The sequence below is a fragment of the Manis javanica genome, chromosome 12, assembly GCF_040802235.1.
Source record: "Manis javanica isolate MJ-LG chromosome 12, MJ_LKY, whole genome shotgun sequence".
Classification (NCBI taxonomy): domain Eukaryota; kingdom Metazoa; phylum Chordata; class Mammalia; order Pholidota; family Manidae; genus Manis; species Manis javanica.
The window spans coordinates 31727539-31983495 of NC_133167.1; the positions used below are offsets into that span (position 1 = coordinate 31727539).

Consider the following 255957-nt stretch of genomic DNA (forward strand, 5'->3'; position numbering starts at 1 on the left):
TTTATAGTGGAGAAACCTAGTAGCTTAACCAAGAGAGGAAGATTAATTTCACCAATGATGTCACCTGAGATGATGAGAGGGGCACCTCACCTCTGATGTGTTTTTCCCAAAAACCCATAATTACAATCTAATTGTGAGAAAAACAGCAGACAATCCTAACTTCAGGGACATCCTATAAAATATCTAACTAGTACTCCCCACTATCAAAGTGGTAAAAAAAAAAAAAAGGGAAATCTGAGAAACTGTCACAGCCCAGAGAACCTACAGAGACATACATGATGATTCAGTGCAGTATGTTGTCCTGGATGGAATCTGGAAAGGAAAAAGGACATTAGGAAACAAACTAATGAAACCCAAATAATGTGGAATTAGTTAATTGTAATGGATCAATGCTGGTTCCTTACTTTGACAAATGTCCTGTAATAATTACAAGATGTTAACAATAGGAGAAATTGGAGGAGGGGTTTATGCGCACTCTGTACTATCTTTGCAACTTTTCTGTGAATCTGAAATTATACTAAAATTAAAACTTTTATTTTAAAAATTCTTGAAGTGAATGGGAGAAAAGATAATTCTTTGGAGGGAGCCACAGGCTGTAAAATACACTTTTAAGTAAATTATTCCCCCTTGAAAGTGGTTCGGCACCTCAGCTGAGGGTGAGGTACACTTGGAAAGATCCCTTAATTTTATAAATTGCATTTTAAGATATTAGCATTTGATCTAAGAATTCTAGGCTAAGCATTTATGAAGAAATTTTTAGAATGTTCATAAAAGCAACATAAGGGCCTGCCTGCCCTTGCCTGGGGCGTTATTCATCTGTCCCTGTTTTCTGGTTGAAGCTGTGGATTTGACATCTAAAGGAACATTTTCCCACTAATTTTCTCATGCTAGCCTGGGGCCTCTTAGAACCAGGGGTGAGCCTTCAAGCAGGAGCTCTGAATTTGGGGAGGGCCAGCAGGGGGGTAATTATGCAGACAGAGCTTTCCACGTTTTCCTTCCTCGGCTTGGCAGCACAAGTACGAAGTTCTGAAGATAAAAGACTCCCATTAATACTAAACCGATGGAAATAACAGAGATTTCTTGACTATAGTTAGGTCATAACCATAATTTCTTTTTCTTTCTTTCCCTCCCTCCCTCCCTTCCTTCCCTCCCTCCTTCCCTCCTTCCTTCCTTCCATCTTTCTTCTTTTTTACATGTTTATGAATCAAAGTCAGGATTTTGAGTCCCTTGGGCCATTCTTTTCCAGCTTCTGTACTCTAGGAGTGAAGCAGATTCAAACACAGTTTCAATGGTTTCCAAGGATGAGTAGAAGCAAATGCCTTAACCTCTGACAGCTGTTTTTCCAGCTTTCAAGGGAAGGAGGGAATAGGGAAACAATAGGAACTGTCTTTTTCTCCTATGCATCGTCATTGTTCCATGCTTCCTAGACATCTGCTTTCTTCATTCATCATTCAAAGAACTGCCTCTGCTGCTCTTCAGGGACTCACACCCACTTGTACACTCGGACCTGTCATCATCACTACTCCACTTCCTTCACTTATGTGCTCGCTGGCCACAAACTCCTTCCTTATTTGTTCATTTATTCATTCAAAAACTATTGAGCATATCATACTGAATTAGGTGCAGGAGACAGAGTGATGCAAATGCTGAAATAGATCCTGCTCTTGGGGGATTTACAGTCCACTGCAGAAGGCAGACACAGATGGGGTAGTAAATAACTGAGACACTGAATAGTTTTGGATAGGGGGACGGATGACAGAAATGTTAGGAAGGTGGCTGGGGAAGGCTCCTTTGAGGAGATAATGTATGTACTACTCCCGGAATGAGCCATCAGCCTGGTAAATTGGAGGTAGAGTATTTCAGACAGAGGAAACCAGAAGTCCTGAAGCCCTGAGGCAGGAATGAGCTTAAAGTGCTCCAGGATGTGGCTGGAAGGCTGTGATCGGAGAACAGAACAAAAGGAGATAATGCCAGAGAGATAAGCAGAGTCCTGGGACTTTGTAGGTCCCAGTGAATTTTCATTTTCATCTCATGGGAGGCTGTTAAAGAGTTACAAGCAGGAGACTAACATGATCGTTCACTTTTCTTTGTAGGGGTAACTTTTTTCATGTACATTTTATTAAAATTTACCATTTGAAATTGTTTATATTTTATTCTCATTTATTTTCTCTTCCATCTCATAAAGCAAAAAAACCTCTTCCTGGCCCCTAACTCCTGTTTCAAGTGCTGACCTCACCTCCTCTGGCAGCTTCTCCACATCCTTCCCTGAGCTACCTTCTTTTACTACCCCTTTCACTTGGTGAACACCTATTTCTTTAGGTTTGGGCTTAAGTTACTTCACCAAGGAGACATGTTCTGACCTCTAGATGGGAAAGTCTCTGCTGTGTTTTCCTAGAGTCCTGTAATTTCTCACCACATCATTCCTCGTACTTTGTTGCGAATTACCTACTTACCTCCTGCTTTCTCCTCCATGCGCCATGAAAACAGAGGCTCTGGCTTTTCTTGTTCACCACTACACCCCCAGTACCTGACACAGTGTCTGAGACATGTTCAGTACTCAATGAAGAGCTGCTGAATGAAAGTATAACTGAAATTTAGGCATCTGGTAGCTTGCAAGGATAATTTATTGTTGAAGACAGTGCTATATCTGATGACACTGATTTCCAGAACCCCAAAGGTTTCTGTTAACTCTGCACACAGATTGTTAAATTAAGAGATAAGTGGTAGGTAAAGAACTTGCACTGACAGCAGCGGTCACAGACTGGGTAACTGGCAGGTTTTGGCCTCACTCTCTAGGGTAGCTAACTCCCCAGTCTCTTCAACAGCCCAGACTGGCTTATTCTATTATGGATGGTTCACACTTTAGTTAAAACACAGAAGCTTTGGGTAACCGTTTGGCCTGAGGAATTTCACTCTCTTTTTATTGTTTATTGAAGTATGGTTGATAAACAATATTATATTGCTTTCAGGTATATAACAGTAATTTGACAGTTATACAGATTACTAAATGCTCAATGTAATAAGTATAGTTACAATTTGTCACCAAAGATATATTTTTTACTGTATTCTGTATGTTGTACTTTTTTTGATATACATTTATGAAGGTTTCACATGAAAAACAATGTGGTTACTACCTTCACCCATATTATCAAGTTCCCCACATACCCCACTGAAGTCACTGTCCATCAGTGTAGTAAGATGCCACAGTCACTACTTGTCTTCTCTGTGCTACACTGTTTTCCCCATGACCCCCCCCACACCATGTGTACTAATCATAATACCCTTCAATCCCCTCCTCCCTCCCTCCCCCACTCCTCCCCTTTGGTAACCACTAGTCCCTTCTTGGAGTCCCTGAATCTGCTGCTGTTTTGCTCCTTCAGTTTTGCTTCATTGTTATACTCCATAAATGAGGGATATCACTGGGTACTTGTCTTTCTCTGACTGGCTTATTTCACTGAGCATAATACCCTCTAGAGCCATCCATGTTGTTGCAAATGGTAGGATTTGTTTATTTCTTATGGCTGAAGGTTGCTTCCATATCTTCGCTATTGTAAATAGTGGTGCATAACATACTTTAAGTTTTTTGAGGAACCTCCACATTGTTTTCAACAATGGTTGAACTAATTTACATTCCCAACAGCAGTGTAGGAGGGTTCCCCTTTCTCCACATTCTAGCCAGCATTTGTTGTTCCTAGTCTTTTGGATGGTGGCCAACCTAACTGATGTGAGGTGGTATCTCAGTGTGGTTTTAATTTTCATTTCCCTGATAATTAGTGATGTGAAGCATCTTTTCATGTGCCTGTTAGCCATCTGAATTTCTTCTTTTGAGAAGTGTCTGTTCATATCCTCTGCCCATTTTTTAACTGGGTTATTTGCTTTTTGGGTGTTGAGGTGTGAGTTCTTTATATATTTTGGATGTTAACCCCTTGTCAGTTGTCACTTACAAATATATTCTCCCATACTGTAGGATGCCTTTTTGTTCTGCTGATGTTGTCCCTCGCTGCACAGCTTTTTAGCTTGATGCAGTCCCATGTGTTCATTTTTGTTTTTATTTCCCTTGCCCGAGGAGACGCATTCAAGAAAAAGTTGCTCATATTTATATTCAATAGACTTTTGCCTATGTTGTCTTCTAAGAGTTTTATTGTTTCATGACTTACATTCAGGTCTTTGATCCACTTTGAGTTTACTTTTGTGTATGGGGTTAGACAATAATCCAGTTTCATTCTCTTACATATAGCTGTCCAGTTTTGCCAACTATGTTGCACTTCTCATCCTTGTGATTTATTTTAGAATTGGAAGTTTGCCCTTTTTGTTCCTTTGACCTATCCTATGGCAACTATTAGTTTATTCTTCGTTTGTGAGTCTATTTCTGTTTTGTTAGTTGGTTTATTTTTTAGATTCTACATATAAATGAGATAATACAGTATTTATGTTTCTCTGACTTATTTCACTTAGCATAATACCCTCTAGATCTATCCATGTTGTCACAAATGGCAAGATTTTGTTCCTTTTTATGGCTCAGTAATATTCCCTTGTATATATGTAGTACATCTTTTTTCTCCATTCACATATCACTTAAGTTGATTCCATATCTTGGCTATTGTAAATAATGCTGCAATAAACACAGGTGTGCATGTATCTTTTTGAATTAGTGATTTTGTTTTCTTTGGGCAAATTCCCTGGAGTAGAATTATTGGGTCACATGGCATTAGAAACTTTTAATTTTGGGGGAACTTACATACTGTTTTCCGTAGTTTTGGCATCAATTTACATTCCTACCAAGAGTGCACAAAGAATTCCACTCTCTTTGGAGTGGGGTTTAGCCCTGGGCTCTAGCGTCCACAAGACTAAGGGGGTTATCCATCCGGGTACCTTTATGTTCTCTGATCCTGTCCTCACTGAGGAATCTTGGATATGAACAGCAGGACCCAATACCTTAAGCATTAGTACTCTGATGTTTCATAGCCTGGGCTCCAATCCCAGCTCCTGTATTTTCTATCTGATCTTAGTCCAAGTACTTAGCATAATGGCTAAAGCCTCCCTTTCCTCTTCTGATACACGTCTCATTAAGAGTGGTGGGATGAGGAATAAAAGGCATCATGAAAACAAGGCTCTCAGCACTGTGCCTGGTACACAGTATGTGCTCAATAAATGTAACCTGTTACTAGCAGAGCAGAACCTTTCATCTAGGGATATCTTCTCTCGAGTTTCTCAGGTTGTAAGGAAAAGGAGCCAATGTTGGTTTCCATTTCCAAATAGTCCTTAGATTCTGAATTATTACCAGGTCTACTCAGCCTCAAGAACTTCTATAACTCATTTTGGAGCTGGGCTGCATCCCTTCTATCTCTGGAGTTCAACTCTCAAATACAGATAACTGACTTCATAGGGACCAAGACGGCCTTGTACCAAGGTTTATTGGTTTCCATGACAATGACAATTTCTAGGTGTCTAGCAGGTAAGAGAATATTACCTGGCAGAGACATACCCATTCTGTTCTAGGGAACCTGGTTTTTAGTTATGAAATGTAAAGACTCTCTTTAGAAAAAAGCATGTACTATATTTGCTTAAATATGAGATTCAGGCTTTAGAAGGAATGGGTTAGAGTGTGACTATTCCGAATTCCAGAAGAGAAGAGCTAAAATGGAGAGTTGGTTGTTACATGGGTTAGTGGTGAGGGAGCTCCAGGGGGGTCAGGAACTCCTAGGTTTTGAAATGGGCAATGGATGTCAGTAAAGTAGAATCAGGGAAGATGAAATTTTTTTGACATGTGGTGAATTTGAGTGGCAATACTGAGCATATAAAACTTATGCAAACATATGTTCATAGAAAAAGTTTTAGAAGGACACCCACCAAATTTTTAAGTTATTATCTCTGAGTGGCAGGATTATGAGTGATTTTTTTTTCTTTTCTTCCATTTTATTTATGGATAGGATAAAGTAATACATCTTTTGAAGTCACTTATTTAAATAAACTCCTTAATGAAAAAAAGAGATGCTTAAAAGGAAATAAAAATGAAGAAAAATTTGGGATAAAGGCTTCTCAATGTATAAAAGCAAAATAAACTGTAAGAAAGAATAATGATAGATACGACTAATACTGAACAAAGACTTATGTAAAACCCCATAATACTGACAATTAAAAAACTGGAAAAATCATTTGCAACATGCGTTTCAGACAAAATATCAAAAGCTTCACTATATGAAGAGCTTTATATCTTTTTTTTTTTTTTGAGAGGGCATCTCTCATATTTATTGATCAAATGGTTGTTAACAACAATAAAATTCTGTATAGGGGACTCAATGCTCAATGTACAATCATTAATCCACCCCAAGCCTAATTCTCGTCAGTCTCCAATCTTCTGAAGCATAACAAACAAGTTCTTACATGGTGAACAGTACAAGGGCAGTCATCACAGAAACTTTCAGTTTTGATCACATATTATGAACTATAAACAATCAGGTCAAATATGAATATTCGTTTGATTTTTATACTTGATTTATATGTGAATCCCACATTTCTCCCTTATTATTATTATTATTTAATAAAATGCTGAAGTGGTAGGTAGATGCAAGATAAAGGTAGAAAACATAGTTTAGTGCTGTAAGAGAGCAAATTTAGATGATCAGGTGTGTGCCTGTAGACTAAGTGTTAATCCAAGCTAGACAAGGGCAATAAAACATCCACGGATGCAGAAGATTTCTCTCAAAACAGGGGGGGGTGAGGTTCTAAGCCTCACCTCTGTTGATCCCCAATTTCTCACCTGATGGCCCCCCTGCGACTGTGCCTGTCTTAGGTTGTTCCTCCCTTGAGGAATCTTACCCGTCTCTGGCTAACCGGTCATCTTCTGGGACCATACAGGGAAATGTAAAGTTGGTAAGTGAGAGACAGGCAATATTGTTTGAAAAGGTTAGCTTTTTACTTCTTTGCAGATTTATGCCCTGTGGCTTTTATGCCCAGTATTTGTCTTGAGGTATCTTTACCACTTGTAACTTAAGCATGTATAGGTTTTAAACTACTAATTAAACTGCATACACATATTAACATAATAGGAATATAGTTACATAACCAAAGCAGACCTATAATTACCAGCCTTCTCCAGTGAAACCAAGAAAACCAGTTAGGCGCCCTAGGCATTTGTGAAAACTTATCTATGATATGGTGGATATTGTCCAACTGAACTTGAACAGTCAAAGAGAAATCAGACAAATTAAAACAACCCATTCCTGGGGACTGTTCACATCCCATATGTTCTTTTAACAGTAGATAGTCTGTAGTCGTAAGATTTTGGAGCGCTACAACTTGCACTTCTCCTAATTCTTGGTTGAGTTCCAACAGTATAGATCCAGTCAAAGAATTATGAGTGATTTTAATTCTCTTCAGTATGTATTTTTTTTTTTGCTATGATGAACATGTATTATTGACATATAAAAGAGGCACAGGAGATGATCTTTAGACACCCCTGTATTGCTCATGGCACCTATACTAAATTGCTTGCTTTCACTTCTCACTTTGTTGCTTGTTCATTCAAGATCTTTCTGGATTCTGACCTCAGGACTTCCTTAGTTCTCAGATTAGACTTCAAGCACAGTCTCCTTTGCCTTGCCACTTGTTTCTTACTTGTAGCACAATCTGGGCTCTTCCCCCCTGGCCATAGTGCTTCTGCCACTCTAAATGCTAAAGATGCGGGGATACAAAGCAAGGTGTTCTTCCTTATGATTTATTATTTCACTTTGTAGAATTTTGTAGGACTTTGAGAACTTGGAGGGAAAGGTTGCAAATACAAAGTAAAGGACTGGCAGAATATAGCAGACTTACTAGGTAGATGAAAGGACAAAGTTTATTTAAGATGAAATTGTTGATTATTTCTTGAGAGCCCCCTTAAAATGAACTAGGTAACAATCTATTCTCCATTTCCACTGAGAGAAGACCAAGAGAAAACAGGCTAAAGTTACAAAAAGGAGATTGTGGTTAGATCAGTGACTTAAATTTCTGGCTATAAAACCTTTTCTTTAAATAAAACAAAACCTGGGAGGGTACGAACTTACAGCTATAAAATAAGTCACAGGGATGAAAAGTACAGCAGAAGGAATATAGTCAATAATATTATAATAACTTTGTATGTTCACAGATTGTAACTAGACTTATCATGTTGAGCATTTCAAATTATATATAAATGTCCAACCACTATGTTGTACACCTGAAACTAATATGTCAGTTATACTTCAATTTTTTTTTATTAAAAAAAACACACAGCGAACCCTAGGAGTCCAATATTTAAGACAGAAAAGGAGTGGATGGCTCCAGTGGAAGCCTGAGTGGGGATTGCCCCTCCCACAACTCTTCCTCCCCTCAGAAACTTGCCAAAGCAGTTTGAAAACCAGTGGTTTACATCAGGGGTCAACAAACTAGTGCTGGCTTCCTGTTTTTGAATGGATCGTGAGCTAAGAATGGTGTTCCCATTTTTAAATGACTGGGGAAAAAAATTATTTTATGTTACACGTACAATTTAGATGAAATTAAAATTTCAGTATTCATAAAATTTTATGGTAACTCAGCAATGCTCATTTGTTTAGATATCGTCTGGCTGTTCTTGCACTACAGTGGAAGAGTTAAGTACTTGCATTAGAGAGCACTGGTCTGTGAAACCTAAAATATTTACTGATCTTTTGCAGGAAAAGTTTACCAAACTCTGGTTTAGATGAAGGAAAAGGTTTCATGACAGTGTTTATAACACTGTTGTGATCAATGGAGTTTTGATGATTTCTCCTTTTGGAAGGCATTAAAGTTCAGCTAGATTATGGTTTAAAAGAGGTCTGTATGGAGGAGAAATGACTAGTCTGAACCTCCAGGCTTGGGAAGCTGTGGTTTTACCCTTGGGCTCCAGCCAGTCGCCTTCGGATGGCGAAAGGGAAAAGAAGGCAATTACATGGCAGGGTGCCAATGCCCCATTCCCCACCCGTTTGGAGCCTGAAATTCCTGGCAGTTAAGAAAGGATTTCCTTCAGAACAACACAATTGCAATTATTCTCTGGCCAGCCGTCACTAGATTTCACGGGGTGGGAAAACATCTGTGATTTGGGAGGAAAGAAAACCCAATCCTAAGAATTGAGAGATGTTGGAAAGCTTTCTGGAATATGATGAGGAAAGAGAAATCATGCCTAGAACAAGTAGACAATGAATAGCAAAATCTTAACACCTATTGGTACTTTCAAATTATATAGATCATTTAACATCAAATCAGGTTATCTGCAGTAATTTATACTTACCACAACCCTCTGGTCCCTAATCTAGCATTTCACAAACATGTTTCTCCAACAAATTCTACAGTGGAAGCTGGAGTTACAATTCTGTCACCTTAACTCTTCTGTGATTCCAGTTCTTCTGCTTTAAAATTGGGATGAGACCTTAAATATCTTCAAAACTATAGGATGATTAGGTAATTAGGGACTAGTAATTAGGGACTAAGGGAAGGTATGTGTGGCGTGGGGAATTGATGAATCTCAAATAATTTGTTTATCCATACTTTACAGCTTTCACTTTATTCAAACCACAAAGCTAACAGAACCTATATACCCCTCCTTGTCTCTATAGGGGGAAAAAAAAAATCAATAAACTACAAAACAAATAGCCAGTATCAGAGCTTTACGTAGAACATGATTTTGGTAGTTTTTGACTATAGTTTCATTTACCTTAAATTTTTAAAAAATAAAAAATATGTGTGAAAAATAACACAGGCACATGGTTTCTTTAATGAAACAACACAGAAAAGAATGAAAAGCAAAAAATCTTCTCTACACTCTGGGTCCCAAATTTCTTAATCCCTCTCTCCAAAGGAGTTAAATTTCTTGTATATGGGGGAAAAAAAGAAAAATCTAAGTATATATCCTTTCAAAAATTTTACAGAAGTAATTTCACACTACTATGCACTGTTGTTTTTACCACTAAATAGTGAATCTACATCTTTCTGTATTTTAATGGCTGCAGTTTTTAGACATAAGATTATTTACTAACCTCTACTTAAGGGATATTGTGGTTGGTCCTGGTTTGTTCTTTGTTTTACTGTTATGAACAATGCTGTAATGACAATTCTTATAACTACATCTTAGTGAGCTTTGTGACTATAATCATTAAACTTACAGTATCATTGCTTGATTAGCATTTTTAAAAGCTGTCAGCAAAATGCCCTCCAAAAAGCTTCTGCCAGTTTATATTCCCATCTACAACATAGGTACGTTTTCCTACACTTTGGCCAGCCCTGGGTGTTAATGTTATTATTTAATTTTGGTAATTTGATATACCTTAAAATAACACTTCTTAATTTTATTGATCATTTGTACACTTTTTCCTAGCATTACCTGTTATTTATATTTATCTTTCTTATTAACCTCTTTATATATTAAAGGAACCATCTCTTTATCATATATTTTAACTGTTTTCCATTATTTTTGCCATACAAGTTCTTTTGTGGTTTTATGAATTTTGTTTTCTGAATTTCATGTATTTTAGAAAGCACTCCTCATCCCATTAATTGTTTCCTCTTTTAAGAACTAAACAATTTAATTCTGTTTATTAAAAAAAAAAGTTTTGTTCTTTTGGCCTTGTTTAGATAGGTTTTAGGTTTTTTCTTTGCTATGTTGATTCTGAAGGTCAAAAAACAAATGAAAAAACATTTTGACTGCATGACAAGAAAATATTTTTGATTCGGCAATGAATTCAACTCTTCAAAACTATGTGGGTCAAGTATTGTGGAGCAAATAAAATGTTTTCGCATTCAAACGGGGCCCAAAGGCAGGCAGTTCATCATCTCTGATCCACAAGTTCAACAATCCTCATTTCCTTCTCACCTTTGAAAATTTAACTGTTAAAAAGACTTCCTTTAAGATGATGTATTAAGGTTATACTAGCTGCTGAAATAAGTCAAATTATCTCTTAGGTTGAATCATACAAAATTATCATTTTTATAGGTCAAAACAAATAGATATTGGCAATTTCATATGATCCAAGCTAATATAGTGGCCAATTAAGTTTTTTCTTTCTCTATAAAGTCCAAAATGGATGTCCTGATCCATGGGTAGCTGTCTTCAAGCCGTGGGTGGTGACTCAGGGACCCAGGTTTCTTTTACCTTGTGGTTTGTATGTAACAAAGCTGGAGGGGAAGTGGAGGCGGGTGCACCGAGTGCAGTGGGGAATTCTTATGGACCAGGCCTCCAAACAACGTATATCACTACCACTTCCATTCCATTGTCTAGAATTCAGTTATGCAACCACATCTAATTGTAAGGATGAGGAATATAGTATAGCTGTGTGCCTAGAAATAAGAGAAAATGGATTTGGTAAGTGGTTGCCTGGTGGCTGCATAGAAGGTTCCTTAATCCCTCCCACTGACTTCTCCCTTGAAATACATAACTATTGGGTCTTCCTATTTTAAAGTAAACAGGTTTTGAGTAATAATACTTGACATGTTCAGTGTACCAGCAATTTTTGCATGAATTATCTCATCTGAGTTTCCAAGAGTCCTGTAAGATAAAGAAAAAGTTGTCATTTCCATCTTATAGATGAAGAAACCGAGGCTAAGGTGGCACAGGTTGATCTACCCAAGGACATGAAAAAGTGAGAGGTGAAGCCAGCTCATAATAGCAAGGATATTTCATGTAGTGCTTTTGGCTTATGTAGTACTTCTATGTATGTTTTTTTCTCTGGTCAATAGCACAGGGATCTTCCCATTCTGACAGTCAGCTTGTGGCCTCTCTATCATGCCTAGCTGATTATTAGAATGTTGCTGGCCCAGCAGATTACAGGATATAAATAGGTGCATTTGTTGTCTGACCAGTTATTTTCCTGGAATCAGACACATTTACGCCCGCTAAAGACCAAGGCTTCTCTGCTTCTTGGCTCAGATTTGGAAGGAAGGAGTATTGAGGCCCCAAGAACTCACGAGATGGCTTCCCCACACTTCTATGGCACGGCACCGCTTTCCAGGTACCAAATCGCGAAAGCTCAAAGGATGTTGGAGAACAGCTTTAGGGTGGGGATTTGAGGTGCAACAGATGCATCTATACTTAGAACTCTCTTACCTGCCACGGACGGGGTAGGTCTCTGCTGCTGTTTCTGTTGTTTTCTGCTTCCTCAGTGCATGTTTCTTGGGGCTGATAGTGTTGATCTCTTTCATAAATTCAAACTCCACTTTCCAGCTTTCGTCTTCCTAATTCCCTTATTTCTCATCTTCTTTTGAGGTCTCTACCGTCGCTTCCTTGCATTCCCCTTCCTCAGGCAAGACTTAAATGGCATGACTTCATCAAGGTTGGTGTTCACTTTGCGAACTCTCTGAAGGCAACAGTTATTGCATCTTCTGCTTCCTTGAGTTCTCCAGACTAACAACAGACAAGTGCCTGGCCCATAGCAGGTGTCCCCAAATGCTTTTGTGGACCAAGAATGCTGTAAAAATCTACCTTAGTCTTCAGAGATAAAGACCTCAGAATTAAAACAAAATAAATAGCATGTTATTCTTTAAAAAATAAGATTTTAAATTATGATCATTTCAAAGCAGACGGAAAAAGAGAAAACAATACAATGAACACCCATATACTTACCACCAGTTACTTCAGCAAGATTCCAGTGATCTTCAGGCTATTAAGAAAATGCTCCAACATAGAATAGCTTGCACTTTCCAGATTCATGAAACACTAGCGTTAGAGGCATTCTTAATGATCTGAATAGCATTGACTAAGTTACTTAACCACCACTGTGTGTATATTTCATGTGTAAAATGGGTATGTTAGACAGGGTTGTTAGAATACAAATTAATGGCACCCAATGTAGTAAATGCTCGGTTAATTTATCATTTTAGGCTTATCACTTCATACTTTTCAATAAATAAGACCATAATTAAGAACCATGGAAATAATGAAGAGCTGTTCTTAAAACTGTGTAAGCTGTTTGCATGAGCCTGAGGTAGAGGACAGTCACCTTCTTATCACTGATTTAGTTACAGCAATTTTCTGGCACATAGTGGTACAGTGTGTTAAAGGGGTTATCTTTTCCTACTCACTCAAATACCTTTCAGTTGGTAGCACAAGGCTAGTTAGGAGTGCATAATCTTGAATATGACTTCAGTTTTGTACTGATAAATGAATCCTCTTGTACATCTTGACTACAATTTTAAGTAGCAGAAAGGGGAAATGATCCGGTTTAAAACCACTTAATTCAAATTAGTATTTAAAAAAAGTTTACTACTATGTGCAAAACTTGTATTATCAAGGAGGGAGCTGGGGTAGATCTGAATAAAGACTTGAGACACTCTTGTTAATAGGTGCTTTCTCTTAACACTGGTTGGAGACTACATTATTACAGTATTTTACAAGAAAACTGGCACTGTTTTATATTTACATCCCTTTGGCACAATTATACATCTAGAAATTTATCCTATAGGAATATAAGTACATGAAGATAAATTACAAAGGCATTCATTGCAGCTTTGTAACAAAGCAGCAACAAATAATAAACCAACAAAAACAAAAATTAGATGTAGATGTACCCCAAAGAAAAATACTCACTAGTAACACTTGCATGTGAAAATAGGCTGGTATGAACACCAATTTAGCATTCTTTAAGTTTATAGTCAAGAGAGACTGAGAAAAGCTGAGACTTTCCATGTCTGGAACTAGTCCCTAAGTTTATCTTATTCTTTCAAAGATGCTTTTTATGCTGTTTGGTATGTTGCATGCTGCTTCAAATTTGTTGTTCTGAGATTGGAGCTCTGGACAGAAGACAGCTCAGGCAAGGCCTTCATAAGCATACAGAGGACACAGAGACAGTGTAGAATAGTTTAAACTAGAAAATATAAATTCCATTTTTTAAGGGAAGGGGGTGAAGAATATTTTTTGAGAATCAAAAATTTGACTATTTTGTAGCCCAGTCACAGAAATTTATCAAATATACACACCATATAAATATTAGGTATATGAAATTCACCTGAATTTCCCATTTCAGATTGTTTCAATGGGACAAGTGCTTCACTTTAGCACAAAGAACCAGAAACTACCTTTTCATTAGTATTTTCAACAGTTAAAACTTTAAATACTTAAGAAGCTAATAGCTGTGATTCAACTAGGTCTTCTCCAGGCTATAGATTACCCAAAATGATTATAAGCTTAATTAACATTCTCAAACTCTACCTTAAGATAGGAAATTTTGACTACATAGCCTTCACAGGTCTATAGACCACTCTCATTAAAAGCTATTAAAAATAAAAATCTGTTACGTCCCAAATCAAGGATGTGTCTGGGGTGCTACTGGGTGATGTAAAATGACAACATTCTCCTGGGAGCAAAATAACTAGTTTTATTACATAATTTAAATATCTAGGGATGGCCACATCTACTTCATGTAGCATTTACTTCAAGCCAGTATCTAAATTTGAAACATACTAACATCTCTGAAAGTCTGTATCATCTGATTTTCCACAAACCACTGTTAGGTGAAGTTGAGCTTTATCTCTGATTGACAAATGAAGAACTGAAGTTCAGAGGGGCTGAGGACTCACCCATGGTTACATAAAAAGAGGTATAACTCAAATCTTATCATTTTATGGCATACACAGAGATGCAAGACCTAACAGTCCTAAGAAACCTGTGGCTATAGCAGTCAGCCAAGATGCTATTCACAAATTAACAATAGCTTAGAAACTAAGTTCTCTCTTTGGCGTTCTATGTTCTGGTTTATACCTCACTCCTCCTGACCCTCCATCCCCCACTTTTTGGCTCATCTTCTTCTCCCTTTATTCCCCCATTCTTTACTATAAATCCTTTAGTATTACCTTTTTTAAAAAAGCTCACTTTACGTTACTTTAGAAACAATCAGGGTCTAGACTAATAATTATTCTGTTTTACATTTCAGAATTTTGAACAAATAACTATAAGTCAGGGACACAAGTTTTTTTTTTGGTAGAGATACTGAAGTTTTGCTCACCTAATTAAAAAATTTTGAACACAAAATATGGTTTTATTTCAATACATACTAGAGGCAGGCAGATAGAAGAAAAGGAGAAAACTGAAAGTTCAAAAGGCAAGAAACATTTAAGTGAGGTTCTTAAATTGGTCCATCTAATTGCTGCCTTCCAATGGGCTGTTTTGAATTGATGATTCACAACTCTTTTCAGCCATAATTATCAAAACAATAACCCCCATATGCTAAATTAAATATAGGAAGGGCCGAAGATTCTCTATCTTAAACACAGAGATCACAGAACTGCCTTAAAATACAAAGAAAATATTTTTATTTGTATAACAAAGACTCTAAGAAATGATGACATAATAAAGTAAGCAGAGCTGATGTCAAGACACAAACAGGTTTGAAAGCTTTTGATGATTAATCACTGTTTCATCCAACCTTCCCTCAACCATTTTAGAGAGCTTCTCTGGCATATTCCTGACTGAATCTTTACGCAAGATGTGAAATTCAGGTGATTCGATTATGGCTTCCTTCCATTAGTCCTCATTATCTTTCTTTTTTTTCTTTTTCTTCTTTTTTTCTGGATTCTGAAAATAACCAACAAGAATGCTTTTGAAAGAGCTGTAAGTGCACGGGTGAGTAACAACTTTTCCTTATAAAAAGCAAAGCAGACTTCTATTTCCCTTCAAAAAAAAATTGGAAGGAAAGATTAAAATCTAAAAACCACTTCCATTAAAGTAATCTGTGGCAAATCTTATATTCTTCCCCTTACTACTACTACTACTAAAAGCAAATCCATTCTGTAGTAAGATTCCAGTTTTGAGAAATGGCTTTTTATAAGGTAAATACAACAATGTCACTTTATTTTTACCTCCCCATCAATGAAAACCATTTTTTAAAACTGCCTGCTCATTTCTGATACATAGAGTGGAATAAAATCAGAGATCCTGTACATGCCAATCAAGTATTAGCGATTATGACACCTACAGGAATTGCTGTGCTGGTACATGGTTCTTCCTCAGAAAGTGGTTCTTCCTTAATGTGTTTCTTCTTGTCCTTTTTCTTCTTCTTCTTCACAGATACTGCTTCTTCTTCTACCACTACCACTCCTTCCTCCTCTTCTTCTTCCTCCTCTTCCACAGCTTCTTCAACTGAATAGTTAAGAATTAAGACACAATTAACACTATCAAACCTCACTTTCCCAAAAACCTAAGACTCAAAAGTTTTTCACATCTTTCTGGGCAACTATCCAATGTTTTTGTATACTTTTTTAATTAGAAGGTCCTTCAAGTACCTACCTAATCCAGTACGACTAACTTCACAAACAAAATAAAGCTCAATGAGAAGCAAATCTCTCATGATCATGTAGCTATGTAGAGAAATTAGGATTAAAACTGACTACCTAATCTCCAAACCCAATGTTTTTTTTGAGAATAGTCAATTATATTGGGATTGAAAGTTTGTGCTATGGAGTTAGGAGACCTGGGCTAAAACCTGCTCTGACTCGGATTAAGTCATGTAACCTCTAAGCTCCATTTCCTCATCTGTAACATTTAATAATATCTATCTCATTGGATTGTTACTACAATTTAACAAGGTAACACACAATGCTCCGCACATTAGAATGAGAACTCAATAGGTAGCTAGCTTTAGAAATTAATTCATTAAATACTTACTTAAACCCTACTATTCAAATGTTGCTAATGGGATTGCCTTATTGTTTAATAAGGAAATAGAAGCATAGAAGTTAAGTAACTTTTTTGTTTTTCTCATCTAGGGCAGAGGCCCACATTTGCTGATTTGACCACTTCTGAACACTAAGGTGTTTAGAACCAAAATTCAAACAAGCCATTGTTTAATGTCTACTCTGTGGTAGGCAATCAATATAGGTGCAGCAAATAAGAGGGGGGAGTACTCTCAGCAACTTTACAAAACAGCCTAGTTCACTAGAGAGCACCTACTAAATATTTTACTGATGGCTGCCTACCCAGTATGTTATTATTCTAGTCCATTCCATTAAGAGAAGCAATGAAGAAAACCACTGCTGCATCAACTTTGTTCTTAACTATAAAACAAAAAAATTTCAGCGAAGAGTTTAGAAACCACAAACCTTTTCTTCTTTTAAACTGATTCTCAAAATCGTTCAAGTGGGAGGGCTAAAGCTTTAGTACGTTTAGTATAATATGTAATTCCACATATTCAAAGAAATGCTTCTTATATTCTTCTATGAAGTCTGCTAAATTTAACAATATCCTAACTATTCCCAGAGAACATGTTGGCTTATTTAAATACCATTAGCTTTCAATATAGGTGGTTTTCACAATAAAGGTCAATGGCATATACTATCCCAAGACTTATGACATTTTCTTAAGGAATAAAAATACAAAAGACATTTAAAAAATTCAAAAAAAAAAAAAATCAAACTAACCTTTAATTTTAACCCTGGATTTTTTGGCCTTCTTTTCAACAATTTCATCCTCTTTATCTACTTGTTCTATCTTGCGTTTTTTAGAACAGGTTGGTAGTGTGGAGTCACCAGAAGGATCGTAAGTCTTCACCTCACTGAAAGCCAATGAATTTTAGAAAATCTCTACAAGTATCTGTAACTAAAATAATTCTAAAGAGAGTTGAAGGAAATGACATTCATTTTAGTGGCTTTGGAGCAGTTTACAGAAACAAATAGCTCCCAAAAGGTAGAAAGGAATGGATATTTTCCAGGCAGGTCAATCACACTTCAAGAACACTGGTGAGCTAAATTATGATTTGGTAATCCATGTAGTGATTATGGTACAGAAAAACATTCAATTAGCATGGGGAAAAAAAAATGGAGAAAATCTCTCTACATTAAATGATTACTTGATGAAGTAAAAACTGAACCAAGTCTAGAACATTGTAATTCATTGGAAACCAAACCACTGAACTCAAGTTTAATACAGATTTCCCATCACAAGATTCCGAGAGACAGAGGATCAAAAGGGAATACATATGAAGATACCCTAAAACCTAACCTTTGCTTTAGTTCTAACATAGCAGAAAGAATTGATCTGAGTGCTTACAAGGTGAACTAAATCTCATAATTGGTGCTTTATGCCATATATTTAAAAGCATGAGCATAATGGCATGAGAATATTAAAAAATTATGCAAAACAACCTAAAGGATATTCTATTTTTTAAGGTGACTTGTAGACTCAGGGCTGTTTAACTTTTGTAATTTAGAAACATATTTTATCAACTATACTTCAATTAAAAAAAATAAATGAAAAAATTATTTTAAAAATCCATGTTAACAAATTACTTTAAAAATTACATTGTCCTTGTAGAAAGTGCTCATAACTAAATATATCTGGTTTCCTTCCAGAATGTAATACAGGAAAACAATTTTTCTGAATGTATATATTAAAAAAAACACATAAACATGTAATTATGAGATATGATTGTATACTGTACCTCTACCTACTTAGAGCATAAGATTTTACTATTACAACTCCTAATTGATTACTAGAGTCCTAAGTAGAATTTATGAGTCAATGACTAAAAATGTTTTTAGAGTTCTTCTTTATATATACTGCCAAGGTGCTTCCCAGAAGAGCCATACATTCCACTTCCATCATCATACCCTCACCACTACTGAGCATTACCTCAAATAATAAAGCACTTCTCCCCATACTTTTCTTTCATTAATTTCATGGTGCAGTTTAAGAAATGTTTCTCTGTGGATTAACTCTGAATGGACTTTTTTTTGATAAATGGTATTCTATACAGGAACTATGAATGACAAATATTTATAATCATTATCTGGAAATGAGTAAGCTATATATTAACAAAGAAAAAAGCCAAAACAAATATGCCATATCTATATATATTTACAACACTGAAAAATATGTGTATGATCAAAAACTAGAAATGAATATGGAAGAATAAGTAGCAAAAAAATCAGGAGGATACTGAGGTGCTTAAATTTATTATCTGTTTTATTTTTTTTGTTTTTCAGATGCTTAAATTTAAAACTACTGTCAACAACTACATTTAAATAAGCAGAATTGTTCGTCCATTTTCCCACAATGTACTCACCTTTTATGTTCATATTTTTCTGTTTTTGCTAATGCCTTTCCTGTTCCACTTATTTTCATTATCTAAGGAAAAAGAAAAATTATCAATAATTTTCTAAAGAATAGTCTCTATAATATATACTCTAGGATATCAATTCTTAGTAAATATAAAGGACACTGTTAACAGCAAGCACAGAAAGAATATATTAGAAAAACTAAAATGTATTAGAAAATAAATAAAACCGTTTAGCAAGTGAAATGGGCTAAGTACATAAACTACTCACAGCTTATTAACAGGTAACTGCTACAATAGGCAGGATGTCGTTCTTACCCCTCTATGTTCCAAGGTCCTCAACCTGGCCTCTAATTTTGCTCTGTTCTCAACTCCCATTGCAGAACTGGAATCTTCACCAAAAGCATCATATCGGATAGCCAGAACAGTTTTGGCAGCCAGCATTCGAGAAATCTAGGAGAGCTTGAAGTTAGAAACACTCCAACATACTCCAAGTTGAGATATAAAAATCCTTTCAATGATTTATTCATGAAAAAACTACAGCAAACCATCAAATCTATCATTCACTATAGGATTTTTTAAAATCATAAATCACCGAAGTATGAATAATACAATTCAAGCCACCCATCTTATATTTGAATCTTTGCCACAATATAATGGTTGATAATACATAACCACCATCATTTGGGGGGATGAAAAGATCTTGTAGTAGTTTGTGTCTAAAGCCCAAACTATTCTTCAAATGACTTCTTTTAGTTTTTATTCAGTGACATTAGTTCTACATTATGAGATAGATCATCCAGAAAAAGTACAGCCCCTGCTTCAAGCATTTTAGTAATTTCCTGAAGTTTTTTTTTCCCATCACTCTCTTCTGAATTTAATAAAACTTCAGTTTCTGTAAAATTAGGTGTCCTACAAAAAAACTTTAAAGTATTTAATTCAATTAAGCCTCAGATTCCTCATCTATAAAAGACACCTACATTTCACAGGGCTAATAAAAAGATTCACTGAAGTCCTATAGTGTTTTAGCACAGTGCATGCATGTGCTATTATTTTTTATAATTCATAAATTTTGATGCTAAATTGGTTTCCTGCCACACAGAAAACTTTTGATGTGCATTCTATCCCATCCTTCATCAACAGGTGGATTATAGAATATAGAGTGGAAGAAAATGGCTTTAAAAGGACCAACAACACTTTCTTCTTATTGTTTCTTACCATGTACAAAAGTGCCTTTTACTTAAAAAATTCATCATTCTCTATTTAATGAGAAAGAAGTAACAGAAAGATATATTGCATATTAAGGAGCAGGAAGAAAATGGTTGTTCAAAAAATAAAAAAGCCCACCTCAGGAAAAGAGTAACTCACCTTCCCTTTGTGTTTGGGACTTGTCTGGCCTACAAGTGAAGCGTGATAAATGAGACCATACTTTGGGGTATCTCGCCTAGACTTGAGGGCTCTGAAGAGTGCCTTTTCTGCTCCAAGAATCTGAACTGTGGAAGCTGCATGTTTGGCCAAATTCAAGAGAGAACCTTAAGAAGAAAAAAAAAGTTACAAGGAATATACTTCCAAGTATTTGAAAGTTTCATATGTTAAACACAAGATCTATCGTCTAACTCAACCAGAGTAAATGAAAATCCGATGTAAACAGACTCTATGATCTGGAATTCCCTAAACATCCTGATGCCTTAGTACTTGTGATTCATCCATTAGCACCACAAGCAGAGGTTTGAATGAATGTCTATGACAAACTGAAGGTTAAGCTTTACAGTTCAATTTTACTTATTTACCTGAGATGCTATTACTATGCTAAATTCTATTAGCATACCACAGGAAATAGAAATATAAACATATATTGACAGATACTTGCAACCTAGCCCTTATTTTCCTGAAACCTTGCATATTATTCTACTTCAGATATGAAAAAAATATATACAAATAAATGGAGACTCACTAGGACATCTCAGTAGTAAAACTATGATAAAAATTTCTCACACTTTACTTACCTTTGTTAAGATATGGATAAGGAGATTTGTTTTTAAGTACACTAATCAGGATCAACAGTTGCTGCTTTGATTTGTTGCAGATATTATCAGAACCTGCCCCCCAAACATTAACGTAACTAGAAACATGTTTAAAATTCAACACACACTTGTGCTAATCCCTGTATCTCTTACTGTGACAAGTTCAGCTAAATCTATGAAATTGTGGATGTAAACAAAACCATCCCAATTGATCCCAACCTTACTTTAGCTGCAGCTTAGAGTATTTCAATGGCATATTTGTCTGATTAATGATGTAGCTAAAAGAGCTATTCTAGTTTAAACATTTAGATGTAGATGTTATATTAAGATCTTCTGTGATGGATTAAAATTACTCCAATATAAAATAATAAACTATTTGCAAGTATTCAATTATACAGTATTTCTTGTAGCATACCTTCTTTATAATATCACCATACATGTGTATTAAGTTTTATTATAAATCACTTATTCAAAATATTTTTCGATGTCAAAATATATTAAAATAGCATATTCAAGAGTAAAACATTCTCAATCAAGGGTATGTATCAGCTGCAGTGATTTCTTAAAACTATTCCATTTTTAATCTGAGCTTTCAATATTATGAGGTATTAACTGATTTCACCCTGCTACATTCATGATTATTCTAATTAACCATAACAAACTTCTGACAGTGGGCCACAAGTGTCTCAGAAGAGGTAGTGACTAAAGATGCCTTCATTATCCAAAAGAAAATCAGGCATACAGATAAAAATCACCACCGAACACTTGGTCCTGGTCCTTACCTATATACTTACTATATTTACTATGTCCACAAATAAATCTTCTACTTGCTATCTAAAATTTAATAACTGTAGTTTAAAGATTTTAAAAGAACCCTAGCTAGAAAAATAATTCTAAATATCCACGTTTATGAATTTCATTGAAATCATCACCTGCATGAGCAATAAGCCGTGCTCCAACTAATTCTCCAACCATGACTGTAACATTGGGTGCAATGGCCATCATTCGATTTTGTAGATATTCATAGAGCTGGGTTCTGTATTCTGAGATTTCAATCACCTAGAATAAGGAACAAAATGAGTAAGTCATAAGTGACTTAAGAGTTAAAACAGTGTAAAATTCACATTATCTAAAACACTGGAGTCCTAAGTTATCACAGAGCAGCTGTGTATCCCTGGGAAAACAAACCATTCCTTACTTCAGTTTCCTATAAAAGATCTGTTTTAGCGAAGATTTTATTACATCATGTATGTAAGCAACCTAATACACTGCCTAAAAATGTTAGTCAACATTACCATTATTAAAAAAAAACAAAAAAAAAAACCTCCAAAGGCTAAACATTTATGTCACCTTCTCTTTGATTCTTGTATAGCTATCTCCAAATGAGGGGGGTGGGGGAATCATCCCAGTCTATGAACATATAAAAGTTAGAATTAAATAACTCAAGCTATACTTCACTGCCTCAGTGGATTTATAATTCATTATTCAGACAATGATAACAATACAAATAAATTAGTGCTTTTTTAACTTCACTTTAGTATTTATTTCCTTTCTATATAAATCAAGATGGCATCAGATGAGGTAGTGACTGAACACCCTCATATTCATTTATCAGGTGAACAATAAGTTTAAAAATCATCATTGCCATCAGAAAATTATTATTACAGAGCTGGTACCACCACAACTAGTTTCTCTATGTGCTGAGTTTACCTGAGTGCAGAGATGGAGAATGTTGCAAATGTCTTCTTCTGAAACCTCTGTTCCCATAGATATCTCTGCAGCTGCTTTCACTTCTGCTTCAACTTCCTCTGGCAGTATTTCAGAAAGTTTGGCTGAGGCATAATTCTTCCTATCGCCTATGGAATGTTTGCAGAGGATGAAGGAGAATCACTCTTCAACAAATTATATAAAATCCACCAAATAGTCAAAAGAAAAAGTAGAGATAAGCCAATGAAAAGGGTGCCTAAACAAAACAGAAAGCGAACAAGTTTGACCTAGTAATTCTCCCTATGTAAAGGCTTAATTTTAGAGATTAAAATCCTCACCACCTCCCTCCAAAATAAATAATGTGTATATATATATATATAAAATTAGAATAACAAAATACCCCACAAAATAGGACAAATAATATTGTGATAGACAATTTATCACAGTATAGCTTCACCTATACTGAAACTAGGGTCATGAACTCTTGGGGTGGTAGTATGGTAACATAGTACGAGCCAAGTAACACGTATTTATTAATAATCCTCAGGTTCCTCTACTAGTTACATCACTATATCATTAGTATATAATGTAAACATTAACAGTATAGACAAAACACTACTTTCAGTATTAATTAATATTAATACTTTTGGAATATCCCAAGTCTACAGTTGCCCATGTCAATGGCAAATCCGCCATTCACCTACGTAAGTTGTAAAAAACTCCAGGGAGTTTAAGAAAAAAAAAAAAAAAAGACTATTACTCATGTTTTAGGATGCAAATAAATTGTTATTGTCAATGCCTTAGAGGATAAAGTTACTCACCAACTTTCTGTAAACACTTGCAGTAAGTCAAATTATCTGAAATAATTTTTCCTAATTCAGGAAAATGCCAGCCATACCATTCTCTACACCGCATAATGTAGTTGTTTAGTTCTTTATCTAAGTCATCTAACAAGGCTGCAGGAGATTAAAATGAAAAAGAAAATAGGAATTTAAAAGGGATTTTAAAAAATTGTGGTAAAATATACATAACATTTACAATTTTAACCATTTTCAAGTTGTACAGTGGCATCAAGTATATTCACAATGTGCAACCATCACCACTAGGCATTTCCAGAACTCTTTCATTATCCCAAAATAAAATTCTGTATCCATTACCTCCCCATCCCCACCCCAGGCAATCTCTTCTATTTTCTGTCTTTTAAGAATTTACCTTTTCTAGGAACCTCATAAGCAAAATCACACAATATTTGTCTTTTTTGTGCGGCTTATTTCACTTAGCATGTTTTCAAAATTAATCCATGCTGTACCATGTATCAGAATGTCATTCCATTTTAAGGAATACAATATTCCATTATATGTATATATCACACTTTGGCTATCCACTCTTCTTTTAATGGGCATCTGGATGGTCTCCACCTTTGTCTTTTGTGAATAATGCTATTATAAACACAGATGTATAAGCATTTGAGTACCTACTTTCAATTCTTTTGGGAATATACCTACAAATGCGATTGCTGTTTAACGGATTAAAATTGGAAATTGCTAAGACTTTGATTTTTCTAAACATTACTTAATGACATGGGAAAATAACCTATTATAAAGTCAAGTGAAAAAAGCCAAACAACACAATGCAGATCCCACTTACGATTTTTTTCATGGAAAAAGAAAAATTTATCACTTTATTAATAGTATAATTCACATTATCTCCAATTAGTAAAGTTATGGGTAGTTTTTCCTTTTTCTAATCTGCATTTTCCAATTTATTGACTTACTGAAAGTTCTAACTGATCTCCTTTCTCTTCCTCAACAGACAGAATTATAAGAGTTGTTATAGTAGGAAAAAGGCATGGGAAAGAAACAGATTAGACCTCACATGTACTGTACTTACAAATTGCCTGAACAATCATTGTGTCCACTTTATCAGCGCTAAATTTCAATCTATACCGGGATAAGCTGGGGGAAAACAACAAATTACTAAAATAGTATCTGGGAGCAGCATTTAATAAGCATCTTAAAATAAAACATCTTGAAAAACCTTTCTTACCCAGATCCCCCTCCCTCAGAACTACATTATTTTACTTTTCTACACAGGAAAATCAGTTGAACAAGAATGTAATACGCAAGATCAGGAAACTACATATTTAAAAGGAAAATACATCTGGTCCTGCTACAACCCACATTTCTTAATTTATGGAAGATTAATGGAATAATGCTGGGTAGTGCAAGTCATATTGGTTCATGCATGATTTTTTCAGCAGACTAATGTTTTATACCAACAGGTAAGAATAAGTGTAGCAATGTAACACCTAAGAACAGAAAGCTGTGAACAAATACTGTGTATGAGGTTTACTTGATCTTGGCACTATTAATATCATGGGTCTCATAATTTTTTACTGAGGGGGTTATTCTGTGCATTGTAGGGTGTTCAGTAACAGCCCCAGGCTCTATGCATGATATATTAGTAGCAGACTTCACACCCCGCCCCAAGTTGTGGCAACCAAGAATGTCTCCAGAAATTGCCAAATGTCCTCTAATAGACATCTGACTGCCCTTGACTGAGAACCACTGCTGTACACAATGCCAATTAATCACAAATTTGGATCTTGACTCATTTTAGCTATTCTCTCTTAGAAATGCTTATAACACAGTTCTTCCTGAGGTTTGTGCATTATTCTCATTTCTGTAATTTAGCAATTTTAACCCTTCCATCAATCCATCCTTTTTATTTTGGTTCAAAAGTACTGACTCTTGCTTACTGTATGTAGTATTCCTTTACATACATTTAACATATTTATTAAACACACATTCACAATTCAATGTAAATTTAAATAAATTATTTAACAATTTAGGGGTACTGTTTTTGATAGTGCTCTGGTTACAAAGTTGCATGGGTTTTGGGCAGTCTAGCCCTTAATTCTATTTTTCTTTACAAACCCTGCAATTTCACAGAATGCCAAGCTTTTTCAGGAACACATTAAATCAGAGTACAACAGTAAAGTCTATTCTAAGGACCTCTGGTTAAACATGATGTGTTCTCTTTGCATTTTTTTTTTTTTTACTCAGTAAGAATCAGAGTACTGAGTAAAACAAGGAACACAGATACACACAAAGCAGGAGACCATAGCAGATGAGGACATTTTAGGAAATGGAGGGGTAGCAAGTGGTTTCTAAGAGATAAGAGTAAAGAAAGAAGAGAAAGCCTAGGAACTGTGGGATAAAACACTAGAGGGTATAGAATGCCTATGATGAGGACTGCCTGGGTTCACATCTTGGCTTCATCATTTACCAGCTGTACTGACTTTGGGCATAAGTTTCCTCATCTGTAAAATGAGGATATGACTATACACCCTCAGACTACTTTCCCATGAGATTGTTATGAGGATTAAATTAATATTTGTAACAGCTTAGAACAATGCTATGTAATTGTTTATTAAGTAAAAATAAGCCAGCTTTATTCTCCAGTAAATCTCACCTGTGTGCCAATCCAAGACACATAGCTGCCATTTCACGTGGTTCTACCCCAGGGATTAATCCATCCATTTGTGAGCGGATTCCTCTCATAAGTTCATTAACAACAGGACTATGGATACAACTGAGATTCAACTTTTCCTATAAGAGTAAGAACATCTGTATTAAATAAAGGAATAAAAGTTCTCTTGAAATCATTTAAGTGTTAAAATAGCATTGATTTAAGTATACAGATTTCTCAGTTTCATAACAGTTCCTAGTATATTTGTGGAAGAACATGAGTAACACTGTTGGTGGAAGGATAAGCTTCCTGAAAGACAGCTTTTCTACATGAATCAAAAGCCAAAAAAAACATGAATACATTAGTGTTTTGTTCTTTTTGTTTGTTCTTTTACAGCTTCACATTATTTAGCTTTTTAAAAATTATAAAGGTAATAAGACAGAAGATTTTAAATCAATGCAGCAGCACTACAGAGAAGGCAACTGAATGAAAAGCTAAAGTTCTGAGCCTTAGGCCTATTACATATAAGTAACTGTTAGCATCCTTCAAGTACTTCCAAATATATACAGGTTAATGCAGACACCCATACATTACACAAATTCACTAAATACACACATACATAAATCTTCATAAGTACAGTTTAAGTTTTCACTCATCCCACAAAACAAGAAAATAAATTTTGTTCCACACACCTTCATTTTTTACTTTGCAGTAGACTTGCTAACTCCCTCATACAAATCTATAATTCTAGTCCATCAAATGCAAAAAGTGACAGGCATGCAAAATTATATATATTATACCAAATGTTTAGGAAACAAATATTTAGTATGTATGAGTGATAGCATAAGATTTTTAAACAGAGAAACTGGAGAGAAAAAAAAATACCCATAAAACCGAGCATTCAGCAATTTGCTCTTCTGCATGCCTTTCTATGCTTATTATGCTAAAATTATTTTTAACAGAAAAACATAAACTAAGACTTGTGGGCACTTTAAAGTGTAGAGATACAGACTGACATGATAGAAAAAGTGGTAAGGTTAGAAATAATCTGTTCAACTGAACTTACTAAATTCGCAATCATGGCTTAAAAAGAACCCTCAAGTATTTAGCACTTTCCTACCTAAAAAGACCTACAACATAATGTATAATCCTTACTTCAGGATTCAGAGATATTCGTGACCTACTAAAGTTTTCTAAAAGGCAGATACACGAAAAGAGAAATGTCATAACCCCATTTACGTTAAAAGAAAAAACATGTGGCTAAACATAAATATGGCAGGATATACATAGTGTCAACAGATGACCTCTGGGTGGCAGGGTTAAGGCTAACATACCATTTTTTGATATAATTCTAGTTTCTACAATGAACAGGCATTACTTAAATATTCTCATATTGGAAATGATTTCTGTCATCTAGGAAAAAAGATCAAGTACAAGAACTTATGACAACTCATTACAAAGGCTAGGCTTGGTAGCTATAACAGTATAGTGAGCTCTGATTAGCAGGCATGACAGAACTTTACCTTTATGACCCCTCCTAATTTGGCATCAGCTACAGCCAAGGGTTCATGGGCTTCTTTTACTATTTTCTTCAGAACTTTTTTCAGCTGCTTATTGATTTTGCCTTCCATCAAAGCTGTGAATGCTTTTCAGGGAAAAGAAAAACAAAGAGTTAACTATTACATTTTTAACTGTTAGGCTTAAGATCTCTTTTAAACTTAAAAACTAACACAAAACACTTCCTTTCCAATAGGGTTGAGTTTTCACTTCTGAAATGACATAACATAAAAATGTTTTACAAGTTATACATTTCACAATCTCATTTGATCTGCCTACCCTCATTTCCACTCTAGAACCAGTTATACCAGATCCAGCATTACTTTCCCTCTGTCCTATGAATCTTTTGAAACTCAGAGCTAGCATTCATAAAATGTTAACAGTATTTTGAAATGACATTCCCTTTCCTATGTCATTACAGACAGATGGGCCTGATGTTCTGGATTGTGAAATAATCTAAAATCCTGCCAAGCTGGTAAAAAAGGAGTGTATTCATTAGAAGGTTCTGCTGCAGTGTAAGCCCAAATGAAAGGTGGCCTAGGCCTTATCTTCGCTTATCCATCAGGCCTCTGCTTGTAAACGTCCAGGGATGGAGAACTAATGAAGGCAGCTTATGTAATTTTGAGACTGCTTTCATTTTAGCAAGTTCCAAATATGCTGCTTCATAACTCACATTCCTTAGACCTACACTTAGATCTGGACCCACATGGACTAACACTTCTTAGGATATCTGTCTGGGTTTTGGCTGAGTTTAAATTATGCCTGAAAGGGAGAAAGCTGCCATAATTTCTAAGGCTGAGTAGTTGGTGCTTCATGAGCCAGTTACTTGCTCTTCTCTCCTGACCACATCTCCATCTATTTGAATTGTAAGCTCATTTCATTCAGGAAGATGAAAGGTTAAGACAAAAAACATCTGGCTGCCACACAGTTCGTTCTTACAGAGGTCTCTCTATGCTCTAAGAAGCTAAGATTCAAGTTATCTTGTTGTGTTCTAACTTTTCACATACTGTACAACACTGACTTCTCCTAATCTACCTTTCTAACAAGTTGTATTCTTTCAAGTTTTAATCTTTCATAATTAAAAAATTTAATTCAACTTCCTAGTTCTAGTTTTCAGTCCTTTATATATACACTTTAACACTTCAATCAAGTGTTCTCTTTTAAAGTTTACTAAAAGTAAACATTTCTACTCTAGATCTATTCTAATACTTATAAAACATTTACCTTCCCTTTACCAAAAAGCCTGTAAATTACTCTTCATGAGTATTTTTAAGAGATGGTATACAGAGATGATGAAAGAAGTAAGGGGAAGTTGGGTCTTTCCTCTATTTCTCTTCTCTACTGGCCTCTTTTTCAGCATTCCCTAGTAGTCTTCCAACCATCCAAACGTCAGCTGGCCCAAATTTTACTGTAGTTATTTGAAAGACATGCAACTTGAAAATTTGATCAAGAGTAAAAATAAAGCTCTTGGTGCAACCAGACTTTCTTCGGCTACGGAGTTTTAAATGCATATTCTAACATCTACAACCAGTCAGTTTTGGTTCAGTCATGCCAAAACTGCCTTATAACACAGTGTGAAGTATGTTCCCAGGAAGGATTCTGCTCTCTTAATAATAATGTGATGTTCAACTTTCTTGCACATGTGTATGGAAATAGGCATTGTTAGGTTTCTACGGCCAGATTCTTCAGAGAGCTCCTACTTTCATTCATTTAACCAAAAAATATTTATGTGCTAGAATATAGGGATTTGACAGTAAAGAACAACATAGTCTCTGCCTTTCTGGAACTTATATTAGGTGTTTTACTAGGATGTCATTTTTAAAGGACTCCCAAAAGCTCAGTAGAGAAATGAGATACCTCTCCAGCCTCAGATTAACCATCTGTAAAACAGTGATACCATCTACTTCACAGGACAGCTTCACAGATTATGTAACAATTTTAAAGTGATGAGTTTACTATCTGACAATCACCATGTGATCAACATTTTAGCTACTAATGGTAAAAACCTGCTTTGGTTTGGGTTAGAGCTTGGATGTATTCATTCAACTGTTTAATCAGGACTGTCAGAAATATCCCAAAAAGATTAGAGAGATCATATGCAAAAAAGGAATTACAAATAAGCCATTTAGAATCTGGGCTACAGCAATTTACAACTCCAGGAGAAGCTACTCAACTCAGTCTATGTGAATAACACCTCCCACAGTTGGAGAACAGCTTACACAACCTTGCTTGGGATTTTACCAAAATTCTACTCATAATCTTAAAGCTGCATTGAACAGAACCATCTTTTAAAAAATTTTCCAGGCAAAAATGACCACAGTTGTGCATTTTGGCTCTGTGTCTTTAATTACTAGCTACTGATGAAGCAGCCTAGAACTACTTTTGAAAACGTAAAGACTGGCCCTATTGTTGGATCTTCCTTCAGCTTACCCCTCTGCCAAGGCTGCAGTGGCCCATTAATATATGCTAGCATATTTAGTTTCCTAATTTTCACAAGAGAACTATATACCCTTCTCTTATGCCTGATGAACAAAATTATTTGAGTCTGTCAAATTCAAATTCTAACTAATTTTAAGCCATATTCTTCTTTATGGCCCTTTAGTTTTGAATCAAACCACAAAGTAGTGGCTGATTTGATTAAGAATTTAAGTAAATGAAAGATTCATGATTTAGGGTTTTATATTTGGTCCTCTTGTTTTCCCTAACATAAAAAAACAACAACAACCTTATAAGACCAAATGCCTACTGAAGCTAAGTCTAGTTAACAATAAATTGTATTACTGGATGTCTGCTGTCCCATCAAAAGAACTAGCTGAAAGATACGAGCATCCATACTTCTAAATCACTAAAAATCATGCTCCCTGTAGGGAACTCCTATGCCTCTCTATAGTTTTCATATTAAACATACATACACACAACCTCTACTAGTTTTCTTGAAACTTTGAACAATACTGTGTTTTTCTGAACTAAAAAATGTGTATTGCTGGAGAGATGCTTTATTATTTCAACTGTGAACCCTGGATTAAAGTTACCAGAGAGCTGTGTACTTGACCACATTACCTTGGTCCCTTGTAGAACAGCTTTTACTGAATTGTGCTTCAGTTATGCTGTTGGTTTCCACAGGGAGATCAACTTAACCACTTCTCACCTCTCATCACATGGTTGGGGGGAGGGGGAAACCAGCCCTATGGTGAAAAAAGCTAACTCAATGTTGTCTCAGTGGTAGTGACGAATTTGAGTTAGATCACTTAAATTCAGTTCAAAAAAGAATGCATCATTGACAACATTGAATAAGGTTAACTCAGGCAACTGAAGCAATCTTTTAATGAGGATAACAAACTGCCAAGACTAAAAAACAAAAAAATCTAGTATTTGACTTTACCTGCTAATGCTTCTGCTGTATCCTGAAATTTCTCAAAATGTTTTAGCTTTACTCTGGAGAGAAAAAAAAAAAAAACGTTATGGGGATACACTGATTTGGCAAAAGCCACATATTTAGGAGGGACACAATGGACTGTTTCCAAAGCATACACCAATAAAAGAAACTTCCCTGTCATTGGGTATCAGGGTGCAAAGTTATTCTTAAAATGACCAGTTTTGCTAAATGTTAGGCTAGTAACATCTGGACTGTTACAGAAAGGTTGTAGGGTTTGAAGGAAACTTAGAACCAACAACAAAAAGTTTGCTACCACAGCTAAACCACAGGTTATGCTGAAGCTTCAACATAACCTCTGCTGCTTAAAGCTGGACACAGATGACTTTACTATATAGCACAGAACTGTCCTAAGAAAAGGTATGAATCCTTCCTATGTCAGAAACCTCACAACACTGACTTGTCCATCAAGTACAAATGCCATTAAAAAATACCTTGTTGTCAGATCTGACTCCTGTTACCCTTATTTTACCCCCAACTCCCTCTCCATACACTTCGGTGCACACTATCATTTTCTATCAAACACACAGTTAATTCATCATTGTCTCAGTGGTAGTGACGAATATTTGAGTTAGATCACTTAGACTCAGTTCCAACAAGAATACATCATTGACAATGAATCAGGTAACTCAGCCAAATGAAGTATACAGTGCTTAAAAAAGAAAACCAGTGTTCTACTGTGTCTAAAATAGTGCTATCATAAGCAAGGTTTTCTCTCCTAGTCAAGGAATACATACACACCAACCTTAAATGTTAACTACTTAATTCATAGTTTCAAGATTGACTTACATTTTATTTGCTTTCTCTGGAGTTTCAAATTCTTTCCACAAACTATCGACCTCTTGAAGTTTCTTCTCATTTAAAACCTGTAATAAATAAATAATTTTCTTTAAATAGCATAGCTTGGGCATTTATAACTACACTCTCAAGTACAACTGAATATGTATGAGGGTGGAAGAAGCTATTTTTCTCTCTGAAATAATGAACCAGTTATCTTTCTCATCATAAATTTTTGGTCAAATTAATATCTCAAGTAGCCTGTTTCATAGCTGAAAGAAGTTCAGATTTAGGGGAGTCTTTGTTGAAAACTTTCTGGGTTTTTTTTGGTATCATTAATGTACAATTACATGAACAACATTATGGTTACTAGACTCCCCCCACTATCAAGTCCCCACCACATACCCCATTACAATCACTGTCCATCAGCGTAGTAAGATGCTATATAGAATCACTACTTGTCTTCGCTGTTATACTGCCTTCCCCGTGCCCCCCACTATATTGTGCATGCTAACCACAATGCCTCGTTTACCCCCCTTATCCCTCCCTTCCCACCCATCTTTCCCAGTCCCTTTCCCTTTGGTTAGTCCATTCTTGGGTTCTGTGAGTCTGCTGCTGTTTTGTTCCCCCAGGAAACTTTCTATTTTTAAGGATCTCCTAACCCTTTCACAAAGCTTTCATTATATTTGTGGAACATCAAAAGATTTCCAGCTTTCTACAGAGTAAATTTTGCTTTTTACTGCTATGATCATCCTAACAGGAAAATGTTATTTCTCTTAAACTAAGATACCATCAATTAATTACAAGACACATCCTGATGTAGGGAAATTTACAATGCAAATAAAAAAAGGAGCACTTTAAACCTATGATACACAACCATTAATATTTAGGTATATATTCTTCAAGACTTTTTAACTGTCTAGGCAACATCTTACTCATGCATACTTTTAGGAACCGTACTATATACATTTTAGTGTATCAGAGACATAATCCTAGGTTTTAGCAACCTAGAGTTGCATTGTATGAATAAACCATCATTCATGCCCTTATTGGTGAATATTTAGGTTATTTCTAAATTTTCCTTAACTATCCTTCAGAAATCATTTTTGTATGTATACATGTATTTTTACAGGACCTTTACGCCAAGTGATCACATATGAAATGCATTATTTTATGTTGACAGATGTAACAAAACTGTCCTGACTTTGGAAAGTTTGTTGAGAGAATGCAGGTAAACATACCCAAAGTTGACTGATTGTTGAGGTTATGGACCAAATAGGGTACAGGACTCATGAGTAAAATTTACATCTTTTCTAGTTGAAAAGTAAGTATCAAAGACACCATTTGGCTAACAACTGGCATATTTAAGAGACATTATCACCATCCTTAAAGTAACAAAGGCAATGTAATGAAAAACATTTATGATTGCTCAAAGGTCTCCTTAACTCTGTTACGGTTAACCAAACCATGGCTACTATGTATGTTCCCACTCACATATTGAAGAAAACATTACTAATAAAGACAGCTAGAACAAAATAAATAGACAATTGTTGCATTTTATTACACATTTGTCTCAAGTTTTATCATCCCACTAGTTTACTTGGTAGAAATAGTGTAGGGCTATGGTTACCATTAAAATCTTTAGCAATGCTGTTACATTGCTTGCTCATTTTAGACCTAGTCTTTTATACTTTGCAGACATACTTTATATCTTATAGTTTCTATATTTACAAGTAAAATTAGTGTCCAGGATTTGCTCCAGTGGGGGGGGGGGGGGGGGATGAAAGACAATACAAAATGGGCCCTTGGAAGCTGGATGATGGGGCACACAGGTAGGCTTCTCTCTGAAGTTTTTCACAACACAAAGTAAAACACAAACAAATGCACTCCACAGCATGCCAGACATACTTGGAACATCCTCCTCTATCAGACAGGAATGAATTTATAAACAGGCAAGAGCACATGATATCAAAAGGTGTATCTTCCCTAAATTACACTTTTTTTACTGGTTATTTTAGGGTTTTCTACACATTAAATTTGATGCTAATTTTTTTAGTTTTACTTCACAGACAAATGAGTAAGTACTGTTATGATCCTTGTTTGAGTTAATGTACAGGGTGACTTGAAAAGTTTCAGATGCGTTATTATCTAAAAATAAATTGATACATGCAATAGGGATTGGCTTCAAAAGCATGCTAAGTGAAAACAGCCAGACACAAAAAAGCTGTTCATATTATTCCATTCACATGATATAGAAAACACAAAATTATACAGTCAGTGGCTTGCCTATAGCTAGGACTGACTTGCAGACAGGTAGGAGGTATTTTTTTGGGGCGAAGTATTCTAAAATTGAATTGCAGAGGTACTTGCACAATTGCATAAATTTTACTAAAATGTGTGTTTGCAATAGAGCTGTGGCACTACAATAAGTAAAGCTGAAGTACTGCACTGCTCAGTAAACATGTTATATACGAACTTTGGTATACACATAAAAATTCTTTTCCTCAAGGCCCTAATGAGGAAACACACAATATACAATGTGACTACCAAAACTTGAATGGATTAAAATTAAAAATTCATTTCCACATCTTTACTAGCCACCTTTCAAGTGCTAAAAAGCTGTATGTGGTTAGTGGCTATCATACCGGGCAGCAGAACTAGAAAAGGTTTAGGATGACTAACACGAAAGATGTCTAGCCTTATTCTATGGGCCATGTGACACTGGGACACAGGTTTTTTGCAATATTCTAGAAATAACAGTAATTGTTCTTTTATGCACTGTCTTTGCTTCCTATATAACCCTGTTAACCAGAAATAATTTTTTGAAAATACTGAATTCTTTTAAAATCATTCTGAATATTTGGATATATGTATACCGGGGTATAATATAAAATGCACTCCTTACTGTGAATTGAGATTAAAAAAAAAGTTTGAAAAACCTTCTTAAAGCATTCTCATTAAACATGAATTTCATGCAACCAGTATAACTTTATACCCCAGCATCTTGAAAGATTATGGGAAGCTAACAATCTTGCACTGTATATCTACATTTATCTATATACATGTATATCTACAACTCACATGCCACAATGGTCCTTTTAAAGTGTAAAATACTTCTAGTATTTTCACAAAATTGTGCAACCATCAGTAATTCCAAAAGATTTTGTATATTTATTTTATTCATAAAGAATAACTGTTAACTACAAATGTGTAAGTGAATCAACCTTTCACAATTTAACAATTTTGAACAGTAACTTGCAGAAAAATAACATTAAACACTGCAACAGAATACTTAAAATTTGTTTTTATGGAACAGAATACTTTTGATTAGTAGAAATCAGTTCGTGAAGAGATACAGTTGGATATTTTAGGACCTGGGTCTAGAAACCATACAATTCTAAGCCTCTTCCCCGTAGCATCCAGTTCAGGACAGAATACAGGGTGCAATTTATATGAAATTCATTCACAGACACTAACTGGAAATATGACAGATCATGTTGGCTAAGAGAATTTGGGGGCACATGCAGAATTTACAAGATCACAAGAAGGTGGGGGAAAGCTTTTTGAAAGCCCTTTAAAGGCTTTTTAAAATTGCTAATGTTGCAATTACAGACAACTCCAATGAGAGTAAAAAATACGCTAAGCGTTTGCTTTTTCGTTATTATTTTCTCTCTTAAAAATAAGTACTTAATGTATGTAACAAGTACAAATAGTGTATTTTCAAATGTCAGAAGAGAAACTTGCGAATAAAGTGAAAAACCACCAAATCAACATTTTGGCACGCACCTTTCCAGACTTTCTACATCCACATCGCATACAGTTTTTTGATTCACAAAAATCATGCTGAACACATTTTATCTCATTTCTTGCCTTATCAGCCTATACAGGAAAATTTTGTTTTTAGTTGTTATATTTGGGGAGCTCAGAGGAGTGCCTGGCACGTGGACAGCCCTCAATTAACCCCTTTCCTACCATCTTAATAGTATCCAACTACACGAATGTCCCACTTGTTCAATTATTTCCGTGCTGATGAACTTGTAATTTAACTTCAAACTTCCCCTATTAAAACAACCAACTCTCAAACTGTCACCAGCCCAGCTTTCTCTCCTAGGCTTCAAATCTGAAATGACGAATGCCATTCCCACGTCTAACAGACACTGCAAGTTTTCACACAGCTCAACTTGGAATTTTTTAGTATTTCCCTCCCACCAAAACACTCCCCAACAATCCTGCTTCTCGTCTCTTCCCTAACATCACGCACCCACTTATTTAAACTAAAAACCCAGTCTTCAATCCATCAGCCAATCGTTTAGTTACAATGAAAATTTCTCCCGACATGTTTCCCTCCACACCAACCTTAAACCAAGCAATTTTCTTGTCCAGATTAATGCAAAAAACATCCTTGCTTCTTTTCGACAATTGTCCCCTATAATCTACGCTTCACACAGCAAAGCAACTTTATTAAAAGACAAAATTAGGCCAAATCATTCTGCTTAAAATCTTTCATTCTTCAAAACATTCAGAATAAATTCCAAACTCTTTATTATAACCTGTAAGGTTTTGAGTGCTAATTCTAATGCTCCTGATCTGTAACAAGGCCATATAATTTATCCTGTAATTCAGACTCCGGCGAACGAAACGGTGGGGCCACGTGTTCACCGAAACACGCGTCTCCGAGGCCCAAAGTCTTTCCCTTCCTTCCAGAGCAGGTGGACAAAAAAGGAACCCACGCTATTATGAGGAGTCCTGTCTCCCCCTTAATCTTTCCCCCTCCTCGCCTGCCCAACACCCGCCTTCCCCCTTCAATAGCTCCATCTCCCAACTACCTTAAAGATGGCGTAGCCGACGGACGTTTCAAACAGCACCAACATGGTGAGGCGGGGTCTGGGCGCTGCGCGGCCCGCCGTGAGTTCTTACAAGAGTGAAAAAGCTCCGCAAGGCCCCGGCAGGCCAAGCACAAAAGCTCAAGCCTTTCTGCAAAGAGACACACCACGTTGCCTAAACGTTCCACAGCCGACAGCGGGGTGAAAGCGCGTACACGCTTCTCCGCCGCCAAGGCTTCTGAGATGACGTCACTTCCTACAGATGAAGCGCAGTTTGGAGCCCTCGCTTCCGGTTCCCGCTACAGGAGGCACAGGGGAAGGTGGGGGTGGGGCGGGGTACAAATGAAGGAAATATCGCGAGATTTCTCAGGGCACGAAGCGCTTTTGCGCAGCTCACCTGCCGCGGAAATTCGAAGGGGAAGGGCTTGGCTTTTTACTAGCATGTTTTAAACTCACATATATACTATATTTTACTTTGAGAAAATGCGCAGCTGTCTCGTCTGTCTCAAGCATCTGGAATTTGGGGTATGCCAACACGCCAGATTTTACTTTCCGGATGTAGGTGCCTTAAAGTGAGGTATTTAGAAAGACACCATGACTCACCGTACAAGCACCCCTGGCTGTTATTTAGCACCAAACTGATATTTAGCACAGATATCTTAAAAATATATGTAGGTCTCTCCCATTTTTGCTACAACAACTCTACGGTATGAATTTAGACTTTATGTCCTTGCTTGTGTGATTTGCTTTGCTGGGACTTTTCAATTTCAGTGCCTCACTTAAATACATTAATTATTTCACAAGTTTGGCTTACAATAGGAGTAAAATTTCCTTCCTCTCTTCTCAGGCCTAGAAAAATGCCTGTGGACATTAAGTGGCGGGGAATCTAAGGTTGATCATAACCATAAGATCCAGTGTAGTCAGGGAGGCAAGAGAAATCAAAATGTCTTGATTGTGGGGGAGGAGGTGGAGGAAGTGGAAGCACCATGTCTGTGTAAAGTGTTATATAGCACGGCAGTATTTTGCCAGTCTCCTTACAGAAGTGGCAGTCCCTATCTTGTACTTAATTGTATCCATATAGGGCTTCACTGTTGTGCTAAGCATGAGATAGAATCTTAAGTAATTCTTAAACTTTAATGAATGAATTTTTGCAAGAGGTACAATTATTTTCCTTCCATCTAAAGCCTACATCTTTTACCCAAAGGGAAATGAAACCACTTTTCAATGAAAAACCTCTTTTCAGTGTGGCATCTCCTAGACGTTGTCTTTGTACATTTTTACTTAACATAATCATCTCAGTGATACATTAGTCAGGGGTTCAGAGCTGACTGTGATTTTGGATTGGATCTTGGCCAAACATAGTAATTGTCTGAAAATTCCCTGTTGCAAGAAAAAGGGGATAACATATTTCATTAAACAAAGTAGTAGGTCAAGGGGAGTTAGCACAAAGGAGCATGAGGAGGAGAACAGGAGAGTGTAGATAACCCAGAAAAAGGGCATATAATTTTAGTAGTGGCTTAACATGGTGAAATGACAGAGATAAGAGCCATGGTTTCCCCACCACCCTCCCAACCCCATCCAGTCCCAGCTAGAACATAAGCTTCATGCTGGATGCCCAGTACTAGGCTAGTGTCTGGCACATGGTAGGGACGCCATAAAATGAACAGTAAGTGAGTCAATGAAGACTGGAATGAATAATGGGAACAAATTACTTTAAGGTGCTAGTAGAGGCTCCAGGTACTTTTTGAGGCCTACTGATTAACTGGTATTAGTAAAAGTCCCTTTTGCTTAGAGGAGTGTGCATTGTAACAGGAAGGAAATGTTTTGGGTCTTTCATGTAGTTCATGTTGTGAACATCTTTCATGTAGTCAACATAATTTGAATGTCTACTTTCTGCCAGGTATTCTTATAGGATATAGTGAACAAAATATGGAAAAACCTCCATACTTCATGGAACTTCTATTTTAATAGCATAAATAAATATCTAGTATATTAGATAATACTAAATGTTGCATAGAAAAATAAAGCAGCATAGGGGAATATGATGTTCCAGGATGGTTAGCAAAGGCCTCATTGAGAAAGTGACTTTAGGGAGCCAGCCTGAAGATACTTAGAGGAAAAGTATTCAGGCAAAGAGAACAGCGTATTCAAAGACATCGAAGCAAGAGTGTGCCTGGTACATACTCAGAACAGTGGGGTCAGTATTGGAGTGACTGTAAATGAGCTCCATTTAAAATAAATGAACATTTTTATTGATGTAACAACTATTATATTTGTTTTCAGTGATCAACATATTATGTAATCCTCAGAACAAACTTCTGCAGTAGATGCTCTTTTTATTACCCTCATTTTCCTCCTCACAGAAGTTAAGCAACCCAAGATCACACAACCTCACTCACTGTTTCCTTTAAAAGGGGTCCCCAGAGGATGAATCCTGGGGATTTTTAAAAATCATACAATGGCTGAGCTGCTTTGTATTCTTTTGCTATGGTATCTGCTAATATTACATCTTCCAGCTCTGCGGATTGCTGCCACTTATTGAACATGGGTGTTACACACACCATTTCCTACCTTTTGTAGACCATCACTTTCAGGGGTTCATGTTCCTCTCTGTGTATCAGGGAAGCAGCTTTTGTGCCTCTTAAGCTGTTCTTTTGCGACACATATTTTTCTTTTTGCCAAAGCCTTTTCTTTCCAGAGACCATGGTGCTTGGAGAAAAGAGGCAGTATAGGTTGGAAAGTGGCTCAAACCTCGGACCATCTGTTCCAATACTGATGCTTTCCTGCTCAGTCTGGCTCAGTCTAGATGCAGGATGATTTTCTCTCATGCCCCTATATGGTCTCTCCAATCTGGTATTTTCTGAGGACTTCCTGCCATCAGAACAGTACCTAAATGAATCTCAATATCTTTTCTTCATTTTATTCTGCAGGCTCTCTGTAAATCAGGAGCATCTGTTTCAGGAGTTCCTAACTATTTCAGTTAAAAAGTTTCCTGAAGATTGAGACATATAAGTTTGGAGGCTAGTCTGCACAGACACACACAGATTATCTGTGTTCTGATGAGCTGTGTCACTAACCCTACGAAGTGATCCAAGAAAGTCTCATCTCTGACCAGCTAAAATGCAGTTCTACCCATTCATCACTTTCTTGTGAGCAGGGACAAATGAGCCATTGCCTCTTAACTAATCAACTATGGATGCAGTCCAAATTGAATTTCTTATTTGTAAAGCCAAAGTCCAGACTCTGAACTATATAGTGGTATGACTACTATTAGCTGATTCCTATCTTTGACATTACCATCTCTGCCATCTAATTTCAACATTCCTTGCCCTCATGCTGCTTAATATCTTTAAAAAAAAAAAAGATCTGTGAGAAGACAAGCAGTGACTCTAAAGCATCTTACTATGCTGATGGACAGTGACTGCAATAGGGTGTGTGGGGGGGACTTGATAATATGGGTAAATGCGGTAACCATTTGTTGCTCATGTGAAACCTGAGCATGAGATTGTATCTCAATGATACTTTAATTAAAAAAATAGACCTATGCATGTTAAGCAATTATAAAGTACTGGATAGCTCATTTATTTATATACCTACTACATACTAGACCCTATACTTTATTCTGGTCATTCAAGGATGTGGAAAATACAACCCATGATGCTGACAACTGGTGGAGCAAGCAGACCAGTACAACACAATTACAACAACAGCAGTAAGCAGGAGTCCAAATCTCAGCTTTGCGTTTTACTACTTAGGGATCTTTGGGTCTTTGGGTAAATCATTTAACTTCTTGGGAACTTTCCTTGTATGTAAAATAAGAATAACATCTACCTTGAAGAGTTATTGTGATTGTTAAACAAGATAATATTTTTGTTTGACATAACTTAAGTGTTCAGTAAGTGGCAATCACTACCATGTAATTAAATCAAGACAAACACACAAACAGACCAGAGAAGGGAGATATCAAGAAGGAAACTAAAGAAATGTGGAACAAAGTTGACACTGCCTGTGTCCTCTAAGTGTTAACATACATATCACATCCTACAGATAGGGAACATATAGTGTACACACACCATTTTGTACCCCAAGAAAACAAATCAAAACACAAAAAATCAGGGTCTAGATTTAGATCCCAAATTAAATTAAACCATGAGCCTTCCTGTAAGGTACTGACTTTCAAACAAAAAGAACACTATGCCTGACTTTGGCAATGCTAATATCTGAGGATATGGGGAAAACTTTACAGACAAGATAATCATTTGAGAAAATTGCTATTCTTCCTCTATTAAGAGACTGTTCTCCTGGTAACCTTGGTAACTTTGTGAGTAGTTTTCTTTTAATACATGTTTTATTATTTGAATTTTTTATATGGATATGTGATTTCAAGTAGTCATTGCCCAAATTAATTATTAAACTAATATGAAAACTTAAAAAAATATACATGTTCTGTTCCTTTATTCTGGTTTTGTTTTGGGGTGAGCAAGCCCTTTAAATATTGGCCTCTGTAATAACTTTGTTGGCAAGTAAATTTGTTTTCTAAATGACTTTCTCTTTCAGTTTTCTTTTGGCACTTTAGAGATCCACTAAAGTCCAAGTGGTTTTACTTGACCTACCTGTAAGACTGCATTGCCAGAGAAAGGTAACATGTGGCCTATTTTTTACCTAGACATGATCTTCCTGGCTCCTGAGTTCATTCTCATGTGGCAACAGAGCTTTAGTCTGACTGCATCTCTTTCTGTGTTTCTGATTCTATGTTTCTAGTTAATGGCCAAGTATGGATGTAGTTCTGGTTTTGATTTGTGTACAACTGCTGGTGGCAGAAACATGGAATATGGCATTTATTTATTGGTTTGCTTTATCATATGGCCATTTGGTCTGTGCCACATGGCAGACAGACATAGGGAATCTAGTTATGGTTGGGTAGCAGAAATCATAGTATCTGTATTTTTATGTTTTTTTAAAAATTATTTACAGTTTGTCTTTCTGTTTGTTCTGGCATTCCATGTTATTTGTCTTGTCTGTGGGTCATTATGAGTTAAACAACTAAAAATGTTTTATGTGTTAGTGAACAGAAAACTGATCTTTGAGATCTGGAACTGCTGTAACCCACTGGTGAGTTTTGTACTCTGTTTCCTTTCAAGGCTGCCTGAAGTTGGGAAACTATGGCTATTGTTTTTCAGTTTGTGTATAAATGAAAAAAATGTTTTCCATCTCTGCACAAGAAAGGCAATGAGCCTCTATAATGGTTCTTTATGTATTTTTGGCTACCCACCCCTCTCTGAAAACTCGATTAGAGATTAATTGATCATAAAAATCCCATCATTTGCATTCAATCACAAAGATCACCATCAAAAGGGAGAAAATATATGCAATGAAAGAAGAAATGAAATTATTTTCATATGCTCGGTGGTAAATAATCACCATCAAAAGGGAGAAAATATATGCAATGAAAGAAGAAATGAAATTATTTTCATATGCTCAGTGGTAAATAATCACCATCAAAAGGGAGAAAATATATGCAATGAAAGAAGAAATGAAATTATTTTCATATGCTCGGTGGTAAATAATCACCATCAAAAGGGAGAAAATATATGCAATGAAAGAAGAAATGAAATTATTTTCATATGCTCGGTGGTAAATAATGTCTCCTTGCCCAAAATGAGGTGTGGACTTGGCCCTTGGCTTCTGGGAAGTAACCTATATCATACTTGATAGGAGGTCTTTGTTTAGGGTGGGAATTGCCAATGCCAGAAAGACCAACAGTGTGACCCAACATGGAGACTGAATTCAATCATATAGGCAATCCATCAGTCATGCCTATGTGATGAAGCCTCAGTAAAACTCTGGATCTGAAACCTTGGGTGAGCTTCCCTAGTTGGCAATACTTCATGAATATTGTCACATATTGATACTGGCAAGGTAACAACATTCTAACTACATGGGAGAGGATATTGGAAACTTCATGTTTGGAACTCTCCTAGATTTTCCCCTATGTACTTCTTCCACTGGATGATTTTGATTTGTATTCTTTCCCTAGAATAAATTGTAACCATGAGTATAACAGCTTACAATAAATTTTGGGAGTCTTTCTAGTGAATTGTCCAACATGAGGGTAGTTTTGGGAACCCCCTAAATTTGCAGTTAGTGTGAGAAGTGAGGGCAATATGGTGAAGGACTGTGTACCATCTAAACATAATAGTTTGCTCTAAACTTTGCAGTTTGGCTAACTCCAGGCATATGGACTTAAAACAAAGAAAGGGAAAATTATTAGAGAATACTACAAAAATCTATATGCTAACAAACTGCAAAACCTAGAAGAAATGGACAACTTCCTAGAAAAATACAACCTTCCAAGACTGGCCAAGGAAGAAACAGAAAATCTAAACAGACCAATTACCAGCAAAGAAATGGAATCAGTAATCAAAAAACTACCCAAGAACAAAAACCCCTGGACCAGATGGATTCACCACTGAATTTTACCAGACATATTGAGAAGATATAATACCCATTCTCCTTAAAGTTTTCCAAAAAATAGAAGAGGAGGGAATACTTCCAAACTCATTCTATCAAGCCAGCATCACCCTAATACCAAAACCAGGCAAAGATGCCACCAAAAAAGAAAATTACAGACCAATATCCTTGATGAACATAGAGGCAAAAATACTGAACAAAATATTAGCAAACCGAATTCAAAAATACATTAAGAGGATCATACACCATGATCAAGTGGGATTCATCTCAGGGAGCAAGGATGGTAGAACATTCTAAAATCCATCAACATCATCCACCACATCAACAAAAAGAAGGACAGAAACCACATGATCATCTCCATAGATGCTGAAAAAACATTTGACAAAATTCAACATCCATTCATGATAAAAACTCTCAACAAAATGGGTACAGAGGGCAAGTACCTCAACATAGTAAACCCACAGCCAACATCATACTGAACAGTGAGAAGCTGAAAGCTTTTCCTCTAGGATGGGGAACAAGACAGGGATGCCCACTCTCCCCACTGTTATTCAATATAGTACTGGAGGTCCTAGCCATGGCAATCAGACAAAACAAAGAAATACAAGGCACCCAGATTGGTAAAGAGGAAGTGAAACTGTTACTATTTACAGATGACATGGTATTAGACATAAAAAAACCCTAAAGACTCCATTCCAAAACTACTAGAACTAATATCTGAATTCAGCAAAGTTGCAGGATACAAAATTAATACACAGAAATCTGTTGCTTTCCTATACACTAATGATGAATTAACAGAAAGAGAAATCAGGAAAAGAACTCCATTCACAATAGCACCAAAAAGAATAAAATACCTAGGAATAAACCTAACCAAGGAAGTGAAAGAGCTATACCCTGAAAACTATGAGACACTCTTAAGAGAAATTAAAGAGGACACTAACAAATGGAAACTCATTCCATGCTCTTGGCTAGGGAGAATTAGTATTGTCAAAATGGCCATTCTGCCTAAAGCAATCTACAGATTCAATGCAATGCCTATCAAAATACCAATAACATTCTTCAATGAACTGGAACAAATAGTTTTAAAATTCATATGGAACCATAAAAGACCCCAAATAGCCAAAGCAACACTGAGAAAGAAGAATAAAGCTGGGGGAATTATGCTCCCCAAGTTCAAGTTGTACTACAAAGCCACAGCAATCAAGACAATTTGGTACTGGCACAAGAACAGAGCCACAGACCAGTGGAACAGAATAGAGACTCCTGACATTAACCCAAACATATATGGTCAATTAATATATGATAAAGGAGCCATGGACATACAATGGGGATATGACAGACTCTTCAACAGCTTGTGTTGGCAAAACCTGACAGCTACATGTAAGAGAATGAAACTGGATCATTGTCTAACCCCATACACAAAAGTAAATTCGAAATGGATCAAAGAGCTGAATGTAAGTCATGAAACCATAAAACTCTTAGAAAAAAACATAGGTAAAAATCCCTTGGACATAAAGATGAGCAACTTCTTCATGAACATATCTCCCCAGGCAAGGGAAACAAAAGCAAAAATGAACAAGTGGGACTATATTAAGTTGAAAACCTTCTGTACAGCAAAGGACACCACCAAGAGAACAAAAAGGCATCCTACAGTATGGGAGAATATATTTATAAATGACATATCTGATAAAGGGTCGACATCCAAAATATATAAAGAGCTCATGCACCTCAACAAACAAAAAGCAAATAATCCATTTAAAAAATGGGCAGAGGAGCTGAACAGACAGTTCTCCAAAGAAGAAATTCAGATGACCAACAGACACATGGAAAGATGCTCCATATCGCTTATCATCAGAGAAATGCAAATTAAAACCACAATGAGATATCATCTCACACCAGTAAGGATCGCCACCATTCAAAAGACAAACAACAACAAATGTTGGCAACGTTGTGGAGAAACAGGAACCCTCCTGCACTGCTGCTGGGAATGTAAACTAGTTCAACCACTGTGAAAAGCAGTATGGAGGTTCTTCAAAAAGCTCAAAATAGAAACACCATTTGACCCAAGAATTCCACTCTAGGAATTTACCCTAAGAATGCAGCAGCCCAATTTGAAAAAGACATATGCACCCCTATATTTATCGCAGCACTATTTCCAATAGCCAAGAAATGGAAGCAACCTAAATGTCCATCAGTAGATGAATGGATAAAGAAGATGTGGTACATATACACAATGGAATATTATTCAGCCATAAGAAGAAAACAAATCCTACCATTTGCAACAACATGGATAGAACTAGAGGGTATTATGCTCAGTGAAATAAGCCAGGCAGAGAATGACAAATACCAAATGATTTCAGTCATATGTGGAGTATAAGAACAAAGAAAAAACTAAAGGAACAAAACAACAGCAGAAACACAGAACCCAAGAATGAACTAACAGGTACCGAAGGGAAAGGGACTGGGGAGGATGGGTGGGAATGGAGGGATAATGGTGGGGGAAGGAAAGGGGGCATTATGAACAGCATGTATAATGTATGTGGGGGAACACGAGGAGGGCTGTGCAACACAGAGAAGACAAGTGATTCTACAGCATCTTACTAAGCTGATGGACACTGACTGTAATGGGGTTTGTGGGGGGGACTTAGTGATGGGGAGAGTCTAGTAAATATAATGTTCCTCATGTAATTGTAGATTAATTATACCAAAAAAAAAGAAAGGAGAACTTTAAAATGGATCCACTTGGTTTATAAAACAACTATATGAATGAGCCTGGATGTGTGATAGAATGGAAATCTAAACAGAGTAGGATTTACTGTTTCTTACTTGTCTGGAATGTTGTGATGTCCTGAGAAATCTAAAGGGTTCTGGAAGCATGACTTTTTCTCTTTCTTTTCTCAAAGGGAAATGGGAAAGTCTCATAGAAATAAACAAATGAACTAAGTCAAGATATAAGAGAAAGCTCCATGTGTGGACAAGGTACTAATAAATCGTAAAGTTGTGCTCCTAGTTTGATCCATGATCTGACTGAACAAGTAGTATAAGACACAGTGCGTAATGACACAGGGAGAGCTCCAGTTACAAGGTTCTCAGAAATCTCTAGCTTGCCCAAGATTTAAATAAGATTCTTATGTTGTGCCAATGTCAAATATTTTCCATCTAAGTATATTGGTATATTTCTGCCTACTTCCAGAAAAAGTAATAAATTAGATTACAAATTATCTTAAGTTTAACAGAACTCCTATTTTGATTGCTTGTAGAGATTAGTAATTACTTATATGACTTATGTTCATATCTTACCTCCTCTGATAAGTCTTTTAAATATAGTCCTTCTCAAATTCAAGCCCTAAATTCAAAGTAATAAAACTGTTCAGCTGTGTCTTACACCTAAACTTTATTTGGAGTTTTCTAATCATCAGTGGACAACCACAAAGAAGTCTTCTTTCATCTGATAAAAGGAGATAATGCTAATTATATTTAAATATGTTTGGAATTCTCCAGATATTTAATTATTTACAACACTGCTATGAAAGTTCTCTTGTTTCTCAAGCTCAAAATTTGAGAACCACTAAATAAAAGCTCAACTTTTATAAGTTAATTATTTATAATCAAAATGATAGAAATTATTGATATGAGTATGTTTCAATAATTGTGTACTTCTCCAGCTGGCTAGAAACACACTCATGTTCACATACAAAGACAGTGTATGAGTTTCCTACTATTGCTGTAAGAAATTACCACAAATTTAGTGGCTTAAAACAACATAAAGTTATTATCTAATAATTCTAGATATCAGAAGTCCAAAATGGGCCTCACTGGGATAGAATCAGTATGTCAGCAGGGCATCTAGAGTTTGGAGACTCTAGGGGAGAATCTGTTTCCTTAATTTTTCCAGCTTCTAGAGGTTTCCCATATTCATCACCCAGCTTCTATTATCACATCTTCTCAGACTCTTTTGCCTCCCTCTTCTACTTATAATGTCTTGTGATAATATTGGGCCCACACGGACAATTCAGGATAACTTTCACATCTTAAGATCATTAACTTAATCTTATCTGCCAAGTCCCTTTTGCCATGTATGGTAATATAGACACAGGTTCTGGGAGGTTAGAAATGGACATTTTTGAGGGCTCATTATTTTATCTACCACAGACAGGCATCATAACTGCCAGCAAGTTAATTGGTTGCTCTTAAAAGAAGAGTGATTTTTATTTCTAGGTGGACAGGAATAATATGGCAATTGAAGAAAATATCTATATTTAAAGGAGTGCATTCTGAAGTAAGTAAGGGTAAAGTGACATGTCTGGGGTTTGTCTTAAAAGAATTCAGGAGAGAGAGAGAGAGAGAGAGGAAGCAAGTGTGCGAAATCATGATTTTTAAATCTGGATGATGCTTATGTGGGGATGACAAAAGGTGGCTGAAGGAGATACCATTTGAGTCCTGCTATAGATAGGAATGATCCAAGTGAAGGGAATTAGGAAGGGGATAGGATTGTCTTCTAGTCAGAGCAGTATTGTATTAATCACTTTTTTAATTGTTCTATATTTTATGTTGCTTTGACATTTGGAACTGCCCTCCCAGAGTTAGCTAATTCTCAGAGATAGTGAAGGACTTGCTTGGGAACAGACTTTTGATATGCAAACCTACCAATCCTGAGTCCACACCCACCTCACCTGCCTCCTTTTATTAGACACTTGGAGTTGAGAACACTAACCTTCAGGGCCACGGCCAGATACTGGACACCTAGAGACCACCCTTAGAGCTGAGAGCCCACCAAAATCAAACTGTCAGTCCTAAACCTGTTCAGCTAGCTTACCCTGTCTCATCCATTCCTTCCTATGAAAACCACAAGAGAAGTTTTGCCTCCACTCCCTCTACCTCATGCTGATTCCCCGTGTGGTCCTGTGTGGTGTGCCATGCCTATTGCTTCTATAAAAATTTCTTCGTTTATGATAGTCATTTCTGTGTCTGCATATGTTATCATACTTGATTAAAACAAATCCTGAGTGCATTTTAAAACAAGTATGCCCTTCCTAAAATCAAGCCACGTGAGGGGTTAGAAGACTACTAAAGAATGTAAGTTCAGTGAGAGTAGCGGCTTTATCTGTTTTGTTCATTGCTTGAAGTGGAGTGCTATTGTAAAAAAAAAAAGTACCTATGCATAGCAGGTGGGTGATAGTGGGCTGCAGTGTACCTAATACCAGTAGCTGAAAAGATGGTTAACCATGAGATACACTGGCAAAATTTGGCAAAATTGTTGCCTGAGATTGCTTGAGCACCAGACCATATGTCTGCAGAGTCCTGGGGGAAGGGAACAGAAAATAGAAACTTAATAGAGGTTACTTTTAGCAGTGTGTGGCAAAATGTTATGAGATGAGATCAGGGAAGAATTCCCTCATGGGTCTGTAAGAAGAAATAGAAGGGAATAGAATCTAAAGTTTGAGGCCTTTCAGGTAAAAATTCTGACTGCTTCTAGATCTCAATAGCAAGAAATCAGTTAAGAAAGGCATTGAGCTTTCCTTTTCTACTTCCCCATTCCCCTTCATTTTCTCTTTCCTTCCTAACTATTCCATCCCAAAATCATTAGGTAGAGCTGAGAAACTAATTGTCAACCTGGTGTCCCTAGACAGGGGTGTCAGACCCTGACTGGGGTGAAAAGGGTGTCCTGTGGAGGGGAGGCCAAGCAAGGGCTGTTAGACTTGGGTTGGGGAGGAAGACATTCATGTAGATGGTTGCACAGGATATTGGTGCTTGAGTAGAATGAGGGTATCCCTGTTGGGTATAATGTATAATGTACCCAGAACAATATATATGGTTAAATATGGGGTATAATGTATAATGTACCAGAACCACTGGACCATCAGAGGAATTGATCCACCCCCAAAGAAGAAGACCACCATAATATTTACCCAGTGGGATTTCAGAATTGCTGTAGCCCAGTGAGTACTGTGTGTCTTCAATTCTTCCTTGTTTTGAATGAGAATGTTTTTCTTAGTTCTCCTGTCTCTGTTGTAGTTCCAGTAGGTACGGGTGTGTCTGGGCAGATTACTTGTCTTTCTAGTTCATAAGTCAACAGACCATAAAGAGCCATATCTAAGCCTGATGGACATCACCTGGAGAGCTTGGACTTTGAGATGGATATGATGCCAGGGTTCTTGTTTGCGGAGTCGAAGAATGAACTTAGCAAACAGTCAAGGTAGGAGAGTCAGGGAAAGGCTTTTATTTAGAGATACAGTGAGAGAATAGAGCTCCTAGCTCATGCCAGGAGGGGACAAGAGAGTCCGTAGTGGTGCGTTGTGTATGGGATTTATAGGCAGTTGAGAGACAAAGAGCTAGGGATGCAGATCTACCAAATGGTCTCTAAGTGTTTATCTTTGAAGAGACACTAAGTTTCTTACCAGTTTTCTGGACTATTTTGTAGAGTTAACATAAGAAATTTACTACTTTGATCCTTTCTCAGAATAGCAGTTTCTTGGTTTTGGAGTATATCAGTCAAGGCTGCTTGTCTTGCTTTCAAGGTGAGCTGAGTTATTGACTTGATTAGGGCTGGAGGAGGAAAAGCAGCATCTGGGTAAAGTTGAAGATATACTGGGCTTTTTAGCAGGCTAAAGTAAATTTTACAATAGCCTCATTTAATTGACACAAACAAGACATGAGCTATGTTGAGGTATTTTCTTATCTGGGGGATGTTCAAACATTCCAGGCCAGGTTATTCCTGGCTTTTTAGTTTTAACTAATCTTTGCTGAAGGATGCTTATATTCCTAGTTTGATATTTTACTTTAGAGAATTCATGTGACTCTGTCTTTGTTTAATTGTTTAATATGGAGTTTTTGTAGGGGTCTTTTTCCAGAGGCCTTCACCCTACTTTGAATATGCCCATGGTCCCTGTCTCAGATATATGCACTGGCTGGGACTTGGGTCTGTCCTCTCAGGATGGGCAGTATTAGAGAGTATTATCTATACACAGGAAAAATAGTAAACAGGATATTTAGTGATAAAAAGAGCTGATTGTGCCATATGGTTTGATGGTCACTGATCTCTTTTCCTTTCATTGAGTCACAAGAAAACTACATATTCCAGACTTATTTGATTGGGGCCATGTGTCTAGATTCTGGCCAGTGAGATATGGGCTGAAGTCATGTCCTGTTTCTAGACCTGTCTCATTCTTTCTCGCAACCTCCAGAGAGGATCCAGTCCAAGAGTCTAAAAGACTCTGGAACCAGGAGTACTAAAATATGGCTCATGGGTCAAATCTAGCCCACCACATGCTTTTGTAAGCAAAGGTTTATTGGAAAACAACCATGCCCATTCATTACGTATTGTCTATGGCTGCTTTCATGCCACAGTGGCAACACCGATCAGTTGTGACAGTATGTCCCACAAAACCTAAAATATTTGCTATCTGTCCCTTTATAGAAAATGCTTGTAGAATTCTGCCTGACAAGAAGGTGCCAATCAAAAGTTGATAGGAGATAGAACTCTTGAATGAAAATATGAAAGGCTGCCTGCTGAACACTCAATTCAGTTGGTGATGTGAATGAAAAAGAAAGCTTAATTTTCATAAGATATTGAGAACTTTGAGTTATTTTTTAGTAGTTAGTTACCTGATTACTAAAATATTGCTCTCCCTAATACCTAGAACACTGCCTTGGTTCTTGGCAGGACTTATTTTATTTGTTTACAAAAGTAGTATATTCATGGTGTGAAAACAAGCTAAATATTACCAAAACAAAAAAAGTGACTTAGAATTTAGAAGTCCTTGTCTCCTTGAGAAATAACTATTGTTAAGGGTTTGATGTATATGATTGTAAATTGTGTAGGTGTATGCATATATACATACATCAGGTGACTTAGCATAGTGGGTTAAGGTGATGGACTCTAGAACCAGACTGTCTGGGTTTTTCCAGTTTTTTGTCTGAGATCTTGAGCAAGTTGCTTACTCAACCTATTTGTTCCCCATTTTGCTCATCTGCAAATAGTGTTATACACTTATCTCATAGGGTCATTTTGAAGATTACAGGAAATAATTTATGCACTCTGCTTAGGGCAATGTCTTACAAATGGTGATTGTCATTATTAGTAATAGTAATAATACTACCTTAGTAGCGGGTTTTTTCCCCCTACAGAAATAGAAATCATAACAAACATACAAGTTTTTTTTCCACCCACTAATATAGCTTGACATTTTCCTGTGTCAGTATCTATAGATCTCTATATTAATCTCACTTTAAAAAATGATGGCATAGGATTCTATTCTAAGGATGTAGCATAATTTATTTATCTGATTCCCCACTGATAGACATAGAATTTTATACTGTTTTTTTAGCTCTCACCAACAATGCTACAAAAAAAATCTCCTTAAATATATATGCTATAAACAATTATTTCAATATTAATAAAGGATAAACTCCTAGAATAGGAACTACCATGCCAAAGATATATTATGTGTAAAATTTTGATAGATATTCTTGATTTGTCCTCCAATAAAATTGTATCATTTTAACTCCCACCATCCATGATTGAGAGTATTCATTTTCCAACCCTTGGCAATACTAGGCATTATTTATCATTTTAATCTTTTCAAAACAGGTAGGGAAAGATTGTACCTCATTTTAATGTGCATTTCTTTTATTATTAGAGATGCTGATATTTTGTCTGGGGGATGAAAAGAATCAGCTATGTTTTCATCACACTGGGTAAGACTTATTGAGAACAAAGGGAACCTACAATTCTTTCAGTTTTTGAGCAAGTTAACCAATGAAGACTCCACTGGCACTTAGGAAAGATCATCAACCCTTGTACCACAGCAAAAGCTAACTGTTCATTCCTCTAATACAATGCTTTTTAAATGATAATTTTGCTTTACCCCAAGGTGTCTCCATTAGAAATATCAAATCAGTGGTACTCAAATCACCATTATAAATATTACATAGAGAGCTTGGAAGATTGCAAGTTCCTGATTCAGCAACCATATTACATTCATTAATGAACATTTGAGTTCTTTCTACCTTTTGGCTACTATGAATAATGCTGCTATAAACATTCATGTACAAGATTTTGTGTAGACATACACTTTCATTTCTTTTGGATACATACCTAGGAGTGAAATTGCTGTGTCACATGCTAATTCTGTTTACCTTTTTGAGGAACTGTCAAACTATTTACCATAGCAGCTGCTCCATTTTACATTATGAATGGTTATGTATGAATGTTCTAATTTTTCCACATCCTTGAAAATACTTGTTTTTTTCCATTTTAAAATTATAACCATCTATACAGTATGAGGTGGTATTTTGTTGTGGTTTTGATTTGCTCTCTTAATTTATTTAAATCACCTGAATGGCCCTTTTAATAGGCCTGTTTAATAAATGTAGGGTGAGTGGACAATCATTGCCTATGATTAGGATATAGTAGGAATTCTTGTAATTTCACTAAGACTGTATTTGTCAAGATAGTCCAGATTATGCTGTGGTAACTAACACAATACCAAACAAGCAATATCAAGAATAAAAAAGGGGTATCCCATTGATTCTACAGAAATTAAAAAGATAATAAAATATTTATGTGCTTTACTGTATATTTGGTTTAGAATAGTTTTAGAATAAGAATACTGAAATTATTATTAAAATTAAACTCATTTAGGATTTGCTCTTTTTGTTCCTAGAATATATCCTCTTAAAGATGTATAATCATCTTGAAATTACTATCTTGAAATAATTTTTTTACTATATGGTTAGACCACTGATTTTATACATAATTTGGGTTCAACTGGGTTTTTTTTTGTGTGTGTGATGTAGCTCACATTTTAAAAAAATCAAGGTATCATTGATATACAATCTCATGAAGGTTTTCACATGAACAACACTGTGGTTTCAACATTCACCCATATTATCAAGTCCTCCCTATCCCATTGCAATCACTGTCCATCAGCATAGTAAGATTCTATAGAGTCATTACTTGTCTTTTCCATACTATACTGCCTTCCCTGTGACTTACCTATATTGTGAGTGGTAATTATGGCGCCCCTTAATCCCCTTCTCGCTCCCTCGCCACTCATGCTCCCAACCCCTTCCCTTTGGTAACCGCTAGTCCCTTCTTAGAGTCTGTGAGTCTGCTTGAACTGGTTTTTTTTTTTTAAGAGGAAAAAGTAAGATTTATTACTGTCACTATATTCCAACTTTGTAGAGCAATTTTTATGAGATATAGTAGATAAATATCTTGTTTAGTAATATTTCTACTTAATGTTTCCCCTTGATAAGTTCATCTATTTTTTATCTTAGTGTGCTATTTTGCTTTTGATTTCCAGAAAAATTTACTTCTGATTTAGTTAATGTTCTAACAAAGTTTTTTACTGATTTAAGTAAATACAATGTATTTACACTTTTGGAGTCAGAAAGAGGAAATAGGTCAGGTTCAAAAATTGCCATTCAGGAGATCATCTAAGTTGTATTTTTGACTCTAAATAATCAGGGGGAAAAGTCAACTTTTTCATTCTATATATTTTCCTCTTTTGAACTGTTTATTTCTTTCTTCTTTTTTTTTCTTTTACTTCTCTATCTTCTGACTTCTGTTCTTTTCCCAGTGAAAAAATGTGTCAAGGTTGCAGACTGCATCAATTTCTGATTTTATGTATAGTACAATTCATAGAAGACTATGTTAATTGCACTTGTAGTATTATTGAAAAGGCCTCTTCTTCAGAGCTATTGATACTATCATAGGGAAACCATAAAATACTCAGGAATACACCTAACCAGGGAGGTGAAAGACCTGTACTCTGAAAACTGTAAGACACTGATGAGAGAAATTAAAGAAGATGCAAATAATGGAAATCTATTCCATGATCATGGATAGGAAAAATTATTATTGTCAAAATGGTCATGGCCAAAGCAATTTACAGACTGCAGTCCCTATCAAAATACCAACAACATTTTTCAGGGAACTAGAGCAAATAATCCTAAAATTCATATGGAACCATTAAAAACCCCAAAGAGCCAAAGTAATCCTGAGAAAGAACAAAGCTGGGGGGATTACACTTCCTGACTTCAAGTGCTCCTATAAAGCCATAGTAATCCAAACAGTATTGTACTGGCACAAGAGCAGATCCATAGATCAATGGGACAGAATAAAGAGCCCAGATATAAACCCAAGCATATATGGTTAATTAATGTATGGTGAAGGAGGCATCAAAATACAATGGGGAAAAGACAATCTCTTCAATAACTGGTGTTTAGACAATGGGTCAGCTACACTGAAGGGAATGAAATTGGATTACTGCCTAACTCTGTACACAAAAGTAACTGAAATGGATTAAAGACCTAAATATAAGATGTGAAACCATAAAACTCTTAAATGACAGTATAGGCAAAAATCTCTTGAACATAAGTGTGGGCAATTTTTTGCTAGACACATCTCTCCAGGCAAGGGAAAAAAAATAAAAAATAAACAACTGGGAATAACTCAAACTAAAAAGCTTCTGTATAGCAAAGGACATCATTAACAGAACAAAAAGGCAGCCTACACTATGGGAGAATATATTTGTAAATGATTTATCTAAGAAGGGTTTAACATCCAAAATATATAAAGGTCTCATGTGACAACACACAAAAAAATGAATAACCCAGTTAAAAAATGGTTGGAGGACCTGAACAGACATTTCTCCAAAGAAGTACAGATGGACAACAGGCATGTGACAAGATGCTCTACATCACTAATCATCAAGGAAATGCAAATCAAAGCCACAGTAAATTACCATGTCACACCAGTTAGATGGCCACTAGCCAAAAGATAAGAAATAACAAGTGTTGATGAGGATGTGAGGAAAACGAAAACTTCCTACATTGTTAGTGGGAATATAAATTGGTTCAGCTGCTGTGGAAAGCAGTATGGAGGTTTGTCAAAAAACTAAAAATAGAAGTGCCATATGACCCAGTAATCCCACTTCTAGAATTTTACCTGAAGAAAACAAAATCCCTGATTTGAAAAGATTTATGCACCCTGATGTTTATTGCTGCATTGTTTAAAATAGCCAAGATATGGAAGCAACCTAAGTGTCTTATCAATAGATGAATGGATAAAGAAGTGGTAAATAGACACAATGGAATTTTATTCAGCCATAAAAAAGAAAGGAGCCCTGCCATTTACAATAACGTGAATGGACATAGAGGGTATTATGCTCAGTGAAATAAGCCAGGCAGAGAAGGACAAATATCATATGATTTCATTTATTTGTAGAATCCAAAAATTAAACAAAACAAAATGAACAAAATAGCAGCGGACTCATGGACACTGAGAAGTGACTGATGGTTACCGTGGGGGAGGTATTGGGGTGGGTGAGTGGAGAGGGGGATAAAGAGGCACAAAAATCTCAATCATAATATAAGTTGGTCAAGGGGATGGTGGTACAGCATGGAGAATATAGCCAATGAATCTGTAATATCTTTCTATGTTGATAGATAGTAACTGAACTAGTTGTGGTGAGGATTAAATAATGTAGGTCACTGATGAACCACTGTGCTATATACTTGTGTGGATAAAGTGAATGTTCTTGTGGCCAGGATTCTCACCTGGCCCTGAGCGGCTTGCTCTCTACACACGTGTGGGCAATACATTGCTTCTGACTCTATATAGAGCTTTGTCCAGTGTTCTGGGCGACATGGTGGAATGGCCACACAGCTGCAGGGCTGCAGGAGAGCAGACTGGAGTGGTGGCAGTGCCAATGATAGAAAATCAAATGGCTGTGTGGGTAGAGAGGCCCAGAGTCAGAGACCAGCTTGCTACATGCAAACTCACTCTGAGTGGATGGAATTCTAGTGATTGAGCTGCCACCATGGGAGTAAATTTGGGTATATAACTGTGTCTTGCCAATGGGTGTCAGCCCTGAAAAGTTCACTATAGATTCAATGTGATGAAAGAAATGACAGCGAGAATCCTGGCCACAGGAATAGTAGAATGTTCCTGGGGTGAAAGGATTGTACCCAACTGTCTTGCCAATGGGTTTCAATCCCAGGCAAGTTCGCTATGGATTCAGTGTGACTAAAGAAATTGACAGCAAAATGTTCTTGAGGTGAAAGGGTTATATCCGACTTTTGTTTCCAGGTGGCAGGTCAGTCACTAAAATCCCATCCACTCAGAATGAGTCTGCATGCAGCAGGCCGGTCTCTGCCTCTGGGCCCCTCTGTCCACATAGTCGTCCTGCACAACCATCCTCCAGGCCACTCTGCACAGTTGTTCCACACAGCTGTCCTCTGGGCCTCTGTCCTCAGCGCTGCCACCACTCCAGCCTCTGCTCTGCTCTCCCTGCAGCCTTGCAGCCCTGCCACTGTGTCGTGCCCAGAGTACTGGGTGGAGCTCTTTTTATAGAGTCAATAGCCATGTATTGCCCACAGGTGTGCTGTGAGCTAGTCAACCACGGCCAGGTGAGAATCCTGGCCACAGGAACTCTCATTTTATCCACATCAACTTTATCTCCACAGTGGCAGGTCCATCACTAAAATCCTGTTCACTGAGAGCTAGCCAGCATGCAGCAAGCCGATCTCTGCCTCTGGGCCTCTCTGCACTTACAGTCGTCCCAGTCTCTGACCTTGGCACTGCCACCACTCCAGCCTCTGCTCTGCTCTCCAGCAGCCTTGCAGCCGTGCCATCATGTCACACAGAGCACTGGGAATAGCTCTCTATATAGACTCAGTAACAATGTATTGCCTACACGTGTGTAGTGAGGTGGCCAACCAGGGCCAGGTGAGACTCCTGGCCACAGGAACCTTCACTTTATCCACATTCCACCCCTGCAGGATTCTCGCCTCTATGTACCCTCAATCGTCTGCATTGGTCCCTGGGCAAGAAAGCTGAAACATTGTAACCAAATTCCATAATAACATAACACAACATACAAATAACAAAAATTACAACAAATTATAATAACCCTCAAGTCTGAAGAGATCCATTGCCACCAAGTCACCAACCCAGCTTTATTCAAACCAGTTCTACTCAAATGAGTTAACCAAAAGAACTGTGGGTGGGCCTTACAACAATACCCACCTTCTCCAGTGTCTCCAGCAGAAAGTCTTGCAGACACACAGGCCTATCTTGTCACTTTATCTTTACCTTCTGTTTCATCCTCAGCAGCCGGAACTGCTGCTCTGGTCTCAACTGTTGCCACAGCTCCAGTCATCCAATTTCTATCTGTCTGCTCCTGCCTTTTCAAACCAACCCACATCTGGGTCCTCATGACCTTCACAGGGCCCTTTAAATTCTTCCTTCAAGAAGCAGACCATATTTTCTTTTGTGCTTGAAACCGAGGATAGAAGCAGAGCATGGAGTGCTCCACGACCTGAGGAGGGAGCTGCACCTCTCCTGAAAGAACCTGCAGTTGCTGATCCTTCCAGCTCTCCACCAGCTCTCAACCAGGTGGAATCTCAACTGAGGAGGGGCTGATGCCTCTGGCACCAACAGAGCGTCCATCCCCACCTGTTCATCAAACCTCCGCTTCTCCATTTCTGAGGCTGATGGCTTCACTATATCCTTCACCTGCACCATGGCACCTGGCAGCCTGTGTAGTGCTTCTTCCTGTGCCACTCTTTCTCGGGCCACTGCTCCTTCTTGTGCTGCTTCCTCTCGGGCCACCATGACATCCTTTACCATTTCCACAGCATTTTGTAGTGATACCATTTCAGACAGCAACAAGTTTTCTTTTTCTGGGGGTGGACCCTAGTCCTCCACCCCTTCACAGTACCATATGTCCACGGGGACACTCGAATGTCTCCCCATCCATAGGTGCAGCCTGCTGAAACACTCATTCCATGAGGGAAGCCTTTTCATTGGTCAACAATGAGTGCTGCTAACTCTGCCAATTGTCCTGCCAATGGGTTTCAGTCCCGGGTAAGTTCACTATGGATTCAATGTGACCAAAGAAATTGACAGTAGAATGTTTTTTGGGTGAAAGGGTTACACCCAATGTGGGGAAGTTGGGGTTCCTATGGCCAGGATCCTCACTGAACTTAAACCACCTGATGATGTAACTGGCCTGTTGCTAGGCTACCACTTCCACACCTTTAGGCAATAAGCTATTATTGTGCTATATAGAGAGCTCGGCCCAGTGCTCTGGGCAAAGGCAGAGATGCTAGTGCTCGACCTACTGTTGGGAGAACAAGCTGGGTAATAAACCCTTTCACCCCAAAGAACATTTTGCTGTCAGTTTCTTTGGTCACATTGAATCCATAGCAAACCTGCCCGGGAATGAAACCCATTGGCAAGACAGTTGGTGTAGTCGGCAGGAGGGTGTTGTGTGCTCCAAAAGGGACTTACACCAAATTCCACAGCAACATGGCACAATAGCTAAGGGGCCTATACCCCTCGTCAGGTGGCAGATAGACTATATTGGGCCTCTACCTGTATCAGAAGGATATCAGTATGTGATGACTTGTGTGAACACAGCTACTGAACTTCTGGTTGTTTTTCCTATCTATTATGCAGACCAGTAGATGACCAAAAGAGGCCTGGAGAGTCTCTTTGCTGCCTATGGCCAAACACAGGTAATTGAGAGTGATCAGGGCACCCATTTTACTGGACATACACTGCAAGAATGGGTGTGACAGCTGGGGATCAAATGGAAGTTTCATGTGCTATACAATCCTACTGCAGCAGGCATGATAGAGAGGCACAATGGCTTGTTAAAATCCAGACTAAAGTCAGATACTAATAGTCTGCAGGGATGGTCATTCCACTTATGGACCATGCTACGGTGTTTGAACAAGAGAGCCCAAAAGGGAACTTTGAGCCCCATAGACATGTTAACACATATGGCTGCCTCCCCAATACAACTACAAGTACAAACCAGGGAAGAATCACTGAAGCCGAGGTTTGGCCTCTAGAATAACATCTTGCTGCCAGCACCAACCTGACTGAAGCCTGGAGACTCCACTGAGTGGATGTGGCCTTGGACCTTTTGACACATGGACCAATGATGGCTGGCTCTCCTGGCACCTTGGGGACAAGGCCTGGAAACTGGCCTCCTGTGTATTCCTGGAATAACAGCAGAGTGGCCACCAAAGATCACAGTAGTATATCCTGAATGGCCGGAAGGTAAGAGCATCTTACTGGGGAGTTTTGTTTTATCATTATGGCCAGTGCATGCACCTCCAGTAGCACTATATATAGACCCTTCAGTGACCCCCATGGGGAAAGGAGTACAAGTATGGTATACTATACCTGGATGGGACCCCCTTCCTGCTACAGTCCTATCACAGGACCACTCTCTTGCATGCATCCTACCTGATGGACAAGATTAGCCTATGTTGTTGGCATTAAAACATGTGTCTTATAGCCCCTAAAATCTTTGTGGATTGGGAACTTTCTCTGGCTTGAGGATTATTATAATTTCTGTTATTAGGAACATCCTAATAACAAACCCCTTCTTTGGGGAAAGGAGGAAGAGGAGAGATAAAGAGCTGGTGGTATCAATGAATGACTCAGAGCATGGGCATGTAACAGATATGTAGGTAATGCTTAATTTTAATTACTCCAAGAATCTTATTGATAAATGGTAGAAGACTGGTCAAGTTTTTTTGTATTTCCCAGTGTCTCCAATATTACATTCAGACCACCATTCCTCTGTTTAGTTTAAACACTTGTCCTTCCTCTTTACTGCCATTGGCCAAACTCATTCACTGGTTCCCTGGCTTCTCTACCCTCCCAAGCACTGCTGTCATCTAAAGTAACTTCAATTTCTATGTGATAATCCATACAATACCCTAATCATCCATCTAATCACTCTATATCCTCATTGCTCAACACACTTTAGCTGCTTACTTTCAAGGCCACACCTCAGTCCTTGTTATCACCAAGAATTTTTCCACCTTTAAAATCTTAAAGTCAAGCCATCCCCCTCTTATTACCACAATACACCTGAGGAATGTAAGACACTACTGGCAATAACCACAGTTACTATGGCTGTGATTCTCACGGTGAAGAGTGAGGAAGAAAGGAATAAACTCCCAAGGGTATTCATCTGAATTTCAGAAATTTGCTTAACTTGCAGACCCCAAGAGGTGATTTTGATGGTTTTCCTACAAATAGCATTTCTCCTGCCTCTTCTATCTATTGTAAATCGCTGAAGGAACTGGAGTCAAGATCTGAATTCAAATACTGACTCCATCATTTATTTGGGTAAATTTAATCTCTCTTGCTCTTGTTTTCTCATCTACAAGATGAGGATAGTATTAACTTACATAGTAGGATTAAGTGAATATAGTACTTGGAAGAGGGTCTGCCACTCAATAAATGTTAACGATTATCATCATCAACATATATATGCCAATGACTTCCAAATCTCTTATCTTCAGCCCAGGTTCCTCCCAGTGCTCTAAATCATGTCAGTTGGCTCTGGACATCTCCCTTTGGATGATTCTAGGCACTGCACACTTACAACTAAAACTTACCTTTTTATTTTTCTTTGCAAGTCTGCTCCTCTTCTCCAGGGTTTCCTATTTGTGGATAAAGTGAAAGTTCCTTTGACCAGGATTCTCACCTGGTCCTGGTTGGCTAGCTCACTACACATGTGTTGGCAATGCATCATTATGGACTCTATATAAAGTGCCCTGCCCAGTGCTCTGGGCAACATGGTGGCACAGCTGCAAGGCTGCAGGAGAGCAGAGCAGAGGCTGGAGTTGTGGCAGCACCAAGGACAGAGATTGGGAGAGCTGTGCGGGCAGAGAGGCCCAGAGCAGAGACTGGCTTGTTGCATCAGACTTAGCAGAGGAGATTCTAGTGATTGACCCGCCACCATGGAAATAAAGTTGGGTATAACCGTGCCTTGCCAGTGGGTTTCAGCCCCAGGCAAATTCGCTATGGATTCAATGTGACCAAAGAAATTGACAGCAAAACATTTTTGGGGTGAAAGGGTTATACCCAACTTTATTTCCAGGTGGCAGGTCAGTCACTAGAATCCCATTCACTCAGAGTGAGTCTGCATGCAGCAAGCTGGTCTCTGTCCCTGGGCCCCTCTGTCCGCACAGCCATCCTCCAGGCTCCTCTGCACAGTCATTCCACACAGCCATCCTCTAGGCCTCTCTGTCTACACAGTCATCCTATGCCGCCATCCTCTGGGCCTCTGTCCTTAGTGCTGCTACTGCTCTAGCCTCTGCTCTGTTCTCCTGCAGCCTTGCAGCCCTGCCACCATGTCAAGGCCAGAGCACTGAGAGGAGCTCTTTATATAGAGTCAAATTGCCTACAGGTGTGCAGTGAGCTAGTCAACCAGGGCCAGGTGAGAATCCTGGCCACAGGAACTCTCATTTTATCCACAAACCCTTTCACCCCAAGAATGTTCTACTGTCATTTCTTTGGTCACATTGAATCCATAGTGAACTTGCCTGGGTCTGAAACCCATTGGCAAGACAATTGGTGTAGTTGGCAGTACTAAGTGGTGACCAAGGAAAAAGAACAGGCTGGTCTTATGGAAGAAGTGTTTCAGCAGGCTGCACCTATGGATGGGGAGACATTCAAGTGTCCCCCTGTAGACATGTGGTATTGTGAAGGGGCGGAGGACGGGGGTCCACCCCAAGAGAAAGAAAATTTGTCACTGTCTGTAATGGCATCACTACGAAGTGCTGTGGAAATGGTAAAGGATGTCATAGTGGACTGAGAGGGAACAGCACAAGAAGAGGCAGCAGCCCTAGAAGGAGTGGCATGAGAAAAAGAACCACACAGGCTGCCAGGTGTTGTAGGGCAAGAGAAAGATGTAGTGGAGCCGTCAGCCTCAGAAATGGAGAAGCGGAGGTTTGATGAACAGGTGGGGATGGACGCTCTGTTGGTGCCAGAGGCATCAGCCCCTCCTCAGTTGAGATTCCACCTGGTTGAGAGCTGGTGGAGAGCTGGAAGGATCAGCAACTGCAGGTTCTTTCAGGAGAGGTGCAGCTCCCTCCTCAGGTCGTGGAGCACTCCATGCTCTGCTTCTATCCTCGGTTTCAAGCACAAAAGAAAATATGGTCTGCTTCTTGAAGGAAGAATTTAAAGGGCCCTGTGAAGGTCATGAGGACCCAGATGTGGGTTGGTTTGAAAAGGCAGGAGCAGACAGATAGAAATTGGATGACTGGAGCTGTGGCAACAGTTGAGACCAGAGCAGCAGTTCCGGCTGCTGAGGATGAAACAGAAGGTAAAGATAAAGTGACAAGATAGGCCTGTGTGTCGCAAGACTTTCTGCTGGAGATGCTGTAGAAGGTGGGTATTGTTGTAAGGCCCACCCACAGTTCTTTTGGCTAACTCATTTGAGTAGAACTGGTTTGAATAAAGCTGGGTTGATGACTTGGTGGCAATGGATCTCCTCAGGCTTGAGGATTATTATAATTTGTTGTAATTTTTGTTATTTGTATGTTGTGTTATGTTATTATGGAATTTGGTTACAATGTTTCAGCTTTCTTGCACAGGGACCTTTGCAGAGGATTAAGGGAACATAGATTGAGAGGCAAGAATCCTGCAGAGGTGGAATGTGGATAATGTGAAGGTTCCTGTGGCAAGAATTCTGACCTGGTCCTGGTTGGCTAGCTCACTACACACGTGTAGGCAATGCATCATTATTGACTATATAAAGGGCCCTACCCAGTTCTCTGACAAGGTGGCACAGCTGCAAGGCTGCTGGAGAGCAGAGCAGAGGCTGGAGGGGTGGCAGTGCCAAGGACAGAGATTGGGACAACTGTGCAGGCAGAGAGGCCCAGAGGATGGCGGTTCAGGCAGAGGGGCCCAGAGGTAGAGACCGGCTTGCTGCATGCAGACTTGCTTGGAATGGACGGGATTCTAGTGATTGACCTGCCACCATGGAGATAAAGTTGGGTATAACCCTTTCACCATAAGAATGTTCTACTGTCATTTCTTTGGTCACATTGAATCCATAGTGATCTTTTCAGGGCTGAAACCCACTGGCAATACACTGTTAAATCTTAAAATCATATTACCATGTGAAGGCAGGTACTCAACAGAATCTAATGATTATCCAAACCCACCAATTGTATAATCTCCATATACTTTTCCACTACCATTGACCTGATTATCTGTCATCATCTTTTTTCTTTCTGGATTACTGTTGTAGCTTCCTGTTATATTTCCCTTTCTTTTGCTTCTCCATACCACAAGCTGGTATTATCACTTCCCCTGATTAAAACACTTTATGCCTCCCACACCCCTCCACTTTCAACTTTATGCCTTTCAGGACTGAGTCCAAATATCTTAAAATGATTCACTAGACTTTCTGTGAATGGGCCCTTACTGTTCTTTCTGGTGTTTTCTTTCTAGCTTCTACCTCCAAAACCATGTTCCCACTATACAGAACTTGTCATGCTTGCCTATTTCCCTTTTGCCACTGGTCTAGGCTAGGAAGAACTCTTGCTTCCTTTCCTATAGCACAAACTATGGTCTGTGGACTACTGGAGGAACTGAGATCTTTTCAGAGGTCTTCAAGGTCAAAACGATTTCATAATAATATTAAGATATTATTTGCTTTTTTCATTGTGCGAACATTAGTACCTCATAAGCATGATGTGTAAAACTGCTGGCATTTTAACACAAATTAAGGCAGTGACCAGCTGTATTAGTTAGTATTCATTGTATTACTCACTATGATACAAACAGAAAAAAAAAAAACTCCCAAAGCTGTGTGCTTCTTAATCCCTGAAACCTGTGAATATGTTACCTTACATGGCAAAAAGGATTTTGCAGTTAAGGATCTTGAGATAGGATGGTTTTGATTATCTGGATTATCTGGTTCAATGTAATCACTGAGTTCTTGTAAGAGGGAGACAGAAAGGTCAGAGTTATAGAATGAAATATGACCACAGACGCTTAGGAGAGACAAGGGAAGAGATGTGGGGAGGCAGAAAGGGTGAGAGTTGCTAAAGATCCAGCAGACTTTGAAGATGAAGGAAAGGGTCAAAGAGTGCAGGTGGTTACTAGAAGCTGGAAAAGGTAAGAAAATGAATTCTCCCCCAGACCCTCGAGAAGGATTGCATCCCTGCAATGCCTTGATTTTAGGACTTCTGACTTCCAGAACTGTAAGATAATAATATTTGTGTTGTTGTAAACCATGGAGTTTGTCATAATTTGTTACAGCAGTAATAGGAAACTAAAACATTAATTGCATTAAATTTCAATACTCAAGTAACATCTTTTTAATATTCTGTGTGAAATGCAGCCACCTCTTTTCCATAAGATGTCTGTCTCCAAAAACAGCACACAAGAGATTGAATTATAAGCCAATTAAGCAAGTTTAAAAAAGGAACACTGTTCTATAAGGGAAACAAAAGCAAAAATGAACAAATGGGACTATATCAATCTGAAAACCTTCTGTACAGCAAAGGACACCATCAATAGAACAAAAAGGCATCCTACAGTATGGAAGAATATATTCATAAATGACAGATCTTATAAAGGGTTGACATCCAAAATATATAAAGAGCTCACACACCTCAACAAACAAAAAGCAAACAATCCAATTAAAAAATGGGGAGAGGAGCTGGACAGACAGTTCTCCAAAGAAGAAATTCAGATGGCCAACAGAGACATGAAAAGATGCTCCACATCGCTAATTATCAAAGAAATGCAAATTAAAACCACAATGAGATATCACCTCACACCAGTAAGGATCACTGTCATTGAAAAGACAAACAACAACAAATGTTGGCGAGATTGTGGAGAAAGGGGAACCCTCCTACACTGCTGGTGGGAATGTAAATTAGTTCACCCATTGTGGAAAGCAGTACAGAGGTTCCTCAAAATGCTCAAAATAGAAATACCATTTGACCCAGGAATTCCACTTCTAGGATTTTACCCTAAGAATGCAGCAGCCCAGTTTGAAAAAGACATATGCACCCCTGTGTTTATCACAGCACTGTTTACAATAGTCAAGAAATGGAAGCAACCTAAATGTCCATCAGTAGATGAATGGATAAAGAAGATGTGGTACATATACACCATGGAATACTATTCAGCCATAAGAAGAAAACAAATCCTACCATTTGCAACAACATGGATGGAGCTAGAGGGTATTATGCTCAGTGAAATAAGCCAGGTGGAGAAAGACAAGGACTAAATGATTTCACTCATCTGTGGAGTATAAAACAAAGGAAAAAAGGAAGGTACAAAACAGCAGCAGAATCACAGAATCCAAGAATAGACTAACAGTTACCAAAGGGAAAGGGACTGGGGAGGGTGGGTGGGAAGGGAGGGAGAACGTGGGGGAAGAAGAAAGGGGGCCTCACGATTAGCATGTATAAGGTGGGGTCACGGGGAGGACTGTGCAACACAGAGAAGAGAAGTAGTGATTTTACAGCATCTCACTACGCTGATGGACAGTGACTAATGGGGTATGTGGGGAGGACTTGGGGTAGGGGGGAGTCTAGTAAACAATGTTCCTCATGTAATTGTATATTAATGATACCAAAATAAAAAAAATAAAAAAAGGAAGACTGTGCTAATGTGACAGAAGAAATGACAGGTCAAAATGGTTATTAAGACTTGGAAATAAAAGAAACATTTTTCTCAAAAAATGAACAAATGACCCTAACTCTTGAGGAAAACAACTGACAATAATTGTTGTCAATGAATAAAATTTGAGATTTTACCCAAAAATTAACATTTTGGAAAACTTGTCTTTATCACTGTCAGTTTGATGGTTTCCCAATACTTAAAAACTTTTTCTGATAAGTCCATGAAAATAGTGAATATGTTTGTTAGTCAGTTGTTGGCATTTGAGTTGTTTCCACTTTTTTGCTATTGTGAATACTACTGCTGTGAACATTTTTTGTACACAGGACATATCAATTATCTTTGGTGTATATCTAGGAGTAGAATTGCTGGTCATGGTAACCTTATGTTTAACAGTTTGAGAAACTGCCAGAATGTTTTCAAAAGCATTTTATATTCACACTAAATAGTGTATGTGGTATTCAGCAAAGTTGCAGGATACAAAATTAATACACAGAAATCTGTTGTATTCCCATACACTAATGATGAACTAACAGAAAGAGAAATCAGGGAAACAATTCCATTCATAATTGCATCAAAATAAAATACCTAGGAATAAACCTAACCAAGGAAGTGAAAGATCTATACTCTGAAAACTAAAAGACATCATCAGAGATATTAAAGAAGATACCAATAAATGGAAACACATCCCATGCTCATGGATAGGAAGAAATAATATTGTCAAAATGGCCACCCTGTCTAAAGCAATCTACAGATTCAAGGCAATCCCTATCAAAATACCAACAGAATTCTTCAATGAACTAGAGAAAATAGTTCTAAAATTCATAAAATTCATATGGAACCTGAATAGCCAAAGCAATTCTGAGAAGGAAGAATAAAACTGGGGCGATTATGCTCCCCAACTTCAAGCTCTACTACAAAGCCACAGTAATCAAGACAATTTGATACTGGCACAAGAATAGACCCATAGACCAATGGAACAGACTAGAGAGTCCAGATATTAACCCAAGCATATATGGTCAATTAATATATGATAAAGGAGCCATGGATATACAATGGGGAAATGACAGCCTTATCACCAACTGGTGTTGGAAAAACTGAACAGCTACATGCAAGAGAATGAAATTGGATTATGCCTAATTTCATAAAGAAAAGTAAACTCAAAATGGATCAAAGACCTGAATGTAAGTCATGAAATCATAAAAATCTTACAAAATAACATAGGCAAAAATCTGTTAAATATAAACATGAGCAACTTCTTCCTGAACGTATCTCCTCAGGGAAAGGAAACAAAATAAAAAACGAACAAATGTGACTACATCATTCTAAAAAGCTTCTTCTGTACATCAACCATCAGCAGAACAAAAAGTAATCCTATGGTATGGGAGAATATATTCATAAATGACATATCTGAGAAGGGGTTAATATCCAAAATATATAAAGAAACTCACATGCCTCAACACCCAAAAAGAAAATAACCCAATTAAAAAAATGGGCCAAGGATATGAAAAGACACTTCTCTGAAGAAGAAATTCAGATGGCTAACAGAAACATGAAAAGATGCTCCACATCGCTAATTATCAGGGAAATGCAAATTAAAACCACTATGAGACATCACCTCAGAACAGGATGGCCAACATAGAAATGACTAGGAACAACAAATGCTGGCTAGGATGCGGAGAAAGGGGAACACTCCTACAATGCTGGTGGGAATGTAAACTACTTCAACCATTGTGGAAAGCAGTATGGAGGTTCCTCAAAAAGCTCAAAATAGAAATTCCATTTGACCCAGGAATTCCACTCCTAGGTATTTACCCTAAGAATGCAGGATCCCAGTTTCAAAAAGACATATGCACCCCTATGTTTATCATAGCACTATTTACAATAGTCAAGAAATGGAAGCAACCTAAATGTCCATCAGTAGATGAATGGATAAAGAAGATGTGGTACATATACACAAAGGCATATTATTCAGCCATAAGAAGAAAACAGATCCTACCATTTGCAACAACATGGATGGAGCTAGAGGGTATTATGCTCAGTGAAATAAGCCAGGTGGAGAAAGACAAGTACGAAATGATTTCACTCATCTGTGGAGCATGAGAACAAAGCAAAAACTGAAGGAACAAAACAGTAGCAGACTCACAGAACCCAAGAATGGACTAACAGTTACCAAAGGGAAAGGGACTGGGGAGGTTCGATGGGAAGGGAGGGATAAGGGGAATAAGGGGCATTACAATTAGGGCACATAACATAGGTGGGGGGCATGGGGAAGGCAGTATAGCACAGAGAAGACAAGTAATGACCCTACAGCATCTTACTATGCTGATGGACAGTGACTGTAATGGGGTCTGTGGTGGGGACTTGATAGTGGGGGGAATCTAGTAATCACAATGTTGCTCATGTGACTGTATAGTAATACCAAAAAAAAATAGTATATAAAGTTTCCAATTCATCTATAACTTTGTCAATGCTTGTTATTATCACCTGTCTTTTTTATTATAGACATCCTACGTAGCAGGAGTGAAATGGTATCTCAATGTGGTTTTAATTTGCATTTCCCTGATAGTTAGTGAAGTTGGTATCTTTTCATGATCATTTGCCAATTTATAAATCTTCTTTAGAGAAATGTCTAATCACTTTATGTCTGCTTCCAAGTTGAATGGTATGCCTTTTTATTATTGAATATAATGGTTCTTTTTGTATTTGGAATATTAGATCCTTGTATATTATTTGCATATATTTTCTCATATTCTTTAGGTTGTCTTTTCAACACAAAAGGCAAAATTTTTTCATTTTGATGAAGTCCAATTTATTTATTTTTCTTAGCTTGTTTGTGTCATATTTAAAAAGCCATTACCTACTCAGCAGAAACTCTACACGCAGAAGGGAGTAGCATGATATATTTAAAGTAGTGAAACAGAAGGCCCTCCAAACAAGAATCCTCTACCCAGCAAGATTATCATTTAAATTTGAAACAGGTATTAAACAACTTCTAGATAAACAAAAGTTGAAGGAATTTGCCACTACTAAGCCAGTCTTACATGATTTATTAAAGGGATTGCTATAGATTGAAGTGACCCTAAGACTAAATAGCTTTCACCAGTGAATATAAACCTACAGTAAAGGTAGTAGACTAACTAATCACCAAGCAAGCATGAAATTAAATCAAAACAAAAGAAGCAAAAGCAACTATACACAAAATCAGTCAAGGAATATATAAAAAGTGCAGATTATGACATCTAGCATGGAAAATTTGGAGGTTGAAGAAGATGGAAGGGAAAAAAAGTACACTGAGATTGTGTTTGAAATAGAGTAATCAGAAATTTAAGATAGACTATTATATAGTAAGCTATCCTTGAACCATTGGTAACCACAAAACTAAAGCCTACAATAAATATACACACACTGAAAATAAATAAATTTTAAAAAAGAGAAATCCAATTACAACACTAAAGAAAAGCATTAATAACAGGAGAAGAGTGTAACAGAGGAAGAAAGGAAAAGAGAGGAGATATAAAAAACAGCCAGAAAATAATTAATAAAATGACAATAAGCACATATCTATCAATAATCACCTTAAATGTAAATGGACTGAATGCACCAATCAAAAGACAGAGTGACAGAATCGAAAAGGAAACAACACCCATCCATATACTGCCTGCAGGAGACTCATTTCAGACCCAAAGACATACACAGGCTAAAAGTGAAGGGATAGAAAAAGATATTACATGTAAATAATATAGAGAAAAAAGCAGGAGTTGTGGTACTTGTATCAGACAAAATAGACTTGAAAACAAAGAAAGTAACAAGAGACAAGGACATAGCGATTAATGAGTCAGTCCAAAAAGAGGATATGACAGTATAAATATGTATACCTAGTATGGAAGCACCTAAATATGTAAAACAAATACTAACAGAATTAAAGGGAGAAATAGATTGCAACACATTCATTTTAGGAGACTTGAACACACCACTCACATCAATAGATCAAACGGACAGAAAATAATTAATGCAGCAGAGGCACTGTACGATACATTAGATCAAGTGGATTTAACAGGTATCTACACAACACTCCACCCAAAAGCAGCAGCATACACAGTCTTCTCAAGTGTATACATGGAACATCCTTCAGAATAGACCACATGCTAGGCCACAAGAAGACCCTCAATAAATTAAAAAAGATTGAAATTGTATCAAGCAGCTTCTCAGACCACAATGGTATGAAACTAGAAATAAATTCCACAAAGAAAACAAAAAGACTTACAAACACATGGAGGCTAAACAACATGCTTCTAAAAAACTAATGGATAAATTAACAAATTAAAACAGAGATCAAGGAATATATGGAGACAAATGAAACCAACAGCACAATGCCCCAACTTCTGTGGGATGCAGCAAAGGCAGCTCTAAGAGGAAAGTATATAGCAATATCGACTTACCTCAAGAAACAAGAACAATCCCAAATAAATGTTCTAAAATCACAATTAAAGAAACTACAAAAGAAAGAACACATGAAACCAAAGTCAGTAGGAGGGACATAATAAAGATCAGAGCAGAAATAAATGATACAGAGAAGAATAAAATAACAGAGAAAAATCAGTGAAACCAGGAGTCAGTTATTTGAGAAAATAAACAAAATAGATAAACCCCCAGTCAAACTTATCAAGAAAAAAAGGGAGTGTACACCCATAAACAGAATCAGAAATGAAGAACGAGTAATCACAATGGATACTGCAGACAAAGAATTTTTAGAGAATACTACGAAAAGTTATATTCCAATAAATTGGACAACTTAGTAGAAATGGACAACTTCCTAGAGAAATTCAACCTTACAAGACTGACCCAGGAAGAAACAGAAAATCTGAACAGACCAATTACCAGCAATGAAATTGAATTGGTAATCAAAAAACTCTCCAGAAACAAAACTACAGGTCCAGGCTCTTTCACAGCTGAATGGTACCAAACATTTAAAGAAGAGCTAATACCCATCCTTCTTAAAGCATTCCAAAAGTAGAAGAGGAGAGAATACTTCCAAACTCATTTTATGAGGCCAGCAAATGCTAATACCAAAACCAGACAAAGACACCACAAAAAAAGAAAATTACAGTGAATATCCCTGATGAAAATAGATGTAAAAATCTTCAATGAAATATTAACAAACCAAATTCAAAATTACATAAAAAAGATCATCCATCATGACCAAATGGGATTTATTCCAGGAATGCAAGGATGGTACAATATTTGTAAATCAGTAAATATCATATAACACATGAACAATAAGAAGGATAAAAACCACATGATCATCTCAATAGATGCTGAGAAGGTATTTGACAAAATTCAACATCCACTCATGATAAAAACTCTCAACAAAATGGGTATAGAGGGTATATACCTCAACATAATAAAGACTATATACAACAAACCCACAGCCAACTTCATACTTAATAGCAACAAGCTGAAAGCCTTTCCTCTAAGATTGGGAACAAGACATGGATGCATACTATATTTTATTCAACATAGTACTAGAGGTCGTAGCCATGGCAATCAGGCAACACAAAGACATAAAAGGCATTCAACTGGTAAAGAAGAAGTTAAACTCTCATTATTTGCAGATGACATGATATTATACATAGAAAACCCTAAGGAATCCCCCAAAAAACTACTAGAACTAATAACTGAATGCAACAAGTTGCGAGATACAAAATTAATACACAGAAATTTGCAGTGAATTCCTATATACTAACAACAAAGTAGCAGAAAGAGAAATTAGGAAAACAAGTCTATTTACAATTGCATCAAAAAGAATAGAATAACTAGGTTTAAACCTAACCAAGGAGGTGAAAGACCTATACTCTGAAAACTACAAGACACTCTTAAGAAAAATTAAGACACCAAAAAATGGAAATCTATTCCGTCCTCATGGATAGGAAGAATTAATGTTGTCAAAAATGGCCATCCTGCCCAAAGCAATCTACAGATTAATGCAATTCCTATCAGAATACCAACAGCATTCTTCAATGAACTAGAACAACTAGTTCCAAAATTCATATGGAACAACAAAAGACACTGAATAGCCAAAGTGGTCCTGAGAAAAAAGAACAAAGCTAAGGGGACTATGCTCCCTGACTTTAAGTTCTACTACAAAGTTACAATAATCAAAACAATTTAGTATTGGCACAAGAGAAGACCCACAGACCAGTGGAACAGAATACAAAACCCAAATATAAACCCACATGTATATGGTTATTAATATATGATAAAGGAACCATGGATATACAATGAGGAAATAACAGCCTCTTCAAAAACTGGTGTTGGCAAAACTGGACAACTACATGTAAGAGAATGAAACTGGATTATTGTCTAACTTCATATAGAAAAGTAACTCAAAATGGATCAAAGACTTCATGATAAGCATGAAACCATAAAACTCTTAGAAGAAAACAAAGGCAAAAATCTCTTGAATATAAGCATGAGCAATTTTTTCCTGGACACATCTCCTCAGGCAAGAGAAACAAAATAAAAAATGAGCAAGTGGGACTACATTAAATTAAAATGCTTTTGTACAGCAAAAGACACCATCAGCAGAACAAAAAGCCATCCTACAGTACGGGAGAATATATTCATAAATGATTCATCTGATTAAGGGGTTAACATCCAAGATATATAAAGAACTCATATACCTCAACATTAAAACAAGAAATAACCCTGTCAAAAAATGGGTGGACGTCCTGAACAGACACTTCTCCAAAGAAGAAATATAAATGGCCAACAGGCACCTGAAAAGATGCTCCATATCACTAATCATTAGGGAAATGCAAATTAAAACCACAATGAGATATCACCTTACATCAGTTAGAATGGCCACTACTACAGAGATAAAACAAATGCTGGCGAGGAGGCAGAGAAAGGGGAACCCTCCTACACTGTTTGTGGGACTGCAAATTGGTGCAGCCTGTGTGGTAAGCAGTATGGAGGTTCCACATAAATCTAAAAATAGAAATACCTTTGACCCAGTAATTCCACTCCTAGGAATTTACCAAAAGAAAACAAGATCCTTGCTTCAAAAAGACATATGCACCCCCTATGTTTATAGCTGCACTATTTACACTAGGCAAGATATGAAAGCAACCTAAGTGTCCATCAATAGATGAGTGGATAAAGAGGAGGTGTTACATATACAAATGGAATATTTATTATTTAGCCATAAAAAGAAATCCTGCCATTTGCAATAACATGGATGGATCTAGAGGATATTATGCATAACGCTCAGTGAAATAAGCCAGATGGAGAAAGACAAATACCGTATTATTTCACTTATTTGTGGAATATAAAAACAAAGCAAAGCAGAAGGAACAAAACAGCATTAGACTCTCAGACACTAGAAGTCACTAGTGGTTACCAAGCAGGATGGGAGGGGGCAGGGGTGGGGAACTGTTTAACCACTATGATATACATTTGATAATTAAAAAAGAAAGTATATGTATAAAGAAATCACAACAAGAATAAAACTTTTTTAAATGAAAAAAAAAGCCATTGCCTAATTCAAGGTCAAGAAGATTTATGCCTTTGTATTCTCATAAGTTTCATGGCTTTAGGTCTTTGATTTATTTTAAGTTAATTTTTCGTATGTTGTGAGGTAGTGATCCAAATTCATTATTTTGCATATGTATATCCAGTTGTCCCAGTAGCATCTGTTGAAAGATTTCTTTTACCATTGAATTGTTTTGGCTTTCTTGTCGAAAAATCGATCTGTGAGAGTTTCTTGATTTCTGGAATCTCAATTTCATTTCATTTGTCTATATCCTTATCTTCTATGCCTAGGCCAGTAGGGCCATTGCATTTGAAACAAAAAATCATAGAAGGATCATTCTTTAACTCAAGGAACGAATTCAAGAATTAGAATTAGCTCCTCCTCCCCTCCAGTTTAGAACTTTCAGATCTTCTTTTAGAACTTTTAGATCTTCTTTTATTGGTAGCCATCACGATTGTGTCCAATGGGATAGTTTTTTCTTTTTTTTTTTGCCTTTAAAAAAAAATCAGGTTCCTGTATTTGGTCGGAGGACTCGTTAACCAAAAGTGTTAGCTCTAGGGTAAGAAGACTGGTTGAATATATTCAACCGAATATCTTTGGAGACGTTGAGGAGCAAGGCCAGGGGCAGACAATAGAAATGTCTTGGCTCAGTCTTCGAAACGCGCAAGGTGTCAGAGAGGGAGGAGTCTGGGTTGTTCGCACGGTTTAAGCGCTGAGATTGGGGCCCGGGAATATTCCCCCGGGGGATGGGCTCGGGAGCGAGGCGCAGGGCCCAGTCGGCGGGGAAGGCGACTGGCCTGTTGTTTAACTTGCGCGACCACCGGTGAAGCATGAACCCAGACCTCCGCCTCCGGGAGCTCCCCGACCGGGTTTCCCGCCTCACTTTTCCCCTTTTCCCTTCCCCTCCTCCCAGCGCCTAGCGGACGTGACGCGACGCGTAGCGGAAGTCCCTCCAGCCGCGGTGTTGTGCTGTGGGGAAGAGAGACGGGTTTGTAAACCCCAGAGCGAGGTTCAGCCAGCCCGAGGCCGCTGCTGTGCGGAGACCCCGGGGGAAGCCACCATCGCCATGTCTGACCAGGTACCGGGCTGTGAGTCGTCCGATGGCGGTGCCCGAAGCCTTACTCAGGGGGTCCGTCTGCGCGCGGCGGGGGCCGGGGCTGGAGGAGCGGGGGATGGGAGCGCCTCGTGGGGGAGGGGGCGGCTGGTGTGGACTCGGCCCGCCAGGCGGGGAGCGAGCCAGGGCCGGCCACTCCGGGGCTTGGCGCTGGCCTCCGGGAGCTGCCCTGCCGTTCTCCCGGCGGGCTCATTCCCTCCGGTGCCCCAGCGCCTCCGGTCGCAGCCTTCCTCGAGTCGTCCTCCTTTCTCCGTGGTCGACCAGGTGCAGAGCCCAGTTTCCACGTCTCTGAGGAACCCGTCCTCCTGCCTCTCTAAGGGACTGATTGCAGAAGCAGGGCCCTCGGCCCAGTTATGTAACGGGAAAAAAATCCCTGCCCGGGAGGCTCTGTGGCCCTGAAAAGCGAGTGGACTCCACTTGTTGGTTCTCGGTCTTTAATAGTCCCGGAGTGGGGACGCCGGAGGCGTCTCGTGTCGCGGGGAACCTGGAGAGAGTCCTACTTGCCGTTTGGATTGCAGCTGGGGCTGGGCTGCCGCAGTTCTGTTTTGACTCCGTGTGGGAGGGCAGAGCTGTCGCCTCTTTTCTTGTACTTTTCCCATTCCTTACTTGGGATTGGTTCAGCAACTCTCCAGTTGAAAGAGAGCACTCAGAATAACCAAGAAACAAAGTAGAACAGAACTGGTAGAGCAATAGAAACCTTTCATCTGGGCATTAACCTGAAGAATATGGATACCTTTGAGGAAAGGATAGGAAGACTTCGCGTATGTAGAGCGGTTGCGTAACATTTGCAGAATACGGCCAAGTGTTCCATCTCAATGTTATATCAAGAATTTACTTGGTATTTGCACTCAGGAGTGTTCGATTTTCCGTTGGTGAATTTCTCTTCCTATCATTTTCTAGTTAACTACATTTATGGTTAGTTTTTAATTCATAAGGTTTTTGCCCGGACTTCGTTTTGTTTGTGCAGAACACTTGGACTTTTTAAAGTATTTTTTGACCTTTCGCTTGTTAAGTGATAGTTACCTGGAAAACTGCTTTTCATTCAGCTCCATAATGTACTTGAACTTTTAAATTTGACACAGTTATCCTTTTGGCTTTTAGCCCAGTTCAGTTTTGTACCACTTGCGGTAGCAAGTGAGGTTTTTGTGGATTTGTACTAATGTGCAAAATGTACATTTGTATTTTTAAAGATTAACCATAATCTAGATTCGTTTTGGATAGATATTGTTACTAACAGTCTACGTTAATTCCCAAGTTGGTATGGGAATGGCATTATAAGTATCTCCCCAGATAGTTGTTTACTTGGTTACCAGGGAGGAAAGAACAGGTGTAAATGCTTAGTTTCATCAGCCTTTTATTTTGATGCTAGGAAGCATGTTGAAGTTAACTATAGGCTGGTGAAACAGAAAGAATTACGAAGTTCTAGGATGTATTGTTCCAGTTTGCATTCTGGTCATTTAAGAGACACATGAAGAAATAAAGGACCTAGGCCACAGGTTCTTTATATTCTTTTCAGGGGTTCTTGAGGCCCAAACTATTTTCATAATACTAGGACATTATTTGTCTTTTTCACTCTTCATTCCTCATGAGTGTTAAGTGGAGTTTTCGAAAGACCGACGTGACCTGTGATATCACAACAGCTGAAATGTAGAAGCAAATGTGAAAATCCAGCTGCTTCCTATTAAGCCAGACATTAAAGAGATTTGAAAAAATGCAAAACAGTGCCGTTCTTCTCACTAGTTTTGTTTTGGAAAATATTTTTTAATAGAAATGTTATTTGCTAGTATATAATAAGTTTGTTGTTATTTTTAAGTGAATCGATAAATACTTAAAACATCTCTCAGTTTCAGTGCCTAATACTGTAAATCTCAATAGATATAACCAACCTAACAAAAACTTGGTGGGGTTCTAAATAATTCTTAAGAGTATGAAATAGACCTGAGACTAAAAAGTTTGAGAACTGTTGCTCTAGGCTAATGGACCAGCATCATTAATATAATCAGAACCAGTACAATTTCAGGGTTAGGTACCAAGGATTTAAAAAAGGTGTCAAGCTGAATTCTTACCTTTAAGAAGCTCAAGAGTGAGAGTAGGAATCCCAGGTTATTACTGTGCAATATCAGCAGCATGAGACTAAACCACTGTACCTAGAAAATAATTTAAATCAAGTTTTTTTAGAATGGTATATTTTTTGAGGCACTGCTCAGAAGGTTATTGTCTAGTGCTAAGATACTGAAATTGAGTAATAATTCCAGGTTAAAATATGTGGACATTAAATTTACACAAGACTTAAATTGCTGGGCTCTCCACTGATTAATGAGAAATGATTATTTGTTGGAATTTGAGTAAAACTTTTATAATTCTAACAGTGCCAACATTGTCCAGTGGATTTGTGGACTATTAATCAATAGTCCTCTAAAACAGGTTCTGAACTTGACATTCATGGACCTTAAGAGCTGAAAAGCCACTGAAATTGTATGGGAATGTTCTGTGAATATTTGTGCATATGTATGTTTTTTTTAGGGAGAAAGGGCCTGTAGCCTTCACTGGGGGTACGTGATACCTAAAAGGTTAAAGACTAGCGTTTAACCAATAACAGAGATCAGGTTGGGTGCTCTCCTTTAGCCTAACCTCACCTTGCAGCAAAACTTATATAGAATCAGAAGCTTAAAATCAAATGGGTAAGGGTAATTTGTACATTTTCTCTGCCTCCTTCCCTGTATTCAAGTTGATAGTGTTTCTTACCAAAATCATCAAAGGCAGTGTGGACTTCAGTTCTTCAGTTCAGGTCCGTTAATTTGTGATAATTGGATGACAGATTTGCTTCAAATACTAACCGAATCTGTTGTAAGCAGGTTCACTCTCCCTATCCCCACCTCAGAGAGTGATTGAATGATTTATCTTTAATCAGGGATTTGGAAGCATTATGTAATTCTCATTATCTGTCGGTACGTGACAAACTACCTCAAAAGTTAGTGGCTTAAAACAGCAGTCTTCAATTTTTCTCACAAATCTGCTCTTTGGTCAGGGCTTTGTGGGTTGGACTCATCACTGCTTCTTGGTGTGCCTAAGCTGGGATTTCTCAAATGGCTGGGGTCTGGAATGGACGGCCTTTTCATTTGGTCTCAAGGTCTCTGCAAGTGGTCTCATCATGTGTTCTCTTCAGCATGGGGAACCCAGGAAATTCAGACTATGGCAGCTCAGGGCTCATGAGAGAGCATTCCCAGAGAAACCCGGGGGAAACTCAAACTTCCTAGAACCTAGCCTTGGAAGTCACCTCTGCATTCTGTTGGTCAGGCAAATCATACTAAGGCCAGCCCAAAATCAAGAGAAAGGCATTTATTTATTTATATTTAAGATATAATTGACACACAACAGTAGTTGCAGGTGTACAACATAATGATTAATATTTATATATATTGTGAAATGACCACAGTGTTAAAATCCATCACCACATATAGTTACAACTTTTTTCTTGTGATGAGAACTTTTAAAATCTCCCTTAGCTACTCTCAAATATACGATACAGTATTAACTCTAGTCACCAAGGGAAAGGCATCTAGACAGTTTCTCAGTGGGAAGAGTAACAAAATTGCTGTTACCTTTAGTCTACCATATTTATTGTATTTTGTCTGTTGGGATAGCATTATTCCCTGCTGTATTCTTTTTTTTTATTATTATTAAGATATCATTGATACACACTCTTATGAAGGTTTCACATGAGCAACATTGTGGTTACAACATTCACCCATATTATCAAATCCCCCTCCTACCCCTCAACCCACTGCATTCACTGTCCATCAGTGTAGTAAGATGCTATTACTTGTCTTCTCCTTGCTATACTGCCTTCCCTGTGACTTACCTATATTGTGAGTGCTAATTATGATGCTCCTTAATTCCCTTCTCCCTCCTTCCCCACCTACCTACCGCAACCCCTTCCCTTTGGTAACTGCTAGTCCCTTCTTGGAGTCTATAGTTCTGCTGCTATTTTGTTCCTTAAGTTTTGCTTTGCTGTTACACTCCACAAATGAGGGAAATCTTTTGGTACTTGTCTTTCTCTGCATGGCTTATTTCACTGAGCATAATACCCTCTAGCTCCATCCATGTTGTTGCAAATGGTAGGATTTGTTTTCTTCTTATGGCTGAATAATATTCCATTGTATATATGTACCATGTCTTTTTTTTAAAGGTATTATTGATATACATTCTTATGAAGGTATCACATGAAAAAACAATGTGGTTACTACAATTCACACATTATCATGTACCACATCTTTATCCATTCTTCTACTGATGAACACTTAGCTTGCTTCCATATTTTGGCTATTGTAAATAGAGCTGCAATAAACATAGGGGTGCATATGTCTTCTCGAATCAGGGATCTTGTTTTCTTTGGGTAAATTCTTAGGAGTGGAATTTCTGGTTCAAATATTTCTATTTTTAGTTTTTTGAGGAACCTTTATATTGCTTTCCACAGTAGTTGAACTAATTTACATTCCCACCAGCAGTGTAGGAGGGTTCCTCTTTCTCTGCATCCTCTCCAGCATTTGTTGTTGTTCCTTGTCTTTTTGATGCTGGCCATTCTACCTGGTGTGAGGTGATATCTCATTGTGGTTTTAATTTGCATTTCCCTGATAATTAGGGATGAGGAGCATCTTTTCCTGTACCTTTTGGCTATCTGAATTTCTTCTTTGGAGAATTGTCTGTTCAATACCTCCACCCATTTTTTAATAGGGTTATTTGCTTTTTTGGGTGTTGAGGTGTGTGAGCTCTTTATATATTTTGGATGTTAACCCCTTATCGGATATGTCGTTTATGAATATATTCTCCCATACTATAGGATGCCTTTTTGTTCTGCTGTTGGTGTCCTTTGCTGTACTTTAGTTTGATGTAGTCCCATTTGTTCATTTTTGCTTTTGTTTCCCTTGCCTGAGGAGATATAGTCAGGAAAAAATTTCCCATGTTTTTATTCAAGAGAGTTTTGCCTATGTTTTCTTCTATGAGTTTTATGGTTTCATAGCTTACATTCAGGTGTTTGATCCATTTTGAGTTTACTTTTGTATTTGGAGTTAGACAATAATCCAGTTTCATTCTCTTACATGTAGCTGTCCAGTTTTGCCAACACCAGTGGTTGAAGAGGCTATCATTTCCCCATTGTATGTCCATGGCTCCTTTATCATATATTAATTGGCCATATATGTGTGGGTTTATATCTGGACTCTGTATTATGTTCCATTGATCTATGGGTCTTTTCTTGTGCCAGTACCAAATTGTTTTGATTACTGTGGTTTGTAGTAGAGCTTGATGTTGGGGAGCATAATCCCCCCAGCTTTATTCTTCCTTCTCAGAATTGCTTTGGCTATTGGGGTCTTTTGTGATTCCATATGAATTTTAGAACTGTTTTTTCTAGTTCATTGAAGCCTGCAGTATTCTTTATATCTCCTTGCTGTTAATATATATTGATCTTGCTGTTACCTTGAGAGCAGAAGAATGTGATGAACAGGGTGTATATTAAAATTCATAATTTTTACTACTATTATCATAGGATAAGTATGTTAAACTGTAACTATGAACATGTGCTTAGTGGTACATCAAGCATTCTATGCCTTAGGAGAGGAATAATATATTCCATCTGCTCTCTGATAGGTACATGAAGTGTGCTAGTGTTGTAAACATACAGAATATAATAAAGTGTTACAAAGAAAATGTTACCTAAATAGTATTTAATAGTATTTTGAAGGCTGAGTATGATTGTTATGGTTAGCTATGGAAAGCTGAGTGAAATTTCAAAAACTATGAAGCAGTTGTCAGGTATGTTTTGATACCTTCTAGCTCCAGTAGCAATTAGAATGTTTCTGTTACCTCTTTTGTATATAGTGTTGCTATTATTTACTGTAGTGCCTTTCTCCCTTAGACTTTTTGCTTTTGAGGTCAGGAATCAGGCTTTATTCATACCTTTTTTTTTTTTTTCCTGAAGTGCCCAGCATAATGACTGGAGACTTAATAAAAGTTTTTGAAGGAATAAGTGGTTAAATTCATTCATTTAGCAAGTATTTCTTGAATGTGGATATGTTCTAGGCACCATTGTAGGATTGAAAGGTTGCCTGAAAAACATGAAGCACCAGGTATCTTCCTTCTCCTCTTTCAATACCCATGGTTTGTTATTGAGGAAGGGTTGGTTGTCGTGGAGTAGTTTTCCTTTTGTTTTTGCATACCTTCTTGATTTTTTCTTCTGTCAGCAATAGACTTGGTAACTTCATGTCCAAGGTCAAATCATTTGTGTCTTCTAGGACATTAGGATTGTTATGGGTAATTTTCTTTTAACATATAATTAGTATCCCATTTTGGAATTTCCTGAAATTCTGATTTTTTTTTTTGGTAGGTAATTCTCTGATACTCTACTTCTTTAAAAATGTTTACAAAGATCCTATTAGTATGCACCTTGGCTTTACAGTTTAAATTTTGGATATTCCTGCAACATGACTTAGGTTTATTTAAAAATATGTTACAGTTGTTATACATTTATATTTTGGCTATTCTTTCTGTATTCAGTTGCCTTTACTGAGCTAATGAGAATCTGAAGGGAAAGACTTGAAGGAAGGAAGGGTGGAGTTCTGTTTGTTGGACTCACTGTTCTCAATATCTAGGACCAGTTATTTTATTTATTTAGATTTCAGATTCTTTTTTTAAAATTTTGTTATCATTAATCTACAATTACATGAAGAACATTATGTTTACTAGGATCCCCCTTCACCAAGCCCCCCCCACCCCATTACAGTCACTGTAGGACCAGTTATTTTTAAAATTTTTTTTAAACTGAAGATTAATATACATATGAAAGAGTACATAAATGTACAGTTTGCCAAATTTTCACAAACTGATCACCCAGGTTATGAACTATTGTCCTGACTGCTGACACACAGATAAGTTTGCCTGTATTTTTACATTGTAACATTTATGTAGGTGGAATCATACAGTATGTACTTCAGTGTATGGCTTTTTTTGCTCAGCATCATTTGGAAATTTTTCCATGTTACTTTGTGTGGTTTTGTGTTGTTAAATCTAATTGCCATATTGCATTCCATTGTGTGACTACTTTGATGCACATTGGGGTAGTTTTCTAGGACCTGTTTTTTTTTTTTTTTTTTTGAGAGGGCATCTCTCTTATTTATTGATCAAATGGTTGTTAACAACAATAAAATTCTGTATAGGGGGGGGTCAATGCTCAATGCACAATCATTAATCCATCTGAAGCCTAATTCTCGTCAGTCTCCAATCTTCTGAAGCATAACGAACAAGTTCTTACATGGTGAACGAATTCTTACATAGTGAATAAGTTCTTACATGGTGAACAGTACAAGGGCATTCATCACAGAAACTTTCGGTTTTGATCACGCATTATGAACTATAAGCAATCAGGTAGGACCTGTTTTTAACATGAGCCAAACAATACCTGTTTATAGCACCTCCTATCTGTTTGGATTGCTTTTTGGACTGAATAACAGAAAATCTAATATATTGTAGGTTAAAGAAGTATGCAGTTTATTTTTCTCATCAAACAAGAAGTCTAGACACAAGTAGTTCAGGGCTGTTAAGGCAGCTCCACAATGCCTTCATGCTTTTTGCTTTTTCATCCTTAGCAGAAAGGCTTGTCTCATTGTGGGCACAGAAAGGTTATTTTATGTCTTTTTTCAGACAGGAGAAAAGGATGAAGCAAAGGGAAATAATATGCCAAAAAGTATGCTGTGTCAGCAAAAAGTATGTCCCCTTATATCTCATTGGTCAGCCCTGTGTCACATGTCCATAAGAGAAGCTGAGAAATGTTTTTCAGCTGGGCAAATTTAGGTTTCCTTTTGTAAGGGAGAAGGGGAAAATGGATATTGGATAGGTAAGTAACAGTGTTGGCCATACCTCTGAGTTTGTCTGCTAGTACTTCTAGGTACAGTTAAGTCAGTTTGATCCAAGCTTTGCATAGTTTCATAGGCCTGGCTCAGAGAGTAGAGTTTATAGAACCAGTGTGATTTTCAGTTATAATTTTTAGTTTCTGAGAAGTTGTATGTGCATAGCTAGTGTTTAATCTTAGTTCTAGGTTCAGCATAAATTCATAGAAGACCCAGTGTCTTGACAGGTTGACTTAAACCTTGAAGTTAAGGAGCTAAGTCTGTTCAGTTCCTTTCCAAATCTCTAGTCCTATTTCATTAAATTTGAATGTATGTAGCATGGAGCTGAACTGTATGTGTATTATGTTAGAACTGTGGTAAATCTTTTGAAATATGAGGGAAATAACTATTGTAATTTGAGGATTTATGTCTTTTATTGATGGATATAGGTGTTATAATTATCCAATGTAACCCTTATTGAGCTTTCTTCATTAGGAAATAAAATAAATTCTGATGTAGTATAGTAAGATCTATGGTTAACAATTTTTGGAACCTTTGAATGTCTTTATGAAATTTTTATTATGGAAAATTTTAATGTATGTATAATTGTACCCATAAACTTATCTCTCAGCATATATATATATATATATATATAATTTCATTTATGCCATGGCACTCCACTCCCTCATGTTATTTTAAAGCCAATCCCAGATATTGTATAATTTTATCTGTAAATATTTCAGTGTGTATCTCTAAAAGAGAAGGACTTTTTCTTTTAACATAATCAGGATATTATTGCACCTTTAAGAAGGGACGAGTAATGTATTTTTTGTTTTTGGGTTTCCCCCTTTTTTCAGAAGAATGAACAATCCTTGAAGGGTCAGTGGCATATTAGGGGGTAGTTGAGTGTGATGCTTTCTCCATGTGTTGAATTATCAACAGATTGCCAGAGTGCTTCTAAGAAAAGTTTTTTTTCTTTTGACTTTGAAATGGCACAGTAAAATCCTTCTCATGTATTTTGTATGTTTGTAAGTGAGGATTGTTCTGTTTTCTGTCCTTTCCTTCCAGTCTAGTTCTCGTGCTCCAGATCCTTCCGTCTTCTGTTTCCAAGCTGTTCTGTTTGTGTCTTAGAAGGAAGAGTTGACAGTGCCTGGTGCCTGAAATTCCTTTACCATTCCAGTTACCATGATTTAGTCTGTAGATGACACAGATCTGAAAATTTAGAGATTTCCAATTCTTCTCTTTGATCTTGTACATACATGTACTTTTCTTTCCACTACCAGCTGCTTCTGCTCTGGGCTGTGTATCTGTTCCAGCCGTATCACCTAGCCTTCTGTGGGATTCTCTTTGCTCTGATGACCTAATGTCCCAGACCCAATGTTGAATGCTTTGACTGTTTAGTAACTAGTGTGCCATACCATTCTGTGTTGGATGCTTTTTTATAGGGGAGAGAGGGACAGAAGGCATACAAAAGATACTGAGGTCACTGGAGACAAACTTTGGTCTTTTTTTGTCCAAGATCTTCTCATTCTCCTGACTAGTTTGTTAAAGTAAAAAAAGGCAGCTCATGAAAAGTTGAATGACTGCATTAGGCAAGCATGAGGCTATTAAACTAGTACAGATGACATTACTATAGTGCTTTGGAGCTGGGAAGAGATCCCCAAAATGGAGTGATCAGGGAAAGTAGCAGCTTATTTTTGGAAATGTTAAATCCTAGCGTTCACATTTTCTTAAGAAATTGAAGCAAATTATCTATTATCCCCAACCATGAATATGAAAAACTGAAAGGATTTTTGTTTGGACTATTGTGTACAGTAGGAGTATGATGCATTAGTAAGATTTTGTGGTATGATACAGAAAGTGGTGCTGTCAGCTTAATTCAACAAACATTAAATAAATTGCCTAGTATTTTCCTGGCATTACAGAGATTTAGATGAAAAAACTTGGACCTTTCCTTGTAAACTCGTAGGCAAGTCAAGACATACAAAACTGTCAAGAAAACATAAATTAATTTAACAAATTTATCTTCAAAGTACCAGGCTCTGTGTTTGTCTAGAATACAAAGAAGAATAAAGCATGCCAATAAGGGACTCATGGAAGACACAGATATGTAAACGTGGTTATAATAAAAATAAGCAGTATAGGAACATTTAAGAGGGTGATCAGGGAAATCATTTTGTAGGAAGTGATGATGTCTAAGTGGTCTTGAAGGGGAAATGGAGTAGGAAAGGGCATTCCAAGAGGTAATTAGCATGCACAGAGATAGTGGAGGTAAGTTAGAGGGTGCCATGTTGGAGGGATTGTAGATAGTTCAAAATGGCTGGAACAAAGGATATTTATTAGCAAGAGAGATAGGAGAATAAGGCTGGATTGCTAGTCAGGGACCAGTGCATGAAGGACAAGTGTCAGTGTGTTAGCTAAGGAGTTTGAACTTAACCCTGAAGATTCTGGGCAGATCAGATTGCATTGTAGAGAGATGGTTCTGGTAATAGTTTAGAGAACAAATTGAAGGGAGCAGGACTCGGGGCATCTGTTGTGCTAGTGCAGTCATGTTTAATGAGCAACCATGAGTGCCTGAATTAAGGCAGTGGAATGGAGAGAAGGATAGAGTTGAGAGCCAAGAAGAGATGAAATTGTCAGAATGATGACTAAGTATGCAGTTTAAGAGAGGAATAATAGCTAGAGATGTCCCCTAAAATTTCTCTTGTGGGCATTTCAGTGTGTGATAATCATTTATTTCAATTGAGAATCCAGGAGGAGTTGTAGTTTTTCTTTGCTTTTGGTTTTCAGGAAGAGGAGTTGAAGCTAACAGAGGAGTTAGATATAATGCATTCTGTTCTGGACACTTACATTGAGGTACCCACAGGACACTCAAAATGGAGATATTCAAGCACTTGGACAAATGAGGGTGAAACAGAATATTGTCAGGTTGGAGAGAATGATTGTGAGCCGTTAATACCTGAGAGGTAATTGGAATCATGGGCCACCCAGGGAGATAAAAAGTGGAGAATTAAAGACAGAGGAGAACCAGCATTTAAGGAAATGGCCAAGATGAGGAGAGGATGGAATGGTGGCCAAAGGTGGAGCGTTTTCAAGGAAGAAGTCTTCAGCGTCTATTGTGTTAGAGAGTTAAAGTGAGATTTAAAATTGTCCATTGAATTTAGCAATAAGAAGTTGACTGGTAACCTAGGTGAGAGCAATGTCAAGTGGAATGGTGAGTTATAAACCAGATTACAGTGGTTTGTGAATGAAAGTGGAGATAGCACTGAGTACTCTTCTAAGAAATGTGACTGAAGGAAAAGATGAGGACAAGAACTAGAGAAGATGGTCAAGGGGGCATATTTTAAAATTGAGAATAAATGCCATGAAAGGTATGAATAAATTGTAGATAGGAGCATTAAAGGAAAATATAATCCCAGTGTGAAGGTTAGGGGATGCTGTGGTTCCTAGAAGATTTTTTTTTTTTTGGTACTGGACTCTAGATAATGTGTGGGATGGATTTACGTGAGATAATTTCAACAGAGGTTGAGGGAGGATATATATTCCAAGTAAAGGAAACAAACACCACAGAGGGCTGAAGGTGGAAGAATGCTGATAGCTGTATTTGGGGAACAACAAGTAGTCCAGTTTAACTGAACCTTTGGGTTTGTAAAGAAAGTGGTAAGACAAAACATGGTACCTCAGCCTGGTAATGGAGGAACTGAGTACATTGCTGTGGAGTTTGATTCTAGGCTTTAAAGTATTTGAAGCTGTTAATGCTGTTTTTGTTTGGGAGTAGTTACAAATTCATAGAAACTGTGCTTTTAGAATTCTGAAGCAGTGTGAACAGTGGATTGAAGGAGGGGGAAGAACTCTTGTATTGAGTGGTCTCTGTAGCTGCCCTGTCCAGGAAACAGGAGCAGGATCCTCCCATTGTGCTGATGTCATTTTGCTGGCTGGGGAGGGGCCGTGGGGGAATGGGAGTTAGGGGGAATGGGGGTGGAAGTGTGGGGGGATAGGAGTGGGAGCGTGGGGGGTATGGGGGTGGGGTTGGTTGTGGTCTCCTTTGTGTTAACTTAAACAAAGCTTCTTAACACCCCTTCTCCCAGTGAAAAGAGGACTGGGCTTCGATGCTCTTCTTCCTTACTGCTCTTCACTTCATGGAAAAAGCTGTCCTTGCCCTCTCTCAATACTTAAAGGAAGAAGCAACTATTTACTGTGAATATAAATTCACAGAAGTATAGTGGTGAGACTGTACTTGAAGACAGTCTTCTAGTTTCCCACTGAAATACTGTCTCACCAAAGAAAGTTAACTTGCCCTGCTGCCATAATAGGCAGCATGTTGAAAGTACTGCAGAAGAAAAAAAAATTCAAGGATTTACACTAATCAAGTCAGTTCTGTTATCTAAGCATTTCCCTGGACTCTAGTCTATATCTTAAAGTTAAACGCTACTTCTGTTACATTTTGAATGTTAAAGAGTTTGTTAGTTTTGAGCTAGGCATGAGATTCACACATAATGGCGCTATTGTTTTACTTGTAAAGTACAGTATGATTGGTTGTATTCTTATGAAGTGTGGGTTAACAGTTTGAAATTGTTAAGAATAATAGAAAAGTACATATTTAAATAAGTGGATAATGTGGTGGCCAAACTAAGGTAAAGTACATGGTAAAGTTACTTTTAACATACTACTGAGTGAAATTTTCCAAGCTTTCTCTTTTATGAAAAATGGCTTACTTTTCTCTGATACTTTATGGTGAAATTGTTTGAGCTAATTTATTGTTAACTTCATTTTCTTTTTAGTATCCCTTCATTTGAAATTACTTCATAACCCTCTTCCATCTTCCAACTTTGTCTCCTCTTTCCTTTCTGTACATACTGTTTGTGCCCTTTTTCTTATTCCAGTGCAATTCCCTTAATTTTTTTTCAGCCAAGCCTAACTTTACAAAATTGGATATAATGCTTCAATAATCTAAAATAGTAGACAATATAACTACAGGTTTTCTTTCTAGGGTACATTAGACTGATACTTTGCTACTCAGTTTTCCTTCCTAAATAGACCTTGCTTATGCCAATATGATTAATTTATGTTTCTTAGTATAGTTTTGTAATTGGAGAAGATTATCTTGGATTCAGAATGTTTGGTTAAGAATTCTGGAAGGACTATCTTCCTTTGACTAATAGGAGTTGACTGGAGGGTAATGTTTTCCTGGTTGTTCCTCTAACCAGCAGTATTTGCACTACCTGGTAATCTGTTGGAAACGCAAATTACAGCCTTACCTGATACCTACTGAATAAAAAACTGGCAGTGGAGTCCAGTGGTTTTTTAACAAGACCGTCAGGTGATTCTGGTGATCCTTTAAGTTTTAGAGCCGTTACTGCAGGACATTAAATAGTAGTATCTAAGAGACCTCTTCCTAGATTTTCTGGGGAACTGGTGTTTGAGACAGTAATTGACTTAGGATCTTTTTTGCTTAATTGGCTGGCAGAGAAAATAAATGCTTTTTGTATTCTTAGGTGCAGATTTTGTACTCTGAGCAAAACTAAAGGGTACTCACAAGGAGTAATTAAAAAATAGCATATAGGAACTTTTATCTTTAAATGTACTTTTCTTTCAGGAGGCAAAACCTTCAACTGAGGACTTGGGAGATAAGAAGGAAGGAGAATACATTAAACTCAAAGTCATTGGACAGGTGAGTTTCATCATTTTTCTCCCTTGACTGGAATGTGTGAATAATTTTGACATACAGGAAAAATTATTTAAATAAGGCAAGTTATTTAAAATGTGTTCTCATTTGCCATATATGCACCTGTTAGAGAGAGGTAGAAGAGACTGATACTGTTTTTTTAATTGTTCTGCTGGGCAGATTGAAATCACCTTAATTTCTCCAAATAAAACCTTTTTCTTGGTTAGCCTGCTTCAATGGCAGTTTTTAATTTTGATGAATTATATTTATCTATTTTTACTTTTGTTGCTGTGATTTTGGTGTCATATCTAAGAATTTGTTGCCCAATCCAGGGTCACAAAGATTTAAACGTGTAGGTTTTTCTAAGATTTTTATGGTTTTAGCTCTCTTATATCAAGTCTTTGATCATTTTGAGTACTTTCTGTAAGGGTTTGAGGTAGATCCTCACGTCTTTCTTTTGCGCATGGCTTCCATTTGTCCAAGACTTCTGCCTGGAAAGTCTGTCCTTTTCCCATTGAATTGCTTGGCATCCTTGTCAGAAAATCAATTGACCATAGATATATTTCTGGGCTCTTGATTTTTTTCCATTGATCTATATGTCTATCCTGTGCCGTGGACTATCTGTATAAGAATTACTGACTTGTAGGATTTTTTTTTTGAATCTTCTTGATTTTTCTTGTATGTTATATACATTGTGAATGTTTTTCCAATGTCTCTTAACTTTTGTTTATGGTGCCTTTTACCATTTAGACAGTATTTTTCCCCCATTTTTAAAATTTTGGTATTATTAATATACAATCACACAAGCAACATTGTGGTTACTAGATTCCCCCCATTATCAAGTCCCCCCCACATACCCCATTACAGTCACTGTCCATCAGTGTAGTAAGATTCTATAGGGTCACTACTTGTCTTCTCTGTGCTGTATTGCCTTCCCTGTGCCTCACACCCTATGTTATGTGTGCTAATTGTAATATCCCTTATTCCCCTTATCCCTCCTTTCCCACCCATCCTCCCCAGACCCTTTCCCTTTGGTAACTATTAATCCATTCTTGGGTTCTGTGAGTCTGCTGCTGTTTCATTCCTTCAGTTTTTGCTTTGTTCTCATGCTCCGCAGATGAGTGAAATCATTTGGTACTTGTCTTTCTCTGCCTGGTTTATCCACCGAGCATAATACCCTCTAGCTCCATCCATGTTGTTGCAAATGGTAGGATTTGTTTTCTTCTTATTGCTGAGTAATATTCCTTTGTGTATATGTACCACATCTTTATCCATTCATCTACTGATGGACCCTTAGGTTGTTTCCATTTCTTGACTATTGTAAATAGTGCTGTGATAAACATAAGGGTACATATGTCTTTTTGAAACTGGGATCCTGCATTCTTAGGGTAAATACCTAGGAGTGGAATTCCTGGGTCAAATGGAATTTCTATTTTTAGTTTTTTGAGGAAACTGCATATTGTTTTCCACAATGGTTGAACTAGTTTACATTCCCACCAGCAGTGTAGTAGGGTTCCCCTTTCTCTGCCTCCTTGCCAGCATTTGTTGTTCCTAGTCTTTTTAATGTTGGCCATCTTGTTGTGAGGTAATGTCTCATTGTGGTTTTAATTTGCATTTCCCTGATAATTAGCGATATGGAGCATCTTTTCATGTGCCTGTTAGCCATCTGAATTTCTTCTTTGGAGAAGTGTCTGTTCATATCCTCTGCCCATTTTTTAATTGGGTTATTTTCTTTTTGGCTGTTGAGGTGTATATTTTGGATACTAACCCCTTGTCAGATGTCATTTATGAATATATTCTCCCATACTGTAGGATGCCTTTTTGTTCTGCTGATGGTGTTGTTTGATGTACAGAAGCTTTTTAGAATGATGTAGTCCCATTTGTTCATTTTTTATTTTGTTTCCCTTGCCCAAGGAGATTCGTTCAGGAAAAAGTTGCTCATGTTTATATTCAAGAGATTTTTGCCAACAGTTTGTTTTTAAGTTAGATTTATCAATCTATTTTTTTTTTTTATGGTTTCTGGGTTAAACCTTTGCCTGAGAAGAAGGAAGAAGGATTTCCCAATGTTAAGATTAGGGCACAAAATTCTGTCATTTAGGAAGAGAAAATATGAAAAAATTTTTTAATGTTAGCTCTTTAATTCATCTGGTAGTGGTTTTACTGCATGGTGAGAGGTATGCTTTAGAAGTTTTGTACGCAAGTGCCAAGATTTTTTTCTGATGGTTGCCTGATAGTTTGCCCTACAGTCTGGGTAGAAGAAAAGAATCTGTGGTCCCATAAATCAATTCAGTTGATTAAGGTTCTTACTCATCTTACGTGAAAGAAACCAGACTCTGTGCAGCAACTTCTTATTTATTAATTTATTTTTAAATTAAGGTATCATTGATACAATCTTATGAAGGTTTCACATGAACAACATTGTGGTTTCAACATTCATGCATATTATCAAGTCCCCACACTCACCCCATTGTCCATCAGCATAATAAGATTCTACAGAGTCTTTACTTGTCTTCTTCATGCTATATACTGCCTTCTCCATGACCTACCTATATAGTGAGTGCTAATGGTGTTGCCCCTTAATCCCCTTCTCCTCCCTTCTCACCTACTTACCCAACCCCTTCCCTTTGGTAACTACTAGTCCCTTCTTGGAGTCTGTGAGTCTGCTGCTGTTTTGTTCCTTCAGTTTCACTTTGTGGTTATACTCCAAAAAGTCATTTGGTATTTGTCTTTCTCCACCTGGCTTATTTCACTGAGCATTATACCCTCTAGCTCCATCCATGTTCTTGCAAATGGTAGAATTTGTTTTCTTTTTATGGCTGAATAATATTCCATTGTGTATATGTACTACATCTTCTTTTACTGATGGACACTTAGGTTGCTTCCATATCTTGGCTATTGTACATAGTGCCTGTGTGGTGACTTTTTATGGCAGGAATTATTAGTTTCTCAGTCTGTCATTTTATGGTAAATGCCTCTCTTGCATTTGACCACCTTCAGCTGTATGTCAGGTGTGGGAGTACTTTTTGTTTTGAGTAGCTTTGGGGGGTTTGTGATAGTTCAGCTTCTTTAATTTTGAAAATAGAATGGACATGCAATTATGAAGAAATGCATTCTTTGACATACATACTTTTACTTATACTGCTAATTTTAACATCCAAGACAGATTATGTTTGTTTCATTAAATTTTTTTTGAAATGGGTATGAAGTGACTTTGAGGATGATTAGTGTGTCTTGATAAACCTGTTAGGAATGCTAAAAAGAACATACTGGTTGGAAAATACAGGTGACCAGGTTTATAGTATGTAATATGTTTGTAGTGTCTGTGTAACTAAATGCATTGTTTCAAGCAAAGCAAATAGTTTACACAAAGAGGGATTATTTTTATTCTTTTATATCCTTAGGATAGCAGTGAAATTCACTTCAAAGTGAAAATGACAACACATCTCAAAAAACTCAAAGAATCATACTGTCAAAGACAGGTTTGTATGTTATGGTATAAAATACAGTGCTTTATATGTCATTTTCTTTGAAGGAATGTTGCAAAAGAAGAGAGTGGTCTTTTATTATTTTCACCAATAGCAATTCAAGGAGAATACTTCTTATAGTCTGTTTAATTGCCTTTTTCCCCTTGTGGCCCATTTCAAGATTTGAATTCATCAGATACATGAAACTAGTTTGAAAAGTAACTGAGTTGTAAAGATAGCTATTGACTGTGTCTATTTTGATAGCTTGCCAGTGAATATAACAATAAAGGCAAGTAATTTTTGGTGTTTATTTCTTCATGATAATATGGTAATTCACTATGATATTTCTTTATGTTTAACCATGGGTGTTTAGCCATATGTTAAATTTAAGTGTGAATATTATTAGTTTATTATCTTTATATATAGTATTACAGATTAATGCTAATTGCATTCTGTATTTTCAACATCAAGGAATTAAAAAAAATCATAAGCCTAATTAATTTATTAATACCAACTCCTCAGATTCTGGCCTTCATGAGCTAGATTATTAGATGAATAACTAATTCCTTTAACCTGCCTGGATTCAAATTCAGGCTCCACCATTGTCTGACTGTGGGATCTTAGATAAGTCATGGGCTTTGTTTCCTCTTCATGAGAGTGGGAACGTTACAGTGCCAGCCTCATGAAGATAAAGTAAGATGATGTATGTAAAGTGCCTCATGGGATGCCTAAAAAAGCTCAATAAACGATACTCATTATTATTAATAAGATAGATTTTTAAATAAGTATAATTGGAATTAACATATACAGGTGACAACCAAGATAAATTTTAATAATTGAATTGTATTACGTGATATTAACTCAGGTATTGTAGATTTTCTTTTTTTATAGTTTAAATTTGTAATTTACATAAAAATCTCTTTTGCCAGAAGAAAAAGAGATCATCTAGGTATTAGAATAAATAAAACAATAAATATTTCCATCTGTTTTTATTGTCAATTATTAAACTCAATAAAATCTTATTAATCGGGGCTCAGCTAGTTCACATTTTCAATAATATTGACTGGATCTAAAATTGAGATGTTCACCAGGGGAAATAAACATATATTAAGTGTACTATGGTAGGTACTTAACATACATTGTCATTTAATGGTCACAACAACTCTTAATAAATTAATACAGTGTTTGTATGATCAGAGTATATTTTATAGTCTTTAGAAAAAAGTTTTTATACTTAGTTCACAGTATAAATTTGACAATCTTTTTCTTACATTTACTGATATACAAAGAGGAAACAGTTTATCTGAAGTATAGAACACTTATATAAAAAATTGATAATATGTAAATATTTATTGAATGATTTTTCTGTTTTGATTTATACTTGATCTTAGTTAAAAGGCTGAGAAGTGAACCATTTTTATTTTACAGACTGGTTTCTATAAATTTGTTTGACTCCAACACAAGATAATGTTTCTTTTTTTAAAAGATCCTATAATTAAAATCAAGGAAAATTCTGCCTTTGTGAGTTATATTTATTTTATTATTTAATATAGCTCTGGAACAAATTTAAAAATCAAATGAAGGATAAGTTGGCATGGTCTTCATTTAGGTATAGTACATACTGGAAGATCACTTTGAGTTTTTTGAGTGTTTTGGGGACAGTATTTAATCACAGTAAAAATCTTAATACATTAGGTATTGAGTAAAACTTTCCAGTACTTTTGGACTAAATAAATGACTCTTGATTTGTACTTACTAATGAAGTTATTTTTCTTTAAGTATCTTTTCCTTATTAGCTATTTTTGTTGAATAAGTGATTAGAGAAATGTATTTTAATATGTTTTGTATTTATATTGCTACTGTGCTGTCACTGTTTGTAGTGCTGCTGTGTTATCGCAGGTTTAATGTAGCTTTTCTGGATAGCTGCTGTGCTTTACCAAATTTCTATGATTTAATCTGTTTAAAACCAGTTTTGCTTGTATAGTTGGAAGCTAGTGAGGTTGCATATTCAATTTTTGATTTTATATTTTATGTTGGTTTACAGATTTTGAGAGGAAACTATAGAATGGTGGTGAAGAGGACAGGCTTAGTAACAGATTTAGCCTTAAATTTTTGGCTGACTTGTATGCCTTCTTTATGTCTTAAGATTCCCTAGCTATAAAATAAAGATAAGGTGATAATAGTTACCTTCCAAGTTGTTCCAGGGTGATAAACATTTGCGATTATATATGTAAACTACTTGCTGCAGGGAGAGCTAGCAAATAGATGGTATTCAATAAATAAATGGGAATTATGATAAAATTAGCTCTCCAGTTTTGTGTTCGATGTATTGTGTTGAAGCTTTCATATTTGCCTTTTATGCATCAAAGTTCTTATTAACTCTTCTAAGATACATGTGTGTGTATGTGTGTGTGTATGTGTGTGTGTGTATATATATATGTATGTCTATATATATATTTTTTTTACCTTTTTAGGGAGTTCCAATGAATTCACTCAGGTTTCTCTTTGAAGGTCAGAGAATTGCTGATAATCACACTCCAAAAGAAGTGAGTATCATTTCTTCCCTGAGTCAAGAAAAATTTAAATTCTGCATTGGATGGTTTGGTTCACTGGTGTTAAACTGCCCTTTTCTTGAATATTCTCTGATTCTCTGTCAGAAAGAAAAATCATATTTTGGGTTGAAGTTCCCATATACTGCCTAAAAAAGTACCAATAAAAAGAGAGGTGGGCAGTAGGAATTGAATACTGAAATTTTCATAAGGCATGTACCATGTCTTTTTTAAGATAAATGGATGTTCCTCCATTTTGGCAGAATTCTGGTACGCTTTCATGGTGATGGTGACCTCTGGTTCGATTTTGACTGTTGACCACTTTTGAGAATTAATACAGAAGCTTAGTGTATACTAATCTATTTGGCTCTGTCATCCTGGTTTGTTTTTAATACCTCTATGTCTTTAATTGCTTTATTGTATGGACAGTTTTCTTTGTGTATTCCCCTGCCCATTGGGGCATCTGAAAGTAATAAAGTGCAAGAGAGAGTGTGTATGTATTTATATTTATAAAAATGCTCACCTCCAAGTACAAAATGATATTTCTGATATTTCCGATAGTGAAATAATCTATGGTAATTATTAATTTTTTACTTTGAAAGCATTGCAAACTTGAAGAGTTGTTGTCCAACTAACATAAATATTCTCCTGTATAACCTTTTCCCTAAATGCACCAGTTATTAATGTGCTACATTTGCTTTATCACTTACTCTATATACATTAAGAATTATTGGTGGATCATAGGAGATTAATTTGCAGATACTGTGTTTCTTTACTCCTAAATATTTTAGTGTTATCTCCTAAGAGCCATAGTTAAATAATCACATTTAAGTAGATTTAGCATTTAAGTACTGTTACTGAATATGCAACCAGATAGTCAGATTTTACCATTTGTCCCAATAAGGCCCTTTATAACCTTTTCTTCTTTAAACTTGGGATCCCTTTCAAGATATGCCTTCTGACTAGTTATCATGCTTCTTTAGTTTCCTTTAACCTGAAACAGGTACTCAGTCTTTGTTTTTCATCACACTGACATTTTTTAAAGAGTTCAGGCCAGTTACGTTTGAGAATGTCTTTCAGTTTGGGTTTGTTGGATGTTTCCTCATGATTAGATTCAAATTTGCATTTTGGTAGGAGTACCACAGACTGAAGCTGTGTATTTACCTCCAGATGCATTACATCACAACGCTCATGAATAATACCTGTTTGTCCTGTTCTGGGTAGTGTTAACTTTGGTCACTTAATTAATGTTGGTAAGTACTAGGCTTGTACATTGTGAAGATAATTATTTTTCTATATGAAGAAGTAATTTGTGGGGAAATACTTTGAAACTGTGTGAATATTCTTTAAATATTGGCCAGTGGGGGCCCCTACAAGTTGGTATCTGTTATTTTTTATGTGTTTTCATGTACTTAAAAGTTTTTATTTTGAAATAATTTCCAATTTAACAGAGAAGTTGCAAGACAAGTACAACAAATTGTACTCTATTCTGTCTTGAAGTCACTTATTTTTAACATTATGCTGCCTTTGCTTAATTAGTATTTCCCTCCCCCATATATGTGTGTGTATATACATACATCACCTGAACCATTTGGGAGTAAGTTGCATACACCATGGCCCTTTACTGCTTAATATTTTGGTATATATTTCATCAGAGCAAGTATATTCTTTTACATAACCACAGTACTTTTAATCAAATTCAGGACACTTAACACTGTCAGAATGCTTTAATCTACAACCTAATTTTGTCATTTGTCCCAATTAAGTTTTGTATAACAAATTTTCTCCCCATAGTAAGATTCAGTTCAGTATCAACACATTTTATTTAGATGTCTCTTTAATCATCATTAATTTGGGACAGTTCCTCAGCCTTTCTTTGTCTTTTATGACATTTATGTTTTTGAAGAATACAGTTATTTTCTAGAAAGTCTCTCAGTTTGGTCCATTTCCTTATGACTAGATTCAGGTCATATATTTTGGGCTGGAATACCTCATAAATGGTGGTGTGTCTTTATGAGGTGTAGTATCTGGAGCACATGAAGCCTCTTATTTGTGGTGGTAATTTTTATCAGTTTAACTGGTTTTTTTTCTTCACTGTGTAGTTATTTTCCTACTGTAATTGAGTAATTTGTAGGAGCATACTTTGAAACTATGTGAATATCCTCTTTCTCATTGGACTTTTCTCTGTAGGCTTAGTATCCACCCACTTTCTTAAGAAGTACTTCCTTACTGTCTAGCACAATAAGAAGTTCCAAACACATCTTATATTTTCTCTGTCCTAGGTTGGCATAATCTCTGCAACACAGTAGAGATTTTAATGACACCTTCTTCACTATCATTAAGAGACTATTTTTTTTCAGAAGAAGAATAGGGCAGTGGGGGAGAGGAGGTATTTAGGGAGTGACTGTCTTGTACTGTTGTTCACTCATCTCTAGTAATGCACTTCTTGAAGCTAATAGCGTCATATTCTCCATAGTTTGAGGACATGTGATGTCTTCTTGATTTAAAGTTTCCTTGTAATATTTGGAATTCTATTACTTGTAGTATTTGCCAGGCTGTATGTGTAATTAAAGTTAATTTTTAACAGCATCTTTAATAGTTGTTTTAGTATTCATATATGTACTGCAAGATACACACAACACTAGAGCCAATCTGATCACTTAAAAAAATCCCAAATCCACATGTCTGTTTTATTTTTAGATTTTGTAGCATATTTTAATTTTTACATTTTCTAATTCTGCACAGAAATGTCACCTGTAAAACATACAACTTTTCTCACTAGAGATTCCTGATCTAATATAGACTTTCCTTTAAAATCTTTTCATTTATTTTTATAATCCATTGTAGTTTAGTGGAAACAATGCTAGTACTTGTTTCCAGTCTGCCCAATATAATGCTTCTCAACCCCTGCTGCACATCACAATTAACAGATTCATGGTCATTTATCCTCACTGAGGGTAATACCTGGGTTTCTGTGTGATAGCATACCTCCTTACATACTCCTTTTTCTTTTTTAAATATGGAATACTCATTGTTAAAAATAATACATAGTAAAGGAAACTGTCAACAAAATGGAAAGGCAACCTACTGCATAGGATAATATATAACTCAACACCAAACAAACCCAATAATCTGATTAAAAAATGGGCAGAGGACCTGACATTTTTCCAAAGAAGACATGAAGATATCCATCAGGCACATGAAAAGATGCTCAACATCACTAATCAGAGAAATGCAAATCAAAATCACAATGAGTTATCTCATACCAGAGTAGCTAATATCAACAAGACAAGAAATAACAAGTATTGGTGAGCATGTGGAGAAAAGGGAACTCTCCTACACTACTGGTGCGATTGTAAATTGGTGTAGCCACTATGGAAAACAAATGGAGTTTTCTCAAAAAAACTAAAAATAGAAATACCGTATGACCCAGCAATTCCACTTCTGAGAATTTGCCTGAAGAAAACCAAACCACTAATTTGAAAAGTGATGTGCACTCCTGTTTAATTGCAGCAGCATTTACAGTACCCGCAGCATGGAGGCAACTGAAGTGTCCATCAATTAATGAATGGATAAAGAACATGTGGTGCATATATACAATGGAGCGTTAGCCATAAAAAGAATGAAGTCTTGCCATTTGGGCCATCCACTCGGGGTTTATGCTCAGTGAAGTAAGTCAGACAGAACAACAAATGCCATATGATTTCACTTATAAGTGAAGTCTATAAAAAACAAAACAAATGAACAAACAAACCAGAAGTGGACTCAGTAGAAACAGAGACCAGAGTAGTGGTTGCCATAGAGGTGAAATAGGCAAAGGGGGGAAAAAGTTAGTGAGAATGTAAAAAAAATTAAAAAATAAAAAACCCAAAAGTAATAAATAAACAAAGTATATGAAATGAAAAAAAATACTCTGAACAATCTCTGCATTTCCATTTCTCAGAGGCAACCATTACATCTTTAAGAAAAAAAATTCCAGAATATTTAGATACATATAAAACACATTAAAAAAAACCTGGTAATTGTCTATACTTGGCTTAATGTTCTGTAAAAAGCACTTTAAAGGACTCCCTTTTTTTATGTAAGAATTGAGAAGGAATGGGCTGAAAAATCTAGCTTATAATACTTGGAGGTATTGAATAAGACTGGATGTATAGATGACTTTCTGTATTGAGAGTGGTCACTGTCAAAATAATAGTTATATGCCAAGAGGAATTATAAATGACAAAACAAACCACTAACAGGAAATGAATCCTTAAGCAGTATTTTCCTAACTAAAGCTACATATATTTCAATGTGAGATCAGGTTTCTTCAAAGAAACAAGATCCTATCAAGTAATTATATCTAGAAGTAAAATGCTTTTTAGAAAATATGCCACAAACTAAACTACTTAAATACATCTTTCATTAGATATAAAACTCCTTTAAGGCACTTTTCAAAAACACTTGAATTTTATACAGTTAATAAATTGGGAAGTGAAATTGACTCAGCAAAGTAAGATGAATGACTCCATAGACATAAAATCAGAAGGAAAGACATACCTCTATTCAGATTGAAGGAAATAGGATTCTTAATCTTAGAACGGGGTAACTATGGCTTACTCTTGTAATTTCTTAAACTTTAAACAGTGGTCACATGATTACAGCCAAATAAAAAACAGTGCTTTTATATTCTTCTAACATAATGTTTCTTTACTCTTACAGCTGGGAATGGAGGAAGAAGATGTGATTGAAGTTTATCAGGAACAAACGGGGGGTCATTCAACAGTTTAGATATTGTTTTATTTTTTTCTTTTCCCGCAATCCTTTTTTATTTTTAAAAATAGTTCTTTTGTAATGTGGTGTTCAAAACTGAATTAAAACTGGCACCCCATCTCTTTAAAACATCTGGTAATTTGAATTCTAGTGCCCTTTACTCATTATCATTTGTTTCCATTGTGCTGATCTTTGGTGATCAAACTTCAGCCCCCTTCATTTAGCCCTTCCTTTTTAAAAATTACATGTGTGCACACAAGAGAAGCCACCTTTTCCAGGACTGCATTTTCAGGCTTGTGATAAAAAAGATCAACCAATGTGAGTGTTGATAATGACTTTCCAATTGGCCCTGAAGTTCTAGTATATGACTGCTTCACTCCTGGACTATGACTTTCAGTGGGAGATGGAAGTTTTTCGGAGAGCTGAACTGTGGAAAAATGACCTTTCCTTAACTTGAAGCTACTTTACAAATCTGAGGGTCTGGACCAAAAGAAGAAGATAGGTTGGGTTGGAGTCAAGATGACCGAGATGGTGAGAGTAATGACCAACTCCAAAGATGGCTCCCCTTGAAGAGAAAGCATTTTAAGATCAAAGAAAAATCTTGTCAGAAGATCCCAGAAAAGTTCTAATTTTCATTGCAGTTAATAGTTATTCATGCAGAGGTGTATACAACAGAACACTGCTCTTTTTGATTTGGTTTGTACTTTTTGGCCTGGGATATGGGTTTTAAATGGACATTGTCTGTACCAGCTTCATTAAAATAAACAAAATATTTGTAAAAACCGTACTAATGTTCATTTTATTTTTTAATTGTATAGAAGGGAAAAAGAAAATAGCTAAAACAAGGTTTTTTTGCCTAATGAGATTATTATTTGTACATGGAACACATTTTTTCTTCAGTACTGTACAGTGATGATCATGACTTTGAAGCACTGAAAGTTACTGAAGTGCCTTCTAAATTAAGCATTTAAGGCCACAATACCTTCTTAAATACTCTGTTCTGTTTTTTGAAAAAAACTTGATATTCCTGTATGCTGCATATATATGTGATACAGTTACTCAGTCATATTGAATAAATGGGCATGCCAAAAATTCTTAATTGATTTATATTGACAATTTCAGTTTTTCCTTTAACAGTTTACAAAATGTTCTTAGTTAAGGTTTGGTATATTTTGTTTATATTTTCCTTGAATATCTTTATATCTCAAATATTTAAACTTTGTATGAAATTAAAATACCAGATTTGTTCCTATTAGAGAGCTTAACTTTTTATTTTAACTCTTTAATGAACCATAGAATTTAATATATCGATGCATATAATAATCCAATTTCATGTTATCCCAAATAGAATGTCATCTAATAAAACCTATTTCTAATTTTAGAAACTGTTAAAGCCTCCCTACTCAGGTCATCTGTTGAAAAATGATTGGCTTGCCTTATCAATTCCTATCTCTTACCCTCTAGGTAAACTAGAGCTTTTAAACTATCACCTGGCATTTATCATTACATTAAATAGTGACTAGGAATTAGGCCCATTTCTAGAAAATCCTCATTGAGTTGCATATTTCCGTCAGGCCTGAATAACAAACCTATTAGACTACTTGAACTGTCCAGGATGCATGAATATATAGTTTGGTATCTTGTTTGCATCTCTGTCTGAAGGCTGTCAGCATTTGGATGGTGGAGCTTAGCTAATTGTAGTTTATTAGATTCTTCTAAATGCATTGCATTCTGCTATGGTTAACTTAAAATGTGCTTATGTGGTGTTGTGCTGATAAAATAGCCTTTGACAGAAACAATTTAATAGAATATCAGATTTGGAAGGGACCTTGAGTAACAATGTAGCCATTCTACCTAGGGCTTGACTGCAACATCCAAAATTTGTAACAGAAGGGGGAAAATAAAGCCAGTAGTGGTAATTTCCCCACAAGGATGTTTTCCTTGAATGTTCTTCTGTTCTTGGTTGGATTATTTGAGATGCTCCTTTCTCATCTGATTATAATTGAATGGAATGAATGAATAAGTGTGCAAGTAGGGTTGACAAGTTTGAGAAAATGTTTGACATTTAAGTTCACTATGTATGACTGATTTTGACCATTTTATTTCTGTTTTACATAAAATGAGTTAAAAACAAGCATCAAACCTAAGCAAGTCCAATAACAATACAGAATCAAAATTAAGTTTGACTTTTGATTGCAGAAATGCAGTTCCGGTAGAAAGCAAACATCTTATGCATTAGTGGGAAATTTGAAGGAATCACTTGTGAATACCAAGTTTTTTAGCTGCAGTGATACAGAAATCTATGGGAGAATTCAGGTTAAGGTACCGCTAGCTTCAACATCCTTTATATCTTGGCTAAAGCTCTTCCATCACCTTTAATGATCATTCTCTAATAGACGCTTATTAGATACTTACTGATACCAAAGAGATGCTAAAAGACAAATTATATAATCAACACTTTTCCCTGATAGAGTCAGTGTGATTTAAAAAATGGGGAAATTATGTGAGTGTTTGGATCTTCAAGGCCCAGGAGCAAAACCTCATGATCTGTTCATTTTCAGGGATCTGTTAATCACTTTTTGTGATGATGAACATGTTCTATATCTGTGCTGTCCAATATGGTAGCAAGTAGCTACATGTGGCTATCAAGCACTTGAAAGTGGCTAGTGTGACTGGAGAATTTAATATTTTAAATTTAAATAGTACTTGTGGCTACTTACTGCACAGTGAAGCTCTAGAATCTGTACTTTGAGGATGTGAGAATACCCTCCAAAACAGTTCACTCAAATGAACACTCATCAAATGATTGCCTTGTTTTAAATAAACATTAAACTTTAGTGTAATCTTAGGATAAAATGGATGTGGTTTTACCTTGTAAAGAGATTATAATTAATTTTTAATATGTGAATATATGAATTAGCTTCTCTTAGCTAACTCAGAATTATTTGCATTTCAGAATTTCCATTTATCTGCAACTCTTTCAGGCACATTGGCTGAAATGAAATACTTTTGACTCTACTAAGTGTATCTTAGTATCTTACTAACAAGCTGAAATTCAAACTGAAGTTACTGGCCAGTTTTAGGCACCAAAGCTTCTGGATTTTTGTGGTTCTAGAGAACATACAGGAATTTGAGTGAAGAGTTTAGTTGGGTTGAATGAAGTACGTGTAGTGGGGTTGGGTGATGGTGATGGAGGTCCCAGAGAAGTTATGTGTGGCTTTGAGGTGAACCAGATGAAATGGAACTTAGTGGGTTCAGAATGGAACATAACAGAAGGAAGTTTCTCTTTTCTGCACCACCTCGCAACTTACTTTAAAATTTTCTTTTATCCTTAAGGTCTGGATATTTGTAGGAACTGGAAATAAGAGTAAACCCATGGTCTGGAAATGTTGTGAGTCCACTGCAGTCCACTGGCTTCCTTACGGAGTTCTTGTTGGAAATGAAGACGTTTCTTCAGAGCAGCTTTTTGCCTAAGGAGACAACCCCACCCAAAGTCCCAATAATGATTAAGGATCCTAGAAATCGTCCTTAGAAGCTAGTAGAAGAATTTTGGATTTGAATAATCATCAGACTTGGGAATTTAGTGGAAGATCATCGTACTCTGTTCATTTAGTAAATTTACCTATGAGGTTTAGAATATTAATGGCCTCCTACTGGAAAAGTAAAAGGAGAGGCATAACTCAGTTCTTAAGTTTGCATTCCTGGAAGGGACTCCCTTATTTTAGAGACAGGGAAACAGTCAGGGAAACCAGCCAGAGAAGTTAAAAGTACCTGAGCCAATGTCACACAAGTGAAGACGAAATAAAGCCAAATGGCATCAAGTTCTAATGCTTGGTGAGGTCAGGCTCTAACCCCTACACAACCCTTTAGTTAACTTGGTTTTCTGCTTTCAGCTGCTTGAACTAGTCTTAAAAGTTGCTCAACCTTCCCTCATATGGTTTGCCAGTTTTTGTGGAAAATTAGAACTCCAATAGCTTGCCTTTTGGTCTCAATAGTTATGAACCCTGCTGTTGTGATACATGGAATACATAATTTTGTAAATGAATGAAGACTTCTCTATTGATCTGTTTTGTAATTCATGTAACAGCTGAGTAAAGTCCTGGAAAGGAAAAACTCCACGTGGAAAACCTCGAGATAGCACTGTTTTGGATTCCTTCTCTTTCTAGTCCCCTGAAGAGTATTTATTAGCTTAGTTTTTGCTTAAGTTGTGGAGAATACATTTCAAGGGTTAACTTGTTCATAGGTAAGATTGGAATAACATGGTTTTCTGTGTTGTGCTTCTTTACCTTTCAATTTTGGTCATTCTGAGGGATGACTGTTGCTTTCACTAAGGAGGGGAAATGCATGATATAGCAACTGTAGAGGGCCTAGGCTTTATTTTTTTGCACTTAAAAACTACATATTCTTTTTTAAATTAAATTTTATTTTTTTATTGAAGTATAGTTGATAGATAATATTGTATTGGTTTCAAGTGTAGAACATAGTGATCCGACTGTTATCTGCATTATTAGATGCTCACCCTAACTAGTGTAGTTACTGTCAACATAGGAAAATATTACAGAATTAATGACTATATTCTCTATGCTGTACTTTCATCCCTGTGACTAATTTATATTGAGGTTTTGTGTCTATTTATCCCCATCATCTATTTCAGCCACCTCAATCCCTCCACTGGTAACCACCAGTCACTTAGTGTCTATGAGTCTATTCCTGTTTTGTTTGTTTTGTTTTTAGATTACATCTAGGTGAAATTAGAGGACCTAGATTTTATAGAGTCAGTTGAAACCACATTACTCAAGAGATGATATTATCAGAAAGGTGTAATGATCATTACTATTGTAAGAGAATAAAGGGGGGAAATGCTGTTGCCCCCAGATGACGGATTTTTTGCTGTTTCTCCTAACAAGGCCCTCACAAAATCTGGTCTTAGCCTACCACTTTGGCTTCATCTGGAAGTATTCTTTCTGCCTCCTTCACTTCATTTCAGCCATGCTGACTTTCTTTTCTTCTTCGAACATGCCAGTCTCATTCCATTCTTTGAGCCTTTGCACTCAGTGTTTACCTGCTGGGATATTTTTCTCTCAGATGTTTATGTGACTAACACCTTGTTGTTCAGGTTTCACCTTATAGATCACCTACCTCTTCTGAGAAGTTTTGCCCTAGCCAACTAATTTAAACAATCTCCTGCAATCCTATCACGTCTTTACATTTTTTCTATTTACCATTTCTTGCCAGCTGAAAAAATCTTTATTTAAAAGTTGTCTCCCCACCCTCACCCTAGTGTGGAAATACCATGGGAGAAGAGACATCTGACTTGCTTACTCCTGAATTCCCAGTGTCCAGGATAGTGTTTGGCACATAATAGGAACCCAATAAATGTTGAGAAAGGCATTTGAGAATCAGAAGTTCTTAGATCTGGTCCTAGCACTGCCCCTAACTCCTTCCCCTCTTTAGGACTCACTTTTCTCATCTGTAAACCCATATAGCTGAGATAGATGATCTCTAAACTCCCAGCTTCAGTAGAAGTTCTATAAGTCATGAAGGAATTCTGTGACAGCAAAAGAATCTCTAATTTTTGGTTCCTCCATACCATGCTTACAGGAAGTGGGAAAACTTTACTTTCCCAAAAGCAGTACAAGGTTAGTACTAGCTCCAGGCAGTCAGCCCTTGCACAGTCCCCCCATGGCAACTGTCCGGTACCTGGCCTGTTCTTGGGCTTGTGTCATGGCTTCCTCCAGAGCCAGCCTTGCTGCTTCCTCTTCCTTTTGCCTTCTCTCCTCTGCTTCCAGCCGAGCCTTCTCTTCGGCTTCCTGTTTCCGTTGCTGGTATTCTAGCCATTCTTCTTCAGCCATTTCCATCAGGTGTTTCTGTTCTTCTGCTAACTGCTTTTCCAGTTCCTTCTGCCTTTGCTTCTCTGCCTCTGCCGAGTAGAAAAGGAGGAAGGCTCAGCAGGGGTCTCATTATTGGAGAAAACCGTTCTCTGACCCAACTCTCAAGTCCGTGATTCCCAGGCATCCCCCATAACATAATCTGCAGTTTACCTGACAGCTTCCAGACCTGTTTGGGGATTACCTTGGGGCTGATTTACTAATTTAAGAGTCTTTTATCAAGCACCTACTATGTGCAGTGTGCCTGCTGTGCAGTTGAATGAAAACGTTGGGGGAAGTTTTTCCAGAGCCTGGTGTGCTCATGGATGTTAACGTAGATGGGTTGGGGAGGGTGTTAGATCAGGGTCTGAAGAAACGTAGTGCTTCCCTCAGCTGGACTGACCAGCCTAAAGAGTGTCATTTGCTGAAATTCCTTCCTCTTCCTCAGAAATGAGGCTGTAGTGATTCTACACATCACTACCTGAAAGGCTGCCCTGAAGCTCTCCAGATGTTTGACAGTTTCCATGGAGAGGAGCAGGGCTCTGTCTCCAGTTTAGGCAGCTCCTGAGCAATGCTGAAAGGGCAATGGGCAGGACAGGGTCCCAGTTCAGGAGATTATGGAATTGGGAGCAGAACCCAAGAGTTCATTTTTACAACTGAGTCTTACTTTGATCTGTCACTATATCTATATCTTCTATCACTATATATTTGGTCTTCTATCACTCACTATTAGCACACATAATCACTTTGAAAAAAATAGTGTATACATTTAGAGTGCTTCGTACACAAAGGCATAGGATAAGAATACTCAGGGGAGAGTCAAGTGAACACCCAGGTGGGATACAAACATTTCTGTCTCAGGAGATGCAGAGAGCTCTAGAATCCTCCTCACCAGCCCTCTCAGCTTCCTCCTGCTGCTTTCTTCTCTGCAGTTCTTGCAGTTTCCTCCGGAACTCCTCCTGTTGCTGCTGGGCTCTCTCCTGGGCCACTTGCAACTGGAACCACTGTTTTCTCTCTTCCTCCTCCTGCCATTGCCGTTCTTCTTCAAGCCTCTGTTTTCTCAAACTGAGAACACCCACAAGATGGTCAAGGAAATGCAGAAACCACCAGGGCATCCTTGTGAGACAAGTCAACAGGCAATGCCCCCCGCAGGGAGGCAGGCCATATGGAGCATCCTATTCAGAGGAGACTCCGTTTTCCCAGGGAGCCTTATTCAAGAGCCGAAGGAAGGCCTGGAACTAGAAACCTCAAAGTCCCAACATATAGCTGTGTGCTCTGAGGTAGGGGCTTTAACTTCCCAGAGCTTCATTTTCCATTCTTACATAAAGTGTATTTTAAAACACCAGTCTCACAGGGTGGTTGAGATTAAATGAGTCAAGGCCTATAAAAGGGCATAAGGCAGTGCTGCCATGGTGGCAAGGGGCTTCGCAGCTGCTTGCTGGCCTGAGTCCCAGTGCCCTCCGGAGGAGGCCCCAGGAACCTCCCTCTGGAGTGACCAACATGCTGCATCTGACCTTTGGTCCAGGTTGTTCCCAGGATAACAGGAGAGAGACACATGAGACATGCTCTTTTACTTCAGGGCATGAATGAGCCTCAAAACCAACTTGGTCCCTAGTCGAGGTCAACCCCTGCCTTTTTCTTCTGCCTCCCTAACATGGCTCTGGCCTCTCTGGCTGCTCAACCCACCGGGTTTCCTCTGCGCGGATTCGCTGCTCCAGCTCCAGCTCCTCCTTCATCTTCTCTGCTCTCTCCAGCTGCTCCTGCTGAAGCCGCCTCTGCTCTTCCTGCTCCCTTCTCTTCCTTTCCACTTCGAGCCGTCTCATCTCGGCTCTCTCTGCTCGCAGCCTGTCCTGGGAAGCTTTCTCTTGTTCCCTCTTAGCAAGGAGGGCCTAAGGAACCAGAGTGTTCTTAGTGCAAGGGACAGTGTGGTGATCACCGGGGGAGCTTGTCCCAGTAACAAGCCCTCCTCCACCTTACACAATGTGGTCTCTATTCAGAGATGGAATCATTAACTGGTTTCCATACTCTGACCGTAGCCACATAAACTCTGCTGCCACCAGCTTGGGCTCTAGGGCCTGAATGACCAGGATCCAAGTCTTTCTCCTATTTGTTTTTGAATTTGGGGATCACAACTTAATTTCTGTGTTGTCTTCCTCTTGGGGCTGTTAACCAGGATTAATTGAAATAGTGAAAGTGCCACCATAACGTCTGACACATCATCATCTTCAGTTCTTAACCTACACTTCAGAATTTAAAAGCTCCCAAGGAGCTTTTAAAATTTTTGGGGGGACTAGTCCTCACACACACACCAATTAAATGAGAATACCTAGATGCAAGACTAGAGGTTTTAAAAAGGTTTTAATAAGCTTCTCGGGTAATTCTAAGGTGAAACCAGGGCTGGGATTTTTACCCAAAGGCAGTTTTTAGGCATAAATTTTACCAAAGGCAGTTTTAAGCATGTGTCAGGCTCACATTTAATCCTCTGCAAACCTATTTTTCCAATGAAAGATTCTTTAAGTTTATGTGAAGGGTGTCTTAGCTTTCTTTTTCTCTCTAATGCCTCCTCTGAAGTCAGAAATATGTCCATTAGGGGAACCTGGACTGAAACTTTTCCATGGGAACTCTGGGTATCCAATTTGGGGTGAAACTTCCTTGCTCTTTAGCCTTTGCAGAGGCAGTACAATACCATAGATTGACAATAAATCTAAGAAAAGTTCTGCCCATAGGTTACAATTTTTATCTGCTGCAAAGAACATAATTCCATCCATAGTCTAGACATTCTGAAATCCTTTTTGGAAGACCAGGGACTATAAAATAAGTATACAATAATTTAAAACAATGATAAGAGCCCTGATTTTGGAATCAAGAGACCTGAGTTTCTTTGCTCTCCCACTCAAAGGTTGTATCATTTCTGTCAATGGACATTTAACTCCTTCAAGCCTTAGTTTCTAAGTTAGTAAAATACTTGGTTCACAAGTGTGGCTATGAAAATTAAATGAGATTCAGCAGAGTTGTACTATGCACATATACTTACGTTGAGTTTAGCCATAGTGGTTTAGCTGTGGGTGCATTTGAGTCTCTTTTGTTTATTTTTTTTTTGTACAACATGACCTCTAAATGCAGTTGGACACCTTCATCTCAGTGGAAGAAATAGTGATTTATTCCAACAGCACAGAAAAAATGGGCTGTGTTGGTCTTATTGAGAGATATATCTATATGGTATATTCTTTTTGGTTAATTACAGGGATTTTGAAGGGTGATTTTCCTTACACTTACTCAATTTTTCTCTTAAGTACAAACAGTCCCCAACTTTTGATGGGGTTCAACTTATGGCTTTTTGACTTTACAAAAAAGTCAGTATTTTAGCATTCAGTAGAAACCATACTTAAATTTTGAATTTTGATATTTTTCTGGGCTAGTGATTTGCAGTACAACCCTCTCTTGTGATGCTGGGCAGTGGCTGCCAGCTGCAGCTCCCACTCAGCCATGCAGTCAAGAGGGTAAACAACTAACAACCATTCTGTTTTTCACTTTCAGTATAGTATTCAATAAACTACATGAGATAATTCAGCACTTTATTATAAAAGACTTTGTATTAGATGATTTTGCCCAACTATAGGCTAATGTAAGTGTTCTGAGCAGGTTTAAGGTAGGCTAGGCTAAGCTATAATGTTCAGTAGGTTAGGTGTATTAACTGCATTTTCAACTTACAGTATTTTCAGTTTATGGTGGTTTTATCAGGATGTGTCTCCACAGTAGTGAGGAAGATCTGTACTTGACATTAGAACAAGGCCTCTGGAACACAATGACTCTCACATGCCCAAGCACCTTGTAAAGGCAGATAGATGTGTGTGTATAAGCTGCCTATGGCTTAGCAGTGTGCCGCATAAAAGCAGATTAGAAAAAGAGACATTTCTACAGCCTTTGGGAGGCAAGCAATGCATGAGATCCAGGCCAAGTCAAGGATATGTGCTTGGCTCTGATGGCCTGAGTCTACCTTTCCCTTAACTGTGAGGCCTGTGCCTCTCACAGTTGGGTGCTATGACAACTTCCTGCTCTTTAAGGGGTGGGCACATGTCCTGACAGTTTGGGAGCCTTACAAAATGCATCATTTCACAGGAGCTTTGCCCCCTGTATCTTTTACCAGGTCTGTCTTCTTAAAGGGTCAGAAGGTACCAAAGTAGAACAAATAAAACTATTAGGTAGTAGAGCTAATAGTTCAGTAACTGCAGTATAATTTGGGGCAGTTTTTCCTACCTCTGGGAAAAACCTGCACCAGTGGGGACAGAATCCCTTGGCCAAAGAGAGACTAGTAGGCCTACCTTGGAAGGATCCTCATGGCTTCTCTCTCCAGATTCCACGTTTCCAGTGACAGTAATGGTCTGTGTGGGTGATGATCTTCTATCTATAGAAACTTGGCTCTCCTGAGCATCATCTTTGGGAGAAAGCCAAGGGTTCTCTGAAGGAAAGAAACGTCTGTCTGCACTGTCTTCTACTTCCTTAGAGTCGATGACATCAGGCCCACTCAGCTCTGCTGCCGTTTGCAGGTCCCTCTCCTTCTGTGTCCTTTTCCTTTTGGCTTCTGGTTTTTTTTCTTTGGGAATTAGCTCTGTTTTCTTTTCAGCCTTTGACTTTCCTGGGGGAGAACAATTGGAGACAGAGGTATAGCTGAGTAAACATGATCTCTGCATCCTTTTCTGTAACTTAAACTTCAGTAAGCGACAGAATCACCCGGGGTGTGGATTCTTAAGCCCCACTCCTGCAATCTGATTCTATAAGAATTTACGTTTTAACAACCACTTGAAGTGTTTTGGGAAGGGTAGTCCACAGACCACCCTTTGAAAAACTGTTTTACCCTATTTGGATCAACCATAATTCAGCTGTCTTGCCACTAAATTCTGTTTCACTCTGACCTGTGGTTGAAGTCAGGACTCTGGATGGAAGGCCTGTAGACACAGCTAGAAAGTCATGCGTCAGGAGGCTGGCTTAAGGTTGCAGCTTTGTAATCTGGCAAAGTTTAAGCCTTCCATACTCCAAGGGCTTCTCTCAGTGCACCCCTCAGGGCCACAAATATTTCTTTCCTAGTTTGTCAATCCTACTCAAGTCATGGGCTACAATGATATAAACTCTGAAAGACTTTAAAAAGCAAGCTCAAAAACAGACTGGGACCAGAGGACTATCCAAGATCATCCTTTCTGACAGCCTGTGATTTGTTTGGAGGGTCTTCTGAATCATATGGCGGGGAAAGAATGGATGGAGGTTTTAGACTAAAGAAAGTCTTTCAAAGCATAGGAATCTGAATTCTTGTAAGGTGCCACACAGGGAACCAAGAAGAAAAATGGTAACTGGGGTAACCATTCAGAGCTTTTTGTATCCTCCCTTTCCCATATGTTCTCATTGCCCAATTCAGATTAAGATAGCAGTTATTAGTTCATAGAAGCAGTAGTAATACTATGCAGGAATCAAATGATGGGGTCTGACCCTGGGTCCACCATTGTATTGTTTGAGCTGTTCGATTTATACAAGTCACCCAATGTCTCTCAGTCTCCCCCGCTACATGATATAATAACAGTGCTTGCTTTATAGAGATGTGGGGATTTCATGATGTCATATATGCAGAACTTCTAATACTGTGGGTATTCAGCAAATAGGTGCTAGTATTATTATAATTTCCTGTCATGTTGATCATAGGTGTTGATGCACCCCTGGTGTCTTCTGCCCCTTGCTTTTCAGATATTGATATGAAGTAAGGCTGCAACACCATCTTAGCTGTGGTAGTTAAGGAGACTCAAAAGAGATAGTTTATCCCACGGACCCATGCTGATTCTCTGTGACACCTCCTGGCCCCCATTAGGTGTCTTCCCTTGGGTTGTTCCTGAAGGCACACTCCCTCACCAACAGCAGCCTCTGCTCCCCTGCTGACTGTTCCTTCTCTTTTCCCTTTGGGTGCCTTGGACTTGTCTGTCTTGATTCTTTTCTTTCTCTTGGCTTTGTCCATCAACTCCATCTGCTAAAGGTGAAAAGTTAAGGAAAGTTACCATGATACAGTGGCCATGATACATGTAGGACACAAGGGAAAAAACATCGAGGGGAGATTATGTTGGCCAAGACAGAATGATTTATGATGAAATTCATGTGTATTCCAGATAACAAAGAGTGTGGAACTGGTGGGGAGATCCTAAGGTTCAGCCTTTGATTTGAAACTGGTAGGTATAATTTCATAGGAGAAAAGAATAGAATACATGTTATGATCTTTGCCTTTTTGATGCTAAATCATGATCTACAGAGGTAGATCAAAGTGAAGCAGTTTTTGCCTTTGATAGATTGCTGTTGCCGTGATTAATGGTTAACTCGTTTAAATCAAAGCCAGCTTTATTCACTGCTGCTTCATTTGTTAACCTGCAGCACACCTCAACCAGATGAGCACAGCCGTGGCAATCTTTACCTTTCCCTATGGGCTGGGAGACATGGAGCTTGTTCCTAAGAGAGGATGGCAGAGTGAAGTCATGGCTACCCTCAGTGACTAGTGTGGCATAATAAGAAATACATGTTTGGTCTTTATTCCCAGTTTCTGGCACAGAGCTCCCCAAACCCTTGAAATTTCTGGAGCATAAACATGAAAGGGGTGTCTTTTGCTGTTCATTAACAAGCCCCTTTCAACCTCACTTGAGATTATGTTAATGAGGTAATTTTGGAAAGCCCCTAAGGAGGGGTGCTAGTTGCCAGGGGAACAAACTATGTGATCAGAGGGCTGGACCTTTCAGCTCCACACTCTCAACCAGAGGAGGGGCGAGGAGCTGGAGGCTGAGTTCATCACCATTCACCAGTGATTTAGCAATCATGCTTACATAATGAAACCTCCATAAAAACCCTAAAAGAAATTTGGATTGCTTCTGGGTTGGTGAGCATGCTAGGAGAGAGTCATACTCCATGGTCCACGGGGACAGAAGCTCCTGTGCTCGGGACCCTTCTGGACTTTGCCCTATGTATCTCTTCATCTGGCTATTCATTTGTATCCTTTAAAATATTCTTTGTAAAAAATCAGTAATAGAAGTAAAGGTTTCCCTGAGTTTTGTGAGCCATTCTGGTAAATTATCAAACCTGAGGAGAGGGTCATGGGAACCCTCTATTTATTGCCTGCTGGTCAGGAGTACAGGTGATAAACTGGGACTTGGAATTGGCTTCTGAAGTGGGGGTAGTCTTTTGGGACTGAGCTCTTCACCTGTGGGGGCTGTGCTAACTCTGGGTAGTTTGTGTCATATTTGAATTGTGTGACACCCAGTTGGTGTTCGGAGAGCTGGAGAATTGGTTGATGTGCAAAAAACCTCTGCACATTTGGTGTCAGAAGTTGTGTGAGTGCAGGAAAACTGAAGTTTTTTTTTCGTACCTTTGTAAGAACTAGAAATGGATACCCCATCCTTCAGGTAGATGCAGCCCAGTGTTGGGTGTGGGGCATGTGAGTGGACAACAGACTGGATTTCAGCTCCACCTTGCCCCCTTTGAGGGGCATCCTTACCTTGTATGGTAAGCAGTCTACACAACTGTATGTGATAACCCTGGTGGGAGTGCCATCCAGGTAGGGCTTTTAGACCAAGCTCCTAGGTGTTTGCACTCACATTACTGATGCTGGCTGGTGTCTGCTGGTTGGACAGCTTTGGTTTGGTCTTCCCTTCTCTCCCTCTTGGAAGAAGAGATGTATCTACAGGAACCGATTTCTCCGGGGACTCAGGCCCATGTCCTGGGAGTCCTCCGAGCAGATGGTGTACATCATAATCTCTGCCCCTTTGAAAAGAGTGAAACAGTAGGAACAAATTAAAGAGAAAAGTGGTGGACATGGAAGAGGAAAAGTAAACAAACCTTGAGGCTTATTCTCTTCCAGGCACTGGTGAGTATTTGACACACTTGGTCAACCCTCTTTTTCTCAACACATCCCTGAATAAGGGAGATTACAATGTTTGGTCTTTACTCTTGGGTTTCTGTCAGGCTAAATCTTATAACATAGGGAGCAGGAGAAATAATTTGCCTCTTTGGGATTGTATATTTATGCCTTTAATTGAATGACATAGGATTATCTAACTGAAATTTCTTCTATCAAAGGCTTAGCTGAAAAAAAAAGTGACCTTTAAGAAAGACTGTCTTAGCGGGTAAGATTCCTTAAGGGAGGAACAACCTAAGACAGGCACAGTCGCAGGGGGCCATCAGGTGAGAAATTGGGGATCAACAGAGGTGAGGCTTAGAACCTCACCCCCCCTGTTTTGAGAGAAATCTGTATCCGTGGATGTATTACTCCCCATGTCTAGCTTGGATTAACACATAGTCTACAGGCACACGCCTGATCATCTACATTTGCTCTCTTACAACACTAAACTATTTTTTCTACCTTTATCTTGCATCTACCTACCACTTCAGCATTTTATTTAAAAATAATAATAATAATAAAGGGAGAAATGTGGGATTCACATATAAATCAAGTATAAAAATCAAATGAATATTCATATTTGACCTGATTGTTTATAGTTCATAATGAGCGATCAAAACCGAAAGTTTTTGTGATGACTGCCCTTGCACTGTTCACCATGTAAGAACTTATTCACTATGTAAGAATTTGTTCACCATGTAAGAACTTGTTCATTGTGCTTCAGAAGATCGGATACTGACGAGAATTAGGCTGGGGGTGGATTAATGAGTGTGCATTGAACATTGACTCCCCTGTATAGAATTTTATTGTTGTTAACAACCATTTGATCAATAAATATGAGAGATGCCCTCTCAAAAAAAAAAAAAAAAAGAGAGAAAGACTATTAGGAACATGCAACCAATCATCCATTCCTTCATGCCTTCTGAGTTCTATTCTTGACCAAAAAGGTCATGTGCTTTGTTAGTGTGATCCCTTTTGCGGTTACTGACTGTGTGCCTTGAGGACAACTGATTTAAGTTTTTTGGGTAAAAAGGTCACTAGCAAACAGTCACATAGGTTTTAATGAACAGCTGCAGCAGTATGTACTGTGTGCCGGGCTTGGTTCTGGGCATTTCATTTCCTAGCCAGATCAGTATTATATTTCCTGTGCTGTGCTAGCACCGGACCTCACTGTAGAAACCTGAGAAATATTTGTTGAATGAGGTAAATGGAATTTCCTGTAAATATATGAGTCTTTAAATCATTCAGTGTCACTCTATAAAAACCCACAGAAATCTCCTTTAGAATTTAGTGCTTGGAAAACATTTATTTCCCCCGAGGAACAGGTATGCTCCAAATGAGAGCCACAAACCTAATCATGTTGCTTTTCTTTATACATCTATTTGGTTTCACATTCAGGAATCTCTGTATGATGTCTCTGAGAGTCTTAACTTTACTCACAACGACTATAATGACTTTTGTGGAGTATTGGTGTTCTTTTTTCTTTTCCTCTGGATATAAAAAATTAAAATTTTTTTTAGGTCAGGTTTTAAGCTTAGGTCAAGTGACTGGCTAAGCTGCTAGTAATGAACTCAAAGCACACAGTGAGCACATAGGAAGCACTTAATACATGTTGGCAGTTGGTATTATTACTGATTTATTTTTCTCAGAGCCAAGTGAATGCTGAGAGAAAGAAAGATTGACTTGACTGACCTCAGCTTTCTAGTCGTGTCTGTAGATCTCAGATACATGGAAAAATGGAGAAAGCTGCTTCTACACTGTTAAACTTCACTCTTCACCCACCCAGTCACATGATATGGTTTAAGTAGGAATCTTTTTAGACAAGTTAATTCTGGCTGTCAGAGGACACAGTTAGCTGAGAATCTTCATGCCTCTTAGAATAAACAGAAACAAAATTAATTAAAAACAAGGAAAAGCAAAATAAAAGTGAGAGAAGTCCATGTCATTACAACTTCGAACACTTACACCTTTCGGACAGTATCTGCCTCAGGAGTCTGAATGGGCTTCACCAAGGAAGCCCTAAGAGGGTCGAGGGTCATACTGCTCAGCTCCAGCTCTGCGAAGTCAAAGATTATCTTTAATCAGCAAAGGAAAACAGGCAACAACCCCAAACCTGGGGAAATATCTGCCTGGTGAATAGTCAGTGGCATGCAAATTAGCACAATGTTATACCTAGGTATATAATACCCAGGTATGTTGTACCTAGGAAATTAGCAAATGCTGCAGAAACCAGTGTTGTTTCATGGCAAGTGACATTAAAATTAGTAAGACCCTTTAGGAAACTGATACAACAGTATGTATCAAGAACCAGAAAAATGTTCTAGTCTTTGATCAGGAGTCTCCTGGATATTTATCATAAGGAAAAAATTCTAAAGAAGAAACAAGCTTTTTGTACAAAGTTATTTATTACAACTATATTTATCATCATTGTGAATAATAATATTAGTTATTATTATTGTGAATAATACTAAATTAGAAATAGCCCAACAATGGGAGATTGGGGAAATAATATATGTTCACTAATTTGACAGTAAACATTATGATTAAAAACATAAATAAGCAATATGAAAAATGTGACCTAATGACAAATTATAGAATGGTGTGTTAGAACTCTGTAATATGGGAGATGTTTATGTGTGTTTAAATTTTTTCCTAAAAGTCCATTGTGGTTATAACATTGAAAAAAATTGGTTTAAAAAACTCACAAATATTACTACTCAATAGCCAAAAACAAACAATCTGATTAAAAAGTGGGCAGAGGATCTAAATAGACACTTTTCCAGAGAAGATATACACATGCTAACAGATGCATGAAAAGATGCTCAACATCACCAAGCATCAGGGAAATGCAAATCAAAACCACAATGAGCTATCATCTCATACTAGTCAGAATGACCACTATCCAAAAGGCAAGAAATAGCACGTGTTGGTGAGCAAGTGGAGAAAAGGAAACCCTCATGCACTCTTGTTGGGAATGTAAATTGGTGCAGCCACTATGGAAGGCAGTATAGAGGTTCCCCAATAAGTTACAAATAGAACTACTATATGATCCAGCAGTTCCACTCTGGGTATTTATCTGAAAGAAAGAAACACTAATTCAAAAAGATGCATGTAACAGCATGTTCATTGCAGCATTATTTACAACACTCAAGATGTGGAAACAGCCTAAGTGTCCACTGATAAAGATAATGCTATGGAATACTACTGAGCCATAAAAAAGAAGGAAATCCTGGCTTTTGTGACAATATGAATGGACATTGAAAGTCTTATGTTAAGTGAGTTAAATCAGACAGAGGAAGACAAATACCATGTTATTTATGTGTGGAATGTAAAAAACAAAACAAAACAAACAAAACAAAACAAAACAAAAACTCGTAAATACAGTTGCCAGAGGGGAAGGGGGTTGGAGGGTGGAAGAGATGGGTGAAGGGTGTCAAGAGGTACAAACTTGCAGATGTAAATAATGTCATGGGGATATAATATACAGCATGGGACTATAGTCAATAATATTGTACTGCATATTCAAAAGTTAACAAAAATAAATCTCAAAGTTCTTATCATAAGGAGATAATTATTTTCATTAACTGTATGGTGACTGCTGAGAACTAGACTTACTGTGGCGATTACTTCAAAATGTATACAAATATCAAATTATTATGTATCTAAAACTAATATAATGTTACATACTATTTTACCTCAATAAAAAAAAAAAAAAAGCAAAAAAGCAGATGTTATCCTATGAGGAACGTGTACTGGCCTCACAGCTAGCACTCTTTGCTGGGTGCTCTGAAGAACATATTGGTAGCTCTTATATATAATTTGACATAACTAAACATGCAACTTTTAAATTTTATATTGTTTCAGATCTTTTATAACTAAAAAGAACTGTACAACATATGTTGTGAATATTTGATTATTAAAAGACTTACTCTTTGTCCACATCTGTGATTATTGAGGCCTGTACAGTCTTTAAGGCACAATATCTAACCACCAAATTGTTTCTCAAATTGTTCCAATTTATACTCCGAGGAAATGGTCATTCATTCCTTCGTTTATCACATGTTTACTTACTATGTGCTGGGCATTGTGTTAGGTGCCAGAAATATAGTGGTGAGTAGGATGGGTACACACTCTGGTGTCAGGGAGCTTACATTTTTTGTGGGAAAGATAAATACTAACACAAAAGAAAACAAACTCTTTGCAAGAAAGACTAATGTTCAATCCCTATTTCTTTCTCTTTGAGCAGATTCTTGCATGAATAAATTTACTTATCCTCAGTTTTGTTTACATAAAGGTATTACAACTTTAAATAAAGATTTGAAAAGAAAAAATTCATTTGTCATCTCACCAGCACCATTGCCTTAATAGTCACAGTGAATCCATTTTTCAATGTTTGATCGCTGTCCACTTCGCTCCCCCAACCCCCACTCCAGAACCTCTTTGCACTTGACTCCCTTCTGCCATTCCCAAACCTGAAGAGTGCCATCTACTGTCTCACACATCAATCTCCAGACTTTGGAATGGGGACAAAATTGTTAACGTACCCAGCAGTTGAGGAAACTGGGAAGGTTGATTGAGGTAGTACTTTGGAATTTATTTTGTCTTGGACCACATGTAATACTAAGAGAAAGTGGGAGCTGATTTAAATATTTTCATGATGAGGGTTTCCTTCTCTTACTTGGCTAGCTCAGTAAAAGCTCCCTCACTTTCGACATTCACTACTCTTCACAGCTATTTTGAACTTTGTGACTGGGCGCCATAGGACCAGCAGAGGGCGCGTTTGTATTGACCAAAAGCTAAGGTTCTACATTGGTGTTACTTTCACCATTTTGGTAAGAATTGAAATCCTGTCAGTTCTTGAATGTGGACCATAGAAAGTTGATTTCTTTTTTCTCTAGTGAAATAACTTGATGTTTAGGAAGCCTTGGAACAAGCGAGGCTGTACTTTGAATAATAACTTACAACTTTTAACTCCTTTAAAAAATATGTAAAATATTTTTGGAATGCTGAGTATAGAAAAAATATTGTATGTATTATGATTGCCCATGTACTTAACTACTTAGCTTTGTGAAACCTTAATAATTGTGCCGTATTTTACTGATATTTTTCCTAAAGAAATAAAACATTTTATACATAGTTCAAGACTTCATTGTATCACATACAATCACATTTTCCCCCTTTCCCCAGAGGTAACCATTCTCTTAAATTTGGTATTTATTAATTGACTGGATTCAGAACACACTACCCCCAAAATATTTCCCTTTGGCATACTGAGTATTTTAAGCTGAAGGAATTTGAGAAAGGTCAGGTGCAGGAGGGACTCTCTGACCTCTCCTATTTCCCCTAAAGCAGGTCATGAGACCCTCATGTGAGGGCTCCCCCCTCCCCCCCCACCCAGGTGTCACACAGATAGAAGGGGCACCCTTACCTCCGAAGACAGAGGAACTCTGAGAGGAGTCCGAACAAACAGGACTTGCTAAATTCCCCCTAGTTAATGACTCTTAGTTACACCCTTTTGTTCTGTCCTATTTTTTTCATGACTTTCCATTCTTCATGAAACCTAGTATAAAAATGCTCAGGCTTAACAATTTCTCCAGGTCTTCATTTCCTTATGAATTCTCCCGTGTCACATAAAATTCATATTAAATACATTTGTAAGCTTTCCTCCTGTTAACCTGTCATCATCAGTTTGATTTTCAGGCCCAGTGTGGGACTGTAAGAGGGTCAAGGAAGTTTTTCTCCTACACAGTCTTCGTGCATATCTTTATCTTTACCACATATAAATTAACCCATAAACAACATATAATAGTATTTTATATATTAAAAATTTAAATGGATCCATAGTATCATTTGTATAACTTTTATAACTTGCTTTATTTTACTTAACACCTTTAAAAAAATTGAAGTATAGTTGATAGACAATATTATATTGGTTTCAGGTATACAGCATAGTGATTTGACAATTATATACATTATGAGATGCTTAACCATGATAACTATAGTCATTATCTGTTGCAACACTTTGTTTTTGAGATTAATCCATGATAATACATATAGTTTCCATTCATTTATTTTAGGCTGCTGTACATTATTCCATTATATAAACATACCACAATTTATCCATTTTCTGTTGATGGTTGTTTTGGTTATATCCAATTTTTTGTGATTACAAACAATACTGCAATGAGCTTTTTGGAGTGGGTCACGGTTTGTACGTGAAAGCATTTCTCTGAGGTGTATCTAAGAATGGAGTTGCTGTGTTGCAGGATATATGCATCTTTAACTTATAGCCTTCATTTTTGATATTTGGCTAGGCAAATCTTCGTCTTTGTTTTTCTTCAAAATTGTATTTACTATTTTTTGCCCTTCTTCATGAAGTTTGGGATCAATTTATCATGTTCCACCAGAAATCCTGTTGGGGATTTTTAAAAGTTGGAATTGCATTGAATTTATAGATTGAGTTAGGGAGAATTGTCATCTTTTTATCTTTCTATCTACGAACATTGTGTATGGCATTATATAGACATATTTATTCAGGCCTATTTTTATTCAATAAAATTTTATAACTCATGAAAGTCTTACACATCTGTTTAAAGATTTATTGCTAGAATATATATAGTAAATGGTATATTTGGAAATTACATTTTTCCTGCCTCCTTATATAAACTGTACCACTGGATAGCTAAGTAGTAGAAAAGGAAAAGGGTTATTTATTTTTTTTTTGGAGGAAAGTAAGGTAAAAAATTACCTGGACTTTCCAAGTAATAAGTGAAAAAAGAATGATGGAATTTCATTATCACTGTTTTGCAATCCTTAATGAATTAATGGATCAGTAGCAGCTGGAATCATGAAAAGGCAAGCAAACGTTGTATCTCCTGATGGAAGAACACAATGCCCTCCATGAAATGATCTTGACAAAAGGGAAAATCAAACCCTCAATCTGATCAAGTCCCTAGATCCAAGAACTAACTTTTAGAAAATACAGAAGACAGAGAAACATGTTAAACTATACCATGAGGATGCAATCAGCAAAATCTAGATTGTAGGAACCTCTACAAGTGACCCAATTTCCTAAAAATTAACTAAAAGGGAGAGAAAAAGTAAGGAAAATCTATAAATTAAAGGAGACTTAAAGGCCATATCAACCAAATGCAAGCAAACAAACTCTAAAACAAATAATAATTATGAGACAGAATGTTAAAAGAACTGATTAAATATTATATTAAAGAAGAGCTCTAATTTTTAGGTGCAATAGTGGTATTTATGGTTATGTCAAAAGAGTCTTGTTTTTTAGTGATACCTACTCAAGCATATATGGGTAAAATGACATAAGCCTAGAATTAGTTTCAACATAATACAGAAGGAAGGAAGGAATCGGGGATCTAAGTGGACAATATTGGCCAGGAGCTAGGTACATGGGATTCATTGTGCTATTCTGCCCACATCTGTGTTGGTTTGGGGTTTTCTATAACAACAATTATCTTAAAATTGCATTATAAATTGTGCTTTATGGCTTGAAACACAATTTTTTTCCACGATTGACTTTTATATACTGATCTATATTTAGTGATCTTGCTATATTTTTTGGCTTGTCTTTTAATGGTTTGTCTTTAATAGTTTTAATCCAGGCTCTTAGGTTTTCCATTTATCTGTTGAGATGATCTGTTCCTCTAGGTTTAACCTTTGTATGAATTATTACATAAACAGGTTTTCAAATGTAATGTTGAATTCCTGGGATAAACTGAATTCTGTCATGGAACACACACACACACACACACACACACATTTAAATAGAAGCTTAAGCTAATATTTTATTTAAGAGTTTTGCATCTTTCATCATAAGTGCATTGATCTATAAATTTCCTTTCTTATGTTGTCCTTGTTTCTAGTTTCAACTGTTTTTGGTTTTGATGAATCTGGGTCTCAAGTTAGGTATGAGCTTTACTTCCTGGAGGATGGAGAGAATTTTCAAGATCAAGTGGCAACAGCTGTGTTCTGGGATTTTTGAGGACTTTATGGGGTTTCCATCCTGGGCTGAGTGTAGTGAGCCAGAAGCATTCTTAAGGATGCTCCACTTCTCACTGTGGAGAACTTTGAAATACTTTCCAGAAGGAACACTAAAGTGGTAATAGAGCATGTAGGCCACCTAGGCTGTTAGGAACTAGCAGACTATTCAGAGCCCAGGACTGGTGCTCCGATGGTAGAGCCTGGCAGTGTACAGTGATTGTGTAGCCTCACACAGAGCAAGCTGGCAGGCCAGGAGCCCTGACCAAAATGGCGAGGTGGCCCTTTGCAGTGGTACTACCTTCCAGACTGTGGATTCTGGTGCAGTGGCACTGCCTCCACTCTTGGGCACACACTTCTGGTCTCCCTGCTTTCTCTACAGCTTTAAGACAAACATTCACAACACTCCTCACTTCCTTGCCCAGTTTGGGCAGTTGTTCCTTCTGGAGTTGTTTATTCCTAGAGCCATGAACCGCCCCTGAGGAAAGGCCTTCAAACCCCCCCTCTACCTGGTGGGCCAGTAGAATGTGAGCAGAGGTAGGATAGGTGCAGTTCCTTAATTGTGCCCTTAGAAGGTAGCTGTGGGCCCAGCCCTGACTTTTTCTCTCCTGTCCTGCAGGGTGAAGGAGATGTGAGCCAGCTGACCATGCAGACAAGGGTACTAGCAAAGGGGATGGCAGAGAGGTAATGAGAGAGAAGGAACATGGTCCCTGGACAGCTTCACTGAATGGAGCTGTTCTGCCTCCTGTCTGCCAGCTCAGACTTTTCCATGAGAAAGAAAGAAACTTTCCCTCTTGTTTGAAGTCACTTTATTTTGGTCTTTGTTAGAGCAGTTGTACCAACATCCTAACTACTGTGCACCCATCTCTTGAATAAAGCAACTGCTCTGAGTTTTTCCAGCTGCTCATCAGGGACTCTCTGCACCTTATGCAGGCCTCCCCAGATCTCTCACTCCTCCTCAGAGTATCTTAGTTCTGCCACATTCCAAGGGGGCTATGTCACCATTGCAACATAACCTTTCATGGAGTGCAGAGGCTGGTAAGCCAGCTTCATTCAGATTGGGTCTGTGCCAACACCCAGGCTTAAGCACAAGGACTTACACAGGGGATCAATCAGTGCCCCAAGAGCAAGCTCCCACTGCTGCTGAGACTGATTTGGGAAGTAAAGAAATCATCTTGTAATCAACTTAGAACAAGTCTCTCCTGACAAGGTGCAAATGATGTCTACTAAAATTAAGGTTTTTAAGAAATAGACTATAGCTTACCTTTAGTGAGCACCTATTCTGTGCCAGGCATTCTTTTTTTTTTAAATTTTTTAAATTAAGGTATGATTGGTTTACACTCTTATGAAGGTTTCACATGAAAAAACAATGTGGTGACTACATTTACCTATATTACCAAATCCCCATGCATACCCCAATGCAGTCACTGTTCATCAGTGTAGTAAGATGTATGCCAGGCATTCTTATAAGCCCATTATCTTTATTACCTTTATGTTACAACCACCCCATGAGATAAGTACTGTTAGCATCACCATTTACAGGTGAGTAAAAAAGATGTCCGGAGAAGTTCAGGAACTTACTCAAGGCCACACAGTAAGTGGTGGACCCAGGATTTGAATCCACAAATTAGACCTGTTGATCAGTGCTCTTGATCACTGTGATGGTGCTTAAACAGTGCCCTCAATTCCTCCCACCTCCATTATTTTTTAAAGAACAGATTAAATTGAGTCACTGCCAAATTCAGAGAAATCCTAGAAGCAAGGCCCAGGACAGTGCTTCTCAAAGTGTGGTCCCTGGACCACCAACATCAGAATCACTGGGGACTTACTAAAATTGCAAATTCTATGACCTCAGCCAAGGTCTACTGAATCAGAAACTCTAGGGGTGGGGCCCAGAAGTCTTAATTTTTTAATTTTATTTTATATTTTCAGTTTTTAATATTTTAATTGTTCACATATTTGACTCTTATGCTTTCCTCTTTTACTTTCTTGAATGTAGTATTCAAAGACAGTATCTTTTGATTTCTCAGAAGAAATTTCATCACTGACAGAAATCTTTATTTTATCAAGCCTTCTAGGTAGTTCTGATGCACACTGACCTTTGAGAACTCCTGGCCTAGGAAATAAGAATTAAAACAAGAATTGTGGGGAGGAGCCAAGATGGTGGCATGAGTAGAGCAGTGCAAATCTCCTCCCAAAACTGTATATATTTTTGAAAATACAACAAATACAATTATTCCTAAAAGAGAGACTACATCTACACCTGCAAGAACCCAGCACCTCGCGAAGCGGGTAAGATACAAGCCGCGGCCTGGTGGGACCTGAGCACCCCTCACCCCAGCTCCTGGCGGGAGGAGAGGAGTTGGAGTGGGGAGGGAGAGGGAGCCCAGGACTGCTAAACACCCAGCCCTAGCCATCCACACCAGAGCGCAGACACGCAGTGCATGGTGTGCTGGATATGAGGGAAATGGAACAGTAAAATCCGCGAGCGGTTCCCTGCAGCTGGCGCTCCTAGGAAAAAGAAAAGCGAGTGCTTTTTGAAAGTCTTAAAGGGACAGGGACCCCACAGCTGGATGGAGGCACCCTGGCACAATCAGCTCAGTAGCTGGGAACCCGGAGAACTCCAGGTGCCCTAACCCCCTGGGTGGCAGCGCAGCTCCAAGCCCCCTCATGGGAGAAGCAGCCTCCAGCCCACTCCCGCTCTGGCGCTGCCCACCATAGTGGCTAAGGCCACAGCAACCACGCGCAGAAGCCTCCCTCACAGCTGCTGGGCAAGCAAGAATCAGAAACCCTGTCTGCGCGCAGCTGTCCAGCACAAGCCTCTAGAGGTCACTGTTCTCCCAGGGGAGGAAGGCTGCAAACTAGCAAGAATGGATGTTCTCCCAGCTGACACATGCCAACTACCCACAACTATCTCTATCACCATGAAAAGGCAGAAGAATTTGGTACAGAACAGATTAACCCAGACAGTCTCCCCTGAAAAGGAACCTGGGGAGATAGACCTAACCAATCGTCCTGAAAAAGAATTTAAAATTAAGGTCATAACCATGCTGATGGATTTGCAGAGAAATATGCAAGAGCTAAGGAGGGAGAATACAGGAATAAAACAAACTCTGGAAGGATTTAAAAGCAGAATGGATGAGATGCAATAGGCCATTGATGGATTAGAAACCAGAGAACAGGAATGCATAGAAGCTGACACAGAGAGAGATGAAAGGATCTCCAGGAATGAAACAATATTAAGAGAACTGTGTGACCAATCCAAAAGGAAAAATATCTGCATTATAGGGGTACCAGAAGAAGAACAGAGAGAAAAAGGGATAGAAAGTGTATTTGAAGAAATAATTGCTGAAAACTTCCCTAAACTGGGGGAGGATATAGTCACTCAGACCACAGAAATACACAGAACTCCAAACAGGAGGGACCCAAAGAGGACAACACCAAGGCAGATAATTATTAAAATGGCAAAGCTCAAGGACAAGGACAGAGTATTAAAGGCAGCCAGAGAGAGGAAAAAGGTCACCTACAAAGGAAAACCCATCAGGCTATCATCAGACTTCTCAACAGAAACCTTACAGGCCAGAAGATAATGGCATGATATGTTTAACGCAATGAAAGAGAAGGGCCTTGAACAAAGAATACTATATCCAGCATGATTATCATTTAAATATGAAGGAGGGATTAAACAATTCCCAGACAAGCAAAAGTTGAGGGAATTTGCCTCCCACAAACCACCTCTACAGGCTATTTTAGAGGGACTGCTCTAGATGGAGCACTCATAAGGCTAAATAGATGTCACCAGAGAAAATAAAATCACAGCAAAGAAAGCAGACCATCCAAATACTAACTAAAGGCAAAAAATAAAATCAATTACCCACAAAAGCAGTCAAAGGAAACACAAAATAGCACAGAATAAAACACCCAACATATAAAGAATGGAGTAGGAGGAATAAGAAGGGAGAGAAATAAAGAATCATCAGACAGTGTTTATAATAGCTCAATAAGTGAATTAAGAAAGATAGTAAAGAAGCTAACCTTGAACCTTTGGTGACCACAAATCTAAAGCCTGCAATGGGAATAAGAACATATCTTTCAATAATCACCCTAAATGTAAATGGACTGAATGCACCAATCAAAAGACACAGAGTAACAGAATGGATAAAAAAGCAAGACCCATCTATATGCTGCTTACAAGAGACTCACCTCAAACCCAAAGACATAAACAGATTAAAAGTCAAAGGATGGAAAAAGATATTTCATGCAAACAACTAGGAGAGAAAAGCAGGTGTTGCAGTAGTAGTATCAGACAAAATAGAATTCAAAACAAAGAAAGTAACAAGAAATAAAGAAGGACATTACATAATGATAAAGGGGTCAGTCCAACAAGAGGATATAACCATTATAAATATATATGCACCCAACACAGGAGCACCAGCATACGTGAAACAAATACTAATTGAATTAAAGGAGGAAATAGAATGCAATGCACTCATTTTAGGAGACTTCAACACACCACTCACTCCAAAGGATAGATCCACCAGACAGAAAATAAGTAAGGACACAGAGGCGCTGAACAACACACTAGAACAGATAGACTTAATAGACATCTATAGAACTCTACATCCAAAAGCAACAGGATACACATTCTTCTCAAGTACACATAGAACATTCTCCAGAATAGACCACATACTGGGCCACAAAAAGAGCCTCAGTAAATTAAAAAAGATTGAAATTCTACCAACCAACTTTTCAGACCACAAAGGTAAAAAACTAGAAATAAATTGTACAAAGAAAGCAAAAAAGCTCACAAACACATGGAGGCTTAATAACATGCTCCTAAACAATCAATGGATCAATGACCAAATCAAAATAGAGATCAAGCAATATATGGAAATAAATGACAACAATAACACAAAGCCCCAACTTCTGTGGGACACAGCAAAAGCAGTCTTAAGAGGAAAGTGTATAGCAATCCAGGCATATTTAAATCCCAAATGAATAGTCTAACATGACAATTATCGAAATTGGAAAAAGAAGAACAAATGAGGCCTAAAGTCAGCAGAAGGATGGACATAATAAAGATCAGAGAAGAAATAAATAAAATTGAGAAGAATAAAACAAAGGAAAAAATTAATGAAAACAAGAGCTGGTTCTTTGAGAAAATAAACAAAATAGATAAGCCTCTACCCAGACTTATTAAGAGAAAAAGAGTCAACACACATCAACAGAATCAGAAATAAGAAAGGAAAAATCACGACGGACCCAACAGAAATACAAAGAATTATTAGAGAATACTATGAAAACCTATATGCTAACAAGCTGGAAGTCCTAGGAGAAATGGACAATTTCCTAGAAAAATACAGCCTTCCAAGACTGACCCAGAAAGAAATAGGAAATCCAAACAGACCAATTACCAGCAATGAAATTTAATCAGAAATCAAAAAACTACCCAAGAACAAAACCCCTGGGCCAGATGGATTTACCTCGGAATTTTATCAGACATGCAGAGAAGATATAGTACCCATTTCCCTTAAACTTTTCCAAAATATAGAAGAGGAGGGAATACTCCCAAACTCATTCTACAAAGCCAACATCACCCTAATACCAAAACCAGGCAAAGACCCCACCAAAAAAGAAAATTACAGACCAATATCCCTGATGAACATAGATGCAAAAACACTCAACAAAATATTAGCAAACCGAATTCAAAAATACATCAAAAGGATCATACACCATGACCAAGTGGGATTCATCCCAGGGATGCAAGGATGGTACAACATTAAAAAATCCATCAACATCATCCACCACATCAACAAAAAGAAGGACAAAAACCACATGATCATCTCCATAGATGCTGAAAAAGCATTTGGCAAAATTCAACATCCATTCATGATAAAAACTCTCAACAAAATGGGCATAGAGGGCAAGTACCTCAACATAATAAAGGCCATATATGAAAAACCCACAGCCAACATCATACTGAACAGCGAGAAACTGAAAGCTTTTCCTCTGCGATCGGAACAAGACAGGGATGCCCACTCTCCCTACTGCTATTTAACATAGTACTGGAGGTCCTAGCCACGGCAATTAGACAAAACAAAGAAATACAAGAAATCCAGATTGGTAAAGAAGAAGTTAAACTGTCACTATTTGCAGATGACATGATATTGTACATAAAAATACCTAAAGACTGCACTCCAAAACTACTAGAGCTAATATCGGAATTCAGCAAAGTGGCAGGATACAAAATTAATACACAGAAATCTGTGACTTTCCTATACACTAACAATAAAACTAATAGAAAGAGAAACCAGGAAGACAATTCCATTCACAATAGCATCAAAAAGAATAAAATACCTAGGAATAAACCTAACCAAGGAAGTGAAAGACCTATACCCTGAAAACTATAAGACACTCTTAAGAGAAATTAAAGAGGACACTAACAAATGGAAACTCATCCCATGCTCCTGGCTAGGAAGAATTAATATCATCAAAATGGCCATCCTGCCCAAAGCAATATACAGATTAGATGCAATCCCTATCAAACTACCAACAGCATTCTTCAATGAACTAGAACAAATAGCTCAAAAATTCATATGGAAACACCAAAGACCCTGAATAGCTAAAGCAATCCTGAGAAGGAAGAATAAAGTGGGGGGGATCTCGCTCCCCAACTTCAAGCTCTACTACAAAGCCACAGTAATCAAAACAATTTGGTACTGGCACAAGAACAGAGCCACAGACCAATAGAACAGAATAGAGACTCCAAACATTAACCCAAGCATATATGGTCAACTAATATTTGATAAAGGGGCCATGGACATACAATGGCTAAATGACAGTCTTTTCAACAGATGGTGCTGGCAAAACTGGACAGCTACATGTAAGAGAATAAAACTGGATCACTTTCTAACCCCATACACAAAAGTAAATTTGAAATGGATCAAAGACCTGAATGTAAGTCATGAAACCATAAAACTCTTAGAAAAAAACATAGGCAAAAATCTCTTAGACATAAACATGAGTGACCTCTTCTTGAACATATCTCCCCGGGCAAGGGAAACAAAAGCAAAAATGAACAAGTGGGACTATATCAAGCTGAAAAGCTTCTGTACAGTAAAGGACACCATCAATAGAACAAAAAGGTATCCTACAGTATGGGAGAATATATTCGAAAATGACAGATCCGATAAAGGGTTGACATCCAAAATATATAAAGAGCTCACACACCTCAAAAAACAAAAAGCAAATAATCCAATTAAACAATGGGCAGAGGAGCTGAATAGACAGTTGTCTAAAGAAGAAATTCAGATGGCCAACAGACACATGAAAAGACTCTCCACATCGCTTGTCATCAGAGAAATGCAAATTAAAACCACAATGAGATATCATCTCACACCAGTAAGGATGGCTACCATCCAAAAGACAAACAACAACAAATGTGGGCGAGGTTGTGGAGAAAGGGGAACCCTCCTACACTGCTGGTGGGAATGTAAATTAGTTCAACCATTGTGGAAAGCAGTATGGAGGTTCCTCAAAAAACTCAAAATAGAAATACCATTTGACGCAGGAGTTCCACTTCTAGGAATTTACCCTAAGAATGCAGCAGCCTAGTTTGAAAAAGACAGATGTACTCCTATGTTTGTAGCAGCACTATTTACAATAGCCAAGAAATGGAAGCAACCAAAGTGTCCATCAGTAGATGAATGGATAAAGAAGATGCGGTACATATACACAATGGAATACTACTCAGCCATAAGAAGAAAAGAAATCCCACCATTCGTAACAACATGGATGGAGCTAGAGAGTATTATGCTCAGTGAAATAAGCCAGGCAGAGAAAAACAAGTACCAAATGATTTCACTCATATGTGGAGTATAAGAACAAAAGAAAACTGAAGGAACAAAACAGCAGCAGAAGCACAGAACCCAAGAATGGACTAACAGTTACCAAAGGGAAAGGGACTGGGGATGATGGGTGGGAAGGGAGGGATAAGGGTGGGAAAAAAAGAACGAGGCCATTACAATTAGCATGTATAGTGTGTGGGGGGCACAGGGAGGGCTGTGCAGCACAGAGAAGACAAGTAGTTATTTTACAGCATCTTACTATGTTGATGGACAGTGACTGTAATGCGGTATGTTGGGGGGACTTGGTGAAGGGCGGAGCCTAGTAAACATAATGTCCTTCATGTAATTGTAGATTAATGATAACAAGAAAAGAAAAAAAAACCCCACAGCCTACATCATACTGAACAGCAAGAAGCTGAAAGCTTTTCCTCTGAGATGGGGAACAAGACAGGGATGCCCACTCTCCCCACTGTTATTCAGCATAGTACTGGAGGTCCTAGCCATGGCAATTAGACAAAACAAGAAAATACAAGGAATCCAAATTGGTAAAGAAGAAGTTAAACTGTCACTATTTGCAGATGACATGATATTGTACATAAAAATCCCTGAAGACTCCACTCCAAAACTACTAGAAGTAATATATGAATTCAGCAAAGTTGCAGGATACAAAATTAATACACAGAAATCTGTGGCTTTCCCATACACTAACAATGAGCTAATAGAAAGAGAAATCAGGAAAACAATTCCCTTCACAATTGCATAAAAAAGAATAAAATACCTAGGAATAAACTTAAACAAAGAAGTGAAAGACCTATACCCTGAAAACTATAAGACAGTCTTAAGAGAAATTAAAGAGGACACTAACAAATGGAAACTCATCCCATGCTCTTGGCTAGGAAGAATTAATATCATCAAAATGGCCTTCCTGCCTAAAGCAATATACAGATTTGATGCAATCCCCATCAAACTACCAACAGCATTCTTCAACGACCTGGAACAAATAGTTCAAGAATTCATATGGAAACACCAAAGACCCCGAATAGCCAAAGCAATCCTGAGAAGGAAGAATAAAGTCGGGGGGATCTTGCTCCCCAACTTCAAGCTCTACTACAAAGCCACAGTAATCAAGACAATTTGGTACTGGCACAAGAACAGAGCCACAGACCAGTGGAACAGAATAGAGACACCAGCCATTAACCCAAACATATATGGCCAATTAATATACAATAAAGGAGCCATGGACATACAATGGGGAAATGACAGTCTCTTCAATAGATGGTGCTGGCAAAATTGGACAGCTACATGTAGGAGAATGAAACTTGATCACTGTCTAACCCCATACACAAAAGTAAATTCGAAATGGATCAAAGACCTGAATGTAAGTCATGAAACCATAAAACTTTTAGAAAAAAACAGGCAAAAATCTCTTGGACATAAACATGAGCAACTTCTTCATGAACATATCTCCCCAGGCAAGGGAAACAAAAGCAAAAATGAACAAGTGGGACAATATCAAGCTGGAAAGCTTCTGTACAGCAAAGACACCATCAATAGAACAAAAAGGAACCCTACAGTATGGGAAAATATATTCATAAATGACAGATCCGATAAAGAGTTGACATCCAAAATATAAAAAGAGCTCACACATCTCAACAAACAAAAAGCAAATAATCCAATTAAACAATGGGCAGAGGAGCTGAACAGTTGTCTAAAGAAGAAATTCAGATGGCCAACAGACACATGAAAAGACTCTCCACATCGCTTGTCATCAGAGAAATGCAAATTAAAACCACAATGAGATATCATCTCACACCAGTAAGGATGGCTACCATCCAAAAGACAAACAACAACAAATGTTGGCGAGGTTGTGGAGAAAGGGGAACCCTCCTACACTGCTGGTGGGAATGTAAATTAGTTCAACCATTGTGGAAAGCAGTATGGAGGTTCCTCAAAAAACTCAAAATAGAAATACCATTTGACGCAGGAGTTCCACTTCTAGGAATTTACCCTAAGAATGCAGCAGCCTAGTTTGAAAAAGACAGATGTACCCCTATGTTTGTAGCAGCACTATTTACAATAGCCAAGAAATGGAAGCAACCAAAGTGTCCATCAGTAGATGAATGGATAAAGAAGATGTGGTACATATACACAATGGAATACTACTCAGCCATAAGAAGAAAAGAAATCCCACCATTTGTAACAACATGGATGGAGCTAGAGAGTATTATGCTCAGTGAAATAAGCCAGGCAGAGAAAAACAAGTACCAAATGATTTCACTCATATGTGGAGTATAAGAACAAAGAAAAACTGAAGGAACAAAACAGCAGCAGAATCACAGAACCCAAGAATGGACTAACAGTTACCAAAGGGAAAGGGACTGGGGAGGATGGAAGGGAAGGGAGGTATAAGGGCAGGGAAAAAGAAAGGGAGCATTGCGATTAGCATGTATAATGTCGGGGGAGGCATGGGGAGGGCTGTACAACACAGAGAAGACAAGTAGTGATTCTACAGCATCTTACGATGCTGATGGACAGTGACTGTAATGGGGATTGTGTGGGAGACTTGGTGAAGGGGAGAGCCTAGTAAACATAATGTTCTGCATGTAATTGTAGATTAATGATAACAAAATAAAATAAAAAAAAACACAAAAAACAAGAATTGTAATTTTATTCTTTCCTTGGACTTTTGGGGGTGGGGAAAAGGGGAGGAAAGGAAAGTTTTGCATTTAAAATAAGAGCAGTGTCCCAAACATTCTTTGATTTGGAGGTTGCTGATGTGACCTGTCTTGCAAACACTTGCATGCGGTATTGTCCCCAACTCCAAGACTCATGTATTCCCACTGGTTCACTGCTTATAATTAACCATGAAGATCACTACTTAATTTAAAGGAGAAAAAAAAATCCTGAAAATTAACCTTAAGACCTATGATGGGAAAATGGACCCTTAAATAGTTTTAAAAAAATTCCTTGGCACTTCCTCCTTTTTTCCTTCAAAGATTTGAAATCCTTTTTTAAACATTAGCATTTATCATTCAGGACAGGCAAATGCCTTCTTTGGTTTTCTGCTGTGCCATTTCACTGTGTTAAAGACTGTCTGAATAACTTTTATGGAACTCAGCTGGAGCCTGTCCCTCTGTCATGAGACAGGAAATCTGTTTCGACTGACTTGGCCATTGCTTAGATTTGGCCATGTTCTGCACTGACTAAAGCCTCCATTGTACTTGGCCAGGACCTTGGAGCTGTGTCTGTTCACATTCTGCATATGTGATTTACCATATGGAAGATCTGAGACAGAATGTGTTTCCCTGGCCATTGTCACTCAGCTTTGAAAATGCAGGAGGCAAGAGACTTATGTTAACAGAAACCCTGCTTAAAAGCTTGACCAAACTGAGGAATTGGGCTACCATAATGTTTTGTTGTCTGATACCCAGAAGCAGGGAAATCTTTTTAAGTGAGTATAAAAATTAATTTTTTTTCCACTAGAATGTCATTGAAAAATCTGTGACTTTGCACACTTATCCCCCAGTGAGTTCTTTTGGTTTCCCTCACCCCATAGGGTCCAGGGGAGATAGGAAGGGTTGTGGTGTCACTTCACAGGTAGGTAAACTGTGATCATGAAAGGGCAGCTATTTGGTCACTATGATATCCAAGCCCAGATTAATATTCATTGAAGAGCCTCTGTACATGAATTACTTCATTTTTTCCTCCTTCAAACTTATGAGGGGAGTACGATTTTCAGTCCCAATTAAGGACGCAGAGGCACCGAGAAGTTAAGGCAAAGGTAGTCCAACTCCAGAGCTCACGCTCCACTTAGCTGCTCAGACCAGCTGCTGCTAGCTTATATAGAACACCTTATGTGAATTAGAGAAATGTGCGCCACGAGAACGGCCAAGTGGAAAAAGGAGCCCCCTTAGGTTGGCTGCACCCAGGGCTGGGAATGCTTGGCTTAGGGAGGACAGCACAGGCTGCATTTCAGGCCTCACTTGCTCCCTCTGCTGGACGCCTTTGCACAGCAAACAACCGGCACATTCCGACTGGCTAGCCCTGTCTCTATTCCTTGAGAAGGCAACAGTCTCACACACCTGTTCCCACTCCGGTGAGGTGCAAAGAGGATAAAGAACAGCTCTGCTCCCTGGGCCTAGTCAACTGCAGCATTATGCAGTATTCTCAGGTGTCCCCCGGGAGGAGCTTAGCATCTAGCTCAAGGTCTGGGAATAGGAGCTAGGCCAAAAAACCCACTTCTGGGCCCAATATTTCCTAGAGTCATCATTATTAAATGCAGCATAATTTGGGGAGGAAGCCTTTCTCAAGTAGCTCTGGCCACCCAGAGCTGCAGGTAACAGGGGCTAGTCTCTTGATGCTGTTCCCCTGTCTGTTGGAATATTATCCCTCACATAGAATATGCTCCCAAACTTGTATGTCCAAGGCCCGGGGAAAGCGGGAGGAGTAGGGAGGTGGGGGTGCCTGTGGGCCTTTTTGTAATGCCCTAGGGTCTCTACTCTCTTCCATCTATCTGCAGCCTGGCAGGAAAGTAATCTTTTAGTAAGTCCAAGGACATAAAAGCATGTTATTATCAGTTGGTTTGTGATACACCAGGAACACACTGGAGTCTGAACTCAGCACTGGTCAATATTCTGACTTCCAACTCATTACCTGAGAGGAAATGGAAGGGTCATTCCACATTAGAATCTTTGAACAGCGCAAGTTTCATCCGACAATTATTGTGATAAGACTTAAAACCCAACGCCTGTCTCTACCTTGGGCATCTTGAAGATTTCCTCTGAGGGGTTCTCCTGGTTCTTCATGATAATCCAGTTCATCTCCGTTTTCCTATTAGGTTAACATACAACAAAAAATATGTAAGGCAAAATAAACACAAACACTCTGGTGGTCCATGACCTTTTGTAAAAGGAAACCCAGTTTTCTTAGTTGTTTCTTTTCCTCTTTTGTCAATTTATTTAACGTAAGTGTCCAAAGTCTGCAGCCAGCATGAACAGCCCTGAAGAGCCAGGCTGGCTTGGCTGCAGTGCTGAACACTGTAGCTTCTTAGCTGCCCTTTGCTTGTGGGGAGGCTGTCCCATTCATCTGTGCAGTGCTGCATGCCTGGCCTTCCCAGAGCTGGTGAGAGGCATGTTGCAGGCAAAGGCCAACTAGTGGAAGCAAGCAGGATACCTCCAAGGGCTTGGTGGAAGACCGTAGAGACTGAGAAAAGAGGGGAGGGTGGGTAGAAGCCAGACCCCCAAGGCCTTGAAGGGAGATTAAAGACTTTGGTCTTTATCTTGAGAACAATTGGAAGGCACCAAAGGTATAAAGCAGGGGAGCAAAAGGGTCAGATTGTCCTTTTATGGGGTGTCCAGGATTACCACAGATTTGTTTCTTATCACATTTAATCCCCTCTTCCTTCTTTCTCTGAGTGACCCAAGCTGCTTGTAATCCTACTATCCAGAAATCTCTGCAGCAGTGGTTCTCACCCTTGGCTGCACATTAGAATTATTTGCAGAGCTTAAAAAAAAAAAGGATTTCCTGTATCTAACCTCAAATTATAAAATCAGACTTTCTGGAGTTAGGGCATTTTTAAGGCTTCTTGGGTGATTCCAATATGTAGCTGGGATTGAGAGTCACTGATCCTCTAATGTTAGAAAAGCAGGTCATTGGTAGCCTAAGTGAGAGGGTTAGTCAGTGACCCAAGTCTTGGCTTTTGTCACCTGAACCTCTGCTTAATCTACAGCTTCATTTCAGCGAGAGAGAAAGGCTCTGATATGGACGGCCCTGGAAGTCTCTCCTAGGACTAAAGTTCCTCACCCTTTAGGGGTAGTCGGTCTCCCACTTTACTATCAAATACTCAAGCTGCTTTGGAAAGAGACAATTAATTATCTGCTAATTTGTTTGACATTCTTTTCTCATTCTATGGCTTTTTACCCTGTGTGTTTCTCACGTGTTAGCTTAGTATTTGTAGATGATGAGATGTTCTGACATAAAAAAGCTGGAGCAGGTAAGTAATTTTCTTTCTTTTGATTTCTCATTTTGGAGACAAAGCAGATTTGGCCTAGGTGCAGTAAAAAAGAATTCATCCTTGAGCAAATGGAAAGGTTTTAAAAAATTATTGCAGAAAAAATCTGCCTCAGTCATAGAAAAATGAGAAGTTAGAAGACTAGAGATGAGATAAATTGAAATGAAATTCTTGTTTATAAATCCTTTTAACCTAACAGGAAATTGAATTAAAAGAGAGAAACAAGCTGCTTCTTTTGGAAGAATTTTAAAGCCAAGAAGGATAAACCTTAAGTCTTAACAACATGCAGCTATGAGCTTCAGAGGAAAGAAATATTTTTCTCATTTCACAGATGAGGGGATGGAGGCAGAGAGAATCATATATTTGGAAAGACTCTTCTGGTAAGTCCCTGTTAGAAAAAGTGATAGTCAGACGATCACGGGAAGATGGTGTTGTGAGTAGTTCAGAGGAAATCTCCTCCCCAAAACATATATATTTATGAAAATACAATAAATACAACTATTCCTAAAAGAGACACCAGTGGATGTAGTACAACAGCCAGGATACAGCTACATCTGTGAGAACTCAATATCACATGAAGGGGTAAGATACAAGCCGCGGCCAGGCGGGACCCGAATGCTCCCCCATCCCAGAACCCGGCAGGAAGAAAGGAGTTAGAATGGGGAGGAAGTGAAAGCCCAGGACTGCTAAACAAACAGCTCTAGAAAACCGCACCCGGAGCGCAGACACAAGGTGCACAGGGTGCTGGATATTAGAGAAACAGAAAAGCAAAACCTGTGGGCAGATCTCCACAACCGGTGCCCCTGAGACAAAAGAAAAGTGAGTGCTTTCTGCAAGTCTTAAAGAGACAGGAACCCCATAGCTGGACGAAGTCATCCCAGCACACTTAGCCAGCAGCTGGGAATCCTGGGGAACCTTAGGTGCCCTAAACCCCAGGAAGGCAGCGCAGCTCTGAAGCCCCTCAAGGCACTAAGCAGCCTGCCAGTTGTTCCTCCAACTGGCACGGACCCCGACACACTGGCCCTGTAGCGGGAGAGTGGCAGCATGTACCGGAGGCGGCAGCGCCAGAAGGGAACAGGAGCAGATCGTGTGCACCAATGGCACCAGAAGGGACCAGGAGATGCTTGTGCGAGCCCACAGCAGCAGTGACTGAAGAGCCCAGGTGCAGCTCGCGTGCACCGGCAGCAGTGGAGCCAGAGGAGCCAGGTAGAGGCCCATGTGGGAGAGCCCCACACACACCTGCAGCAGAGCCAGAGGGAGCAGGCGCACTCCCAGCAGCCAACTGGAATCCCAGCCCAACGCACAGCCGCCCAGGCCAGAACCAAAGGCCGCTGCTGCCACACAGCTGCCTGGCAGGGGTGCCGTTATCACGGAGGAGCGCACCTGGCGTTCCTGCCACTCCCCGCAGGGCTCCGCGCTGCTCTGTCGGAGACCCAAACTACAGCAGTTTAGGGGGCTAACCCGGTGGCTGATCCAGGAGTGTGGGTAACTGACACAGGCAGCGGAGAAGGGCAAGGCATCCAGCAAGCAGGAAAGGACTTTCTCCTCCCAGCTGACATACCCGCAACCTGCCTACAGCCACCGCTATCACCATGAAAAGGCAAAAAAATTTAGTCCAGTCCAAGATAGTTCAGACAACATCTGAGAGAGGATCTGCAGAGACAGACCTAACCAGTCTCCCTGAAAAAGAATTCAAAATAAAAATCATAAAAATGCTGACAGAGCTGCAGAGAAATATGCAAGAGCTAAGGGATGAAGTCCAGAGGGAGATTACTGATGTCTGGAGGGAGACTACAGAAGTGAAACAAACTCTGGAAGGTTTTATAAGCAGAATGGATAAGATGCAAGAGACCACTGATGGAATAGAAACCAGAGAACAGGAACGCATAGAAGCTGATGCAGAGAGAGATAAAAGGATCTCCAGGAATTAAACAATATTAAGAGAACTGTGTGACCAATCCAAAAGGAACAATATCTGCATTATAGGGGTACCAGAAGAAGAAGAGAGAGAAAAAGGGATAGAAAGTGTCTTTGAGGAAATAATTACTGAGAACTTCCCCAAACTGGGGGAAGAAATAGTCGCTCAGACCGTGGAAGCACACAGAACTCCTAACAGAAAGTACCCAAGGAGGACAACACCAAGGCACATAATAATTAAAATGGCAAAGATCAAGGACAAGGACAGAGTATTAAAGGCAGCCAGAGAGAGAAAAACAGTCACCTACAAAGGAAAATCCATCAGGATATCATCAGACTTCTCAACAGAAACCTTACAGGCCAGAAGAGAATGGCATGATATATTTAATGCAATGAAACAGAAGGGCCTTGAACAAAGGATACTGTATCCAGCACAATTATCATTTAAATATGAAGGAGGGATTAAACAATTCCCAGACAAGCAAAAGTTGAGAGAATTTGCCTCCCATAAACCACCTCTACACGGTATCTTAGAGGGACTGCTCTAGATGGGAGCACTCCTAAAAAGAGCACAGAACAAAACACCCAACATATGAAGAATGGAGGAGGAGGAATAAGAAGGGAGAGAAATAATCATCAGACTGTGTTTATAATAGCTCAATAAGCGAGTTAAGGTAGACAATAAGGTAGTAAAGAAGCTAACCTTGAACCTTTGGTAACCACAAATCTAAAGCCTGCAATGGCAATAAGTATATATCTTTCAATAATCACACTAAATGTAAATGGACTGAATGCACCAATCAAAAGACATAGAGTAATAGCATGGATAAAAAAGCAAGACCCATCTATATGCTGCTTACAAGAGACTCACCTCAAACCCAAAGACATGCACAGATTCAAAGTCAAGGGATGGAAAAAGATATTTCATGCAAACAACAGAGAGAAAAAAGCAGGTGTTCCAATACTAGTATCAGACAAAATAGACTTCAAAATAAAGAAAGTAACAAGAGTAAAAGAAGGACATTATATAATGATAAAGGGCTCAGTCCAACAAGAGGATATAACCATTATAAACATATATGCACCCAATACAGGAGCACCAATATATGTGAAATAAATACTAACAGAATTAAAGGAGGAAATAGAATGCAATGCATTCATTTTGGGAGACTTTAACACACCACTCACTCCAAAGGACAGATCCACCAGACAGAAAATAAGTAAGGACACAGAGGCACTGAACAACACACTAGAACAGATGGACCTAATAGACATCTGTAGAACTCTACATTCAAAAGCAACAGGATACACATTCTTCTCAAGTACACATAGAACATTCTCCAGAGTAGCCACATACTAGGCCACAAAAAGAGCCTCAGTAAATTCCAAAAGATTGAAAACCTACCAACCAACTTTTCAGACCACAAAGGTGTAAAACTAGAAATAAATCGTACAAAGAAAGCAAAAAGGCTCACAAACACATGGAGACTTAACAACATGCTCCTAAATAATCAATGGATCAACGACCAAATTAAAATGGAGATCCAGCAATATATGGAAACAAATGACAACAGCAACACAAAGCCCCAACTTCTATGGGACACAGCGAAAGCAGTCTTAAGAGGAAAGTGTATAGCAATCCCGGCATATTTAAAGAAGGAAGAACAACCCCAAATGAACAGTCTAATGTCACAATCATTGAAATTGGAAAAAGAAGAACAAATGAGGCCTAAGGTCAGCAGACAGAGGGATATAATAAAGATCAGAGAAGAAATAAATAAAATTGAGAAGAGTAAAACAATAGAAAAAATCAATGAAACCAAGAGCTGGTTCTTTGAGAAAAGAAACAAAATAGATAAGCCCCTAGCCAGACTTATTAAGAGAAAAAGAGAGTCAACACACATCAACAGAATCAGAAATGAGAAAGGAAAAATCACGACAGACCCCACAGAAATACAAAGAATTATTAGAGAATACTATGAAAACCTATATGCTAAGAAGCTGGAAAACCTAGAAGAAATGGACAACTTCCTAGAAAAATACAGCCTTCCAAGACTGACCCAGAAAGAAACAGAAAATCTAAACAGACCAATTACCAGCAACGAAACTGAAGCAGTAATCAAAAAACTACCCAAGAACAAAACCCCCAGGCCAGATGGATTTACCTCGGAATTTTATCAGACATGCAGAGAAGACATAGTACCCATTCTCCTCAAAGTATTCCAAAAAATAGAAGAAGAGGGAATACTCTGAAACTCATTCTATGAAGCCAACATCACCCTAATACCAAAACCAGGCAAAGACCCCACCAAAAAAGAAAACTACAGACCAATATCCCTGAGGAATGTAGATGCAAAAATACTCAACAAAATATTAGCAAACCGAATTCAAAAATACACCATGACCAAGTGGGATTCATCCCAGGGATGCAAGTATGGTACAACATTAAAAAATCCATCAACATCATCCACCACATCAACAAAAAGAAGGACAAAAACCACACGATCATCTCCATAGATGCTGAAAAAGCATTTGACAAAATTCAATATCCATTGATGATAAAAACTCTCAACAAAATGGGCATAGAGGGCAAGTACCTCAACATAATAAAGGCCATATATGATAAACCCACAGCTAACATCATACTGAATAGCGAGAGGCTGAAGGCTTTTCCTCTGAGATCGGGAACAAGACAGGGATGCCCACTCTCCCCACTGTTATTCAACATAGTACTGGAGGTGCTAGCCACGGCAATTAGACAAAACAAAGAAATACAAGGAATCCAAATTGGTAAAGAAGAAGTCAAACTGTCACTATTTGCAGATGACATGATATTGTACATAAAAAACCCTAAAGACTCCACTCCAAAACTACTAGGGCTAATATCAGAATTCAGCAAAGCTGCAGGATACAAAATTAATACACAGAAATCTGTGGCTTTCGTATACACTAACAATGAACCAATAGAAAGATAAATCAGGAAAACAATTCCATTCACAATAGCATCAAAAAGAATAAAATACCTAGGAATAAACCTAACCAAGGAAGTGAAAGACCTATACCCTGAAAACTACAAGACACTTTTAAGAGAAATTAAAGAGGACACTAACAAATGGTAACTCATCCCATGCTACTGGCTAGGAAGAATTAATATAATCAAAATGGCCATCCTGCCCAAAGCAATATACAGATTCGATGCAATCCCTATCAAATTACCAACAGCATTCTTCAATGAACTAGAACAAATAGTTCAAAAATTCATATGGAACTACCGAAGACCCCAAATAGCCAAAGCAATCCTGAGAAGGAAGAATACAGTGGGGGTATCTTGCTCCCCAACTTCAAGCTCTACTACAAAGCCACAGTAATCAAGACAATTTGGTACTGGCACAAGAACAGAGCCACAGACCAGTGGAACAGAATAGAGACTCCAGACATTAACCCAAACATATATGGCCAATTAATAACAATAAAGGAGCCACGGACATACAAGGGGGAAATGACAGTCTCTTCAACAGATGGTGCTGGCAAAACTGGACAGCTACATGTAAGAGAATGAAACTGGATCACTGTCTAACCCCATACACAAAAGTAAATTCGAAATGGATCGAAGACCTGAATGTAAGTCGTGAAACCATAAAACTTTTAGAAAAAAACATAGGCAAAAATCTCTTGGACATAAATATGAGTGACTTCCTCATGAACATATCTCCCCAGGCAAGGGAAACAAAAGCAAAAATGAACAAGTGGGACTATATCAAGCTAAAAAGCTTCTGTACAGTAAAGGACACTATCAACAGAACAAAAAGGAATCCTACAGTATGGGAGAATATATTCATAAATGACAGATCCCATAAAGGATTGACATCCAAAATATATAAAGAACTCACACACCTCAACAAACAAAAAGCAAATAATCCAATTAAAAAATGGCCAGAGGAGGTAAATAGACAGTTCTCTAAAGAAGAAATCCAGATGGCCAACAGGCACACATTGCTAATCATCAGAGAAATGCAAATTAAAACCACAATGAGATATCACCTCACACCAGTAAGGATCACCATCATCAAAAAGACAAAGAACAACAAATGTTGGCGAGGTTGTGGAGAAAGGGGAACCCTCCTACACTGCTGGTGGGAATGTAAATTAGTTCAACCATTGTGGAAAGCAGTATGGAAGTTCCTCAGAATGCTCAAAATAGAAATACCATTTGACCCAGGAATTCCACTTCTAGGAATTTACCCTAAGAATGCAGCACTCCAGTTTGAAAAAGACAGATGCACCCCTATGTTTATTGCTGCACTATTTACAATAGCCAAGAAATGGAAGCAACCTAAATGTCCATCAGTAGATGAATGGATAAAGAAGATGTGGTACATATACACAATGGAATATTACTCAGCCATAAGAAAAAAACAGATCCTACCATTCGCAACAACATGGATGGAGCTAGAGGGTATTATGCTCAGTGACATAAGCCAGGCAGAGAAAGACAAGTACCAAATGATTCACTCATATGTGGAGTATAAGAACAAAGGAAAACTGAAGGAACAAAACAGCAGCAGAAGCACAGAACCCAAGAATGGATTAACAGTTACCAAAGGGAAAGGGACTGGGGAGGATGGGTGGGAAGGGAGGGATAAGGGTGGGGAAAAAGAAAGAGGCCATTACAATTAGCATGTATAGTGCGTGGGGGGCACGGGGAGGGCTGTACAACACAGAACACAAGTAGTGATTTTATAGCATCTTACTATGTAGATGGACATTGACTGTGAAGGAGTATGTGGGGGGGACTTGGTGAAGGGGGTAGCGTAGTAAACTTAATGTTCTTCATGTAATTGTAGATTAATGAGACCAAAATAAATAAATAAATAAACAAATAAATAAAATAAATAAAAAAGAAAGAAAAAGTGATAGTCTTAATTTGAAATTCTGTATGTTGCTTAGAAAAGTATAAAAAAAACCGTAATGTTTTATATATATGAGCACACATGTGGAATGACTTATACCTAAGGTCATTTATTGCAACAGATTGGGAACAACCTAAATATCTCATCAATTGAGGATTCCTCAACTAAATCATGTTTATTCATATAATGGATTACTATGCAACAGTTAAAAAGCATCTCTACAAATTAACATATAAAGAACTCCAAGGTAAGGTAGTAAAAAAAAATAAGACTATGAACAATGTGTATACTATGTTAAGTTGTGTATCAAATACTGTCTATCTGTATATATCTGTATTACTTACACATGTATACTACAACCGAGGAAGGGCATACTGGAACCTCCTAACGGTGTCAGAGAGGAGGGAACTGAGCACCTGGGAGACATACCTTTCATACTTAAAGTTTTAAACCTTTTGAGTATATATTGGATTCAACATCTGAATAAAAACAAAAGAATAATAAAATGCTACCTGTCACTTTTAATGCAAGTTACAATGCAACGGCTAGATCAAGTGATTGAAACCAAGGTACTAACACTTGGTGAGTGAGCAAAACCAACCAAAGGACTGAGCACTGAAATCCCACTTCTGTCATTCTGGCCAAGTCACTTGCTCTCCATCTGTCCATTTAGCTCACGAACACTGATTGAGTATCTGTTGTGTGCCAGGTACTGTGTGAGGCATTGGAGGCATAAAGCTGAAAGGTCTGTTTTTAAGAGACTCACTGCCTTGTGGAGAAATGATAAGAAATCTTCACCCTCGCAATGCAGTGTAAAGGCTGTGAGAGATTTTGAAGGTTTCTGCAGGATCTCCTGGGAGGCGAAGCCAATTAGGCTGCGATAGGTTTGCTTACCAGTGGACATGGTGCCAAGTCTTGCAGAGAAGAGGAGGTAGGGCAGCTCCCAACAGAGGGAGTAGAATGTGCTGGTGAGAAAGTAGTTTTGTGTGGCTGCAGTTAAGAGGCAGTGTGAGTTAGACATGGGTCACATCTTGTATGTAGCAGTTTAGAGTTTAAAAAATTGCATTTGTTACATTTTTTTATTTATAAAAGAAATACATCTTTGATGCAGGATTTAACCAGGCCAACAGGGATGTAGTAAGGAATTGCAAGCAAACTAGTGTTATGACATTGCTGAATTTAGAAAGAGCACTGGCTGCAGTGTGGTGTCATAGGGCTGGGGAGGGTTGGTGGTGGGTGGGGAGAGAACAAACACCGTGAGCACAACTACAGTGCTGAGACCAGGCAGGAGAGGCAGCTGCCTGAGTGGATGAGGTACAGGTCCTGGGGACAGACTCGGCACTGGAGCCCTGACTCCTACACTTCGTGCCTTACAGATCATGTGAGTTACTTAATGCCTGAACCTCAGTTTCTTCAGCTGACAGGGCTGGATCCGGTGACCTGTCCTTGGACGATCTTCTGTCAGTCCTGCCCACTACCCTCATGCACAGTGCCCCATCTGAGCCTGGTACCTCTAGGCCCACAGCTGCTTTCACAAGGAACTGCCAGGAGGATGGGGGAGCCAGCTGCATGACCTATCACTGGACCTCAGCCTTAACATCCAAGAAATGGACGTGATAATAAATATTGTCCAGAGTGCCTAATAACCTTGATTAGGAAAATACATTTGGAAATTTTGTGTAACATACCATGTAACACATCTAAATAACACAAGAAATGACTTTCTTGATGGAAGAAAATCAGTATTTCATTTGAGAGTTTCAACTTCAAGGTAATAGAACTTTTCTTGTGTGTTGAAAAGACACCATACTTTTTTCTTTAATGAAGAGCACTGATTTATGAAAATCCTAAGGTATTTTGTGTTATTTAGATTAAAAAATATTATTAAATCTATGCTCCTCTGCCAGGTTCTGAACCCAGAACAAAAATATATGATTAAATTATTTACTGGAACAGAATTACAGGCTTCACCAGTATCAGGTGTGGTAGGTTTCATGGTGCTGACCCTGGCTCCCAGTGCTGCCAGCCATGTCACCAGTTGTCATCTCTCACCTATTCTCAGTTTCATCATCTTCACGGTGGCAATCTGCACACTTACCAGGAAGGGAGTTGGGAAAATTAAATAAGGTTCAGTACGTGAGAGGCCTGCCCCTTAGCAGGGATTAATGAATATTTTTTCCCTTTTCCTTTATGAATTGAATCCTTTGTAGATGGGAACATTCTTTGAAAATGATTAGTTCATATAATTCTCACCTTACTGTTCTATCATCTCCATTTTACTAAAGTAGAAGCAGAGTCCCAGAAGCATTATAAGGCCACTCAGAGTCAGAGAAGACCCAGAGCTTCCCAAATACTGGTCTGGTACCTTAATATTGATAATAGTTCACTTAATCCTGGGCCTCCTCCTTTTAGAAACATAACAACACCCTGCATATTTTTCCTGGCAATATTAACACTGAGGTGTCCTGGAATCATTCCCTCTTGAGACAAGCTTATGATCCCTCTATAACTCTCCTGCCAGTGGTCAAAAAAGCACCAGAACTTGTTTCTTGAGGGATCTGCTCCATCTCTGGACATCTTAAGCCAAATATTGTTTCCCTGTTACTTCCACTCACTGAAATCCATGCTGTCCCTCCCTAAATGACTGTGGGATTCAGTGGCAGTGATAGTCATCTGCTTGGTAGAATGTGCCCTCATCTGCCTGCATAAATAAAACCTGTGGCTGGCCCCAAATTAGGGCGGGATTGTTGCTCAAAGTCTTGTACCCAATTTTAGGTAGGTTCCTCTACCTGGAGTTTGAGGTACCAAGTGACGGTTGTGATGAAAGTGCCTGCAAAAAAATCTCTATCCTAATTTATTTACTAATTACCATTTCTTTTTGCAAAAAATAGATTTGTAAAAACATGGCTCAATTTTTCTGTGATGTCTCCTGATGTCTACAGATGTCTCCTCAAATCTAAGCCTGATAGAGATTATCCTATAGAAAGGGCTAATGGGGTTGTCTTCAGTGTTATAAAGAAGTTCTTTAACTTGAGGAATCCACATGTAATAACTGAAAAATGAACATGACTCTCCCCTAGCAACTGTGCCTGCCTCTGCCACAGTTTCGTGCTGATATTACCTGTTTCTCTATTTATATCCCTCTTAGATTATAGACTTCTTGGAAGGCCAGCGATGGAGAGGATTTGTGATTCATCTGTGTATTCTCAGTGCCTATTGTAGTGTCTGATACACACAGGATGCTCAATATATGTTGTCTGAAGGGAACTGAGTGATTATTGGGAGAGAAAACTTTACTTTGACTCCACAGAATGCAGGCGGGAGTGGGGGGAAAGGAAGAGTCCTGTAGGGTCAGAAAATCTTCCTTCAGCAGATTCGATGAGTGCTCAGGGATTAAATGTTGTAGAAGGAGCGGTGCTGGATGCTTAGCTAACACGGTAGCTAGTGGTTTTGATTGGGTAGGACTCAGATGGGGTCTGCAGTGAAGCTTTGTGGTAGATGGCTAAAAACATGGGCTCAGAAACTGAGCTGCCTTTAAATCTTGTTTCTGTCAGTTACCAATCATATGATATTCAGGAAGTTAGTTACCTAACCTCTCAGTGCCTTGGTTTTCTAATCTGTAAGATGGGAGAATGCTACCTAGTTCTTAGATGTGTTTCGTGAATTAAATGAGCTTTTGCCTGTACAGGTTAGGACAGAGCTTGGCACAGAATAAGTGCTCAGCAATGTTAGCAATCGTTTCCATCTCTTTCCATTCCCCTTTTCTGCCTCAATATTTTCATCTCTTATCCATATCCTCTGAAATGCACAATGCTTTCTACATGTACCAGGCAAAAACTAATGAAATGCCCTGAGGACAGAAAGGAAATGCACACATGAAATGTGTAGAAAGAGTTGGTTTCTATACAGCTCCAGATACTGAGAACAGGCTGGCTGTCTTTCTCTGAACTCACCATCCTTTTCATCGTTGAGATTCGTGTCTTCCTACAAGGCTGTCCCTAAGAATCCAAGAGCTACAATGCCAACAAGAAGAAGGGCTTCCTAAGGAAACTAGTTAACACAGAGAATTCCCAAGAAAAGGAGTTTTTTGGGAGTCCGAAAGCCTATTACTGCTGTGAGTCTCCTGAAGAAGCAGGCTGAGTTACAGTTTCTGTGAGTCTCAGAAAGGGTGGACTGGAAAGTGGGCCTCAGGAATGACAATGCTTTTCCTCTATAATATGGTGCCCAAATTGCCACACAAGTGTAATACAAAACCACTGTGGGCACGAAATACACAAAAAAGTATTGTGAAATTCCCCACTCTGAATTCTGTAGTTTCTAGATGTTCATAAATGCGTTCTTATCTTATTTCCATAGCAAAAAGATCACCTTTGAACATACTATACATATTGCCAGGAGAATAAGGGTCTCACTCCATTTTGTTTGTGATGTATCCCAAATGCCCAGCAAGTGCTGGACACATCAGTAGTAGATGCTCACTGCAGGTCAATGAATGAGCAGTGATGATGATGATATCTCATCCAAGAAGGTACCAACCACAATTTTTTCAAGTCCTAAGGGAAGACCTAAACTATTAATAAGACAAAAATGTTAGTTTCATTAATAGAAGTGTTTTGGGATGAACTGTGTTCTCCAAAATTCATAGGTTGAAGTCCACATCCAGTACCTCAAAATGTGACTGCATTTGGAAATAGTCTTTAAAGAGGTAAAATGAGATAATTAGGGTCGGCTCTAATCCAGTATGACCAGTGTTTTATAAGAAGAGGAGTTTAGGATGTGGATACACACAGAGGGAGGACCATGTGAAGACACATGGGGAAGATGGCCATCTACAAACCAAAGAGAAAGGCCTCAGAAGGAATCAATCCTGCTGACACCTTGACCTTGGAGTTCTAGCCTCCAGAATTGTGAGAAAATAAATTTCTGTTGTTTAATCCACTCAGTCTGTGGTAGTTTGTCATGGCAGCCCTAGCAAATTAATACACTAAGAAATGAATCAAGGTAATTATTTTGAGTACTTGTAAGCAAACATCTTTTGTTTTGCTGCCCAGAATCATTCTCCCTTATTCTGGCTTTAAGTACCCTATTTTCCTCTTTGAAACATGTCAGTCCCAACTGTTAGTGCCTGTGGCTCTGAGCTGGGCCAGTTAGTGCTGATATTCCATTCCCCTGGCCATGGGGATTCATCTGGACATGGGCCAGTGGCCCAAGTCAGGCCAATGAGATTCTGTTCTGGAATGATCTAGAAAGGAGAAGCTGGTGGTCATCTTGCCACCATGGTGAAAGAGCCTATCTAACAGAGGAAAGCAGAATGTAGCCATGGAGAGAGAGAGAGATGGACTTGGGGCAAATACATGACCCTTAATCAAAGCCGCTCCTCACAGAGCTGGGGCTGGGGTACCCAGAGAAGACATGACCTGAGAACTCTGGGTCAGCGAGGTTAGGAGGGTCACAATACTTTTTTGTGTATTTCGTGCCCACAGTGGTTTTGTATTACACTTGTGTGGCAATTTGGGCACCATATTATAGAGGAAAAGCATTGTCATTCCTGAGGCCCACCCCCAGAGCTCCTGCCAGTCTCTAGCCCTGGGTAGTGTCACCATCATAAACCCTGAAAATATTTGGTTTTCTTCTCCTTTTCTTCTGTCTTTCCTGGTCACTTATCAAGGGCCTGGTGTGTCATCTTCTAGGGCGGCACGAAGGATCTGAGATCCCTGAATATAAAGCCCTGCTTTGCTCCCAATCAGTTTCTTATACTCCATGGTCATTTACTTCCAGTTCATTCAGCTCTGAGCAGGGCAAACAATGGGTAGGAAAGGGGCCCTAAGCCAGAGGGCTGTGGGATGAAAAGGCGGGTGAATTTATGGAGCAGGTACTGACCACCTTCCATGTGCCAGGTGCTGTGTTAGATGCTGGGGCAGGAGGGAATATTGCCGAGATGGGCGAGTTGCAAAGAGCTTACTATAGTTAACTCAAGAATCAGACTCCCCTACAGTAGGGTTATCAGCTCGACCTAGTTACAGTGGTAAAACATTAACAATTATTTTAGCTACTGTCAAGATAAAATTAATTATATTTGCCTGTTTTATGAGGTGATTTAAGGTTATCCTTTCTCCTCTCTGTTCCCTGTCCCCTGTCACCCAAACCATACACCCAGCTGATTTGTCCCTGATGGCTGGCTATGATTATTGTCCTAATTTGTTCTTTCTTCGTCTGCTACGAACTGCCTATTTTCTGTCCCTTCTGATAAAGCATCAACTCTGAGGGACTTCTGAAGCTGTTTTTGTACCATGCAGAAATGTATTAACTGGAATGCCTGTGTATGTGTCTATAAAACCCCTCGTCTTCTCAGTGTGAGATCACCTTCAGGAACGGCGTCATGTCGATGTACAGCTTCCGCATGTAAAATTCTTTTCTGTTTGAACATATCAGCTCTTTATTTGTACAGTTTTGAAGCTCCCCTGTCTTCTGAGCTGCTGCCTCCAAGGACTGCTGGGCTCCCTGTGAAGAGAAGCAGAAAGTCTGGCTTCCGTAGGAATGATACACAGTGCGACAAGAGCTAGTCCAAATCCCCAAATATTTATAGAAAGTAATTTTTCATCCTTGGAACACTAATCTTAACACCTATTTTTACCATTGAAGGCCCAGGGGAGCCCTGTATAGAGAATAATCCGAGACTGGTTATTAATTCATACCTGGGGACAGGGTAATGAGAAAGTAGAAAAGGAACCTTACTATGTAACAGGGTTGTAATCATTTTATTTAACCCTCACAACCCTGTGAGATAGGCACTGCTATTCCCATTTCACAGATGAGTAACCGGAGGCTCTCAGAGGTCAGTAACTTGCCCAAAGCCACACAGCAGGTACATGGCAGAACGAACATCATTGTCTGCCCAAGACAACTTTTTTAATGAGACCCTTCTGATACCTCTATAGCTTCCATGTTCCATGAAGGGTACTCAAGTCTGTCTTGTTGCAAATAAAGTTAGAGTAACATTCCCATTTATTTCCAGACTTGCAATATGTTTGATGTGTTAGGAAGACTGATTTGAACAAATCAAACACAGAGGGAAGGAAGAAGGCTCATAGAGGGTCAGGAAGGGCCCAGCGGCTCTCCGATCTGTTGGGCAATGCTGTCTCCTGTTACTGCAACACGCCAATGCAGTCTCATTTCCCAGCACTATGAAGTCTGATCTGCAGGTGCCTTCCAGCCCATGTCCCATACTCCAACCTGGGTGATCTTTCTGAGATGCAAACTGGACCACGTCACCCTTCTGCTTAAAATCTTCAAAGGCCCTTGCCCTCAGGATGAAGGCCAATCTGCTTAAAAGGTTTTCAAGGCCCTAACTGCCTGGCCCTGGACAAATATTTATTGAGTGCCTTTTCTATGCCCGGCAGAACAGATACAGCCATGCAAGAAGCAGACTGAAGTGTCTACTGTCATGAAAATTCCACATACATTCCACTGAGAGGGAAGGGATAATAAACAAGCAAGTGGAGCATAAGTTATGTCTGAAGATGACTTGTGCTATGGAGGAAAAGAAAAGTAGAGAGGAGAGTGAGGATTATCTGGAGATAGGGGTAGAGGCTGCAATTTTAAGCAGGGTAGTCTGGGAAGGCCCACCAAAAATTCAATGTGTGAGTAAAGCTCTGAAGAAGGTGAAGGAATGTGCTGTGGGGCTCTCTGTGGGAAGTGACCTCACTGTAGGGACAGCAAGTGCAGAGAGCTGCCATGAACACTGACCTTTCAGTTCCTGGAGAAAGGCCATCACCCATAGCCTTCCCTCTCCTGGGAACACACTCCTCCCTTCTAATTCCTCCTCATCCTTCACAGGTCTGGCTCCTCTGGGCCTCCCACGACATCCCAGAGCACAGAGTGCTTTCTGTATGGCTCACGATGATGCTCATGCTGTGCATCAACCTCTCTTCCCCACTAGCCAGTAAGCTCCACGAGGGCAGGAACCGGCTGTCCTTTTCCCATGTCACAGCAGCCTGGCATATGGTCTGGAAATGAATATGCACTTGATACCTATTTGCTGAACAAAAGACCAATGATCACAATGGGGGCACACTGTGTTGTGGCCCAACTCAGTTAAAATGGAGAGGGCCAACTAAGTCACCTTTACAGGGAGTGTGTGTGGCCTCTGGAGGCCTGTCCTCTGCCTAGCACTCGCTCCTCATTCCCAAAGAGGGGAGTTGTTATTTTTCAGGGCTGATTTGCTGGGGTCACATACATTGGTGTGCCGTGAGATCACCCTGGGTGTGGATTTGATCATATCCACATTTTTGGGAGACAAGCTCTCAGATGTCTGTGTTTCTGGGTAGTCCTAAACTCTCCCTCACATAACATGTATCTTACCTTTAACTATTACTGATGAATTAACATTTGGTAGGTCCCTACAAGCAGCCATTATTGTGATGAACACCCACACCCTTTTCCTTTGTTTTGAAATGTGGCTAAAGATAAAGATATTTCTGGGCAAATATATAACCAACTTTTTGTCATCTCAGCCATATATCTATCTGATTAGCTTCTTGGAGTGAGACAGCCCTGCCCAGTTTCTAGATCAAATGAAAGCACTTGATCCCTGCTAGAGTCAAACAAAGCATTTTAAGCTTTCTAGCTTCCAAAATCCAAAATAGAAATCAGACAATACTGACTTGAGGGAAATTTCTCTATTGATCTCAAAGAGAAGATTTTATGTTAGCCTAGAGGACAAAGGTATAACCATGACCAGTTCCAATGGCTCAAATTACTTTAACTCCTTAGGGTAGTGCTCACATTAAAGACTGGGGAGTTGACAGGCTTTGAGAGAAATCCCTCCAAATCACTAGACCTATAAATCTTTTGATAAAACAATTCACTTGACTCACCTCCCTAATGTTTAGGGGCTAGCAATTCTAGTTTGATGGAATGCATTCAGTGAAGATTCATCAGTCAGCAGAATGTGAAGTACTGTTTTTGCTTATTATGTTCAAGTGTTCTAGCAAATGAATGATAGTGAAAGGGTTTGGGAGATGGGAGGAAAGAAAAGATCAAATATATTTATGTATGTATGGGAGGATTCTGGAAGGTAGTGGTAAGAGGAGAAAAAGTCAGAAAGTTGAAACAAGGAAAGAGTCATATTTTGGGGTGATTTTTCCTTTATTCATTAAACTGCTATTTATTGAGTGATATTGTATGTGTCAAACACATAAAAAAATAAATAGGATGATTTAGATAGTGATAAATCTATGAAGATAATGAAATGGTGATAGGATGGAGGTTGCTGGGAGAAGAGTGGGACTACCTTTGGGTGATCAGGGAAGACCTCTCTGAGGAGGTGACTTTTGAGCAGAATGTTGGGTGACAAGAAGGAGCCAGTCCTGGAAGGATCTATCATTAGCAGGCAGTGTAGCCTGTATCTGATTATTCAATAAAACCAGTCAGGGGTTCTTTGAAAAGGAGAGTGGGATTCCTGGTTTCTAGGCCTGTTCTGCCCATCTTCTGGGCTCCATGCCGGACACTGGGAGGCATGCCTGTATTTTCTGGGCAGCAGAGCCGTCATAATGGACACTTGCTGTTCTTGGGCTATTCTGGGAGCAAAGACAGCAGAATAAATAGTAAATGTGAATCAAGGTCTCTGAAGGTGTAGAAAGGAGAAGAAAAAATAAGGTTAAGTAGAGGGGAAGAAAAATGGGGGAAGTAGAAGAAAAAATGGGGGATGCTGAAGCTTTTTTGTTTCTGTTATGTGCATGTTTTAGTGGGAATGGTTACAAAACTGATGGAAAGATGAAATGATTCCCAGAAAATAAAAATGCATACTTTCACCTATATTGTACTGTAAATAGTTTAATATTTTTATGTTCTGCTAAAAAACACCTGGAAGCCTTTCTCTTCAGTAAATGAAACAATAAAGTTTAATGAGTTAATTTGGCAAAGCTGATTTGAATTGCACAGAAGGCATTGTGTAAGTACTTGGCATTTAAAAAGTCATCTGACATTTAAAAGGAGATGGCTGTTAACGAATTCAAGAGCTAATCTTATACTTGGACAGAGTGAGCCATGGAAAATCCAGGATTATTATCTTGCTGTAAACATGATGTGATTCAGTTGAAAGCCAGAACAAAAGAGACCTATTGGTTCTATACAAGTATCCATATGCACACACAGCTAATGTAGCAAAATTTAGAGGACAGCCATTAAATCAAACAAATATTTCCTTTCTTACTCTTGGATTATCATCACTGAGCTACAAACTCTAGGAGAAACCCTTCTCTCCAATAATTTTTCCTCTTCGAGTTGTGTGTTTTGAAGGGAAACAACCATGGGTTGGCTCTCCAGTCATTGGAACTAAGCTTAGGAAGGAAAGGAGATTCTAAACCCGACCAGCTAGATCTCCACCCATGAGTCCCACAGAGCCACCAAAGATACGGATCTGTCCTGCAGGCATCTGTCAGGTCCTCCTCTTTACTTCTCCCACTCCTTTCTAATTGGGGTTCTCCATCTCTGTAGCTGCAGTTTAATGGCTCCAAGAAAAGCTATCGTCCCTTATTAAGGAGGCTGCAACACTCTTGCTGTCTAACTGCCTCCCACGCAGCTCCCTTCACTCTGCCTGACAGCAAGCTGCCAAGAGTTTCTGGGAACCTGTGGGCAAGCTGAGCTGGAGGAGGAAAACAGAAGTAAGGAGGGCCTTTGTAGCCAAGATCTGAAATGTGCTGGGGTACACACCCCATCATTATCTTAGTGCATGGAGAGTGGGGTCAGAAGGGCTTTGCTGAAATGCTTATGTGGTCTATCAAGTTGTCACATCAAACCTCTGTGCACATAGGGCATTTGTCCCCTCCTGTGAACAAACAAAAGGAAAAAAGCCAGTCTCTCCTCTGGACCACCAGGCTCCCCTCCTTGGCTGAGAGTCTGTCCCTGTACTTCCCTGGGGTGGGAGGGATAGTTCTGAGAGGTTTAGTTCCTGAGGGTGGGGAGGGGAGAGGAGGGCTGGGATTCTGAGCTTCCTCCTGGCCATGCCCTCTGCTGGGTGAGGTGCGGACCAGATCCTGGAAAGGGCCATTCCTGCTGGGATCTACGGGCTGAAGGGCCTGGAAAGTTCCCCAGTGTTTGGCCTTCTCAGCCCCTGTTATTTCTTGCCCATGGCAGTTGGACTGGGGACACAAGTGGGGCCAAGCAGGGCTTGGAACTCTGCTAGGTTCCCTAAGACTGGGCCACCTGGGGAAGGATCTGAGTGGGCTAGGGGCTTTGTCTACCCAATCCACTCAGGCTGACTTGGAGGGGACCCAGTCTGTGTAAGGTTAGCCACCCCAGCCACCCCTAGATCCTACACTGAGAACTCATCTCTAGGTTTCCCTGGCCTGGAGGCACAGAAGACTTATAGTCTGCAGGAGGCCAGAGAGAACACCAGGATGTGTTCAATTCAACAACCTGGCTGGCTTACAAGCATCTTTCTGCAAAGAGGCAACCCCAGCCACAGCATGGCTCCACCTACCACAAGTCAGCCCTGGGGTTCAAGTGCTTGCTACCTAGGTCATCCTGCTCATCTCAGCCACATGACGCCTTGGCCCACTTTTTGTGTTCTAAAGACAATTTGGTGCTGGTGAAATTGGCTGAGTGGACAGTTTTAGGAGGGCTCTACAAGGAGGCATAGTGGAGATAGTTTGGTCAGAAGCCAGAGAAGAGCTTTTTGTTCCCCTTGAGTTTCCATCCACTTTTTTATGCCTCAACTCTACGGAAGGAGATTTTGTATCTTCCTGTGTGTTTAGCAAATTAGCCCAATAACTAGCAAACATTAGACTAAGAAGAGAAACACTGCAATCTCCAGTCTTAGCTTTTGCGAGGGACTCTTCAGTGACTTCTGTCAAGTCATTAAACTTTCTGTGCCTCAGTTTCCCTACCTATAAAATGGGGCTACCCTCATTGTTCTCCTCAGGGAGCTTTAGAATAATGAAACACAGGACATTTTAATTCGAGGCCTTTTACTATCTGGAAATAAATCTTATCTTTGAATTCTAATTGATATTGTCTCAGTTCAATTAAGTGCTTTGTTGACACAACAGAATCATTGTTTATCTGGCTTAGCAAGAGCTGGAGGAAAACTTTTAAGCCAAAATAGTGATCTCTTCTGCCCCAGGGGAGATAGGAACTATCTTTGTCTGTGCAGGGCGTGGTGGGAGGTGGGTGTCTGGATGTCTTCAGGCTGGAACTTTGCCTGTATTTGAGAGATGACCTATCCTGTTTCAGACTGGGAGATGGGAGGTGGTCAGGTGCAGGTGGGAGATCTGAACAAGTCCCTAACTCCTCTAACACAAAATTTTAACCCCAAATCCTGCGACTTCCTTGTTTTGTTGGTGCTGGGGTGATTTTTCCAATCTGAAAACCAGAGGAAAGATAGGGAACCTCAACTTGGAAACTGATTCCAGTGTAAAAAAGGTAATTTAAAATCAGTTGCTTTTTACTAGAAAAAGAAATGTTACCCATGGTGCTTTGATTCCCACACTGGCACATAAAAGTTTATCTAACCGGTAATTTAACTGGACTAAGGTGTCGAACTAGTCCTGTCAATGCCAGGACAGCAGAAGCCTGGAAGGTGAGAAAGATGTCCTTTCTTTCCTTTCCATTGGGTCCTTCTGGCCTCTGACCTCTAAGTTTTCCTGGACAGCCATGTGCTGTGGGGGAGTGGGGCCCTGCTGGACACAGTGTACTGGCCCCAAGATTCCCTGTCTCCCTCCTTCCCCAGGCCCTGAGCTATGTTCCCTTGGGTGCAGCGTGGAAAACAATTAAAAAAAAAAACCTCATAATATGATACGAGAAACTCAAAACGAATCTCTAATAAGTAGAATTAACAGCAGTGAAACAAAATTCTAGGAAGCACAGAGGATATTTGGAGGGGTGTTTGGGCTTGGGGTTAAGGGTGGATGGAGTGGGGCAGGGGGAAATGGTAGGTAGATTGACTCACAGGCTTTTAGTTTTTCCTGCTTTTCAAGCTGCTGCTTCTCCATGTCTGAACCCTTAGACTGTATATATGCTCCTAGTTCTGTTTCATAATGGCTTTCAAGCACAGGGCAGAGGAATAGAATAATAATTACCATTATAATTTATTGGGACTGCCTAGTGACAAGCATTGTGCTAATCCCTTTCCCTATGTTGTTTTTCTAATCCTGGTTATGACTCCATGAGGGACATATTATCTTTTACAGATGAGGAAATTGAGCCTCAGAGAGGTTTAACAACCTGCCTGAACCCACACAGCCAGTATGGAAGAAGCTGAGATGTAAAATCAGCTTTGTGGGATTCCCAAACCAGTATGCCCCTTTGCAAGCACAGGTCTCCTGGTGCTGAAGGGGGCCCTGTGTGTTGTGACATCTGTTTCCTCATCTGTGAAATAGAGACAGTAAGTGTATCTACCTCAAAGGGGTATTGTAGGGATTAAGGGAGATAATCCTAAACCCTGAATTTAGGAAACCTCAAGAACATAGACTGTTATTACCATTTAAAAAGAACCTTTCAGGATAATGGGGAGATGATTGTTGCAGCTTATGATAGGTACATAGAGGTTCATTATACTATTCTCTTTACTTTGCATGTATTTAAACTTTTCACAATAAAAATAAAAAAAAACACAAAATTAACTAGGCACACACATATCATGGGTCTGGTTGAAACTAGCAGCCAATAAATCAATAAATACAGATGTACTGGAAGAAATGATAGCCACAGTGATAATTCAATAAATAAAAGCCTTGATTTTGAATTAAAAACAAACCCTTCTCAATAAATTATCCTTAAATTGTCAATGGAGTTTTTGGGTTGACAAAGTAAACCAGTGGGTAAGGTTGAACCAGAAGATGAAGTTTGCTTGGATCTTCAAAAAGCCTTTTGAATCAAGGTCCACAACCAAAGCTATTTACAAAACCAGGGAGAAAGGGGGAGAGGAGGGTGGAGAGGGGTTGGGAGGGAGATGACACAGGGAACCTGGGGAAATGTGTGCCGTGCCTTCAGAAATGAGAAAGAGAAGGTAGGGAGTAGGACTTCTGTAGATGGGGAGATGCAAACAGTTCATTCTCTTAGGGAGCACTGCTAGGCCCAGTCTTACTTAGCCTCAGAAAGATGACCCAAGAAGTATGCCCAGTGACAATTCCAATCTGCACATGACCCAAAACTCTTCCAGAGGGTGAAATACCCAGAGAGTGGCAATCAACAGCAGAAAGTACTAGGAGACCATGTGAGTTGTTAGAAAAATGTCAGCTGAACTTCCATACTATTATCACTGGAAATAATACAAATGCAATCTCCAAATTCTACGTAGAGGATTATGACTTTTTCTGCCCTGGACATAGACCTTAATGTCAACATAAGATTAATTTTCAATATTTTCCCCTAGAGTGGCTACCATGTGCCAGAAACTATTCTAAACACAGTGAATAAGGCAGAATAAGAAAAAAGAAGTCTATCTGAAAGATTAGTAGGGTTTTCTTTTAGATAACAGCCGAAAAGTTCAATAGAAGGCAGTGTATGGCTCAGAAGGACACTGAAACAAAAGATTGCCTTTGTAGCCTGATACAAAACATAGTGTGTCTACAGGTGGTTTTTTTCTTTTTTTTTCTGTCCTGAAAGGGGATACGAACACCATCTGTGAAACCACCATGGAAACAGATGGGGTAAACACAGGTTTATTCAACCTAAATCCTAGTGTGCTAGAATTACAGGCTACTCTTTGAAATCCGAAAGTGAATGTATGATGCCTAAAATAGAATATGAATTTATACTGCTGTAAACTCATGAAACCTGAATTCAAGAGATAATATGGGTTGAAATTAGAAGTAGCTTTGTGAAATAGTAAAAAGGGACATAATTCCAGTTTAACAGGATTTTTGGGATAGTACTAAAGTTCTAATCCCCACAAAGCAACAAAACGAAACCCAAGATAAAGCACGTGAGAAAGGATGTTTGCTCTCCCTCACAAAGGGAGAAGATCTACATGAAACTGGTGAGATGGTTTCTTTCTTATTTTAAACAAAGAGATGCATGGATTCTCGGGAAATGTAATTAAGGTTTGAGCTTGTACTCTCATACTCTACTGACAACCCCTCTGGCCGGACAGCTCTGTAACCCAGTGGGCTCCGTCCCCCTCTTGCCCCAAGTTTACACAGATGGGTCTGGATGGACATGATAGTTTCATACTTTGAAAGCCAAACTTTTCAGAGAAAGAAGTGAATTCATTGTCCCTCAAAGTCTAGGGTCAGAGGGATAAAATGTTAAAAAGGGGTTGAAATCCTTAAAAGGAGAATTCTGATGGCTCTATTCAACAATCTAATAAAAACATAATTAAAGTTAGATAGTTTTCACTAACAGTAGTTAAAAACACAGCACTTTTTTAAACAACAACTTTGGGGTTGTTTAGCTTGCTGTACACTTTTTTACTACGACTCCTAGATCATTTTAAGCCAGCCTTCAATAAAACCAGCTCTCCTCATGATCCACTTTTTCTTCTTACCGGGACAGTTTTGAAAAAATTGAAAAACAATGAAAGACCAGAAGACAAAATAGAAATAACACATCCCTAATTTCAAATTAACATGACTGAACATTTTTGCATGCATGATTTGCAGGTCTTTTGCTCATAGATACAATACTTTAATAGTTGCAGTTCTAGTTGATATCACTTTGATTTCCACTTTTGAAATGTAATCAGTGTTTCTCCACTGGGGGTGATTTTCCCTTCAGGGGACATTTGACAAGGTCCAGAGACATTGACTGTCACAATTTGGGGGTTTGTGTTACTGGCATCTCGTGGGTAGAGGCTAGGGATGCTGCTCGAACCCTACATTGCCCAGGATACCTGGCCCAAAAGGTCAATGTTATTGAGGCCGAGAAGCCCTGCATTAAACCATTAGTATTAAATCAGTTTCTATTATGAACAAGCATCATTTTTTAATGCCTGAATTAAACCCCTGAGAGGGATATTTCATACTTAATCATTTCTCTGATGTTGGTCAATAGGTTGTTTCCAGTGTTTCTCTGTTTGTTATACATAATGCTGCAGTGGACATCTAAACTCACTTTTTTCTGCTGGATTATTTCCTTAGGATAAATTTCCAGATGTCAGAAAAATTGAATGGGTATGAAAATTTTTCATGTTTCAAGGGTCATTTTGCCATTTTGTCTCACAAATGGATTAAACCAAATTACAACCCACCATAAGTATGTAAGTGTACCATTTTTATTAAAATCTCAGCAGTACTGGTGTTACCATTTTGAAAAGTGAGAGGAGGCACACACATTTCAAACATAAAATGGTACCTCCAGTTTGCCCCATTTGCATTTAAATTGCCAGTCCGGATGAATATTTTTCCATGCTTGTTTTCTAGTACTATTATTTTTTATGTGACTTGTCTTTTGCTTATTTTTTTAACTGGCTCTCAATGTTTTTCTTTTAAAATTGAATATGATCTTTGCTGAGTATGGATAGTAATGCTGTTGTAGTTAATGAAAGTTTTTTTAACTTTCTTTTTTGAAGTTTTACTTTCTCCCTCCCACAGCAAGGATATGTTAACGGTTCCGGTTACGATCTTCATTTACAATTTTAATATTCTTTTTAGGTGCTGGTCACCTCACTCACCCTGCAGCCTCTACACAGTCTCTGGAGAAGAGTAAAAGCTTCTCTAGTGGTTGATGTCAGCCACCAGGTAAGGGCGGAACGTCGTCTCTGACGGGATCCAGGAACTAATTTCCTTTAATTAAATGAGAGGCCTTAGGAGGAGCCATAGGCAGGAAGGAAAATACATGAGAAGGAGAATACCAAATTCTGTGAGGGGTTGGAAGGACCTGCATTAAAAAATGGGCACCATTCTTTCAGAACTTCAGAATTGGCAATGCTCCATATGCAGCTATTAATATGCAAAAAAATGCCTTAATAAATACTTGATTCTGTTCACAGTGGGGAGGCAGTTCATTTGAAAGAGGAAATGGGAGCTTGGAGTTGAAGTATGTCTGCTTGTCTCCTTTTCCTTTTTTCATTGCCCTTTTCATCTCCACATCTCCCCCAATAGTTCTCTTCCTCTCTCCCCGATTTAACCCCCTCCACCAAAGACTAGGAGGTCGCCGGTGTCATTTGCTGAGCCCATTTCTATTTATGGATTTACCCCGACCCTGATCCTCGGCCAGGTGTGGACGGGGTGTCTGAGGAGCTGGCCGCACAGTTCGCCGTCCTGTCTGCCTGTGGCCTAGATCCCTCGCGCTCCCGGCCCCTGGGCGCGCGGACGGCCGCGGGGAGGGCGCCGCAGAGGTTTCCCCATCCAACCGGCAGGGGGCAGCCGTAGGCAGCCTCCAGGCCGGCCCAGGCCCCGAACCCGGCACGTCCGCAAAGCCCCGGCTGGCCTCTCTTACCCGCCCGTCAGAGATTGTTTTCCAAATCTAGGTCTGTGACCCCCCATTAAGGCACGGCCATGCCAAGTTAGTCCGCCTTTGGGTTTCCCCCCCAAATTCTGTGATTAAAAAGCCAAAGTATTTTGTGTGACTGAACTCAAATGGTCAGACCCCAGTGAAGGGAGGAGGGGGTGAGTCAGCGGGGAATTAATGGAAAGGCAAGAAGGGTAGAAACTGCTGAGGCTGACAAAGATCAGTTTTGTGTGATAGCCCAGCCTGCTGCCCAGCGGGAAGGCGACAGGGGATGGAATCCACGGGACCTGCCAGTGGCCCATCAAGGTATATAACTGAAATCTGCCGGGCAGAGATTTGTTTCTAAATCCTTTCCAGATGCTTTACAGTAAACATGAAATTAGTCATTTACATGGAGTAGGTGGAGGAAGTAGTTAAACTTGAAGTCGGTGATGAATCTAATAAAGGGCCATTAGCCTCAGTGAGTGAGGGAGACCCGGCCACGTCCCCCACCTCATCCCCACTTTCTCTATGTTTGAGGACTGGTGGGCCTTCCTAGACTTTTCCTCAAATAGTTTTTCTTTTGGGGACTCCTCCTTTTATTCTAATTTGTTTATTTTTTGTGGGGGGCTAACTCTAAAGGAAGTAAGACCACTGTGACTTGCACAGATCATTTGGTCCTGGTGGGAACAGCCCTCTCTGTTCACCAGAGGCACGAGAAGTCTGCAGACTGAGCTGGGCCTGCCACAGCCTTACAGGGGAACCCAGGATTAGAGTTTAAGACCCTCCGTCTGGTGTTCTTCTTTCTGACCACAAGGTTAACAATTCAGTCTAGGACTAATCTGACATGACTGAGCTACTTACTCTTTTATTGCAGGTGATGTTAGGTCTCCTGAAATACAACTATGGGGCTGTGTGAATTTGGAGTGTTTTGGGTATGTGAGGCATTTGCAAGGCCTTGCAGTTGTGGAATTACAAAAATAAAGCATGGTATATTTTCCTTAGTCACAGACTCTCTTAAAAAGGAAAACCTTCCAGATCCTTTATAAAGGGTGTCTTCAAAGCGGACAGGTAAAAAAATGCCAACTTTGGTTCTGTGGTTCCTCAGTAGCAGAAAGGGTCGGCTCAGCCGTGTTTTACTTCAGCAGAGGCCTGACCCAGGCGTGGGTTCTAACAGTGAGAGTTCATATCCTTCCTCAGAACCCAGGTAGGCACACACATGAAAACAAAACTACTTTTATTATTATATTTTTTTAATGAGCATGAGGGAAGAGAAAGGAGGGAAAGAGCCAGGCTGTGGCAGGAAGTTGGAGATAAGGGAGAAATAGAGATCAGGAGTCCCCCAGGCTATCACCCAGCAGGGAGAGACCTGACAGTGCCCTGGAGCTGCTCTGCTTCTGCCTCAGTTTCTCTGAGATCCCAGGTGCAGCTCTAGCAACTCCCCTTAGCTGTCTCTCTAGAGAGAATTTGATGACAGTTCCAGCCTCAAAGCTTCAAATGAAAGAACAAACTTACAAATATTTGTGAACACAGGTCCTTGAACCACTAACGACATTCCTAACCGATCCAGAGGAAGCAATTTTCTCCCTTCTTCAAGGTAGTGACTTTTTTTCTTGATGGCTAGTTTTTTCTCCTCATCAGGAATGAGAATTGGAATAGAAAGAATGGATCCACTGTGCCTACTCCCTCAATGGACAACACGTTGCAGTTTCCTTGTCCCCTTTTTGACTTTGCAGAAGTCAGGGAAAGGCCTATTCTGCTTATTCATGCACACGAAGAGCCAGACAAAACAAGTCCAAGTTGAGTTAAGACATTCCAAATCTATGAGTACAGGAACCTCTGTGATTTTATAGTCTACTCGTCTCTTTTTATTGATGAGGCGAATGAGGCCCAGAGAGGTAAAGAATCTCACCCAGAGTCACACAGAAAGCTGGAACAAGAACACAAAAGTCCTGATTCCTATTCTCATGCTTATTCAGAGTTAATACTGTACCTGCTTCTCTGGCTTTTGGGTGAAAAGTGAGGTTTCATTAAGATTCATTTGAAGATCGATTCCGGGTTCAGTGTTTGCTATGGTGAAAATCAGAGAGAAAAGGACCAAGGTTGTCAGATCTATGTCTCATGAATTTTTATATTTACCTGGTTTATATACACACCTGGTTCATACGTGTAAGATTATAAACACAAGTACACCTATGGCATTCATATTTACTCTCCAAAAAAGACCTGTAACCTCTATAGTCATAGTCTAAACACCACATTAAATATAGTGTTGAGACTTTATATTCAAATTTCTATTTTTCCTTGTTTTGGTTGCTCTTTAAAAGACCAAAAGTGAATTCTTTGTGCAGCTAAAATTTAGAAAGAGCTGAAATTTAAAAGGAAATATTGATGGAAAGAAGATCTGCTGATACCTTTGAATATAAATTTTGTATGATTTTACTTCACTGAAGTAGGAAAATGCTTCAGCAACCTTCCAGATAGAGAGATCAGAGACTTGCTTTTTCCCTCATAAGGTGGAGGGGGCAAGAGGAACAGTGGAAACATGAAGCAAACAAAGGCCAAAGCCACTGTGGGGCTGGCTGGAGGGGCAATCATGGAGCTCACCATGAAGCAGGGGCCCTGCAGGCACTGACATGGCGCTGGTGTGTAATCCACGCAGTTCTCCACAGTGCTTGTGTTATCTCTGATCTTTGCAAGTGTGGAAACTGAGGCTCAAAGGTAAAGTAACCTGATGTTTACAGCTAGGGAGGTTTTGAATAAGGATTTGAGTCCAAGACTGCCTGACTCAAACCTCTTGCTGAAAAGGCTAACTGGATTTATTTAGTTTTTCTTTTGTTCCTCTAAGAAAGTAAATTTCATGTTTAGAAAGAAATGTTTATTTGAGGAACAGACTGAATTAAGCACATGTTCCACTAACAAGGATTTTAGTCTCTAGTGTGGGACCAATGTCCAACATACTTGCCACTTTTAAGTAGCTCTTTTAAGAACCTATGGCCACATATGACTCTGCACCATTCCTTGTGGGCTGACTTTTCCTTTTCTGTTGTTTCTCAGCTGTCCCCTTCTGTCTTGCTTGAAAATGGCTTCTGCACAGATTTAAAACCTTTCTTATTTAAAACATCTGGGGAAACTGAGACCCAGACAGTGGTTTCATGTCATTGAAGGTCATCCTTGACAGCACAAGACCACAACCTAAACCCAGATCTTCTGATCTTAGCATGTCGTACGTTTCCCTCCATATCACACTTCTTCTTATTAGTCTTACTTGAGCTTTTGCCACATCACAGCTGCTCGGCCATGATCCTTCCTCTGGACAAATCCAGCCCAGTGGAATTGTGTTGTGATGAGTTTCACTTCACTGTGGATTGGAAGGAACCATGGGTCTCTTAGAAATGAAACTTGTAAATTCTAACGCATAAGGAAAGTTCTTGCAACACCAGGAGAATGAATCAGTCAGCCAGAGTTCAAGAAATGTAAACACATTTTTAGATAGGAGACTGAAAAATTACATAGGACTTCTCCATCTCCTGGGTCAAGACCCTGGTAATTTACTGAGGTCCAAGCTGTCAAGGAGGAGACACAACTCAAACTGCATTCCAGGGAGATAAAGCAATGGGGGTGGTAAAACTTCCTGTCTGAACAATGTGGCAGGATCTACCCTTGTTATCAAGCTGAAGAAACTGACTAACTCATCCACTGATGCAGGCAACTGGCTGTGAACACAGGCGTGATTCTTTTTCGTCATTCGGGTGTTTCGGAAGCAGGTATGTACATTCACAAATTACAGACGGCACAGCTTCCAGACTTGCCTGAAACTGGGAGCTGAGTCTTTCTGTGATGAATATTTATGCCACAAAAGAGATAAACAGAAAACACATTCCTTCCCTAGCTGCCCACCACCAGGGCTGAACAAATTTTCAAACGCTAGCATTAATCTAACCACAGGCTTTTAACAAGGAGATAGCATTCCCACCAGATAATCAGGCAGTTTCAGAGATGACCCTTACTAGATGGGGTCTCATTCCAGCCTCTTCTGCCTTCTTCAAATCATGGGATCCTTCACCAAACACTCAAAGCTTGAAAAGCAGGAAGAGCATCTGATTCTAGCATGGAATTTGGTGCCCCAACATTTCCTTCTATTTAAACCTATGTTGACTGGGTTTAATTCCCAAGCTGTTGTTGTTCATTCTTTTAGAAACAGTCATTTTTATTCCCACTGTTTCAGAATACTTATTTCCCTTGGATGGGATTCTCTGCTGGGCCCCATTTGGTATCAGAATAGAGACCAAATCCCAAAAAGTCACCTTATCAGGCAAAGTGGGCCTTTAGACTGTCTCCTTTAGAGATGTGTGTCAGGGCTTGGGAAAGACCATGCCCTAAAGTGGCTCAGTACTCTGTGGTTGTAAGGGCAGTAGCTTTTGGAGATGCTGGCAGAGCCTCCTAAATATGCTTAGGGCCTTTTCCCACACAAAGCATTTCTGAGGCATGAGCAACCTTTGATGGTTAGTATGCTCTTATAGAACTTCCCTCATAACTTGCAGCGGCTCATCACTGGGGAGTGGGTATATGCATGGGCAAACAGATCTCAGAAAGCCCCTTTGTCTTCTCACAGCTTGGCACATGGCCTTGGGCCCCTGCAGAAACCAGTGGGAGGAGCCCTAAAAGTCAGCCATATTACCTTCATGGTGTATTTTTGATCAAAAATGGAAAATGCAAAAGCAAATTCTAGATAATTAAAAAAAATTCTTCCCAGGATACACTAAACCATAAAAGGAAAGATAATTCTGGGCCCTTCACATAGCCTTGCTGACCTTTCCTTAAGAATGATATCTAAAAAGCACTTTATTTAACATGATGTAACTCAAGATGCCTATGACTTATAGAGTGTTTGACTTGTTATAATAAATCTCAAGTCTGCTGATGCAGGACACCAGGACCCAAAATGGCCTTTTGTTTTTGTCATTATCAGATTCTTGGGATGAAATTTAAGACCTTATTTATGCTACACATTTTCACTTTAACTCTTCCTGGATAAGGCGGAGGGTGAGAGGGGCATATCTGTTACTGGAGACATGAGAAAGTCTCTAGGCTAAAGACATAACCCAGGGAGCTCTATTAAAGGATCCAGGTAGATTGATCTAGAAGAAATAAGTCAGTCTGAATTTAAATATGGAAATGCCTAGGAAATGCAAGAGCAGTCTATTCCTTTCCATTTGGAATAAAAGTTCTTTTACTTATATCTTCTTAGACCAAGGCTAGTTCAGTCTCAAGGGTCTGGCTTTAGCTTTGGAAACACCAACTTCTCTCAAAGGTTCATAATTTATTTTTTATGGGACAGTCCAAAGGTACATGGCAGTTTACCAAGCCCAAAATGGAAGGCAAGCTAGATGATAGAATTTAAATTTGAATTGTTTAGAGACAAAATTTCAAGTACATGAGAAACCCTCCAATCAAGATACCCAATGGGATTAATTAGGATACTTGGGGTGGAGACTGTGTGAAAGAAGGGAATTTAAAAAAGAGGCTGAAGATGGTGCTACATACAAAGAGGCCAACCAATTTGATTCATATGGTGGTCTTCATTCTGCAGAAAATAGTGCTTTTGGTCACTTGCTCTCAAACAGGCATAGGCATCTGGTCTCCCAGCCTCTAGTCTTAACTCTCTTCAATCCATTCTCTGCATAGCTGGGGGAGTCATTTCTCTAAAATAAAAATCTGTTAATATCAATTCAATTCCTGCATAAACAGGGTCTCAGAACCTTTGGAATACATTCTTAGTTGCTGCCTATGGCCCTTCATGATCCGATTCTTACCTACCCTACTGGCTTCCTTTCTCACCACTTTCTCTGCCCTGGGGTTCAATCATTTTAAGCTGGTTACATCTCTCCCTTGCCACCATCTTCTTTAATCTTCACAATGTCCCTTTCCTTGGGAGCATCCTTTCGTCTCACTTGGCTAGTTCCTACATATATCCTTAGAAGCTCAGTGTAAGTGTCCTCTCCTTCCAAAAGCTTTTTCAGCCTCCAGGCTGAGTTAGTCTTTGCTCATTCATAGCTATCAGCACACTCCACTACTGTGGATGACTTTAAGGCATGAACTTTGTCTCTCAGCTGTAGTCTTGTGCCTAGCACACTATTGAATAAGTAGATGGTCAATTAGTGTTTGTTAAAAGAATGAATGAATGAGCAATTTTTATGTGCTTTGTAAAACAGTCTCACTAATTCTTTTTATTGGATGTATTTTGATGCTGTGATTTAGTCAATTTTCAAATAAGGAGCTGTAAAAAATTAAGACAACAGCAAATGAGAATCCTTAGGTCACAGGGAGATGTGTGAAAGAAGCAAGACAGAAACTAGGAAAAAAAAATCCTAGAGAAGAGCCTCATGCTTCTTTATGGTCTCTGATGAGAAGATGGCACAAATGTCTGAAGGGTGATGAAACAGAAAAGAGTATTTATGGGTTGCTAGTTAATGAAAATGTTAATTTTTTATTACTCTAACAAAGAAAAATTGATATTCTAAACTTTATGTGGAGAAATATAACTGATACAAACACACATATACATAGACATCTTAAAATCTGTATCAGCCTTAAAATGCATGGTGCTAATCACTACCTTACTGCCTAAGCAAGGAAGGCCCTGTTCCCTCATGCATATCATATGCTAAGCGAACAAGCATATCCTGGCTACATGGAGAGACACATCCTCAGAATTTTAATAATCCTTAGATTTGTGGATATCCCCAGTGCATATCATATTCCCTAAAGTAGAAATGAAAAAAGAGGGGTAGTTCTTCAGACTCTTAAGGAGTCTATAAGTAAAGGATTAGAGTGATTTATAAAAATTTTTTTGGCAGAGAATCACCAGGTTGTTAAACCACTTCCCTTTCTCTTCCTTCCTTCCATCACCAGCCCCATCAGTTGGCTTTCTTTTCAGGGACCATTGAAAAATACTTATGTAAAAAAATCAATGTTCTTCTTTTTAAAAAGTAACTTTGCAAGAGCTATTGCAGATGTAACAGTGAACACAGACCACAACACTGAAGTGTGGGTGCTTGGAGGCTGGCTAGCTTAGTGATGGCCTTCTGTCTTCCCTCTGATGTCTATGATTTGACATCATGCCTCTGCACAATGAAAAACTGCATGTATTCCTGACTTCTGAGGTCATTTACACATAGTTGAAGCTGAACTTCAAGTCCACAAATACCCAAAGTTCATCTATATAATACTTTTTAGAACCCAATGATTGTTTCCTGAAAATATTTGTTAAAACCAAATGATCAAAAGGAAAACAAAATTTGTGAAAGTACCAATGAGTAGGTATTTTAATTCCAGAGGGTATCAGGTATTTTCAGAGTAGCATAATATCCATTTTCTTGAAAACAAATGGGGAATGTTAAGCACAAAGAGATGTAAGAATTTTTGTTAAGGTCATTGAGCAAATCAAGGGAACACATAAGTTTCCTATGTTCTAAGCTCTGAAAGAGGTACTCTACACCTATATGGGCAATGATATTGGAATGAGGAGTTATTACTTACTGGGTATAGAGTTTCAGCTTTGCAAGATGAAAACAGTTCTGGAGACTGGTTGCACAGCATGAATCTACTTAACATTACTGAACTGTACCCTTAAAAATGGTGAAGAAGGCACATTTTATGTTGTGTGTATTTTACTGCAATTAAACAAAATGTCAGGGGATATGAAGAGATGAGGAACCGGGAAGAGGAAACAGTATGTTTAAAAGCTTGGAAATAAAGAGATTTGCATTAGTCGAAGGTCTTTTAGTTACTAGGAATAAAGAAGAGAAGAAATAAAACTTTTCTTTCCCTTTCCTGGGTATTGAGTTTGCCATGGGGCAATTCTGAAATAGTCCAAATTTGTCTTTGGCCCTCTACCATTTGCCTTTCTATACTTTTCTCCTTCTTGTGCTTCCTTGCCATATAACTAATATACTTCTGTTCAGCCAAGCCCTTCAGGGTGCCCCACCAGTCAGGCATGGTTCAACCCTTAAAAATTACCCCCAAATCACACACTTCTGTTTCCACCCCATCAGTATTTTTAACCCCTCAGAATGGTTGTTTTCAGCTAGGTTGCCTTCTGAGCCAGAAAATTTTTACCAAAGTGTGAATGACTATTAGCTTCTCAGAAGTCTTAGCCTTTTCAGGGAATATTTCTGAATTTAAAATGAGTCTATTAGTGAGATTTTAATAGTAAAAATGAAATGAAATTGCAACATTTTCAGCCATGTTAGGAAGAATGATTTTGGTCTAGAGAGCTACCCTGTAAAAAGGCCTAACTTGCTTAAAAATCTGTCTTAAGAGTTTGCTTCTCCCGGTTCCTACTTTTCTCTTCAGCTTCTTTCTTCTCCCCTTATCTCAGAAAATTGTAAATCATTTTCAGTATCCACAAAAGGGTGTCTGATGCTGAGTAAGGGAAATTGAATTGAGAAAAGGCTGTGCAACAGAAGCCACCTATTACTATGGGTCATTATTAAGTCAGGAATTTTCTGAACTTTCACATATTGTCAGAAGGATATGTACCTATTTAGACTGACATCACCACTGACCATGCTGTGTGGTAAAAATACAGGTTGTTAGGGTTCAAATCTCATCTCAGCTTTACCACTTAGCTGTGTGACCTTGGACAAGTCAGTTAACCTCTCTGAGCCACTTTGTCCTAGATGAAAAATGAAGAGAAGGATAGAATTTACCTCATACCATAGCTATGAGGATAAAGCCACATAATGCATGTAAAGCACTCAGCATAATGTTTGGCTTATCAAGGATAGATATCAGTGGTAGCTATCATCTTTCACTGAAGGGCTCCTTTAAGAAAGCTGCTCTGGCCCAGTTCCAACCAAGACGTGAGGAGGAACAGAACCGGCACTGAGACTTCCCACCATGGTCAGGATGGCCACCCAAGAAGAATGGCAAGAGGAATAATGCAGAATGCCAGGTTCTCGAGTACTTCTCTGCCTACAGATTTTGAAATTAGCACGGGTATGATATGCCTTTTCTCCTAGTTTCTCAGTCTCTGGTAAAAACTCTTCCCTCCACTCAGCTCTGGCTGCAGCCCTTGGTCTGCGGCATTGCTTCCTGTTACTATAGCTGGTCTCTCATGCAGGATTCATTGCTGCCTGCCCCAAATAAGCAGTGAGGAAGACCACACACATTTCCCTACTAATCAAAGACTCTTTTTAGGGAAGAGAGAAAGTTTCTATATAATCATCTTTTCCACCTGGTCCAAAGCAGAAGCAGCAATGGCAGTGTATGGAGGAGGAGTGGCAGAGCCAGGCCACCCTCCTAGTTTCTGCTTATTTCTCCATGGGGGAACGAAATAGAAAAGGGAGCTTGAAAGAGGAAGAACTGGCCTTAGTTCTCCATTTATAACATAAGTCTGAGTCTTTTCCAGATAGTTCCCTCGTTTGTGGTTGGGCAGACTGAGCTGTGCACAACTCTAGGGGGCAATGTCCACCTCATTATAATGTGCACTGCATAGTGTATGCAAATTCTCCTTCCTCAGCCAGCTCAGCACAAGTGCTTGGTTTGTGTCTCTTCTCCCTGGATGTTGACACTCAGAGAGCACACAGGGCTGCCCAAGAGAAAGCCACAAGGACACCACATTTCTCAGGATCTCCAAAAAGTGATTCTGTTTTCCACTTATTGCTATATTTGTGGAGAAATTGTGTGTTTCTGGAGTTCTAGGTGTGAAACAATACATACGTGCATCAAAAGACATAGAGAAAAAGAAATGACTTTTTAGCGGAAAATCGTACCTTCTAGAAGACATCGAATTTTAGATCCCTCATTTTCATGGCTGGTATTTGAATTGACAGATTCATAAGCTGAAAAACAATACGAGTTTTATCTGAGATTGTGAAAAAGTCTTGAAAAAAGCCACTTTCCTACCAAAACCAAGCCTTGATGCTTAAGCCGCCTAATGAATTGGATGCATGGCATCCAGCCGTAATCGGATTTCATAATGTGTTGGTTTTGAAAATCTGTAGATGCTATCACGGAGAGAAAGCTGATCTAAGATTAAAAAGGTGTTGAAGAAAATATTTTTATACAAGATGTTTAAGGGTGAAATCCTGCAGGGACCAGGAGGCTAAATTTCTGAGAGAGCTTTTGACAGAGTGAGAGCATGAAACAGTTAATGCTTCATCCACACTGCAAGGCGTTTTTGCCCAGTTTGAGCAGCAGATGTGCAGTGGGGCCCCAGCATGCAGCAATGGGGAATGACAGACAAGATGAGGAGCCCCAGCTTCTAGCCCTGGTGCAAGTACAAGGGTTGGGCCAGGGGAGATAGGAGGGCTTCTAGTCCATTGATTCCTGCTTAAAAGACAGAAAGGGTTTTCACAGCCCTGATGAATTTTTTTTTTGTGCTCTTTTAGAATCACCTGCAGTGAGAATTATTCTCCTGGCTGTCCTTGTCAGTCAAAATGAAAACTAGTTAAAACAGTGCTGTTTTCATGGCCAAAGAGAGGTAGGATGACAGACCAGAGATGGACAGGAGAGGTAATAGATAGCAATGAGGTCAACTAAATGGATTCCAAAATGGAATAACCATTTTTGATGAGATATTTGATAGTGTGTATGTGCATGTATGTAAGAGAGAGAGAGAGGTGAGATATCAAGTATATAGCAACAGGAAGGAAAAAGTGAGAGGGAATCAGAAAATTCAAACTGGAAAAGATTTTGAGATCTTTTACCTACCTGTTCCCCACCACCCCAACCCAAACTCATATCCAAATACATTTATGTAAGCATGCATGGATGTATGCTTTATTGCCTCATTACTGATAATAAATACACTAGTGAGGTTGCCAAAAAAGAATGTTTGTTTTTATTGTTTTGCTAAACTGTGGTGGGGGTTGGAAAAGCCTGCTCTTGGGTGCTTTTCCACCTCAGCGTGCATACACGGAGCCACATGCACACACCATAACCTAGGCTGAGCAAGGCAGCTTGGGATTCTGAGGACCAACACTGAAGAGAGAAAAAGCCATAATTAGTGTTAATTGTTGACCCTACAGTTCAAGAACAGATGCTCTGGAGAATGGGAAATGAGAACAAACATTAATTATTGAGTAGGGACCTTGGAGACAGACATTCTGGATTAAAAGGAGAGAGATAAATTGCATAATGAATGTTAATTTTCCCTCAAAGAATTGAATAGTTGGTGGTTGGAAGGAAAAAGAGGCTAAAACAATCATGAAAGAGAAACTTCCGTGTGTCTCGGGGTGAGAAGCTACAGGAGGGTTAGACAAACACTTTCCATCAATGCTTTCCGCCTTGTCCTTTGTCTTACTCCCCGCTCCCAGGAAATCTGCTTTCAGAGTTGTCCTTAGAACTCTTTTTATTTACCACCCTTGTCTGCTAGGAAGCTCGGCCACTTCCCTGAGAGCCCGTAAGCCAGAAAACAGCCACACTGCTTGCTGACAAGCTGAGAGGTGCATGACACTGGAATTCATTTTTTATATGTGCTGGTGGGAGTGTGACTTACATGAGGGAGGCAGCCGCAACCGAGTGCCACCTGGGAGAGGGTTGTGGCCCTGAGGGTGCCGCTGTGGGGATGACTCAGGTTCAGAGCCTTGACTGTTGTTTTATCTTCAGTACAGTACACGGCATGTGCACGCGCACACACACACACACACACACACACACTCTCTGCCCCCAAGTAATTTTCTTAACAGAATGTGAAAACAGAAGGAAGGTAATGTGAGTAGAAAATTGGGGATATGAATTGTAGCCAGTTTTGCAAAGAGACTCTAAAGCAGGCTTGTCCCTGGCTGCTCAGATTCAGAGCTGGTTCAGATCCTGACACCCAGTCGGCGGCTCTGCCTATCTCCCCTTTGCAGTGCCCTCTGCTCTGCCCACTGCCTTGCTTCCCAGCCTCCTCGGCTGTGACCTGGATGTTTTTGCAGCAGCCTCAACATTCAGTCTCCTGCCTGTTCCTTCACACTGGCACACACACTGGGTTGCATGACATCCCTCTTCAAACACCTGTGATTCCTTGTTGAAAAGCAGCATTTCAGCTCTATCCTGGCACATGAGGCCTTCCCCAGTCTGGCCCTGGCCTGCCGCTCAGCCCCAGCTGCCCCCATGAACCCTGACCGTGGCCTCTTCATGCCAGCTGCTCATCATTTCCCCCGTGTACTCTACTCTCTTATCTCTTTGTCACTGTTCATGCTGGTCATGGTTTTCTCTCTACTCTGTTTATCCACTTCACTAATTTCCCAAAGGTTAGTGCAAATGGGGATTCCTCTGCACAAATCTTTCCTAGTTGCCTAAGTTATAATTAACTGCTCCCTCCTTACACACTCCTGAACGGTGTTGTTGTTTGGGCTTCTGTAACAGGGGTGCTCATTTCGTTCTGCTCGTGGTAGAGTGAGCTGCTCAGGGCTCTGTTTGCACACAGACTGTGAGGTTCTTGATGGCAGTAGCCACAGGCCCGGGGCTGAGCCTGGGGATGTGGGACAAGAAGACACTCCCTGTGAGAGAGATAGGCCTGGGAATGAATAAGCTTACTGCTTACCAGGTACAATCAGCATGCACAAGGAGTTAACCTCCTTGTGTTTCAATTTCAATGAGGATTCACTTCATAGGATTTTGTTGGAATGATGGAATAAGATGACATATGCTGTACAGTGCTTGAGAGGCTTTGCTCTCAGTACTGACATCCTTTCCTGTCGCTGGCACATGGTAGGTGTTCCGTTCATTTTATCAAAGGAGTCAAACCCACAGATAATGGGCCTTCTCTCTTTTAAGTCCAGTGATACATAATTCCAGAATTTTACTTAATACTTTACAAGATATACTTGCAAGTATGATTTGGTCTGATTGTCATAGAGCAATGTAAACTGGGGTGATAGATATTATTATATTGTATTATATTAGTTAAGGAATATGGTAAGTTACTGTAACAAAAAGACTCTAAAAGATGAATATTTATTTCTCTTTCTGGGAAGAGTCAAGAGGTGGGCAGAATAGGGTATCTATGAAGTTATCTGGGCACTATGTGTCCTTGTATCTTATGGCCCCATCATCCCATAGAGGGTTACCCTCTTCCACATGGTCAAAGCTGTTTCACCACCTTACCCACGTCCAGGGGGAAAGAGAAAGAGGAGAGCTAGCAGTCTCCTTCTAAGGAAACGGCCTGAAAGTTGCGCGCATTACTTCCATTCACATTTCATTAGCCACAGCTTAGTCATACGGCCATACTTGGCTGCAAAGAAAGCTGAGAAATGTAATTTCTAGCCAGGCAACCATAGAAATATGATTTCCAGCTACACTTCAGGGTGGGGGATTCTATTAATAAAAGGAATAATGGAAAAATGAATATTGGGGAACAATTAAAGTCTCTGCTACTCACTGTTTCAGTCGATACTTATGGGCAATGTTCTGGGACCTATGGTGTTCTCTGGGAGATTCAGAAGGAGATGAGGGGGGTCTACCCACAAGAATTTTTAATCTCAGAGAGGAAAGAAGAAAAAGAGTAAAAAAGGAAAGGAAGAGAGTGCCTAGTGAGAGGCCCAGCTAGTAAGTAGAGGAACCTAAGAAAGTGGCAATCATTGTGGGGAGGGGGATCAGAGAAGGTATAACAATGAAAGTGGTACTTCAGCTAGTTCTTGAAGCCTGGAAACTTGAACCAGTGGGACCAGAGGCTTGTGATTTAGTGGAAAGAGCTTTAACCTAAATGGATGCAGAAGATCTGGATTTGAGCCTTATCCATAAAATGAGAGAGTTTTTAAACTGTGGTCTTATAGCTCAGTGGCTTTGCATGGATCTTCTACCAGAAACTATTTGAGCTTCACTGTGGATAAGTTGGGGGAGACACAGACTATCCCCACTTCAACCAGGAAACTCTGCTATTATATGTTTTATCAATTGGTGTCCTAAGCAAGTCTGTTTGCTAAAATGCCTCCTTTGTTTAAACACTGATAGAGGTGGTAACTATGTTCACTCTAAGGTTCTCTGAATCAGAACAAATGCAAGGCAGGTAGAAGTCATGCTTCATAGGCTCTGTGAAAAATGTAAGGAATCAAATATTCTTCAATACTTCATGTTGAATTAAAAAAAAACTTCCAGTAACCCTCCTACACTGTTGGTGGGAATGTAAATTAGTTCAACCATTGAGGAGAGCTATGTGGAGATTCCTCACAAAACTAAAAATAGAAATACCATTTGACCCAGAAATTCTACTTCTAGGAATTTACCCAAAGAAAACAAGATCCCTGATTCAAAAACAAATATGCACCCCTATGTTTATTGCTGCACTATATACAACAGCCAAGATATAAGCAACCTAAGTATCCATAGTAGATGAATGGATAAAGAAGAGGTGGTTACAATGGAATATTATTCAGCCATAAGAAAGAAACAAATCCTACCATTTGCAACAACATGGTTGGAGCTAGAGGGTATTATGCTCAGTGTAATAAGCCCGGTGGAGAAAGACAAGTACCAAATGATTTCACTCATCTGTGGATTATAACAACAAAACTGAAGGAACAAAACAGCAGCAGACTCATAGACTCCAAGAAGGGACTAGCAGTTACCAAAGGGAGGGGTGGGGGAGGATGGGTGGGGAGAGAGGGAGAAAGAGATTGAAGGGTATTATGATTGGTACACATGGTGTGTGTGGGGGTCATGGGGAAGACAGTGTAGCGCAGAGAAGGCAAGTAGTGACTCTGTGGCATCTTACTATGCTGATGGACAGTGACTTCAGTGCAGCATGGGGGGGAACTTGATAATATGGGTGAGTGTAGTAACCACAATGTTTTTCATGTGAAACCTTTATAAGAATCTATATCAGTGATACCTTAATAATAATAATAAAAACTTCCAGCAGATTCAGACAGAGTTATTATTTTTGATATTTTTCTTCTTTGGAGGGCATAAAGTGGTGGTGACACCACATTTTAGTCCAGAATTCTGTCTTCTTCCTCACATTGACTGGTCTAAAGGACTTCTCCTTTAAATCTCCAGGCATCTTCTTAAGGCAATAGCTGCTAAGAGAAAGACTACTCAAGGAAAATCATACTTTGTCAATTACCCCAGCAACATGGAAGGATTCTTTTACCCATGGGTCCCCAACCAACATTATTACAACTATCGAGTGGGGAAAACAAACAGAAAGTTAACCATTTAATATGTTTGCCCTCAAATAATCAGTGCTTTGAGACCAGGTGGGGTATTCTTAGACCCTTCATCTTTGTGTTTACCAAATTGCAGAATGCCAGGAAATGATACCGGTATATTATCTACTACTGAAAACAAATTACCCCCAAATCTAGTGACGTAGGACAACAAACCTTTATTATCTCTCATACAGTTTCTGTGGGCATCTGGGAGGGGCTCAGGTGCTGCATTCTGGTGCAGAGTCCATGGAGAGGCTGCTCTCACAATGTCAGTTAGGATGCAGTCATTTGAAAGTTTCACTGGGGCTCAGCATCTCATCTCAAGGTAGCTCACCTACAAGTCTGGCAAGTTCATTCTTGCTGTTGGCAGGAGGCTTAGTTCTTTGCCACATGGCCATGTCCATAAGACTGCTGGAGGGCCTCATGACAGGCATGGTGGTTGGCTTTCCCCAGTGAGTAAGGCAAGGTAGAGAGCAAGGAGGAAGCCACAGTGCCTTTTATGACCCAGTCTCAGAAGTCATGTGCCATCACTTCTGTAATAGTCTATACTTACGAGAAGTGAGCCACTACTCCCAGTTTATACTCCAGAGGAGGATTATATTCTCCTTTTTGAAGGAGCAAGTGCCAAAGATTCATGGAAATTTTTTTTATTAAGGTATCATTGATACACAATCTTATGCTCAGGTTTCACATGAATAACGTTGTGGTTACTACATTCCCCCCTATTATCAAGTCCCCACCACATACTCCATAACAGTCACTGTTCATCAGCATGGTAAGATGCTATAGAGTCACTACTTGTCTTCTCTGTGCTATACTGCCTCCCCCGTGCCCCCCCCCACATTATATGCGCTAATCATAATGCCCCGTTATCTCCTTATCCCTCCCTTCCCACCCACCCTCCCCAGTCCCTTTCCCTTTGGTAACTGTTAGTCCATTCTTGGGTTCTGTGATTCTGCTGCTGTTTTGTTCCTTCAGTTTTGCTTTGTTGTTATACTCCACAGATGAGTGAAATCAGTTGGTACTTGTCTTTCTCTGCATGGCTTATTTCACTGAGCATAATACCCTCCAGCTCCATACATGTTGCTGCAAATGGTAGGATTTGTTTTCTCCTTATGGCTGAATAATATTCCATTGTGTATATGTACCACATCTTCTTTATCCATTCATCTACAGATGGACATTTAGGTTGCTTCCATTTCTTGGCTATTGTAAATAGTCATGGAAATATTTTTAAACTACCATACCAAGAAAGTTGCAAGAGAGAAGGATGTTAATTAAATAACCAAAAAACAAGAGACATTTTGGGGGTAAAAATCCATTAGGGCAAGAGCAAGTGCTAACTGGAAACTCTGAAGGAGATCAAGAATTTAAACTTATATGGACCTGAGGTCCCAACCTGAGTCATTGGCACAGACACCCTCGAACTTCTTACAATAAAAAACTTCTGAATAAAAGAACTTATGAAAGAAAACCTCTGTTGCTGCCACCATGACTGTGAGAATAGATGAAGGATTTGAATCAAAGATAAGCAATTCAGAGAGCATTTTCACTGTTTTGACTTGTATCCTTCCAAGTCAACTTTTCCTTTCTTAAGCCTTTGAATTTCCAAAATGTTGTAATATCCCGACATGACAAGAGGGTCAAATTCCAGCTCTAGTGTTCACATTTTTTTCTTCTGAAGGTTTATATTCATTTCTCTATGCTGTCTGAAAGCAAGAGATCATGATCTAATTGCCTAAGAATTTATTTCCAAATAGATGTTGACAGTGTCTGAAAGTCTCTCAAAGATCAGACAGATCATATTCCCTCCTTTACTCAAGACTTTTTTTAATTAAAAAAAAAACAACTATGATCCCCAAAAAACTTTCCTTTATGGCACCTGGGATATTCAGTCAATCAAGAAGCATTTCTTGAACATATGATAAAGAGGTTCTGAAGGACTCATATATTTGGAACTATTTGCAGATAAACACAATAATCACAAATGTGGGATTGAGAGAGGAATGGGCTGAGGCAGCTGTATGAGATGAGGTGGATTTATTGGAAAATGCCCAGAAAAGATGAGCATTTGCCTATAGAACTTAAAATGATCCTAAATATTTGGGGACAAATGGACATAGGCTGAGAGATGAGAGAAGGAAGACTGAATGGTTGGGCTATCAGAGATGAAGAGGGTGGGCCTGAATACAGGAGACTGGGGGGACAGAGCAGGGATGATGATAAAGATGGGTTCGAACTAACTGTGCTGCAGAGAGTTAGGTGTCATTGCAGCAAATCCTTTGCAAGAGCTGAACCTTTTTTTCAGTATACTGCTTCTTGAAACACAACAAAAGACAACCACAAACCTTTCCCATTAATAGAGACTGAGAGCTAGGCCACTTCTATGGGCCCTTGTAGAGAAAAGTGGCTTTAAGGTTCTGCCCTGCCTTCCAGGGCACATTCCAATCACCTGCAAGACTGAAGGTCCGCCAAGTGTATGTGGAGGAGAGGCTAGAGAGACCAGGGATGGACTGACTGGTGGATTCATTCACTGGCTGATGCACGCAATGTGCTTATAGTGGATGTCCTTAGGTCGGAGAGGTAAATAGGATTAAATATATTGTTCATGGATTTAGGACGAGATGGCAGGCAAGGCTCCATTTATTCAGCTTAAGTTTCATTTCTCTCTCTCTTTCTTTCTTTTGTGTGGAAATTATTGAAAGAGTTTTCAATGAACATTGATTGTGATCCTGTTCTGTGTGTGTCAGGGACTGTGCTACGGGCTGGCAACACCGAAAGGACCAAAACATTACACCGGTGAAGTGACAACAGACTTAAAGCCTAAACATTTCTTTTTTCACTTTTCTGGATTTTGCTTTGCCAAAAAGGGACTTCTTTCTCATGGAACAAAGTGGACAGATGTGCAGCAGGTGAACAGAATCATATTTGGCTCCCCAGCTGTTGTGCCAGCTGTGTCACACTGTTGGTGACCTCCACCTGTTGAACTCCTGCTTCTGCCAATTCAGAACCAAGTTATTTTTATGTTTATATTGTGGGGCAACCTACTTGGTGATGGAAGTTCTGTGACACTCGGTTTGGAGGCAAATGCATTCTAGTTTCTGGAAACCTGTGTACTAGGTGGTTACAACAGACACAAGTGACACAGCATGTCAAAAGCAGTAATAGTTAAGAAACTTCCAAGCTGTTGGTGGTGGGGAGGAGTGGAGACACTCACTGGGGATGCGATGAGGAATCTTGGACACAGGGAGGGACGACCCAAAAGTTATATGACAACACAGAGGACATGCCAGGGCTACTCAAATCTCTGGCTTGCAATCCATGCCTTTTTTTATTAAGCCAGTTGTGCCAAAACCCACCAAGTGAGTACAGATTTTAATCTCTCTCCTTAAGAGGTGTGCTGGGTATATGCCTCATGCATACATAATGTTATGGCTCCTGGGTGGCTGACACTCATCACCCTCTGAATACTTTTTTTTTCCTTTGCAAAATGGCTATTGCCCAGAGCCAGCATCTCTTTTCCAAAAAGTTAATGTGCCAGAAGGGCTTTGGAAACTGCCTTGATATCTGTCAGGACCCAGATGATTCACAGCAGTGAACTAACGCACATAACAAGGACACCTGATTGGATTACCAATTAGCCACCTCCACTCCTGGAGGTGGTTGGAAAGAAGAGAAAAGGCGGTGTTTAGTTTGGGCAAATACCAAAAGGGCTTTATCATTCTCATCAAGGCATCACATCAGACCTTTTCCAAGCCATTCCATGGGAACTTCTCTCTCCAGATGCTCCAGCAAGAGTAAACTTGTTATGCAAACACTGGGTTATTGTGTCTGAGCTACAGAAGCACCTCTGTCAGCAAGAGGGGAGAATCTGGCTGACTTACGTCTGTTTTTAATGATGTCTCTGCTGTGGGGACGTTTTGGAAGCTGCAGGTAAAAATCTTTCCCTGTGAAAATAAGGTTGATGTGGGATTTATCATCTTACCTTGACCTGTGAGGAGCTCCTCGGTTTGGGCAGGCCCTGGGAGGGACAGGCGGGCATTTTCTCCATCTGGACCCAGTGAGGAGTGTCCCAGTGTGGGGCCTCTGGAATCTACTTGAAAATAAGCACAAGCATGGGCAGTGTTAGCACCAGGGCAGGGGAGGAGGAGGCCAAACCTGGACTGTGCCCCCCAAATCCCCAACAGGCAGATGCCATCTCAGGCACTTGCCAGAGTGCAGGGGCAGCCCTACTCCTGGGATTTGGCAAAGCATGGCCTCCTCTGGAGGCCAGTGTGGGATGAGCAGAGCGGGGCTGCCACTAGCCTGCATCATTCCTTCATGGGAGTCTGGAAAAGGGCAAGGCTAGGCTGGTGAGGGGCACCTCATGTGAAAGAAAGGGAGCCCCTTCCTCAAGGTGTGCAGCCCATGGGCAAAGGGCTTAGAGATTCCAGCCTCTCCTCCTTGTTCTGTCACATGCTTTTATGAAGTGCTCAGCGGGGCAGCCTTACTTGAGGATAAAATGCTGTGACTGCTTAGTGACTCGAGGGGGCTCAAGGAGAAGGACGGTGCATTCCCCTCAGTTGCTTGGAAGGACTGAAGGTGTTTCTGTAGCCTTAACTTCCCCATCTCCGAGGCAAAGGGGTCAGGGGTAGAGCTAGTAACCAGGCGCAGTGGATGCTTACAAGTATACAGATACACAACACACACACACAGAGGCACAACATGCATATACAGAAACACACACTCACACACGTACACAAAGGCACGCACGCACATGCATGATGCCCACTCATAAGGCCACCTTATGACACATGCACAATCAACATGCATGCGTGCGTGTACCCACATGTACCATACATGAACAAGGGCACACATATATCAACACATGAATACTTGTTTGCGGGCGGGCCTGCATAAACACACTCAGACATACACAGCTGTGCATGCACACAAGCACACACATGCACTCCCATGGGCAAATAAACACACACATACTTCAGACACTAATGTGCCCTCCATTTACGCATACTCAACCTATACTCTTGTGGATTCAGGCTGCACTCTTATCAGTCATGGCCCTGGCATTCATTCTCCCTTTAAAAAGGATATCTGAGTAGAGGGGTATGTGTTTGGTGTGATTTGGTCTGGCTTTGCAACCTCCTAGGAACATCCTTCATCGTTGGTACTGACATGACCTCACCTAAAGTTTGGCTCATCTATGTCTAAGTTAAGAGGGTACAAGTATAAAAGGTGGGCTTGTAAGAGAAGGTTCTGTCTTGAAATAGTTCATAAGTGGAAGTGACATCTTTGAAGAGAGAGAGAGAATGTTCAGGGGAGGGAGAGAATTTGATTTTGACCATTTCAGCTTTAAACAGAGAAGCTGCAAACATGTAATGAGTTACTGACCTAGGTATTTAATTCATGCTTACGAGGCTTCAAGCATACATACTTGAGTGGAGGGGAGGGGAGACTGACTTAAACAGTGAGACATTCTGTCCCTGAGTGAGCATAGATGAAAATGAAAGATACGGTGTCTGCTATTTTCTTGGTGGCTCTCAGTTCTCATGTGACTCTCAGAATGTGTGTGATTCCGTTGTTAACATAGATACCTTCTTCGCTTTGTCTGACACCCATATACACACCATCCTCATCTGGTGCTCAGCCCAGTGCTCCAGTGACGGGGGACAGCTGGTCGAGCTGCCCTTTCTAGAAAATGGTTTGTCAGTCTCCAGCATAGCACCTCCCTAAGGGATTGTCAGCAGGTAATTTGGACTCGAAGCAATTTTTTCTTTATGAGCTGCCTTTGCATCAAAGCCCCTATGGAAGCTGTTACTGCATTATTGCTCTTGTGTAAGTATCTTTGTCTCCTCCTAGATTGTCAGCTCTCAAGGATGAGAACTCTAAGTGGGGCTAAGTCATAGAGTGTGTGGCCTTGACCACCTCACCCCTCAACAGAAATCGGGGGTCCTTCTCTGTGAACAGGCCTCAGGCCCTGCCCTGAGCTGGAGGGCGACTCTCTGGGGACTCCTCCTGTTGGCAGGATCTCCAGGCCCCCTTGCTGCAGGGAGAGATATGGCTTGATGTTGAGTATGCCTGGGAAATCCATGAGCGAACCTCCCTGATGAGCTGGGAGCTGTGTCCTCAGGCACTGCTGTCAGGAGAAGGGAAACACAGCACAGCTTGGCAGTGAGGGTTAGTACAGCAAACCCTCAAAACACGTACTGACTCTAGGAAGATGCGTGGTGAACATGGTCCTGCTGGCACTGCTGGAAACATCGCCGATTTCCCTTTTCTGGTGGGTTGGCTTTCAGACAGCTAACATCACGGCGGCTGGGCAGCCCCGGAAGGTGATTAAAGTGAGCCCAGAGCCACAGACAAGCCAAGGTGGGCATCATGCAGGGAGTGGTTACCTTGTCCTTCTGCTGGGAGTGTCCCCCTGCGTTGTCTCACATTTGGGGGGCCTGTGGGGCTGCTGAGGTCCGATGTCTTGGGGATGTCCAGGCCCCCCTGGCTTTCTGGACTTTTTCTTCCTTTAATCAGGGACAGTGGTGAGGTCACCTTCTGGGGTGGGACATCATCATCTTCAAAAGCAAAAGGAAAAAACGTGTGAGAGAGAGAACTTCTAAATCAGCAAGAAGGAGAAGGATCCTCTTTTCTAACTTGGTTGATGGCTCCTTGTGTTCAGGATAGTTTATTCCACTCATTCCAAGTTTGTCCTTTTCCAGCCCCACTAAGAAGCAGAGGCCAGGTGCCTCTGTCTCTCTCGCCAAGGTGAAATCACTCTTGGCTAGCACGGTGGCCCTTCTGTTGGGGGTCCTCCAAGAACTGGGAGGACCTGAACAGGGGCTGTTGTTCTCATCTTGTTGATGGGTTCCTGACATAGAGGAAAGACTAGAGAGGCTGCGATGTCCATCCAGCTGCTTTTCCAAGGCTCTAACTAGGGGGACCCCAGCTCAAGAGCTCATGAGATTGTTGTCTAGAGCTGCAACCACAAGACAGTTTTTCTAAGCAGAACAATGATCACATGGCTCCAGACGGTAGGCAGAGGGTAACAGGATTGCTGGTAATACCCCCAAAGCTCTGCTCTGTCCTCTCTTCCTCCAAATCAGCAGATGCCACTCTAGGGAGGGTGGAACCCAGGAATCTAAGTGATGGAGACCTTGTCTTAGTCTCAGGGAGAATGGTCTTTGTTTCCTGCTCACCACACTGTAGCTGTTTGTGTTTAAAGGCTGGCTTCACACAGTGTCAAACATTCTCAAGTCACTTACTCATCACAAAGGGAAAAAGTATCTTTACAATGGAGGAGTCTAGCAGACACTGCCTTTAACCAAGTAATAAAATTTAACATTACCTATAATGGAACAAATGAAACAAATAGAATAAATATGGGATATTTTGTGTCCCTTGATGTGATGCAGTGAGAAGGATATAACATCACTTACATGCTATTCATGCCAAAAAATTTTGATCTGAACCTAATCACAAGAAAACAGACAAATCTTAGTTGAGGGTAATTCTGTAAAGCAACTGGCATATCTTCTTCAAAAATGTCAATGTCAAGAAAAACAAGACTGGGGAAGTGTTCTAGATGAAAAGACTCTAAAGAAATGTGACAACTACATACAATGCATGATTCTGAGTTGAATCCTGGATTGATTGGAAGGAAAAACAGCTATAAGGAACATTATTGGTATTGTTGTATTTGAAAATGGGCTATATATTAGAAAATAGTATTACATCAATGCTAATTTTATTTATTGTGAGAATTGTATTGTGGTTATGAGGGAGAATATCCTTTCTCTTAGGAGATATATGCAGATAAGGGATGAGCTGTACAAAATCTGCAATTTTCTCTCAAATGGTTTGGCAATAAATAAAATTTGTATGTGTGTATGTTGTATATAAAATCTGGCTTTGTTTTTATATTAGTGGTGAAATAATCCAGGGCTAAACAATAAATGGGTTGTGCAAGCTCTGTGGCAATGAGACAGTCCCATTTACTAGCTCTAAATACCTTTGCCCCAGGAACCCCTGTGAGAAAGATTACCATGGAGATCTTGCCCCTTTGGACTCCTTTTTTCATGCATCTACTACTAGGTTGGGTCACATACTGAACTAACTCACATTAAGGCATCAGGGACTTCTTAGAATGGCTTCCCCCTGGCAGGGTGGCAAAGGATAGACAAGCTGTAGATATTTGGTGGACATGGCAGCTCAAAATTGTGGAGGACAGCACAAAGTTAGCAACATCAAAGACAAAGTTCAAAGAAGTTCAAAGACCAGTGTTGCCACTGACCCCCCAGCTCAGGCTGTGCACCTGATGGTGTGGCCCACAGGTGGAAAGCTGCTTTCTTCTTGTTTGCACACAGAGTGACCCCCTGCCCATATTTGGACATATTTTTTAAAAAGGCAGCTTTGATCTGGATTGAGGATTGAAGATGGCAACATGAGAGGTGAGACAGAGGCCTCTTCCTAAAGCTGCATATAATATGAAAATATAATTAATACAACTAATCCTGAAAGAGCAACAGGAAAGAAGGCTGCACCAGACTGCATACATCTGGAGAAAAGAACAGACCTCATGGAACAGGGTAACATACCAAAGCCGTGATCCAGTGGGACTCAAGACCTTCCCTCACCTCAGCTCACTGGCGGGAGTAAGAGAAATGGGTGGAGCTGGAGGCCTGGGACTGCTGAACACCTAGCTCTGGAGATCTACTCTAGGAGCACAAATCTACATTGCATGGTGCTCTGGTGATTAGGGGAGGTTGGAAAGCTAAGACAGGCAGAATACTTGGAGAGACTGAGATTTCAGCTGCATGTGGAAAACGGGGATCCATATCTGACTGCTCTGGGACAAAAGAAAGGCAGACAGTCTGAGAGACTTGCTAACAGTGAGAGGGTTGCTAAAGGGGCAAGGATTTCACAGAACTTACTGCTTAGGAGAAAGGACAGGTACACAAAATTGTCCAGGAGCATGCTGCCCAGCAGGTTCGGAACTTTCATGATCTTCAGGTGCTCCAGCCCCCTGGCTGGCTACACACCTCCAAGGCCCCCAACGATGATACACAGCCTGCTGCACCTTCCTCCCAGCCAACCTGCACCTGGCTCACAAACCATCAAACCCTGCCCTGGCATCAGGCCAGCCAGAGGGCAGCCTTGCCTACAGCAGCTACAAATGCAAAGCATAGAGGCTTATACCTGTGTGCTCGGCCCACTGGTTCTGGCAGTGGAGACAGACATAGCAGCCAGGAAGCAGGAAATGGCTCTTTCCTCCTCCCAGGCACCAACACCACTCCCCTGTGGTCCCGACATTGCTCCAGGGGCTGAGCACCTCCAGAGAGTAGAGCTTCTGAGCACCAGAGGGTGCCGCATACAAATATGAAACATCAAAGGAATCTGGTTCAAAGCAAAATCATACATACACCAGACAAAGAGTCGAATGAAACCAATCGCATGAATCTTCCTGAAAGAGATTTCAAAAATAAAAATCATAAACATGTTCATGGAGGTATAGAAAGATATTCAAGAACTCAAGAATGAATTCCCATCTGAGATCCAATCATTATGGAACACAGCATCAGAAATAAAACATACAATGGAAGGTTTTAAAAGCAGATTAGATATGGCAGAGGAGATGATAAATGAAATAGAAATTAGAGAAGAGGAATGCAAAGCAGTTGAGGCACAGAGAGAAAAAAGGATCTCTAAGAATGAAAGAATATTGAGAGAACTGTGTGACCAATCCAAACGGAACAATATTCACATTATAGGGATACCAGAAGATGAAGACAGAGAAAAAGGGATAGAAAGTGTCTTTGAGGAGGTAATTGCTGAAAACTTCCCAAATTTGGGGAAGAACATAGTCTCTCAGGCCATGGAGGTGCACAGATCTCCCAACACAAGGGACCCAAGGAAGACAACACCAAGACATATGGTAATTAAAATGGCAAAGATCAAGGATAAGGACAATTAAAAGCAGCCAGACAGAGAAATAAGATCACATACAAAGGAAAGCCCAACAGGCTATCATCAGACTTCTCAGAAGAAACCTTGCAGGATAGAAGGGAGTGGCATGATGTATTTAATGCCATGAAACAGAAGGGCTTCGAATCAAGAATACTTTAGCCGGCAAGATTATTATTTAAAGTTGAGGAGGGATTAAACAATTTCCAGATAAGCAAAAGCTGAGAAAGTTTACCTCCCACAAACCATCTCTACAGTGTATTTTGGAGGGACTGCTATAGATGGAAGTGTTCCTAAGGTTTAATAGCTGTCACCAAAGGTAATAAAACCACAGTAAAGAAAGTAGAACAGTTAATTACTAAGCAAATGCAAAATTAAATCAACTGCCTCCAAAGTCAATCAAGGGATAGGCAAAGAGTACAGAATATGATACCTAATATATAAATAATGGAGAAGGAAGAAAAAGGAGGAGAAAAAAGAACATTTAGATTGCGTTTGTAATAGCATATTAAGTGAGTTAAGTTAGACTCTTAGATAGTAAGGAAGTTACCCTTGAATCTTTGGTAACCAAGAATCTTATGCCTGCAGTGGCAATAAGTACATACCTATTTATAATCACCCTAATGTAAATGGTATGAATGCACCAATCAAAAGATGAAGAGTCAGTGAATGGATAAAAAAAGACAAGAACCATCTATATGTTGCCTACAAGAGACTCACTTTAAACCCAAAGACATACACAGACTAAAAGTGAAGGGATGGAAAAGATATTTCATGAAACTAATGGGGAGAAAAAAAGCAGGAGTTACAGTACTTGTATCAGACAAAATAGACTTCAAAACAAAGAAAGTCATGAGAGACAAAGAAGGACATTACATAATGATAAAGGGGTCAATCAACAAGAAGATATAACCATTAAAAATATCTATGCACCCAACACAGGAGCACCAACATATGTGAAACAAATACTAACAGAATTAAAAGGGGAAGTAGAATTCAATGCATTCATTTTAGGAGACTTCAACACACCACTCACTCCAAAGGAGAGATCAAAAAGACAGGAAATAAGTAAGGAGACAGAGGCACTGAACAACATATTAGAACAGATGGACCTAACAGACATCTACAGAACTCTATACCCAAAAGCAGCAGAATACACATTCTTCTCAAGTGCACATGGAACATTTTCAAAACTAGATCATACACTAGGCCACAAAAAGAGCCTTGGTAAATTCAAAAAGATTGAAATTGTACAAATAGTTTCTCAGACCACAAAGGTATGAAACTAGAAATAAATTACACAAAGAAAATGAAAAATCCCACAAACATATGGAGGCTTCACAACATGTTTCTAAATAACCAATGGATCAATGACCAAATAAAAACAGATATCAAGCAATATATGGAGACAAATGACAACAATAACTCAATGCCACAAAATCTGTGGGATGCAGGGAAGACCATGCTAAGAGGGAAGTATATTGCAATACAGGCTTACTTCATGAAAGAAGAACAATCCTATATGAACAGTCTAAATTCACAATTATCAAAATTACAAAAAGAAGGACAAATGAGGCCCAAAGTGAGTAGAAGGACTGACATAATAAAGATTAGAGCAGAAATCAATAAAATCAAGAAGACTAAAACAATAGAAAGAATCAATGAAAGCAAGAGCTGGTTCTTTGAGAAAATAAACAAATAGATAAACCCCTCGCTAGACTTGTCAAGAAAAAAAGAGAGTCTACATACATAAACAGAATCAGAAATGAGAAAGGAAAAATCACTATGGACACCACAGAAATACAAAGGATTATTAGAGAATACTATGAAAAATTATATGCTAATGAACTGGATAACCAAGAGGAAATGGACAACTTTCCAGAAAAATACAACCTTCCAAGGCTGACCCAGAAAGAAACAGAAAATCTAAACAGACCAATTACCATCAATGAAATTGAATTGGTAATCAAAAAACTACCTAAGAACAAAACTTCTGGACCAGATGGATTCACTGCTGAATTCTATCAAACATTTGGTGAAGACCCAATACCCATTCTCCTTAAAGTTTTCCAAAAAGTAGAAGAGGGAATACTTTCAAACTCATTCTATGAAGCCAGCATCACTCTAACACCAAAACCAGGCAGAGAAACCACACACACAAAAAAAAGAAAATTGCAGACCAATATCCCTGATGAACATAAATGTAAAAATGCTCAAAAAATATTACCAAACCAAATAAAAAATGTATCAAAAAGATCATCCACCATGATCAAGTAGGATTTATTCCAGGGAAGCAAGGATGCTACAATATTAGAAAATCCATCAACATCATCTACCACATCAACAAAAAGAAGGACAAAAACCACATGATAATCTCCATAGATGCTGAAAAAGCATTTGACAAAATTCATCCACCATTCATGATAAAAAATCTCAACAAAATGGGTATAGATGGCAATTACTCAATATAATAAAGGCCATATATGATAAACCCACAGCCAACATCATACTTAACAGTGACAAGCTGAAAACCTTTCCTTTAAGATCAGGAATAAGACAAGGATGCCCACTCTCTCCACTTTTAATTCAACATAGTTCTGAAGGTCCTTGCCACAGCAGTTAGACAACAGAAAGAAATAAAGGGCATCTAGATTAGTAAGGAAGATGTTAAACTGTCACTCTTTGCAGATGACATGATATTGTACATAAAAAACCCTAAAGAAACCACTCCAAAACTACTAGATCTAATATCTGAATTCAGCAAAGTTGCAGGATACAAAATTAATACACAGAAATCTGTTGCATTCCTATACACTAATGATGAACTAGCAGAAAGAGAAATCAGAAAAATAATTCCATTCACAATTGCATCAAAAAGAATAAAACATCTAGGAATAAACCTAACCAAGGAAGTGAAAGACCTGTACTATGAAAATTACAAGACACTCATGAGAGAAATTAAAGAAGATACCAATAAATGGAAACACATCCCATGCTCATGAATAGGAAGAATTAATATTGTCAAAATGGCCATCCTGCCTAAAGCAATTTACAGATTCAATGCAGTTCCTATCAAAATAGCAAGAGCATTCTTCAATGAACTAGAGCAAATTGTTCTAAAATTCATATGGAACCACAAAAGACCCCGAATAGCCAAAGCAATCCTGAGAAGGAAGAATAAAGCTGGGGGGATTATGCTCCCCAACTTCAAGCTCTCCTACAAAGCCATAGTAATCAAGACAATTTGGTACTAGCACAAAAACATAACACTAGACCATTGGATAGACTGGAGAGCCCAGATATAAACCCAACTATATATGGTCAATCAATATATGATAAAGGAGCTATGGACATAAATGGAGATATGACAGCCTCTTCAGCAACTGGTGTTGGCAAAACTGGACAGCTACATGCAAGAGAATGAAACTGGATTATGGTCTATCCCCATACACAAAAGTAAACTTAAAATAGATCAAAGACCTGAATGTAAGTCATGAAACCATAAAACTCTTAGAAGACAACATAGGCAAAAATCTCCTGAATATAAACATGAGCAACTTCTTCCTGAACAGATCTCCTCAAGCAAGGGAAACAAAAGCAAAAATGAACACATGGGACTACATCAAACGAAAATGCGTCTGTAAAGCAAAGGACACCATCAGCAGAACAAAAAGGTATACTACAGTATGGAAGAATATATTTGTAAAAGACATATCTGATAAGGGGTTAACATCCAAAATATATAAAGAACTCACATGTCTCAATACCCAAAAAGCAAATAACCCTGTTAAAAAAAGGGCGGAGGATATGAACAGACACTTCTGCAAAGAAGAAATTCAGATGGTCAAAAGGGACATGAAAAGATGCTCCACATCACTCATCATCAGGGAAATGCAAAATAAAACCACAATGAGATGTCACCTCACACCAGTTAGGATGGCGAGCATCGAAAAGACTAAGAACAACAAATGCTGGCAAGGATGTGGAGAAAGGGGTACCCTCCTGCACTGCTGGTGGGAATGTAAGCTAGTTCAACCACTGTGGAAAGCAGTATGGAGGTTTCTCACAAAACTAAAAATAGAAATACCGTTTGACCCGGGAATCACACTCCTAGGAATTTACTGAAAGAATACAAGTTCTCAGATTCAAAAAGACATATGCACCCCTATGTTTATCACAGCACTATTTACAATAGCCAAGATAAGGAAGCAACCTAAATGTCCATCAGTAGATGAATGGATAAAGAAGAGGTGATACATATACATGATGGAATACTATTCAGCTATAAGAAAGAAACAAATCCTACCATTTGCAACAACATGCATGGAGCTGGAGGATACTTTGCTCAGTGAAATAAGCCAGGCAGAGAAAGACAAGTGCCAAATGATTTCCCTGATTTGTGGAGTATAACAATGAAGCAAAACTGAAGCAACAAAACAGCAGCGGACCTACAGACTCCAAGAAGGAACTAGTGGTTACCAAAGGGGAGGGGTGTGGGAGGGTGAATTGGATTGAGAGATATTATGTTTAGTACACATTGTTTGGGGGGTCATGGGGAAGACAGTGTAGCACAGAGAAGGCAAATAGCGAATCTGTGGCATCTTACTGCACTGATGGACAGTGACTGCAATGGGGTATCGGTGGGGACTTGATTATATGGTGACTGTAGTAGCCATGCTGTTTTTCATGTGAAACATTCATAAGAGTATATATCAATAATACTTAATTTTTAAAAAAGGCATCTTCCAAATCATTAGGATGATTAACTTTCATTTAAGAGGGAGGTTAAACAAACTCCTTCCCCAATAATCAAAGGAAGTTCTCAAAACCAAAATTCTCAAGAACGCCTTGACTTAGGCCCATTGCTTTGTTTCTTCTGAAAGGCAGTGCAATGTGGTGGGTGAGAGCACAGAGGCTGGCACCCGGACAGCTGAGCTCCACTCCCAGTGGGGCTGCTTGTAGTTCAGTGACCACTGAGAAGCTACTTCTCTCTGATCTGTGGAAAGATGGTAGGATTCTTGTGAAGAGTAAATGTAGTGACAGGTGTTAAAAACTAAGGACAGAATCATGGGAAGATGGCGGCATGAGTAGTTCAGAGGAAATCTCCTCCCCAAAACATATATATTTATGAAAATACAATACATACAACTATTCCTAAAAGAGACACCAGTGGATGCAGTACAACAGCCAGGATACATCTACATCTGTGAGAACACAACATCACACGAAGGGGGTAAGATACAAGCCATGGCCAGGCAGGACCCAAATGCTCCCCCACCCCAGAACACAGTGGGAAGAAAGGAGTCAGAATGGGGAGGGAGTGAAAGCCAAGGACTGCTAAGCAACCAGCTCTAGAAATCTGCACCCCGAGTGCAGACACAAGATGCACGGGGTGCTGGATATTAGAGAAATGGAAAAGCAAAACCTGTGGGCAGGTCCCTGCAACCAGTGACCCTGAGACAAAAGAAAAGCAAGTGCTTTCTGCAAGTCTTAAAGAGACAGGGACCCCACGGCTGGACGAAGTCATCCCGGCACACTTAGCCAGCAGTTGGGAATCCCGGGGAACCTTAGGTGCCCTAAACCCCAGGGAGGCAGTGCAGCTCTGAAGCCCCTCATGGCACTAAGCAGCCTGCCAGTCATTCCTCCAACTGCAGTGGACCCTGACACACCAGCCCAGTAGCGGGAGAGTGGCAGTGTGTGCTGGGGGTGGCGGCACCGGAAGGTACCAGAGAAGACCACATGTGCCAACGGCGCCAGAGGGGACCAGGAGAGGCTTGTGCGAGCCCACAGCGGCGGTGACCGAACAGCCCGGGTGCGGCTCGAGTGCACCAGCGGCAGTGGAGCCAGAGGAGCCTGGTAGAGGCCCATGCGGGAGAGCCCCACACTCACCTGCAGTGGAGCCAGAGGGAGCAGGTGCGCTCCCAGGACCCGACCAGAATCCCAGGCCAATGCACAGCCACCCAGGCCAGACACAAAGGCCACTTCTGGCACACAGCTGCCTGGCAGTGGCGCCGCTATCACGGAGGAGCACACCTGGCGTACCTGCCACTCCCTGCAGGGCTCCGTGCTGCTCTGACGGAGACCCCGCCTACAGCAGCTTAGGAGACTAACCCAGTGGCTGCTCTAGGAGTGTGGGTAACCAATACAGGCAGCGGAGAAGGGCAAGGCATCCAGAAAGCAGGAAAATACTTTCTTCTCCCAGCTGACACACCCGCAACCTGCCTACAGCCATTGCTATCACCATGAAAAGGCAAAAAATTTAGTCCAGTCCAAGATAGTTCAGGCAGCACCTGAGAGGATATGCAGAGACAGACCTAAAAAGTCTCCCTGAAAAAGAATTCAAAATAAAAATCATAAAAATGCTGACAGAGCTGCAGAGAAATATGCAAGGGCTAAGGGATGAAGTCCGGAGGGAGATTACAAAAGTGAAACAAACTCTGGAAGGTTTTATAAGCAGGATGGATAAGATGCAAGAGGCCATTGATGGATTGGAAACCAGAGAACAGGAACGCATAGAAGCTGATGCAGAGAGAGATAAAAGGATCTCCAGGAATGAAACAATATTAAGAGAACTGTGTGACCAATCCAACAGGAACAATATCCGCATTACAGCGGAACCAGAAGAAGAAGAGAGAGAGAAAAAGGGATAGAAAGTGTTTTTGAAGAAATAATTGCTGAGAACTTCCCCAAACTGGGGGAGGAAATAGTTGCTCAGACTACGGAGGCACACAGAACTCCCGAGAGACGGGACCCAAAGAGGACAACACCAAGACACATAATTAAAATGGCAAAGATAAAGGACAAGGACAGAATATTAAAGGCAGCCAGAGAGAGAAAAAAGGTCACCTACAAAGGAAAACCCATCAGCCAATCATCACACTTCTCAACAGAAACCTTACAGGCCAGAAGAGAATGGCATGATATATTTAATGCAATGAAACAGAAGGGCCTTGAACAAAGGATACTGTATCCAGCACGATTATCATTTAAATATGAAGGAGGGATTAAACAATTCCCAGACAAGCAAAAGTTGAGAGAATTTGCCTCCCATAAACCACCTCTACAGGGTATCTTAGAGGGACTGCTCTAGATGGGAGTACTCCTAAAAAGAGCACAGAACAAAACACCCAACAAATGAAGAATGGAGGAGGAGGAATAAGAAGGGAGAGAAATAATCATCAGACTGTGTTTATAATAGCTCAATAAGCGAGTTAAGTTAGACAGTAAGGTAGTAAAGAAGCTAACCTTGAAGCTTTGGTAACCACAAATCTAAAGCTGCAATGGCAATAAGTACATATCTTTCAATAATTACCCTAAATGTAAATGGACTGAATACACCAATCAAAAGACACAGAGTAATAGAATGGATAAAAAAAGCAAGACCCATCTATATGCTGCTTACAAGAGACTCACCTCAAACCCAAAGACATGCACAGACTAAAAGTCAAAGGATGGAAAAAGATATTTCATGCAAACAACAAGGAGAGAAAAGCAGGTGTTGCAGTAGTAGTATCAGACAAAATAGAATTCAAAACAAAGAAAGTAACAAGAAATAAAGAAGGACATTACATAATGATAAAGGGGTCAGTCCAACAAGAGGATATAACCATTATAAATATATATGCACCCAACACAGGAGCACCATCATATGTGAAACAAATACTAATTGAATTAAAGGAGGAAATAGAATGCAATGCACTCATTTTAGGAGACTTCAACACACCACTCACTACAAAGGATAGATCCACCAGACAGAAAATAAGTAAGGACACAGAGGCGGTGAACAACACACTAGAACATATGGACCTAATAGACATCGATAGAACTCTACATCCAAAAGCAACAGGATACACATTCTTCTCAAGTACACATAGAACATTCTCCAGAATAGACCACATGCTGGGCCACAAAAAGAGCCTCAGTAAATTCAAAAAGATTGAAATCCTACCAACCAACTTTTCAGACCACAAAGGTATAAAACTAGAAATAAATTGTACAAAGAAAGCAAAAAAGCTCACAAACACATGGAGGCTTAACAACATGCTCCTGAATAATCAATGGATCAACAACCAAATTAAAATGAAGATCCAGCAATGTATGGAAACAAATGACAACAACAACACAAAGCCCCAACTTCTGTGGGATGCAGCAAAAGCAGTCCTAAGAGGAAAGTGTATAGCAATCTAGGCATATTTAAAGAAGGAAGAACAATCCCAAATGAATAGTCTAATGTCACAATTATTGAAACTGGAAAAAGAAGAACAAATGATGCCTAAGGTCAGCAGACGGAGGGACATAATAAAGATCAGAGAAGAAATAAACAAAATTGAGAAGAGTAAAACAATAGAAAAAAATCAGTGAAACCAAGAGCTGGTTCTTTGAGAAAATAAACAAAATAGATAAGCCTCTAGCCAGACTTATTAAGAGAAAAAGAGAGTCAACACACATCAACAGAATCAGAAATGAGAAAGGAAAAATCACGACAGACCCCACAGAAATACAAAGAATTATTAGAGAATACTATGAAAACCTATATGCTAACAAGCTGGAAGTCCTAGGAGAAATGGACAACTTCCTAGAAAAATACAGCCTTCCAAGACTGACCCAGAAAGAAATAGAAAATCCAAACAGACCAATTACCAGCAATGAAATTTAATCAGAAATCAAAAAACTACCCAAGAACAAAACCCCTGGGCCAGATGGATTTACCTCGGAATTTTAACAGACATACAGAGAAAACATAATACCCATTCTCCTCAAAGTTTCCCAAAAAATAGAAGAGGAGGGAATACTCCGAAACTCATTCTATGAAGCCAACATCACCCTAATACCAAAACCAGGCAAAGACCCCACCAAAAAAGAAAACTACAGCCCAATATCCCTGATGAAGGAAGATGCAAAAATACTCAACAAAATATTAGCAAACCGAATTCAAAAATACATCAAAAGGATCATACACCATGACAAGTGGGATTCATCTCAGGGATGCAAGGATGGTACAACATTCGAAAATCCATCAACATCATCTACCACATCAACAAAAGGAAGGACAAAAATTACATGACCATCTCCAAAGATGCTGAAAAAGCATTCGACAAAATTCAACATCCATTCATGATATAAGCTCTCAACAAAATGGGCATAGATGGCAAGTACCTCAACATAATAAAGGCCATATATGATAAACCCACAGCTAACATCATACTGAATAGCGAGAGGCTGAAGGCTTTTCCTCTGAGATCGGGAACAAGACAGGGATGCCCACTCTCCCCACTGTTATTCAACATAGTACTGGAGGTGCTAGGCACAGCAATTAGACAAAACAAAGAAATACAAGGAATCCAGATTGGTAAAGAAGAAGTCAAACTGTCACTATTTGCAGATGACATGATATTGTACATGAAAAACCCTAAAGACTCCACTCCAAAACTACTAGAGCTAATATCAGAATTCAGCAAAGCTGCAGGAAACAAAATTAATACACAGAAATCTGTGGCTTTCATATACACTAACAATGAACCAATAGAAAGATAAATCAGGAAAAGAATTTCATTCACAATAGTATCAAAAAGAATAAAATACCTAGGAATAAACCTAACCAAGGAAGTGAAAGACCTATACCCTGAAAACTACAAGACACTTTTAAGAGAAATTAAAGAGGCCACTAACAAATGGAAACTAATCCCATGCTCCTGGCTAGGAAGAATTAATATAATCAAAATGGCCATCCTGCCCAAAGCAATATACAGATTCGATGCAATCCCTATCAAATTACCAACAGCATTCTTCAATGAACTGGAACAAATAGTTCAAAAATTCATATGGAAACACCAAAGACCCCGAATAGCCAAAGCAATCCTGAGAAGGAAGAATACAGTGGGGGTATCTTGCTCCCCAACTTCAAGCTCTACTACAAAGCCACAGTAATCAAGACAATTTGGTACTGGCACAAGAACAGAGCCACAGACCAGTGGAACAGAATAGAGACTCCAGACATTAACCCAAACATATATGGCCAATTAATATACAATAAAGGAGCCATGGACATACAATGGGGAAATGACAGTCTCTTCAATAGATGGTGCTGGCAAAACTGGACAGCTACTTGTAAGAGAATGAAACTGGTTCACTGTCTAACCCCATACACAAAAGTAAATTTGAAATGGATCAAAGATCTGACTGTAAGTCATGAAACCATAAAATTCTTAGAAAAAAACATAGGCAAAAATCTCATGGACATAAACATGAGTAACTTCTTCATGAACATATCTCCCCAGGCAAGAGAAACAAAGGCAAAAATGTACAACTGGGATTATATCAAGCTGAAAAGCTTCTGTACAGCAAAGGGCACCATCAATAGAACAAAAAGGTATCCTACAGTATAGGAGAATATATTCATAAATGACAGATCCCATAAAGGATTGACATCCAAAATATATAAAGAGCTCACACACCTCCACAAACAAAAAGCAAATAATCCAATTAAAAAATGGGCAGAGGAACTGAATAAACAGTTCTCTAAAGAAGAAATCCAGATGGCCAACAGGCTCATGAAAAGATGCTCCACATCACTAATCATCAGAGAAATGCAAATTAAAACCACAATGATATATTACCTCACACCAGTAAGGATGGCTACCATCCAAAAGACAAACAATAACAAATGTTGGGGAGATTGTGGAGAAAGGGGAACCCTCCTATACTGCTGATGGGAATGTAGATTAGTTCAACCATTGTGGAAAGCAGTATGGAGGTTCCTCAAAATGCTCAAAATAGACTTACCATTTGACCCAGGAATTCCATTTCTAGGAATTTACCCTCAGAATGTATCACTCCAGTTTGAAAAAGACAGATGCATGCTTATGTTTATCGGTGCACTATTTACAATAGCCAAGATATGGAAACAACCTAAATGTCCATCAGTAGATGAATGGATAAAGAAGATGTGTACATATACACAATGGAATATTACTCAGCCATAAGAAAAAAACAGATTTTACCATTCGTAACAACATGGATGGAGCTACAGGGTATTATGCTCGGGGAAATAAGCCAGGCAGAGAAAGACAAGTACCAAATGATTTCACTCATATGTGGAGTATAAGAACAAAGGAAAACTGAAGGAATAAAACAGCAGCAGAATCACAGAACCCAAGAATGGACTAACAGTTACCAAAGGGAAAGGGACTGGGGAGGATGGGTGGGAAGGGAGGGATAAGGGTGGTGAATAAGAAAAGGGGTATTACGATTAGCATGTATAGTGCGTGAGGGGCACAGGGAGGGCTGTGCAACACAGAGAAGACAAGTAGTGATTTTATAGCATCCTACTACGCAGATGGACAGTGACTGTGGAGGGGTATGTGGGGGGGACTTGGTGAAGGGGGGAGCCTAGTAGACATAATGTTCTTCATGTAATTGTGGATTAATGATACCAAAACAACAAACAAACAAAAAAACTAAGAACAGTGCCTGGTGCAGAGGAAGAATTCCATAACTATTAATATGCATCCTTCTGCCTCTGGTTATCACTGCTCAGAGGTCACTGAGCATTTGTGACACTGTCATCCTGCTTTTTGGAAAGGAGAGTCTGTTTTCAAAAAACAAGGACGTTTTTTATTATGGCCCATTACTTCCAACCTACCAAAATATAAAAAATACACTTAGATGCACACATGAGTATAATTTCAAATGTCTAGATGATGTTTTAAAAAACTGGAGTGAAGACTTGTTGATACTATTACGGACTTCTAATGAATAAATACATATTCCTATGTGGATTAGAAACAATATTGTATTGGTTAAAAACACAGGAAAACTGTAGAGCATGCAGCAAATTTTTAGTAAGTTTGATTCTGTTTTATACCAAAAAATATTAATAGGGGCATGAGTTAGTGAGCAGGTAAGTTGTAAGCTAGATACAAAGTTGGTTTTATTATAGCACTTTGGTTAAGGCACCTGCTGTCTGAACAAAAGCAATCTTCAAGTGGCTGGGGAAGAACAAACCTCTCTTCTAGGCTCCTTATTCATGGCTAGGGACACATGTGTGTCTTGCCTTGCTTCCTTTTAGAGAGAGACTCTTGGGCGATGCTGGAGGGAATGAGTAGCTACCTTGAGGTGAGAGTGGGTCCCTGCCCACGTTCCCTGGGAGATGCACTGTTAACACCCTGGGCCTTTGTAGTGATGCATGCTTCAGGGAAGGCCTCCACAAAGGCCTGGTCTCCTCTGCTTCTGGTCCTGACTCAGCGGGTGGAGCACCTAGGAGACAAGGAGAAAGCTGAGTTGTAGAAGACATCTGTGGTTTTTGTCAGCTCCTTTCTGGGGACTCATCTCTCCCCTGCTTCACTAGTGTTTTGGGTGGAGCTGTGTCCATTCCCTGGCTCCAGGGATGGGATGGGTAGGTGACTGGAGCCTGTCTAATGAAATCGGAGGCAATATTCTGGTACTTTTGCAAGAGCATTGAAGGGCATATCCTTTCTACTGGGTTAGCAGGTAGGAGGTTAGCCTGGGATTGCAGGAGTCCATTTTCATCCCCACATGGGAAAGCCTTCTTGAGAAGAAGGGCTGATGGAGCTCAGAGACAGACAAATAGTGCTCAGGTGGCATTTTCTGAGGCCTGGATCCAGCTGAGCCTGGAGTTAGCTGATCTTTGCACTACCCAGTTACATGACCTAATACATTTCTTTTTTGGTTAGACTGTTTGAGTTAGGCTTCCGACATTTGGTACTGACTGACAAAGGAAGGAAGAACTCAAGGAATTCACTTCCTCTGTACTTTACTTCTGTTTTTCATTGTGGCAGTGTGTTGGCAAGTACAATGTATCTAATAGCTGTACAGATCTGGTTCATGATTGCTTTGCTTCTTGAACGTTCCCACCAGGGTCATCAGAGAAAATAATCAGGATTTAACCCAGTCCTGCGAATAGCCTTGTCTTTGTGTGTATTGAATTAGCCTTTTTATTCTGATGGTTCAACATCTGGAACTTTCCTGACCCTGGGGAGATAGTCCCTCCAGGACTAGCTAATTCCTATAGATAGGACAGGACTCACCTGAAAGCATACCTCTCATATGTAAGCCAACAGATCCAAAAACAAAACAAAACAAAACAAAAACAACCAGTCCAGAGCCCCTAGCCCTCCTTTGTGGGACTCTTAGACACCCAAACACTGTTCACCTGGACCAGATACCAGAGAGTTAGGAATAGCCCTTATGCCCAGAGCCTGCCAAAATGATTCAAACTCACCAAGGCCAAACCAGCTTAGCCTGCTTACCCTGCCTTGCTCATTTCTTCACACTAAAACCTCAAACCTCAACAGACTCTTGCCTATCTCTCCAACCCCTCACCCGCTAACTGACCCTGGCACTTCCCCATGTGACCCTGCATGGCATGGCATATCTCTTTCTTCTGGGAACTATGAGTAACAAACTGTTGTTTCAATGGCAATGTCTCCTGATTGGCTGACTTCACCATACCTGAATAATAATAAAACCTACATTAAAAAATACAGTGTGTGTGTGTGTATTTTAAGGAGTGAAATAATTCTTTTGAAAGGCAAAATCTATGTACAGTTAAATGCACAGAACATAAGTGTGCAATTGAGTTTTGACAAATGTATATATCCATGCAACCAATGAAGATTTAGAACATTTTTATCACCTCAGAAAGTTGCCTTATGTCCCATTCCATCGACTGGTCTTTTAAGCTCAACAGTTGGACATTCTTCTTCATAGTGAGAATACCAAGAGCCTTAGAACAAAAACTCTCTCAGAAATCAGTGGCAATTTCTGCTAGTGTCTAGAAACTTAAAACTAGGATCCCTTGAAAATTGGAGTCAGCTGTTTAGAGAGTCATATTTGGCCTTGGATTGCTCAGAGAAGTCCCAGGAGCAAGAATGTGTTTTAAGCAAGGGTATTATGTAATGACTTGGGAAGGTTGGAAATAATTTCTCCTAGGGGCATGGGGAAGGGTCACTCACAAGACACCTCCAAAAAGCCTTCTGAAGTCCCCCAGTCGGAACTGATTTCTCCCTTATTCATATTTTCTTAGCACTTTGCTCAGAAGCACAAAATATCTGCCATGACATGGATTGTAGAGATCATCTAAGGTTACATAATAATCTAATTCAAAGGCAGGAAAATGGCTCTTCTTACAGATTTTAATCTTTCTTTTGTAAAATGAAGATCCAAAGATCCAAATACCCTTTCTCCCTTGGCTGCCAGGAAGCTCAGCTAAAACCAGTGCTTACCTACAGCAATGAATTCATCCCAGATGTCTAATAACTTCTATTTCTCTGTTCTTTTTAACTGTTTTTCTTTAAATTTCAATTTTAATTGTCATTTCATTTATCATGTTTGTTTTTTGTAAGCTGCCTGAAAATTCTTGCACTTTGTAACACCTGTGGCACATGGCACATCGGACTTAATTATGTGTATGCCTGTCTTCCTTTTTCTTCTACAGTTTAGCAAAATGCACTACTTAATGAAGGTCTTAATAAATATGAAAAAATTGAACTAAATATGACCATGAAAGACTTACTTCTGAATTTTGCCCCTTTTCCTTCTTTTAAAAAATGTTCTCTGAAGGGATGACCCTGGGGAGGGTCAGCCATGATTTAGGAGAGGATTGCATTAGTGAGACCCCCATCCCAGTTCTTCCTGGCTTGCCTGAGTTCCCTCAAGAGCAGGCATCCACAGGGGACCTACCTCTTCTGTGGGCATTTCCTTTGAGCGGGTGTGTGGTGTGGAAATGAATCTCCACTGGGAAGATGAAGAGCTCTGCTGGTGGCTCACTGGCTTTAAACTGACTCCTCAGGGGGTCCAGGACTCTGGGTGGTTCTTCTAAGATAGGAGGTAATTTCAAAGCCTTTGGTGCCTGAAGAAAATGAAAAACAAAACAAAACCCAACACAGCAGGTATTTAAAACTTGCTGCTTGCAGAAGACAAATGACACTCGATCTTACTGGATCTCTGGCACCAGGGGCCGCTGGGTGTGATGCAGTTTCAGTACCCATGGCTGAGAAGTAAAGCCAACTGACCTGGGAGCCGGGTATCTGACTGGCCTGGGGCCACTTTGCTTCTAGGGAATTCGGCTCTGTCCCCCTTAATCCAGTCTCCATTTCTTCTAAGATGTGTAAGTGTGAAAACTGCAAGAGCCTTTGAGAGGAAATAGAGTCTTTCTTTCTCTCGCAACCTGGGAAACTAAGCCAAATTGAAACCACACAATGGAGATTTCTATGTACGGAGAGGGAAAAGCTTCAGCGTATGTGGCTCAGAGAAGAAAGCAAGGCACGGGACATGGGGCAATCTTTTATATAAGCAGGGCAGTAAAAAGGAATATGCATTTGCATTTGTTTACCTTATGTAACCTCTCTAAACCTCAATTTCTTCCTCTGTAAAAGGGCGTAATCATATTTTATACCTCATAAGGTTGCCATGAGGATTAAATGAGCTAATTATACATAATTACAATAGTGTTTGGAACTCAGATTATTTCCATATTTCTTTGAGAGTAGCCTCTTCTCCCATAGGGCTTAATACCCAGTCTTGCCTCTAGTAGAATATCTAGGCATCTCCACACTTCTGCAATATGAACAGAGTTAAAGAAGAATTACTGTGTATCAGAATCAGCACAACATAAGCCCAGATTTTGTGTTAAAAAAACCACCAAACATAGGGACATAGGTGTGTGTGTGTGTGTTTGTGTACAGGGAGGTGGGGTGGGGGAACACTAGAGGTACTACTTAGAGTTTCCTGTTTCTAATTATTCAGAAGTTGCTGAAAATTTCTCAATTTATTCTCTGGCTTTTAACATATGAATATGGTTCAATGAAATGTATATGTGTGCTGGTTTCAGGGAGTTTGATTTCACAAGAGGGAAAATAAAAATGTTTCTCACTGTTTTAGTGCTTGAAAAAAATGTTCAGAAACACACAAAAGCATATTACATGTTTAGAGTTCAATGGGGAAAGAGATACAACCAAATATATGTAGGGTAGTATTTATAATTTCAAGACATTAAGAAAATGATTAACCAAATGCATGCACATAGCATCTTTACGTTCCTGGAGACCTTTACTGTCCAGGTGCCAGTTGCCCACCAAAGGCCCTCCTTTTCTTTTGTAGTGTAAGAATTTTCTTTTTTAATTTAATTTAATTTAATTCTGGTATCATTTATCTACAATTACACGAGGAACATTATGTTTACTAGACTCCCCCAATCACCAAGTTCCCCCCACAAACCCCATTGCAGTCATTGTCCATCAGCATAGTAAGATACTGTAGAATCACTACCTGTCCTGTCATCACATGCTGTACAGCCTTCCCCGTGCACCCAGCCACATTATGCATGCTAATCGTAATGTCCCCTTTTGTTCCCCCACCACACTGCCTTATCCCTCCCTTCCCACCCATCCTCCCCAGTCCCTTTCCCTTTGGTAACTGTTTATCCATTCTTGGGTTCTGTGAGTCTGCTGCTGTTTTGCTCCTTCAGTTTTTTCTTTGTTCTTATACTCCACATATGAGTGAAATCATTTGGTACTTGTCTTTCTCCGCCTGGTCTATTTCACTGAGCATAATACCCTTAGCTCCATCCATGTTGTTGCAAATGGTAGGATTTGTTTCTTCTTATGGCTGAATAATATTCCATTGTGTATATGTACCACATCTTCTTTATCCATTCATCTTTCTGATGGACACTTAGGTTGCTTCCATTTCTTGACTATTGTACATAGTGCTGCAATAAACACAGGGGTGCATATGTCTTTTTCAAACTGGGCTGCTGCATTCTTAGGGTAAATTCCTAGAAGTGGAATTCCTGGGTCAAATGGTATTTCTATTTTGAGCATTTTGAGGAACCTCCGTACTGCTTTCCACAATGGGTGAACTAATTTACATTCCCACCAGCAGTGTAGGAGGGTTCCCCTTTCTCCACAATCTCGCCAACATTTGTTGTTGTTTGTCTTTTCGATGACAGTGATCCTTACTGGTGTGAGGTGATATCTCATTGTGGTTTTAATTTGCATTTCTCTGATGACTAGTGATGTGGAGCATTTTTTCATGTGTCTGTTGGCCATCTGAATTTCTTCTTTGGAGAACTGTCTGTTCAGTTCTTCCGCCCATTTTCTTATTGGATTATTTGCTTATTGTTTGTTGAGGTGCATGAGCTTTTTATATATTTTGGATGTCAACCCTTTATCGGATCTGTCAATTATGAATATATTCTCCCATACTGTAGGATGCCTTTTTGTTCCATTGATGGTGTCCTTTGCTGTACAGAAACTTTTCAGTTTGATGTACCCCCAGTTATTCATTTTTGCTTTGTTTCCCTTGCCTGGAAAGATATGTTCATGAAGAAGTCACTTATGTTTATGTCCAAGAGATTTTTGCCTATGTTTTTTTTTTCTAAGAGTTTTATGGTTTCATCACTTACATTCATGTCTTTGATCCATTTTGAATTTACTTTGTGTATGGGATTAGACAATGTTCCAGTTTCACTCTTTTACATGTAGCTGTCCAGTTTTGCCAACACTAGCTGTTGAAGTGGCTGTCATTTCCCCATTGTATGTCCATGGCTCCTTTATCATATATTAATTGACCATATATATTTGGGTTAATATCTGGACCCTCTATTCTGTTCCACTGGTCTGTGGGTCTGTTCTTGTGCCAGTATGAAATTGTCTTGATTACTATGGCTTTGTGGTAGAGCTTGAAGTTGGGGAGCGAGATGTCCCCTGATTTATTCTTCCTTCTCAGGATTGCTTTGGCTATTTGGGGTCTTTTGTGGTTCCATATGAATTTTAGAATTATTTGTTCCAGTTCATTGAAGAATGCTGTTGGTATTTTGATAAGGATTGCATTGAATCTGTAGATTGTTTTACACAGGATGACCATTTTGACAATATTAATTCTTCCTAGCCAAGAGCATGGAATGAGTTTCCATTTGTTAGTGTCTTCTTTAATTTCTCTTAAGAGTGTCTTGTAGTTTTCAGGGTATAGGTCTTTCACTTCCTTGGTTAGGTTTATTCCTAGGTATTTTATTCTTTTTGATGCTATTGTGAATGGAATTGTTTTCCTGATTTATCTTTCTATTGGTTCATTGTTAGTTTATAGGAAAGCCACAGATTTCTGTGTATTGTTTTCCTGATTTCTTTTTCTGTTAGTTCATCATTAGTGTATAGGAAAGCAACAGATTTCTGTGTATTAATTATGTATCCTGCAACTTTGCTGAATTCCGATATTAGTTCTAGTAGTTTTGGAATGGAGTCTTTAGGGTTTCCTATGTACAATATCATGTCGTCTGCAAATAGTGACAGTTTGAATTCTTCTTTACCAATCTGGATGCCTTGTATTTCTTTGTTTTGCCTGATTGCTGTGGCTAGGACCTCCAGTACTATGTTGAATAACAGTGGGGAGAGTGGGCATCCCTGTCTTGTTCCAGATCTCAGAGGAAAAGCTTTCAGCTTCTCACTGTTAAGTATGATGTTGGCTGTAGGTTTGTCATATATAGTCTTTATTATGTTGAGGTACTTGCCCTGGACACCCATTTTGTTGAGAGTTGTTATCATGAATGGATGTTGAACTTTGTCAAATGCTTTTTCAGCGTCTATGGAGATGATCATGTGGTTTTTGTCCTTTTTTTGATATGGTGGATGATGTTGATGGATTTTTGAATATTGTACCATCCTTACATCCCTGAGATGAATCCCACTTGATCATGGTGTATGATCCTCTTGATGTATTTTGAATTCGGTTTGCTAATATTTTGTTGAGTATTTTTGCATCTACCTTAATCAGGTATATTGGTCTGTAATTTTCTTTTTTGGTGGGGTCTTTGCCTGGTTTTGGTATTATAGTGATGCTGGCTTCATAGAATGAGTTTGGATGTATTCTCTCCTCTTCTGATTTTTGGAAAAGTTTAAGGAGAATGGGTATTATATCTTCTCTATATGTCTGATAAAATTCAGCGGTATATCCATCTGGCCTGGGGGTTTTGTTCTTGGGTAGTTTTTTGATTACTGATTAAATTTTGTTGCTGGTAATTGGTCTGTTTAGATTTTGTTTTTCTTCCTTGGTCAGTCTTGGAAGGTTGTATTTTTCTAGGAAGTTGTCTATTTCTTCTAGGTTTTCCAGCTTTTTAGCATATAGATTTTCATAGTATTCTCTAATTATTTTTTGTATTTCTGTGGAGTCCATCATGATTTTTCCTTTCTCATTTCTGATTCTGTTGACGTGTGTAGTCTGGCTAGGGGCTTATCTATTTTGCTTATTTTTTTCAAGGAAGGGCCTCTTGATTTCATTGATTTTTCTATTGTTTTATTCTTCTCAATTTTATTTATTTCTTCTCTGATCCTTATTATGTCCCTCTTTCTGCTGACTTTGAGCCTCATTTGTTCTTCTTTTTCCGGTTTCAGTAATTGTGACTTTAGACTATTCATTTGGGATTGTTCTTCCTTTTTTAAATAGGCTGGGATTGCTATATACTTCCCTCTTAGAACTGCCTTCACTGCATCCCACAAAAGTTGGGGCTTTATGCTGTCATTGTCATTTGTCTCCACATATTGCTTGATCTCTATTTTAATTTGGTCATTGATCCATTGATTATTTAGGAGCATGTTGTTAAGTCTCCATGTGTTTGTGAGCCTTTTTATTCTTTGTACAATTTATTTCCAGTTTTATGCCTTTCTTGTCTGAGAAGTTGGTTGGTAGAATTTCCATCTTTTTTAATTTACTGAGGCTCTTTTTGTGGTCTAGTATGTGGTCTATTCTGGAAAATGTTCCATGTGCACTTGAGAAGAATGTGTATCCTGCTGCTTTTGAGTATAGAGTTCTGTAGATGTCTGTTAAGTCCATCTGTTCTAGTTTGTTGTTCAGTGCCTCTGTGTCCTTACTTATTTTCTATCTGGTGGATATGTCCTTTGGAGTGAGTGGTGTGTTGAAGTTTCCTAGAACGATTGCATTGCATTCTATTTCTTCCTTTAAATCTGTTAGTATTTGTTTCACGTATGTTGAGGTTCCTGTATTGGGTGCATATATATTTATAATGGTTATATCCTCTTGTTGGACTGAGCCCTTTATCATTATGTAATGTCCTTCTTTATCTCTTGTTACTTTCTTTGTTTTGACGTCTATTTTGTCTGATACAAGTACTACAACACGTGCTTTTTTCTCCCTATTGTTTGCATGAAATATCTTTTTCCATCCCTTGACTTTTAGTCTGTGTATGTCTTTGGGTTTGAGGTGAGTCTCTTGTAAGCAGCATATAGATGGATCTTGCTTTTTTACCCATTCTGTTACTCTGTGTCTTTTGATTGGTGTATTCAGTCCATTTACATTTAGGGTGATTATTGAAAGATATGTACTTACTGCCATTGCAGGCTTTAGATTTGTGGTTACAAAAGGTTCAAGAGTAGCTTCTTTACTATCTGTCTAACTTAACTCTCTTATTAAGGTACTATAAACAAAGTCTGATGATTCTTTATTTCTCTCCCTTCTTATTCCTCCTCCATTCTTTATATGTCTTTTATGTTTCCTTTGACTGCTTTTGTGAGTAGTTGATTTAATTTTTTTTTTTAGATAGTATTTGGTTGGTCTGCTTTCTTTGCTGCAATTTTATTTTCTCTGTTGACATCTATTTAGCCTTAGGAGTGCTTCCAGCTAGAGCCATCCCTTTAAACTATCCTGTAGAGGTGGTTTGTAGGAGGCAAATTCCCTCAACTTTTGTTTGCTCAGGGTATTATTTAATCCCTCCTTCACAGTTAAATGATAATCGTGCTGGATACAGTATTCTTGGTTCAAGGACCTTCTGTTTCATTGCATTAAATATATCATGCCATTCTCTTCTGGCCTGTAAGGTTTCTGTTGAGAGGTCTGATGACAGCCTGATGGGTTTTCCTTTGTAGGTGACCATTTTTCTCTCTCTGGCTGCCTTTAATACTCTGTCCTTGTCTTTGATCTTTGCCATTTTAATTATTATGTGTCTTGTTGTTGTCCTCCTTGGGTCCCTTGTGTTGGGAGTTTTGTGGGCCTCCATGGTCTGAGAGACTATTTCCTCCCCCAGTTTGCGGAAGTGTTCATCAATTATTTCTTCAAAGACACTTTCTATCCATTTTTCTCTCTCTTCTTCTTCTGGTACTTCTATAATGTGAGTATTGTTCCATTTGGATTGGTCACACAGTTCTCTTAATATTGCTTCATTCCTGGAGATCCTTTTATCTCTCTCTGCCTTAGTTTCTCTGTGTTCCTATTCTCTGATTTCTATTCCATTAATGGCCTCTTGCACCTCATGCAGTCTTCTCTTACGTCTTTCCAGAGATTGTTTTATTTTTGTATTCTCCCTTCCCACTTGCTCCTTTAGCTCTTGCATATTTCTCTGCAGGTCCATCAGCATGGTTATGACTTTTATTTTGAATTCTTTTTCAGGAAAATTGATCAAATCTATCTCCCCAGGCCCTCTCTCAGGGATTGTCTGGGTAATTCTGGACTGGACCAAATTCTTCTGTCTTTTCATGGCAATAGAGGTAGCTGTAGGCAGGTAGTGCATGTGTCATCTGGGAGAACAAAGTCCTTTCCTGCTTGCTGGTTGCCTTGCCCTTCTCCACTGCCTGTGTCAGTTACCTGCACTCCTGGAGCAGCCTCTGGATTAATCCCTTAAGCTGCTGTGGGTGGGGTCGCTGTCAGTGTATCCCAGAGCCCTGCGGGGAGTGGCAGTTGCACCATGTGTGCTCTCCTGTGAGAGTGGTGCCCCTTCATGCCTTGCCCTGGTTTTTTCTGCCTTCGCCAGGCAGCTGCACACTGGGAACAGCCTTTTGGTTTGGCCTGAGTGGCTGTGCGCCGGGAGGAGATTCTGGGTGGCTGCTGGGGGTGCAGCTGCTCCTGGGCTGCTCTGCCACCACCACAGGCACATGTGGATGCTCCCAGGATGCTCCGCTGCCACCTATGCAGACTTGTGCATCTGCTTCTGGGCTGTTCGGTCTCCACTGTGGGTTTGTGCGACTGATCCCAGGCTGCTCCGCTGCTGCCCGTCTACTGGGCCGCTGTGTTAGGGGTCGTGCTGGCTGGGGGAACGACTGGCAGGCTGCTTATCGCCTTGAGGGGCTTCAGAGCTGTGCTGCCTCCCAGGGGGCTGGGGCGCCTGATGTTCCCTGGGATTCCCAGCTGCTGGGCTGAGTGTGCCGGGATGCTTCCATCCAGCTGTGAGGCCCCTGTCCCTTTAAGACTTTTAAAAAGCACTTGCTTTTCTTCTGTCCCAGGGGAGCCGGTTGCAGGGACTCACTCTCAAATTTTGCTTTTCTGTTTCTCTAATATCCAGCACACCATGCAGTGTGTGTCTGTGCTCCTCATGTGGGTTACTAGAGCTGGTTGTTTAACAGTTCTGGGCTTTCACTGCCTCCCCGCTCTGACTCCTTTCCTCCCACCAGGGAGCTGGGATGGTGGGAGTGCTCGGTTCCCACCAGGCTGCAGCTTGTATCTTACCCCCTTCGTGAGGTGCTGAGTTCTCATAGATGTAGATGTAGCCTGGCTGTTGTACTGTATCCACTGGTCTCTCTTTTAGGAATAATTGTATTTGTTGTATTTTCAAAAATATATATGATTTTGGGAGGAGATTTCCATTGCTCTACTCACACCACCATCTTGGCTCCTCCCCAATGGCCCTTTTTTGAATACTGACCTTGTGCATTTTGTTTGACAAGTTTACACTGAGAAGTCTATGTGGAAATGCAAATGATTTGCATGAGGTATGGCTGACAGGCCAAGCCTGAATTTCTTTATTTTAATTAAAATTTTATAGAGTTTTACTATAGTGGAAAAATATTGCTTTCCTCTGCTAAACCACATGCATGGACTGAGGGAGGAGACTTCTGTCATCTGAGCCTGGATCAGCACCAGGCTGACCTGGGAGTGAGATTAAGGGCTTTCCTCAGGCCTACAGTGGCTCTGGAAGGCCAGGCCTGCTGTTTACTGTGGGGCTAAAGAAAACTGGGAAGACAGAGGGCTTGCTGGTGTGGATAGAAAGGATTAGATCAAGTTAGACAGAAGAAATCTGAGGAAATCCTGAACAGACTGAAAGCAATGTCCTTCAATGGCAACAGGACCTCCTGGAGTGCCCATAGCTTCTCCAGGGCCATTTCACATGACAGAAATCCCCACAATGAACTAACATTGCTGTTCCCAATTGGACACAAAACACTTTCATGAAGATGCGTCATCTTCTTTCACCCTTCCATCAGCCCAGTGAGGTTGGCATTATTATCCGTGCCCACAGATGAGGTCACTGCAGCTCAGAGAGGTGAGTGACTTGCTCAAGTTCACACAGCTTCCAGAGGGCAGAGCACACCAGGAACCCTGCTCTCATTCCTGCTCAGCACAGGTACTTCTAAACCACTGAAGATCCACATGAAACTGCAAGGCAGGAGTAGGCCAAAGGAAACTATGGGCATCGCTAAGGAAGGAGGTGTACTTGACTTCTGAAGGGTTGATCAACCTACAGAATGTATCCTACATTTTCAAAGGTGACAGATCTCAATTAAGCAAAAATATTGCTGGATTCAAGATCTCTAGCATTTTGAGCTTGAAGAGGGTCAATTGCTTACAAGCTCAGATTCTATCCTTACATGTTTATAAACAGCCCCAACCCCTTGATAGAGTAAAGGATTTTGTTGCCACTGGAGAATGTGGTAATATATGCTTTAAGGTAGAATTAGGAGCAGCTAAATTCCTTGTATACTTCACTATTTTCAACATTTGGTAAATTACTACAGCTTTATTCTAGCTACACAGAGTGAGCTCAGAAGCAAGTAAGTCCAGATCTCTGATTGAGACATCCCTTTGAGTCACCTCGTTCCTAGATTGAGATAAATTTTTAAGTGCAAGCATGTGTACACACACACACACACACACACACACACACACACACACACACACACACAACCTTTTTCTTCTTCACTTCCCCAGCCGTGCTTTTTTCTGAGCCAGTGGCAGATGCTACAGGGGGGAAAAGGCAGCTTTCAGCAGGAGTCTCCTGTAACAAGTGGCTGCTTCTGCCCTTGTGGAGTTTCATATTCCCTTGTTTGTCTGTAGAAACAGGGTGTGAGTGAGATCTTATTAGTTGCAGGTACGAAGATGGACAGTCAACTTTCAACTTTTATCACTTCTGAGTTAATGGGCCAATGTAAGGGGAGTTCTGGGCACCAAGACCCCACGACTTTGGTTGAGGCAGGTCTAGAGAGCTCTATTCTCATTATCAGGGTTGGGTTCTTGCTGCCTGAATCAGGTGATGGGCAGAGTGATAATAATAATAATGGTTAATGTGTATTAACTAAGGAAGGAGGTGTACTTGACTTCTGAAGGGATTGATCAACCTGCAAAATGTATCCTACATTTTCAAAGGTGACAGACCCTCAATTAAGCAAAATCATTGTTAAATATAGGAACAGAATTCTGTAAAATATTTTACATGCATTAACTCATTTAATCCCCCCAATAGTTTCCTGGAGGTACTATTATTATTGTCATCTTACAAATGAGGAAACGGAGGCTCAACAAGATTAACTTGCCCAAGATCACAGCTAGAAAGTTGAGGTCATTTTTTTTTTAAATGCACTCAGTCTGATTGCAGAACATGTGCAGTTGAATACTAGGCAAAGAGGAGCAGTCTTGTTCCCACCTCCAGCTGGACTTGGCCTGTTATTTTCTAAGGAGAGTGGCACAAGGAAGTGATGCTCAGTTGCCTCAGTGTTCTCCAACGAGCACTGCATGATTAGGTTTACCCAGATCAACAAGCAAGACGTTTGTCTTCTTACCGCTGAAATCTGCTTTGCTACTGGGGAAGGCACCTCCATCGAATGTAGTGTGGGGCTTGTCACCCAGGAGCCAAGGATGATCGATGCGGATGTGTCCACAGGCTCTCCTGGAGGTTTGCTGTGGTTTTTCATTGTGGCTTTTGTTTGATGCATGATTATGATTCTCTATTGATGCATCCTAGGGAATGACACATACACATCCCTGTGAAAAGGCTTTGTAGAGGAACAGAGCAAATTCCTTTAACAGCCAAACCTTGTAGCTAGACTTGTGGTTCCAAGGATGAAATCTCCTTTGCAGCCTGGGAGAAAAAACATGGTTATAACAGCAAGATCTCTAAAGCTGTTTATTATAATAAAACATTTTATTATTGATGAAAGGAAGACATTTAACCCTGCGTGACATACAATGCTTTCTTGCAAAAAAAAGTTAAAAATCAAAATGAAGCACAGTATCCTTGTTTTTATCCATCATAAAATATCTCTCTCATCTCCCCTTCCACTGTGTGGCACTCTGCTTCTCCCCCTTTCCAGTTGGCATTGGTATATGTTAAGTCGAACACATTTATTCAAGGTGGGAGCATGTGTTGTCTGTGTTGCTCTGAACTACTGTCATCTCGTACACACATTCATCCCCCCAACACATGCACACAGAGGCCTTAGAGTTTAGGAAGCATGTTTATGTTTTAACTCACTTAATCCTCCTAGTAACCTTTGTGAGATATGCATGATAATAGCTCCATTTTACAGAAGAGGTAACTCAGGCTCCAGGTTAGTTAAGTGTCTTGGTCAGGTTTGCTTCAAAGAGTAAGATACAGAACGTAGACTAAGGCTTGTCCAACTCTAAAGCCAGGAGCTCTTTTTTTCTAGAGAAGACTGCAGCTGCCTAATGGGGTGAAAATGTGTAGGGAGGTTCTGTGGTTGCATACGTTTGGAAAACCATTAGTTAAAGTTAAATTGGCTACTTTAATTAAAGAACTTCTCAAAACGGCACATATTCAAATGTGCACTGACTATCTGGGAGAACATGGTGTGCAGCATTTCCCAAATGTATTTGGCCATGAAACCCTGTTTGTTCACGGAGCGTGTGGCAGTGCTGGTGTTCCACAGGGGGCACGTGGGGAAGGAGTGCTCAATAGGCCCGAAGTGCTCCTCTTTTCTCCAGCGGACCCCAAGACAGGGTCAAGGGAGGGAAGTGAAGGAGAAGTCATCCCTCTGAAGTCAAGAAGCGCAATGACCCCAGGGAGCCCGTTAGAAATGGTACCTCTGCCTGGGCTGCAGCTTCCTCCCAGGGCTGCTTCCTGAGCGGCAGCAGGTGAGTCCCCTGACTTCTGTGGTTCTTGGTTATAGAGCCCTGGTCCACGTGTCCACCAGCCCCAGCTTCCCCTTCATCCAGGCCCTGCTGACCTGCAAAGGTGAACAGTGGGTCAGCCTTATAAACCCAGAGATGAGCGTGGTGCTGCTGGCGGTTCCAAATTGCCTCCCTTGCTTTTCTGAGCAAAAATGTTGATTGAGGCCCTTGCTCCTCCTCCCTCCTCATTTCTGTATCACTGCGAGTGCCTCAAGGGAAGCAGCAGCCAAGCCGCTGGAACAGAACTGCCCTGGGATCAGGAAGCTCAGTGGTGAAGCTTCATTTCTCAGGTTTGCTTTCCTCATCTGTAAAATGGGATTACTGACTTCTCGCCCCTGCTTCCTTGCAGAGTTGTCTGGAGCTCGGTAAGACAATGAGTGCGGTGCCCTGCGTACAGTGCGAGGCACTAGTGGAGGACAGCAGTGCGATCACAGAGGGTGATTGGCAGCCCTGCTTGCTGTCATCCAGATGTTTAGTATGAAGCACTTGATTTCCTGAGCCGCCTGCTGGTTGTTTACCTGTGGGAAAATCTCTGCTGAATGCCCTGCTGCTGAGCTCTCTGAACTTACTCTGTCTGTGCAACCCTTGGGAAGGATCTGAGTCAACAGATGACTCCAGCATAGTTAACCAATCTTTCATCAGTGGGCTAAAGGGTCCTGCAGCGATTTTCATCACTTACTCAAGGTAAATTTATTGCTGAAACAGTCTGGCAAACTTTCCTTTTATGGAACTGCTTTCCAACCCCTCCACTCTCAGTGTGGAGCTACATGGAACAGTGGGGGCTTGTCTTTCAACCAGGGGCTCTGCAAGCCTGCAGGGAACCCATGTATGTTGGAACACTGGCCTTCTGGAGGCTCCCAGCCAGACTCACCTTCCCTCCATGCTCTCCAGCCCTCTTCATTCCCTATGTCATTCCCATCTTTGGTGCCAAATGCCCAAACCTGTGGGGCTACTCCTTCCCTCCAGCTCTCCGTCCTCTGCCCACTGGCTCCTGAAGGCTACTCCAGGTCTGGGCTGATGCTGAGAGTGGGGTGGGGTGGGGGGGACAGATGCAGACCCAGGCGCAGTGTCAGAGGGGTCTGCATGGGTTTTAGTGGCGCGGGGAAGCCCGATGAGTCCTGGGGACCCCTCCAGAGAGGACTTCAACTCCATACCAGGCATACCACTAAAGAGCTTTATGTGAATTCTAGAATGGTTGTTTGGGGTGGAGTCAGACGTTAGGTCCATCCTTCCTGGTCGTATTCACCTGGACCCAAATACATTTCTGAGTGTAGAGGAAGTGAAACTCAGGCCAAATGGTCACTCATCTGCTCATTGTCTTAGATGGCAGACTAAGTTGGGACAAGGTGTGCTCTGGGTGGGAGAATATAGAGAGGCATTCTTCTCTTTGGCTGTATCCAGGTGATATTGAACATATGACTCACTCTATATGAGGGAAACCAAGATTTTTCTCAGTAACATCATCTCTGACTCATTTGTTTATGCTTAATACAGACAGGTTTGCAAGCAAGGTGTTGGAAGTTTCAGTTGTTGAAAAGAGACCACAGAACTTGGTAATCTCTGTAGATCAAATATGGGGTCAGATCACCCAAATAATGTGAGCTGAGGTAGTGATTTAGAATTAGAAAGCTTTTTTACCTCTGTCCTCACCTGTGATTTTTTTTTTCACAACAACTCAGAGGAGATGGACTTCAGATACATTTACTCCCATTTTATAGGTGAGCAACTAGGGATGCAGGGAACATAAGTGACTTGGCCAGCATCGGATTGTTGGTGGATCTGGGATTTGTAGCCAGGACTTATGCTAATTTTCCAGATAAAAGATGAAGAGGCCAAGGGGAGAGGAAGTTAAAACCAATAAAACCATCAGTCAGAGTTCAAGTTATAGCCTCTGAGCTGTTTTTACTTCTTTACAAATCAACTTTTGGTCCCTGCGATCATAGGCAATTAGGCATTACAATTAAGTAGGAATTACGTTTAAAAAACACAAGCTGGGAAGATCTGTAACTAATATTTATTGAGCACTTACTACATACCAAATACTGCATTATTCCACTTAACTTCCCATCCAACCCTGTTAAGGTAAAGGTGGATGTGGTCATCACCATTTATAAATGAGGAAACTGAGGCCCAGAAAAGTCACATGGCTTGGAATCTGGTGCCAATGGCTACAAGTTTAATTACTATTCTAATTTCCCTGTTTCCTGTCTAATTGTGATAGCTCCTTGGTATATAGCACCAATTAGGGGAGTCACTTGACCCCTTAGATGTGCAGGGATCACACCTTAGGTGTTGGTCCACTCAAAAAATGAAAATACTGCAGTCCACTTTCCAGGGCATCAATATCTAAGGACTGTGACTGGAGAGAGTAGGATTTTTTAAGAGAGAGGGAACAAAGCAATGTCAAGGTGGGATGCCACCTGGGGAAGGGCAGAAGGTTCCCAACACGGGAACAATACCTGAGTGAGTTCACCTCTCCAAGGACATTGATGGCCCAGGAACTTGACCCCTTCAGTGCCCTGGAACCAGCTGCTTCAAGATGTTGCCCCACATTAACAAAGTGCATAGAGACTTATGTATAGACCAGGATATTAATTTACGAAGAGAAATACAATTGCCTGACCATCTATATTACCTGTAGATGAACTACGTGTGGAGTAGGATATGGCCAAAATTCCCTGGTGCCAGAGTCAAGACTCAAGAGAGGTATATGGCAGGAATGTTCAATGACACCAGGCTCTGAGAACCTGCCATGTTCTTCTCAACTCATTCAATAGACAAACTGATTCGCTATTTACCCTAACTAGACCCTTTTCCAAGAACAGGGTTAAGTACTACCATTGCTTCTGGAAAATGCCTTCATAATTTCAGAAAGATTAGCTCTATATTATGTTATATCAATATCAATACTTATATCAGTATTAATAAGTGTTAAGAATAAGTAAAATCCCCATAGTCCTGGACAAATTACAGAGAGCTCACCATGATTTTCTGTGCAGTAATGAGGCAAATCTTGTTATGTCTATTACAGAGAAGAGCAAAGAGAAGCTCAAAGAGGTTAAGTGACTTGCTCAAAGTCTTAAATCTAGTAAGAGAGGGAACAACCATTGCAATCCTGGCTCCAAAACCTGTGTTTTTTTCTTATGATATTGCTATAAAACCACAAGATTAGAGAAAGTAAGAGTGGAACAGTTCTAAGAAATCACTTAAAATCTAGAGTCTAGACCTGCACTAGTACATAGCTATTAGCCACATGTAGGTATTTAGATGTAAATTTATTAAAAGTAAAGAAAATTAAAAAACTCAGTTTCACAGTCTTACTACCTACATTTCAAGTGCTCAGGAGCTACATGTGGCTAATGGCTACTATACTGGACAGCACATATTGTAGAAAATTCCATCATTGTGGAAAGTACTGTTGGACAATGTTGGTCTATACTCATGCCCTCATTTTACAGATGAGGATGATGAAACCCAGAATCCTTAGACTTTATTTAGGGAAACTCCATTTTAAGGGTTTAAACATCTGAATGTTTGACATCTGGCCATAAAATCAACATGTACCTTGTTCAAAAGATTTTCCTTGTTGAATCCAAAATGGAGGGAAGACAGGAAGAAGATGGTATTTTGGGGGTACATCTGAAAGGTCCTGTTGTGGCCTTAGATTCTTTGACACATTGAGTTGACTGTCCTGGAGCAGCACAGAATCCTTGATGCATCCTGAAGAGTAGGTCAGGAGTTATTGGTAGAAATAATGGTCACCAGTCTGAAAGTCTTGGACATAACTATGAGGTTCCCCACTTATTCTAGTCTTGGCTTTGGAAATTGCCCATTAAGGAAGGCAGATGGAAGAGGGATGGAATTAAAAAATCAGATATAATCTACAGAGCGTTCTCTATCCAGTGTCTTGGGTGCTTCTGATTCTGTGCCATGTGTGTTTCCTTCAGTCCACCATTCTCAAGGACTCCGTCTCCCTGGTGGCAGAAATGTGGCTGCTTCTTTGTGGTTGGGTCAAAGACTCCTCCTTCCTCAGGAGGAGAACCCAAAGGTTTCTCCTGTATTGCAAGCTTGCTTCTGAGGCCCCATGATCCTCAGTCCAGCCATTCTGCAAGTATTTATTGAAGGCTTACCAGTGGGCCCACCCCTCTGCTAGATACAGAAGAACCAGACATGGGCCCTTCTTGAAGGCACTAATAATCTGTTGGAGAAACAAAACTCTCCAGTGCTCAACTGTGTGGCCCCAAATGTGTTATAAGGTTAGAAGCTGAGGAACTCAGTCTTGGCTGGAGTTTTCAGAGAAGCCTTTGTAGAAGATGGGGGTCTACAGGGTGGGGAGGATTTATTATAGAGGTGGAAAGATGGGTCCAGAGAACATGCTAGCATCACAGAGGTGGTGAGTTCTGAGATGTGAGGGGAGCAGGTGGCAGAGGCCATAGGGCCAGTGATCACATACCACAGGATCACCATTATTCCTTCTGCTTGAGGGTCTCACCCTCAAGAGGGGCTTCCGTAGTGAATTATGGCAAGTGGCCCTTGATTGTACAAACACATGGATTTTTCCTTAAAGACTTCCAGAGAGAGGTCTTGAGACATTTTTCTATGTTAATAGTGACTGTCATCCTTAAAGATGTTGGGCCTAGGCTATGGAGCAGCTCTGCCCTCTGCCCCATCCAATGACTAACATATCTGTGGTTAAGAGGCTTTTTGTCACAAGTGTTAAATAAATGGAACTGCCTGTAACCATGGGCCTACCAGGAAGGTAAAATCAATTCCTGGACAAGCCCATATCTCCCATTTTCTTTTAAGTCATCATTCACTAGGGAGAGAGTTGTTTTCTCCCTTTTTCCAAGGTAAACCCATAAAGCAAGAAGAAAGTTTTCCTCTGGTCCTGTTTTTTCGTGCTGAGGAAATGGCAACCAACTGAGTGTGCACTGGTAAGTCCTACTGCTGATTCCTCTCGTCCCCAAAAGGTTTACCAAATACAATACAGGATGTCCAGTTAAAATTGAATTTCAGATAAACAATGAATACTATTTTTAGTAGAAATACGTACCAAATATTGCAGGTTAACTATGTGTGTGTTTGTATATGTGTGTATATGCACCAAATCTGTCAACTCTAATCCCCAACCATTTCCTGTTTTCATTTTTAAGTCTTCACAGAGTGCATTAGGGGTCTCTGTTCAGCAGCAGGGTGTCCACCTCACTCCTAAGTGGATTGTGCTGGAGAGCCACCACCTTCAGAGGAGGAGCCTAACATTTCCACTTCTGGAGGATTGAGATTTCCTCAAACGGGGAATCAGGGGATCTTGGGAAGAATGTGAGGCTGGGGGAATGGGGAGGATCTGATTCTGGTCCAAGCTCTGCCTTTGGCCACGTGACCTTGGACAAATTTCTTTGCCCCTCTGGTCTCCTTCTCCTTTTCTTGTAAAAGATGGGTTGAACTGGAAGATGTGAAGTCTCCGAGTGGGGATGGCTGGGAAGGAAGTTCCGTTTGGGATGTGGAGTGTGGGGCTGCTGAGAGTTGCTGGAGTGAAGGCAGGACTTCAGGCTGTATGTTCATCTGAAAACATGGGGGAAGCTGAGGGGTGAAAGATGTGACAGAGGCCTGAGGTCTCCCAAGCTAGAGCAGCTTTGCTTTAACACAAAATTGGGCCTGAAATTCTGGTGTTTCAGGCCTTCATGGAAAGCCTATTCTCATACTAAAATTCTAGGTAGGGCAGCTCAGGGTGCACCGCCTCCTGTATCCCCACTGACCTGCACACTGGAGCCTGTACATGGCGTCAGGGGGCCATGTCCTCAAGAGGCCTCGGAGGTATCTCTTGGCTGAATACCCAGGCTGCATCTGCCGTTGGGCCTGGCTCTCCGGTTGGCTTCGGAAGTGGAGGTAGGGTTGCCAGGTTCTGCCCTGCTCCTTCTGTGGGGACACCAGTCAGGAAACAACATGGCTGTGGAGCCCTGAGCCTCCCTGTGATACAAGCTGGTTAGCACAACCTTCATCAGTAATCTGGGAGACTCCCAGAAGGTGACTGAAGGCACCCAAAGCAGATGCCTCGGCCAGCAGACATAAGCCAGGAGCCCAAAGAGCACAGCTCTGAAAGGCCCCTGCAGATTTGCAGTTGGAAGGAGAAGGGGAAATGAGAAATACCAGACCCCATCTGGAGACTGAGCATCAGAAAAGGATAAAGAGCCTCAAAAGAAAACACATTACTTAGTTCAGGCAGTGGAAATCGTTTCTGTACCTTAAAAAGTGGCCCTGAATGGCATTGGGAAAGCCAGCTTGAGAAATCAGCATCTGCACTCAATGTTTGTCATATGAATAATGGGACAGACAAGCTATGTCCATATTCATGGGAAGCCTGGCATGCTGAAAATATCTGGCTCTGCTGCATTTCACTTCAGCCAGGGAGAATTTTCTGGAAACTTATCTGCCAAAGTCAGTCCCACAGTGAAAAACATCAGAGGGAATAAATGTGAATAATAACATCTTACACTTGGCTAGGGATTTACATTATACAAAGAACTTTCACCTCATTATAATCCTTTAAGGGGGACAAGTTAATATTATAACCACTTAAATGATGCAGAAACTCTCTAAGGATGATCAGTTAAGCACAAGAATAGCAAACATGTGGTACTTGTGTTGACATCTCTCCCCCTTCCCCTTGTCCACGGCAGACATCACCAATCAATCATGGCAATCTTGACTGATGAACTGATTGTGATCTCAGAATCCTTCTCTCTTGAACATTTTTAACAATTAAGGCATAATTTATATGTGATAACATGCACACAGCTAAAATGTTTGGTTTCATAAAATTTGACAATTGTATATACCTTTGTAACCCCCACACAAAACAAAATATAGAAATTTCATCAGCCAAGAAAGTTCCCTCATGCCAATTTCTAGTCAATGCCTCCTTATCCACCAGGTAATTGTCATTCTTAGGTGAGATCAGTAAGTTGCTGGTCTCAGTTTCCTTGCCATATCCTGCCAGAATTTACCAAGGAAGGTTGATGGTTGAAAAAAGAAATAAAAGAAAAGAGGATAATATGATGGAAATAGAGAACTTGCTTAATGGGGAGAAGACTTTAGGGTTTGTATCCTTGTTCTGCAGGGCAAAGCTGAGGTTTGCTCCCGTTCTAAAGTATTCAGGAGATAGAAATGCCACCTGCCTATAGCTGAGGATTCAACTAAAGAGAGGGCTAGGAAGCCAAATTCCGAAAGATGAAGTAATACCTCTGCTGGGGAGAGAGAAACAGGTATCCAGACATTCATTCACTCACACATCAAACACCAGCAGTACACCAAACATCATGTCAGGCACTGGAGGAAAAGGAACGATAAGACAGACTGATAACAAATAAATTGAGCAACAGGTAAAAGAAAGCCTGGATTATTATTCAGTTGGCTCTACACTCTAGGAATCTGTGAATTAAATGAATGCCTGGAATCCAAGCACAGAATATGAATTGGTCTTTGATGTCTGGACAATTTATGTGGCAGGTAAGTCAAGTGCAAAAAGAACCTGAAAAATCCAGCCTTGCCTAAATCTCAAGACTTTTTCTGGAGGACAAGAAAGAATTGTGGGGAAGGCAGTGGAAGCACCATGCCTGAAGTTCTCTCACTCACTCCACTTGTTCATTTGGTCATGCAATAAACATTTGCTGAGCACTTTCTATGTGCCAGGCACTGTGTCAAGCCCTGGAATATGGAGCCATTTGATCCAAGACCTTTTCTGGGTGAATTGAACATCATTTCTTCCCTTTATATCTTAGCTTCAGATGACTTTTCTCTGAATGAAGCAAGATCAAGCATCCTCTGAATGCTGTGGCCCCTGTGCAGATGGCGAGATGCACAGTTTGATGTGAACGAGAGCCTTTGTTGTTTTTCATTAACACCAGCTAGTGGTATTTCTGAAGCACCAACTTGGTTCTGGAGCTTTACTGGGCAGCTTGCTCAGTGGGTCAGGGAATTGACAAGAAGTCAGGGAATCCCTTGTCCTGGATTTGGGGCACCTAGATGTATTGTATGTTAGAATTTGAAAGCTGATCTTGGCCTCTGTATTAGTTTTCCATTGCTGCTATAATAAATTACTACCCACGTAGTGGCTTTAAACAATGCAAATTTATCATTTTATAGTTTTGGAGGTCAGAAGTTTGAAAAGGGTCTCACTGGGCTAAATCAGGGTGTTAACAGGGCTGTGTTTTTTTGGAGGTTACAGGTAAGAATCTGTTCCTTTGCTTTTTCCAGTTTCTAGAGGCCACCTGCATTTCTTGCTCATGACCTCTTCTTTCATCTTCAAAGCCAGCAAGGTTGGCCTGAGTCCCTCTCATGCTGCCATTTCTCTGGTTCTCCCTTGTGGTTACTTCTTCCACTTGTAAGGATCTTTGCAATCACACTGGGCCTGCCCAGATAATCCAGGATAATCTCCCTATTTTAAATTCATCTGATTAGCAACCTTAATTCCATCTGCAACTTTAATTTCCCTTTGCCATTTAACCTAATATAGTCATAGGTTTCAGGGATTAGGATGTAGACATCTTTGGGGGGCCATTTTTCTGCCTACCATTGCTTCTTTAATTTTTTTTTCTAGTTTTCTGGCTTCATTTAATAGTTTGTCAAATTATGCCTGTGAAGTTGCTTGATAATTTCACATCTCACTGGATAAACTGAAGCACTGAGGGAGGCCCAAGGCCACTAAGGTCTGCCAAACAGACAGTCAGGGTTAAATCTATTCACTTATTTCCGACATGTAGAATAATATGTCAAGTGGAAAAAAGAAGATACAAGAGAAAATGTATAGTACGATTACAATCTCATGAAAATTTATTTTATAAATGTATAATCATGGTGGAAAGACTGGAAGAAAATACATGAACATTCTAATAACACTGGTATTAGGGTGTTGGACATAAGATTACAGCTTTTTCCCTTTTTTCATAAAATCAATGTTTCAGTAATACGGTTAGATTATAAATGGAAAGCATGTTCAAAATCAATTTATTTTATTGCACCCATGCTCCTCACATACATACTTCCCATTTCTTCCCCAACTTTATCCTGGACCTCTAACCACCAAACATTACTCTAAAACATAGAAGAAGACAGAAGGGAGCAGGGAAAGGAGTTTCTGGAACAGGAGAATAAATGACAGCAGGAGGCTGGCTGTGATGGTTTCAGACTTCTCAGGCCTACCTTAGCTTTGACAGTCAACCCCAGCTTCTAGTTTCTTCTGAAGTGAGTAATTAAAGTGCACAGAGTGGCCTGTTATCCACACTCCATCAAGAATGCTTCCTTTAATGAGGGACTTGCTCCAGCCAGCTGCCTTCCTGCTGCCCACCAGGCCTCTATATGCAGATGGGTGAAGGGACCCCTGTACCTGTCCCCATCCTCCCACTGGCTGTCATGTCCACCCTGCTGGGTGCCAGCAGGCCAGAGTTTTCAGAAGGAGGAGCCAATGCAGGCTGTGCTTCTTTGCAGCAGATATGGGGTGGCAGGGTGCCAGAGTCCCCAGGAAGGCAAGAAAGGCCTGGACAGCCAGCTGTCATATTACCATAGAGAGTGATCAGCCTTTGTGAGCAAGAGGTGACAGAGGGGTGAAGAGAGAAGTCCAGAAATCCTGGGACTGGCAGGCAGAACATGACTGCACCTACTTCTTCATGTGCATTTCCAGCTAAGACCCTCCCCTGTCTAATTACTCTGCTTTCCTCTGCTGCCTGTCCCGTCTAGTCCTTCACTCACCTGGGCCTAGACAGTTTTCCTCCACTTATTTCACCACAAGACTCAGCTCAAATTCTACCTCCTCTAATATACCACTCTAGATTTTCCTAGTAAGAAGCAATCACAATCACTATCTTTATACCTTGACAGCATATTAATTAATTATAATATATAATTCTCTCATAGGCTGTGTATCAAGTATCACAAATCTGCTACTGGACCAGACTGCGCACCCCTGCTGGGCAGAGGTTATGACGTCTCCCTGCTACACCCTGCCAACTAATATGTCCATCCAACAGCTCTTTGCTGTTCTATATGTCAGGCACTGTTCTAGGCACTGATCAGTTTATAGCTACTCAAGGTAATAGCTCAGTTGAATGGAAATCTCCAAAATGTCTGTACATTCCTGCTGACCCCTTGTGCCTCAAGCTGCCCACTCCAGCTGGAAGCCCTTCTCTCAGGAGGAACACAGCTGGTGTCTCCTGCTCCTCCGTTGGGCTTGCTGGAGTCAATGGGCTCTGGCAGCGGCCAAGCCTCAGAGCAGAGGGTGACAGCCCACTGCTGTTGCACCTGTGCCCATGTGACTGGAGCCAGCTTTGGGGCTTCCAGGGACTGCAACTGGAGTAGAGGTGGGAGGTGAGAGATGTGAGGCTGCTTATAGCTGTGCCTGAAGGACTTTCTCCAATCCCAGGCTAACTTTAAGCAGCATTGTGTAAACAGCACCGCTCTCAGCAGGTTTTCTCTGCAGGGTTAATTTCTGGGATTTTGTGCAAATGATACTCTCTCTCCCATGTATCTTTGGCAATTGTGTATTCCTGGACATCAGTTCATTAAGAAGAGAATCATGAAATGGTCTGAATTTTCCCGTAGTTGCAATGTTTTCATTGCAGGGCTCGATTCCTGACCAAACCATTTAACATCAAAGATTTGACCAGCCATATGTCATAAAAGCAAAGGTATAACAACTAGAATTGAAAACAGCAAAAACTAAGCTCCAGTTCTTGTAAGAGCTCAGTCTTCTTGGGTTTGAATCTTAGCTCTAACATTCATTAGTGATGTGTCTTTGGGAAAATTACTTGACCCACTTGTGCCTCAGTTTCTTTACCTTGTCAAATGAGGATGGTAAATATACATACCTTTCATGTGCAAAATAAAGTTGGATACTTACTTTACACCATATATAAAAATTAACTCAAAATGAATCAAAGATCTAAATGTAACAGTTAACTAAAACTATAAAACTCTTAGAGGAAAGCAGAGGAAAAGCTTCATGACATTGGATTTGGCAATGGTTTCTTGGATATGATACTGAAAGAACAGGCAACAAAGGGAAATTCTGATACATGCTACAACATTAATAAATCTTGAAGGCACTATGTTAAGTGAAAGAAGCCAGTCACAAAATATTAAAAGGATAACTGCTGTATATGATTCCACTCACAGGAGGTACTTAAGAGAAGTCAAATTCACAGAGACAAAAAGTGGAATGATGGTTGCCAGTGGCTGTTGGAGAATGGGAAATAGGGAAATACTGTTTAGTGGGTACAGAGTTCTAGTTTTGCAAGATGAAAAAAGTTCTGGATGGTGGTGATGGTTATACAACAGTGTGAATGTACCTGATGACACTAAACTGTGTACTTAAAATTGATTAAAATGGCATGTTTTATATTATGTTTATTTTACAATAAAAATATATGCCTTATAAAGCTGTTGTGAGGATTATGAGATAATAAGTGTAAAGAGCTTTTCACTTAAAAGAATGTTGTTAGGTATAATAGTAAGTATTTCATAAGTGTTAGCTATTATTATAAATATTCACTATTGGTTATACAAGGAGATGAAGTAAATAAAGCCTAGAAAAATAGAAGTCTACTGGATCATATATATAGCTTACTATGAGCATGTTACCTATAGCCCAGATTGATTTTAATGAAAATCTGATTTGCTTATCTAGAACTATAAAGGATTTCAAAAGAAGTGTTGGAAGACTCACATGCCTTTTTAAAAAATGCTGTTAAAGCCGGAGAGATGCTTCTTTACTCTGGAGCATGTGGAGTCTTCAAAATAGGCCTCTCATGGTTAAGAGTGGAGATTTGGAATCAGTTGTTTGGGCTCCACATGTAGCTCCACCACTTAGCTGTGTGTCTTGGGGCAAGTGAATTACTTTCAAGCCTTCTTTGTTCCTCTTACAAAATGGAAGTAATGCTAGCACCCAGCTTGTGCAGACTGAGTGGGGTTATATAGATAAAATGCCTGGTGTACACTAACCACCCAGTAAGTGTTGTTATTGACAATACCTTTGACCTTATTGTCAAGATTCCCTCATGATTGTCTCCTGATCTTTCCTACTTCTAGGTTTGTTAAAGGCTCCAAATACAACTGCTCAGGAACTGCTCAAATGCAGGACACCTGCCAGAATGAATGCAGTCAAGCCTCTGTTTCTCCCCTTGTTGGATTTGGTGCCTATTGGCACTTGGTTGAGGGTCCTCAGACCAGTGATACTCTTAGGGGCGCCGTCAGCCGAGCAGGATCGGGGTTGGCAGAGGACACTTCATTCTCCTGACTTTTAGCTAAAAGGATAATATATTATTCTTCCTACTTTTCTTAATTTTTCTATTTTGTATGATGAGCTATTATGTTTAGTATGGAAAAATAAACTTTATTTAAAAAAAACATATTTCTCACAATATCACTTGAAAAATAGTAGCCTGAAGATGCTTCATGGGTTGGACATGGGCTGAAAACACCAAGTAAAGAGTTAAGCATCGTGAATATTGAAATGTGGAAGGAAATTAGACAGTAGAGAATGAGTAGGAGTTTACTCAGTGGAACATGATTGGCAATACTCTTAAATGTAACCACAATTATAAGGGAAATGGCAGAAGCAATATAGCCTTGCTTGAAATCAGCTATAGCGATCTAAGACCTCTTTTTCCCTCAATGGGAGAGAGAAATGGAATGCTCTATGAATTGAATTTTTTAAATAAATTATTTTTATTAATTTCTCATCATTGGGCATTTAAAATGTATCACTGGATTTATAACATTCTAAAAAAAAGAATTAAAAAATACTAAAACAATGTGAAAATTATTTAATATTTCTGATTATTTGAAAGGCACTTGAGGATTCTGCTATGCTTCAAGGGTATCATTATAACCATCATTTAGATAGAACTCCAGGTTATGGCTATTTAGGTTTTATAGCCCTATACATTTCTAAATAATGGGAAGCTGTATGAATTAAAGGTCCCAAGAATAGTTTTCACTTTGGGAGTATTTGAACAATATTTCCTTCTGTTAAGAAAAAAAACAATAAAGCAACATATCTGTGTATCTAGAAGTCTGAGAACTCTGACATCTAATCTCTCCACTTAACATTTCTCTTTGCTCCAAGAAAACCGGGCCATCAAGAAAGTTGAAGGGAAGGTGTATGTTGGGCTATAAAACCCAGATGTATTGTCCTGTGCATATTATGAGATCCGTATATAGAACTGGAGATGATGTGGGATACTTTAAAATTTTGATTGCACCTCCCTGTGATGGCCTCTATTCTTACAGGTCTGAATGGACCCTGTGCTTTGTAGGTTTCCAGGTTCATGGTTCAGCCAGTAGAGATCCTTTTGTAAGCAACATTACTCCACTGCTAACCACTCCCCACTGTCTCCCCCTCCCCATTTTGGCTCTTTTGCTTTAAGTGTGGTGTTTTCAACTCTTGAACTCTACTCATTGGACAAAGTACTGACCCTGAGGACCAGATGGTGTGTTATTGGCTGGCCCGGTTTACAGCACAGTTTCTATTGCATTTCCCTTCCTCATTCTATCTGGGCCTCTAGGTCAAACTTGCTGTCTGTCACTGTCTACCTCTTTCAAAGCCATAGATTTTAATTTTTCTCATTTTTATTTTATTTATTTATTTAACAGGAGAAAGTCAAATTTAATTACATACATAAGCATGAGAGATTCCCCATGTATTATAATTTAATTTTTAAAATTCTGCAACTTAAAAAAATAATGTAAAAAGGTATATGTAAATAAAAATATGACTTACAGTCTCTCAATCCATGGCTAAATTCGGATGTGTATCCTTCAGCTTGTATAACTAGTTTTTAAAAACTGGGATTGTGTTAGAGAGTTGGTGTTTTCTACCTTGCCTTGTCTTGAATTCTGGGGCAATTATCTACATGGCTGCATAATCCTGAGTGAAGAACTCAAACTGTATTTCAATTTCCTCACCTTTATAATGAGATAATAATAGTGCCTACTCCCAGGACTGAAAGAAAGCATGCATGAGTTATACATAGAGAGCACTTAGAACAGTGGCAAGAACATAGTAAATACTCAAACTTAAATGAACATTGGTGTTTTTATTATGTGAATATTATTTTATGACCTGCTTTTAAAAAAACACTGTGAATATTTTCTCGTTATTCATGACTAATATATGACTTTATGGCCTGACCCCCCCAAATCCAATATATGACTGTTCTGTAATTTATTTTATCATATTCCATTATTAGACATTATTTGCAATGTTTTATATAGTAATAACTAGCCCTGCAGTAAAATTATTATGCATAAATCTTTGGTGCATTTCTGATTATATCCTATGGCAAATCCCTAAAAGTAGAATGCCAAATCAAAGAATATTGGTCCTTTTTAGGCTTTTGCCAAAATGTCTTCCAGAAATGTTATGTGATTTGTATTCCTCAAATATGAGACAGCTCACTTCCCTGCATAGCCTTCCCTGCACTGGATGTTATGATTTAAGGAGTTGCTCGCCATCCTGTAGTTTCTATAATCAGACAGTGGTCTGTAGTTTCCAATAGTCTCCTCTTTTGAGGTGTTCATTTTCTTTAATCTTTAAAGAATTCAAGTCCCTTTTGAGCTGTTTCTCCTATTTTAATCTACAATGTCCTCTATTCTTAAATTCCTGCTCTGTTACTATTCCAAACCTTTTCTTTCCTTTCTGATTTCTTCACACCATTTCCCTTCTACCCATTTGGAGTTGGACTACAGTGTTCTGTTTTGTACAGGTATGTGATATAAATCTGGTAGACTGATACCACAGGAAGACAGGAACTTCTTTTTTACTTTTAGTCCAAGTCCACCATGTATGAAGCCATCCCTGGACAGACACATCTACTTTATAAAGTAATAAGATCCCTGCTCCCTGAAATATTTAAGCCATATAGACAAGCTTCTGAAAGCTGTGGAAGGTATTCTTATTCTAGGCAGTAAGTTAGTCTACATATCAGTCTAACCAGGAAAGGAGAAATCACTCTAAGTATTTAAACAAAGATGGAATTTAATTCAGGGAATTGGGTATACAGGTGATTAGAGAGCTTGGAAGCCAAAAAGATGGTGAGTACCATCAGGAAGCCAGCACTGCCCCTAGGCTAAAGGACAGAGGGGGAGCTGGTGGGCTCACCTGGAGGAATCTGGAGCCACAGTGGGCCTGTCTTTTGGGAGCTGGACCACAGAGGTGATGCAGGTGCTTCTCAAAACCATAGGTAGAATGGTAGGGAAGAAATTCCCTGGCTTTTCTCTTCTCCCTCTGCAATATTCCAATGTCCTCCACCGGCAAATTTAATTAGAAGCCAGTTGAAACAGATGTTTGTGGAATTACATGTAGCCTGTGGTCAACCCCACTGTGATGTAGGTGAGGTAAGGGTGAGGAGTGGCTGTAAGGGCAAACAGGCTAAGGCCTGGTGTGATGACTTCTGGAGGCCCTTATAAGTTCACAGACAATAGGATGAAGGGCAAAGCCTGCTGGTCCTGGAGAAGTGGGCAGCCTCTGGTTTGAATCCTGGCTCTGTCATTTACTAGCTCTGAGACCTTGGCCAAGTCACTTAACCCTTCTGAGCCTCAGTTTCTTCATTTATGAAAGGGGGCAAAAAACCCATATCTCACAGTGTCATTATGAAGATTAAATTAAAAATAGCTATAAAATAATAGTAGGCATTCAACAATTGGTTTCCTTCCATCCAAGAATTTTAAAACAAACTACAGTTGGGCATTTGGTCAAGGTCATTAAACTTCTGTGTATTTTCAAAGAAGGAAAGGGGGCAGAGAAATCTTTCCTTTTAGGAGCTCTGCCTAGGGTGTGGTAGATGATAAATTGCCCAGTAATGATGTCAGGAGATGATCTAAGAAACATTGACAGTATTGTGTACAACTAATCCATTCATTCCACAAACACTCATGGGTATTCACTATTCTCCAGAAATGATTTAGACATGGTCCCTGTCCTCAAGGAAATAACAACAAGTGGATAAAGAGATAAATCACAATGCATGATGGTACGGGAATGTTCACAGGGAGGAAGCAATGGATGTCTCTGCCTAGGGAAGTGGGAGAAAGCTTCAGTGAAGAGATGACATCTGACGTGTATTTAGAGGGATGGGCAGGAGTTTTCCAGCTGTAGAAGCATGTGCGAGAGCATAGAGTCATGGAAGAGCACAAGGTGTTTATGAAATGGTGAGCTATTCACATGGGTGGGACCTTGAGGGATCCATAGTCAAGGTGGCAGTATGAACAAGTGGCAGATGCGACTAGAAACGGGAGAGAAAGTGTGGGGAGGGCCTGGTGTAAGATGCTAAGGGCTTTATCCTGTAGGGAATGGGAAGCCAGCAGCAACTTTTACACTAGGGAGTAATATACTATCTATAAGTTAGAATTTCATAAAGTGATACATCCTCCCTGCCTCGCTCATGGCATCAGCCAAAGGGCTGATGTACACAGTTACAAAGCAGGGGCTAGGTATGCATCTCACTGGACATTAGAAAGCATGAATCAGAAAGATGAACACAGGGGTTTTCCCCTAAAATTAAATACAGAATGGAAAAAGTCATTAACCTATCCTTCAGACGCTGAAGGGCTCAAGGTAAATTGTAGAATGTTCTCATCTCCACAAAGCCAAGAACGCCAGAGGTGTGATGATGCTTGTGGCTACAAGACAGGATTTGAAGGATTCTGATGAAATGTCTGCTGGCCTGCATCTGCCTGAAGGCTGAAAAAGACTTTGTGCTGCTCAGCAGAAAGGAAAATACAAAGTGATAATAATAGTCCTTTATGCTTTTCAGAGCCTTTCACATACATTCTCTCACTTATGCCTTGTGACAATTGTGTACAGCACACAGGGCCAAAAGTACATCCCATTTTAGAGATGAAGAAGTGGTGGTCTGAAGGTTTCATTCCTTCCCTGGGGTCCCAGACAAAGTTATAATCAAAGCTACAACTGGACCTCTAGACACGAAGGCCAGTGCCTCCCCCAACCCAGGAGGCTGCTCTTGCCTACCTGTATCCTCCCATATGCCAGGATGGCTTCTTTGAGGTCCTGAAGTGTGTGCAGTTCAAGATCCAGCCTCTTCCTGCAGCCTTTGGGGTGGTAGCGACCTTTTCTCCTCTCTTCCGGTGTCCATGCTGATATGGCTAAACCTTCTGAGTAGAGGATCAGGGCACCCTTTCTAGTGCTGAATGTTTTAGGAAGAAAAAGGCTCCACGTGTGCTGGCTGGCATTGCCCTCATCTTGTGGTTTGCTAATGAGGACATAGTCTTCTGCGGACTTCCAGTTTAAGTAATCCTGCAGTGGAAAGAAACCACCTTGACTGACCCACTGTGGAAGGCCCTTTTATAACAAATACTGCATGTGTGAGGTGTTTGACAAAGTTTTAGTGATTGGTTTTCTCTGAATTGCTCACAGGGTGTCATGGAACATAATCCCTCTTCTTAGCAACTGATTTTGTCTCCACATTGCAGAATTAGGAGAACCCAGGACATGGATCTATTTTACCCCATAAGAGCCATTCATGCCTGGAGGCTTAAATAGGATACATGGCAGGTTACAGGCCAGTTATAGTTTCCTGGGATGCACATAATTAGTCAGAATTATCAAGGGCAGCAAACAACTTTGAAGTTAGACCTGGACTGGCTGGCAGTTTAAGTAGGAGAAAACGATTCCCTTCTAACCCATCACTTTGGCTGTACACAGGGAGAATTTCTATACATACAAGATGCTGCGTAACACTACCCAACTTGGCTATTTAGGATCCTATAAAGTAGTCACATATCTTGTAAGTAAGTAAATGCCACTGGCCACAGAGGTCCTTTGAAATTTTACGCCTTTTAATATAGCAAAGTTCAAATATCCCGATAAACTCCCATGACAATGGAAATCTGTGTGTGATCCAAACATTTTCAAAGTACCCCCAATGGATTTCATATTCCTTGCAAAATTCAGCAAAATAAAAGTCCAGTACAAGGGAATATTTTGCCAGCTCTTTAGAATCTTCTAAAATGAGATTTTTGAGGGGCATATATTAAATATGGGTCCTGTGGGTTGAATTCCAGAAAGTTCAAGGAAGCCATTGAAATGGCATGAACATACACAACATTTCAACCACAGATTGAAACTTCTAAATACCAAACAGCCATCAGCCTGCCTAGAACCCAGGTGGAAACTCTGGTCTTGAACCAAACCCGTATGAATTTTACAGTCTGGAATCTCCTTCAGTCTAAAGCAAATGAGGCTGTAAGTTAGTGTGCAAAGGGAAGGAAGAGGGTAGCAGTGGCAAGTCTAAAGCAAATGAGGCTGTAAGTTAGTGTGCAAAGGGAAGGAAGAGGGTAGCAGTGGCAAGCTTGGGGTGTCAGGCAGACTACCTTATTTTTTTGTTTCGCCAAGGAGGAGGGCAGACCTGCCAGCAACACCCACCACCTCACTAATGAACCAAATGAAACACGTGTCTCAGCCCCGAAGGGAAAATAGGGCATTCCTCTTCATCCTAGGCCCTCCACCCCCTCAAATCAGTGCCTTTATATTCAGCTGTAAGACTCACCTCTGGTTCAAAATAGACTTCTAGCTTCTGTTTGTTCTGGACCAGCTTCCCATGTCCCCGGCTCAGGAGAGAGAGCCTGAACATGTTTCCCCTCTGACCACCCCTCTCAAGGGCAGTTCATCTTGGTTTTGAAGGCTGAAAACTGGTCACACCTCAAGATTTCCTGAGCTCAGCAGTGAGCCCAAGAAGGCCACAAACACTGGGCCTTTTATTAAATACATTTTCCCCTCTTGCAGAAGCTTCTTAATAACAACCAGCCACACAGTTTAGACAGTGTGTGTCTTTGTTGGGAGAAAAAATAAACCGCAAACCCTGACTCCTCAAGCCCCGGATTGTCGGCTCTCTGGGCAGCCCCTCCCTGCCCTTCGCCCGCGCCCTTGTTGTCCCCAGTTCTGTTGCTCTGTTACCGGTGTGCTTCTTCAGATCTGGGCCACCGCACCGTCCTCACTGCCGCGGAGGTTGTTTCCAGTTGCTATGGCAGCACAGGGCCTTGAAGTCCATTAAAGCAGCCTAGGCCAGGCAGAGGGGCTGAGGGCCGTGCTCACGCGCGGGCAGGAGGGGGTCACAGGGGCATTGAAGGGACCGGGCCCAAGTCACAATTGCGGGGGGTGGGGGCGCCACATTGGGATATCTTTCCTGTTACAGTATTTGTCTTGCTTTTAGAGAGTGTCTTCCCCCTTCTGATATTCGAGCCTTTCACCGTCAGCTGACCATTAACAGGCTCAGAGGATTGCCTAGGTCGTCTAAAGTGACCTGTGATGTTTTCCTTGGCTGAGCTCCAGGGTCTCCTCAACTGGACAGGAGGCCTCTGTGTGGTAGGTGCTGCTTTGCGTGAGAGAGCGCAGGATACCTGAGTCTCTCCACATGCCTTTGCAGAGCTGGCTCTCTCCTGGGCAGCTCCCGTTACCAGAGGGAGGTAGGCTGGGAGATGTGGGGAGGGGGGCATTTCGGTTGTCACAACGACTGGAGGCCACTGCTGGCATTGAGCAAGCAGGAGCCTGGGATGCTAAATGGTCTATAGTGTGTGGGACTGCCCTGCCTAATGAGCCGTCTAGGCGGAATGCCAGTAGCACCCCTTCAGAGAAACACTGCGATAGCCTGGGTTGCTTGGTTCTCCTTGATGGTGACACTGTGAGGACGGAATGTTGGAAAGGAGGCAGGGAACGAAAAGACTCTTGCTGGTGGCCTAGGAAACCTGCTTTGACCTGGAAAAGCAACCGGCCCTGTAATGTCCGCGGACCATCCATGGTAGCCTTGTGGGAGTGCCCCCTGCTGACCTGTGTGGGGAAGTACAACAGGCTACAGCGCGGGTACCTTATAGATCTCCCTCTGTGCGAATGAATTTACTGGGAGGCAGGTTCAAGTTTCACGAGGAAGAAATAGAAGTCATCCTGTATAATTAGATTGGTTTTATCATGGGGAATCAAGACAGTGAACGCAGAGGCTCAAAATTGAATTTAGTCCAAACCACAATGGATACCACTTCAACACCCATTAGGATGGTTTTAATTAAAAAAATAATAGTACTAAGTTTTGGTGAAGATGTGAAGAAACTGGAGTCCTTTTGCATTGTTGGTGGGAATGTTAAAATGATGTGTCCACTGTGGAAAACAGTGTAGCAGTTCTTCAAAAAATGAGACAAAGAATTACCATATGATTCAGCAATTTCACTTCTGAGTATATAATCCAAAAGAAGTGGAAGTAAGGGCTCAAATAGATATTTGAACACCCATGTTTACAGCAGCATTATTTATACTAGGCCAAAAGTGGAAGTAATCCAAATATTCATCAATAGATGAATGGCTAAACAAAATGTGGCGAACACGCACACGCACACACACACACACACACACACACACACACGTATGCATGCGCCGGAATATTATTCAGCCTTGAAAAGTAAAGAAATTCAGACACATGCTACAGTATGGATCAACCCTGAAGATTATGCTAAGTGAAATAAGCCAGACACAAAGAGACACATATTGTACGATTCCAATTATATGAGGCAGAGTAGTCATAGAGACAGAAAATAGAATTGTGTTTGCCAGGGGATGTGGGAGGAGGGAATGGAAAGTTAGTGTTTAATGGGTACAGAGTTTCAGTTTGGGAAGACGAAAACATTCTGGAGATGGATGGTGGTGATAATTGTACAACAATGTGAATCAACTTAATGCCAATGAACAGTACATTTAAAAATGATTAAAATGATCAAATTTCATTTATACACTTTTTAATATTTAAACAGTATATAGCAAAGAAAACAAAAAACTGAGTTTAGCACTTCATAATCTGAAAGCTGATTGGTCAGCATTATTGTGGACTGACCTCCTCATTGCAGGCAAGATAAAATCCTACAGAATGAGGATTCCGAATAGTTTACAGGGGTCATAAACTATAGTTGCTTCCTCCCTTCCCCTGCTCTGCCCCTTCGAAGTGCAAAAAGGACCCTTCAACAAAACTTTACTGAGAGATTACTGTATGCAAAACATGGTCCCTGCCACTTTCTCCCCCTTCCAACTTTTTATATTTCTTATTGGAACTCCCAGAAGCTCCATCTTCCTCTTGACGCCCACTGCCTAACTGGAGCCACCCTGCACCCAAGAAGGCCTCTGGGTTTGATCACTGTAAGTACATGGTCTGCATCAATGTGAGTTTGGCCTGCTGCAGAGAGGAGCTGTGAGAGCACGCTGTGCCCATCTCCCTGCTGCTTGGACTGCCCTGTGTCCTCGCTATCGCCAGACTAGATCCTTCTATGTGGGAAGCTGGTTTCAAAGGCAAAGGGGACTGAAGACTCTCAAACTGCAGGCTAAGCCAGACCCGTGAGCATGCAGAACCCAGGCGACCTTTAGGCATTCATACTGGAACCACCACACAGCCAACTGCCCTTTCCCCAACCTGTGTAGGTCCTAATCGGTGTCCTGTCTGCAGTAGTCCTTGGGAACATGGATCCTGAGGCCAGATTACTTGGACTTGACTCCCAGCTCCTCCATTCTCTAGCAGTGTGAGCTTGGATGAGTCATGTGACCTCAGAGATTTGGTTCCCTCCTCTGTAATATGGAGATAATAATAGTACTTATGTCACTTATTGTGTACTAACTACACTTACTGTGGTGAGCATTTCATACTGTATGTAATTATCTAATCACTATGTGGTATGCATGAAGCCAATATAGTATATATCAACTATACATCAATTAAAAAAATAGTACTTAAAGACCGAAAAATCAACAGCAAAAAACCATGGTCCTTGCCCTCAAGAAGCTCCCCTCAGGGTGAGAAGAGAGGCATCTGTGAACTGCTACCTGAGAGATGATGTGACAGCTGCAATCACTGAGGTGGAGATGAACAGGTGCTCTAGGAAGAGAGATGGGGTGGGGGTGATGCGTGGTGGTGGCCTCACAGAAGGCTTTGAAGATGAGGGATTTTAAGGGTAGGCTTTAAGGGACAGTAGTGTATGGTGAAGAGGGAAGATGGAAGAGGATGTTGCAGGAGGCATGGACAGGAAAGTCTGAGACCGCTGGGGAAGGGGCAAGTTCTTTGGTGTAGCCAAAGCTGAGGGTGATGAGGACAGAGATGAAGTTGGAGAGATAGGCCCACTGGCCAAGGTCATGGAGGCTGTATGTGCTCTGCTGAGACTCTTTCGGCTGAATTCCTTGGGTAGGTTTTTTGTTTTTTATTTGTTTTTAATGATAGGCAGAGATGAGAAGAGAGCCAAAAAGAATAGATCAGTGTTTGTTTGTTTTTTGAGGAAAAACCAACCAAACTTGGAAATTTATTGGATCCAGAATTAGCTTAGAAATTCTTAGTAGTATCACTTCAAACATTTTGGTCATTAAAGCACATATCATTTCCTAACCTCAGTGTTTTCATAGAACTTCAGACTTGAAAAGGACATTAAAATCACTTTGTTTTATATTTGTTTTCCTCAGAATGGTTCCCAGGTTCATAATGAGATTTATTTTGAATTTCAAAGGAAGAAACAGCCCCAATCAATTATTGAAAATTAAATTACATGGAATATATTACAAGACACAGTAGTTCAGGGTAATATGAATGATATTAGCTCTACTTGTTCCTTAATAAAAGATGAAGTTTGTAAAGTGTTGCATCAAACATCCCTTTATTTAGCTGTTTCTGTGCTATGTTGTTTGTACTGGGTAGTAAAACATGTTTCCTTTTACAGTATGCTTACATGGGTGAATTCTAGTAAAATGGATTTATTTTTATTTTTATCTTTTTTTTTCCAGTTTTATTGAGATAATTGACGTGTCATTCAGGTAGGGTTTTTTAAAAGCAGGGGTGATGTGAGTCTTCTGTATTTTAGAAAGATGACTCTGAGAACAGAATAAATGATGGATAGAATGAGGGATACTTAGCTTATAAACTTATGGGTGAATTTTCAGGACCTAGTAACCCAGGCCAAACTTCCCGTGGATTTGAATGAATTTGTCAAAGAGGTTGGGAATCATCACTTGGTAAGTGGCCTTTGAGAGAGACACAGAAGGGGAAACTCCATACCAGCTGTAATAAAATGTAAATGTTGCTATTTTGAGAATGCAGTTGCTCAGGGAAGAGAGTAAGGGAGCTTAAGAGGAAAGGGATGGAGCAACTGGGACCCGCCTGAGAACCAGGATTATCAGCCGAGGAGTTACTCCAGGTTTCTCCAGGGGTCACTCTTCCTTTGAACTCACCTGACTTGGAAATGTTAGCTCACCCGTAAGTGGTGAACCAGGATTCCGGAGAGCATATTTCTGAGTCTAAACTGAGAGAACATCTCACCTGGGAAAATGCCCAGGTGCCTGTCTGGCCCTCCCAATGCTGTGGCAAGGCTCCCAGGCCTCTCTGGGGTTTGTAATCAGTGAGCAGCCAGAACACGGTCCAAAGCGGGGCTCTCCTAAACTCTAGCGTTTACATCCATGCTGTTTAATATGGACAATGAACAGATGTGCAGATCAATTAATAGACATTTAAAAGCATTTACTCAGTCCCCACAGCAGTTTATGGAAAGTGCATTTAGAAAGAATCGAGGTTATTGCCATTCCAAAGTGCTTGGGGATCCCAGATGAAAGGCCCTTGTAACTGGAAAGTATTTATAACTCAAGAAGAAACCTCCACACCCATGTTATATAACTCCAACACCATCTCCTGGCAGGCCTGACCTGTCAGCCTAGGCAGCGTGTCTGTTTAAATTACACTGTAAATTCTATAGGGTGGAGACCTTGTTTTTATAGTTTGTAAAGCATCATGAATAACCAAGGTACTCTGTAAATAAATAGAAACCACATGAAACAAAGAAAAGATGTTTCTCAATGGCTGTGTTCCTGGTGCATCAAGGAGTTTGTCCCTTGCTCCAAAGTGCTTGCGGCAAATGGGTGCCACTCTGGGGAAGTGGCCTGTAGAATAGTGTCGGGATCCTCATGCTCCTCTACAAGGCAATGCGGTAGTGTTCTCCAGGAACTGGGTTCACCTGCAGGGGCAGCCAGTAAGAGGAGTCATTGGTGTTGCCCTTGTTACTCAAAGAGGAAGGGTCAGTGCACAGAGAGAGTAGATGATCCACACAAAGCCACAGGGCAAACCAGAGGTGGTGAGGTGGTGTGGTCTTGATCCCAGCCCGCTGATCATCCCACTTCTGCAGCGGAGTAGTAACAACTACTCATGAGAGGCGACATCATGGCTACTGTCCCCCAGTCAGGAAGCTGCTGTGACTGAGGCCACCACAGTGGCCTCTCCAGCCATGAAGCTGGTGACTGGACACTGCATCTGTGTCTGCCGCTCTGAAGGCCGGGAAACACTCGTATCTCCCTAACCTTGCATCTCCTCACTTTACCTTCAAATCTATTTGCAGGGGTCGCCAGGAAACCACATTTCAGCTTTTAACCTAACCTCCTGAGCCGTAGGGAAGGTGGGATGCAGGCTGATAGAGCCATCCACAACTATGTGCCATGAGCACCAAAGACAAGGTGTGAGAGAAAGCCACCACAAAGGATTTTTACAAATACGGGCTGTGTATGTGAGCATCAGCTTCGCTTTGCATTATTAAAGCTCTTCCCATTTGCTTGTGATCTATACTCCCAACTAGACTGTTAAGCCTTTGGACAGTAGGGATTACACCTTCTAGTTCTTAGCACTTTACAAACTGCCCCTTGCATAATGGTAGCCACTGAATAATATCTGCTGCTTACTTTGTAACATGCCCAGAAAGATGCAGAATGATCTTTGTTGAAAGAGAATTAAGTCTAAGCCTGTTTAGTAGTTAGTAGTTTGCCTGTAGTACAAAGTTTAGGGCCATAGATTAAAGATTATGGGCATGAAACCTGGTATTCAAAGGCTGAAAGGACACCAAGGGAATCCATGTCGAAGATACAGTCATCTCAGCCTGTTGCAGGAAGCACAGATTGGCTGAGGATAAGTCACTTGGTGTGTTCAGACACTGGGGCTAATTTCTCATGTGTTCCAGGTCAGGTTTGCAAGAAGAAAATGCAAAAGGCAATAAGGAATATTCTAGAATCAGAGCAAGGGAGAAAGTGTCAGTAATGACTCCCTGTTTCCTTCTCTACTTAAATGTAAATTATGACCACATGACCACCTAGTTCAGGAGGGAGGGGCTGGAGGTCTATTTATTTTAGATCTTTCTGAAGGGTTTTTTGGGGGGAGTCTTGAATATCTAGCTATGCTTTTACTCAAGACTTCATTTTATTAGTAGGAGCCTTCACAGTAATTGCAAGCTTTTAAATTTATTGTGGGGAGATAGTAAGGTTGGAGAAGAAATAAAAATCACACATTCTCAGTTGTTTCATAACATGGGGGAAATCAATCACTAATCTGCCTGGCATTTCAGTCACTGGAGGCAAAAATAACAAACCTTAATAGGCACCAACCTATGGAGGGTGATTTTAGTTCTAAAGGAGAATCTCAGCGCAGATGCCAGTCATCAAATGTACATGGATTCTGATAATTTAGAACCATTGAACATTACGGTAAGAAGATAAAAATGTTTTGCCCATTTGTTAGTATGGTTGTGGGCAATTTTTTTCTTTCAATTTTCATTAAATATTGTTACAATGATTTTTTTAATTAACAAGATGATTTATGTAAAGCACTGGGTGTAGTGCCTGGCACATAGGATGCGCTCAATAAATAGAAAACATAGTTGAACAAATAATTCCATTCCATAATTCAAAATACACATGAATTCTCTTTCCTCTGTCTAGTAGCACACAGTAGTAAGTCTTTGTTAAACAAAATGATGTTCTGAAAGCTGTTTCCTCATATTAGGGAATCTCACATAAAGTAGACAGTGAGTCCCTGGGCTGTACAACCAGGCCCTAGTCTGTCACCTGGCATCCAGTTCACCCTTTGAACTCTATGACAAGAGTCATTTTTATACTTTCTAACTCCAAAGAGTAAAAATTGTGAGCCATTGTTAATCATTTTAGGGAAATGTTAATTCAATGTACAAAACGTATTTTCTCAGGAATGAATATATTGCATAACCGAAGGGGTACACAAATTCTGTTTCCACTGCTTGCCCAAACTAGGGACAGTTTGACGTACAAAGTGATGTCTCCTCCCTCAGCCCCAGGAAGGGAGCAGCCAAGGAGCTGGAACTGACAGTCTGAGGAAGAGGAAGGCGAATCAGAGGGCCTGGTTCTCAGAGAACCTTCCCCTTGAGGCCCACACATCGCTAGAATTCACCTTGAGGACCCAGCGGCCCTGAGCCCACAGGTAACCCCTCCTTCTGTTATACAACCTTTAGAGTTTGCTTTGGGAAGGCATTTAGGTTTTTCTGAGAACTGAGTTAAGATGCAAGTCCCTTTGCAGAGACTGAATAAAGCACACTGTTCAGGAGGAATGGGAGAGTGAGTGCCTGGATTGGGGAATCAATGGGGGAAGAATGAGGGACAGTGAGAGAGGAAGTGAGGCAAGACTGAGGATGGCACCCCCTGGGAGGCAGGTGGGGAGGCCCATCCACAGAAGCTCTGCCTGCTCCCCCATTTTCCAGGAGAGCCAGCCTGTGTTCATGCTTCTTCAGGCAACAGTCCTGAAATGGGCAGAGGCTGTCAACCTCTGGCTGGCCCCAGGAGGCTCTGTAAGTATACCTTTAAGGAAGAGGGTAAGCATTTCCTTCTTCTCTCACAAAGCAGACCACCTTGAGACATACAGTCCCCTCTCCAGGGGCCAAAAGTCCAGACAAAACTACCACAAGTTGAGAGGAATCAAGTCGGATTGGATATGAGCAGTGCCCTCTGCAGAACTTCATGATCCTGGCCAGCCCTTACTTGTGCCCATCTCTGATGCCAACCCTCTTGAAAGCAGGTGTCCAGAGGAAGTTGTTAGCTAAGCAGGGAGAACGTCTTTTAAATGCTACATTTGCATGGGAGATACTAATAGCAGGGGTGGCTTTTAGATTTTATGATAATTCTTCTCTTGATGCACTGTGTAGACATGGTTAGGTGCACAAGGGGTTAACAGGCTTTGTGGGACTCAGCTGCCAAGTACACTTAATGCTCAGTCCAGCACTCTCGGTTTGTATTCTTACCCTGCTGGAGTGGCCTGTTCATGGCATCTGGTTTCCTGGCAACAGCTTTCATTGGCTCAGTCAAAGCCCTTTCTTCTTAAGAAAGCTCCTACTGAGACGCCCACTACCACCACTAATCACCATCTTAACTCAGGGTTTAGGATGCAGCTGGTATGAAAAATAGCATTTGTAGTTGTGAGAAGATAAAGCCATGACTGGGTTGAATACACCTGCCTTGCATGATCACTTGCACTGGTTTTCTACTGGACCGGTTGGAAATTACCTGCTTTTCCACAGGGGGCAAAGAGGAAGGCTGAGCCAGAAAGTTTCCCAGGGCTGGGGTTCTTTGTGCGGCAGAAATGCACGAGCCTCTGTGGTTCAGGACTAGCTGCTTCCTGGGCTGATCTGTGATTCAACTGCAGGCTCTGTGCTCTGACAAGGGGCGTTGCTGAGCTGGGAGAGTTCAGACAAGGAAATCCATATTGTGGAAGGCTTGTCCCCAGTCAGCCACAAGCTGGGGAAAGAGGTCTGCCTCTGCTGGAACCCAGGGAGTCTGGCAGCAGCTCCTCCCTTGTCCCGTCCCCCCAAAGAAGCCTCTGCAGCTCCATATTTGCTAAGAATAGCTGGAAAAAGTAGCTCTCCACACAGCATTTGGAAAAAGGAAGTTGGTTAGATTCTCTAATAAAGATGGGCATTCTTAGGGAGATTCTTTACTGTTACTGAGAATCGCCTACAGTTTTTTTGTTTCGTCCAGGGAATAAGTAAAATGAAAGCGACAAAATAAAGATGAGGATGAAGGCAAGCTGTTCAGTCATAACAATCTACTGAATTCATTTTATCTTTTTTAAAATCAAATTTCATCTAATGTAATTAGACTCGCTGAAATCTAAACACAGCTTCATTCGGGAACCAAAAGTGTTCAAAATTCCCAGTAATATTTATAAAAGATGTTGACTTTTGGGCTGACCATCCACCCTAATTTGTGCTGCCCTAATATTCTGGTTCCTCAAGAGCAAACATTCATCCTGGTCATGCTGCAGAGATGTGACAGGACAGCTGACAATTCAAAGACAGGGTTTGAGGCTGCCCTGTTTGGGTGAGCTAAGGTCCTTTCCTGCTGCTGTGTGTGGATGAATGGCTGTCTGTGTCTGATACCTTAGCAGGATATGTCTGTCCACAGCTTAGCAGGGGAAGGACTTTCAGTGGTGCTACCTCACACGCTGTTCAAGTATGTTGTGGAGAAAAAGGTTTTTTTTAAATGTTATGGAGAGCACTTATCAAAAACAACATACATTTGAAAATTATTTGGGGACCAGGCTTGTTCTGTCTCTCATTAGATGTGTAATGGGAAAAGTCTTAACCTCCCAGAGCCTCAGTTTCCTAATCTGGAAAATAGAGATACTAGCACCTATCCAGTGGGGCTGTTGCAAGACTAAGAGAAATGATGTCCGTGTGCCCCACTCCCACAGATTCCGGCTACATTACCCTGAAGTGGGGTCCTGGCACTGATAACTTTATTTTTGCTGCAAAAAGTTATTTGGTCCATGGCTTAGGAGAGGGCTCCAGGATGGTTAAAAAGCTGGTTAGTGGCTGCAGGGAGAGGAGCATGGAGAGGCTCAGGCAGAAGCCCTGACTCCAGGGGGATGCCCAAGGGGCGCCTGTATGGCTGCTGGGTTCCAGAGGCTCCAAGGGCGAGCCTTTCGAAGAGATACTCACCCAGGCCAGCAGGGGGGCTGGTCGGCCTGTGAAGGTTGGGCAGGTGGTCACCCATCCTCTCCATGAGTTTCACCTCCTCATCTAGGAAGTGGTTCTCCAGGAAGTCAAGAGATAAGGGTCTGAGCACTCACAACCCAGGGCATGCAGATCCCACAGGGCCTGGCTCAGCTTCTGCTCTAGGACTATGGCGGCTTCCATGGTGTCCAGGGTTTCCTCCCACTCACCTTGGCATGGCTTCAGCAAGTCCTGGAAGAGGGTGCCGCCACCGCGCTGGTTTTGCATTTTCAAGAGACGCTCTGCACCCTGTGTTTCTCCTCATCCAGCTCGCAGAAGAAGTGGCCCATGATCTCTAGAGCCACAGCATCCTGGTCAAAATAGAAGCCCAGAGTGAGGTAGGAGGCCCGCATGTACAGGTTGACCTGGCGGTTGATGGCGGCCTGCACTTCAGTAGAATAGTTCTGATGGATCTGGGAGCTCATGGTGAATAGGCAATAAGGAGCTAAGCTCAAAACACGGTTTTGCTTGGTCCTGGTGACAGTAGATGACTGAGAAGACGTTTCCGAAGGTGGCAACTGGAAAAGAGGTTGGAGGACAGTGGGAGACTGGTAGAAAGGGTGTCTCTGGGTCTATTCCGTTCAAATACTGTGGAAGCAAAAGACAGATCTGCCGGCTGCTGGGCGCTGTGCCCCTGATAACTTTTAGGAGCTGCCCGGGTGACGCTAATGTTCAACCAGTGCTGAGAACAACAGATGCTGCAGAGAGAAAGCACTCTATGGTTATTTATTTTTTAGGCTGAGGAATTCCTTGAATATCAGGGATTCTTGGGGATGGAGATGAGAAGGAGGTATTATTTACAGAAACAAAATTCCTTTACTCCTTCCTCAGATCCAAGAGTTACAATATATTGGAATGAAGATAGAGCCCAGTAGGGGGGAAGCATTCTCTCGGAGCCCTTTCCAGATGGGTCTTAATCAAATAGTTTTCTCATTCAAAACAAAGAGAAAAATTATTGAGCACCCTCTATATGAATGCTTTGATAAGGGATAGTGTAATAGAGATACACAGATAAATAGTATAGTCTGGACTCAGGAACCCCCCAGCCTAGTAAGGGAAAGTAAGGCAGGCTACAGTAGGCCTCTATGTTCCCAGGTTTAGCATGATTCAATAGTAAATCCCTGAGCTGCTTTTCCCTTGCGGAAGCTTGATGTTGAGATAGAGGAAGTTTCAAACTCAGTGAAATGGGATGCTCATTTTCAGCTTATATTCTAAGCAGGAAATGATTACCTTTCCTAACAAATGATAGCACACTCTGATTAAATACCAAGAGAGTAAAGACACAGAACCCTTGGGTAGAGTGTTAAACTTCATGAACTACCACACTGTTCCTTTCACTAGCTAACAAACAGCAAACACTGTGGGGCCCATTTTAAGGAAGAAATCTTTTGAATACATCAATTGAAAGATGCTTATTTACTTAAAGGTTGAATATAGAGTAAATATGTAAAGAAAGGCAACTTTTTGTGATTAGTAACCAGGTGGGATGGCCTAAAACAGTGTGGGACACTAGGTCTAAAGATTCTAGAACTTGTGAGAAGATTCCAAGCTGATCCCCAAATGGTTTTTTTGGCCATGCCATTGTGCGTTTTTACTAATTTTTTTTTATGGTAGAGAAAGAAGAGATTAGTGTTAGAACCCCTTATATATTCTTTGGAGTTAATTCCATATAAGAACACAACATAGGGATGACAAATAGGTTTCATATTATGTACCAAATCCAATGCTTGGTGGCAGCTGCCTAGGACATTTATTTGAGACTAATTCTGCAGAGTCCTGGTCTAGCAAACCAGAATTCCACTAGTGATTAGTTAAGTCTTTCATAAGCAAGGGAGGGAGAGTGACTTGTGATATATATATACAGATCTTCCTTGACTTAAGATGGGGTGAGTTGAAAATATCACAAGTCAAAATGTATTTAATACACCTAACCTACTGAACATCATAGCCTGTCTTAAACAGGCTCAGAATATTTACGTTAGCCTATAGTTGGGCAAATAATCTAACACAAAGCCTATTTTATAATAAACTGTTGACTCATATAATTTTTTTGAATACTGTATGGAAAGTGAAAAACAGAATGGTTATATGGGAACAGAATGGTTCTAAGTGTGTTGATTGTTTACCCTCATGATCATGTGGCTGATTGGGAGCTGCGGTTGGCAACTGCAGCCCTGAATCACAAGAGAGGATTGTACTGAAAATCACTAGCCCAGAAAAAGGTCAAAATTCAAAATTTAAGTATGGTTTTACTAAAAGTATATCGCTTTTGCACCATCATTAAATCGAAAAATTGTAAGTCAAACTATTATAAGTTGGGGACCATCTGTACTGAGCTGCGCCAACTCAATATGTATATATGTCAACTACACAGAATTCTCATTCCAAGTGTAGGTTTAAATCATTCTTAACAAACCTTTTGGCATCAACCTAAAGTCAAAAGTTAAAGAACCATTTCACTTATTATTAGACTACCCTAGCACCTCAGTTCCAAGATGTCATATATGTTCAGATACATTGATAATTTAATAATAGGTTTTAAGGGAGAAAACACTACCATAAATATGAAAAACTATAAAAATTTATCCATACATTCTTTTTCAGTGCCTCATTCAATGTTTGAGAATAAACCTCTTTCATATTCAGCCTATGGACTCTTCTGAATCATTTGTGATCACTGGCAGTTGTACATAACATTATGGGGATTCTCTGGTTTCTATCACCTGGCCTAGTGATCCCGACCTGCTTAGGAAATACAGGCTTACACAGTCTAATCATTGGTCATGCTGTGGAATACCAAGGTTTCGTTTGTGTTTTCTTTTTGGTTAAATTCATAGGTTTGTCATACCCTTAATTAAGTTATTCCCTACTAGAGGAAACAGCTTCTCCCAAAAGTCATCCAGAAGGTTCTGAAAGATATGTGGTGCCTGAGGGTGACCTGGCAATGAATGAGTTGATCATACCAACCTCCCTTCACTTTAAAAATTCTGCTATTTTTCCTGAGATACCTGTCAATTTTTATTGTTTGTAATTACAGTGCTCATTATGAAGACTGGCAGTCCGCTTCTGTCTGCTGTTGTTTTGCTAGAAAACATAAAAGTGTAGTCATGCCTTCAGCAACAAATATTTGCTTAACTTATTGTAAATATGCCTTGCTAAGTTCTCCCATGGGTAGACAATAACAACTCTGTCTCAACTTACTCTCCTGCCAGCAGGTGGCAAATTTCTTTTGACATGAGTTATAAGCAGTCCAATTTTAGAAATGTTAAGATGTGAACAAATAAGAATTTGCGACTAAAGGGAATAAAGCCGATTTTGAAATGAAGTAATCTTTGAGTATATTCAGGTCAAGATTCCAGAGTCCAGAATAAGCAAATATGGTAAGTGGCCTCCACCACCACCTCAGTCCCCCTACAGAATAATGTCTCATAGGGGTTAGTTGTATCTGTGGATAGGACACATGCAATACAAAGTAGTGAACATTACAGAAGTAATGCAAGATAGAAAGTAGTAAGCTGTATAAGAGAGGGATGGGGAAAATGCGAACTCAGAGGGATAAAGTACTTCTGCTTGTATAAATCAGGGCTGAGGAGCAGGTGGCATTCAAGTGGATGCTGAAGAAAGAGCTACTAAATGGGGTCCTATGGAGAGAAGAGGCAGACTGCAGTGGCCATGAAAAAACTCCTCTCAGATCTCTAACTGTGAAGAGCATACTTGACCAAGAGCCCCAGTTGTGCACTCTGAAATCCGTCAATACATTTGCACTGGGGCCACACTTCCCCCAGTCTGCACCCGGCCAATGGTGTGGCGGATGCCCTACAGCAGTCATGCTTGTTCTTTGGGGACGCTGCAAATGTGGGATTCCTCTGGTGGGTGACTTTGTCTCAAGGACTCCCTGGCAGCCTTGTTGAACTTTTAAAGAACTTTTTAAAAAACTGCACAACTGTCTAAAATGCTTCCATCTAAACTTTCTTCCATCCCCTCTCCTAAACATGGTCTGGCCAGGGATAGCTATGTCTGATGTTCTCCTGGCCTCCCCCCAACCCCCTGCCTTTTTCCTCACAGGTGTTTTTCCTAACAAATCTCTTGCACATCTAACCCTGTCTTGGTGACTGCTTCTTGGAGGTCCTGGACAGACACCGAGCCCTTGTGGAGGTGCCACCAGGTAGGTGTCACCAGTGCATTTCAAATCTATTGTTTGATTTGCTTCATTAGTTTCCACTCCCTTTCCAAATACCACTATGTTTTAGAAGCTGCCACTACTGGTATTCTCCAGGGTAGTCGACATTTTAGACAGAAAGAGGTGTATGTAGGGAAATCCCACAGAGAAAAGGAAGCTGATCTGAAGGAAGATTAGAAATATACCCTATTTCTTCTTATGTGAATTATTTCTTTAAATTAAGAAATAATTTTGTTTGTTTTTTTTTTTTTAACAGAAAGGTGTATTTTATTACTTGGGACTCTTGGTTACAAATGACAGAAACCATTGCAAACTGGATTAAGCAAAAAGGGTGAATTAATTATGATGATGATGATGGTATTGAGCAGCATCTCAGGAACAAGCGGAATCAGGGACCTGAAAGGCAAGAGGGTGCTCTCGCTGCCTCTAATGTCTGAGGCCCATAACATGGCTGGTCATGGATTCTGGACTTTACCTGCTACAGCCTAGGGACCCCAAGGGAGACTAACTTCTCCTTTTCAACTCCAGTTCTGATTCCCCAGAGGAAGCTCAGTGTAGCACAGCTTGGCTCAGATGTTTGGCCTCACAACGATCAGTTGTGTGCAGGGGGACTAAGTTGAAGAAGGGGCCATGATCAGTCCATGTGACACCAACACGGTGGGGTCCATGGTCATTGTGTGCAGGCTGGGTGTTCTCAGAAGGGAGGAGGGCTGCTGTCGTGGCTGTGTATGGGGAGTTGTTCGTCTGTTGCGCCTGCAGGATCAAAAGAGGGTTTGAAATTCCCACTTCCTCTTTCAGACTCCCAGTCGCTACCCTCCTTTTTACCTACCCTCCCTATAAAGAAAATGTCAAGTTACTAAAGCTTAAAGTAGTGAGGCCTTCAAAACATGCCTCTCTTTTCAAGTGGATTATGGATTATTTTTGTTTTGTACCTTATTAAATTCCTATGGAATGTACACATTTTTAGCATGTAACCGGCAATACTGCTTTTGGAGCACCAGGAGGAGAATGATCTAGCTCTCCACCATCCCCCTTCACTGCAGCTCTTTTTCAGGCTGACGACGTCAGAATGTTAATGCTGTCTCCAAATCCTCACTGTTGGCTCCTGAAGTCGTAGTCTTTGGCACTTAGTGCTTTGGACATGGGGAAGGTGAGATTTCGGAAATGCCCTCCATTATCCTGATGTCCCAGCTCAAAGCTGGGCTCCTGATCCAGCCCCTGGCAGAGCTGTGATGACTGCTGCCTGGTGAGGCTGCCTTTGAAAGCTGGCATTTTGTTGGGACGAATTCAAGCCCCAATGGCAGACTTGGGTTGCATTAGAAAGTAGATTCCGAAGCTACCCCTGGGACGTGAACTTTTCCTGGAAACTTTCCATGCTGCCTCTCAGAGAACAGCAGCCATCAACGTATTCACACCAGGAGTCAATTAAAGAAACCCCAATGATTGTCATTCCAATAAACAACGACCTCTATTCCTTTTCAAATAAACTTGTTAGGATGGCCTAAAAGCCAGGTGTAATTACATGCTCAGATAGCATAAATCTGATTAGAAGCTCTTTGTCTACCTAATTAATTTCCTCTTGCAATCAGTGCTATTTTTAGTAAATGTTAAATATGTATTTAAACAACTTTAATGTATACCTTTTCTAAAATCTACTGGAATTCTCTTTCATTCATCCTTCCTCCTTTTTTGATGAGGCATGAATGTTCCTAGGACACAATATTCAGAGAGGAAAAGAGAATACCACGCTTTCATAACTGAGCCTGTAATATCAATACCTGTATCCTGGGTACAAACACATAGATCATCTATTATAGGTTGGGGACGGCATTTAAGTTACATATGTTAAATGTTTGGCCCACTGGAGGGAAAAGGGGAAGAAGTAAAATGTAAAGGTAATAACAGCAGATCATGACTATTTCTTCAAACTTGTCTGAAATAGGACCTTCCAAAAGCAATCGTTCTTATGAATTATCCTTCACCTGCCCCTCCACTCCCTTGTCACATATCAAAGACAATATCTTCTTCCTATGGTGCATCTCTGTCCATCCAAAAGTTGAGATCAACAATCCCAATGGTTTACATACTGATCTTATAGGTAGCAGAATAAATTCATTCACCTTTACTGAGCAGAGTGCCTGCCATACGAGGACAGGAAGGAAGGAAGGAGGGACAGAGAGAGGAAGGAAGGTAGGAAGGAGAGAAGATTCTCCTTCTCCACATGATTACTTCAACAGTTGTTTTGAAAGGTCATCCTTCTGGTTGAAAAGTATGACTGGTGAAATATGGTGAAATGTAGCTTGACCAATGCAGAGTGCTGGCTGATGTCATTTGTCAGGTACATTTAGTATATGTGCAGGAGGAGTGGGTAATTGTGGGTGAACTTGTTTTCCTTTGTAAGTGGGATTTCTTAAGGGTCTGAGTTGAAATTCTATGTCATCTTCATGTTGATGAAAATTACTGCTGTCATTTTAGGTTTCTCTCAGTTCAATATGTCCTTGTCAATTCTGATGATGGAAAAAGCTCCCTTGAGATTAAAAAAAAAAAAGATGAATTCAAACAATTGCTCAACCCTCCACCCCCCCAATCTGCACACACACGTTTTTTGGGAGGATGCATTTAAGTTTGACTTCAATTTACTAACTGCAGAAATTGCTCTTTTCTTTTTGTGACTTTTCATAAATTCTAAAAACAATGTCTCTGAAACCAAAGATCATTATGTTTTTCTCCTTTTGTCAAATTGGTCAAGAGGGGGGGAATTCTATGAATCCTTAAAAGATAATAAAGAATCACAACTAAACATGAAATAAGATTTACTTTCCTATTGATGTATTTGAGTAATTTGCACTGAAGTTAACACACACAGAAAAGGATAAATTCCCTAAAGATTATTGCTTTAATAGGTCTGCACAAAGAAATTTGGAGCTAACTGATGGTAAAGGTTGGAGCCTTTAATCAACTGTAGCCAAATGATCTGTTTGTGCTGTTCAAGGGGACATGATAGGGTCCACTTATCAGAGCCCCCGACAATAGCAGGCAGGAGACCTCCCACACTCTCTGCCTTAGAGAAAGACCCCAACGTGGCCCAACAGTAGATAAGGAAGAGGGCTCACCACTAGCTGGGCCGCTGCTAGCTGGGCTGAAGTTTGATAATGTCTAATTATATCTTGTGTTTACATAGGCATCTTTTCCTGGAGGCAAAGTGCTCTACCAGCATTATTTCATCAACCTGCCCTCTGACCCTAGAAGCATCCACATTTTACTGGGTCTGGGTGTGAGCAGAAGAAAGAGAGACTGAAAGAATTAAATGGCAAAGCTGGATTTGGAGTTCAGGTCTTTACATTTGCAGGCCAGGTTGCTCTCTTGTGGTCCATTGTCACTCATGGATAAGCCCTTTGAGTCCGTTCAAGATGCCAGCAACCTGGCGATTTGGCCTAATTTAAATGGACAGAGGAATTTGTTGTCTGTCTCTGTTCAATGTGTCCAAAGAATTGGTGAAAAATCCCAAGTCTATAACCTGTTTCTTCTAATTCAGAGTTCTTAATCTTGGTTTGATGGGTTTTGGTAGGTAGGAGGATATTGTCTGCAATCTTAGGCCTATGTGACTGTATTTGCATTTTCCTGGGGACTGAGCCCAGAGTTTCCATCAGATTTTCAAAAGGATCTATGGTTCCTTGAAAAGAACATCTGAGTTCTTAGCTTTGTTCTCTAGCTGTAGTGAGTCCAATGCAAAACTAATATTTAGAGTTCCAGCTATGCATTCAGCTCTAATCTAGTAATGGGGCCATGGGGCAGGAGAAATTTATTTTGACCAATAACCTATAAGTCATATTTCTGTGAATGCTAAAACTTCATTTGGCTCCAAATAAATATTCCACATGTGACCCATTCATTTGTTCTTTTATTCATTTATCCAATGGACATCATTGAGTACACGACTTTCCTAGGGCTGCTCTAACAAGTTATCATGAACTAGCTGGCTTAAAACAACAGAAATTTATTCTCTTACGGTTCTGGAGGCTAGAAGTCTAAAATAAGATGTCAACAAGACAATGCTCTGTCTGAAGTTTCCAGGGGAGGAAACTTCTTGCCTCTCCTAGCTTCTGGTGGCCGCCAGCAATCCTTGGTGTTTCTTGCCTTGTACACACATTGCTCCAATCTCTGCCTCTGTCATCACATCACATCATGGCCTTTTCCTGTGTGTCTCTCTTCCTCTTTTTACAAGGACAACAGTCATATTGAATTAAGGGGCCACTATACTCTAGTATGACCTCATCTTAACTTAATTAACTATACCTGCAATGACTCTGTTTCCAAATAAATTCATATTCTGATATTCCAGGAAGGATAGGAATTTTGGGAGGAAATTATCCAATCCAGTACACTAAACATCTCTAGTACTAGATATTATGTTGGGAACTAGAAGTTAAATATAAGATAAATCACTGCCTAGGCACTAATGATACTTAATGATCTGATTTGATTTTTTTTAGTCCAATAGTGTCCCTTTTTCTTGGGATTCCTTTAGTTGTCCAGCATTCATGTAAGAGTATCCCGGGGTGATGATGGAGGTACCTAGGCATTCACTCTGGTTTTCTTCTGGATCCATGTTTCTGTCCATTTTTGCAGGGAGCAGGAGAGCTGGAGGACATGCAATAAGGGGCTTCATTAGCTTTCAGTGGTCAAAACAGCTACAAAGTTCCCTTTTATAAAAAAATGAATTTTGTGATACATGAGTATGTTGGGCAATTGTAAACATACCAACATTACCAGAGTAGTCTACACAGAGCAGGAATGGTGGGAGATGGGGCTGGAGAGCTAGGCGGAGATCATGCAAGGTCTTGTATGCCCATTTAGGCTTGTGCACAAGGAAGACACCATCATAATTGCATTTACTGTGATTCCCTCTGGCAGAGGGTGAAGACAAATTGGAGGAAGGACCAAAATGGAGACAGGGAGACCAGTTGCCGGGCCATCACAGTGATCTAAGCAAGAGATGGTGGCCATCGGGAGGAACTAGAATTCATGTTGGCTGGCCAGTTGTAGGGGTTAAGGGAGAGAAGAACCCAAGATAAATTGAAGTTTCTGGCAGAAGAAAATATATAGTACCGACTGTTGGATCTCAAACCACTGATCTTGCCCCCGGCAGTCCACACCAAGAGCCCTCAGAACTTGAGGGGAAGGCAGTAAGGCGAGGCAGTCCCTGACAGCAGCCGGGTGTGCTTCCCTTGTAACTGCTCCCTCTCCCCTAAGGCAAGTCCCATAGAGGGAACTATAGTAGCTGGCTCTCTGGTAGAGAGATGATGCCTGCTTTGTCTTATTCATCCAACAGTGCAATGGGTGGGCTTTTAAACATCCATGTTTGCTTATGAGGAATGTCCTTGGTAGGGAAAAGGGACATCTCAGGCTGGGGGGTGACAGAGAGCCTAGGCTGGCTGTGAGACATCCTTGTGTCCCTTGACCGTCTTAGAACTGTGCACTCAACAACTGAGCTGAAGTTATTTTCCCCAAACTGGAGTAACAGGGGTGACATTTTTTATTTTTGGAAGGAGCTATTAACTCATCTTTTCCAAACAACTCCCAAACTCCATAGGGAACCTGTCGTTATCTCTCAAATCCCTCATCTTCAGGATTTCAGAGACTGGACACAGAATGTACCCTTGGAGAATGCATGTAATGAATCATCTGGACATGGATTTTGACTTTCTGGAGTTACTTGGCCCTGGTTGTGGTGCTCTTATCAGGCTCCCCTGCAACCCTCTTTATGTGAGAACACAGTGAGATGAGCTAAATGCAAAGGACTTCGGCTCCACAAGTCTATCTGCCTCCCCACTGGTAGCCATGATCCTCCTGTGATATCCTATCATGTGAGGCAAAGTCATTAAACACTGATCGTGGAAAATAAGGGTCTAATTCCCTGCTAACAAGTAACATATGACTTGGGATAAATGAATTTCACAATCCCCCAAAAGCTAATCACAATTTTAGTGGTATTTCAAAGAAACAGAGACCATTCTATGGACACTGACAATTCAGTAGTTAAGGTTGGAAAAAAAAAGCAGGAAGAGGGATGCAGTGCAGTATAGGAATCAAGGGGCCTCAGACAAGTTTCCTACCTTGTTAATGTCTCAGTTTTCTCTGTCTTTAAAATGGGGATACTAGTCTCTATCTCAGAGAGTTGTTGGGAAAGTCAAAGGAGGTAAGATGTGTAGAGCACTTAACAGTCTACATATGTGCCTGGAACATCAAAGCCCTCAATTAGTATTACCACTTAGTCTAACTGTGGGATGCAGGGAGCGAGAGCAATGATGGCAAGTCAACTAACAGTTGTCAAAGGAATGATCTAATCAAGGTGTCAGTGGCTCAGAAGCAGGGCTGTCTTCAGAATTTTCTCTTGTAATCTTTCTCTCTCTGTCCTTCCCGATTTTCTCTCTGATCTTTTTTTTTTTTTTTTAATGCATTCCAACTTAGTGTTTCCTTTTTCTTGGTTCAGAGTGACAGGTAAGAAAGATCTCTAGGTTAAAAGAAGCATCCCCAAGGAAAATGAGGCTAGCTCCTTCTAATTTTTCTTGAAGGCTGATCCTATGCAAAAGGCTAACTCTGGGCTAAGTTCTTTCCTTTTCTAAATCAAACAGCCAGGATTAAGAGACACAATAATGTTTGCTCCTACATGCGCAGGCACTATATTGGAGGTGGAAGCTGTTAAGTATTTCTATTCATGAGCAGAGTCCAAACCTGGTGTTCCAACCAGCTGAAAATTGTGTTTTGTAATAAATTTTTTAAATAATTTAAGGAAAGGCAATTTAGGCAGCTTTCTGATTGGACAGCAGAGATCACATTTAGATTTTTTTCAGTAGCCACTTCAGCTGCTCAGAGTTGAGCAGTCCTGAGAGACAAGCACAGAGCAGTTATAAGTATATAATAGTGCTGGTGTTTGCTGAAAGGAGACTTAGTTATCTCAAGTAAACATTTTGTACATCTTGTAGACCAAAAACCACTTGGTGAATGGAGGAACTGTATCTTCCTTTCCTCTCATCAGGGATGAACAAACTGAATTTGCTTGCTGTTTTACTGAACTCTTATGGTGAAATAGATTCTCACCTTAAATGAAATGTAATCCATTTTTGTAAAGAAGCTCCCCCTTAAGTGGGCTGCTGAATGGAGAACTTGCAAGTTTAACTTTTAGCCTTATTTTCTGTCAGCTGCTTGTGCTAACAGTAAAATGAAACTTCTTTGTGACTTGAGAGGGAGGTTTGGTTTGAAACATTTGCTCTCATTTTCTGGGGCTTTTCTGAATTTTTCAAGCCATTTGGCTTTTGAAAAATGGTGCAAGAAACACTGGCAAATGCCTGTATGCTGGAAGCTGGAAGTACTTGGTGGCAAATTAATATGGCATTGACTTTTTCCTTAAAAAGTGTGTTATTTATTAATTTAATCCCTTGGAAATGCTAAGTCCAAATGGTGATGAAAATGGCAACAAATCATCCTTTGAATGGATTCCTTTCTGCTAAAAATTAAAAAGTCTCTACTTAGGCTGGTATGTGTCTTTGTGCAAGGGTGTCAAATGACACCCATTTGACATCCATGTCAACCCTCATGGAATGAGACCCAGAAGTAAACAATCAAAAATGCAGCGATAACTATGGTATTTCAATGTTAATCATGATAGAGAAAGAGACAAAGGGAAAAACAGAGAAGGGGGAGGTACCAGTAAGATACAGTTTTTAGTAACAGAGTAAATGAAAAGGTCTTAACATTTAGATTTTCCCTCCTTAAGCCTGCCTCCCTTTAGATCATCAAAGTTCGGTTTGACTATGTCACATACACAAGGCCCCTTTTATTTAAAATAGTCTGTGTGTACACACACACACACACCCTTTTATTTCTTTTATGCATGACTTGACTTTCTGTGAGAATCTATCATTTCTAAGAAACTTAAAGCTCACCTCAGCCAATCAACTAAAGAATGGACTCTAGATCCCCATCATATTGAACTAGCAGACTTTAATTAGCAATTAGTAGACAGTTGTACTGGGCAAAACCTTTTTAGTTTCTTATTTAGCAGTTTCTGCTATGAAGTCCCCTGTGACCAGACCCATGCCCTTGTTGGAAATTCAGTTATCTTGCCAGCAAATGACGAATGTCGTAAGCCTGCAGAAATGTGGAAGGGGGAGGTACAGTGGGCTCAAGCACCCTGACATTCAGCATCAGGAGAGAGTCAGTGTTCCACTTTTTTCTCTGCAAATGCACTGGATTTGCTATTATTGCAACTCACAAAATTATTTCATGTGTGTTTTTTGTATTAAGGAACAACCACAACAAAATGAGTGTTGCCAATCCGATAAAGGGTTGACATCCAAAATATATAAAGAGCTCACATACCTCAACAAACAAAAAGCAATTAATCCAATTAAAAAATGGCCAGAGAAGCTGAATAGACAGTTCTCTAAAGAAGAAATTCAGATGGCCAACAGACACATGAAAAGATGCTCTACATCGCTTGTCATCAGAGAAATGCAAATTAAAACCACAATGAGATATCACCTCACACCAGTAAGGATCACTGTCATGGAAAAGACAAACAACAACAAATGTTGGCGAGGTTGTGGAGAAAGGGGAACCCTCCTAAACTGCTGGTGGGAATGTAAATTAGTTCAACCATTGTGGAAACCAGTATGGAGGTTCCTCAAAATGCTCAAAATAGACTTACCATTTGACCCAGGAATTCCACTTCTAGGAATTTACCCTAAGAATGCAGCACTCCAGGTTGTAAAAGACAGATGCACCCCTATGTTTATCGCTGCACTATTTACAATAGCCAAGATATGGAAGCAACCTAAGTGTTCATCAGTAGATGAATGGATAAAGAAGATGGTGAAAGGGGGCATTATGATTAGCATGTATAGTGGGGGGGGGGCACAGAGAGGGCTGTGCAACACAGAGAAGACAAGTAGTGATTTTATAGCATCTTACTATGCTGATGGACAGTGACTGTGAAGGGGTATGTGGGGGGGACTTGGTGAAGGGGGGAGCCTAGTAAACATAATGTCTTTCATGTAATTGTAGATTAATGATACCAAAATAAAAAAAAAAGATTTAACAGTTAAAAAAAAAATGAGTGTTGCCTTTAGAATTCACACTTCCTGGAGCCAAGATGAAAGGGAAGAGGAATTTAACTATGTTCTCTGGAATTATTTTCACTCTTCCCAAAATTGTTTCCTGTTTGTTAAAGAGCACTCCAATGGCAGTAGATGTAAACCGTTCCCTATTCTACACTCTCTTAAGGCCCAGACAAATTCTCTGTGCCTCAGTTGCTATAAACTGGGGATAATAGAAAAAGGGTATTTAGGGCAGGATGCTTGCACAAGCTCTCTCCTGAGCTCATGTCCAACTCTAATCCTCAATGTGACTCCAGAATTCCATATGGGGAACCTGTAAAATGAGAATAAGAATAATTTCCACCTTTTGATGCTGTATGAATTAAATGAACTAATGCAAGTGCTTTACAAAGAACAGGTACATAGTAAGAAATTATTAACTGACAGTTGTATTATCATTTCATTATGGTAATGCTGATATGATATATATGGTAAGAATACTGTGGCAGTTCTTGTGATTCTCCCAGTAGGTCTCTAGGAAGGGGGTTTCCGGGGCACTGGAGTTTGTCTTCCTCACACTCGTGTTTGCTGATCCTGAGAGCAAGGAGCATGAGCTTTCCCACTGTGGCTGTCAGAGGGACTTGTAAACCCACCCTGCAAGGGGCTCCTGATGGTGTCTGGGAGGCACTTCCTCAGGCTGATTCTTGCTGCTAGGCCCTGAACTCCAATGTAGAAACTCATGCAAGAATGGGGAGCAACCATCCCTCCAGAATTTAAACAACACTTCCTAGTCTTCTGCTTCTTGAAAACCATAAAATACAAATAAAACAAAACAAAACAAAAAAAACTCCACACCAAACCAACAACCCCAAACCAATAACTTCCTGGGGACTAACTAGCCCTGAACGTGCCCTCTTCAGTTCTATTCTATCCTGATGTAAATTATTTTCCTTCCTTCTTCTCCCTTCAATCCAGGATTAAATTAAAAAGAATATAAGGAATGGAAGACATTAGAACTTCAGTAAATATTTGTAGCATGGTAATGAGGAGCACAATTTTGCTGCTAGACAGTTCAACTTTCGAACCTGACTTTCCTCATATGTAAAATGGGGAATAACAATACCTACCTCATAGGGTTGTTGTGAAGAATAAATTAGATAATTATATATTAATAATAATAATTTGACATTTATTGATCACATATTAGAGGCCAATTACTGTGATTAAGGCTTTGTGTGGCTAGTCTTAACTACTATTTCACATTGTACCCAGAGGTTAGCATATCATCAATGCTCAATAACTGTTGGCATTTATAAAGATGGTGATGATTGTCAAAAAATACAAGAGCCAATTTCACTACCCTTGGCAATGGGCTTGTACAACCATGCTCTCTCTCACTAAGCTGATCCACATCACTGGTCACTCCTCTGTCCCTTTTAGGGCCCTCTCCTGGCCACACAGCATCTTCAAAGTACACTGCTCTGGGGGAAAGACGGCCACTTTCAGAGTCCTTGGGAGACGGGTAGATCCTTCTTTGTGGCCTGGCCTGTTACACTGAATAAGCTGCTTGTAGCCTCACTGGTTTTCTAGTCTTCCAAATGTAATCAAGACATCTCTACCCATTTGTTGTTAGTACTTCAGGATCGTGGGGGAAAAGATAGCTTGTTACACAAAGGATGATGTTTTGGGTCCACTCCCCACCCAAAAGGCTGGTGTGGGAATTAGTGAAGTGAGGAGTGTGTGCTTAGCTCTGGCTGAGACTCAGGATAACATGTTCCAGAAGGCAGTGTGCTAAGCCCAGGGACTAGCACAGCACCTGGCATGCTTTAGGTCCTCAGGAAACAATTTGTTGGGCTGAAGATAATTCATGATTGTAGCTCAAGGACTTGTTCTTTACATCTGCTGCAACTTGGACCAGCTGCCACCTATTTCTCCTTCCAGCTACTCCAGACCCGTTAACTGGAACTAAATGCTACATTCCATTTGTCTTCGTTTGGAAATTAAAAAATAAAACTGCTGCTAGGTTATGCCGCACAAGCTTCCATTGTTAGTATGATCTTTCCTATTCCCTGTCCCACCATACCCTCCCCAAGATACTTTTCCCTTTGACTGAATTGTCCTCTAGAATGTACAAGACCAAACCAAAGTTTGGGGATCAAATTCTCTAACACTGTGCATTCTGTATTAGTATTAGATTGTTGCCTGACCTAGATCATTTGAACAGCTTGCTTTCATTCATGGACTATATGGGAGCTTATCTCCTCACTCCCCCATTGCCCTCTACTTAGTTTCTGCCTCCTAAATGCCCTTTCTTGCTCCTGATATGCCCATATCTCAGAGACTACTTCTTAAACTCAAAGCTGAATCTCATGCCAGGGCTCACCTGCATAAAAAGATTTGTAAGTGTGAAGCATTAGAGAAAGCTAAATAGGGGTAGACTTGAATTCCCTAAAAGTTTCTTGCACAGTGAAGTAGATTGCCAGTTAAAAAGCACATTTGAATCCCTCAGAGTAGCCTTAGTTTTATTATTTTATTTTATTTTATTTTTTAGGAGAAAAAGACATGCAAATTTAATTGATGTTTTAAATTTTACCTGCAAAGGGGCTACACATAAGTGAAAAAAACCAAATAAGTGGTTACACATGGAAGCTGCTAACAGAGGGCTTTACATTGTGAAGTGACTAGAAAAAGGAAAGGGGCTTTGGGGTTTCTAGTAAGCTGTGGGAAGGTAAATATATGGGGAAATTGATAGAAGATAAGGACTGTGTTAGTAAGGTTTGTTTGTGCAGACTCATCTAGGTGCCATTTTGCTCTCTGGTGATACGGGTTGTTCTCCTTTCTTATATGGGGGCAGAACACCTTCACAAGGGGAATTTATGCCCTGCTTTTAAGCACATAGAGGGAGGGCAGAGAATTCTTCCTGTGTCTGCTTTTTCTCAGTTGCCTTCCACTCAAAATAATCCTTAGGACAAGGTGGCATATTTTTGGGTGGTGTATTCTGATCCCCTTCTCCTCATACCTTATTTCCACTGAAAACCATTACCAAAGTTGTCCTCTGTTGCTTAATGCCCAGGGGGAGGAGCAGGGGGCAGATGTGGAAATAACATTCAGTGGGCTATGTGAGCTAAGATTCTCTATCAGTTTGTTGCTCATACTTCAGTAAAGCTGGGGGAAAAAGATGAAACAAAGGAATTTGGGAAGAAAATGCAGATATCTTGGTTCTTTTGAACAAGTGCATGGTGTTCTATTGTACTTATTTAACCAGACCCGCATTAATGCACATTTAGAATGTTTTCATTCTTCTAGTTTTAAGAAGTACTGTTACAGTAGCCTTGCCACTTGTATAAGTCCTGGTAGTGGGATTGTTATATCAGAGGGTATGTGCATTGATTGTCATTTTTGAAGACATTTCCAAAATGATCTCCAGATAGGTTATACCAGTTTGCCTTCCTACCAAGGAAGTGTGAGCATGCCTTAAACAGAAAAATTACAATGCACATTACAGGAGATATTGTCAAAGTGTGTTCAGAATGGCCTTAGTTTTTTTGTAAATTCGAAGTCTTCTTTAGGGGCAATGACCTAGAGAAGTGTTTTGGCTGGGCTTAACTCTTCAGAACCAAACCTCTGTCCTATTATTTCAGTCACATATACTGTTGATCTGGCTTTGAAATACCCAGAAATAGGAATTCCAAGATAATGAGACTGCAGCCAACCCAGCTGATATAGACATGGACTTAGTGAGAAACCAAGATCCTATGCAATAAAACCCCTTTTGTAGTAAGGAAGGCAGACTAGACATGGCAGAACACAACTGCTAATGAAGAGGAGTGAGAAGTGGCACAGTAGCTGATCCAAGAGCCTAGACAACCTCCAGACTTGGATTTGCCTCAATACACAGAGCTGCAGTAATGATACTACTTTTTGAATTGGGCTTGTAGACGCCAAGGTAACAGCTCATTTTCCTTCACTAAGCACACACTGGCTTGGTTGGCTGAAAAGTGGGCCACACTGGCTACAGGCAGAAATACAACCAGTCAGGGATTTCAAAATAGCCAT

The 255957-nt window shown here is 39.8% G+C and overlaps 3 protein-coding genes, 1 long non-coding RNA gene, 4 other non-coding genes and 1 pseudogene across 14 annotated transcripts; 2 read left to right on the forward strand and 7 right to left on the reverse strand.

The window, feature by feature from the left end:
• The first annotated feature begins 11631 nt into the window (after window positions 1-11631).
• On the forward strand, window positions 11632-15929 carry LOC118970695 (uncharacterized). The gene is made up of 3 exons (XR_005058748.2): window positions 11632-11978; window positions 12233-12299; window positions 15554-15929. It is a non-coding gene; the product is annotated as an uncharacterized lncRNA (long non-coding RNA).
• NOP58 (NOP58 ribonucleoprotein) lies at window positions 15257-37062 on the reverse strand. 2 transcript variants are annotated; one of them, XM_017650844.3, is made up of 15 exons: window positions 36806-37062; window positions 31992-32068; window positions 31152-31204; window positions 27736-27857; window positions 26216-26352; window positions 24632-24696; window positions 23563-23697; window positions 22745-22890; window positions 21967-22093; window positions 20379-20542; window positions 19329-19463; window positions 19020-19081; window positions 17377-17510; window positions 15936-16099; window positions 15257-15535 (listed from the first exon to the last, which is right to left on the reverse strand). In XM_017650844.3, exons 1-15 carry the CDS (start codon window positions 36848-36850, stop codon window positions 15485-15487), a joined length of 1617 nt encoding a protein of 538 aa, XP_017506333.1. In that variant the 5' UTR covers window positions 36851-37062; the 3' UTR covers window positions 15257-15484. The 2 variants fall into 2 exon arrangements, with proteins under 2 accessions (XP_017506333.1, XP_017506334.1); XM_017650845.2 differs by lacking the exon at window positions 36806-37062 and adding an exon at window positions 30830-30954.
• Window positions 21716-21799, reverse strand: LOC118970705 (small nucleolar RNA SNORD11). The gene has a single exon (XR_005058761.1). It is a non-coding gene; the product is annotated as a small nucleolar RNA SNORD11 (small nucleolar RNA).
• Window positions 22599-22684, reverse strand: LOC118970706 (small nucleolar RNA SNORD11B). The gene has a single exon (XR_005058762.1). It is a non-coding gene; the product is annotated as a small nucleolar RNA SNORD11B (small nucleolar RNA).
• On the reverse strand, window positions 30974-31060 carry LOC118970703 (small nucleolar RNA SNORD70). The gene has a single exon (XR_005058759.1). It is a non-coding gene; the product is annotated as a small nucleolar RNA SNORD70 (small nucleolar RNA).
• Window positions 31737-31825, reverse strand: LOC118970704 (small nucleolar RNA SNORD70). Its single transcript, XR_005058760.1, has one exon. It is a non-coding gene; the product is annotated as a small nucleolar RNA SNORD70 (small nucleolar RNA).
• Window positions 37063-74192: 37130 nt separating the features above from the next.
• On the forward strand, window positions 74193-99486 carry SUMO1 (small ubiquitin like modifier 1). The gene is made up of 5 exons (XM_017650846.3): window positions 74193-74350; window positions 87863-87937; window positions 91333-91410; window positions 93870-93941; window positions 98649-99486. The coding sequence occupies exons 1-5, from the start codon at window positions 74339-74341 to the stop codon at window positions 98715-98717; spliced, it is 306 nt and encodes a 101-aa protein (XP_017506335.1). The 5' UTR covers window positions 74193-74338; the 3' UTR covers window positions 98718-99486.
• Window positions 99487-99580: 94 nt separating this feature from the next.
• On the reverse strand, window positions 99581-229114 carry KIAA2012 (KIAA2012 ortholog). 6 transcript variants are annotated; one of them, XM_037009184.2, is made up of 23 exons: window positions 228333-229114; window positions 226796-227080; window positions 215532-215691; window positions 213340-213495; window positions 209689-209831; window positions 208428-208605; window positions 207557-207699; window positions 198334-198502; window positions 195742-195888; window positions 180078-180248; window positions 177671-177781; window positions 168322-168390; window positions 160536-160612; window positions 147536-147673; window positions 133093-133165; window positions 114450-114540; window positions 112183-112348; window positions 110462-110573; window positions 108889-109202; window positions 106253-106455; window positions 105459-105631; window positions 104400-104619; window positions 99581-102169 (listed from the first exon to the last, which is right to left on the reverse strand). In XM_037009184.2, exons 1-23 carry the CDS (start codon window positions 228414-228416, stop codon window positions 102031-102033), a joined length of 3522 nt encoding a protein of 1173 aa, XP_036865079.2. In that variant the 5' UTR covers window positions 228417-229114; the 3' UTR covers window positions 99581-102030. The 6 variants fall into 6 exon arrangements, with proteins under 6 accessions (XP_036865079.2, XP_036865078.2, XP_036865077.2 ...); XM_037009183.2 differs by having other exon boundaries at window positions 110462-110576; window positions 177671-177778; window positions 228333-229113; XM_037009182.2 differs by having other exon boundaries at window positions 110462-110576; window positions 228333-229113.
• Window positions 229115-238402: 9288 nt separating this feature from the next.
• Window positions 238403-239048, reverse strand: LOC108386026 (ferritin light chain pseudogene; annotated as a pseudogene).
• Between the last annotated feature and the right edge of the window lie 16909 nt (window positions 239049-255957).

Bases quoted from the DNA above. Each gene is read 5' to 3' on its own strand.
- SUMO1 (XM_017650846.3), top strand. The intron at 87,938-91,332 runs GTGAGTTTCATC...TTATATCCTTAG, and splicing joins AACTCAAAGTCATTGGACAG to GATAGCAGTGAAATTCACTT. The intron at 91,411-93,869 runs GTTTGTATGTTA...TTACCTTTTTAG, and splicing joins AATCATACTGTCAAAGACAG to GGAGTTCCAATGAATTCACT.
- KIAA2012 (XM_037009182.2), bottom strand. From the start codon at position 228,416: ATGTTCAGGCTCTCTCTCCTGAGCCGGGGACATGGGAAGCTGGTCCAG. The intron at 112,349-114,449 runs GTAAGTGTTCGA...CTCTTTTCAAAG, and splicing joins GCAGATACTGTCCGAAAGGT to GGGCAGAGATTATGATGTAC. The intron at 109,203-110,461 runs GTGAGGGAGTGT...GTTCTCCCCCAG, and splicing joins GGGAGCAGAGGCTGCTGTTG to GAAAGTCAAAGGCTGAAAAG.
- NOP58 (XM_017650844.3), bottom strand. From the start codon at position 36,850: ATGTTGGTGCTGTTTGAAACGTCCGTCGGCTACGCCATCTTTAAG. The intron at 26,353-27,735 runs GTAAAGTTCTGT...TTACTCTTATAG, and splicing joins AATTAGGAGGGGTCATAAAG to GAAAAGTTGAATCTCAGTTG. The intron at 17,511-19,019 runs GTGAGTACATTG...ATTGGCTTTCAG, and splicing joins GAAAAATATGAACATAAAAG to TGAGGTGAAGACTTACGATC.